Source organism: Callithrix jacchus, chromosome X (assembly GCF_049354715.1).
Source record: "Callithrix jacchus isolate 240 chromosome X, calJac240_pri, whole genome shotgun sequence".
NCBI classification, from domain to species: Eukaryota; Metazoa; Chordata; class Mammalia; order Primates; family Cebidae; genus Callithrix; species Callithrix jacchus.
In genome coordinates this window covers 82,707,334-82,995,691 of record NC_133524.1, presented here as the reverse complement: position 1 = coordinate 82,995,691, position 288,358 = coordinate 82,707,334, and the positions used below count along the sequence as shown (strand labels likewise).

Genomic DNA, 288,358 nt, shown 5'->3' with positions numbered 1-288,358 from the left:
ATTATAATACCTCCCTAATTGGTTTCCTTGTTTCTGCCTTCATCCCCTCTATAGTGTGTTGTGAAAACAGCATCACAGCAATCACTTTAAAATATAAATCTGATCATGTCATTCACTTTCTCACAACTCCAGTGACTTCCCATATCTTTCAAAGCAAAAAGTGAAGTCTTTCAAATGGTCACATTCCCTACATGGTTTGCCTTCACACTGTTCCTGTCTTTTCTATTACCCTTTGCATCTACTTGGTCCCTCTATTCCAGCTGTGCCTATCTCCACTTCTGGAATTAAAGGTTCTCAGAGAGAGAAGTTGTTATTCATTCTCTGTGGCTCTCCTGTAATAAGGTGTAGTGGTCTGAATAAGTGAGGGCACTTGCCAAGTGCAGTGGCTCATACTTCAGGGCAAGGCATTTACACTTTGATAAGAAAGCTCTATGTGCTATGGATTGACAAGAAGTGAATCTGACTTTCCAGGTAGCAAAGCAGTGGCAAAATTAACTAACAATTTCATCAGTTTGTTTTATCTAGTATTTCCCAGGCACTTTTGACTTTTATGTTTTATGTTGACTTTCAATGTTTTATGACTTGAGGGTTACCCCTACTATTAAAATCAGGGAGATTTGGCAGACAAAATGATGGCATAGGTCTTAATTTTATGCTCGGATATTGCACATTGCTCAAACTAACGTGTATAATATAGTTAGGAGCAAGTTACAGCATGCACTTAATTATGTGTCATGCAAACACATTAACAGAGCAGTTTCTGTAGGCACAGCTCCAGTAATAGTGTGGGTTTATGCTAAATCACATTTACTACCACACAATAAAGTGTGAGAAACAAACTCAACAAAGAATTTTTCTATTAACATTTTTGCTGCCACCATGTGCATAATAAAATAGAGGTTTTTAATTATTCTTCAATTTCAAAACCCTTAACTCAGAGAACTATTAAGTAATCAAATATCAAATGAGATATACTTACCCAATAACGTATTCCACACAACACCTTTTAAAAACTAATCAACAAAATATAATTCAATAAGAAAAAATGAGAAATTGAGAGGGAGTGGTTGGAAAATCCGAGAATGCATGTAAGAATGCAACTACAAAGAACCTGTTATTACAGGAGATGTGATTTGAATCATCAAAGCTCAGGTATAGTTAAGGGAAAAAAGTGGTGGTAGGAGATGTTGAGAAAAGCTTTGGCTACAGAATGAGCTAGGTTGCATGGTATAATTGCATTCATGCGACTCTTTGTCAGAAATGAATTTATTGTGTATAGTTGCCCTAAAAGGGATATTTTACCAACTTTCTTTAGAGCTAATTAGAATGAATACAAATGCTAGAGTGAAAGAGAAGGAAAGGAACAAAAAGGGGAGGAAATAAATAAAAGGAGGAAGGAATAGAAAGAGGGAGGCAGAGGGAAGAAAATAGTATTTTTTTTTATTGCATTTTAGGTTTGGGGGTACATGTGCAGAACATGCAGGACAGTTGCATAAGTACACACATGGCAGTGTGTTTTGCTTGCTTTCTCCCCTTCACGCACATTTGGCATTTCTCCCCAGGCTATCCCTCCACTCCTCCCCCTCCCACTGGCCCTCCCCTTTTCCCCCTAATAGACCCCAGTGTTTAGTACTCCCCTCTCTGTGTCCATGTGTTCTCATTTTTCATCACCCGCCTATGAGTGAGAATATGCGGTGTTTCATTTTCTGTTCTTGTGTCAGTTTGCTGAGAATGATGTTCTCCAGATTCATCCATGTCCCTACAAAAGACACAAACTCATCATTTCTGATTGCTGCATAATATTCCATGATGTATATGTGCCACATTTTCCCAATCCAGTCTATCATCATTGGGCATTTGGGTTGACTCCAGGTCTTTGCTATTGTAAACAGTGCTGCAATGAACATTCGTATGCATGTGTCCTTACAGTAGAACGATTTATAGTCCTTTGGATATATACCCAGAAATGGGATTGCTGAGTCAAATGGAATTTCTATTTCTAAGGCCTTGAGAAATCGCCACACTGTCTTCCACAATGGTTGGACTAATTTACACTCCCACCAACAGTGTAAAAGTGTTCCTTTTTCTCCACATCCTCTCCAGCATCTGTTGTCTCCAGATTTTTTAATGATCGCCATTCTAACTGGCGTGAGATGGTATCTCAATGTGGTTTTGATTTGCATCTCTCTGATGACCAGTGACGATGAGCATTTTTTCATATGATTGTTGGCCTCATATATGTCTTCTTTCGTAAAGTGTCTGTTCATATCCTTTGCCCAATTTTGAATGGGCTTGTTTGTTTTTTTCCTGTAAATCCATTTCAGTTCTTTGTAAATTCTGGATATCAGCCCTTTGTCAGATGGGTAAACTGCAAAAATTTTTTCCCATTCTGTTGGTTGCCGATTCACTCTAGAGACTGTTTCTTTTGCCGTGCAGAAGCTGTGGAGTTTCATTAGGTCCCATTTGTCTATTTTGGCTTTTGTTGCCAATGCTTTTGGTGTTTTGTTCATGAAGTCCTTGCCTACTCCTATGTCCTGGATGGTTTTGCCTAGATTTCCTTCTAGGGTTTTTATTGTGCCAGGTCTTATGTTTAAGTCTTTAATCCATCTGGAGTTAATTTTAGTGTAAGGTGTCAGGAAGGGGTCCACTTTCTGCTTTCTGCACATGGCTAGCCAGTTTTCCCAACACCATTTGTTAAACAGGGAATCCTTTCCCCATTGCTTGTTTTTGTCAGGTTTATCAAAGATTGTATAGTTGTAGATATGTTGTGTTGCCTCCGATGCCTCTGTTTTGTTCCATTGGTCTATATCTCTGTTTTGGTACCAGTACCATGCTGTTTTGATTACTGTAGCTTTGTAGTATAGTTTGAAATCCGGTAGTGTGATGCCCCCCGCTGTGTTCTTTTTGCTTAGAATTGACTTGGCTATGTGGGCTCTCTTTTGGTTCCATATGAAGTTCATGGTGGTTTTTTCCAGTTCTGTGAAGAAAGTCAATGGTAGCTTTATGGGGATAGCGTTGATTCTGTAAATTACTTTGGGCAGTATAGCCATTTTTATGATATTAATTCTTTCTAACCATGAACACGGAATGTTTCGCCATCTGTTTGTGTCCTCCCTGATTTCATTGAGCAGTGGTTTGTAGTTTTCCTTGAAGAGGTCTCTTACATTCCTTGTGAGTTGTATTCCAAGGTATTTTATTCTTTTATAGCAATTGTGAATGGCAGTTCGTTCTTGATTTGGCTCTCTTTAAGTCTGTTATTGGTGTAGACGAATGCTTGTGATTTTTGCACATTGATTTTATATCCTGAGACTTTTCTGAAGTTGCTTATCACTTTCAGGAGTTTTCGGGCTGAGGCGATGGGGTCTTCTAGGTATACTATCATGTCGTCTGCAAATGGAGACAATTTGGCTTCCATCTTTCCTATTTGAATAAACTTTATTTCTTTTTCTTGCCTGATTGCTCTGGCTAGAACTTCCAGTACTACATTGAATAAGAGTGATGAAAGAGGGCATCCTTGTCTAGTGCCGGATTTCAAAGGAAATGCTTCCAGTTTTTGCCCATTCAGTATGATATTGGCTGTTGGTTTGTCATAAATAGCTTTTATTACTTTGAGATACGTTCCATCGATACCGAGTTGATTGAGGGTTTTTAGCATAAAGGGCTGTTGAATTTTGTCAAATGCCTTCTCTGTGTCAATTGAGATAATCATGTGGTTTTTGTTTTTGGTTCTGTTTATGTGGTGAATTACGTTGATAGACTTGCGTATGTTGAACCAGCCTTGCATCCCCAGGATGAATCCTACTTGATCATGATGCATAAGTTTTTTGATTTGCTTTTGTAGTCGGCTTGCCAATATTTTATTGAAGATTTTTGCAACTATGTTCATCATGGATATTGGCCTGAAGTTTTCTTTTCTTGTTGGGTCTCTGCCAGGTTTTGGTATCAGGATGATATTGGTCTCATAAAATAATTTGGGAAGGGTTCCCTCTGTTTGGATTATTTGGAATCGTTTCAGAAGGAATGGTACCAGCTCCTCTTTGTGTGTCTGGTAGAATTTGGCTGTGAACCCATCTGGACCTGGGCTTTTTTAGTGTGGTAGGCTCTTAATTGCTGCCTCGACTTCTGACCTTGTTATTGGTCTATTTATAGTTTCAGCTTCCTCCTGGTTTAGGCTTGGGAGGACACAAGTGTCCAGGAATTTATCCATTTCTTCCAGGTTTACTAGTTTATGTGCATAGAGTTGTCTGTAATATTCTCTGATGATGGTTTGAATTTCTGTGGGATCTGTGGTGATTTCCCCTTTATCATTTTTTATTGCATCTATTTGGTTGTTCTCTCTTTTCTTTTTAATTAATCTGGCTAGTGGTCTGTCTATTTTGTTGATCTTTTCAAAAAACCAGCTCTTGGATTTATTGATTTTTTGAAGGGTTTTTTGTGTCTCAATCTCCTTCAGTTCAGCTCTGATCTTAGTTATTTCTTGTCTTCTGCTGGGTTTTGAGGTTTTTTTTTGATCTTGCTCCTCTAGCTCTTTCAATTTTGATGATAGGGTGTCAATTTTGGATCTCTCCATTCTCCACATATGGGCACTTATTGCTATATACTTTCCTCTAGAGACTGCTTTAAATGTGTCCCAGCGATTCTGGCATGTGTCTTTGTTCTCATTGGTTTCGAAGAACTTATTTATTTCTGCCTTCATTTCATCTTTTATCCTGTCAACATTCAAGAGCCAGTTGTTCAGTTTCCATGAAGCTGTGTGGTTCTGGGTTGGTTTCTGAATTCTGAGTTCTAACTTTATTGCACTGTGGTCTGAGAAACTGTTTGTTATGATAGTTGTTTTGCATTTGCTGAGGAGTGCTTTACTTCCAATTATGTGGTCAATTTTAGAGTAGGTGTGATGTGGTGCTGAGAAGAATGTATATTCTGTGGATTTGGGGTGGAGAGTTCTGTAAATGTCTCTCAGGTTTGCTTGCTCCAGGTCTGAGTTCAAGCCCTGGATATTCTTGTTGATTTTCTGTCTGGTTGATCTGTCTGATATTGACAGTGGAGTGTTAAAGTCTCCCACTATTATTGTGTGGGAGTCTAAGTCTTTTTGTAGGTCATTAAGAACTTGCCTTATGTATCTGGGTGCTTCCGTATTGGGTCCATATATGTTTAGGATCATTAGCTCTTCTTGTTGCATCGATCATTTTACCATTATGTAATGGCCTTTTTTGTCTCTTTTGATCTTTGTTGCTTTAAACTCTATTTTATCAGAGATGAGATTTGCATCTCCTGCTTTTTTTTTGCTCTCCATTTGCTTGGTAAATCTTCTTCCATCCCTTTATTTTGAGCTTTCGTGTATCCTTGCATGTGAGATGGGTTTCCTGGATACAGCACACCGATGGGTTTTGGATTTTTATCCAACTTACTAGTCTCTGTCTTTAGATAGGTGCATTTAATCCATTTACATTTAGGGTTAATATTGTTATGTGTGAATTTGATACTGCCGTTTTGATGCTAGCTGGCTGTTTTGCCCGTTAGTTGTTGTAGATTCTTCATTGTGTTGATGCTTTTTAGCATTTAGTGTGATTTTGTAATGGCTGGTACTGGTTGATCCTTTCTATGTGTAGTACCTCTTTCAGGAGCTCTTGTAAGGCACACCTGGTGGTTACAAAATCTCTGAGTACTTGCTTGTTCACAAAGGATTTTATTTTTCCTTCACTTCTGAAGCTCAGTTTGGCTGGATATGAAATTGTGGGTTGAAAGTTCTTTTCTTTATGGATGTTGAATATTGGCCCCCACTCTCTTCTGGCTTGAAGTGTTTCTGCCGAGAGATCTGCTGTGAGTCTGATGGGCTTCCCTTTGTGGGTGACCCGACCTTTCTCTCTGGCTGCCCTTAGTTATTTTCTCCTTTATTTCAACCTTGTTGTATCTGATAATTATGTGCCTTGGGGTTGCTCTTCTTGCGGAATATCTTTGTGGTGTTCTCTGTATTTTCTGCATTGGAGTGTTGGCCTGTCTTGCTAGGTGGGGGAAATTTTCCTGGATAATGTCCTGAAGAGTATTTTCCAGCTTGGATTCATTCTCTTCATCCCCTTCTGGTACCCATATCAAACATAGGTTCGGTGTCTTCACATAGTCCCACATTTCTTGGAGACTTTTTTCATTCCTTTTTGGGCTTTTTTCTCTGATCTTCGTTTCTCGTTTTATTTCATTGAGTTGATCTTCAACTTCTGATATTCTTTCTTCTGCTTGGTCAATTCGGCTATTGAAACTTGTGCATGCTTCACGAAGTTCTCTTCATATTCCTCTCTAAGTTATCCATTCTTGTTATCATTTTCTGGAATCTTTTTTCAAATCTTTTTTCAAGGTTCTTAGTTTCTTTGCATTGATTTAAAACATATTCTTTTAGCTCACAAAAGTTTCTCATTATCCACCTTCTGAAGTCTAATTCCGTCATTTTGTCACAGTCATTCTCCGTCCAGCTTTATTCCCTTGCTGGTGAGGAGTTTTGGCCCTTTCTAGGAGGCGAGGTGTTCTGGTTTCGGGTGTTTTTCTCCTTTTTGCGCTGGTTTCTTCCCATCTTTGTGGATTTATCCACCTGTCGTCTGTGTAGTTGCTGTCTTTTTGATTGGGTCTCTGAATGGACACCCAGATTGTTGATGATGAAGTATTTCTGTTACTTGGTTTTCCTTCTACCAGCCTAGCCCCTTCGCTGTACTGCTGCTGAGGTCCACTCCAGGCCCAGCTTGTCTGGGGTGCACCTATAGCAGCTGCGGAACAGTGAGGGATGCTACCAGTTTCTTTTTCTGCTATCTTTGTTCCAGAATGATGCCTGCCAAATGTCAGTATTTTGGATATAGAGGGGTCAGGGAGCTGCTTAAGGAGACAGTCTGTACTCTATAGGAGCTCAATTGCTGAGCTGTGAGCTCTGTTCATTCAGGGCTGTTAGGCTGCTATGTTTAATTCTGCTGCAACATAACTCATAAAAAACCCTTTTTTTCCTCAGATGCTCTGTCTTGGGGGGGTTGGGGCTTTATTTTTGAGTGTCCATTGTGCTCTCCTGCCCAGCTAGGAGGCAGTGTAGTCACTATTTGCCTGCCGAGGCTCCGCCCTGCTGGTGTGTGGTTCGTCCTGTTGTTGCAGGCTCTGCCCTTCTGCTGCAGTCTCCGCCCTGCTGCCACAGGCTATGCCCCGCGGCGGAGTATCTCTGTTGTACTGGGTTGCCTCTGCAAAAACAGGCTGCGTCAGCAATGGGTGTATACTTCAGTACGGGCTGATTGCCTGGGTAATGGCAGATGCCCCTCCCCCATGGAGCTGCATTCAGGGAACCTCTCCACCGGGAGCATCTGGAATCGCCGTTTTGTTTGTCGCACTGTGCTACCCCAAACGCTGTGTCCCTGGAATCTCCTGGGCTGGCTCACTGTCCAAGTCCCATTCAGTCTCAAGTTCAGACCTCTCAAGTCTCAGGTTGCCTGTTCAAAGGCACCCGGACCAGTGCGCTTTGTGCAGAGCGCTGTGGAGCACTGCTGCGCTACGGTGTGGGCCGCCGCCGCACTGGCTGCCGGCTACACCAGCCAAAACCTCTGCCTGGCGTCCCACGTCTCTTTTATACCTGGGGATTTTTCCGTTCTGTGGGCAATAAAGATCCGTCTGGAAATGAGGCTCTGAATCACCCTCTCCATGCATCCAGTGAGAGCTTCAATCCTGTGTTGTTCTCACAGCGCTATCCTGAGTCCTCCTTCAGAAAATAGTATTTTCTTAAGTGATTTCCATACACATTCTTAGTACTCTCCACAACCCAACAAGGTAGATATTATTTCTTTGATTTCAGAGAGGGAAACTGAGGCTGTGAAAAGTTATTTGCCCAAAGTCATGCAGCAACTAAGTGGCTGAGTTAGAATGCAAGCCTAGGTTTGCCTGACCATGCCCATGTGACCATTTCAGTATGCCATACTTCTGTGATAACTCTGACACAGAACTTTGGCTCACACGTCATGGTCCACATGGGTCCAGGTGGTCCACAGGCTGTCTTATATCATTAATGAAAATAATGCAACAATGTCTATTCTTTTGTACCTATCATGGATTCAAAATTTATGGTTTTAATACAAATCCAGACATAACCTCATTGGCATCTCTTCAAAAGTAGGGCTTTCTCAAAATCTAGGAAGACTTGTTTGGATTTTTTGCAGAAAGGCAGAAGTAGATGATGTAGGTGGTCCATGAAATGTTTGCTCCATCAAAGGAGCCCATGGGCTGAAAATATTTTAGAGCAACTTACCCAAATGTATTTTAAAGATAGGGGCAAATGTAATACAAAACAACATGATTTGATACACCTGGACATGTCCTAAAGTATGATTTTTGGTTGTGGCATTGTTTTGGAAAGGAAGTAGTAATTATTAGTTAACTTTGAGGTTTGCTGCCATATCCTCTTTCATTATAATTTTTGTCGATCAATATTTAAAAGACTAAAAACAAATAAAACATGTACATTAACTTCTAACTCTAAGTGATTATGAAGCTTCTTTTGTGGTGGTGGAAATGTTTTAGAGTTGGATTATAGTGAAAACAGAACAAAATAAATTTACTAAAACTCATGAAATTATGTACTTTAAATGGTCAAATTACGGTATACAAATTATACCCACACCAATCTGTATAAAAAAACGGATTGAATGTAAAAACTAAAATCCCAATTATACAGAATACAGAGTAAAAAACTAAAGGTACAATTTCAAATTACTGAATAAATATTCTAAATGAGAGCCTTAAAGAGACTAAAAAAGAAATTTTTCTATATAATGCTATGCTACACAGAAATTGGTCATTTAAAAATTTCTTTTCATTGTAGTGGTAATCTAAATAGTAGTAGCTAAGTGTTATTGATCATAGTAGCATATAACTTGTACTGTTCTAAGTGCTTTACAGGTATTATCCTAATTTATATTTGCCAATATCTTATGAGGTAAACAGTATTAATATCATATTTGTTTTACAGACGAGATAACTAAAGCAAAGATACTGAGTACCTTCCCAATTCACATGACCAGAAAGTTTTGAAGCCAGAATTAATAGTCTAGGTAGTTTGATTTCAGGAGCCTTGCTCTTAACATTTCTAGTAAGCTAATTAAATTCTACCTAATTTCGAGACCTAACTCATGTACTGCTTCCTCTGTGAGGTCATCTTCCAGGTATTCCTTTTCTAACTCTTTCACATTAATACTCCATACTCAGTTCTGTTTTTCCCTTGTTTCATGTATTTGTTTGTCATCTTCCCAGCTGGACTCAGTGAAGACAAAGAAATGTATATATAAAAAAAAGAATGTAAATACGTCATCCTTTTGTATCCTCCACAATGTTTAGCTCATGACTCAACACGGAGCACATGCTTAATAAACATGTTTATTAATTGATTCTCTAGGAAATGTTATTATCATGAACACATATGCTACACATATATGAACATTAGACACTTGAGGCAGTTTTATAAATTCCTCATACCAAAAGCTAAGCAAATGAGGGATTAAAAATTTTAATTAGAGTGCCAACATTAGTAATGACATTGATTAAGCTCATTAGATAACTACTCTTCTATACTCTGCCTGAGTAGACCTACTGAGAAGAATGTACTTTAGCATCAATATAAAATATGTATTGTGTCCACTTCATGCAGAATAATGTATGCTGAAAAATTTAATATTTCACTGTTCTGCATCCAAATGACATATTTTAATAACTGAAAGAGCGTTCTAGGGCTGTCATGTTGATACTTTTTACCTGAGAAACTAAGATAAACATGACTGGTGCAAAAATCATCAGTAAAACGAAATAAAAAGTGTTACAATTAGGTTGCACTGTACAAAGTTCTGTGTAAAAAATTAAAAAATGTAAACATTGTCCCTGCTGTTTGGGAGTTTTTTTTATTTTTCATATTATTTAATAACAAATGTTTCCTAAAATGGATGGAAAAGATACACATTAAATTGTTACCAACAGCTACTTCTGAGGCATGGATTGCCTATGGATGGGCATGTCTAATGGACCTGTCATTTTTGCCTATACTTATGTATTGTTTAAATTTTATAATAAGAATGTGTTCATAAATTATTTGTGTAAGTTTTTAAAAATTAAACAAATTAGTTATAAAGAAACTTTCTAGCTTTGCTTTTTTTTTTTTTTGAGATGGAGACTTGCTCTGTCACCCAGGCTGGAGTGCAACGACGGGATCTTGGCTCACTGCAATCTCTGCCTCCTGGGTTCAAGGGATTCTCCTGCCTCAGCCTCCAGAGTAGCTGGGACTACAGGCATGCACCACCACATACGGCTAATTTTTGTATTTTTAGTAGAGTCAGGGTTTCACCATATTGGTCAGGCTGGTCTTGAACTCCTGACATCATCATCCTCCCACCTCTGCCTTCCAAAGTTCTGAGATTACAGGTGTGAACCACCATGCCTGGCCACTTTGTGGGTATTTATTTTTAGTTGGCAGATTTCATGGATAAGAAGTAGGTAGAAATTATTGTTAGAAATAAGTGAAGGTAAACTCAGCTTCCCCACCAAACTCATTCTCTTTCTCTCTCGTCTCTTTCCCTCTCTCTCTCACTCTCTCTTTCTCTGTCTCTCTCTCTCTCTCTCTCACACACACAAACACACACACACTTTCTTCATTAAACAAACTTCCCTCTTCTAAGTCATTTCCCTCAGGTTATCCACACTTTAGAAAACAACAAGTAAAAAAAAAATATTTTTGAGCTTGACAAATGGCATTTAAATAATTTAGAATTTGATGGCAAGCAGCAGTCAGAAAGGAAATCAGAAATGTTTTCAAATAAAAATTTAAGAAACACACTTTTTTGTTATATTACTTGACTCTAAGAAAAGGTAAAGGAATATGTACTGTCAGAGTATACAAGATGTCAAGTTCCTATTGTTTTTATTTTTGACATATTTGTTTATATTGATTGGTCTTTTTTGCTTGAATTATTTTTAGACAGGTAGGATCTGCCATTTTTTAGTCGGGGCACGAAGCCAACTTGTGGCTGCAAGTTGATTATTTTTAGTTGATCTTTCCAAGAAATATGATGTGGCTAGAAATAACAAAAAGAAAAAAAAGATCATTCTTATTACAGCAAAACTACAGGATTCTAACTTCTCTTTTTAAAAATAAGATAATGAGCAACTCTATCTAATTTGCTTTCAGAAAATGAAGGTGTTAAAACACATACATTTCTCTCCCTTCTCCTCCTCACTTTATTTATATCCTGTTCATGAAAGATATCATGACATATTGTAGGCTTTTCTTGTCAAGCTCTTGGATATGATTTTTAATCATGTTTAATAAAATCATCAGGGCCCCTAGCTTAGAAAATGTACTCTATATATTTAGTTTGCATAAACGTAAACTAATATTGTGCCAGGAATTCCAGTCACAGAATAGTGGTGTAAAATAATAGAACAGACTATAAATATAGATCATCATAGCCTACATCAATCATTCAGTAGACTTTGAAACCAATCAACATAATGACATCGTTTATTATGAAAGTCAGGAATGCAACTAAGATTCCCTAGACCTTGCCAGAGGGAGAAAAAGAGCAGGCACACTCATCTCTGCATACAAGAATGACTACCATGGTACATCTCACATAGCACATCTTTGCTTGCAGTATACTATGATCTTGCAGCTATTGTCTGACCTGAAAAAAGAATAAAATCCAAAACAAAACAAAAACAGGAAAAATAACAATGAATAAGCCTATGTCTTCAACCAGAGCTGTCCTTTTCTCCAGAATACCCATTCCTCATCCCAGTGCCGCTCATAAATTTAGAATAAAAAGCACATACATATGTCTCTCCTAAAGGCATTGGTAATAATTCAAATAAAGCACACACTCTAAACAATTATCTGCTAGATTACATACCTTTCAAGGACTCTACTGCTTTGTCTCTCAGGCCTCATAAAACTAGAATAATTGGATGAATGGATGGATGGATGGTTGGATGGATGGATAGATTGAACTTTTTCTAACCTTTTTCTTTGTTTGTTTCTTTTTACTTTTTTCCTTTCTCTTTCATCTAGCAAGTAATTATTGAGTACTCACTATGTGTCAAATGCTGGCTGAGTATGAGATGTGAAACACAATTTATGGAAGTTTCCAGACTAACGTATCTATAATTATGGTAGAGTGTGATAAGTACCAGGGTATGTGAAGTATGGAATAAACACAAAAATTGTACTTATCTGATCCACCTCCCCCCTGAAAAAAAACAATAAAATAAGGCTTAAATTTTGAAAATGAATATGAGCTGGTCTATAAATTATTGTATGATAAAAATGCTTTTTTGCTGAATGCTTGTATTTAGCTACAGAGTGGAGAATGAATTTGGGGAGGGCAAAACTGTAATAAAGATGACCTATGAATAGATTATTGTACTAGTCCAAATAAGAAATAATGGCAATTTGATCTAAGGTGGTGGCAATGGGTGTGAAAAGAAATCAATAAAAACTTATTAAGAAGATAGAATCAGTTTGATTCAGCAGCTGATTAAATATAGATAAGAAGGAAGACTCAGCGATGACCAGATTTTGAATTGGGCAGTTGGAGAGATGGTGGTGATGCCATTTGTTGAGACATGAAACACAGAACAGACTTGAAGATGAGGATAGCGATGAGTTCAGCTACGGATGTGTTATACTAGAAATGGCTGAGGAATATCCAGCTACAAATATTCAGTAAGCAGCTAGATATTTCATCTGGAACCTAGGAGAAATATCTGGGATAGTCATAGAAATCTGAGAATCATTAGCAGAGATAGTTATTAGAATCATGAGAGTATGTGAGATAATCTAGGGTGCATTACAAAAAGACCCAGGACAGCAACATGGACCCAACTAAACTAGCCCATTTACAGGGAGTGGTACATCCACAAAACTTATTTTCTCCTCTGAATATTGATTAGGTTATTTATTTATTCATTCAATGAGTGTTTATTAGACACCTACTAATGAGTGTTTATCAGGCCATGCACAGACAACTATAAAGAATATACATGCTGTCACAATGATATAAGAAGAAAATAAAACCAAGAATTATAGTGAAGGTGCCCATTTGACTTCAACAAAAGCCCCAAATAACCCTTTTATAGTAAAATCAAATGTTGCAAACCAAGTTTTTTAATCAAAATCAGCAAAGAAAAGGAAAACCAAAATGCTTTAAATCATATTTCTTTCAATGAAGTATAGAGATTCCATGATGCAATTATTTGTAAGACAAAATTTGACCCAGGCCTTTTAACAGAATAAGTAGAGAAAGAGAAAATGAAACCTAGCCCTTCTGTGACCTTGTCTCATTGCATCCATCAGGTAGGCATTAGAAGGTGTTTGAAGAACTTGCCCACACTAATAGAGCACTATTTCTCAAAAACTTCCCTGAAACTATCCTACACAATGATGATAATAGTAACAATTCATCCCTAAATGGATGACCAGAATCACTAGATTAATCAGGTCAAAAAACTCCTTCATAATAAACTAAACTTTGGGAGAATTTGTCTGCCTTTATTAATAAGGATGTGCACTGCCAGAGCTAAAAGACAAGAGAACTACCAGAAAGTATTGTCAGCAATATTAATTACATGGTTTACTACTGTATATCTGTTGTGATGAGTAACCATTTATTAACATAAATATTACCTTGTAGATTAATTATAAGGCATTCTGCTATAATATGTAAAAAATAAAAAGATTACAAAGTTAGTCATGTGTGCAAATATAACACTTGACAATTTCCTTATAAATATTAGTGATTCAAAGGAAATCAAGGAGAGATTAGTACAAGTCAATAATTAAAATTGGCAATAGAAATATAAGCAGAATATTCTTAATAACCCTTTTAAAAGTAATAGCAAAAACTGGGATTACTTTTGCACCAACCTAACAAAAGAAGTGTAAATAAGTCCTTAGCTTAATGAAAATTACACATTGTTGATTTGGAAATTTTAGTGCAAGAATTTGAGATTTCTTTTTGCTTTGTTCCTTAACTTTTTCATGGACAGATTTGTGTCCTTAATGGGTGGGAACATACAGAATAGGCAGAGTTCCACAACGAGGTATCTATAAAAATATAATATAGGAACTTGTAAGAGGAGGATAAAAGCTCCTGAAGGAGGTTGCAAGTTTCTTATGTAGTGCTCTGGAGCTGGATCATGACTGTCGGGCATACCCAGCATCTGAGTGTGTAGTTTAGGTTAGGTTTTGCATAACTTGGTGTAGCTAGTATGCTTTATGGGATGACCTCTTCATGGTCCACTTATAGCAGTACCATATCCAGGCCCTAAAATTTAGTTGAGTTATTCTGTCTTATGAAATCTACTCTTTCAGTATATTGTTTCAAGTTTCCCATGGATCTTTCTTTGAGTTTGAGTTCTGTCACTTAAAACTGTGTAATCTTGTAAAATTAATTTAACCTGGTTTATTCTCAGTTTCCTTATCTGTAAAATGTGAATAATTACATTACCTACCTCACATAATTGTTTTGAGGATTGAATGAGACACTGTGTTTCAAGGTCATAGCACAGAGCCTGAAGTATAGTAAGCAATCAATTCTTGTCGGCTTTTATATCATCCTAATCTCTGTGACCTCTGTCATTTTTGTTTTTAGGGACCAAAGATTCATAAGAGTCAGCACAGCTTCAACCAGTAACTTTTCTCTACAAAATAGAGACTCCATCTGAAACAAAGTAAGCGCCTATAAAGTGTAAGTACTAAAATCAAGCAACTTAGCACAGAAAATGAAGCAGTGGGTAAACTGGCTGATGCTTTCTGATGGCTATACCTGGGCTTACATTAAAATGTTATAGTTAGACACATTCCCAGCATTCCCAGTTGTTGCCACCATTCAGTATTTTCAGATATTCACATCAAATATCTTTGACAGTTAGGCCAGGTTTATATTTCAATCCCATGGTCAGTGTGGGAGAATCTAATGAAGACTCCAAATCTTTGACAAAAAATATGTTAGGGCCTTTTGTAATCAGTTTTTGATATTTTGGGAAGAAATGAGGAGAAATAATCCTGGGAAAAAGATAATAGCTCATAGCTCAGGTATTCTAAATGTCACAATATAAATTTTAATGGGATGACAGGAGTGTCACCTGGCATTCTCATGATCACATAAAATAACAGTAATTAATTGTTTCACAATGCTTGATGTAGACACACCCTTAATGTTCTTGTTTTCTCCACTGCATCTTATTTCCTAATGAGGTCTAGGCAGGAAGCTCTGGATTTGGAGGTCTATTGCTTTGTGGTTGGGAATATTTGAAATCTATCTGCAGAAAATTATGACATAGGTAACTTTTGTGTTACAATTTGTAGCCTTCTCATTCCCTTTGGTAAAACTTCTTTCCTCCGGTAGCTCATATCTTTTTGCAGCCTTTTCACTGTTTTGTTTTTCCTTCTGAATTATGTTCTCTTCCCAAGGTATCGCTCAGCTCTGAACCTCTTTCCTTCTTTCCATCAAAGAAATCCTCATCCTTTTCTTTCTCTTATTCCTCTAGACCTTAGTAAATGAGAAAAATGAAATAAATCACCACTTATTATTAATGGCTACTAATGAAATGATTCTCTAATACTAATCTGCAGCATCAAATCACCTGAATGGTGCAGCAAATATGTAGATTCCAGGGCCTCAGAGCAGACACACTGAATCAGAAGCTCTTAGAGTAAAGTCTGCAAGTCCATACTACAAACAGATTTCCCAGATGTTTGAAATGTGTAGCCCTGTTTGAGAAACACTGTGAATATATTGAGGAAATAATGACTTGTCACAAGAGACTTCCAGAAAAAGTAATGCTGTAAACCAAAGGAGCAGTTCTTAGGTGGTGGCAAGCTACTAGAGAGGCGATATTCTCAGTGAGAATGTCTCTGAAATAAAATTCCTTGAGTCATTCATACTTTCTATTATAGATGATGTCTGAGTATTCATCAGCCTTTTTGAGCTAATAGAACATTTACTCTCGCCATTCCTGAACCTTCCTGGTACCACTTAAGAGATACTTAAACATCTGCTTTCTCCCTACCATTTTCCTAAGGATGTAGATACTGACACATTTCATATTTGTCTTCCGCAACCCTTTAGTTCTGCCAGAGATCTCACCACATAAAACTAAAGAATCCTTTATATTCATAGTATAGATCTCACACATGGCTATTATAAAATTAGAATTATTTTGCTTGCCCACGTCCCTATTCTCATGCTACAATTATTATGCAATAAAATATATTTATATATAAAATAAATATATATTTATATAATATATATTATATCATATATTTATTATAAATATAAATAAATTATATATTTATTATGTATTATATATATTTATATAATATATATTGTGTTATATATATTATATATATTATGTATTATATATATTATATATAATATATATTTGTTTCTCTGTAATTCTGACAGAGAAATAGGTTGAAATAAGTTGAAATAAGGTAGACTACTCAACCAGTGGGTCAGTGATGGAACGCAGAAAATATTGGAATCCCTTCTATCCAGTATTCAACCCATACTACATAGCTTTTCACATCAATCAAATTTCTCAGCTTCAATCAAGAGGGTATTAGGTGTTATATTTCAATACTTATAAGGATAAATTGACAATTTAAGCCTGTATTAGTTGTGTTGGATTAACTGATATTACTTTTCATTTGGGTGGCCTTTGAAAGTATTGAATTCAATACAGTTTTATAATCTACTGAATATTTATCTCAATTTGCAGATTTTTCAAGTTACTATGATTTCCATTAGTTTGTGAGTATTAATATTATTTTTTTCCTAATTATTTTACTTCTTCACCTACTATAACTTCACATAGTATCACTTTCCATTTGGGTAACCCCAGTGAATTAATTAATATTAATTAATCCAACAAGACTTAAATTATGAGTTTATCCTTATAAGTTTTGAAAGATAACACAACACCCTCTTGATTGAAGCTGAGAAATTTGATTGAATCTTAAAAATTACGTAGTATGGGTTGAATACCAGGCAGATCAAACACTGGGAGGTAAAAATGTTTGAATCTTGTAACATTTAAAATTGCCCTAATTCTATGCCTTTCATAATTGCAAAAAATTTGATTACAGATGAGGGTAAACAATGTAATAATTTTTCTTTTCCTCAGGGCAATGCAAATTTCAATTATCAGCCTTAATGAACATTTTAAATATCTTGAGGAAAGTACTTAATTCCATGCAGTTTCATAATAATCTACTGAATATTTATCTCAATTTGCAGATTTTTCAAGCTACTGTGGTTTCCATTAGTTTGTGAGTGTTATTCACTTTTTCAATTCTTTTACTTCTTTACATATTATAACTTCTAGACTGTGTAATAAAACTTATATGAAGAAAGAAGGCCACTTCTCATTACAGAATTTGTTTTAAATAACATTGCTATTGACTCCGAATCTGTCCATATATTGAGTTCTTTCAAAGCCACATTATTTTTTTTTCATTTTTAAAAATTTTTCTTTAGGTTCTGGGGTACAGGTGCAGGTCATGCAGGGTTGTTGGATAGGTGCATACATAACCAGGCAGTTTGCTGCCTCTATTCCCCCTTTGACTATATCCAGCATTTCTCCCCGTGTTATCCCTCCTCACCCCGCACTGTTCCTCTCCTATCCTCCCCCAACTGCCCCCAGTGTGCAATGCTCCCCTCCCTGAGTCCATGTATTCTCATTGTTCAACACCCACCTATGAGTGAGAACATGCAGTGTTTGGTTTTCTGTTCTTGTGTCAGTTTGCTGATAATGATGGTTTCCAAATTCATCATTATTTTTATAACTATAACAGAAAATTGATCTCAATGAGAGAAATAAGACTCAGAACATAAAGTATTAGCCTTAATATGCAAATTGTTCAATGAGTGTAACATATATACCCAGACTGTCTTTTGTACTTTGGGATTCCTATTGTGCTATTAATCATGTAAATAGAGCTGTAAAATGTTGTAATTATAATAAAGTTGTCAAGTGTTGAGTCATTGTATGTGTAATTTTTTAATGACTTATGCTGCTTTTGAAGCGAATGTTTTCAGTATTCAATAGTAATAAGCTTCTGAAGGCTTGAAACAACTTTTTTAAAGAATAGAGACTTGGGACAAATTACATTATATGATTTGTTTCATTATGGTAAACTTTAGATTATCTATATGTATCCAATAACATCATGTTATATACCTTAAATATACATGGTAAATTTATTTTTTAAAAACAGTATCAAATAATGTCAAATGTAGGCTAAGCTAGTAAGTTGCCATAGTAGTAAACATAAGTATCACTAATTATAAAGTGAGACTAGGAAAAAGTCTCCATTCACAGTGAACTAGAGGTTCATCAAGGAATTGGAAGATCCAACTATTTCTCAGCACCCTGTCTCCACTCAAAGTACAAAAATAATAGATGAAAATCAGCTTATTTTTCTGTATAAAAACTAATTTCCCAAAATCTCATATTTTGCCTCAGATCAAGTGAATATATTCTTCCGTATTTCTCTGGTCTCCCAATAACGCCATTATGATGTCGTGACTAATAAAACTCCAGTAAGTTAAAAGGACATTTTCCTCCTCACTTTGCCCACAGATTTTCTCTTCTGTTTTTTAGCTTATTTCTTGCAAAACAGTCATAACTTTTATATCATCATGGTTTATCAGCTGTCTGGTCAACCATTACAGCTCATTCTATTGGAAAAAGAAGAAAAAGCAAACATGCAAGCAAAGTCTCAGTTTTTTGAAAAATTATATTTTTCAATACCTCTCAATAAAACATTCAATACCCATCATGTATGATCAAAAGAAACTATCCTCAGACTATGTCTATTGTATTTTGTTTACTAAGTCTATTACACACACACACACACACACACACACACACACCATAGCACTCCCCACAACGATTTTCATGCTATTACATAGCCCAGTGGAAATGAAAAGGGAAGAATCTTTTTAGTCTATATTCTGAAACTGATAAAAATCAAAGGTCAATATAACTGGTTTAATTTACATTAGAAGTTCACTTATTCATGTTACAAGTTTAACTCCAGAACTTAATACATTTGGGAGCTATCAAAGAGTTAGTCATAAGTGTATAAACCGCTGCTTTTCCCGCAATTCAAAAACTAAACAAACCAAAGCCTGTTGCTGACAATGCAGAGTATGAATGCAGCCTGTCTCCACTTTATTTTCCCTTTTTTATTTTTCTCATAGTCTCTCTTCTACCTTCCTGTTCTGCAATCTGGAGTGGGCCTAAGTGCTCTCAATGGATAGTTCCTTTGAGGAGCCATTGTTAATGCTCTGTTTTGTATCTTTAAGCAGGAAAGAAAAGCATAATGTTAAATATCAGAAACCCCAAATTTGTAGCCCAGTGTTTGAGTTTTAAAAATTTACTCTTCATTTGTCTGTAGACCTCAATCTTTCTCTGCTATAACTGGATGTTTTTAGATAATCACGATGGTTTCCTGAGACTCTAACATTCCATGATTTGCAAGAAGGTTTCAGTTTGCTGGGTTTTGTGGGGGGGAGGGGACTTGTCTAGCCCATAGCCTGTCTCCGTGCTTTGAGCACCTCCGCTCTGCCGAGGACTGGTAGCTCCGTCCCACATGCTCTTCCGGCCAGCCAATGTATCCGCCTAGATCTGTCCAGCCAGGGCCGCTTTTCAACCCTGCATCGGGCATTTTTCAGTCCGGTGAAGATCTCCTGGTGTGTGGGTTGCAGAGGCTTTGGGAGTAGTGCTGCATCTGAACCGGTGTGCTGGAGGGGGGATTCCCCTGATCCTCCAGTCAGATGCACTTCCCAGGTGGAGTAGCGCCCTGCCCCACCTCGGTTTTCCCTCTTTGGGCTATGCCCACTGTCTGACCAGTCACTTTGCAATGAACCTGGTACCTCGTTTGGAGATGCGGAGATCACTCACTTTCTGCATCTCTCTCACTTGGAGCTGTGCAACGGAGCTGTTTCTATTCGGCCATCTTGGTGAAAGTTCAGAAAAACTATTTCCAAAATCAATATGTATGAGACAGGGATATGTGAATACTAACTAGATATTTGACAAAAATAAGGAATTACTGTTTTTGTGATAAAGGTAGTTTGGCTATTTTTTAAAGAGTTTTTTTTTTTTTTACCTTTAAATGCATACTAATATATTTACAGATGAAATGATATGCTATCTGAAATTTACTTCAAAACAATTCAGGAGGTTAAGTGTGAACTGAGCTCACACAACTGTACTCCAGCCTGGGTGACAAAGACTCCACCTCAAAAAAAATTATAATGGAACTTATGCAACATATATCTGTAGAACAAATTTAGGAATGTTTACAAATGTAGAGGTTTGAACAAGTGACTATACATTAATATAAATTAACATACTGCCAAAATAGCCAAGGAGGGTAAGAAAACAAAGATTTAGTTGAAGACAAGGTAAGGCTAGTACAGCATTTTTTGAAGAAGCTGGGAAAAAAGAGACTTGTTTCTTTTTCCTTTTGCTAAACATCTTATAACTAGGGTTATACAGTGTAGATTTAACTTAAATATTCACAATGTCATGATATTAAGGTCACAACAAGAAAGTGAGTTTGGTATTTTCGTTTTGTTTTGTTTTACTTGTTGGCTTAACTGCTCATGCTTTAATTTAAGTGTTGTTCTACAGTTGTGTTTAAGTGTGGTTTCAGCTGAAACTTAACTAACTGGTTTCTTAGGGGAAGAAAATTTACTCCAGTAACTTGGACTCCATTCTTCCTCACTGATGTCATGGTGCAGACAATTATAAACTTACCCAAAGATATCCCTAGCACAAATTACAAAAACAAAAAGTTCACCAGAAAGTACTCTTATGTGCTGAAATGAAAATATCTTGTGATTTAGCTACAGATATCAGAGAGTAACAGATGCATTTTAAGAAATTAAGGTTGGGAAGGATGTCACAGAATCTCTGCACCTGGGGCTTTTTTTCCCCCCCTTAGAAAGATGGTGGTAAGTGGTTGGTATTAAGGTTAAAAGCTTGAGAAATTCTGGAATAACACAAGATACCAGTGATTTATTTCTTTGACCATTATTAGCTCAGTGGCCATGGCTTAGTCTTTAATTGCTATCTTAATAAGACTCAAAAGTCTTATGCAAAACATGAGAGAAAAAATGTTATTGAAAATGGAAAACTTTTGCAGATGAGTGCAAAGATGTGCAATTAACTCCAGGGTTCTTTGGGTTTTTGTTTGTTTGTTTTGCTTGGGAAATGAAGGCAGATAGAAGAACACTAATAATGCAGATATACTCCTTAGGGCAAAGATCTTTGAAAGGTTAAGTCATTCTACTGGAAGGATTAAAGAAATCTTGTAAAAGAATTATTTTATATAAGTTTGAAGACATTTTCTATAGTTTTAACCATTTGAGGAAAGGTGATATTTAAATAAAGTACAAACTCATAGGCATTTTTTTGTTATTATTTTCCAATATTTTGAAATACTTTTATCTGATTACCCATCTGTGTTTCCTTTACCTGTTGGTATTATTGAATGGCAAGTCAACTGTCCAATCCATGGACCTGAATTATTTTTTAGTTTTATTTATTTATTTACTTATTTATTTTAATTGCATTTTAGGTTTTGGGGTACATGTGAAGAACATGCAAGATTGTTGCATGGGTACACACATGGCAGTGTGTTTTGCTGCCTTCCTCCCCTTCACCTAAGTCTGGCATTTCTCCCCATACTATCTCTCCCCAACTCCCCACCCGCCGCTGTCCCTCCCCTATTTCCCCTCGACAGACCCCAGTGTGTGATGCTCCCCTCCCTGTGTCCTGAATTTTACTTGTTTTCAAAGATCTGTTTAGGGTGATCTTTGAGAAACCAGAATCGCAGACTTTACAAAGGTTGTCAGGGCAGGAAAGGGAGGAAAAGAAAGACTTGCACAGTTAAGTTTCCACTGTTTACTTCATTTTCTGCCATTCTCTAAGCAGTGTACTTGGCTCAGTGTTCTTACTGAATCCTCAGTCTGACAGTTGCTGCTGCTTATAGCAGAAACCACACCTTATTTGTCTTTGTATCTCCAGCACTTTTAGCAGAGCTTTGCCTTCACTAAGTATTCTAGCACTTGTCTTGAGTCCTACTTTTTGTCAGAAATTTTTCTAGGTGCTATGAGATGAGACAAAAGAAAAGGCCGATAAAGGCATTATATGAGAAGCTTAAATTCCAGGTGGAATGTGGAGCAGGCAAAATAAACAAAATAAACAAACACAAAATATCTCTGTTAGTGAAAGAATTATAAGAAAAGCAATGCAGGAAGTTGATGTAGAGAAGGGCAGAGGCTTACATTTTTAAGGATAGTTAAGGAAAGGAGAAATTTTAGCATAGACATGAATGAAATTTTAACATTAACTTGAATGAAGTTAGAAGATCTGCATAGTTGGTGGTGGGGTTACCTTTCAGGCAGAGACAACAAGTCCAAAGTCCAAAGGCCCTAAAGCCTAAGGCATGCTTGGTGTGCTCTTAGAATACCAGGGAGCCCAGTGTAGCTGAAGCACAATGAAGACAGGAAAAGAGTTGGGTAATATGGCTCAAAAAGTTGAGGTCAAATTACATGAGGGCTTTAGGAAACCAATAAAGAGGGAAGTTTTTTAAGCAAAGGAGGGAAGTAACATGAGCTGATCTAATATACATGCTGGCCAATGTGTGAGAAGCTGCCTGGGATAGGAGGGAGTGGGCATGATTAGAATCTGAGAGGTCAATTAGGAGGCTAGTGTAAAAGCTAATAGTGGCTTAAACTAAGTGACTGTAGAAAAATTGATGATAAATGGTCTGATTTGAGATACATAAAGGTAGAGCTGACAATTGTCTGGTGTCTACTTAGGTTTCCAGATACTGTATTTTCGAACTTTCTTCATTATCTCTACCTCTGCTGATCAAACTGTGAACTCATTTTTTGCCCTAGAATGCTTGACTCCTGATATTTTAAACTTTATAATCCCACTCTCTGACTATAATAACCTCTAGTCCTTTCAGGGTTTTTTTGCCTTCCTTCTGCTTCACTAATATTCTACTTTATTGATATCTCTGGTCTTTTGACCCCCACTTGCTTTTCTATCAGGTTACCAGAACCTTTTGTCTTTCCTTCATTCATCAGTCAGCCTAGATTGCATCATCCACCATCATCATATACTATCCCTCCACCAGACCAATTCTTCTCTTTTTCTTTCTCTACAAGTTACCTAGAAACTCCCATGCCTTCAGTATCAGTGAACTATCTCACGAATTCCTAACCATATAAGTGCATATTTATAAACTTATCCATAACCATTGCTATGGTGTGAGTGTCCCCACAAAAACTCATGTTAGATTCTTAATTCCTAGTGCATCAGTGTTGCGAGGTGGAATGTTTAGGAGGTGAGGGCAGATGTTTGGGTCATGGGAGCTCTACCCTTGTGAATGTCTTGGTGCCATTTTTGAGGTAGTGTTTTACTCTGAAGAAACTGGATTAGTTCTCAGGGGAAATGGATTAGTGCCTACAAAGATGGATTGTTATAAAGCAAGGATGTCCCTTGTATTTTGCCCTTTTGCATTTGCCTCTTTCCCCTTTGACCTTCCGCCATATTATGATGCATCATGAAAGCTCTCACCTGAAGCCAACCAAATGCAAGTGTCATGCTGTTGGATTTTTCAGTCACCACAATTACGAGCCAAGTAAGTCAGCTTTTCTTTTTAAAGTAATTACCCAGCCTCAGATATTCTGTCAGATCAAAACAAAAGAGACTATGGTATTCATACACATTTTCCATATTCTTGCTCCCTTTTCCTGTTATTTTTCTAAATAATCTCTTTGCATATGCTCTGTACATTATATTCTCCCATCTCTTCAGAGTCCAACCTCCATCATGTGTTGCCTACCTCAAATTTTCCAAAAATGTTTCCCTATTAATCCTTTATCCTCTTTATCTGCCATATAATGTCTCACTTTTCCTACAGCCATTTTGAGGAAAGTGTAGTTTAAATTCACCATTGCCTCTTATTAACCAGTTACGTTTTAACCCCCTTTGATTTGACTTCTGTTTTAATACTTCGCTGAAACTTACTTTGCTAAGGTGAGAGTGGATTTTCCAGTTGCCAAACTGAATGGTCAAATCTTAGTATTTAACTACTAAATAAATACCATACTTTATTTGTCCATTATACAAGGCCCTTGATAATGTTGTCCTCATATTTCTAGGTTCACCTCCTACTTATTTACTTCTATATGCCCTGCACTCTAGACGTGTTCAACTACTCGCAGTTCAAGAATGTGCAATTTTTTTTTCACCTCAGCACCTTGGTTTATGATATTTCTCCTTATTGGAAATCGCTTGTGTACCTGATGAATTTATGTTTCTAGACTAAACTCAAGTGTGACAACTAGATGAAACTTTCTCAGATACCTCTAGTCAAAGATGAACACTTACTCTTATTTACAACCCTAACATCTCATAGATATAGCACAAATTGCATCACTTGCAACTTGTAATGTGAGATCCTGAGGTGGGGGAAACAATGTTATAATTATCTTTATATATTTAATTCCTATTCACATGTAATGTTTAATATATATTTCATGAATAAATTAATACGTATTATCAATAAACATTTACTAAGGATCTACTCTTCTCAGGCACTGTGCTAGGTGCTGGGCAATTCAAAGTAAATGACATGGTTCTAGCCCTCAAGGTTTCCAATCTAATTAAGGTGACAGAAAGCATAAAAAGCAGATATACAAATAACACAGGGTAGTTTACAATAAATGCCAAATGGGTTATAAGAACAAGTGCAATGGGACTGTGAATGAAAAAGAACTATGAAGATGAAAGTAGCAGTCTGTGCTGGAATGGTCATAGAAAGACTGACCTTGATTCTAAAAGACTACCAAAGTTTTGTTATAGTGAAGGGGTGGCCATTTTGGTTTGAAGATATGGAATGAGCAAAGATGCTAATACAGGAATGCATGTGTTACGTTCAGGGGATTGGGAATAGAAACATCTAATAAGAGTGAAATGTTCTGTCACTTTCTCACTGTGCAATCTTCAGTTCCCTTATCAGTAGTAAAATGGGACAATAATGGTAACTATCTCATAACACATAGGAGTTGAAGGAACTTCATGTATTGTTGAAGGAAATATATATGTACCTGTGTATATATAAGCAATAAATGCCCCTTTTTGTTATTGTTATTATTGTTAGAGAAGACAGGGAAATGAGGACATATAGGTTGGAGCTAGATTTTAGATTACTATAAATGCTAAAATGGGAAATTTTTACTTTATCGCTTGGTTCAAGGGAATTCCTTGAATGCTTTTGGAACAAGGTAATGTCTCGTGTAAAATGTTGCTTCACGAAGATTGGTTTGGGAGTGTTGTATTGTATAGATTTATAAGCACAAAGATTTAGGAAGTAATTGGAGTACTCTACAAGTAAAGTGCTAGGGCTCTCAATATGATGGTTACTATGAATTTGAAAAGGGTGATGAAACACTGCAAAGAGTCTAAGTGGCTCAGTGATTTGATATTGGTGGTAAGTGAAAGAGAAAATTTCGTGGACCTCCAAAATTTTAAGACTGAGTGACTAAGATAATGTAGTGATACTGACTATATTGCCGGTTACAAGAGTGTGGAATGGTAAGGCACTGGATTTGGGAGAAAGAAGATGAATTTAGCTGTTTAAAGTACAATTAACATTCATTGTGTGCATATTTGGACTACATATTGGTTCAAGGATATGACTGATACAGAGACAATAGTGCTACCCTAAAAAATTTTTCAATCTAGTTAGGCAAATAACACTTAATACATGAAACAATAAATGACACTAAAAGATGAATACCCAAGCTTTGAGTCCAGAAAACCTAGGAAGAAAGAATATAACATATTGGTGCATTCAAAAGGTATTTCTTATTAGCAGAACTCGCTGTTTTTCTCTTTTCTCTTTTTCATTTTCGTGGGTACATGGTAGCTGTATATATTTATGGGGTACATGAGATATTTTGATACAAGGATATAATGCATGATAATCATATCGGGGCAAATGGAATATCTATCACCCTTAATGTTTATAATTTCTTAATGTTACAAACAATCCAGTTATACTGTTGTAGTAACTTTAAAATGCACAATAAATTATTGTTGACTGTAGCCACTCTGATGTGCTACCAAATAACAGATTGTAGTCATCCTATCTAACTATATTTTTGTGCCCATTAGCCATCTTCCCTTCCCATTCACACCTCCTCCATTACCTTTCTCAGTCTCTGGTAACCATCATTCTACTCTCTATCTCCATGATTTCAACTGCTTTAATTTTTAGCTCCTACAAATGAATGAGGATGTGAGAAGTACCTGGCTTATATCACTTCACATAATGTCCCCAAGTTTCATCTATTTTGTTGTAAATGACAAAATCCCATTCCTTTTAATGGCTGAATAGCATGGCATACTGTATATGAACCACACTTTATCCATTAATCTGTTGATGGACATGTAGGTTGCTTCCAAATCTTGACTACTGTGAATAATGCTGCAATAAACATGGGAGTGCAGATAATTCTTTGATATACTGGGTTCCTTTCTTTTGGTTATATACCTAGCAGTGAGATTGCTGGATTACATGGTAGCTCTATTTTAGTTATTTAGGGAACCTCCATACTCTTCTCCATGGTGCATATTTTAATTTACATTCCTACCAACTGTGTATGAGGGCTCTCTTTTCTCCACATCCTTATCAGTATTAGTTATTACCTGTCTTTTGGATAAAAGTCATTTTAGCTGGGGTTGGGTAATATCTCATTGTAGTTTTGATTTGCCTTTCTCTGATAATCAGTGATGTTGAGCACATTTTCATATACCTGTTTGCCACTTTTATGTCTTCCTTTGAGAAATGTCTATTCAGATTTACTCACTTTTAATTGGATTATTAGGTTTTGTACTTTTCATGCAAGGGCACATGTATCATTCTCAAGAATAGATAAAATTAGAAATCCATAACAAGGAAAATTTTGAAAACTATACAAGGAAATTAAGCAATATGCTCCTGAATGACCAGTAGGCCAAAGAAGAAATTGAGAGGGAAATTGAAAAATTTATTGAAACAAATGATAACAGAAACACAATGTACCAAAATCTACAGGATACAACAGAAAGAGCAGTAAGAGGAAATTATATAGCTATAAGTGCCTACATTTTTTTAAAAAGTGGAAAAAATTCAAACAAAAATTCAAACTTAATAATGCATCTTAAGAATGAGGAAAGCAAGAGCAAAATCCCCCACAATATTAGAAGAAAAGAAATAATAAAGATGAGAGCAGAAACAAATGAAACTTTAAAAAAGAAACAAATGAAATTGTAATTAACAAAACAATACAAAAGATCAATGAAACGAAAGGTTGATTTTTTGAAAAGATAAAATCTACAAACCTTTAACCAGAAAAAGCTACCAAACAAAAGAGAAAAGACCAAAATAAATAAAATCAGGGATAAAGGTGAGTTGTTACAACAGATACCACAGAAATCCAAAGGATTATTAGAGGCAACTATGAGCAATTATATGCAAATACATATGAAAACCTAGAACAAAGTGATAAATTCCTAGACACAAATAACCTACCAAGATTGAACCATGAAGAAATCCAAAACCTGACCAGAGTAACAGCAAGTAACATGATCAAAGCCATAATGAAAAATCTCCAAGCAGAGAAAAGCACAGGACTTGGTGATTTAACTACAAAAATTTACCAAACTTTGAAGAAGAATTAATGCCAATCCTATTCAAACTATCATAAAAAATAGAGGACTAGGAAATACTTTGAAACTCAGTCTATGAGGCCAGTATTACCCTGATACAAAAACCATACAAAGGCACATCAAAAGAAGACAACTACAGGCAAATAAACCTAATGAACATTAATGTAGGAATCCTCAACAAAATACTGCCAAACCAATTGAACAACAAATTAAAAAGATCATTCATCATTACCAAGTGGGATTTATCCCAGGGATGCAAGGATGGTACAACATACACAAATCAAGTGATGTGATACATTATATCAACAGAAGGAAGAACAAAAACCATAATAATCATTTCATTTGATGCAAATAAATGCATTTGATTAAATTCAACATCCTTTCATGACAAAAGCTCTCAAAAACGTGGGTAGAGAAGGAATATGTCTAAACACAATAAAAGCTGAATACAACAGATTCACAATATCATAACTGAATGGGGAAAAACTGAAAACATTTCATCTAAGATGTGAAACAAGACAAGGATGCCCTCGTTTACCACTGTTATTCAACCTAGTACTGAAAGTCCTAGCCAGAGCCATCAGACAAGAGAAAGATATCAAGGGCATCCAAATTGAGAAGGAGGAACTAAAATTTTTCTTGTTTGTAGATACTATAATCTTATATTTGGAAAAATCTAAAGACTCTGCCAAAAACCATTCAAACTGACAAATTCAGTCAAGTGGCAGGATACAAAGTTAACATACAAAAGTCAGTGGTATTTCCATATGTCAAAAGTAAACCATCTTAAAGGGGGATCAGAAGAACAATTCAATTCACAGTAGCTGCAAATAAAATAAAATATATGGGAATTAACCAAAGAAGTGCAAGTTTTCTATAATGAAAACTATAAAACATTGATTCAAAAAATTGAAGAGGACACAAGGAATAGAAAGATATTTTATGTTCATGGATTGAAGATTCAATATTGTAAAAAGCTTCTTACTACTCAAAGCAATCTACAGATTAAATGCAATCCCTATCAAAACACCAATGACATTCTTCACAGAAATAGAAAACACAATCCTAAAATTTATATAGAACAACAAAGGATTCAGAATAGCCAAAGCTATCCTAAGCAAAAAGAACAAAACTGGAGGAATCACGTTACCTGATTTCAAATTATACTATGAAGCTACAGTAAACAAAATAGCATGGTTCTCCCATAAAAACAGACATATAGATCAATGTAACATAATAGAGAACCTAGAAATAAATCTATATATATGCAGTGAACTAATGAATAAGAAAAGTGCTGTATTAGTCCGTATTTATGCTGTAGATAAAGACGTACCTGAGACTGGACAATTTACAAAAGAAAGAAGTATAATTGACTTACAGTTCCACATGGCTGGGGAGGCCTCACAATCATGGCAGAAGGCAAGGAGTAGCAAGTCATGTCTTACATGGATGGCAGCTGGCCAAAAGAGAGAGAGTTTGTGCAGGGAAACTACTATTTTTAAAACCAACAGATCTCGTGAGACTTACTAACTATCATGAGAACAGGATGGTAAAGACCTGTTCTCATGATTCAATTACCTCCCACTGAGTCCCTCTGACAACATGTGGGAGTTCAAGATGAGATTTGGGTGGGTACAGAACCAAACCATATCAGGTGCCAAGAAAATACACTGGGGAAAGGACAGTCTCTTCAGTAAATAGTACCAGGAAAACTGGATATCCACATGCAGAAGAATGAAACTAGACCCCTAACTCTCAACTTATACAAAAATCAAATTAAAACGGATTAAAGACTTCAGTCTAATTTCACAAACTATGAAACTTCAAAAGAGAACATTAGGGAAACTCTTCAGGATGTTGGTCTGGGAAAAAAAAATTTTAGCAATATCCCAAGCACAGGCAAACAAAGCAAAAATGGACAAATGTGATCACATCAACTTGGGAAGCTTCTGCACAGCAAGGGAAGCAATCAACAAAGTGAAGAATCAACTCACAGAATGGGAGAAAGTATTTGCAAAGTATGCATCTCACAAGAGATTAATAAGCAGAATATATAAGGAGCTCAAAGATCTCTATGGGAAAAATATAATAATCCAATAAAATGAGCCAAACACCAGAGTAGATTTTTCTCAGAAGAAGGCATACAAATGGCAAACAAGCATATGTAAAGGTACTCAATGCAAATCATAACTACAGTGAGCTATCATCTCACCTGAGTTAAAATGACTTAAAATTTTTGTATTTTTGGTGGCGCATGCCTGTAATCCCAGCTACTCAGGAGGCTGAGGCAGGAGAATTGCCTGAGTCCAGGAGGCGGAGGTTGCGGTGAGCCGAGATTGCGCCATTGCACTCCAGCCTGGGTAACAAGAGCGAAACTCCGTCTTAAAAAAAAAAAAAAAAAAAAAAATTTTTTGTATTTTAATTTTTGCGGGCACATAGTAGGTGTGTACGTTTATAGTATATATGAGATGTTTTGATACAAACATGTAATCCTTAATAATCATATCATGTAAAAGAGTTTCCATCTCCCAAGCATTTACCAATTGTGTTACAAATTATCCAGTTATCCCCTTTCAGTTATTTTTAAATGTACAATTAAATTATTATTGACTGTAGTCATTCTGTTGTACTATCAAGTTCTAGGCTTTATTAATTCATTCTAACTATTTTTGGTCCCTGTTAATCATCCATATCTCACCCCACTGTCCCATTAACCTTCCCAGCCTCTGGTAATTACATCTATTTCCATGAGTTAAATTGCTTTGAATGTTAGATTCCACAAATAAGTGAGAACATGCTATGTTTGTCTTTCTTTGCTAGGCTTATTTAGCTTAGCATAATGACCTCCAGTTCCATCTATGTCATTGCAAATAACGGGATCTCATTCTTTTTTGTGGCTGAATAGCACTCTGTTGTGTATAAATACCATATTTTCTTTATGCTTTCACCTGCTGATGGGCACTTAGGTGGCTTCCAATTCTGGCTATTGTGAACATTACTGCAACAAACATGTGAATGCAGATATATCCTCAATATACTATCATTTCTTTGGGGTATATAGCCAGCAGTGGGATTGCTGGGTCATGTGGTAGCTCTATTTTTAGTTTATTGAGGAACCTGAAATTGTTCATCATAGTGGTTGTACTGATTTACATCGCCACCTAGAGTGTATAAGGGTTTCCTTTTTGTTGTATATTCACCAGCATTTGTTATTGCCCGTCTTTTGTATATAAGCTGTTTTAACGGGGATGAGAAGCTATCTCATTGTAGTTTTGATTTGCATTTCTCTGATAGCCAGTGATGTTGAGCACATAAGCCTGTTACATATACCTGTTCGCAATTTTTTAATGCCTTCTTTTGGGAAATGTCTCCTCAGATGTTTGACCCATTTTTTGATTGGATTTTTAGATTTTTTTCCTATAGAGTTTGAGCTTCTTATAGATTCCTGTTATCAATTCCTTCTCAGATGGGTAGTTTGCTAAATTATTTTCCCATTCCATGGGTTATTTCTCCACTTTAATTGCATCCTTTGCTGTTCAGATGCTTTTTTATTATTTTTTTGATTAATTTTTATTATACTCTATGTTCTGAGGTACATGTGCAGAATGTACAGGTTTGTTACGTAGGTATAAATGTACCATCATGATATACTGCACCCATTAACCAGTCATCTACATTAGGTATTTTGCCTAATGTTATCTCTCCCCTAGACCCCACCACCTCACAGGTCCTGGTGTGTGATGTTCCCTTCCCTGTGTACATGCGTTTTCATTGTTCAACTCTCACTTACCAGCTTTTTAACTTGATGTGATCCCATTTGTCCATTTTTGCTTTGGTTGCCTGTGCTTGTAAAGTATTACTCATAAAATCTTTGCCCAATCTAATGTCCTGGAGGGGTTGCCCAAAGTTCTCTTTTAGTAGTTTTATAGATTGAGGTCTGACATTTAATTAAGTCATTATTTCTTTTTGTTTTGATTTTTGTATGGGGACAGGGATGAGGTTTAGTCTCTTCTGCACATGGATATCCAGTTTTACCAGCACTATTTATTGAAGAGACTGTCTTTTCCCCAGTACATGTTCTTGGCACCTTAATCAAGATTGAATTCACTGTAGGTGTGTGGATTTGTTACTGGGTTCTCTATTCTGTTCCATTGGTCTATGTTTCTGTTTTTATGCCAATACTATGCTGTTTTGGTTATTGTAGCTCTGTAGTATAATTCAAAGTCAGGTAATGTAATTCCTCCAGTTTTGCCATTTTTCAATTTTTTGGTGTCCTCTTAAAATTTTTTCATCAGTATTTCACAGTTTTCATTATTGAGATCTTACATTTCTTTGGTTAATTCTTAGGTATTTAATTTTATCTGTAATTATTATAAATGATATTACTTTTTAAAATTTTTCAGGATGTTCAGTGTTGGCATATAGAAACGCTACTGATATGTGTATTTTTTTTTAATCTGGAACTATCCTAAATTTGTTTATCAGCTCTAATAGTTTTTTGTTGTCATTGCTGTTTGTGGAGTCTTTAGGTTTTTCCAAATAGAAGATCATAATATCTTCAAACAGGGATAATTTGACTTTTTCTTTTCTAATTTAGATGCCCTTCATTTCTTTGTTTTGTTTGATTGCTCTGGATAAGATTTCCAGCTCTATGTTGAATAACAGTGGTGAAGGTGAGCATCTCTGTTGTTTTCCAGATCTTAAAGAAAAGATTTCAATTTCTCCCTATTCATTACGATGGTAGCTGTGTCTCTGTCATATATGGCTTTTTATTATGTTGACATGCGTTCTTTTTATACCCAGTGTTTTGAACATTTTTTCTCATGAAGGATGTTATATTTTATAAAATGGTATTTTTGCATCATTGAAATAATCATATCGTTTTCATCAATCATTTTGTCCATGTGATATATCCCATTGATTGATTTCTTTATGTTGAACAATCCCTGCATCCCAGGGATAATTACCACTTGGTAATTATGAATGATCTTTTTCATGTGTTGTTGAATTTGGTTTGCCAGTATTTTGTTAAGTATTTTATATTTGCATCAATTTTCATTAGAGATATTGGCCTATAGTTTTCTTTTTTAATGTTTCTTTTCTGGTTTTTGTATCTAGGTAATACTGGCTTTGTAGGAAGAATTTGAAAGTATTTTCTCCTCCATTTTTTGGAATAATTAGAGTAGAATTGGTGCTAGTTATTTAAATGTTTGGTAGAATTCAGCACTAAAGCCATTAAGTCCCTGGCTTTTTCTTACTAGGAGACTTTTTAATATTATTTCAATCTAATTACTTGTTATTTGTCTCTTCAGGGATTGGATTTCTTTATGGTTCAATCTTCATAAGTTTTATGTGTCTAGGATTTTTTCCAATTCTCCTAGATTTTCCAATTTATTGGCATATATTTGCTCATATTATCCACTAATGATCCTTTAAATTTTTGTGATATTAGTTATAATGTCTCCTTTTTAACCTCTAATTTTTTTAATGGTCTCTCTTTTTTCTTAGTCTGTGTAAAGGTTTGTCAATTTTGACTTTTCAAGAAAAAAGCAAACTCATTGTTTCACTGAGTTTTGCTTATTATTTTTAAAATTTTTTTCCATAATTTATTGGGGTACATGTGGTATTTGGTTACATGCATAAGTTCTTTAGTGCAGATTTGTGAGAACCTGGTGCACCCATAACCTGAAGAGTATGCACTTTGCCATATTTGTTGTCTTTTATCCCTTGCCCCACTCCCACTCTTCCCTTTAAGTCCCCAAAATCCATTGTATCATTTGTATGCCTTTGTGTCCTCATAGCTTAGCTCCCACATGTTTAGTTTATCATTTCTGAGTTACTTCACTTAGAAGAATTGTCTCTAATCTCATCCTGGTAGATGCTGTTAATTTATTCCTTTCTTATGACTGAGTAGTATTCCATCATATATATATATATATATATATATATATATACAAGAGTTTCTTTATCCACTGGTAGATTGATGGGCATTTGGGTTGGTTCCATGATTTTGCTATTGTGAATTGTGCTGCTATAAGCATGCATATGTAAGTATCTTTTTTGAATAATGACTTTTCTTTCCTCTGGGTAGATACCCACCAGTGGTATTGCTGAATTAAGTGGTAGTTTTACTTTTAGTTCTTTAAGGAATCTCCACACTGGTTTCTGTAGTGGCTGTACTAGTTTACATTCCCACCAGCAGTGTAGAAGTGTTCCCTGGTTGCCTCATCCATGCCAACATTTACTGTTTTTTGATTCTTTGATTATGACCATTCTTACAGGAGTAAAGTGATATCACATTGTGGTTTTCATTTGCATTTCCCTGATCATTGGTGATGTTGTGCATTTTTTCATATGTTTCTTGGCCACTTGTATACCTTCTTTTGAAAATTGTCTAGTCATGTCCTTAGCCCACTTTTTAATTGATTGTTATTTTCTTACTGATTTGTTTGAGTTTGTTGTAGATTCTGGGTTTTAGTCATTTGTCAGATGTATAGATCATGAAGATTGTCTCCCACTCTGTGAGTTGTTTGTTACTCTGCTGACTGTTCCTTTTGCCTTGCAAAAGCTCTTTAGTTTAATTTGATCCTAGCTATTTATCCTCGTTTTTATTGTATTTGCTTTTGGGTTTTTTGTCATGAAATCCTTGCTCAAGCCAATGTCTCAAAGGGGTTTTCCTATGTTATCTTTTAGAATTTTATAGTTTCAAGACTTAGGTTTACATCCGTAATCTATCTTGAGTTGATTTTTTTATAAGGCGAGAAATGAGAATCCAGTTTCATTCTCCTACATGTGGCTAGCCAATTATCTCAGTACCATTTGTTGAAAAAGGTGTCCTTTCCCCACTTTATGTTTTTGTTTGCTTAGTCGAAGGTCAGTTAGCTGTAAGTATTTTGGTTTCTTTCAGAGTTCTCTATTCTGTCCCATTGATTTATGTGCCTATTTCTATACAAGTACCATGCTGTTGTGGTGACTTTGGCCTTATAGTATAGTTTGAAATCAGGTAATGTGATGCCTCCAGATTTGTGCTTTTTTTTTTTTCTTATTCTTGCTTTGGCTATTCAGGCTTTTTTTTTTTTTTATTCCATATGAATTTTAGAATTTTTTTTCTAACTCTTTGAATAATGATGATGGTATTTTGATGGAGATTGCTCTGAATTTGTAGATTGCTTTTGGCAGCATGGTCATTTTCACAATATTGATTCAACCCATCCATGAGTATGGGATGTGTTTTCATTTGTTTGTGTCATCTATAATTTCTTTTAGCAGTGTTTTGTAGTTTTTCTTGTAGAGGTTTTCCTATTCCACTGTTAGGTATATTCCTAAGTATTTTATTTTATGTTTTGCAGCTATTGTGAAAGGGGTTGAGATCCTGATTTGATTCAAAATTTGGTCACTATTGGTGTATAGAAGAGCTACTGATTTGTGTACATTAATCTTGTTTCTAGAAACTTTGCTGAATTCTTTTATCAGTTATCAGGCTTTCTAGAGGAGTTCTTGGGGTTTTCAAGGTAAATGATCATACCATCAGCATACAGGGACAGTTCGACTTCCTCTTTAGTGATTTTGATGTCCTTTCTCTCTCTTGTCTGATTGCTCTGGCTAAGAGTTACAGTACTGTGTTGAAGAGGAGTGGTGAGAGTGGTCATCCTTGTTGTTTCCATTCTCAGGGGGAATGCTTTCAACTTTTTCCCATTCAGTATTATGTTGGCTGTGGGTTTGTCATAAATGGTTTTTATTACATTAAGGCATGTCTCTTGTATAATTTCAATTCCTTTATTTCTGTTCCTTTATTTTCTTTATTTTAATTCCTTTGCTTCTGTCTTTATTTCTGAACTCCTACTGATTTTGCATTTGGTTTACTTTGCTTTTCTAAGTTGTCTAAGTATTTCAAACTACTAAGGCAAAAGTACTATGTACAAAGTACTATGATTGCCTCTTAGTACTGCTTTTGCTATATTCCACAGGTTTTAATATGTTGTGTTTCCATTATCATTTGCTTAAAAGAATTTTTCAATTTCCTTCTTAATTTATTCATTGACCCAGGGGTCATTCAGGAGCATATTGTTTAATTTTCATGTATTCATATAGTTTCCAAAATTCCCCTTGTTATTGATTTTTCATTTAATTCCATTATGGTCAGAGAAGATATATGACATTATTTTAATTTTTTCAGTGTTTTAAAACTTGTTTTGTGGCCTAATATATGGTCTATCCTCGAGAATGATTTATGTGTTGGGAAGAAGAATGAGTATTCTACAGCCATTGTATAAAATGTTCCATAAATATCTATTAGGTCTATTTGATCTATAGCACACTTTTAGTCTGTTTCTTTGTTGAATTTCTTTAGTCTGCTCAGTGTTGAAAGTGGGGCGTCGCAGTCTCCAGGTATTATTGTATTGGGCTTATCTCTCTCTTTAGCTCTAATATTTGCTTTATATATCTGAGTGCTCCAGTGTTGGGTGCATATATATTAAAAATTATTATGTCCGTTTGCTGCATTGACCCCCTTATCATTATATAGTCATATTCTTTGTCTCTTCTTACAGTTTTTGTCTTGCAATCTATCTTGTCTGATATAAGTATATCTGCTCCTGCTTTTTTTTCCCCATTTGTGTGAGATAACTTTTCCCTCCTTTTATTTTCAGTCAATTTGTGTCTTTATATGTGAATTGTGTTTCTTGTAGGGAACAGATCATGGGGTCTTATTTTTTTTATCCATTCAGCCACTCTATGTCCTTTGACTGGAGTGTTCAGTTCATTTACAGTCAATGCTATTATTGATAAGTAAGGACTTATTCCCACCACTTTGTTATGTTTTCAGTTGTTTTGTGTTTTCTCTTCTTTTTTTTTTCTTCTGTTTTCCTTTTAGTGAAGGTGATTTTCTCTACTGATATTAATTTTTTGCTTTTAATCTTTTTTTGTATCTGTCGTATGGTAAGTCAAGTTACAATAAAGCTTGCAAATACTATCTTATAACCCATTTTCTTAATCTGATAACAATACCATTTGCATAAACAAACAAAAAATCTGATAAATACTTAATTTCTCAAATTTTCAGTTTTTGTTGTTTCTACTTATATCTTATTGTACTGTCTATGTCTTAAAAAGATTTTGTAGTTTTTTATGGTTTCATTGTTTAGTCTTTCTAGCTAAGGTAAGTGTAGTTTACACACCACAATTACAGTATTATAATATTCTGTTTTTCTGCATACTTGCTATTACCAATGCATTTTGTGCTTTCACATAATTTTTTATTGCTCATAAATACTTTTTGCTTTCTGATTGAAGTACTCCCTTTACCATTTCTTTTAGGACAAGTATGGTGTTGATAAAATTTCCCAGCTATTGTTTTCCTGGGAAAGTCTTAATTTCTCCTTCCTGTTTGAAAAATATTTTTACCAGATATACTATTCTAAGGTAATTTTTTTCTTGCAGCATGTTAAATACACCATGCCACCCTCTCCTTGTCTGCAAGGTTTTTGCTGAAAAGTGTGCTGCCAGTTGTATTGGAGCTCCATTGTGTATTATTTGTTTCTTTTCTCTTGCTGCTTCTAGGACTCTTTTTAAAATCTTTGACCTTTGAGAGTTTGACTAATAAATGCCTTGAGGCAGTCTTCTTTGGGTTAAATGTACTTTGTATACTATAACCTTCTTTTATTTGGATATTGATATCTTCCTCAAGGTTTGGGAAATTCTCTGTTGTGATTCTTTTTTTTTTTTTTTTTTGATTTTTGTTTTTTTTTGTTTTTTTTTTTTTACATCCTAAGAATGATTTTTTTTTTTTAAATTTTTTATTGGATTATAGGTTTTGGGGTACATGAGCAGAGCATGCAAGACAGTTGTGTAGGTACACACATGGCAGTGTGCTTTGCTTTTCTTCTCCCCTTCACCCACATTTGGCATTTCTCCCCAGGCTATCCCTCCCCACCTACCCCTCCCACTGGCCCTCCCCTTTTCCCCCAAATAGACCCCAGTGTTTAGTACTCCCCTTTCTGTGTCCATGTGTTCTCATTTTTCATCACCCACCTATGAGTGAGAATATGCGGTGTTTCATTTTCTGTTCTTGTGTCAGTTTGCTGAGGATGATGTTCTCCAGATTCATCCATGTCCCTACAAACGACACGAACTCATCATTTCTGATTGCTGCATAATATTCCATGGTGTATATGTGCCACATTTTTCCAATCCAGTCTATTATCAATGGGCATTTGGGTTGATTCCAGGTCTTTGCTATTGTAAAGAGTGCTGCAATGAACATTCGTGTACATGTGTCCTTATAGTAGAACGATTTATAGTCTTTTGGATATATACCCAGTAATGGGATTGCTGGGTCAAATGGAATTTCTATTTCTAAGGCCTTGAGGAATCGCCACACTGTCTTCCACAATGGTTGGACTAATTTACACTCCCACCAACAGTGTAAAAGTGTTCCTTTTTCTCCACATCCTCTCCAGCATCTGTTGTCTCCAGATTTTTTAATGATCGCCATTCTAACTGGCATGAGATGGTATCTCAATGTGGTTTTGATTTGCATCTCTCTGATGACCAGTGACGATGAGCATTTTTTCATATGATTGTTGGCCTCATATATGTCTTCTTTCGTAAAGTATCTGTTCATATCCTTTGCCCACTTTTGAATGGGCTTGTTTGTTTTTTGCCTGTAAATCTGTTTGAGTTCTTTGTAAATTCTGGATATCAGCCCTTTGTTAGATGGGTAGACTGCGAAAATTATTTCCCATTCTGTTGGTTGCCGATCCACTCTAGTGACTGTTTCTTTTGCCGTGCAGAAGCTGTGGAGTTTCATTAGGTCCCATTTGTCTATTTTGGCTTTTGTTGCCAATGCTTTTGGTGTTTTGTTCATGAAGTCCTTGCCTACTCCTATGTCCTGGATAGTTTTGCCTAGATTTCCTTCTAAGGTTTTTATGGTGCCAGGTCTTATGTTTAAGTCTTTAATCCATCTAGAGTTAATTTTAGTGTAAGGTGTCAGGAAGGGGTCCAGTTTCTGCTTTCTGCACATGGCTAGCCAGTTTTCCCAACACCATTTGTTAAACATGGAATCCTTGCCCCATTCCTTGTTTTTGTCAGGTTTATCAAAGATTGTATAGTTGTATGTATGTTGTGTTGCCTCCGGTGCCTCTGTTTTGTTCCATTGGTCTATATCTCTGTTTTGGTACCAGTACCATGCTGTTTTGATTACTGTAGCCTTGTAGTATAGTTTGAAATCCGGTAGTGTGATGCCCCCCGCTGTGTTCTTTTTGCTTAGAATTGACTTGGCTATGTGGGCTCTCTTTTGGTTCCATATGAAGTTCATGGTGGTTTTTTCCAGTTCTGTGAAGAAAGTCAATGGTATCTTGATGGGGATAGCGTTGATTCTGTTTTCACGATATTAATTCTTCCTAACCATGAACATGGAATGTTCCTCCATCTGTTTGTGTCCTCTCTGATTTCGTTGAGCAGTGGTTTGTAGTTCTCCTTGAAGAGGTCCCTTACGTTCCTTGTGAGTTGTATTCCAAGGTATTTTATTCTTTTTGTAGCAATTGCGAATGGCAGTTCACTCTTGATTTGGCTTTCTTTAAGTCTGTTATTGGTGTAGACGAATGCTTGTGATTTTTGCACATTGATTTTATATCCTGAGACTTTGCTGAAGTTGTTTATCAGTTTCAGAAGTTTTTGGGCTGAGGCAATGGGGTCTTCTAGGTATACTATCATGTCGTCTGCAAATAGAGACAATTTGGCTTCCACCTTTCCTATTTGAATACCCTTTATTTCTTTTTCTTGCCTGATTGCTCTGGCTAGAACTTCCAGTACTATATTGAATAGGAGTGGTGAGAGAGGGCATCCTTGTCTAGTGCCAGATTTCAAAGGGAATGCTTCCAGTTTTTGCCCATTCAGTATGATATTGGCTGTTGGTTTGTCATAAATAGCTTTTATTACTTTGAGATACGTTCCATCGATACCGAGTTGATTGAGGGTTTTTAGCATAAAGGGCTGTTGAATTTTGTCAAATGCCTTCTCTGCATCAATTGAGATAATCATGTGGTTTTTGTTTTTGGTTCTGTTTATGTGGTGATTTACGTTGATAGACTTGCATATGTTGAACCAGCCTTGCATCCCCGGGATGAATCCTACTTGATCATGATGAATAAGTTTTTTGATTTGCTGTTGCAATCGGCTTGCCAATATTTTATTGAAGATTTTTGCATCTATGTTCATCATGGATATTGGCCTGAAGTTTTCTTTTCTCGTTGGGTCTCTGCCGGGTTTTGGTATCAGGATGATGTTGGTCTCATAAAATGATTTGGGAAGGATTCCCTCTTTTTGGATTGTTTGAAATAGTTTTAGAAGGAATGGTACCAGCTCCTCCTTGTGTGTCTGGTAGAATTCGGCTGTGAACCCGTCTGGACCTGGGCTTTTTTTGTGTGGTAGGCTCTTAATTGCTGCCTCAACTTCAGACCTTGTTATTGGTCTATTCATAGTTTCAGCTTCCTCCTGGTTTAGGCTTGGGAGGACACAGGAGTCCAGGAATTTATCCATTTCTTCCAGGTTTACTAGTTTATGTGCATAGAGTTGTCTGTAATATTCTCTGATGATGGTTTGAATTTCTGTGGGATCTGTGGTGATTTCTCCTTTATCATTTTTTATTGCATCTATTTGGTTGTTCTCTCTTTTATTTTTAATCAATCTGGCTAGTGGTCTGTCTATTTTGTTGATCTTTTCAAAAAACCAGCTCTTGGATTTATTGATTTTTTGAAGGGTTTTTCGTGTCTCAATCTCCTTCAGCTCAGCTCTGATCTTAGTAATTTCTTGTCTTCTGCTGGGTTTTGAGTTTTTTTGATCTTGCTCCTCTAGCTCTTTCAATTTTGACGATAGGGTGTCAATTTTGGATCTCTCCATTCTCCTCATATGGGCACTTACTGCTATATACTTTCCTCTAGAGACTGCTTTAAATGTGTCCCAGAGGTTCTGGCACGTTGTGTCTTCGTTCTCATTGGTTTCGAAGAACTTCTTTATTTCTGCTTTCATTTCGTTGTTTACCCAGTCAACATTCAAGAGCCAGTTGTTCAGTTTCCATGAAGCTGTGTGTTTCTGGGTCGGTTTCTGAATTCTGAGTTCTAACTTGATTGCACTATGGTCTGAGAGGCTGTTTGTTATGATTTCTGTTGTTTTGCATTTGTTGAGCAGTGCTTTACTTCCAATTATGTGGTCAATTTTAGAGTAGGTGTGATGTGGTGCTGAGAAGAATGTGTATTCTGTGGATTTGGGGTGGAGAGTTCTGTAAATGTCCACCAGGTTTGCTTGCTCCAGGTCTGAGTTCAAGCCCTGGGTATCCTTGTTGATTTTCTGTCTGGTTGATCTGTCTAGTATTGACAGTGGAGTGTTAAAGTCTCCCACTATTATTGTGTGGGAGTCTAAGTCCTTTTGTAAGTCATTAAGAACTTGCCTTATGTATCTGTGTGCTCCTGTGTTGGGTCCATATATGTTTAGGATCGTTAGCTCTTCTTGTTGTATCGATCCTTTTACCATTATGTAATGGCCTTCTTTGTCTCTTTTGATCTTTGTTACTTTAAAGTCTATTTTATCAGAGATGAGAATTGCAACTCCTGCTTTTTTTTGCTTTCCATTAGCTTGGTAAATCTTCCTCCATCCCTTTATTTTGAGCCTTTGTGTATCCTTGCATGTGAGATGGGTTTCCTGTATACAGCACACTGATGGGTTTTGGATTTTTATCCAATTTGCCAGTCTGTGTCTTTTGATTGGTGCATTTAGTCCATTTACATTTAGGGTTAATATTGTTATGTGTGAATTTGATACTGCCATTTTGATGCTAAGTGGCTGTTTTGCCTGTTAGTTGTTGTAGATTCTTCATTATGTTGAAGTTCTTTAGCATTCAGTGTGATTTTGTAATGGCTGGTACTGGTTGATCCTTTCTATGTGTAGTGCCTCTTTTAGGAGCTCTTGTAAAGCAGGCCTGGTGGTGACAAAATCTCTGAGTACTTGCTTGTTCGCAAAGGATTTTATTCTTCCTTCACTTCTGAAGCTCAGTTTGGCTGGATATGAAATTCTGGGTTGAAAGTTCTTTTCTTTAAGAATGTTGAATATTGGCCCCCACTCTCTTCTGGCTTGTAGTGTTTCTGCTGAGAGATCTGCTGTGAGTCTGATGAGCTTCCCTTTGTGGGTGACCTGACCTTTCTCTCTGGCTGCCCTTAGTATTCTCTCCTTTATTTCAACTCTGTTGAATCTGACGATTATGTGCCTTGTGGTTGCTCTTCTTGCGGAATATCTTTGTGGTGTTCTCTGTATTTCCTGCAATTGAGTGTTGGCTTGTCTTGCTAGGTGGGGGAAATTTTCCTGGATGATGTCCTGAAGAGTATTTTCCAGCTTGGATTCATTCTCTTCGTCCCCTTCTGGTACACCTATCAAACGTAGGTTAGGTCTTTTCACATAGTCCCACATTTCTTGGAGACTTTGTTCATTCCTTTTTGCGCTTTTTTTTCTGATCTTGGTTTCTCGTTTTATTTCATTGAGTTGGTCTTCGACTTCAGATATTCTTTCTTCTGCTTGGTCAATTCGGCTATTGAAACTTGTGTTTGCTTCGCGAAGTTCTCGTATTGTGTTTTTCAGCTCCTTTAATTCATTCATATTCCTCTCTAAGGTATCCATTCTTGTTATCATTTCCTCGAATCTTTTTTCAAATCTTTTTTCAAGGTTCTTAGTTTCTTTGCATTGATTTAATACATGATCTTTTAGCTCACAAAAGTTTCTCATTATCCATCTTCTGATGTCTAATTCCGTCATTTCGTCACAGTCATTCTCCTTCCAGCTTTGCTCCCTTGCTGGTGAGGAGTTTTGGTCCTTTCTAGGAGGCGAGGTGTTCTGGTTTCGGGTGTTTTCCTCCTTTTTGCGCTGGTTTCTTCCCATCTTTGTGGGTTTGTCCGCTGGTCGTCTGCGTAGTTGCTGACTTTTCGTTTGGGTCTCTGAGTGGACACCCAGAATGTTGATGATGAAGTATTTCTGTTGCTTTGTTTTCCTTCTACCAGTCTAGCCCCTTCGCTGTACGACTGCTGAGGTCCGCTCCAGACCCTGCTTGTCTGGGGTGCACCTCTAGAAGCTGTGGCACAGCGAGGGATGCTACCAGTTTTTTTTTCTGCTCTCTTTGTCCCAGGATGATGCCTGCCTAATGTCAGTCTTTTGGATATAGAGGGGTCAGGGAGCTGCTTGAGGAGACAGTTTGTACTTTATAGGGGTTTAATTGCTGAGCTGTGCACTCTGTTGTTCATTCAGGGCTGTTAGGCTGCTATGTTTGATTCTGCTGCAACAGAGCTCATTAAAAAACCCTTTTTTTTTTTTTTTTTTCTCAAATGCTCTGTATTGAGGGGTTTGGGCTTTATTTTTGGATGTCCGATCAGGTGTCCTGCCCAGCTAGAAGGCAGACTAGCCACTGTTTGGCTGCCGAGGCTCCGCCCTGCTGTTGTGTGATTCGCCCTGTTCCTGCTGGCTCTGCTGTGGTCTCCGCCACGCCCTGCGGCGGAGTCTCTTTGTTGCAGCGTGTTGCCTCAGCAACGGCAGGCTGCGTTAGCAGTGGGCGTGTATCTCAGTAGGGACGGGTTGCCTCGGCAACGCCTGGCTGCGTCAGCAGTGGGCGTGTATCTCAGTTGGGGCGGGTTGCCTCGGTAGTGGTGGACACCCCTCCCCCACAGAGCGTCTCGGACCGTCTGCTCGGGATAGTTTGAAATCGCGGTTTTGTTCGTCCCACTGGGTATCCCAATTCCTGCAATCCCCTGGGCTGGGCTACTGTTCAAGTCTCATTCAGTCTCAAGTCCAGCCCTCTCAAGTCTCAGGTTGCTGGTTCAACAGGGCACCCGGACAAGCGCGCCCTGTGGGGATTGCTGGGTAGGGCCGGCCGCCACCGCCCCGGCTGCCGGCTTTGCCAGGGAGACCTACTGCCTGGTGTCCCGTGTCTTTTGTATACTTGGGAGTTTCCCCATTCTGTGGGCAACAAAGATCAGTCTGGAATTACCGCTCTGACTCACCGTTTGCAGATTCAACGAGAAGAGCTCCAATCCTGGGTTGTTCTCACAGCGCCATCTTGAGTCCTCCCCCCCAAGAATCTTTTTTTTTTTGAGATGGAGTTTTGCTCTTGTTACCCAGGCTGGAGTGCAATGGTGCGATCTCGGCTCACCACAACCTCTGCCTCCTGGGTTCAGGCAATTCTCCTGCCTCAGCCTCCTGAGTAGCTTGGATTACAGGCACGCACCACCATGCCCAGCTAATTTTTTGTATTTTTAATAGAGAATTTCCCAAGTTTATCCTTTTGAATAAACTTTCTACCCCTATATTTCTACTTTCACTTTAAGGCCCAAAACTCTTAGATTCACCCTTTCAGGCTATTTTCTAGATCCTGTTGGCATTCTTCACTTTTTTTTATATTTTTTTCTTTTGTCTCCCCTGACTGTGTATTTTCAAATAGATTTTCCTCAAGCTCAATAAATATTTCTTTTGCTTGACAATTCTGCAGTGAGGAGACTCTGATGCATTCTTCATTATGACAGTTGTATTTTTCAACTCCTGAATTTCTGCTTGATTTTTTAAAAAAATTATTTTAATCTCTTTATTAAATTTGTCTGATAGAACTGTGAATTACTTCTCTGTGTTATATTGAATTTCTTTGAGTTTTTTCAAAACAACTAGTTTGACTTCTTTGTCTGAAAGGTCACATTTCTCTGTTTCTCCAGGTTATGTTCTGGGTGACTTATTGAGTTCATTTGATGAGACTGTTTTTCTGGATGGTCTTGATACCTGTAAAACTTCATCTATGTATGGGCATTGAAGAGTTAGAAATTTATTATAGTCTTCTTGTATTAGTCTGTTCTCATGCTGCTATGAAGAAATACCTGAGACTAAGTAATTTATGTAGAAAAGAGGTTTAATTGACTTACAATTCTGCATGGCAGGGAAGGCCTCAGGAAATGTACAATTGTGGTGGAAGGGGAATCAAACACATCATTCTTCACAGGGCATCAAAAGAAAGAAGTGCTGAGCAAAGGGGAAAAGCCCCTAACAAAACCATTAGATCTCATGAGAACTCACTCACTTTATGAGAACAGAATTACGGTAGCCATCGGGGAGGTAATGATTCAATTACCTCCCACCGTGTTGCTCCCAGGACACATGGGGATTGTGGTAACTACAATTCAAGCTGAGATTTGGGTGGGGACGCATCCAAACCACATCACTTCTCAAGTCTGTGCTTGTTTCTACCTGTCCTTCCTGGGAAAGTTTTCTGAATATTTGATAAACCTTGGGTGTTGTCATCTAAACTGTATCTCCTTTATGAGTCACCCCAAGTCCAGTAATGTTGTGATTCTTTTTTTTTTTGAGATGGAGTTTCGCTCTTGTTACCCAGGCTGGAGTGCAATGGCGTGATCTCGGCTCACCACAACCTCTGCCTCCTGGGTTCAGGCAATTCTCCTGCCTCAGCCTCCTGAGTAGCTTGGATTACAGGCACGTACCACCATGCCCAGCTAATTTTTTGTATTTTTAATAGAGACGGGTTTTCACCATGTTGACCAGGATGGTCTTGATCTCTTGACCTCGTGATCCAGCTGCCTTGGCCTCCCAAAGTGCTGGGATTACAGGCTTGAGCCACTGCGCCCGGCTTGTTGTGATTCTTGTAGACTCATGGAGGTATCACCTTGATGGTCTTGAACAAGATATAGAGGAATACTCTGGATTACCAGGCATAGACTTTTATTCATTTCCCTCACTTTCTCCCAAGCATCATGGAATCTCTGTCTCTCTCTTCCTCTCTCCTTCTCTCTCTCTCTCTTCCTCCCTCCCTCTCTCTCTCTGTTCTCAGCCATCTGCAGCTGGTGGTGGAGTGACACAACCATCTCTGTAGCTATCACCACTATGACTGCACTGGGTCAGACATGAAGCCAGCAAAGATGGCTAACCAGAGGCCTGCTATAACTATTTACTGGCTATGGCCTATATATGCTCATGGCCTGGGTACTCCACATTTAGCAGATTGTGAAGCCAGCCAGGCTTGTGTCCTTCCCCTTAAGGGTGGCAGGTTTCTCTAGGTCCCATACAGGTCCAGAAGTATGGTCTGAGGGCCAGGGACTAGAGCCAAAACTTTAGAAGTTTACTTGATGTTTTATTGTACTGCAGCTGCACTGGCACTCAAATGACAAGATGCAACCCTCTGATTCTATCCTCCTCTCTGCAAAGGCCACCTCTTTGCAAAGAGGAGCCTTACCCCATGGCCACTGCCAACAAAGGCCCATGGGGAGTACTGCCAGACTACTGCTGATGTTCCCTTGAGGCCCAAGGGCACTTCAGTGAGATAGGGCAGTGGTCTCCCCTCTTGCCCAGGGCAGGTTCAGAAATGTCATCCAAGAGCCGCATCCTGGAATAACAGACCTTAAGGGTCCACCTGGTGTTCTGCACACCTGTGGGCAAATTTGTACCTAAAGTGCAAGACAAACTCCCCTTTATTTTTGTCTCTACTTTTCTCAGACTGAAGGAGTCTTGCCCTGTAGCCACCATAGCTAGGAATGTGCTAAGTCTCACCTGAAGCCAAGTCTCAGAGTCTCATCCAATGTACTTGATGTAGTACACGTGTATTGCTGCTAGTTATTCAGGACCCAAGGGTTCTTTAGGTAGCAAGTTATAAATCCTGCCAGGTCTGGGTCCTTCTCTTCAAGACAGCAGTTTCCCTTCTGTCCCAGGTGTGTCTATAAGTATTATCTGGGAACTAAGACCTGGAAAGTGGGGTCTCACAACCATGAGCAGTGCCCTATCCTACAGTGCCTAAGCTGGTATCCAAGATACAATACAAAATCCTCCCTACTCTTACGTCTTCCCTCCTTAAGCAGAGGAAGGGCTGTCTGTTGGAGCCATTAGCTGTGTAGCTTGGAGTTAGAGGAGGAGTGATATCAGCCCTCTCTTAGTCACCTCAGCTGATGTCTCAGTAGGTCATGTGCCCTCCCAGTCCATTGGCTCTGGATCCAGTTCAGCATGAGGACTCACCTAGGAGCTGCAGTCCTGTGGCCTAGACTGCCTTTCAGGTTTATTTAGGATCCCAGAGCCCTTTAGTCTATGGTAGTGAGGCTTGCTGGAAATCAAGTTTGGACTTCTGGAATTCCCGATTCCCCTCTGACTAGGGCTGGTTTAAATTCTCCCTTCATGGGCTGGCATCTGCTGCATTTGGTCCAGTTTTATTTTCTGCTATAATAGGTCATCGCTGAGTTCAGTGCTCAGCCAGCTCAGTGAATTCAATTGCTGCACTCTCCCTCTCCCATCACACAGAAATGCTCTCTGCAGTATAATACCTCTGCTAGGAGATGGGGATGGGTGGTGTCAATGATTCAATACCATTGTTTCTATCTCTTCAGTGCCTCTGTAAGCAATACAAAGCTAAAACCAGGTACTGTGAATGCTGATTTTTGTTACTTATGAAGGTGCTATTTTAATGTAGATAGTTCTTAAATTGTCTCTATGAGGGGGATAATGAGTGGAGCCTTCTATTCTACCATCACACTCCACCTCCAATCTCTAAAATGGCTTATACCCAGAAGACAGGTAATGGTAAATGCTTGTGAGGATATAGAGTAAAGGAAATACTCACGTTGGTCACAATGTAAATTTGTACAACCACTATGAAGGACAGTATGAAGGTTCCTTAGGTACCTAAATATAGAACTACCCCACTGGTAGGTGTCAGTATATCAAAGAGTTATCTGCATTCTTTTATTTATTGCAGCACTATTCACAATAACCAAGATTTGGAAGCAACCTAAGCATCTATCAACAGATGAATGGATAAAGAAAATATTGTTTATATAGACAATGGAGTAATAGTCATCCATAAAAAGGAATGAGATCCTGTCTTTTGAAATAACATTTTTGGAACTGGAGGCCATGGTGTTAAGTGAAATAATCCAGACACAGAAAAACAAACTTCATATGTTTTCACTCATATGTTGGAGCTAAAAAGTGAAACAATTTTAGTCATGGATGTAGATAGCAGAGTGATGGTTACCAGAGGCTGGGAAGAGTACTGGGGCAGGAGGGCAAGAGGGAGAGGGGGAATAGTTAATGGGTACAAAAATATAGTTACAATGAACATAATATAGTATTTGAGAGTACAACAGGGTTACTACAGTAAACAATAATTTATTGTACATTTAAAAATAACTAAAACAGTATTATTGGAATATTTGTAACACAAAGTCATGATAATTGCTCGAAGTGATACTGTCATTTACCTTGATAAGATTATTATGCATTATATATCTGTATCAAAATATCTCATGTACCTCATAAATATGCATACCTATTGTGTACTTGCAAAAATTAAAAATTAAAAAAAAGTTAGGGGGCTGCAGGAAATGTAAAGAAGTAAACTAAAATCACTTACAGTTTCACCCCTCAGAAAAGTCAGTTAGCATGTTGGTATATTGACCTTCAGCTTGCTCTTCAGAAAATGTATACACCAGCAGTGTATTAGAATGTCCATTTGCCAACACAATCACCAATACAAAGTATTATTATTTTTGCCATTTTTATTAAGTTCATAAGTGATCAACAATATCCCATTTTTTATTCAGTTTTTACCTCTGAGTTCTAGTGCATGTGAATTTTTTTCAGACACAATGTGTATTTTTTGTGAATTATTTTTTCAAGTATTTCACCCATTATTAAGTGAGTATTCCAATTTTTTAAATGTTTTGAATCAAGACCCATTTGAAAAAAAAATTCATCCATCAACATTTAAAAACTCATTGGCTAATCTTACAGTTTCTATGGATAGAGAGTACATGCTTCTGCTCATGTTCTATGCAACGTTATGCTTCTGCTCATGTTCTATGCAAACTTTTAATCATTGATCTTTTTCATCCCTATTGGCCATGAAGTTCTAAGTAGCTGTGACTATCTTTCTTTCTGTTTGTTTACCATTCACTCCAGGAAGCAAAATTATGTTAGTCCTTCCATGCACCCGCCAAAGATGGTTTCATTATATTGTCCTAATATTTTCCCTAAAACAGAATGATGGTATCATTTAGACCTTCATAAAAATGACAGAATAAGGGACAATATTAAGCCATCTAATTTGATTTTATATTAGGAAGTTCTGCTTTGTTGACTTGTTTAAGTTCTTCTAAGTTGATAACCCTGACTATAAATTCTTTCTATTTTCTGTACTCATTAATCATACCCACTCCCTACCCCTGACTACCCTTTCAATAACTAAACTAGTTTAATTGTATTGTTTGTAACATAAAGTATAAATGCTTGAAAAAATGGATACTTCATTCTCCATGATGTGATTATTTCACATTGCATCCCTGTATCAAAACATCTCACGTACCCAATAAATATATACACCTATTATGTACCACAAACATTAAAAAATAATTTAAAAACTAAATTGGTAACCTATTCACACTGCTACCTCTTTTAGAAATGGTGGCATTATAGATATTTCTGAATGGATACGAATGTGTAACCAGTTTGGAAAATTTATTAGGACAAACTTGCAAATTGTCATTCAATTAGGACAAGTGACAACTTTTTGTTCCCAAGGAAGATAGTTAAAATGTTGGTGTATGTTCTTTTTTAAAGGGTAAGTTAGAAATTTAAAAAATAATACATTTGACAAAATTAAGATAAGTATAAAACATTAAAATAAATATGGAAGATTGTGACCAGTTTATACCTTCTCTTCCCACTCTACCATCAGATCATATTTTATACAGGACATACATAATGAGTAAAACGATGACAATTGTCATTCCATACTGGCTTGGAAATCTTGGGCAAGTGCATTTTCTAATTTAAATGTTTTGCTGTTCTAGTACAGCAAGATGCTTTTGTGATGTAATTATGAAACAGACATGCTTTTCTTGACTAGCAGATGCTAATGAGATTCAGCATGGCAGATTATATTGTTTATCCACTTATGGTCAGGTTAAAGTAGTTAGTGGACTTGGCAGCAAATGTTGCTGACAGCTAGGGAGATCACCTCTTCTGGAACACAGGGTGTGAATACTGTTTATATGATTACTAACCAGCTCCCCTTTTACAGGGAATGAATTTCTTTGTTCTAACATTATTTTGAAAAAGGATTTCACCCAGCAGGCTAGACACAGCTATTCTGGTACATTTGTTACACTGAAATCTCCTCACAGTGTTTCTAAAAATGTTTACATTTAAAAGAAAATGCCACTTTAACACGAAGCATCACACAGTGGCAGCAAAGCCTGAATTGGAAATTGTGGACAGCCCCTCTGACATTGTAGCTCAGTTGAGAAAAAAGATAGTCATGCTACTCAAATGGTAAAGACTCCTATTTGATGTGATTCATGAGGGCAGAGCATGGAATAGCATAGCAGGTGTTTATTTTGCAGTAAGCAAGGTAGGAGTTATTAGGAGTAGGGAGCAGAAGTTCTAAGAAAAATAGTCTCTACATGGCACATAGCAATCCTCTTTTTTTTTTTTTTTAAGATACAGATACTCCTTGACTTCTAATAAGGTTACATCTCAGTAAACCATTGTAAGTTGAAAATACTGAAAGCCAATGCATTTAATACACCTAACCTATCAAACCTAGCCTATATGAAACATGTTAAGAAAGCTTACGATAGAGTGGCTGATTGGGAGCTGTGGCTGGCTGCCACTGCACAGTATTACAGGAGTATCCTACTTCATGGTGCTAGCCTGAAAAGGCCAAAATTCAAAATTGTATGTGCCGTTTCTACTGAATGCATATTACTTTTGCACCATTGTAAAACTGAAAAATCCCATGTCAGGAGACTGTTTATACTCGTTTCTTCAAAATCATGCAGTCACTGACTTGGAAAGAACCTTAGATGTTAACTAGAGTTTATCAGTGTTGACCCATAGCAGGTTCTTCTTAATAAATTGTTTCATGACAATCTTAAGAAATGGATACATGCAGAGATACATCCCATGCAAGAATATCCTTTATGTAGTTTCCAGCCAGGTGATCATTCAGCCTCTATCCAAACACCTCAAGTGACAGGAAACTCACTACTTCCTGGACAGTCCATTTCAACTTTGAATAACTCTGATTATGGAAATTTGTTCTCATAGATCTAAAATGAGTCTATTTGTGCATTTTGCTTATTTCTCCTATTGGTAAGGCTTGGAGTCATGAAGGGTACATCTAATTCTTCTTTACAAGCCTTTAATATTTTGGAAGACTGCCATTATCTCATCTTCTCCATCCAAGTTTTCACTTGTCCTCAATATGCCCCGCATGGACATACTCTTCCAGATTTCTAGACGTGATTTTGCACAAGTAGGGTTATCATATACCTGTTCAGTAATAATAACAAATGCATTGAATGCTTACACTTAAACCACTCCTAAGTGTTTTACATACATTTTCTCATTTAATCCTTGCAAAAAATCCTATGAAGAAGATATATATATATATATATATATATATATATATATATATATATATATATATATTATTACCCTGATCTTATAGAACTGGAAACTAGGCTTTTACTGTTGCCACCTAAGATTCCATTAGCTTTTTTCTTTTGTCTCATTTTGTGGTATTAGTTGATACAAAGGCTGCTTGTCATCAGTAAAATTTCTAGATCTTTTCCCTATGAAGTACTATCAAGTTTTCCTTTCAGCTCTCTGATTTTCAAAACTAAATACAGAACTTGACATGTGAACCTATTAAGTTTCTTCTTATTCATTTCACATCATTTTTATTTTTCTTCGTTTTTCTGCCTGTATTTTTTAAACTCTACTCTTAGAAAAGTTCTCACCATTTTTCTAGTATTTTCATAAAATTCTATTTTGCTCTTAATAAATAGTCAACAATTTTTACAATTTTGAGTTAATCATTCAGAATGTTAACTGCCCCTCCCAACTTTTCCTTTTACATACATGATAAACTTGCCTTCTGCATCTTCATCTAAAAAATAATGAAAGTGCTAAAGAGAACGGGGTCATGAAAAGAGCTCTGTAGTGCAACATTCAATAATTCCAGAGTAACATAAATTAACACTGTTGTTTGGGTCCTGTTATTTAATCCACCTAATTATAGTATTCAGCTATCATTTATCATCCTATTGACTAGGACATTATGAGACAATTTGTCAAATGACTTGTCGAGATGTAATATCTGGAGCATTCCTCTTTCTACCTATCTAGTTACCCCATCAAGAAAGGAAGTGAGACTCCTTTGGTATGAGTCGTTTACAACAGCCCTTTGCTGCCTCCTGGATCTCTACTAAGTATGCACAAACCATTTACAATATTACATTCTTGATTTTTTTGAAGCATTGGGGTTAAATCTAACTCCCCTATAACTTCTGAAATCCTCCTCTCCAGTTTTTTGACATCTTTACAGACTTTCATAATTTGCTTAAAATTACCAATAGTGGTTCAACAACCCAATCAGCAGATTCCTTCAAGTCCCTTTGTTTTTATTTGTCTGAGTCAGAGAGCTGTACCTGCAGAAAGAGACTTAATGATATCTTGCTATCATTTCCTCTAGCTTGGGCTTTGCTTCTTTCCACTTCAATAACATGGTTTGATTTTTGATATTGATCCTCAGTTTCTTTTCTGTCCCATCTTGTTTGCCACTGTGAAAAACAAATAAATATGTCATTGACAATTATCTGAAAAAAAATTATTGTAAACAAATATTTTCAATATAATAGCTCTTTTTGGTATTGAGACTTGTCATCTTTTCTACTTTTATTTACAATCAAGAGAGCATAAGACTAATGCCACTTAATCACATAAAAACATTAAACAAATTAGATTCTGTAAACAACTGTAAATCAAAATGTGCTATGTCTATAGGAGATAGAAGTTTTGGAGAGAAGTCACCAGAGTAAAAAATGAGCAACCAAAGTTGTATGAAGTAAGTCCAATAAAATAACACAAGAAGTCTCAAAAGCAAGCAAGAAAAAAGAGGTAAGACACAATAAAGTTAAATATCTTACAATTAGTGATGAATGGAGAATAGAAGGAGCCCAAACTTAAAAACATTTAATGAATTAAAAGTAAAAAAAGAATTAATTAGACATTTTGGAATCAAAATGATGAATTTCGGGACAATGGAGGTAAAATTTTAGAAGAATTGAGAAAAAAAACAGAAGTCAATTATTGGGCATTCAGTTTCCTTGGTAGTAACATTGGTATCTCTTTTCTCCATTATCTTCCTCTCCAAATTCCAACGTGGCAAATAATGTCCTGTATTTGAAGATTTTTTTTGTACTTAATTCAAAGGTAAAAGAGTTCCAATCTCGAGACCAACCTGGTCAACATGGTGAAACCCCGTCTCTACTAAAATACAAAAAATTAGCTGGGCATGGTGGCACGTGCCTGTAATCCCGGCTACTCGGGAGGCTGAGGCAGGAGAATTGTCTGAACCCAGGAGGCGGAGGTTGCCGTGAGCCGAGATCGCGCCATTGCACTCCGCCTGGGTAACAAGAGCGAAACTCCGTCTCAAAAAAAAAAAAAAAAAAAAGAGTTCCAATCAATTAAGAAGTTAATTTGATTAATAAATGCACCATAAGAATTAATACTGAGAACATGAAGAAGTATATAATGAGAAAGTGGTCCCAAAGCAGGATAGCAGATGGTTCTATTCCATTTGGCCTAAAACTATGTCGAAACTCAAACCATGGCATCTTAATCCTTCTAATACACTACTACTACTACTACTACTACTACTACTACTACTACTATGACTACTTGCTTTCTGACTTCCAGGAACCCCATCACCTTTTGGTTTCAGATGCAGGGTCCCACATCCAATTGGCTAAGGTTTACTCTTCTCACCAGTTTCTTAAAATTGTCCTATCCCAAGTTATTTATCCTAATGGAGAAAAGCTCTGATTATCTTCTACTTTTTGTAATTTACATCATTTTTCCAATAATATGAATATTTGAGAGCTGACTGTACCACTTTAGTACAAAATCAGCACTGTCTCCTCCCATCTAAGGTTCTACTTTCACAAGATTTCTTTGCTAAGACCTGAGATCTGATAATCATTAAAAAGAGAAACTTGGCATGACCTTTTATAAAACACATAATTATGGTTATATCTATATGAGATAATCATTTCACGTGTGTCTGTTTGCAGGAACCTAGAAAAAACTGTCTGAGAACATGTCTCGGTGTGGCAAATCATCATCTAATTACTAAAGTTTTGTCTGGAAATTTTCCTTAATGTGGTAGAACAAAATGGTTGAAAACAAATTTCTAATGAAGTATTTGGTAGGGCAAAGCCAGTTCATATATTTAGAAATTCATCCTGAAAACTAGTGTCTCAGCTAGCTGCTAACTAAAAGATTTATTTGCTATTTTGTATGTAAGGTATGTGTTAGAGAATCTTATGAGTAATTAAAGAATATGCCAGTTTCTCAAAATTTGGTGAGCCACGCTCCAGGAACTATTTTAAACTTTGAAGACACATTGTGTCTTCGTTTAGAATTTAGGGAAGTAAGAAAATGCCTAGACATATAGAAAAAATTAAATGACCTTTGGTGTTAACTTTAATAGTATCTGAATCAAAGATAATGTCTCAGTGTTCAACTTTTCAATATCCTTGTGGGCAACCATTGTACTCCATCTATGCTACTGTTACAGACAACACATTTCAAAATATCCTCTAGTCAGTTTCCTTTTTCCAACCAAACAGAAACACTAATTAAAAAATAAAACACTTTTCACCCATCTGTGAGGTTGAATTTCATTTTTTAGAATAGATTTCTTTCAAGTCCTAAGTACAACATTTGATTACATTGGTGCCTTTAATCTGTGTTTGAGTGCTGAAATGAATCAAATAGGCTTTGACCTTCTTGAGAATAATTGTCTTTGCAATGATTTTTAGAAGCTAATAAAATCATGCTAAAGATAGGGCACTAGGAATAAGGAGAAGGCTAGATAAATACTATATTTAGAATTGAATTCTTTCAGAGGTACCTAAATACAGCAACTGCCATGATGAAGAAAAATTAATAGGTAGTCATTTGTTTCCTTTTCCACTAAGTAAGATACATAAAGTGTTTAATTCAATGCAATGTTCTTCATAGCTGCTTAAATAGAGATAATAATAATAATGACTAATACTTAGGAAACTTTTCCTCCATTAATCTTCAAGCTCAATTTTCATCTTAGGCCATTTCTCCTAATGAACTTATGTAATTAGCAGTAATATACAGATTACTATATATGTTTTTCTCTACACATTTGTGTATGTTAGTATGTTGTTAATCAGTTTTCTCCTTTAAGATTATTTTTGAAAACTAAGAGGAAGTGATACACTTTGTATAAAACACATTTAACAAATAGTAGCTATTATGAATAGTACTACACCTGACAGAGTAATGTCCACTTCAAATACTCTATACATTCTCCTCAAAAAACATCTATGTTCCTTTTTATTGGTGAAAGTGTAGTGAGGCACCAGGAACACTCATACACTGATGGTAGATGTTGAATTTTGTACACTTGCAAAATACAAATAAAAATATTTCCGAAATAATAGTACCTACGATTGGATCTACTTCAATTAGTTTTTTCTGAAAGCATAATTATGAAATACAGAAAGGCTTCTTTACAGAAATACTTATCAAAGATGTGTTTATAAAATATTTAACAATAAAGCATGTTGATTAAAGTGTGATACAGGTGTATTAAATGGCTATTATAATCTTGAAGTGAAATACATATTGGCATTTGAATATGAAATATTGCTAGTCAACAAAGCAAATAATAAGACAGTATATAGAAGTGATACTATTTGTTCATAAGTCTCTACACATAAGCATAAAAGAGAGACTAAAATGACATTTTTCTTCAAGTAGTGGGATTATGGGTGATTTATATTACCTCTTTCTTATGTTCTCCTGTTTTCCAGAAATGAGCATTCATTATTTTAGGAATTAAGGGGAAAAAGATAACAATTGACACTTTTTAAAAAAAAATTTTTTATTGGATTTTAGGTTTTGGGGTACATGAGCAGAACATGCAAGACAGTTGCATAGGTACACACATGGCAGTGTGTTTTGCTTTCTTTCTCCCCTTCACCCACATTTGGCATTTATCCCAGGCTATCCCTCCCCACCTCCCCCTCCCACTGGCCCTCCCCTTTTCCCAATTGATACTTTTTATCAGTAAAAACATGAGCATGGAAGATGCCTTAAAGAGGTTTTACTCCAGCTTTATCATTCTCCAACTCTCTTTCATTTCCTTTAGAATAAGCACCAAAAGACATTAGGTGGAAAGGGGAGAGAGAATGGGCTAAAGCTACTTGCTTTCCCATATGTCTGCTGGACGATTGCTTTCCTATCTCTGGTTTCTTCCTTTTAGCTCTTAATAAATGCATCACTGGCTAGGGCTCTGCCAAAGGCACTATCTATTCCTGGACAGATTCTGGTCCCATCCCTCACTGTTTTCCTGTCCTGATTAGCTGTGCTGGTCAATAAAATTCCTTCTACTGCCCTTCCTAAAATCTTTAGAGCTTAAAGGCAGCTCTGACTATAGAGCCTCACTTTCTTTCCTCTTTGATCCTATCTCCCCACTCTGGAGATTTAAAGGCACTTAAAAGAAAAGCACACCCCAGGCCACCCGATTAACCTCTTCCTGCATTGCCACTGAAATAACCAAGAAAGTAGAAGAGGAAGAAGCTTTTGTAAGATGTTATTGCTCTTACCATAAACAGAGGGGGAGAGAGGGGCATACACCCCACATACCTGCTAAATTTCCTAAAGTAAATGCTTTGTCACTGTTGAAAATGTAATGAATTTATCAAAAGTACCTTATTTAATATAAATCACAAAAATAACGAAAATAAATTAAATAATGAAAACAGTTAGTTGTTGCTCTGTTTTGTTTTGTTTTTTCCAGATCCCACTTCGGGAAAGCAAATCAGTAATAACCATTGCAAAAGGGAAAAGAGTCCAGTGTGAACTGAACTCAACTGCCATTTGTAGGAGGTGGCTGAGTATTTTAAAGGGAGAATGAGGGGATAGTGAGGAAGTGTAAAAGGGGGCTCAGTAGAGTCAACAAAATGAAGAGTTATGATGAGTTAATCAGTATAAATTTAATAGGGCAGCTATGTCTGCTAGCTGGCTATGATGGAAGTCAGGATTCTATTCTCTCACAGAGACTGGGAAACAGAGGTCTTACCCTGTTGTTGGTTAGGACAAATAGTAAATTTTGGGGCCATCTTGAGTTTGCTCAGACAGGCAGTTTGTGAGTGGGGAGACATCCTGCGACTGTGGCCTTGAGCAGACAACAATGTTAGCATTTTGTTCTAATCTTTGTAGACTAAAGTTAAGGCCTTGTAAAGAAAAGACTCAGAAGACTCTGGCTAGAGTTTGTTCAAGGAGAGAATCTTTGTCAGTCATCAATAAGTCTCATCATTTTCGCCACACTATGCATATTTCTCACCGTAAAATTTTTACTCACATATCATGTATTGTGGTAATCTGGGGAAGGCATTTGATGTGAAGATCAGGTAATATCTGTTATTATTTCTGAGCCTGAAAATAGTATTTTTGCACCTCTTTTTATCTTTTCATTACTCTGATGGTTCTTTAAGACTGCCTGCTTTTTAAATCTCTGATATACGTGCCAAGATTTCTGAGGAGAATGAAACAAACACAGGAAAAATGGGGCTAACAAATAATTTATTCAATGTATTAAATCTCTGGCAAAAGTATCCTAAAGCTACATGTTTCAAGTTTCTAGTTCTAAAAGAATAGGTTCACTTAAACTTTAAACTCATAAATATAATAAAGATTTTTTTTATGTCTTCACACTTTGTATTTTCCTAGGCTGGAAAACTTTTCTATGGAAGCATCTATTTTTTAGATTAATTTATTTTATTTTTCCCAAAACTTTTTCTGGACATTTCTATTTTCCTTGACGTAGAGTGATGGAGTTTAGACACTCATAATCAAGAAAGGCATTAGAAAAAAACTGCAAAACATTAACATTTTCTAGTACAAAACTATAATGTACATATTTAGAACAAAATGTCTAATACCTTTCTTGATTATGTCATCTCTATAATGAGTTCTTAGTTGTTTACCAGTATTATATCTAACATTGTAGACTTTGGTTAATTTTTCTTAAAATTCATTTCTTTGAACTTATTTATGATGAAACTCATTCATATTTTTCCATGTTCTCAGCCTTGGGAGAGTCTTCTGAAGATTTCACAATTGGCCTGGCAGCACCCCACCTAGATAGAGGTTAAGTAACTCTCACAAATATGGAGGAACAGAGGCAATGTATTGTGTAAGAAAACCTTAATTAAGGGTCAAGATGTTACAGTTTTTAGCAATGTCTCTGCTTCTAACTAGCTGTCTGTCACTGAAGAAATCACCTGGGACCTCTTTCCTCTGCTGTTGAGTAATTTCACCATGGACTCTCTCTTCCATACTTTCATTAAATTATTAAACATAGTATTAAACATTGTCTCCATTTCTTGGATAGTCCCAAGTTCTCAGTCTCCTAATGGGTAAAAAGTAAGGCCCCTTCAGAGTGGGGTGCATGTCTTTGGGTAAAAAATAAAATAAGAGTAAACAAAGAATTCAAAAAATGAATAACAGCCAATCATGAGACAGGATGCATAGTCTCATGATTTTTTTGTAAAAAGAACATAAGCACAGGATGGAAATGCTTAAACCAATCCAAACATACACTAGAATGTACCTATTCGCTTCAAATATGTCATAGAACAACCTAAGTCTATTTTTATCCTGATGGACTAGAATCAACTAAAGAAGGAAAATTCTTGTCTAAAAATTTGTTCTTTGTATTTGAAAATGTTGCTTCTGATTTCTTGGACAGACACACAGTCATCAGCAGTATTTATATCAGATTTATTTTTACTGTTTACTCCTATATTTCCCATATTGAAAAATCTCAACCTAGAAAAATATTGTTCTAAAGCATCACTTATTGCTCAGTTTATAGAATTATCAGTGCATCCTCATAAAAATAATGGCATATTGACTTGACTTCCAGGTTAGCACACAGAAGCCCATTTAATTCATGATGTTGCTGAACTATATTATCAATATATTCTTTAAAAATTGTAACAGAAGACATTCTTAAAGAATGGTCCTGAAAAGATCAGTCCAAATTAGAAAGAATATTAGTCAAAGCCAGGATTTGGAGAGACCAGTAGTCTGGAGTAACATGTATGGTTGGGAATTACCTAATAGGCACCAGAAGAACATAGATCATCAGGCAAAGACAAATTACAATTGAACCAATAGGCAACAGGAAAATAAAGGCAATCAATCAGCTAAAAACAAATTCAAGCTGGCCTCAGTATATTCAAGAAAAGAGGGAAAGGGAAAGAAAGAAAAAAGAAGGAAAATGGGTCTTACTGATTGGTGGGCTATTAACTTTGCCAGAATGAATTGCAATAGGATAACCTAAATCACTATTACTTCAGGTGGCAACAGCATTGGTGTAAGCTTGTGTGACTTTGTAACAAAATAGTCTAATTCACAAAAAATCTAGTGTTGAAAGCATCTTCTTTCCTAATTAAAACACCTATGAAGTGTTTTACATGTACTCACAAATCACAAGTAATCATTTCTACAGCTGGTACCCATTATTATGTCTACCCCCACACCTTGGCTTCTTGGCCATTTGATGCTTCTACGATACCCCCATTAAATCACCTCTTCTGATTATTGATACAGTTACACTGTTCTTGATGGCTCACTTAGATGGATAGTCAAGATATTATTTCAACAGTCATAACACTGAAGTGAGGAAGAAAACGTCCTCCTCATAGCTGCTTCATAGAAATGAAGCAGAAGCACCTCATGCTTGCTGTTTCTAGTATACCTTAAGAAACTGGATGTTTCTCTTTCATTTTATTTACCTCTTGATGAGTTACAGGACACTTCGCTATAGGAATTAACCATATTTTTCCAGGACATGATCAGAAGTTATCACCATCACATGGCTCTAATTGGCACCCACATTATTGCACTTAGAGTCATTTTTATTTTTATTATTTTTATTGCATTTTACGTTTTGGGGTACATGTGCAGAACATGCAAGATAGTTGCATAGGTACACACGTGGCAGTGTGTTTTGCTGCCTTCCTCCCCTTCACCCACATTTGTCATTTCTCCCCATGCTATCTCTCCCCAGCTCCCTCCCCACTGTCCCTCCCCTATTCCCCTCAATAGACCCCAGTGTGTAGTGCTCCCTTCCCTTTGTCCAAGTGTTCTCATTGTTCCTCACCCGCCTATGAGTGAGAATATGCGGTATTTCATTTTCTGTTCTTGTGTCAGTTTGCTGAGAATGATGTTCTCCAGATTCATCCATGTCCCTACAAAGGACACGAACTCATCATTTTTGATTGCTGCATAATATTCCATGGTGTATATGTGCCACATTTTCCCAGTCCAGTCTATCATCGATGGGCATTTGGCAAATGTAACAAAATAGTCTAATTCACAAAAATTTGGCAAATGCCCATCGATGATAGACTGGACTGGGAAATAGGTCTTTGCTATTGAAAACAGTGCTGCAGTGAACATTCGTGTGCATGTGTCCTTATAGTAGAACGATTTATTACTTTGGATATATGCCCAGTAATGGGATTGCTGGGTCAAATGGAATTTCTCTTTCTAGGTCCTTGAGGAATCGCCACACTGTCTTTCACAATGGTTGAACTAATTTACACTCCCACCAGCAGTGTAAAATGTTCCTGTTTCTCCACATCCTCTCCAGCATCTGTTGTCTCCAGATTTTTTAATGATCGCCATTCTAACTGGCGTGAGATGGTATCTCATGTGGTTTTGATTTGCATCATCTCTAATGACCAGTGATGATGAGCATTTTTTCATGTTTGTTGGTCTCATGTATGTCTTCTTTTGTAAAGTGTCTGTTCGTATCCTTCATCCACTTTTGAATGGGCTTGTTTGTTTTTTTCTTGTAATTCTGTTTGAGTTCTTTGTACATTCTGGATATCAGCCCTTTGTCAGATGGGTAAACTGCAAACATTTTTCCCCACCCCCACTGAGCTGCACTGTCCTGAGTTCAGCTGTGCTTGCCGTGAAACTCTTCACGTAAAACCCTTCAAAAAAATCAATAAATCCAAGAGCTGGCTTTCTGAACAGATCAAGAAAATAGACCACTAGCCAGACTGATAAAAAAGAAAAGAGAGAATAACCAAATAGATGCAATAAAAAACGGTAAAGGGGAAATCACCACAGATTCCACAGAAATTCACACCATCATCAGAGAATATCACAAACAACTCTATGCACATAAACTAGTAAACCTGGAAGAAATGGATAAATTCCTGGACACTTGTGTCCTCCCAAGCCAAAACCAGGAGGGAGCTGAAACTATGAATAGACCAATAACAAGGTCTGAAGTTGAGGAGCAATTAAGGGCCTACCACACAAAAAAAGCCCAGGTCCAGATGGGTTCACAGCAGAATTCTACCAGACACACAAAGCAGAGCTGGTACCGTTCCTAAGGGCAGCCAGAGAGAAAGGTCGGGTCACCCACAAAGGGAAGCCCATTAGACTCACAGCATATCTCTCGGCAGAAACCCTACAAACCAGAAGAGAGTGGGGGCCAATATTCAACATCCTTAAAGAAAAGAACTTTCAACACAAAATTCCGTATCCAGCCAAACTGAGCTTCCTAAGTGAAGGAAAAATAAAATCCTTTGTAAACAAGCAAGTACTCAGAGATTTTGTCACCACCAGGCCTGCTTTACAAGAGCTCCTGAGAGAGGAACTACACATAGAAAGGAACAACCAGTTCCAGCCATTCCAAATACATACCAAATGCTAAAGAGCATCAACAAAATGAAAAATCTGCATCAAGTAATGGGCAAAACAGCCAGCTAGCATCAAAATGGCAGGATCAAATTCACACATAACAATATTAACCCTAAATGTAAATGGGCTAAATGCACTGATCAAAAGACACAGACTGGCAAATTGGATAAAAAGTCAAAACCCCTCAGTGTGCTGTATCCAGGAAACCCATCACACATGCAAGGATACACAAAGGCTCAAAATAAAGGGATGGAGGAAGATTTACCAAGCAAATGGAGAGCAAAAAAAGCAGGAGGTGCAATTCTCGTTTCTGATAAAATAGACTTTAAAGCAACAAAGATAAAAAGAGACAAAGAAGGTCATTACATAATGGTAAAAGGATCAATACAACAAGAAGAGATAACGATCCTAAATATATATGCACCCAATACAGGAACACCCAGATATATAAGACAAGTTCTTAACGACTTACAAAGAGACTTAGACTCCCACACGATAATAGTGGCAGACTTTAACACTCCACTGTCAATATTAGACAGATCAACCAGACAGAAAATTAACAAGGATATCCAGGGCTTGAACTCAGACCTGGAACCTGAGAGACATTTACAGAACTCTCCATCCCAAATCCACAGAATATACATTCTTCTCAGCACCACATCACACCTACTCTAAAATTGACCACATAATTGGAAGTAAAGCACTCCTCAGCAAATGCAAAACAACTGAAATCATAACAAACAGTCTCTCAGACCATAGTGCAAACAAGTTAGAACTCAGAATTTAGAAACTAACTCAGAACTGCACAGCTTCATGGAAACTGAACAACTGGCTCTTGAATGTTGATTGGATAAACAATGAAATGAAGGCAGAAATAAAGAAGTTCTTTGAAACCAACGAAAATGAAGACACAACATACCAGAATCTCTGAAACACATTTAAAGCTGTCTCTAGAGGAAAATATATAGCAATAAGTGCCCACATGTGAAGAGTGGAGAGATCCAAAATCGACACCCTATCATCAAAATTGAAAGAGCTGGAGGAGCAAGATCAAAAAAAACTCAAAACCTAGCAGAAGACAAGAAATAAGATCAGAGAAGAACTGAAGGAGATAGAGACACGACAAACCCTTCAGAAAATCGATAAATCCAAGAGCTGGTTTTTTGAACAGATCAAGAAAATAGACAGACCACTAGCCAGACTGATAGAAAAGAAAAGAGAGAATAACCAAATAGATGCAATAAAAAACGATAAAGGGGAAATCACCACAGATTCCACAGAAATTCAAACCATCATCAGAGAATATTACAAACAACTCTATGCACATAAACTAGTAAAAGAAATGGATAAATTCCTGGACACTTGTGTCCTCCCAAGACTAAACCAGGAGGAAGCTGAAACTATGAATAGACCAATAACAAGGTCTGAAGTTGAGGAGCAATTAAGAGCCTACCACACAAAAAAAAGCCCAGGTCCAGATGGGTTCACAGCAGAATTCAGCCAGACACACAAAGCAGAGCTGGTACCATTCCTTCTGAAACTATTCCAAATAATCCAAAAAGAAGGAATCCTTCCCAAATCATTTTATGAAACCAACATCATCCTGATACCAAAACCCGGCAGAGATCCGACGAGAAAAGAAAACTTCAGGCCAATATCCATGATGAACATAAATGCAAAAATCTTCAATAAAATACTAGCAAGCCGATTGCAATAGCACATCAAAAAGCTTATCCATCATGATCAAGCTGGATTCATCCCGGGGATGCAAGGCTGGTTCAACATATGCAAGTCTGTAAACGTAATTCACCACATAAACAGAACCAAAAACAAAAACCACAGGGTTATCTCAATTTTCACAGAGAAGGCCGTTGACAAAATTCAACAGCCCTTTATGCTAAAAACCCTCAGTAAACTCAGTATTGATGGAACGTATCTCAAAATAATAGAATCTATTTATAACAAACCAGCAGCCAATATCATACTGAATGGGCAAAAACTGGAAGCATTCCCTTTGAAATCCGGCACTAGACAAGGATGCCCTGTCTCACCACTCCTATTCAATATAGTACTGGAAGTTCTAGCCAGGGCAATCAGGCAAGAAAAAGAAATAAAAGGTATTCAAATAGAAAAGGAGGAAGCCAAATTGTCTCTATTTGCAGACGACATGATAGTATATCTAGAAGACCCCATCGCCTTAGCCCAAAAACTCCTGAAACTGATAAGCTACTTCAGCAAAGTCTCAGGATATAAAATCAATGTGCAAAAAATCACAAGCATTCCTATTCACCAACAACAGACTTAAAGAGAGCCAAATCAAGAACGAACTGCCATTCACAATTGCTACAAAGAGAATAAAATACCTAGGAATACAACTTACAAGGAACGTAAGGGACCTCTTCAAGGAAAACTACAAACCACTGCTCAATGAAATAAGAGAGGACACAAACAGATGGAGAAACATTCCATGTTCATGGTTAGGAAGAATCAATATCGTTAAAATGGCCATACTGCCCAAAACAATTTACAGACTCAATGCTATCCCCATCAAGCTACCATTGACTTTCTTCACAGAGCTGGAAAAAAAGCACCATGAACTTCATATGGAACCAAAAGAGAGCCCGCATAGCCAAGTCAATTCTAAGCAAAAAGAACACAGCGGGAGGCATCACACTACCGGACTTCAAACTATAATACAAGGCTACAGTAATCAAAACAGCATGGTACTGGTACCAAAACAGAGATATAGACCAATGAAACAGAACAGAGGCATCGGAGGCAACACAACATATCTACAACCATACAATCTTTGATAAACCTGACAAAACGAGCCATGGGGAAAGGACTCCCTGTTTAATAAATGGTGTTGGGAAAACTGGCTAGCTATGTGCAGAAAGCAGAAACTGGACCCCTTCCTGACACCTTACACTAAAATTAACTCCAGATGGATTAAAGACTTAAACATAAGACCTGGCACCATAAAAATCCTAGAAGAAAATCTAGGCAAAACCATTCAGGACATAGGAGTAGGCAAGAACTTCATGACCAAAACACCAAAAGCATTGGCAACAAAAGCGAAAATAGACAAATGGGACCTAATCAAACTCTACAGCTTCTGCACGGCAAAAGAAACCGTCACTAGAGTGAATTGGAAACCAACAGAATGGGAAAAAATGTTTGCAGTTTACCCATCTGACAAAGGGCTGATATCCAGAATGTACAAAGAACTCAAACAGAATTACAAGAAAAAAACAAACAAGCCCATTCAAAAGTGGATGAAGGATACGAACAGACACTTTACAAAAGAAGACATACATGAGGCCAACAAACATGAAAAAATGCTCATCATCACTGGTCATTAGAGATGATGCAAATCAAAACCACATGAGATACCATCTCACGCCAGTTAGAATGGCGATCATTAAAAAATCTGGAGACAACAGATGCTGGAGAGGATGTGGAGAAACAGGAACATTTTACACTGCTGGTGGGAGTGTAAATTAGTTCAACCATTGTGAAAGACAGTGTGGCGATTCCTCAAGGACCTAGAAAGAGAAATTCCATTTGACCCAGCAATCCCATTACTGGGTATATATCCAAAGTAATAAATCGTTCTACCATAAGGACACATGCACACGAATGTTCACTGCAGCACTGTTTACAATAGCAAAGACCTGGAACCAACCCAAATGCCCATCAATGATAGACTGAACTGGAAAATGTGGCACATATACACCATGGAATATTATGCAGCAATCAAAAATGATGAGTTCGTGTCCTTTGTAGGGACATGGATGAATCTGGAGAGAACATCATTCTCAGCAAACTGACACAAGAACAGGAAATGAAATACCACATATTCTCACTCATAGGTGGGTGAGGAACAATGAGAACACTTGGACAAAGGGAAGGGAGCACTACACACTGGGGTCTATTGGTGGGAATAGGGGACGGACAGTGGGGGGAGGGAGCTGGGGAGGGATAGCATGGGGAGAAATGCCAAATGTGGTGAAGAGGAGGAAGGCAGCAAAGCACACTGCCACGTGTGTACCTATGCAACTATCTTGCATGTTCTGCACATGTACCCCAAAACCTAATATGCAATAAAATAAATAAATATAAGTTCCAAATTTAAGTCATTTTTTGTTTCCACATCTTAGAGTAGGCTGTTAGAAGCAATCACATCTTGAACACTTTGCTGCATGGACATTTCTTCCGCCAGATACTCAAGATCTTCACTCTCAACTTCAAATTTTCACATATCCCTAGGGCATCAACACAATTCAGTCAATCTCGTTGCTAAGGCACAGTACACACGACATTTGCACCAATTTCCAGTAAGTTCCTTATTTCCAACTGAGACTTCGTCTTCACTGTTCATATCACTATCAACATTTTGGTCTCAACCATTTAACTATCTCTGAGAAGTTCTAAACTTTCTCGCATCTTATCTTCTTCTGAGCCTTCCAAACTCTTCCATACACTTCTCATTACCCAGTTCCAAAGATGCTTCCACATTTTCAGGCATTTTTACAGCAATGCTCCATCTCTCAGTACCAATTTTCTGTATTAGGTTGTTCTTGCATTGCTATAAAGAAATACCTGAGACTGGGTAATTTATAAGAAAAGAGTTAATTGGCTCATGGTTCTGCAGGCAGTCCAGGAAGCATGATGGTATCTCCTTCTAGGGAGGCGTCAGGGAGCTTTCATACATAGTGGAAAAGAAAATTGGAACAGGAACTTCACATGGGAAAGGAGCAAAAGAGAGCTGAGAGAGATGCCATACACATTTAAATGACCATATCTTATGAAAACCCACTCATTTTCACAAGGACAAGGGGATGGTACTAAACGATTCATTGAGAATCTGCTCCCATGACCCAATCACCTCCCACCAGTCTCCACCTTCAACACTGGAGATTACAATTCAATATGAGATTTAGGCAGGAAAAATATCCAAACTATACCAACGTATGTGAAAATAAGAGCTCTGTTTTAAATGTTTTCCATTTGAGGTGCCTAATAGAAATCTAGGCATGTCAAACTGACAATTAAATATGTGAGGCTGGAAATCAGAAGGGAGATTGGAGCTATAGATATAAATTTAGGAGTCACTAATATGCAAATCATAGATAAAAATGAGATTCAGTTTGGTGGATACAGAGTGTGAAAGTGGATGATTCTAAAGAAGCATCCATCACCATGTCAAGCAGTTGTTAAAAATGAAAATCAAGGAATTCCATCTGAGTTGATATAGTCATAGAAAAATCCATGCCCAGTTGAGGGAAGGGTCAATTTGATTCCCAGTGCAATAGAAAACTGTTTGAGTGTTTAAACAAGGGAGTAATACATGATTTACTTTAAAAAAATATTAGGGTACAAATGTGCTGGATGGATCATTAAAAATCAAAAGAAAAGCAGTATATGCTAGACAGAGTTCTAAGGTGGTCCCCTACGATTGCTGAGACCACCAGACCCCTGATGTAGATGTTCCTCCTCTCAATTATTCAATCAAACACCAATCTAGTTAATTTTGTGAAGAGGTTTTGCAGATGTACTAAAGTCCCATATCAGCTGACTTTAAATAAAGAGATTATATTGGTGATGATGATCTAATCAGGTGAGTTCTTTAACAGCAGTTTTCTGTTACTGGTAGCAAAAGAGAAAGAGATTTAAAGCATCAGGCACATGGGTTAGGCACCATTGCTAGCCTGAAGATAGAGAAGGCACAGAGCAAGAAAAGCAGGTGGCCTCTAGGATCTGAGAGCATTCCTAAAGGACAGCTGGCAAGGTAATTGGAACCTCAGTCTTACAACTTAGAGGAACTGAATTCTGCTCACAAAAAGAGTCAGCTTGAAAAATAATTTTCTGAGGTTTGGAGGTTCCTTGACTCAGTCCAGCTGACACTCAAATTTCTCACTTTGTGATACACTTAGCAGAGTGATATCCTGAACATAGAACCCAGTCTCACCATGCCAGACTTCTGACTTACAGACCTGTGAGCTAATAAATGGGTGCTGAATTATGATGCTAATTTTGTGGTAATTTGTTAAACAGCAACATAAAACACAGTGTATTAGTTTGCTAGGCTTGCTACAACAGTGCCACAGAATGAGCATTTTAAACAACATAAATTTATTTTCTCACAATTCTGGAGGTTAGAAGCTGACATTAAGATTTTGGCAAAAAATGGTTTCTTCTGAAAACTTTCTCCTTGGTTTGTAGATGGCTACCTTTTCATGTGTGTCTGTGTCCTCATCTCCTCTTCTTATAAGGATGCTAGTCATTAATCTACCCTAATGACTTCATTTTAATTTAATTACCTCTTTAAAGACTCTATCTCAAATTCAGTCACATTTTGAGATACTAGGCATTAGAGTTTCAACATATGAATTTCAGGGGAACACAGTTTAGATCATAACATACTGAGAGGCTAAGAGATTTTCGTGGTAGTTCAGATGAAAAATAATAGTGCTTAAAAAAAGACAATACTGTTGGAAATAGAGAAAATTAAATAAATTCAAGATATCTTTTAAACAAATTGCTGACAGGACTTGCTGATGGGTTTTATGTGGGCTGTGAAGGAAAGAGTAAAATTATAAATGACTGAACAATATGTCCTGAGCAATCGTAATGAAGGCAGTAATATTTCCTGAGTTATAGGATACTAGGGCAGGTATAAATTTTTTTACGGGAAACTCAAAATCTTGTTTCGGTTGTGTTCAGTTTGAGATACTTATTAGATCCAAGTGAAGTATCTTCTACTGCTAAGTAGGCAGTAGAAATTGTATGTCTTGAACTCAGGAGAATGGATAGGCTGGAGATATAAAGTTGGGGGATGTCAGAATTTTGGTGTTATTAAGGCTATGAAACCAAAAGAAGTGAGTTGTTTTCTCTTTTATAAAAAATAAAGCTTCAATGTTTTTGTATACATAATAAAAAAACACTATATTCTTGTTTGATTAGCAAGTAATCTCTTTAAAAGAGTTAGAGTTAATTATTATTCTTTGTTAGAAATAAGTAATGAGATGTTTTTTAAATTTTTATTGCATTTTAGGTTTTGGGGTACATGTGCAGAACATGCAAGACAGTTGCATAGGTACACACATGGCAGTGTGTTTTGCTTCTTTTCTCCCCTTCACCCACATTTGGCATTTCTCCCCAGGCTATCCCTCCCCACCTCCCCCCCACTGGCCCTCCCCTTCTCCCCCCAATAGACCCCAGTGTTTAGTACTCCCCTCCATGTGTCCATGTGTTCTCATTTTTTATCACCCACCTATGAGTGAGAATATGCGGCATTTCATTTTCTGTTTTTGTGTCAGTTTGCTGAGAATGATGTTCTTCAGATTCACCCATGTCCCTACAAACGACACGAACTCATCATTTCTGATTGCTGCATAATATTCCATGGTGTGTATGTGCCACATTTTCCCAATCCAGTCTACCATCGATGGGCATTTGGGTTGATTCCAGGTCTTTGCTATTGTAAACAGTGCTGCAATGAACATTCATGTGCATGTGTCCTTATAGTAGAACGATTTATAGTCCTTTGGATATATACCCAGTAATGGTAGTGAGATTTTAAAGTAACATTCAAGGCATCCACAGGGTGAAAGCTTCAATGTGTATGTGTGCATGTGGAGGAAGTGTTGTTGAGATAAAGTGAGCATGTGAGGGTAAAGATGGAGAGAGATTTCAAAGTATAAAGTACTTGAAAGTAAGGCCTAGAAGTTCAGACTTAATTATGCAAAAGATTGGTGAGACACTAAAGTGTTTGGAGTAGAGGCCTAGCCAAAGAAACTCAATGTTTCAGAAGATTAATCTGGTTTTGGTACAATGGATGGTTGGGAAGAATGAGAGTAAGTGGGTAAGAGTGAAGAAGAAATAAATTTAAAACTTAGAAGTAGAGAGATCAATTTAAGCTTATTATGAGAAATAATTCAGGATCATGAGAAAACAGGATTTGTGCAGATTTTAAAAAGTGGTAATATATTTTTCCTGGCTAAAAAAGGGCTAGTTATACACAGAGTAAGTCCGTCAAAGAATGTTTATTACCTTCCCATTCAATTGGACCATATCTCCAATTATTGGGCTCAGGATATACAAATTAAATACTTCCCTTAAGAGTGGAATAAGATAAGAAATTTGAACCTCCACCAGTCTCTCATGTGTTCCATGGTTTGCTTGATATGAGAAGGCAATGTGAACAGTTTTGAATTATGTCTTAGTAAGGTATCCCTGAGACAAATTTTTTTATGGACGCTGTGCTTCCTGAAGTAAATGTCACTTCATAATGTCATTTCCTTATGTAGTCATCAGACTTTTCCATAAATTAACTCAAGCTATGGTCCTTAGATATAAAGCTCACTAAGACAACTTGTTTTAAATACAGAAGTTTGAATTTAAGCACCAATGCTATGTTTGAGATCAAACTTTGTGCTTGGCTTCTAGCTATATAACTTAAGAGGTTAGTAAGCAATTTTACTCTGGCAGCTAAGCCTCTTATTGCCTGGCCACTCTCATTAAAAGTCACTAATAGTTAAGACTTCTCCCAGTGACCCTGTAAATGTAAGGGCTCAATTCTTACCTCTTTACGTCAAATTGAGGCAATGATAATGAATCTAGTGTAGCTGCTATATATCCCTATCGGAGGTTCTATTTCTCTCCCAGCTGGATATAAAAGGGCTCAATCACCTTGGAAACTGTCAGGCTATCAAAATAAAATCCCTCCACCATTATTTTTCATATAAGATGTCCAGTATCCAATCTGGAGTCGTAAGGACTATAAACCTTAACCGAACTATGGAGTCTTCCCTTTCTTCCTTTATTGGGTCTAGAGAGGATAGAAGGCAACCATTTAAAATTGCTTATAATTCACCCATATTTTGTGTGTCAATCCATTCTTCGTAAAGCTCCATTCGTTGGTAGAGAAAAGGACCTACTTCTAGCCATACCTCTGGAAAGTGGAAATGTAATTAGACACAGCTGCTACTTTCAAGGAGTTTCTAGTCTATTTATATCATCAAGGTAACCTTCCATTATAGTGGTGTTGGTTGTTTTTAAAAAGGACATTTTAAGAGAGTTGGTCTCTACAACATAATCATACCTAGCATTACATTTTCTTTTGGACAATGCTGAGTACATTGCCATTTGATGAATATTAACTGTTGCTACAAAAGTACAAAAACATGGTCAATCTATTTTCTTTTGATATATTGGTAAATTTTCTCAGTATTCTTATCTCTTCCTTTATCATGTATACTGTTATAATTATTTATCCTAGCTTTTATCAGTCAATTGCAGTCTGTTTATTGCTTCCATGCAATTTGAATACTCCACACAATAGTTGCAATTTTCATAGTTCAGTTTGTCCTTTAGTAACTGGGTCATTTTCTGTTCAGTAATACCTGTTTTGAATGGCCCTAACTTATTTAGTCTTACTTTTATTCTTTCATATTTGCATTTTAAACAAAACCTTATTTATCAATCTTAATAGTACCCAATGAATATTTTTAGGCTTTATGCTTTTTTTATAAGCATCACTCAGAAACATTTTCTTCACTGTTGTCAAGGGCTTGTATGCATATAATTTTATTTTTTTAATTGTTTAGTATAATAACAGACATTAAAAATGTAGCCATAACTAGCAAGTATGTTGCAACATTCCTTTAAATAGGGGAAAAGGTTATAAAAGTTTATCAATGTGAAGACTGATTTATAATGCTTCAATATATTGAAATATATATTCTTTTATAAAAGAGAAATTTCAACATGCTGATTTAAAATTTGTTCATGGTGAATTGTTTGGTGTTGAAAATGCATTATGTAATATTTGTATATGTGTGTTTATGTAAAAAATGACAGATAGGCAAAGATAGATAGAAAAATATACAAAAACATGTAGGAGAGTACTCAGAAAACTGCTAACATTATTTATCTACTGGGAGGGAGTTTGGAGGAAGATTTCAGTTTTTGCATTAAACACTAATGCTTGAGTTTTTATGTAAGTATGTATTACTGTTGCAGTTTAATAAGTGAATATTGAAATAGAAAAGAAGGAAGAAAAGAGGGAGAGAAGAAGGGAGGGAATGAGAAACACAGTTACAGCCAAATCATGTGGGCATATTTGAAAATCTAATCACTAGCTTCTCAATTTAGGAGATAGTAAATAGCTTAAATAATCAACCAACAACTCGTTCAATGACATTTGCAAAGCATCAAACTTTTGAAAACCTCATGAACATGGTAGCATAAAATGAAGTAATGTCTAGGTCCCTTTCTAACACTTAGAGTTAACTATCCTACCTGCCAGTACTCTGCTAAGGAGTGTCAAGAGGGATACAAAAGTAGAATATGATAAAGATCTCATCCTCAAGAAACTATCAAACATTAATCAAGTACCATTTTGAAAAAAAATTTTGCAAAAGAAGATCATGGAAGTCTGAGCTGGAAGAACGTCACCAAGATAGCAGAGTAGTAGATACCAGCCTTTATTTCCCTAACAAGAAAACAAATATAGACAGCTCTCCACAAACCAAAATAACCCTGAAATGACTAAAAAGCCAATTAAACAATCTTTAATGACAGTGGAGCAAAAGAATGGTGAATATGCACACAGAAATGGTTGCTGGTAAGATTGGCATACCTGAGATGCAAGGAATTGGTTACGAACAAAGAAGAAAGAGGCTATCAGTATCATACATGCAGCAGGAACCACTGTGATCCCCAGCAACCTGCTTTGCAGAGGACACTGGCATCCTTTTCCACTGAAATAACCAGCAGCCATTTTCCTTGGAGAGATCCCGAAAGGAAGACACAGCTATACACCTGTCCCACACTTACAAGAAGAAGCTGCTGTTGAGCTGTTTCAAGGAAGGAAGTGCTACCTCTCCCAGCCCTGAACATCTTCCCCAATCCCCAAACCGCAGCTCTCCCAAGTGCTGTCACTCAGTCCTGTGCTCTGTAGCTTCACTGAACCTACCCATACCCCAAACACTGCAGCCATCACCATAGCAAGCTAGTTCACACTGCAAGTCCTGCAGGAAGGTCTCTATGAGTGTGTTTATGCTTCAGGTACCAGTTCAACTACCATAGAGAGCTGGGATTCACCCCAACCCTGGAGCCAATATATATAACTGCACATAATCACTAACATTGCAGTGAGGGTGTCTGCACCACTGGCACTGGTGCCATTACCATTCAAGATCATAGAGCTGTAGTCCCTTCATGCATAACCAAACACCATAAAAACTCTAGAAGAAAACCTAGGCAATACCATTCAGGACATAGGCATGGGCAAGGACCTTATGACTAAAACACCAAAAGCAATGGCAACAAAAACCAAAATAGCCAAATGTGATCTAATTAAACGTAAGAGCTTCTGCATAGCAAAAGAAACTGTCAATAGAGTAAACCAACAACCAACAGAAAGGGAGAAAATGTATACAATCTACCCATCTGACAAAGGGCTAATATCCAGAATCTATGGAGTACTTAAACAAATTTACAAGAAAGAAAAAGAACCCTATCAAAAAGTGGACAAATGATATGAACAGACACTTCAAAAGAAGACATTTATGCAGCCAAAAAACATGAAAAAAAGCTAATCATCACTGGTCATTAGAGAAATACAAATCAAAACCACATTGAGATACCACCTCATGCTAGCTAGAACAGCGATCACTGAAAAATCAGAAGACAGCAGATGCTGGAGAGGATGTGGAGAAACAGGAATGCTTTTACATTGTTGGTGGGAGTATAAATTAATTCATCCATTTTGGAAGACAGTGTGGTGATTCCTCAAGGACCTAGAAATAGAAATACCATTTGGTCGAGCATTCCGATTACTGGGTATATACCCAAAGGATTATAAATCATTCTATTATATATACACATCTACACTTATGTTCATAGCGGCACTGATCACAATAGCAAAGACATGGAACCAACCCAAATGCCCATCAATGATAGGCTGTATAAAGAAAACGTGGCACATATACACCATGAAATACTGTGCAGCCATAAAAATGATGAGTTCGTGTCCTATGTAGGGACACGGATGAATCTGGAAACCATCATTCTCAGCAAACAGACACAGGAACAGAAAAATCAAACACCACATGTTTTCACTCATAGGCAGGTGTTGAACAATGAGAACACATGGACACAGCGAGGGGAGCACTACACACTGGGGTCTATTGGGGGAGGTAAAGGGAGGGACAGTGGGGGGGATAACATGGGGAGAAATGCCAGATGTAGGTGATCGGGGGATGGAGGCAGCAAACCACATTGCCATGTGTGTACCTATGCAACAATCCTGCATGATCTGCACATGTACCCAAGAACCTAAAGTACAATAAAAAAAATTACTTGATGGCACAAAATTTACTCGGAATAGAAACTACAAAGAAAATTACAGAACATTGTAGTGGCGTGCAAACTATTCATATCTTTAGTAGAAAGACTAAAAGATGAACTGACAAATAACTACAACTTTTCAAGACATAGACAATATAATAAGATATAAATAGAAACACTAATTTGTTTAAAATGGGGAGAAAAAGTTATATTCTAGTTTTATTTTAGCTTGTTTTTATTTTATTTATACAGTGTTAAGTTGTTACATGTTTAAAATAACAGTTTATAAGATATTATTTGAAAGCCTCATAGTAATCCAGAATCAAAGTCAGACAACAGATACACAAAAAAAATTAATCAAAGAAAGAAATCAAAACATTTAATGAGAGAACATCACCTTCACTGAAAGGAAGATGGAAAAGAAGAAAGAGACCACAGAATTGGAAGTAAATCACTCCTCAGCAATTGCATAGCATTTCACAGGTTTAAATGAAGTATTGGTTGGCTGCTTGTTTGTTATTTTTCTCCCTTATTCCTTCCTGTCTCCATTATTAAGCACATTTATTGGCATAAAAGAGGTTTTTAATACCCATTTTTAGACTGCATTCTAGCCTGAGCAATAGAGCAAGATTCCCGTTCTCTCTCCCTCTTTCTCTTCCTCTTTCTTTCTCTCTTTCATTCTTTTTTTTTCTCTCTTTTTTCCTTTCTTTTTCTTCTTTTCTTTCTTTTTTCTCTTTCAAAATAATAAAATAAAATGTATGACAAAATAATGACCATCAATATGACAAGGAATTAAAACAGGTATACAGTTGTAAGAGTTATAACAAAAACAAAGTTGGTTAAAATCTCTAATCTAAAGATAAAATATCTATCATTCTATTCTGTATCTCCATAAGCACATATTAGTAAGAACATGTAACATTTGTCTTTATAGATACCAGAAGCTGGGAAGAGTGTAGGTGAGCAGAATGGGTGAAAAGAGATTGGTTACTGGGTACAAACAAAAAAAAAAAAAAAAAAAAAAAAAGAAAAGAAGAAAGAGAAAATGACAAAAAATATGAAACATCTTATCTCATCACAATAAAATAAGTCTAGAATTCAATAATAAGAGGAATACTGGAAACTATACAAACACACAGATATAAAACAGTATGCTCCCAAAATGACCAGTGAGGCAATGAAAAAACTAAGAAAGAAATTTTAAAATTTCTTGAAACCATTGAAAATGGAAATACAACATACCAAAACCTACGGGATATAGGAAATAATTACTAAGAGGTACATTTACAGCAACAAGTGCCTACACAAAAAAAAGTGGAAAAACTTGAAATAAACACCTAATGATACCTCTTAAGGAACTAGAAAAGCAAGAGCAAACCAAACCCGAAATTAGTAGAAGAAAACAAATAATAACTGTCACTGCAAAAGTAAATGAAATTGAAAGCAAAAAAATATATAAAAGACCAACAAAATGAAAAGTTGGTTTTTTGAAATGATAAACGAAAGCTACAAATAATTAGCCAGACTAACTAAAAAAAAAAGAAGACCTAAATAAATATAATCAGCAATGAAAAAGGTGACTTTACAACTGATACTAAACAAATTCAAAGGCTCATTCGAGGCCACTATAAGCAATTATGCCAATAAACTAGAAAGCCTAGAAGAAGTAGATAAATCTTTAAAAAATATTTTACCAAGATTGAACCACGAATAAATAAAAAACCTGACCAGAGCAATAGCAAATAATGAAATGAAAATCATTAAAAAAATGTATCTCACCAATGAAAAGCCCAGGACCTGATGGATTCACTACTGATTTTACCAGACATTTAAAGAAGAACTAATATCAATCCTACTCAAACTACTCCAAAAAAAAAAAAAAAATAGAGGAAGGCATGTTTCCAAATTAAGTCTATGAGGCCAATATTACTCCGATACCAAAACCAAACCAAGACACATTAAAAAACAAAATTATATGTCAAAAATCCCTGTTGAACATTGATGCATAATTTCCCAACAAAATACTGGCAAACCAGATTCAACAACCTATTAGAAAGATGATTTATCATGACCAAGTGAGATTTATGCCACGGACATAAGGATGGTCAAACATATGCAAATGAATCAATGCAATATATTATTTCAACAGAATGACAGACAAAAGCCATGTAATTATTTTAATTGATTCTGAGAAAGCATTAAATAAAATTCAATGTCACTTTATAATAAAAGTCCTCAAAGAAACTGGGTACAGAAGAAACACACCTCAATACACTTAAATCAATGTATAACAGCCCCACAGCTAGTATTATACCGAATGCAGGAAAACAGATTATCCTCTGAGATCTAGAACATTACATGTATACCCCATTTTATCACCGTCATTGAAAATCACACTGAAAGTCCAAGCTACAGCAATCAGACAAGAGAAAGAAATAAAATATATCCAAATCAGAAAGCAAGAAATCAAATTATCCTTGTTTGCAGATGCTCTTATATTTGAAAAACAACAACAACAACAACAAAAAAACCCCTAAAGGCTCCACTAAAAACGATTAGAACTGACAAATAAATTCAGTAATGTGTCAGGATACAAAATCAACATACAGAAGTCAGTGGTATTTCTATATGCCAACAGTAAACAATCTGAAAAGGAAATCAAGAAAGTAATCCCATTCACAATAGCTGCAAAGAAAATAAAATACCAAGGTATTAACTTAACCAAAAAACTGAAAGATCTCTACAGTGAAAACTATAGAACATTGATGTAAGAAATAGATGAGGACACAAAGAAATGGGAAGATATTCCGTTTTCATGGATTGAAGAATCAATACTGTTAAAATGTCCATACTACCCTAAGCAATGTACAGAATCAATGTAATCTCTGTCAAAATAATACCAATGACAGTCTTCACAGAAATAGAAAAAAAATCATAAAGTTTATAGGGAACCACAGAAGACATAGAATCACCAAAGCTATCCTGAGCAAACAGAACAAAATTAGAGGTACCGCATTACCTGACTTCAAATTATATTATGGAGCCATAGTAACCAAAACAGCATGGTCTTGGTTGGCATATAGACATATGGAATATAGACTATATTCCAAAGCAGACATATAGACTAATGGAATAGAATAGAGAACCCAGATATAAATCCATACATTTACAGTAAACTCATTATTGAGAAAAGTGCCAGGAACATGTATTGTGGAAAGTCTATTTAATAAATGGTGCTAGGAAACTGAATATCCATATGCAGAAGAATAAAACTTGACCCCATATCTAGCCATATAAAAATCAAATACAAATGGGCTAAATACTTAAATCTAATACTTCAAACTATGATATTCCTAAAATAAAATATTTGGGGAACTCTCTGGAAAATATTTCTTGAATAATACCCCAGAAGCACAGGGAATCAAAGCAAAATGGACAAATAAAATTATACAAGTTAAAAAGCTTCTGCACACCAAAGGAAATAATCTACAAAGTGAAGATGTGACTCACAGGATGGGATAAAATATTTGCAAACTATCCATATGACAAGCGATTATTAGCCAGAAAATATAAGAAGCTCAAACAACTTAATAGGAATAAATCCAATAATCTAATTTTAAAATGGGCAATAGTTCTTAGCAGATATTTCTAAAAAGAAGAAATACAAATGGCAAAACAGGTATGAGAAAAGGTGATCAACATTATTAACCATCAGAGAAATACAAATCAAAACTACAATAAGATATTATCCCACCCTAGTTCGAATGCCTTATATCCAAAAGACAGGTAGCAACAAATGCTGGCAAGGATAAGGGAGCCCTCATACATTCTTGGTGGGAATGTAAATTAGTCCAACTCCTTGGAAAATATTTAGGGTTTTTTTTTAACAAAACTAGATATAGAACTACCACATGAATGAGTATCTCATTAATACATTTATACCCGTAAGAATGGGTATCAGTATATAGAAGTGATAACTACACTTTCGTGTTTATATAGCACTGATCAAAATAGCCAAGATTTGGAAGCAACCTACGTGTCCACCACAGATGAATGTATAAAGAAAATGTGGTACATATACACAATGAAGTACTATTCAGTCATAGAAAGAATTAGATCCCTTTATTTGCAATAACATAGATGGAAATTGAGGACATGCTGTTAAATAATTCAGGCAAAGTAAGACAAATCTTACATGGTTTCACTTATTTGTGGAAGCTGAAAATTAAAACTACCAATCTTATGGAGATTGTGAGTAGAAGGATGTTCTACTGAAAATGGTCTTGGGGGTTAAGGAAATAGGGATTGTTAGTGGTGGAAATATATTGTTAGAATACATAAGATCTAGTACAAAAGGGTGGCTACAATCAACAATAATTTATGGTCCATTGTAAAAAAAATTAAAAGAGTATACTTAGATTGTTTGTAACAAAGAAAGGATAAAATCCTGAAGTGATGGATACCCCATGTACCTTGAAATATGGTTATTACATATTGTATGGCTGTATCAAAATATCTCACATGCCCTATAAACTTGTACACCTATTATGTACCCACAATTTTTTTAAAGATGCCATAAAATGTTGAGGTGCTGTGAAAAAATATATCTACCACAGGATCAATCATTCTCATTATTGGGTGTATATTTTTTTAAAAGAAATCAGTGTGTTGATATCTGTACTATCATTTAATTGCAGCATTGTTCACACCACTCAAGATTCAGGATCAATCTCATGTCCATCAGTGGATCAATAGATAAAGAAAATATGGTATAGATACAGAATGAAATATTATTCAGGCAAACAAATGGTATTCTGTCATTTTGACAACATATATAAATCTAGAGGACATTATATTAAGTGAAATAAGCCAGACAGAGAAATATAAACACTGTCTGACCTCTGATCTCATTCATATGTGAAATCTAAACAAGTTTATCTTGTAGAAGTAGAAAGTATAGCAGCAATATTTACCAGAGAATAGGGAAGGTAATAGGGAGGAGACAATGGAGAGTATTGGTTGTGGGGTCTAAGTTACACTTAGAGGAATACATTCTGACATTCTATCACACAACAGGGTGACCATAAAATGACTATACATAGTGATGTATTATATATTTAAAAATAGCTAGAAGAGAGAATTTTAAATGTTCTCATCACAAATAAATGATAAATGTTTGAGGTGATGGATATAGTAATTACCTTGATTTGATCATTGCACAATGTATACATGTATTGAAACATCACATTGTGCTCTATAAACAGGTTTAATTATTATATTTCAATTTTTTAAAGGGTGTGGCTGTTTTACTATAATTTAGTAAAAATAAATAATGGGTTGGGTTTGGCCAATTAGTTGCAGTTTGTCAAATCCTACTTGAGTCTATCAATGTATGAATTATATTGCTTGCTTTTTAAAATGTTAAATCAATCTTGCATTCCTGGGATTAACCAAACTTGGTCATAAAGCATTATGTTGTCATAACTGTTTAATTTAGACCAGGCATGGTGCTTCACACCTGTAATCCTATCACTTTGGGAGACTGAGGCAGGTGGATTGCTTGAGCTCAGGTGTTTGAAATCAGCCTGGGCAACATGGCAAAACCCTGTCTCTACCAAACATACAAAAAATTAGCCAGATGTGTTGGTGTGCATCTATAGTCCCAGCTACATGGGGGGGTTGAAGTGGAAGGATCACTGGAGCCCAGGAGGTCGAGGCTGTAGTAAACCAAGATTGCACCACTGCACTCCAGCCTGGGTGACAAATTGAGACTGTCACACACACAAAAAAAATTTTAACTTAGATTTCTAATTTTTGACTTAGGATTTTTTTTATCTAGGTGGAAGTATGAACTTGGCCTATAAACTATTTGTCATACTACCTTTTTCACATTTTAAAATTATATTATGTTACTCCCTCAAAATGAATGGCTGAGAAGATATACTCTTCCTAATTTCTAAAAAAAAAACAACTTTCGATATTATTTAAATTATTTCTTTTTAGATGTCTGGTAGAACTTGCTATTTAGATGTCTGGTAGAAGAAGCTATTGTGACCTGAAATGTTTTTTAGATAGAATGTTTTATAAAAGATTCAGAATCAAATACTTAAGTGATCAAATTTTTCATTTTTTCTTGAGTCAGTAGAAGTTGTTGAAGTGGGTGGATCAAGATGACAGACTAGAAGGCTCTACCAATGATCCCTCCTGAAAGGGCATCAAGTTAGCAACTATCTACACAGAAAAAACACCTTCATAAGTACCAAAAATCAGGCAAGCACTCATAGTACCTGGTTGTAACTTCATGTCGCTGAAAGAGGCACTGGAGAAAAAGAAAAAACAGTCTTGAATCCCTGACATCACCCCTGTCCAGCCCCTGGCAATGGTGGCATGGTGCAGAGAATATTTCTGGGCACTGAGGAAGTGAAAACACAGCAATTGTGAGGCATTGAACTCAGTCCTGTTCTGTTAGAGCAAAACTGCAATCTGGATCAAACTCAGCTGACACCTGTCCATGAAGGGAGCATTTAAAGCAGTCCTAGCCAGAGGGGAATCACTGACCCCAGGGGTCCAAACTTGAGTTTCCTCAAACTCAAACCAATGGTCAATGTGATTTTGGTCTCTAAGTAAACTTGAAAGGCAGTCTAGGCCATAAGGACTCCAACTCTTAGGTGAGTCCTAGTGCTGAACTGGGCCCAGACACAGTGGAGTGGGTGGGGAGAGGGCATGTGACATATTGAGACACCGGCTGGGGCAGACAAGGGGCTGCTGGCACTACCCCTACCCTAACTCTAGGCTACATAGCTAGCAGTTCCAAAATAGACCCCTTCCTTCTGCTTGAGGGCAGGAGAAGGAAGAGTGGGGAAGACTTTGTCTTGCATCTTGGATATCAGCTCAGTCACAGCAGGCTAGGACAGAGGGCAGAGTAGTGAAGCCCCTGTTCTAGGCACTAGTTCCCAGATGACATTTTTAGACACACACTGGGCCAGAAAGGAACCCACTGCCTTGAAGGAAAAACATATATTCTGGCAGTATTCACCTGCTAACTGAATAGCTCTTGGACCCTGAATAACCAGCAAGAAAATTCAGGTACTATGTTAAGAGCCTGGGGTGAGATGCTAAGACTTGCTGGTCTCATGTGAGACTCAACACATTCCTAACTATGGTGTCTATGGGGAAGACTCCTTCTGCTTGAAAAAAAGTGGAGGGAAAAGTAAGGGGGACTTTGTCCTGCACCTTATGTACCAGTTCAATCAAAGCAGGGTAGAGCATCAAGCAGGTTATTGGGGTCTTCAATTTGAGGACTTGGCTCTTGGATATCATTTCTGACCTGCCCTGAGCCAGAGAGGAGACTACTGCCATGAAAGTTGACTCCCAGTCCAGGCCGCATTTACCATAAGTTGACTTAGGAGTTTTTGGACCTTAAGGGAACATTTGCAGTAGTTTGGCTGTACGCCTTGTGGCCTAGGGTGGTGGTGGCCATGGGGTAAGGCTCTTCTGCATTCAGAAAGGGTAAGAAAGAAGAGGAAGGACTGCATCTTGTGGTTTGAGTACCATCTCATCTATGGTACAATAGAACACCAGGTAGACTTCTAAGGTTTTTAACTCTAGTCCTGAATCCTGGATGACAACTTTGGACTCACCTGGGGCCTAGAAACCACACCACCCTGAAGGGAAGGACATAGACCTGGCTAACTGTTCCACCTGCTGATGATTGTAGAGCTCCATGGTCTTGGGTGAATGTAGGCAGTAGCCAAAGAGTGGTTAGGGCAGGCCTTGTAGTGCTGAGCTGGCTTCAGGTCTCATCCAGTACAGTCAAACTGGTGGTATCCACAAGGGTGCTTGTGTCACTCCTCCCCCAGCTTTAGGTGGGTCAGAACAGAGAGAGATTCTCCATTTAGAAGAAACTAATGGAAGAGAACAAGAGTCTCTGCCTGTTAATCCAGATAATTCTCTCAGATCTTGTCCAAGACCATTAAGGAAGTACCTGTATGAGACTGCAAGAACCACAGCATTACTAGGCTTGGGATGCTCCCTGAAGCAGATACAGCTTAGATCACAACACCTATATCTGTTAAATATCTAGAAAGTGTTCCCAAGGACTGCTACAAATAAGGCCAGACAGTGAAGGCTACTATAAATATATCACTCTTCAATGCCAAGACACAGATGAACATTTACTAGCATTAACATCATCCAGGAAAACTTGACCTCGCCAAATGAACTAACCAAGGCACCAGGGACCAGTCCTGGAGAAACTATGATATGTGAACTTTAAGACAGAAAATTCAAATTAGCTGTGTTGAGGAAACTCAAAGACATTCAAGATAACACAGAGAAGGAATTCAGAATTCGATCAAATAAACTTAACAAAGAAATTGAAACAATTATATAGAATCAAGCAGAAATTCTGGTGATTAGGAATGTAATTGACATACTGAAGAATGCATCAGAGTCCTTTAAAAGTAGAATTGATTTAGGAGAAGACAGAATTAATGAGCTTGAAGAAAGGCTATTTGAAACTACACAATCAGAGGAGACAAAAAATAAAAATAAAAAGCTTTATTTTCATTGGTTTTAAAGAACTTATTTATTTCTGCCTTGATTTTGTTATTTACCCAGTAGTCATTCAGGAGGAGGTTGTTCAGTTTCCATGTAGCTGTGCAGTTTTGAGTGAGTTTCTTAATCCTGAGTTCTAATTTGATTGCACTGTGTTCTGAGAGACTTAGCATTTCCATTATTTTGCATTTGCTCAGAAGTGTTTTACTTCCAATTATGTGGTCAATTTTAGGATAAGTGGGATGTGGTGCTGAGAAGAATGTATATTCTGTTGATTTCGGGTGGAGAGTTCTGTAGATGTCTATTAGATCCTCTTGCTACAGAGCTGAGTTCAAGTCATGAATATTCCTATTAATTTTCTGTCTCACTGATATGTCTAATCTTGACAGTGGGGTGTGAAAGTCTCCCATTATTATTGTATGGGAGTCTAGGTCTCTTTGTAGATCTCTAAGAACTTGCTTTAAAATCTGGGTGTGCCTGTATTGGGTGCATATATATTTAAGAGTTAGCTCTTCTTGTTGCATTGATCCCTTTCTTATTACGTAATGCCCTTATTTGTCTTTTTTGATCTTTGTTAGTTTAAAGTCTGTTTTATCAGAGACTAGAATTGCAACCCCTGCTTTTCTGTTTGGCTTTGCATTTGCTTGGTAAATCTTCTGCCATCCCTTTATTTTGAGCCTCTGTGTATCTTTGAACATGAGATGGTTCTCCTGAATACAGCACACCAATGGGTCTTGACTCTTTATCAATTTTCCAGTCTGTATCTGTTAATTGGGGCATTTAGTCCACTTACATTTAAGTTTGATATAATTGTGCATGAATTGAATCCTGTCATTATGATGCTAGCTGGTTGTTTTGCCCATGAGTTGATGCAGTTTCTTCATAGCGTCTTCAAGTCTTTACAACTTGCTATGTTTTTGCAGTGGCTGATACTGGTTTTTCCTTTCCATGTTTAGTGCTTCCTTCAGGAACTCTTGTAAGGCAGGTTTGGTGGTGACAAAATGTCTCAGTATTTGCTTGTTTGTAAAGAATGTCTTTTCTCTTTTGCCTATGAAGCTTCATTTTAGCTGGATGTAAAATTCAGGGTTGAAAACTCTTTTCTTTAAGAATATTGAATATTGGCCCCCCACTCTCTTCTGGATTGTATGGTTTCTGCCAAGAGATCTGCTGTTAGTCTGATGCACTTCCCTTTGTGGGTAACCTGAACTTTCTCTCTGGCTGCCCTTAACATTGTTTTTCTTCATTTCAAACTTGGTAAATCTCATGATTATGTGTCTTGGGGTTGCTCTTCTCGAGGACAATCTTTGTGGTGTTCTTTTTATTTCCTGAATTTGAATGTTGGCCTGTCTTGCTAGGTTGGGGAAGTTCTTCTGGATAATATCCTGAAGAGTGTTTTCCAAGTTGGTTCAATTCTCTCCATCACTTTCAGGTACACCATTCAAATGTAGGTTTGGTGATTTCACATAATTCCATATTTCTTGGAGGCTTTGTTTGTTTCTTTTTATTCTCTTTTCTCTAATCTCATCTTCACACCTTATATAATTTGTTGATAATGACACAATGTACCAGAATCTCTGAGATACAGCTAAAACAGTGTTTAGAGGGAAATTTATAGCACTATTGCTCACAAGAGAAAGCAGGAAAGAGCTAAAATCAACACCCTAATATTACAGTTAATCAAAAACTAGAGAAGCAAGAGTAAATAAATTCAAAAGCTGGCAGAAGACAAGAAATAACTAAGATAAGTACAGAACTAAAGGAGATAGAGACATAAAAAACCCTTCAAAAAATCAAAGAATCCAGGATCTCAGTTTTTGCAAAGATCAACAAAAGAAATAGACTACTAGCCAGACTAAAAAAGAAGAAAAGAGAGAAGAATAAAATAGGCACAATAAACAATGATAAAGGGAATATCACCATGGATTCCACAGAAATACAAACTACCATCAGAGAATACTATAAACACCTCTATGCAAATAAACCAGAAAATCTAGAAGAAATTGATAAATTCCTTGACACATACACCCTCCCAAGACTAAACCAGGAAGAAGTCAAACCTCTGAATAGACCAATAACAAGTTCTGAAATTGAGGCAGTAATTAATAGCTTACCACCAAAAAGAGCCCAGGACAAGTTGGATTCACAGCCGAATTCTACCACAGGTACAAAGAGGAGCTGGTACCGTTCCTTCTGAAACTATTTCAAACAATAGGGAAAGGACTCCTCTGTAACTCATTTTATGAGGCTAGCATCATTCTGATACCAAAACCTGGCACAGAGACACAACAACAACAAAAAAAGAAAATTTCAGGCTAGTCTCCCCGATAAACATTGATGTGAAAATCCTCAATAAAGTATTGCAAACCATATCCAGTAATACATCAAAAAGCTTATCCACCATGGTCAAGTCAGCTTCATCCCTGGGATTGAAGCCTGGTTCAACATATGCAAATCAATAAGCGTAATCTTTCACATAAACAGAATCAATAACAAAAGACACATGATTATCTCAATAGATGCAAAACGACCTTCCATAAAATTCAACACCACTTCATTCTAAAATCTCTGAATACACTAAGTATTGATGGAATGTATCTCAAAATAATAAGAGTTATTTATAACAAACTCACACCCAAGACAAGAATGCCCTTTCTCATTACTCTTATTCAACATAGTATTGGAAGTTCTGGCCAGTGCAATTAGGCAAGAGAAAGAAATAAAGCCTATTCAAACAGGAAGAGAGGAAGTCAAATTGTCTCTGTAGATGACATGACTGTACATTTAGAAAACACCAGCGTCTCAGCCCAAAATCTCCTTAAGCTGATAAGCAACTTTAGCAAACTCTCAGGATACAAAATCAATGTGCAAAAATCATAAGCATCCCTATACACCAATAATAGACAAACACAGAGCCAAATAATGAGTGAACTCCCACTTACAATTGCTACAAAGAGAATAAAATACCTAGGAATACAACTTACAAGAGATGCAAAGGACTTCAAGTATAACTATACACCACTGCTTAAGGAAATAAGAGAGGGCACAAACAAATGGAAAACTACCCTGTGCTCATCTATAAAAAGAATGAATATCATAAAAATGGACATACTACCCGAAGTAATTTATAGATTCAATGCTATCCCCATCAAGCTACCACTGACTTTCTTCACAGAATTAGAAAAAAAACCACCTTAAACTTCATATGGAACCCAAAAAGAGCCCAGGTAGTCAAGACAATCCTAAGCAAAAGAACCAAGCTGGAGGCATCATGCTACCTGACTTCAAACTATACTACAAGGCTACAGTACCCAAAACTGCATGGTACTCATAGGAAAACAGATATGTAGACCAACGTAACAGAACAAAGGCCTCAGAAAGAACGCCACACATCAACAACTAGCTGATTTTTGACAAACCTGACAAAAACAAGCAATGGGGAAAGGATTTCCTATTTAATAAATGGTGTTGAGAAAACTGGCTAACCCTGTGCAGAAAACTGACTTGAAAAATAATCCCTCTGAGTAATACTTTAAGTGCAAACCAATAAGTTATACTATGAAGAGGCTACTTTTGTTATTGCTTGGTTCAAATTTTTTATTTCCTAATAAGATTGATTTAATTAAAAGGTTATTTATAAGTGTTTTTCTTGACTTCCATGTATATGTGGACATTTATTCATCTTTTTTGCACTGATTTCTAATCATATTTTAGTCACAGGACAGAATCTAAATTATTTCAATTTTTAAAAATAATTGCTATTTTCTTTAGAACCCAATATCCAGTAAATTTTTAAAATTACATATCTCCTTTAAAAGAATGTATCTACTGCCTTTTGGGTGTGTGGTATTCTGAATATGTGCATTCACCATGTGCTAGGGATTGAATATGATTTGTTTGTCCCTACCAAAGCTCATGTTAAAATTTGATTACCATTGTGACAATGTTAGAATATGGGGGCTACTGGAAAGTGTTTGGGTTATGGGGCAGATTCCTTATGAGTGGCTTGGTGCTGTTCTAGAATTAGTAAATTCTTTTTCTCACAAAACTGGAAGCTGGATTAGCTCTTGTGGAAATGACTTAGTTCTCAGGGGAGTGTGTTGTCACAAAACCAGGATGTTCATCAGTCGTCCCTCTCTTTGCAGGTGCCCACTTCTTTTTTGACCTTCTCCACCATGTTTTGATACAGCACAACAGCCCCCACCAGAAGCTCAGCAGATGCTGGTACCATGCTTCCTTTACAGCCAGAAGAACTGTGAGCTAAATCTCTTTTCTTTGTTAACTACCTGGCCACATGCAGTATTTTATAGAGACACAAAATAGATTAAGACATCATGTTTATTAATTATGTTGTACAAATAATCTGTGTCTGCTGATTTCTTTCTCTATATCTGTTATTGAGGGAGATGTTTTAAATATCTTGCACTATGAGTTTGTATTTGACCACGCCATTTTATCTTAATCAATTTTTGCTTTATATAGTTTTAAACAGTAATAAATTCATATAAATTTAAAATTGTCTATCTACGTTGTGAACTGAAGTTTTATCATCATGTAGTGATCACCTGGTCTCTAGCAATGCTTTTTATCTTAAAAATCAATTTTGTCTTACATTAATACAATTACTTCAGCTTTCTTTTGAATTGTATTTGTAATCTTTCTCTGTCCTCATGTTTAATGTAATTCTTTTGTAAACAGCATATTCTTGGATTAAAAAATTTTTTTTTGGACAAACTGTCTTTCTAACTGCATTTTAAATACATTTGCATTTAATATGATTACCACCATATTTTGTGTTTAAATCTATCATCTTATTTTATAATTTTTACAAGTTCCAACTATTCTATATTTCTTCTCATTTTATTTCCTTCTTTGTATTGAGATTGTTTTTAAGATTTCATTTTTTTCTCTGCTAGCTTATTTCACTCTACTACTGTGTTTCTATTCATTTTGTGGTTATTCTTGAAATTGCAGCATGCACAGGTAACTTGTCAAAATTTAAAATTAATAAGTTTACCCTTATCCTAGACAGTAAGATATTTGAGAACTCATTTTTGCCTTCTGAAATATCTATTACTATTGCCATGTATTTAATTATATTTATATATTACTCATTAACTCTGGTAGACAATATCATTGATTTATATAATGTTCATTTACATTAACTTAAAATACCTACTTGATTTGCTCTTCTTTCCTTGCATCCAGCATCACCTTTCTATTTTGGTTTATTATTAGTTGGCGATGATCTGTTTTTGTGTGAAAATGTGGCTGGGTGTTAGGGCAGATTGTATTTTTCAAAGATGGATGCAACAATATGTCTCATTCCACATTCTATTGTTAAAGTGTGATTTTGACACTCTTCCCATAGATTAAGGTCTACTTTTCTTCCCCCTTAACATAGGATGGCTTCTATGTGACCTATTAAAATAAAAACTTTGGACAAATTATGTTTAATAGTTTAATGGAGCAAAGAACAATTTATGACTCAGGCAGCCTGCAGAACTGCAATAGGTTCAGAGTGACTCTGGGGCTGCCACATGGTCAGACAATATTTATGAACAGAAAAAGGAAAGCGATGTACAGAAATATAAATAAGGTACAGAAACAGCTGGACTGGTTACAGTTTGGCATTTACCTTGTTTGAACAGGATTTGAATAGTTGGCTGCATGTGATTGGCTACAAGAGCAGGTTATAGTCTGTTTACATATCCAGTTAAATTACAGTTCATTCTATGGAGAAATCTTTAGGCTAACTTAACATATGTTAAGGAGGCAGTTTTAACTAAATTTACAGACCTAAGGAGTATGGTAGAAGTGATATTATGTGATTTCTGAGGCTAAGTGATAAAAGATGATTAAGCTTTATTTTGTTTCCTGTATTCTCAGTCTTGAAGCCCTCAGCTGTTAGGGAAGCAGTCTGACTGCTCTGAAACTTCTTTGCTATAAATAAGCACAAACTGGCCTATGTGGAAAAAAAAAAAAACAAAAAACCTATGTAGAGGTCCTGTCGTTTCATGAAGAGAGACGCAGAGCAGGCTCTGACGTGCTCCTTCCTGCCTCTCATTGTTCCAGTTCCAGCCACTTGGCAACTGCATGAGAGACTGCAACACAGAAATACTCCAACAAGTTCATCTTACAGAAACTGTGAGAGATAAAATGATTGTTATTTTACATCCTTAAATTTTGAGGCAATTTGTTACACATCAGTATGCAATTCAACTATCTTTCATTCATGAAAGGCATGTTCACTGGGAATAAAATTTCAGGTTGACAGTTGTTTTCTCTGAGCACATTAAAAATGTATCTAACGTTTTCCTTTTATTATGTGGCTGTACAGAAGTAAGCTTTCATTCTAACTGTTGCTCTTTCGTGTGGTTCTGTCTTTTCTCTGAGTGATTTTAATTGTTCTCTTAGTTTTTATTCACTTTCACCCAGTATTTATTTTTCTGTATGAAATTCACTAGGTGTCTTTATGCAGTAGATTCATGCCTTAAATCAGCTTTAGAAAATGCTAAGTCATCTTTTTATTTTTACACCTACTCCATTCTCTCTTCTCCTTCTGGGACTCAGAGTGGAAGTTGATTAAAACTTCTCACATTGTCCACCACATTACTTCACCTTTAGTTTATGTTTTTCATATTTGTGTCTCTTTCTGATGTGTTCTGAGCAATATTTTCTTGTATATACCCTAGATTATTAGTTCTCTCTTGAGCTGTGTCCAACAAATTTCATTTGTTGATTTTTTGGGTTGCTTTTAGAGCTCTATTTTGTTCTTCTACAGGTTTGCTATATTGCTTTTCTCTTTCCCTGAAGGAGTAATACTTTGACACAAGTATACAATGTATAATTATCAAATCTGGGTAAATGGGATAGGCATCATCTCAAACATTTATCATTTCTTTGTGTTGGGAACTTTCCAAATCTCTTCTGGCTATTTGGAAATATACAATAAATTATTGATAACTATAGTCACCCTATTGTTCTATCATACACTAGAACTTATTTCTTCTATCTAACTATATGTATGTATCCATTAACCAGCCCCTCATTATTTTCCCACCTTCTAACATTTCCAGTCTCTGGTAACCAACATTCTATTCACTATATCCATGAGATCAATTTTATTAGCTTCCATAGGTGAATGAGTACATGCGATACTTGTTTTTCAGTGACTGGCTTATTTCACTTAACATAAGGTCCCCCAGTTCCATCCATATTGTTCTGAATAACATAATTTCATTCTTTTCTGTGTCTGAATGGTGTACTCGATTATGAATATTCAGCATATTTTCTTTCATCATTCATCTGCTGTTTTAAAATTTTTTAAAAATAATTTTGTGTATCTATCTTGCTTTTTTAAAACTTTCATTTTAAGTTCAAATAAGTTTAAAATTTTAAGTACATGTGCAGGTTTGTTATATAGATAAACTAGTGTCATGGAAGTTTTTTGTACAAATTATTTCATAACCCAGGTATAAAACCTAGCACCCATTAGTTATTTTTCCTGACCCTCTACTTCCTCCCACCCTCTACCCGCTGATAGATCCCTGTGTCTGTTTTTCCGGCCTATGTGTTCTCTTCATTTAGCTGCCACTTGTAAGTGAAAACGTGGTATTTTGTACTCTGTTCCTGAGTTAGTTTGCTAAGTACAATGGCTTCCAGCTTAATTCATATTCCTGCAAAGAACATGATCTCATTCTTTTTTTGGCTGCATAATATTTCATGGTGTATATGTATCACATTTTCTTTATTCAAACTGCCATTGATCGGCATTTAGGTTGATTCCATATTTTTGATACTGGGACTAGTGCTGCGATAAACTTACATGTACATGGTCTATAATAGAATGATTTATATTCCACTGTCTATATACTTAGTAATAAAATTGCTGGGTCTAATGGTAATTCTGCTTCTAGGTCTTTGAGGAATTGCCATACTGTCTTCCACAATGGCTGAACTAATTTACACTCTCACCAACAGTCTATAAGTGTTCCTTTTTCTCCACAACCTCACCAACATCTGTTATTTTTTTACTTTGTAACCAATTTATGCCCGAGGTTGCAATTTTTTGAATTTTTGCTGTCAGACCATGGCAATGACTTGAGCAGTTGGATATAAGTAACTCCCACATGCTTAGTGTTACAACAATGGAACACTAAGCATAAATGTGTCAGCCATTCTGACTGGTGTGACATGTTATCTCCCTATGATTTTGATTTGCATTTCTCTGATGATCAGTAATATGAGCATTTTTCATATGCTTTTTATCTGCATGTATGCCTTCTTTTGAAAAGGGTCTGTTTCATGTTCTTTGCTCACTTTTAAATGGCTTTGTTTTTTTTTGAACTTTGTTTAATTGTCTTATAGGTGCTGCATATTAGATTTTTGTTGAATGCATAGTTTGAAAAAATGTTCTCCCATTCCATAGGTTGCCTGTTCACTCTGTTGATAGTTTCCTTTGCTGTGCAGAAGCTCTTTAGCTTAATTAGATCCTATTTGCCAATTTTGGCTTTTGTTGCAATTGCATTTGGCATCTTCCTCATGAAATATTTGCCCATTCCTGTGTTCAGAATTGTATGGCCTAGATTGTCTCCCAAGGTTTTTATAGTTTTGTGTTTTACATTTAAGTCTTTAATCCATCTTGAGTTCATTTTTGCATATAGTATAAGGAGCGCTCCAGTTTCGATCTTATGCATATGGCTAATCGGTTATCCCAGCACCATTTATTGAATAGGAAGTCCTTTCCCCATTGACTGCTTTTGAAAACTTTGTCAAAGATCAGATAGTTATAGGTGTGCAGTCTTATCTCTGGGCTCTCTTTCTGTTTCATCGGTCTTTGTGTCTGTTTTTGTACCAGTGCCATGTTGTTTTGGTTAGTGTAGCCCTTTAGTATAGGCTAAAATCTAGTAGTGTGATGCCTCTAAGCTTTGTTCTTTTTGCTTAGGAATGCCTTGGCTATTCAGGCTCATTTTTTGTCTTATATGAATGTTAAAATTTTTTTTTTTTAGTTCTGTTAAGAAAGCCAGTGATAGTTTAATGAAAATAGCATTGAATCTACAAATTGCTTTAGGCAGTATAGGCCATTTTAACAATATTGATTCTTCCTATCCAAGAGTATGGAATGTTTTTCCATTTCTTCATATCATCTCTGATTTCTGTGAACAGTGTTTTGTAGTTCCACTTGTAGAGATTTTTCACCTCCCTGGTTAGCTGTATCCCTAGGGTTTGTTTGTTATTTGCGTGTGTGTGTGTGTGTGTGTGTGTGTGTGTGTGTATGGCAATTATGAATAGGACTGCATTCCTGATTTCGCTCTTGATTTGACTATTGTTGGTACATAGAAATGTCAGTGATTTTTGCACATTGATTTTGTATCCTGAGACTTTGCTGAAGTTGTTTATCAGCTTAAAAAACTTTTGGGCTGAGACTATGGGGTTTTCTAGATATAGAGTTATGCCACCCCAAACAAAGATAGTTTGACTTCCCCTGTGGTATTTGAATACTCTTTATTTCTTTCTCTTGCCTGATTGCCCTGTACAGAACTTCCAAAACTATGTTGAATAGGAGTGATGAGAGAGGACATCCTTGTCTTGTGCCTGTTTTCAAGGAAAATGCTTTCAGGTTTTGCCTATTCTGCATAATGCTGGCTCTGGGTTTGTCATAGACAGTGCTTAATATTTTAAAGTATGGTCCTTCAATGCCTAATTTATTGAGAATTTTTAACATGAAAAGGTATTGAGTTTTATCAAAAGTCTTTTCTGCATCTCTTGAGATAATCGTGGTTTTTGTCTTCAGTTCTGTTTATCAGATTAATTACATTTATTTATTTGCTTATGTTGAACCAAACTTGCATTCCATGGATAAAGCCTATTTGGTTATGATGAATAAAATTTCTGATGTTTTGCTGTTTTCAGTTTGCCAGTATTTTGTTGAAGGTTTTTGCATCGTTGTTCACTCAGGATACTGACCTGAAGTTTTCATTCCTTTTTGTGTCTCTGCCAGGTTTTGGTATGAGGATGATGTTGGCCTCATAGAATGAGTTAGAAATATTTTTTGAAATAGTTTCAGCAGGAATATTACCAGCTCTTCTTTGTGCATGTGGTAGAAATCGGCTGTGAATCCATCTGGTCATGGACTTTTTTTGGCTGTAGTCTAATTGTTACTAACTTAATTTCAAAGCTGTTTATTGGCCTGTTCAGGGATTTAATTTCCTACTGCTTTAGTCTTGGGAAGGTAAATGTGTCCAGGAAATAATCAATTTCTTCTAGATTTTTTAGTTTATGTGCATAGTGGTTGGTGTTCATAATATTCTCTGATTGTTACTGTTATTTCTCTGCCATCTGTGGCAATATCCCTGTCATTTCTGATTGTGTTTATTTGAATCTTCTCTCTTTTCTTCTGTTTTAGTCTGGGTAGTGATCTATTTTATTAGTTTTAAAAAAAACCAACAAGGTCCTGGATTCATTGATCTTTTGAATGCTTTTTTTGTGTCTCAATCTCCTTCAGTTCAATCTGATTTTAGTTATTTCTTGTTTTCTGCTAATATTGGGATTTGTTTGGCCTTGGTTCTCTAGTTCTTTTAGTTGTGGTGTTAGGGTATTAACTTGAGATCTTTCTAAATTTTGATGTGTGCATTTAGTTGTATAGATTTTCCACTTAACACTGCCTTGGCTGTATCCTGGAGATTCTGCCATGTTGTATGGCTCTTCTTATTAGTTTCAAAGAACTCCTCGATTTCTGCCTTAATTTCATTATTTACCCAAAAGTAATTTAGAAGAAGGTATTCAATTTCCATGTAATTGTAAGGTTTTGAGTGAATTTCTTAGTCTTGATTTCTTATTTGATTGTGCTGTGGTACAAGAGATTGCTTGTTATGACTTCAGTTCATTTGCATTTACTGAGGAGAGTTTTACTTCAGATTATGTGATCAGTTTTAGAGTATGTCCTATGTGGTAATGAGAATAATGTATATTGGATTGTTTTTGAATGGAGAGGTCTGTAGTGAACAACTCAGAAACAGAAAGTCAAATACTGCAGGTTTTCACTTATAAATGGAACTAAATAATGTATATACATGGACATAGATAGTAGAATAATAGACACTGGAGACTTGGAAGGGTGGGAGAGTGGGAGGGAGGTAAGGGATGAGAAAATGCTTAATGGGTACAACATATATTATTTGGATGATGGTTACACTAAAAGCCCAGACTTTACCATTATGCAATATAGCCATGTAACAAAACTGCACATGTACCTCTTAAATTTATAGAAATTTTTAAAAAAGTATTGTTTTTCCTTAAATACTTGGTGGAATTCAGCATTTTTCTTCTCAGAAAGTTTATAACTATGAATTAAATCTCTTCTATTTATACAGGGTTATTAAGTTTATCTATTTCTTCTTGGGTGAGCTGTGGTAGTTTGTCTATTTCTCACTATGAATTGGTTCATTTCCTTGTGAAAATGGAATTGGTCCTTTTCATCTAAGTTGTAGAATGTATGTGCATAAAATTGTTTATAAGATATTCCTTTATCATTTTAATGTCTGTGGAGTCCTTCTTTCATTCATAATTTGGTTATATGGATTTTCTCTCTTCTTTGTCTATCTTGCCAGAGGATTAACAATTTTAATACTTTTTTTTCGAGGAACCATCTTTTGGTTTTATTTGTTTTCTCTATCACTTCTTTGTTCTCAATCTCATTGATTTCAGTTCTTATTTTTATTACTTCCTTTCTTCTGGCGTACTTAAAGTGCTTTTGTACATGTATTTTAAATTAACGAATTACATTTAAATTATTCTTTACAATTTTTCTCATTACAAAACAGACACCTAGAATAGATATCACAGGACTTTACCTTCAACGAAAGTCTTCCATCACCTTGTAAACTCTGCCATATTTTTTTTTCCAAAGCAAGACAGATATTTTTTCATATATTATATTCCAAAACATTTCTCATTCTAAAGTTTCTGAACAGCACTTAAATAAGCTCAACTTCATCAGAAGGCTGGAATGGAGTTCTGCAGAATCAAATGAGTGGGACTCATTTAGCAAAACAAATTATTTCATGCAGTCATCTCATCTATTTTGGGGCTTCAGTTCCCTCTGAATAGACCAATGGTTATTGATCCTTTCCAGTGTGTGCATACTTCTCCTTGATCATAGAGAAGGCAGAAGTAAAAAGGCATGAGTAACTTTGCTTTAGCTCTCTATCCTTTGCCATTATATCATTAGTCCCAGGGGGTGAGCCTGTGCTACAGATAGACTTGAGCATCATCCCCATAAAATAGAAGGTGGAGTGCAGGATTAGTTATATACATGAAAACTATGGATGCTGATGAAATACATTTGATGATAAGTTTATAATTACCTTTATTATTTAATATTTTAAGATAGTTATATGTATCATTTTTGATAAATTAATTACTGATTTGTTTTGCCTTTATAGTTTCAGGTAGCTAAGCTTTTTATAAACCAGGCCTGTAGCCTACTCTGACATTCATATATTCTTTTCAAATAAGAAAAGTGGATTACTAATCCACTTTCCCTACTATTTCACAAAATTTAGAACACATTATCTGTGAATAATATATTTTAAAATAGTATGCCTGGGTAGTATATTACAATCAGCAAGCACTTTCACATTTGATTCTAATAACAATTTTATGAAGTAGGTATGACATTGTGAAATAGACATTTGGTCTTCTTCCCTGTTTCCTGGCATACAACTCTTAAAATATTTGAACTTTCCAAAGTGATAAGTATATTTTTGTATGCAAATGATTTGAACTCTCCAAAGTGATAAATATATTTTTTGTATGCAAATGAATTGACTGAGGATTGGCATCCCCTAGGTAGCTTCAGGAGGGGAGCTGCTCACTGGAAAGACCAAGGCAGGATTAGAGGTTTGGAACTTTAAGCCCCGCCTTTCTTTAGGAGAGAGAAGTTGAAGTTGATAGCCTGTGACGCATGATTTAATCAATCATGCCTATGTAATAAAGCTTCCATAAACCCCAAAAGGACTAGGTTCAAAGAGAGCTTCCCAATCGCTGAACATGTGGAGGATTTTAGAGAGGACGTGGAGGCTCTGTGCCTTGCCCTATGCATCTGTTCCATCTGGTGTTCATCTGAATCCTTTGTAATATCCTTTATAATAAACCAGTAAATGTAAGTATGTGTCTCCCTGAGTTCTGTGTGCAGCTCTAACAAATTAATTAAACCCAAGGAGGAGGTAATATGAACTTCAATTGATAGCTGGTTGATCAGAGGCACAGGTACAACAACCAGGGGCTTGTGACTAGTGTCTGAAGTCAGGACAGTCTTGTGGGACTGAGAGTCCTCAACCTGTGAGGTATAATGCTATCTCCAAGTAGATAGTGTCAGAATTGAATTAGAGGACACACCGCTGGTGTCCACTGATCACTTACCCGGTGGGTAGGGAAAGAACCCTCACACATCTGGGGCACAGAAGTGTTCTGTATTGTGAGAGTATAGAAGCAACCGAGTTAGTATTTCCAATAGCCTCAGTAGGTCAAATCAGGACTTTTTCAGATGGCCTTCAAGACAACTCAGTCAAAATGTAAATGGTTGTTTTTTTTAAAAAAATACCATTAAAGTGTGCAGCAAGAATTTCTGATCCTTGCTCTATCCCTTATTCCTACTATCGGTATGATGAGTTTAATTTTCTACTTTGTTCATGTATTTACTCATTTGAATTTTTTTAAATGAGTTATTTTTTTAATCAAAAGCAATAAAGATTTTCTTAAGTCTGTTAGAACTGAATTAACTTGTAAAGGGTTACCAATTCTGTCTCCCAAATCCATCATTGTAAATGAGGTTTTTTCAGTAGTAGGCATAAAGTATCTCTATTACTGTATGAAACAAAAGAACTGTTGGAAATATAATTAAAGATTCTCTGAACAAATCTGGAGTTAAGAATAAGAAATCAACTGTTAATACCCCATCCACTAATGTTACAAGGGTGGCATGATCATGAAGGATGCAGAATACAGATGTCAATCCCTTGGATTTTCAAGTGTAAAATAGGGCAAGTGCTATTACTACCTAGAAAGACACATTTATATTTATTTCTTAATCAAAAATAGGTTAGTATGAGCATCATCCTCATAAAGGAGGAAAACAAATTAGAGATACTGATCATGTGATGCACAAGTGAGTTGTCAGAGAAGTAGAAATCTTGGTGACAATCATTAATAAGCCTTTCTGAAAGGAACAACTGTGCTCAACACCTGCTTTATAGTTAGATGTGGTTTGTCTGCCAGACAGTGCTTAATCTCATTTCTAATATACTATGCCTAAGTTTCAAGCTCTCTGTCCCTCATACCCAGAGAGGAGAAATAGTGATGAATGAGGCTCAGATATTGGGTGAAGTTATCAGTTTTACACACAAATTGTAGCTAAACTGTATCATGGAAGCTGGCTCAAAACACTATATTATCCAAGAAATGTGAAGAACAGTTATGGTCACAATTTTACGGATAAAGGAATTTTTTTCTTCATCTCAGTCTCTTACTTTATTTAATAGGTCACTTCTTGGTTGTAGCAGATATTTGCAGCATTCTGTGTGTGCTCACATGAATGTGTGTGTGTGTGTGTGTGTAATTTATATTTTAACATGAATCAAAGCTGACTGGATGATCTCACTTAACACCTATTCTCTGTTCACACATAAAGTTTATTCAAAGAGATACTGTTAATGATATTAGTGAGTTATTGATCTGATATTTTACCAGGCTATTTAACATGTCATATATTTCTAATTAAATTTTAATTGATTCTTGAGGAACATCATTAAAATGAGCAAGGATCAGATTTGAAGGTCTGCACCTAGCACACAAGTATTCATGTAAATATAAAGTAATGAATTGTAAAGCTTTTAAGGGTGATTTTCAGCTTTTTGCACACCCCTCCACCATAAAAAATCTAAAGATTCCTTTAAACTCACTCACGGCTAGCATTCTGAAGTGTTTTTTGATATTTACACCTAGAAGATTTATAGATGACAAGATACAGAACAATTTGAGAATTCATCTGGCAGTATAATTCATCTGGCAGAAGATAAGAGCTTAGACTCTAATATGAATCTCCATATATTAAAATCCCAGACCCATAATTTACAGGTTATTTAACTTTGGAAAGTTTTTCAAACTCTCAATGTCTATGCCTCAGTTTCTCACCTATAAATCTTCATAAAGTCACTTCGAGGTTGAAATAATGATAATCCACATAAAATTCCTTGAACTGGGCAAAAAAAAAAAAGATGCTGCTAGCCCCCTGGATGACATTCTCTTCCTCTCTGGGAAGAGAATACATATACATGTTAGGAAGATACTTTTTACTAAAGTCACTTTCAATTAATATTTTGGATTTAAGTGGTGCTGAAGTATATTGCATAGCAAAATCTGATGGTAAGTAGGGATTATAATCAAAATTTCAAGTAGCAATAAATGTTCTAAACACATTTAAATTTCATTATGTCAGTTAAGGCACCTCTCAGGACTTGCGGTTCCTTTAATAACTAGATGTTAAAAAGGCAATCAAATGCAGTGTTTCCTGAGACGCATATAAGGGCAGGAGAAATTCCTTTGCAAAAATGAAAAACAGTAGATGTTAATGCCACAATGCAAAGCATTTGTGGAATCTTTAGGTTTTTCTTGACCATCCACCTTTCTATACAGCAATTCAATCATTTAGAAAATTCTCCTTCAATGTATAATAAAAAAGAATACGAGGTCTTGAGTAAGATAAAGTTCATAAATTAGACAAAGTTGCTAGAAAGAGGCCCCTTAGCAATGTTCCTAAACTGCAATTATTAGCTGGGTTTTGCAAAGAATGCAAATTTATCTGTGAAAATTGGTGTTATCATTAGACTAATACTCATTATTTTGGTCTGGGAATCCGGAATGATAGTACTTATGCTGGTAACTACCTTTGATCACTTAAGAACCATAAAAAAGACACTTTCATATAACATTTGTGACTTTTTTTCTCTAGCAAGTTATTGCATGCACATGTCTTGGTGAATTTTTAAGCCCATGCGCTTGGAAGATCTGGCTTCATCCCTGACATTCTGCATTTCTGCTCTTCACAGACTCCTTTACCTACTGGGCAGCCTTGTAGCTATCTCCGTGGCAAGGCAGGGCCTTTCCTGGCATGTAAACCTGCTAGGTGAATCCGCCCCTCAAGGGCGTGTCAGTACCATTTCCTGGAGCAATGTCGCAGGGTGGCTCCATTTTCCATTTGAGTTCAAGTATTTTGCTGCTTCCTCTGCAGCTGCCAGACCTGCTCTTGCTGCTGCTCAGGTAGCTTTCTTCTCTTCCTGGCACCACTATGGGCAGAGGTTTTGGTTAAGTGGTTTTTACACGTGTGTTGTTTGTCTGCCTGCCCGCCTGCTTGCCTGCCTTTTTTTTTTCCCCATTATATTTCTCTCTTTGTTTCTTAGGGAGAGCGACTGGTTGGTCCCTTGCTCACGACTGGAAGAAGATGAGCTCAAGCTATCGGAGTGAGACCAGCAGCAGCAGCTGTGGAACCCAGCAGCTCCCAGAGGTGCTGCAGTGGCAGCCCCAGCATTACCACTGCTACCATCAGTCTAGCCAAGCCCAGCAGCCTCCAGAAAAAAACGTAGTGTATGAGCGAGTGAGGACCTACAGTGGGCCCATGAACAAGGTGGTGCAGGCCTTGGACCCCTTCAACTCAAGGGAAGTGCTCTCCCCTCTCAAAACTGCCTCCTCCTACCAAAATTTGGTTTGGAGCAACCACTCTCAGGTACAGCAAAGACAGCTATGCTGGGCTAGTGGAGAAGGGCAAACTTCAACCTGAGTTCTCTTCCTTTCTGCTTCTTTGCGTCTATCCTACAGGATATTTTTTGGTGGACTGCAGTTATATTTACCTTGGACAGTCACCCAAATTCATCTCTTGGCTGTTATTTCATTTACTAGTGTCTATGGTTGTTTGTCTTTGGGTTTCAATGATTTCATAATCTAACAACAGCGTAGGAAGGTTCATTTTCTGTTTGGTTTGACTGAAAGATCTGATCCAAAGAATCCTTTAGCCTGTACTGCAAAGCAATTCTCAAGTTGAGTACAGTTTGTTTTTAAAACAAGTTCTTACTGATTCACTTCATATCAGAAGCAAACAGGTTTTTTTGTATCAAATATGGTGATGCAGGTATAGTGGTATGTCTGAATGATAAGCAATTATTTGTGCTTAGCAAAGAGTATGCTGCCCCAGGATAAATGAGAGGTGCAAATATCTGAATTGTCATATGTGTTTTATCATCCAAGAATGACACACTGATTGTGGTACAGCCTAGGTGAATAATTTATGGAATACTTATAGAAAGATTACTGAAAGAATGAATATAGGACTGAGGAGGCCAAGACGTAAGCAACTGTTACATGAAAGCTACAAAAGACGGAACTCTAAGACATCCTATAAAATGAAATAAATTTGTTTCTTCAGAGTTACTCTTAGCATCAATATCTGTGTTAATAACTTTGTCAATAAATACAGGGTAACACTGTAAGACAGATTTATGTGTATTTTCATCTTCTGACAACTTTTACATTAAATTTGCATGTTTTAAGCTTTATGGAAAATTCTGTCCAAACTGAAATTATGCTTTTAAGATATGAAAGTCTCAAAAAGCAGTAATTGGGATATGATGCTATGCTACATTATTATTACCAATCAGGAATAACAAATATTACTTTTTGAAAACTCACAAATTTAAGTAGAATATAAAGTAACATTTCTCAACTGCATTATAGAACAATTTTTAAAATAATTATTCAAAGATATAGATAACCCACAAACTCCAAATGCCACAACTTTACTCTTCTATTTCAATCTTACCTTCATTTCAGAGAAAAATATTTTTAAAAAATTTAGGATTTACCATCAGTAATTTCCTGGTTGAGCAAAATTCCACTAGTACTGAGGTCAAGGAGAAGAAAAAATATAAAGGTCAAAAATACTAGTTTGTGTGAGTGATAAAAATAATGCAAATGTTCATCCCAATATTCATATTGAGATGCTAATGCAGAACAAAATGAATGTCACCTTCATTTTATTGTAGCTCAAAAACAATAATGTGAAGGTTAAAAACAATTACTATTATCATAGGAATGCTAAAATCATCCTATTTGCCATAGTTACTTAAACATATTTAGAAACTTTTTTGTCAACTTGCTAGTAAAAGAAAGTAATAGACATTTAAAAGCTGAAATTTCACAAATTATAAATATTGGCTACAGAACAATTTTTAGGAATATGTTTTGTTGTTTGCTACTTGTTTCAAATTCCCCTTCCACTAACTCAGGACCAAGTTGGTTGCACTTTTTACAAGATTTTCCTTATTTTACCTGGCATTTGCCAAAGTAATCCTTACAAATGGACTATCTCTATCCTAAAATGCAGTTTGCCATGGAGGAGTTTATAAAGAATCTTAGAGGTAGAAGGTGCGGCCGCAGAAACTGGGATAAAAGATTAGAATGGAGGACTCTGTGAAGTCTGAAGTTATTTATGACTGAAAAGAAAGAAAAGTAAGTGCTGAAAGCAAATGAGAAAGGTGAAAATTAAGCTATGAGCTAAAAGGAAAAAAAAGAAGTATTAAGTCCTCAGTGAAACAAGAAGAGAGAATATTTGACTACAAATTTTCAAACTGCATTGGATATCAAAGGGCATTCACAAATCCACAAAAGACAATTTGGCAAGATAGCTACCACAAAGAATATGACTAGAAAATTACTCTATTTTCTTTTCCTTTCTCCCTGTTTATTGATGGAAGGCCATTGTGGCATCATGTAAAGTAAGACCTAGATTTGATCTGAAATTACCTTTATGCTGACGAAATGAGTATAATGTGATGGCAGCTTTATTATGTACCATGACAAGCCTGAGCAACAGTACATATTATTCAAAAACCTTTCATTCACTTCATGTTTTAATAAAGTCTCTCCTTAATGAGCCATGTTTCAGATGAGCTGATGTGTAACAATTAGTCTAATAACAAAGTTTGTGACCATGGCAGCTAGAAAAATGGATATTACAATCAATTGTTGATCATCATGAATTCAGTTAAACTTTTACTTTTTTTTTTTTTTTTGTCTTTTGGTGCTTGGATGACATTCAGGGAATTCATGAGATTTTAAAATAAATATTACCATTAGTAAAATATGTTGTCCTTGAGAAACCAAAATTCATGCTACTCTGCTTTGCTTCCTGAATCATAACTTTAGGTCATGTAGTAAACATTTTTGATTTAATCAAATGTTTTTTGTAGCACTTTAGTATTTTCCATTTCCAGCTTTTGAGTACATGCTTTTCTTCTCTTAACCTCTTGTGCACTAAAATGGTGTTTATGGATATAATCATATTTTAAATTTCTCCAGATATATAATGTTACTTTGTTTCTTTAAAAATATATTCTGTTTTTTGGGTATGATTTTGTTTGATTGATAGGGTTTTTCTCAGAGAAAATTAAATGTAGAAATCAGTTGCTGGTGAAATTTTCTAAATTAATAGTAGAATTAAAATTACTGGGTTTATCTACATGAGCAGGTATAGTCAAACAGTTATAATCAAGATCTCAGGTGCGTTTTAGAACTAAACGTGGTCTTGCAAATAAACGGAGTTTTAGAAGCTTAAAATAAAACAAAAATTCATAGTTCAATCTTTTAAAAAGCTTAGCTATTTACCTACCATCATTAACTCAAAAGGAAATGCCTTAAATGGGCAACATTGATATTAATTATTTACTGGGCTTAGATTTTTTCCTTCCACCAATTTAGGCTTTTATGAAGTTCAAGATATCTTTCATGTATACAGAGGAGCTCTGTTGTGAGAGAGAAAAATGGATTAAAATAAAATATTTTAAATACCAGTCATTCACTGAATACATGTTTATTAAGTGCCTATTTTTTAGCAAATACTGTGATCCTCTGGATAAATACCATGAACCTGTCCAGGGAGCGTTCATTTTTAGGACAGACATATGGAGCCTGGTCTGTAGGTGTCCCATGTATCTATTTATATTTCTTTTTAAAGGATTATTTTGTGTCGTGGCATCAGTATTTTATCAAGTTAAACATGTTTTTGTGAGAGAAGGACTATTTTAGTGTATTTGTTATAAGGGTTGCCATTCTTTTGAATTTGAAACTTGCAAACAAATCTAACTCTAGAGAGCAGACTGGGGGAAAATGTGTGTTTATGAATGGCCTCTGTTCTCAACAATTATTCAGCTGGGGGTAACCCTTGTTTATATGATTTTTTGTGCTTTTTCTTTGATTGCAAAGATTGTGGATAACTCCTGTACTGTTCTAGGATTTCTATACATTATCAGAAAAGTTTCCTGTTCTGTAGGGAGTGGTGTGCTGCTTTGATAAATTGTTGTTCAAGGGCGTAGTCACTGAAGTGAATGATTGTTCAGGGAAGTAGGTTGCCTGAAAAAAGAATGAGGTCATGGGATAAAGGGGTTGCATTTTCAGCTTTGGTCATCCCTTTTGTGCTTACATTTAAATGAAGCTATAGAAATTGGAGTGAAAATGCCCATGGCAATTGTATCTTGTTTAAGGGAGGTCTGATAAATTGCTGTGCCTGGTTTCAGTCAAAGGCACTCATAAGCTGTCACTGCACGTGTATGGCAAGATACCGGGGTGGCAAGTGGAAGAGAGAGAAACTGTCCTTTCAAGTTTCTCTTCCTGGCAATTCCTTACAAAACAATTGGGGGATGTGCCACGCTCTTAATCCCTATTTAAAAGTTAAAACTTTTATAATTAAATATATTTCAGTCAACTTTTTCTTCACACCAGGAGCTATCCCAGTAGAGGTCCTTTTCTGAATTTCAATAAAGTGTATACACTCATAATTTTTAAAGATAGAAAGTATGCACTGCAAAAGCACTGTATATTTTATTTTCTCTCTGTCTCTTAGTTTTCTTCAGAGAAAAAACCCAGGAATGGATATCTTAAATGAGGGATTTGGGACGGTGAGAAGGAGGAACAGGAAGTAGTTCTACTATACATTTGGTTGCTTTCTTTATATGGCAACAGAAGCACAGATTTTATCCTAAATAAAGTGTTTATTTCATCTAAAGAGAGAGATTATTATAAATTACATGTTTCTTGCTGTATGAAGTTCAGTATAACATCACAACAATAACCTCAGGCAGGTGTTTAACTATGTTACATGGATTTGAAAGATTTTAACAAAAACATCTCCCATACTACTCAGGGAATTTATTCAAATTGAGGTTTGCCTTGGCAAATTCTGTCAACATAAATGTCAGGTGGTTTTTAAAGATATTGTTTCTTTTGAAACTGTTCAGCCTAGAGTGTTTGTAACTCACTATTATTACCTTCAGTGATTCTCACAGTCATTGGGACTAACAGTAGCATACGCAAGCCTTCCATGATTTTCCTTCCTGGAATATTATACTGTATATTACTCTTTATGTAAAGTTTTAAAATTCAAATTAGACAACATAAAAGAGTTACACATTCATTGTAACAAGTTTCCAAATATTTAGAGACAAAGCCTGCACTACGTATGTAATATTCTCTATGATCTAATTCTCATTGCGTCAGTCTCTCTTGTATGTCTTACACCAGGCTTTTGAATGCTTTGACCAGAGCTATCAACAGGAAAATAAAGCCAACAGGCCTTTACTGAAGAGATACAGATTTTGCAGTCTAAAGAGCAACTGCAGAGAAAAATCTTATGAAGAAAATGCCCAAACAAGTCTATGTGGAATGTCTTAGGAAGAGTTGTAAATAAATACGCAATGATGAGATGAAATTTGGCAGAATAGAACTGTGAAGCAGTCTAGTTGGAGTCCCTAGGAATGTAGGCTTAGGTTTCAAATGTTTGGGGTTTGGTTAATTCCTGCTTTAAGAGTTTGCTAGCTGTTTGCCTCAGTTACTTTATCTGTAAAATGGGGCATTATAATACCTAACACATAAGATTGTTGCTAGAGTCAATGCGATATTATATGGTGGAAAACACATAGCACAGTGCCTGACACATAGCAAGTGTTAAATAATGTATTTCCTTGAATAAATCACTTGGCCTCTCAGGACCGCATTTACCTCATTTGCAAAGTGGGGATAAAATATCTTCCTTCAAAACTGTTATGAGTACTGATTGAGATAACATGTGAAGGTGTCCAGCACAATGTCTGACATGGAGTTAGCACTCAATTTTCTTTCCTTTACTTTATTATTGCTATCTAAAAATGCAGCCAAAAAAACCCCTTGCTACACAGGCAAGATAATAAGCTAAATGAATAGACCCTAAAGTAAAAGTTTCTTTGACACTGGAAAGATTAAGTAAACACATATACTTGAAAGGCTTATTAAGCCTCTACTAGCTAAGAAAGGCTAATGAGGAAAAGCATGAAAGCAATTTTCTAAATCATGTGGTATGTATTTATGATGTTTACTGGAATAAACATCCTTTAGAAGAGTAATTTGGACGTTCTCATGCTCTTATAGCCTTTGAACTTGAACTTCAATATTTGAAATGGAGTTTTAATAGTGTGTTTTCTTTTACCTTTTTTCAATGTAAAGTGGCACCAAGCATTAAAGCTTGCTTGCAGTCTACATCTTACTTAATTTTTTCTCTAGAGATGCACTTCCAGTATGGTAGCCACTAGCCACATATGGCTATTTGCAGTTACATTTAAATTAAAATCAAGTCAAATTAAATATTTGGTTCCTCAATCATACTAGCATCATTTTAAGTGCTCAAAAAACATGTGGCTAGTGGCTGCTGTATTGAGCAGCATAAAATAGAGCATTTCCACCATTGCAGAGAGTACTATTGGCCAAGTCTATACTTGTAACCACTATGCTATACTGAATGTTTCTGCCCTACACAACTGACTTTTATTTATATTATAGTCTCCAATATCTGGTTAATTATTGCATTTCATGATTCATGTCCTTGTGTACAGTCTCCTAAACCACCTAAAATCCTTTGGTACATAAGCTAGGCCATAAATAAATAGTGTAAATGAACATTTCAATTTTTTAAAAATATTTTAATTACCAAGAAGTCAGATTATATTTTCTTCTTCATAATTCTTTTTATAAAATATTTTTTCTCATAAATGTTATTGATTATTTTGTGTCAAAATATAATGTTCCAGCATTGGGCAACAAGTTGATTAATTTTTAGTTATTTAAAAAGTCATAATGCTTCAACAGATTTGATAGAAATATGATGAAGAAACAAAATCACTTTGTACCTTATTATGCATTGTATGATCTCAGTAATAAAACGGCATTTGATTTGTAATTAAAAATCTTTTCAAAAACATTTATAATTAGGTTCTGATGTTAGGTTCAAACCCCTTATCTTGATGATGTTAAAGGGCCTCCTTAGGACAGTCCAATTCTACTTTTACAATCTATCTCCCATTACCCACCTCCTTCCACCTTGTGTTCCAGACACTACACCACTCTCTATTTCTTAAACAAACTGAACATTTTACCATTCATGCCATCATCCAGTCTGGCAATATCCACACTTCCCTCATATCTTTGTTGGAAACACCTTTCTTTCAAAATTCATGTGGAAAGTTGTCTTCAAAGTTTTCTCAACCCTGAATCTTCTCACCCTCTCCTCACTGTAGTGCTCCAATCTCACCTCCATCCTAGAGGTGGTCTCCTTTTAAAGCTAGTATCACTTTGCATTATTTAACTATAAAGTGGCACGGGTACTTATAATACTGAGTTGTGTGTCAGTGATCCTTCTTCCCCACCACCATGGACTGAATACTTCTTGAGGGTTGAGGTTTTTTCAAATTAAAACAAATGTTTTAAGTAATATAATGAAATTGGAAATTACATGTAAATTTTTTTTCTCTCTCTCACCCTCTTTCTCTCCTCCCTTTCTGTGATTATAGCTTCCAAAAATGCTTAAATATGGCAACCAGCAGTGATTTCAGGAAAGATACATGACTTAACTGGATTGTTTGTGGGTTTCACTCTTCTGTGCCCTCTCTTTGAACTGGAGATGGAAAGAAAGACACAAATAGCCTCTGTGAAAAAAGTGAACATATAAAATAAACAAAAGGACGTTGTTTAATAAGTTGACTGGTTTACTGTTCTAATTCTTGGGTCCCATTAAGCATCTTGATTTGACTTATTTTTATTTGGTTTATACTTTTTTCCCCTATAAACAAGTATTAATCATTAATTATTGTGGCAAATGTTGTTAAAGGGGTAGCTATTCTGATCTGTTATTATAACATTTCCCCACAATCTTGTAGTGATACTTCATTAATCAAATTATCTTGAAACTGCTAATTAGTCTGCTTATAGAGATACACCCTTCACCTCCCATGCTGCTGAATTTCTGTGAAGTACTTTTATTTATTGTATCTTACTCAGTTACCTTGTAATTCATTTAGCCTATCATGCATGTGCTCAGAGATGCCTTCATAAAAACTACTACAGGTTGAGTATTTCTTATCTAAAATGCTTGGAACCGTAAGTGTTTCAAATTTGGGATATTTTTTAGAGTTTGAAATCTTTGCATATACATAATGAACCATCTTAGGGATGGGACCCAAGTCTAAGTACAAAATTTAGTTGTTTCATATATACCTTATACACATAGATCAAAGATAATTTTAAGCAACATTTTTAGTAATTTTTTGCACAAAAATGTTTGACTGCATTTTGACTGAAACCTGTCAAATAAAGTCAGGTGTGGAATTTTCCATTTGTGGTGTCATGTCAGTGCTCAAAAGGTTTGAATTTTAGAGCACTTCAGATTTTGGATACTTGGACTAGTGATGCTCAACCTGTACTATTGTTCAGTACTCACCCATATACCAAAACACATTTAGAATTTACCAAGAAAAGGGCCAGACACCGTGATTTATACCTGTAATTCCAGCACTTTGAGAGGTCGAGGCAGGCCCATCACTTGAGGTCAGAAGTACGAGACCAGACGGGTTGACATGGTGAACCCTGCCCCCATCCCTACTAAAAATACAAAAATTTGCCTAGCATGGTGTAGCATGCCTGTAATCCCAGCTACTCAGCAGGATAAGGCAGGAGAATCACTTGAATCTGGGAGGCAGAGTTTGCAGTGAGCTGAGATCATACCACTGCACTTACTTCAGTCTGGGTGACAGAGTAGGATTCCATTAAAAAAAAGAAAGAAAGAAAGAGAAAAGAAAAGAAAAAAAAAGAACTTACCAAGGAAAGATTTTGGGTTCCTGCACGAATTTACTTTAAAATTTTGGCAAATTTAGTTACACCTAAGAATATGTTCTCTATAAAAGTTGCGTAAATTCCCTATACACATCCCATATCTCTCCTCTGCTGCCAAAACCTTCAATGACACTAAATATCTATAAATTGCTTAGTCTGACTTTTAAGACCCTCCATGATCGGGCTCCTGTGGAACTAACTTTCTGAAGCTCTCCTTCTGGTGTCCTATGTTTTAGTTAATTGTAAATAATTGTTCTCTAAATAAAGTCCCCAATTTTCCACAGCTATGTCTTTCACTCCATTGCTTTTACATCTGGAATGCTCCTGTTCCTCACCTTTAGCAATCTAGACATACTGAAATCACACAAATTTTTCAAGCCTTTCCTCAAGTGTAACCTTGTGATCAAATCTCTGACTGTCCCAGGTTGAAGTTAGCTCTTAGCCCTCAAAACTCACCTAGTGAACTTCTTATAGGTCTTATGATAGTCTATTTAATTCCTACTTGCACTCACAGTGTTTATCCGTTACATGATTATAAGCATGGAAGGGTAGAGATTATATTCTACTCATCCTTTATATCTCTTTCAATGCCACTACACAATAAGTAGTGAAGAAACTGCAAGTTAATAACTTAGTGGCATATATAATCAATCCAGTGAAAACAGTATTTCATATTAGTACATGGGCTTTTTATTTTATTTTTTACAACTCTTCCATGTGTAAGAGTATCTAGTAAAAAGCTTACTAGGACCTCAAAAATTAGGTAGAACAAGCATTATTATGTTTATTGTACAAATTGTACAGTGTATGAATAAAGACAATATTCCTTGTGCATTATTTGTCTGTTAAACAAATAAGAAAATTGAGGCTCAAATAGCTCAAAATAAGTTGTCTATTTAGTACAGCTGGTTAGTAAATGCCCTGAGTTTAGAAACCAGCTCCTAATATTTTCCTTACATCAGCTATCTCCTTTAATTAACTTTAGATAGATACTCATGATTTCTAAATTAGTTCACATTTTCTATTTCAAATAATGTTGGATGATTACCTTTACTGTATATTTTCCTTTTCTAATGTTCCATTATCAGAATGGAAAATATCAAAATTATATTAGACAACAAAAATATTTTCCTTCTGATTTTCAAGGACTTGCTCTGAAATAATCCTAGAATTCAGTGTATATGTTAAGTTTTTAAGGTTTTTCCCTTTATCAAAGGAGAATAACATTTTTCAGCTTCTGCTTTCACTTCTTTCTCCACTGCACTGAGCTACTCAAAAGCATTCTCACTAAAGTAAATAATGGAGACATTTAGGCTGTTGGCACATCATCTGATTTAACTCTGAAAACAGCCTTTTAAACAAATAGTTGGAAATAAGATATACTTTTGTGAATAATGATTCTCTAGGAAAACCAGAGTTTCCTAGTTCCAATTTAGGGTGTACAAAGGTATAGACAATTATCTCAAGTGATGTAGTGAAAGTATCCCCAAAACAGACTGATTTTAATCTACTCTGGTCTAAAAATTGGTAATGCCATATATACTTCATAAAAAGTAAAAATGCAATAGGAGGAAGAGAGCTGTTATGACTTTCCCAAAGTTGAAAATCATTATTTGAAGCAGTGTTGGATATATTAGACATGAGCCCACATAATTATAAGCCAAATGCGTTTTCACCAAACTCTGCTTAAAGAAAGTTGCCTATAAAGTATAATGCTTGTGTACATAGCAAGTTTGACCCACAGGAATAAATGACTCAACGAAATGCTGAATATTTTATCAGAAAAAGTAAGGTCTTCCTGCAAAATTGAAAAGATTAGATGATGAGTATTAAATAAAAATTCAATGGTTTATTGAGTTTTAGAGGCCTGTGAGTACACTCTGTAAATGTATCACACATTTTACAAACAACTTCTATTGAGTTTATGGAAGCTTAAATTACCTAGTCAAGGCCGTTCTCTCACACAGTCACTTTTGGGTGGGTCTCTTATTTTCAGGTCTCCAAAGTTGCTTTTCACAGGGAATAATTTTAAAAGTCCCAGTATTTGACTTTCTGTTATAAGGACTAGTCAAACCTAACCATATAATTAGGTTACACAACTTGAAAAACAAAATATAATGAGGTAAACCATAAAAGTGGCAAAGTATAGTGATTAAGAGCATGAGTTCTGGAGTCATGCTAACTGAGTTGGAATTCCAGCACCTTAACATTAGCTGTGTAATCTCCATCTGGTTACCTATTCTATCTCTGTCTAACTTTACTTGTGTATGCAATGGAGTCGTAATAGTATCTCCTTTATAGGGTTGTTTTGAGTGCTAAAGAGAATGATCTATGCAACATGTTTGGCATATAAAGCTATTAATAGGTGTTAGTTAACATTATCATAACCAGCATCATCAAAGAAAAACAAGACTGATAAGTTTAAATAATATCCCATTTCCTACATGAGGAAACTAATCTCAGAGAGAGAGCATGTGTAGACCAATATTACACAAGTGGCTAGTAATATAACTGAGAATAAAATCCAGGGCTCGTGACTCCAAGTCTAGCACTTTTTCCACTATGTTATGACAGCCACCACCACCCCATTATTGTCTTCAATTATTTGGTCATCAGGAATGTGGAGCTGTGACACAAAAGGAATAAAAACTAAAAAGGTAACTGTTTATTGAATTCAATAGTTTGACTATGAAGAATTTAGGTAAGCTATATACAGATGTGTAACAGTGAAAATTAAACACTGACTGATACAGGTTATTAAGAGGGAGGTTCGGATTGTTGTTCCTGGGGTACTTTTAAAACTAAGATCTTTCATTCATTCATTCAGAAACATTTTGGAACTCTTTCTATGGAATGTTCAATGGTTATTAATGGGATGACTTGCAGCAATCTTGCCTAGAGCTTGATGACATTGAAAATACCTTTCAACATCAAGATTTTGTTCATTTTGGACATTTACTTATACCATCTTAGGTAGTTCTGTAAACTTCCAGGGAAAAAGGGTTTTCTTTAGCAAATCTTTCTGTAATTAATAAACCTTATGTTCAGATAGGTATTCCCCCTTATGATCAGCCTAAATCCATATTGATGCAATTTAAATTCATGCTGGTCAACAACATATGTCTAAATATTTTTGACTCATGTTAAGCTACATCTTAATGTTGTAGTTTTTGAAGCTATTACATTTGTTCCCTACTATTTCCATGAGGTTCATATGGGAAAGCCACATTTGTCTAGATGATCAATTCTAATAATGAAGGCTGAAGTAGGGCTAAAAATAATTGAATATATTATACTCTAGGGAATATTCCAGCTTTCCACATTTAAGAAGATTAAAGAATTCTTTCATTTTAGGGTGAGACTAGTCTTTGCTCAAATGCAACAGTTTGCCCTTCAAATATCTATTATATTAGCATTTAAATAAATAATTCTGCCTATACTCACATAAACAAATGTTTTTGTCTGTGATGTGTGTGTATTCCTACTTGTTTTAATTTCTGCAGATTTATAAAACTCTTAATACACTTTTGTATATTAAAAGCTAGTCCAGTAAGTGAGTAAGGTTTGCTAAGTTTCATTTTCTAATGCCATCATATTTGAATTGGTTACAAGAAGGAAGAGAGAGCTATTATTTTACAACACCTACCAGATACTAGCCATCTGCATAACTGTCTTCTAAGAATGATACTAGTGTAATATTATTAGTCCCAGCCTAAATAGACCAAACATCGTCTAGTCATGGATACCTTCACACAGTGCTTATGGATGTATAATTATCATAGTCAAATTTGGGAAATTAATAGGGCAGTATCTCTTCAAATGAATAACACACGTACTCGATGGCCCAGCAATCCCACTTCTGTGTGGGATTCTAAAGAAACATGTTGCAAAAGGATGCTCATTGCAGTACAGTGAAAACGTGGAAACAATCTGAATGTTAATCATAGGAAAATATATAAACAAGCTATAAAACAAGCATTTTGGAATACTACTAATTTAAAATAATGAGTTAAAACATGTATCTAGTACATAATACAAGAGATACAGTTTGGTTTAAGTTGTAGAACAATAAAAGCAGTAATATTACTACTTATACATAGATATTTATGTAAAGACACCTTAACTGACAATGGTCACTTCTGGGTAAGTGAGTGGAGGGAAGATGGTCAAAAGAAGGTCTTTAACTTTATCTATAACAATTTTTATATTAAGAATGTGTTCATGTATTATTGCATAAATAAAGAGCACCCTTTTTTTTATTGTCTCCTTGAATCTTCTCCTGTTGGGTCTGTGGGCCAAACCTGCCTATACAAGGTTGTGTTTATAACCATTTTCCTAAACTGGAGAATGTATACCTGTTTTGTCTATAGTCTTTAACTTTCTGCATTTGTCTGAGCAAGTCTTCTCAATTATCAGCCGAAAATCTGGGAACATATGCAAAAGATTCCTGGAAACACTGAGCATGTAGTATTGCTGTTGATATAAGAGGTGGGGGTGGTTGAAAATGCTACGAGTTCAACAAGAAAGAATGCAAAACTTTTGGCAGTTTGAGTAAATGCATAGTCCTATTTTAAGAGCACATGTAACATCTACATTATAGCTATAGTTCTGTAAGAGTCTGTCAGTGTTTACCTTGTAAATTAATGATTCTGATTTTTAATAGTACCCTTGTTCTAAAGAAAAAAAATATTTATACCTTTGTATAAAAAAATCTTGCAGTTGTGCCAATTGATTCAAATTATGGTAAGGTATAGGGAGATTGAGTAATGCCATCAACTCTGCACAATAATGAAGTTATTGCAGTTTTCCTGATTTTGAGGAAATATGTAAATAATGCCAACATGATGAATAGAGTGATCATTTATTTTATCATTTTTAAAAATTATATTCTTTCACTTTTATAGATTATTTTTAACAGCAGAGCCTACTCTTTGAAATTAGACTAGAAGCAGAGTAGACAAATCATAATTAAGAGTCAGCTTGAATTGATTTAAAATTAATTACTCTGAGTTGAGTTTTCAAAGGTAGCTTGAAATTTACTTTTAAAATTACTCTTAGTTGAGTTTTCAAAGGTAGTTTCTTATATTAGTTTGAGAATTATTTTTTCTAAGTTATTTTATTTTTTAAATTTTGGACACAAATTAAGTGTATATATCTGTGGGATGCATACGACATTTTGATAGAGGCATGCAATATGAAATAAGCACATCATATAGAACAGGGACTCTATCTCCTGGTTTGAGAATTATTAAATTTTATGTCATTTGATGAGAAATTACTTAATAAGTATAATGTACACTATTTAGGTGATGGTTACTTTAAAAGCCCAGACTTCACCACTATGCAAAATATCCATGTAACAAAACTGTACTTGTATCTCTTAAATTTATATGAATTTTAAAAAAGAAATAAATTACTGAAAGAAAAGTTTTGTTTGATAAAATATATCTTGTTAATTGCAAATATATAATAACATTGGGATGTATATGAACACAGAGTCCTTGAAGGAGAAACAAAAAGAATGCAACCTAACAGTAGAAGGAGAATGTATTCCTGTGAAGGCACTTTAGAAAGTCTTTTATCATTGGGTTTTGTGAGAAGACAACAAAGTAATTCAGTTCTTCGGAAAGATGGACACCATCTAAGAAAGCACTAAATAATGCTCTTATTTCTGACTAACTGTATTATTATAAAAATAAAGAAAAAATACTTCAAGAACTTAAGATTTTCAAATAATTTCTGAACCTCCTTTTGTTTCTCTTAACAGGAACTCCATTCTCCAACTTTAAAAATATCTACATGCGCCCCAAGCACTCTACATATAAGCCAAAGTACTGAACAGGTAAAGGAAGTTGTGAATTACATTAGATTTGTTCCTCTTTTTTATATGGAAATATTCTTCATGCATGTAAGCAATCTTTAGACCCTCATAAGACTTTACACATTCACACCATGTGAGGATCATAAAATATAAAAGAGGATTCTCGCATATGAGAATCAGCTCAGCCCATTAAAGTAATGTGAAACAAGTGCTATGAATCAGATTTTTCTGTTTCATTGCCTATTCAATATAACTGCTTTTAGTTTGAGTGCAGTTTAATTTAGCCAAGGATCTCTTAGTGAGTATGGATAAAATAACTAAATCTCAAATTGATTGAAGACTTGGCTTTATGAGTGATGGTATTATGAGTTTATATTCAGAGAGAATACCTTATAGGGTCATAACTAACTCGTCTTATAGGTGTATGATTTGAAAGACACACAAGGGTGTATTTCCTTAGCCTTTATGGCCTAATAATCCCACTTTTAGGATTATTATTGAATCTAGACATTGTGTATTTAAAAGGTAGCTATAATAATAAAGAGAATATTAAAATATGTGTTTTATTAAGTAATTGCCATATATCAAAAAGCAAATTCTAGAAAGCAAAACATAAAGCGCACTAACTTTGTTGTTATATGAAAGAGGAATAAAGGGGGCATGGGATTTTGAGGCTAGGAAGGTGGGAGACGCTGTTTTAAGAAAACAATCTGACCCAGATGAGGGGTCAGGATGTGAACTTGGACAGTAAGGAGACAAATGAACAAAACCTGGTTTTTAGTCCTTGAGTACAGCAAGGAAAATGTGATATTATACAGAAAAAAAAGAAGATTATCAAAGAAAAGTTTCCCTACCACTTCTCAGTTTGGTCTAGATTAGAATTAAGTCAATTAGAGTAATGCACTTACTGTGATTTTGCTGAATACCAAGTACACACCGCATATTATTGCACTAAGATGAATTATGCACAATTACTATTTTCAAGGAGCTCACAGACTAGCATGAGCCACATATATAACAAACCATTGGACAGTGGGATAAAGGTTATAAGTGACTTAGAAACGCAGCTCTATAGGACCACCAAAGTGAGATTGCCTCAAAAAGTAAGTTCACTTAAATCACAGGGTGTTCACTACACTCAAATTCAGCCAAAAAGATAATTATTAACTATCTTTTTTTTTCATAATTAAGGGCTTTAAAATTGGGTTTACTGTACATATTATTTCTGATAATGAAATTATGTTTGTTGTAGAAAATTATAGAACTATAAAAGAATATAAAGAAGCACAAACAAAAATTATTCATGATTACTTCCCCCACCTAGAGATACTGTTCTTTATAATTTTCTGTGTTTTCTTCCATTCAAATACAAAATTGAGTTTATACCATACATACAGTTTTATATTCTCATTTTCTTACTTACATAATATCATGAGCTTTAAATATAAATTTGTATTATTCAAGACCATTATTTAATGGTTGCATATTCCTGCCTATGGATGATTATTCAATATTTTTTGACTCAATAAGAGAATGTCTGCCTTGTTGAACCTTCATCAGCATTGTTATTTTTAAAAATTTCCTGTAAAAATATGGCATTCTTCTGCTATGTTTGATTCTTAGTTTGGCTGAACACTTTTTGTTAAGTTTATTAACCATTCGCTCTTAATTGTTTATAAATTCTTCATGTCATTTGCTCATTTTCCATAGTGTGATTTTATTCTCATTGGTATCTAAGAACTCTGTTTATATTGGTGATATTAACTCTTTTCCCTGCCCTGGACCCCGCCTCCTGTTCACTATCAGGCAGGGAACCACTGGCTTAGGCCTACAGCACAGAACCCCCATCCCAGGTTGATAGCACTAAGTGATTGCTGACCTGTATCTCTCTGGGTAGAGACCCAGGAGACAAGTAAAAGACCTTTGGCCACAACCACTACTAATGTCCTCTCTGCTGCCTCCAAGTTGGGAAGAAAGCAAACACTGATATCTCCCTAGATATTTAATGGATATCTCTGGAGTGCCAAGCCACAATCTACAGCCAGCACTCGTGGGAGAGGAGACCACACTTTCAGAGCGTTGAGAGTGAGCCTAGCTGCAACTGTGAGAAAATAAGAGGAGCAACCGGACTGAGCAAGAGCCTACCAACTGACCACTATGCCTACACGCCACCTACTGGATCACATCCCAAAGCTTCAACAACAATACCTCGCTAACATAACCCCCTGTGAAACCAAAGACAAGAAGTCAACTATTTAGAACTTACACAAAACCTCAGCTCTGTGAAGACATCCAAAAAAGAAGTCTATTGACTGTCCTCAATCTGCGTTGCAATTAAAGGAACAACCACACACAAAGATAAGAAAGAACCAATGCAAGAACTCTGGCAACTCAAGTGGCCAAAATGGCTTATGTTCTCCAAATGATCATGCTAGTTCTCCAACAAGGGTTTTTAACCAGGCTGAACTGGCTGAAATAACAGAAAAAATAATTTAGAATATGGATAGAAAAAAAAGATCATTGAGATTTAGGAGAATGGAAAAACCCATTCTGAGGAAATTAATAATCACAATAAAATGATACAGGAGCTGATACATAAAATGTTCATTGCAGCACTGTTTACAATATCAAAGACCTGGAATCAACCCAAATGCCCATTGATGATAGACTGGATTGGGAAAATGTGGCACATATACACCATGGAATATTATGCAGCAATCAGAAATGATAAGTTTGTGTCGTTTGTAAGGACATGGATGAATCTGGAGAACATCATTCTCAGCAAACTGACACAAGAACAGAAAATGAAACACCGCATATTCTCACTCATAGGCGGGTGATGAAAAATGAGAACACACGGACACAGAGAGGGGAGTACTAAACACTGGGGTCTATTGGGGGGAAAAGGGGAGGGCCAGTGGGAGGGGGAGGTGGGGAGGGATAGCCTGGGGAGAAATGCCAAATGTGGGTGAAGGGGAGAAAGCAAACAAAACACACTGCCATGTGTGTACCTATGCAACTGTATTGCATGCTCTGCACATGTACCCCAAAACCTAAAATGCAATAAAAAATAAAAATAAATAAATAAATAAGAACCTAACTGATCTGCTAGAGTTGCAAAACACAGTAGAATTTCACAAGGCAATCGCAAGCATTAAAAGAAAAATACACCAAGTCAAGGAAAGAATCTCAGAACCTGAAGACTGGCTATCTGAAGTAAGACAGACAAAAATAAAGGAAAAGGAATGAAAATGAATGAACAAAACCTATGAGAAATATATGAGATTATGTAAACAATCTAAATCTATGAATTATTGGCATCTCTGAAAGGGACAGGGAGAAAACAAACAACTTGGAAAACACATTTTAGGATATAGTCTATGAAAACTTCCCTAGCCTTGTTAGAGAGGCCAACAGTCAAATTTAGAAAATACAGATAACCATGCAAGATTCTTCACAAGAAGATCATCCTCAAGACACATAATCAGCAGATTTTCCAAGGTCAAAATGAAAGGAAAAATGTTAATGGCAGCTAGGCAGAAGGGACAGGTCACTTAAAAAGGGAGCCCCATAAGGCTAACAGTGGACCTCTGAGCAGAAACCCTATAAGCTAGGAGAGACTAGAGGCCTATATTCAATATTATTAAAGAAAAAAATCATCAAACAGTGATTTCATATCCAGTCAAACTAAGCTTCTTAAGCAAAGGAGAAATAAGGTTCTTTTCAGATAAGCAAATGCAAGGGAGTTTGTTACCACCAGACCTGACTTACAAGAGATCTTGAAAGGAGCACTAAATATGGATAGTAAAGATCATTGCCAGTCAATAGAATAACACACTTAAGTGCACAGACCAGTTACATTGTAAAGCAGCCACACAAAAAAGCCAGCATAATAACCAGTTAACAAAATGATAACAGAATGAAATGCACACATTTCAATACCAACCTTGAATGTAAATGGGCTAAATGCCCCAGTTAAAAGACACAGAATGGCAAGCTGAAGAACCAAGACTCCCACCAAAAACAATGTCTTCAAGAGACCCATCTCACAGACAGTGACATCCATAGGTTAAAAATAAAGGGATGGAGAAAAATCTACCAAGAAAACGGAAAAAAGATAAAAGCATGGGTTGCAATCCTAATTTCAGACAAAACAGACTTTAAACCAAGAAAAATTAAAAAAAGACAAAGAAGGGCATTACATAATGGTAACCTAACATTGCAACACAAAAAATAAGGAAACAAAGAGCAAACCAACCCCAAAGCTACCAGAAGACAAGAAATAACCAAATCATTGCTGACGTAAGGTTTTTTGAGACACGAAGAAAACATTCAGAAAATCAACAAATCCAGGAGTTCGTTTTCTGAAAAAATTAATAAGGAAGATAGGTTGCTGGCTAGACTAATGAAGAAAAGAGAGAAGATCCAAACAAACACACTTAGAAATGACAAAAGAGATGTTGCCACTGACCTCAAAGGAATAAAAATAACCATTAGTAACTACTACAAACACCTCTATGCATACAAACTGAAGAACCCAGTAGACATGGATGAATTCCTGGATGCATTTTTCCTTCCAAGATTGAAGCAGGAAAAAAATGAAACTCTGAGCAGACCAATAATGAGCTCCAAAATTGAATCAGTAATAAATAGCCTAACAACCAAAAAAAAAAAAAAAAAAAAAAAGCCCAGGAACAGATGGATTCACAGCCAAATTCCACCAGATGTACAAAGAAGAGTTGGTACCAGCCGTATTGAAAGTACTATAAAACAACTGAAGAGATGGGACTCCTTTCCAAATCATTCTATGAGGCCAGCATCATCCTGGTACCAAAACCTTGCAGAAAGCTTCAGGCCAAAATTCTTGATGAGCATTGATGGAAAAATCCTCTACAAAACACTTGCAAACTTAATCCAGCAGCACATTAAGAAGCTAATTCACCACCTTCAGGTAGGTTTCACTTCTGGGATACTACACTGGTTCAACATTCACAAATCAATAAATGCAATGCATCGTATAAACAGAACTAAAGACAAAACCACATGATTATCTCAATAAATGCAGAAAGGCTTTTTAAAAAATTTAACATTGCTTCATGTTAAAAAATCTCAATAAACTAGGTATTGAAAGAACATACCTTAAAATAATGAGAGCCATATATGACAAAACTACAGCAACATGATAGCGAATGGGAAAAAGCTGGAAGTATTTTCCTTGAAAACTGGCACAGGACAAGGATGTCCTCTCTCCCCACTCCTATTCAACATAGTATTGGAAGTCCTGGTTAGAGCAAACAGGTAAGAGAAAGATATAAAGAACATTAAAATGGAAAGAGAGGAAGTCAAACTATCCCTGTTTGCAGTCGACATAATTCTATGTCTAGAAACCCCCATAGTCTTGGCCAAAAAGTATCTTAAGCTGATCAACAACTTCAGCCAAGTTTCAGGATACAAAATCGATGTGCTAAAATCACTAACATTCGTATACATGGACAGCAATCATGCTGAGAGCAAAATCAGGAATGCAACCCCTTTCACAATTGACATACACACGAAATATCTAGGAATACAGCTAATTAGTGAGGTGAAATATCTCTACAATGAGAATTACAAAACACTACTCAAAGAAGTCAAAGATGACACAAACATATGGAAAAACATTTCATGCTCATGGATAGGAAGAATCAATATTGTTAAAATGGCCATACTGTCCAAAGCAATTTATAGAATCAATGGTATTCTTATTAAAATACCAAGGACATTCTTCACAGAACTGTAAACAAAACTATTTTGCAATTCATATGGAAACAAAAAAAGAGCCCAAATAGCCAAGGCAATCCTAAGCAAAAAGAACAAAGCTGGAGACATCTGGAGGCAAAGCTACCCAACTTGAAACTACTACAGGGCTACAGTAACCAAAACAGCATGGTACTGGTATAAGAACAGACACATAGACCAATGGAACAGAATAGAGAGTGCAGATATAAGGCTGAACACCTGCAACTATCAGATCTTCGACCAAGCTGTCAAAAACCAGCAATGGGGAAAGGAATCCCTATTCAATAAATGGTGCTGGGATAACTACTAGCCATATGCAGAAGATTTAAACTTCCTTATACCATATACAGAAATCAACTCAAGATTGATTACAGTCTTCAAAGTAAAACCCCAAACTCTAAAAAGCCTGGAAGACAACCTAGGCAATACAATTCTGGATATAGAAACAAGATGCCAAAAACAATCCCGACAAAAGCAAAATTGACAAGTAGGATCTAATTTAACTAAACAGCTTCTGCACATCAAAGGAAACTATCAACAGAGTGAACCAACAACCTACAGAATGGAATAAAATATTTGCCAACTACACATGTGACAAAAGTCTAATATCCAGCATCTATAAGGAACTTGAACAAATGTACAAGAGAAAAGCAACCCCATTAAAAATTGGGCAAAGGACATGAACAGACACTTCTCAAAAGAAGCCATACATGTAACCAACAAGCATATGCAAAGAAGCTCAATATCACTGATCATTAGAGAAATGCAAGTGAAAACCACAATGAGATTCTATCTCATAACAGTCAGAATGACTATTATTAAAAAGTCAGAAAATAATAAAACCAAACATGCTGGTGAGGCTGTGGAGAAAAGGATACAGTGTTGGTTGGAGTGTAAATAGTTTAACCATTGTGGAAAGCAATGTGGCAATTCCTCAATGGGCCCAAAATAGAACAACCCTTTTACCCAGCAATGCCATTCCTGAGTATATACCCTACTGAATATAAATCATTTTACCATAAAGACACATGTATATGAGTGTTCATGGCAGCACTGTTCACAAAGGCAAAGATAGGAACTCATTATGCCAAGGAATGAGAGATTGAATAAAGAAAATGTGGGACATATATACCATGGAATACTATGCAGCCATAAAATAGAACAAGATCATGTATTTTGTGGGCACATGGATGGAGCTGAATGTCATTATACTTAGCAAACTTACATAGGAACAGAAACCCAAATACGACATGTTCTCACTTGCAAGTGAGAGCTAAATGATGAGAAATCACAGACATAAAAGGGGAAACAATACACACTGGCTCACACTTGAGGATGGATGGTGGGAGGAGTAAAAATAACTACTGGGTACTAGGCTTAGTACCTGGGTGATGAAATAATCTGTACAACAAACCCCTGTGACATGAATTTGCCTCATTAACAAACCTGCATATGTTCTCCTATAATAAAAGTTAAATTAACCTACAAAAAAAGTTAAAAATAATAAATAAGTCTACATGAAATTCCCCAAAAAGCTCTTTTCCCATCAAAAGTTTACAATGATATCTATGGCCCTCTCTTTCCAACACACTGAAGATCTAAAGGTTTAAGTACACACACATATACGTTTTTCTCTTTGTGTCTCTTTTCATTTTTTTAAACATAAGACATCTTTTCAAAATCAGAGATTTAATTCATCACTATTGAGCTATTATTTTCTTGTAATCATTTAGAATGAAACAAGCATTTAAAAATGCTTGTCAAATATAGTTTAAAATGTGAATTAAATACCATGAAATGAGTATAATACAAGCACCCATCAAAATGTTGGATAGAACACATGCTTTTTTCAATGTTTCTGAAACTTAAATTAACGAAATCATCAAATCATACATCATCATTCATGCAAATAACAAAATTTCACCCTGTAAATTGTTCCCTATTAGTATTGATAGCTCCAAGGTCAATAAATAACTATGATTGTATCCAGCCTTTGTCCTTTCTTCACAGGAACTTCATTCTCCAATGGTGAAAGTTACTACATATCCACAGACCACTATTAGGAAATATGTAATACAAAATCCTGAACAGGTAAGGCACAAACTTTTCCCAACATATAATTCTTTAGAAGTTAATTGCTTAAACAAAAAGGCTTAACCAGTTACCAGATCCTCAAGATCAGATTTTTGGACTTTCTTACAGTTACAAACTAAATTTCTGATTATTAGTATCAACAAATGCCGCCTTTAATGCCAGACAACCATGAGTCTCTATATTCTGACTCAGAGATGCAATACTTCCAAGCAGCTTGGAAATGTTGGGTTGTAAAGGTTTTCCTCTTGGATAGCCCCACACTTATGCTACAAAAGACTTTTATGGACTTTGAACAAACAAAAAAGGGACAAAGTTCTTTTACAGCCTTCACATAAAAGCTCTGCCAACTGCTATACCAGGGGTTAGAGTCTTTAGGCTATTCACATTTGCCATGGAGATATGGACTAGGAAGATGAAAATGAAAGTCAAAAGTTAAAAAGTGTCCCTATGCCTTTATTGCCTCTGGTGTGTGAACTTTTTTTCCCAGCAGTGAATTGTTTAGAATAAAATATCTTTTTACTGAGATATATATCCTTACATTTCACAAACTAAGATTCTGCTGTAATAATCCTTCCTCAACACATGCATTCACATTCACGCACACATACTTCTTTAGCTCCAACAGGAGGCTCTATGAAATTGTAAGAACATCGGTTTCATTAACTGGCAACAGTATGATCCAGATAGGACTAGAACAGTTCTTTGCTTTGCTCTGTATTTTTCTTCCATAATGGGAAACCATCCTGCCCTTCCCTTATAAGATAAAACCAACTGCTTCAGCTGTGGAAAGGAAAGGGTTAGATTAGAGTTCTGCTTGCTACTATTCTAGGTGAGTGGGGAAGATGTACTAGGCTTCTATGAGTATCTATTCCCTTTCTTCTTTATTTATTTATTTATTTATTAAAAATCATCATCTTGTGGCTCTTTAGCTAGGGAGGCTGCTAGTTGTGCATGTGTGTCAGTATGAACCTATGAGGTTCTGAGTTGAGGAGTGATTGTTTTGGACATTTGCTTGAGTTTTCATATATCCATGTAAATATTGAAAGGGCATGTTATTATAGCTAAATCAGTTGCCTATTCCTCCTTTTGCAGAATCAAATATTTAAACAACAAATCTGAACAGGGTGGAGGTAGGGAGGGGAAGGAAGGAAGGGTGAAGATTTGAAGGGCCTGGGAGACGAGAGTGTATCTCTTTCTGTTACTTGGCCAGTCACTTTACACACATTCCTCTTGTTACTTTCCCTCTCTCTTCTTCTTTCATTTTACACATAATCTGAGGGATATGCATACTTGGATGCATATTGCACTTGATAATCCTTGCTTTCAGAGTTGGTTCTAGATAACCCATTTTTTTCATAATGTGAGAATTGCTGTACTTGCCTAGGATATATCCAGAGAGACTTTAAATGTCCAGTCACTTGGGTTCCAATCCACTTTGCCAGCAATACTTAACGTGACTTTGGATGAATCCATAATCTTTAGCTAACAGAGAAAATGAAGAATTAATGACTTTTGGGTACATACTCCATGCTAGGCAATTTCAATATTACATCCTGTTTAATCCTAAAAAGGGGAAAAAACAGAAGCACAGAGAAATTCAGTCATTTACTCAATAAATATTTATTGATGGGCTACTACGTGCCAGAAATTGCACTAAGAACTGGAGGATAAAGCAGTAAACAAAACAAGGTCCCAACCTTCTTCAACTTAAGTTCTTAGCTAGTGTAAAACCATTCAATTACAAAGCAGCAAAATTAGAACTGAAATTGAACAATGCAGAGCCGGGAGTGAAACATTTGTAAATGAAGGACATTGATGATGGATGTCAGTTAGGATGTAATACTCACCTGTGCACCCCCTTACCCACATGTAGGTACAAGAACAGAGAAATAAGAAATATATATGCAAGCACCTAACATATTGGAAAAACTGAGCCTACTCCTGTAAAAGCTCATCAATATGGCTGTGTTCAACTACAAACTTGTTCAACTTGTAGTTGAACACAGCCATATTAAGTTTTCTCTCAGGACAAATTCCCAGCAGAGGGTTGAAGAAAATGCTCATCTAAAATCATTTAGCTACTTGCATTATTGAGGAATGAAACAGATTTCAAATTTCATGATGGTTTATAATCAAAACATAATCGAACTTGTTTTACAAAGCACCTTGAAATTCCTGTTTAGCTATACCTATCATTTTATTTATCTAAGCAGATTCTTTTTTTGTTTGCTCTTTAAAATCCCCTCAGGAGAAGATTCTAGTTTAATTACAATATTTATAATAAGTTGAGCCTTCTAAATAGCAATTTCATCCTCTTTCACCTCCCAGCTTGTCTAATCTTTATTTCTTTTTCCTGTAAAACTGACTTCAATCCACTTCTTTCATTATGATTTTTTTCTATCTCTGTTAAGCCTTTAAATTTTTTGTTGTTCCTGATCTTTCTTATTCTTCATTTGTGATCATTTAATCTAAGAATTTATGCATTCTGTTTAAAATTAGATCCAGAAATGAAGGAAATACATTTGTTCCATTAGTGATATAATCCAATTGATACTAATCAATTTCATTAATTTTCCAGTTGTGTATCTCCTGCTATGGGGAAGACACTATGCAATCTCTCAACAGAAACAGAGAAATGAGACATGTTTCCTAAACTAAAGGAGCATATAATTCTTCTCAGGGAAAGAAATAAGACAGGTCCACAAATAGCTATGTAGAACACATGGTGAGATGTAGGATAGATGCCATGAAAGGACTACAGATAAATTCTTATTGGAGTTCAGATGTTGGAGTTAACACATTTGTTTGAGGGAAATCAGGGAAGGATTTATTGTGCTATTTAAGGTATTAATATAATTAACCTTATATTAGCATTGTTTTACTACTAAGGAAATGAAAGTGTGAGTAAGTGTAATAGCTTGCTCAGGTCTTCTGATGAAAATTCATCACTCTCTATCTTTTCTGACAGCTATTTTAGTGGGTAGCTTTAACGAGATTCGATGACTTACTGGAGGTGGAGAAAAATCAAATATGACCCTAAGCTTTTTAGCTTGAGACACTGAGAGTAAGGTGACCCACTTAAAATGATTGAAAAGTGAGTGGGAGGAGAAGTAGACTTAAAAAGGTTGAACTTTTGAGGTTTATTTGAACCAGTAGCATTTTAGTTGCATGGAAACAGAAAGATACCTAACAGGCAGTTAAAAAACGACTCAGAGGAAAGTCACATTTGACATAGAGATGTGGGAATCATTCCTCTTAAAGGTATCATTGAAGCTACAGGAATCAGTGAGATAACGAAGAGGTAATTGAGAATGTTGAGGTCAGAACCTTGAGAAATGGCTACTTGAAGTGGACAGAAGGAAGGGGCTACTTGAAGTGGACAGAAGGAAGGAGCCACTTTCACACGAAGAGGGGTTACCAGAGAGAGATGTGAACACACCGCAACTGATGCAAATGCAAAAACAGGGTGATGAACCATCTTAAATGACCAAAAGACCTAAGAAGATGAGGTTTGAGAATAGAGTTTGTCCATTAAGGAACTGATAGTGACACTGATAGAGCAGTTTTGGTATACTTGTGGAGGCAAAATTCAGATGCAGTAAGTTAACAGGTGAGCAAATCCAGAGGAATTGAAAATATGAGTGAAGATTACTCTTCTGGAAGTGTATTGGTCAAAGGAATGGGATGGTCGCTAAAGGAATACCAAGAATCTTGTGCACCTGGGAAACTTGTAGTTAGAAAAAAGCAGTAATAAGGGAGGCTAAAGATGCAACAGAGAAAGGAGACAAATTGGATAATATTCTGGAAGCGCTAAGAAGGAATGGGATTCCAGGTACAGACCAAGAAATTACTTCAGGAAAAAACAGAGAGAGAGAGAGAATGCATTTTTTTTTCTTAAGCAGATGGAGAGAGCAGAAAAGGGAGATTTTTGACATGTGAAGGAAAATAGAGAGATATCTCATTGGATAGATTATTTTGGTTTTCTCTGTAAATAGGGGGAGAGTGAGGGAGTATAAGCACAGGAGTTGAAGAAAATGAAAATATTTGTAAGCAACATTATAAAGAATTTGATGACTACAAATATAACCACAAAGGTCGAAGGGCCTACTTGAAGTTGAATGTCTTCAAACTATAATGAGCCAAATCAACAAGTCTTCTTTTAAAACAAAAGTTTCTCCACCAAGATTTTGGGGCCTGGGAACAGTAAGGTATGTTGGGTATTATATACTTTGTGAGATGTGAGAATTACTGCCAGAGGTTCTAACTGGTACAATTAAAATTATAAGATCCACCACTTTGAAAACACCTATTAATTTTTAGGGTGGATCTGGCACCATTTCAAATGAACAGGTTGAGAAAAAGAAGGTGCCAAAATAGTAGAACTGTCTAGCAGCTCATTTGTTGAGAAATCTAAAAGTTCCCATTAAATTTATTTTGTTGACTTATTTTCATAGAATTATTTATATTCATTCTTTATTCACTCTCTTACAGATTTGGGGAAAATACTAGTCCCCTAAATTTGGAGGGTTTTTTCTTTTTTCAGTAAGTCATCTCACATCATGTAACCAAAATATATTCAAGAGAGAATCAGCACTGTTAGTGCCTAGACATTTTATTTTTTAAAAATGACTATTCATCATTTATAGTGAACCTTATTTCACAGAAAAAAATTCATGCTTTTGCTGAATTTGTTTTCCCTCTCTTAGAGAATGGTTACATTCCTAAGATAAAGATTCTTATCATACCTTCTCCCTCAATCTTCTGTTCATTCACTATGTGGTACTCAAGATAGTCAAAGTCCCTGCCCTCAGTAAGCCTACTTGTGTGTATTTTTATACTTGATATTCTAGAGAAGTTATGAGGAAATTATCAAAATTATTTAAAATACAGTATGGATTTTAAATATTATATTACTATATTATTAAAAGTGAATATCATTTGTGAATTAAAATTATAGATTAAGGGTACTTTAAAACACATGATTTTACTTAATATTATGCATTATTCTCCCTATGCTAAGAAAACTGAGCCTCCAATAAGGTTAATGGCCTACATAATTTTCCACAGCTCATAGGAGAAAGAAGAATAACTGAAATACAGGTTTTATGATTCCATAATTTTTTCCCATTATACTTTCTTTCACTGATTTTAGTGGTCAAACCCAATGGATTTGTAGTCATCCAAATTCAATCCACTTTATAATTCTCATCAGTTTACCACTCTGAAACATTTATACCTTTGACTTCCTACGGCTTCTTGAAAATTGCTCTTTTCTTAATTTACAATATTTTCCCTTCTGAGACCTCTTGAGACAAGTCTAGTTCTGTCTTTGATCTTCATTTGCTTATTCAGCAATTGCCTGGTTTTATCTAGCACTAGTGAGCAGGTGGTATTGATATGTATATAATAGATCCACAGCCTTGCACTCCCCACTTAGTTCCAGACCTGTGTTTTCACCTGTGTGTTGATCATCTATATCTGAGTGTCTACCCAGATGGTTTTTAGTAAAAGCATCTTTTTGGGAGTTATTTGCAATCATTTGACACATGTTAAAGGAATTACTATGCACTATGTACTTTGCTAAACATTCTGGGGAATAAAAACATAATCAGACCTAGATTCTTATTAGGAGCACTTAAAATGTGTCTCAGCATTTTCTTTTTTGGTAGCACGTAGTAGACTCCTCAGGTTCAAGATCTCAGAGTCAGTCTTGAACAGTACTGTCTTGTATTATTGGGATAATCATACCAGTATCCTCATCTGTACTCTTCCTTTAATTAATCTTCTTGAAGTAAACTTCACCTCATACCCCTGTTTAAAAGCATGTAAAGACTTCTCATTGCTTGGAGAACCAAGTACTATCTACTAAGTATGTCCCACACATATAACTTACACTTTTCCAAACTTGATGACTTTAATGGTATTGTTTCCTCCGCTTGGAATACCATTTTTTTCCATTTTCTCATATCCAAAGACCGCCTTAATCTTCTTTCAAATGCCACCTAATCCAGGTACCTTACCAGAACACTGCCAGATAGAACTCAGTTTTGTCCCTCTGAACTCCATCCCTTATGTTCTTTCTCTGTACACGTAAGGGCACTTGTCACTCTTGTCACTTTCTACCTTGTGTATATGTTTGTGTTCATATATTATCTAAATCAGGGATTGGCATAATTTTTCTGTAAAGAAACAACTAACAAATATTTTTGGTTTTGCTGGCCACATAAGGAGTTGGCCTTTGTTGTTCATTTATAGTCCATTAAAATCTAACTTCTATTTTTAGCTTGAGGACACAATAAAAACAGACTATCTGCCATAGATTGATGAATCTTGATCAATATTAAATGCTCCTGGTAATAATATAAGTCTGACTCATATTTTTATGCCTCATAGCATGTAGCAAAGTACACTGCATAGCAAGCACTTAAGCATGTGTTCCATGATTGCACATAACTAAAAAAGAGGCTCTTTTACAAAAACAAACAACAACAAAATAGCTTCTGGGGAAATCTTTCTAAATATATAAAGCTTTAGATTTAATACTTCATCACCTAGTCAGATTTTGTCACTTAAATATTTGTTTTACTAAAACACCCAAGGAACATTTGGTTAAAACACCTTTTGCTCAAACTTGAATTCAATATGTATATAACTTTTGATTCAAGAGCATCTTGCCTTTTCAACAATCAGTGTTTTAGTCCAGTTGCTCTATGACTATTTACAATAGCAGACTACAAAAATCCTAGTATATTTTGTTGATTTTGAAATGTTCTTAAATACATTAACTAGTAACAGTCTTGCCTATATGGTCTTCTATAGTATCCCCCCATATCAAAAAATAAATTAATGCAAGTTTTGTTTTGTAGAAAAACAAGAAACAAAACGACCCCAGCACTCCCTACACAAGTAGACTTCAAATGAAAACCAAAGGAAGGGAAAAGAACATGGTGCACATGATGACATTTATTTTAGACTCCTGGTCTGATTCTTATGAGCTCTTCCCCAGTTTCAGATTTTGGACATGTCACCAGTTTATATTATATTTCTTTCTTTCTTTTTTTTTTTTTGAGATGGAGTTTTGCTCTTGTTGCCCAGGCTGGAGTGCAATGGCACGATCTCGGCTCACCGCAACCTCCACCTCCTGGGTTCAGGCAATTCTCCCGCCTCAGCCTCCTGAGTAGCTGGGATTACAGGCACGTGCCACTGTGCCCAGCTAATTTTTTGTATTTTTAGTAGAGACGGGGTTTCACCATATTGACCAGGATGGTCTTGATCTCTTGACCTCGTGATTCACCCACCTCGGCCTCCCAAAGTGCTGGGATTACAGGCTTGAGCCACCGCGCCCGGCCCACCAGTCTATATTTCACTGGCTGACATCTTCTAGGCACTCAGCTAATCTTAGTTGAATACATGGAGATAAAGTGGCTCTTAAAGCCTCTACTCTCTTCTGAATATTCAAAACATATGTTGTTCTGAGAGTCTTAGCCTTGATTATAATCACAATTAAGAATTATACATTTCAAGGGCACCCAAATTGAGTTGCAGGAAAAAACTCTTTAATATAGTTCTACCTACTTTATGGCTTAGTCGTGCTGAAATATGTTTATTTTGCATTTCTCCAACAATATTTTTGCATTAAAAGAAATCTTCCAGTGAACTCAATTTAAATGAGATTGACCTCAGGCTTGCTTACCTCAAAGGAAACTCATATCTTGCCTCAGGAACAGAAAGAAAATTATCTTTCCCACTCCCCAACAATCTCCACAAAAGACTTTATTAGGCCTAGTAAAACGTAATAGGAGAAATCCAGATTGTTCTTTTTCATAGAGGAAACTACCTTTATTATTATTTCCGTGCATCTATCAACATTATTGGGATGTCATTCCACTCTCTTCCTAAGGTTGGCTGCTACCTTGGAGCCTATTAGACACTGGATATTTGCCTAATTTAAGGTTACTCTGAAAAGATACCTTTCAAAACAAAACATATAATTTACTGTCATTTTAGGAACCACTGTCTCAATTCTTAAGAGGAGGCCATTTTTTCTCAGGAAACAACATTATTTATGAAAAAACAATAAGAAAAGTGGAGAAGCTGAATACTGATCAGGTAAGTAATATTTGTTTTAAAACTGTATTATGGTGTATAATTTTGAATTGTGAATATTTTAATAGAGATCAAGGGACATTCAACTGTGAAATGCTGGGCAAGACCACAATGACTTATAATATGCTATGATATCTACAGCCCTTTATGCTATCCTTAATAGTTTCATAATATGTGATATGTGAAGTCACATAGAAAATTAATAACAGATATGTGAAGTCACATAGAAAATTAATGGCAGAATCTGAACTTAATATAGATATCTCAGTGCCCTGTATGTTTTCTTTTTAACTGGTCCAACAAAATCATAATTTAAAACCTTAAAATTTGTTCTAATTCTTTTAAATGAACAATACCTACAAACAGATATGTGAAATACAACATACTGTAAAATATCTAGAAAACTAAAGCTTCAAGTACATTTTAAAAATTCGGTTAAGCTCAAATCAACAGACCAATCATAAAACTGCAGCAAGGTCACGGTAATTCCATGGCATCTACAGCACTAAGTCCTTCATGTGGAGTTGTTACTATGACCGACAAAGGTTTCATATTGCTCTTCTCAGTGTGTACAAGCATGTGTAGCCCAACGTCCAGGACGTGTCTGTTGGATATTCTTGAACTAGAGCAGTATATTAGTTAGTTAGGGCTGCTGCAACAAAGTACCACAAGCTATATGGTTTCAAACAACAGAAATTTATTGTCTCAGAGTTTTGGAGGCCAAAAGTCTGAAATCACTGTGTTGGCAGGGCCATCTTCTCTCTGAAGCTGCTAGAGAAGGAACTCTTCCATTCCTGTCGCCTTGCTTTTGGTAGCCTCACACATTCCTTGGCTTGTAGATGTATCACTCAAATACTTCGACTTCATATGGAAACTTTCCTGTGTGTCTTCACATCATCTTCCCTCTTTCCAGGTTTGTTTCTGTGTCCAAATTTGCATTTTTATAAAGACACCAGTCATACTGTATTAGGGCTATCCTAATAACTTAATTATCTCTATAAAGACTCTGTCTCTAAATAAGATCACATTCTGAGTTACTGGGCTAGGACTTGGGTGTGGGAGGATACAATTCAACCTATCATAGGCAGTGAAACACTATCAAATCAGTTGCGATAACAAAATCTTTTTTCTCATATGCAAATCAAACTGACAAAAAAATTCTAGCTTTTCCTTTTTATTTTATTTTTATGAGCACCTGTGGATGTTTGTTACCACATTCATAGGAACTAACACATTATTACTTATTTGTGTCCAGTTAAAATAAAACAAACTTTCAAAGTCATAAACATGCAAATCTTTAATATTTTGGTTTGCTTGGAAAGTTGGATATAGTCTGAAGGGTTTGCTATGGTATGTATTGAATGCATATCTTACAAAGGAGCAGCATAATGTTTCTGGACATTATGATACCAAGTAGAAAAAAATTCATGAAATGTGCCTATTCTTCAAGGGGCATTTTCCTTTATAACAAATCAAATTATAACATCTGTCTTTTATCCAACAGGGCTACAAAAAATAAGTTTGACACATTTTAAATAGTAAGGAATTTTAGAGGCAAATCATTTCATGCTGCTTCTAGCTTCCTGTTTTAAGGAGAACAGTGTTTCTAATTCGTGGACTGTAGAGTAAAAGACTGAATATCTTGTACACTGTTGCTATGCAGCTGAAACAACTAAAGAATAGCTCCTTTAAGAGAATACTGCTGCTATTTACTGTTAATTTGAATATTTACTTGTTTATACCCACTTTTCTTCTCAATTACTTAAACAGTTTGGGAGTTTGGGAACCTCCGTGAAGTCTGCCCAATGTAAAAGGAACCATGCAGATAGAGCAAACTACAGTTGCTTTGTTCTAGTAGTTTCCTCAGTGATGGAGATAAACTAGGACAATTTGGGTAAAGCCAGAGTCTGGATGAACCTATTTACTGTCACATGTGATCAAATCAAATAGGACAAGCTATTAGGAGTTGAGAACTGTTCAAGAAAAAAGAGATCTTCGTAGTGGAAGGGTGGTAAAGTGGGGCCAGGTGCAAGATAGCTAAAAAATTAATATAATTTATACTCATCATAATTCTTTTTACTCTATCAAAAAGGAAAAATAATCTATGACAAATCAGAAATGTTTGATCTTTTGTACTTTAAAATTCAGCTTATTATATTTTTAAAAAATATGATGAATATGTGAACATTTTGCTTTAGAAAAAGAACTTTAGTAGTCAGGTGTAAGAATTGAAAACTGAAAACCTGCTAAGACCTCAGTGATATCAATAAATGGTTCATAGGCCAAACGGGCTCAGGTAGACTGCAAGGCACCCCAGATGATGGGAATGTAAGTGTTCTATTCAAGAGACAATTGATACATCAACAAAGGAAGATTATTAAGAAATAGGTTTTGTTTTCTTTATTGACCTCTAGTGATGTGTGCTTTCCAAGTGTTCCCTAATTTGCTTTTCGAGGAACACTCTATTTTGTTTTGTTTTATTCCTTCAGGAGAGATTATATTTCAATAGCCTACAAGTTCCCCAATGAGTGGTAGTCATTTCAGACTATTAATGCAATGTTACCTCATTCCAGTATATGAAGGTATTTTGTAACATAAAAGACAATAATAATGTAACATATATTCACCCCCCCAAAATTCCTAAACCGTAGAAATTTTAGTAATAGTATATGTACAAAGTGTGTCATATTTGATAAGAGTCTAGAGAAAATGATACCCTGGACTTATTCTGCAACCTTCATTATGCCTATATCTACCAAGGCATCTTCTATTTGTAAAATGTGCTTGTTTATATATATTTCATTCTTTCAAAATATTTTTGTATACATGAAATGGTAATTTTTATATATGAAAAATATTAAGTATAAAAAACATTGAAAGGCATAAAAAGAGTATAAAAAGGTATACAGTGACAAATAAACCTCCTTATCCAGACACTTTTGTCCCCAGGTTCTCTTCCCAGAAGCAGTTACTCTTAAAACATTTTGGTCTATGCATAGCAAAGCAGTTATATGTGTTTGTAAATGTATATGTCACTTTAAAAAATGTTACAGCAGAAAAGGTATACCATTTCAGTCTTTTGCATTTTGTTTTTTTTATATTTAATACAGCTTGAAAATTGTTTCATATAAAAAAATTTAAAATCTGAAGTGTTTTACTGTATTAATATAGGTCAAGTTTCCATAGTCAATAGGATATTGAAAGTATAATGCATTGCATTTATACTTTCAAAATTAATGTTATGTGCATACATGTAGCATTATGATTCAAAATAGAGTATGTTTCTTTTTAAAACAGGCTTCCAGATGTCTCTTATCAAAGTAGAATAATCACAAGATAATAAAGCAAATTCAAGTATGCCTGAAATCCCCCAAAATAAAATAACCAGGTAGCTTTTCCTAGTCTGTGCTCTATACTTAACAGAAAAAAAAGTCATGACAAATAAGCAGATAACAAAGATTTAGTTTAAAAACAACAAATTCTAGAAAATCTTGACATCAGTGCAAATTCAGCCTAATATTCTAACAGAAGTTTAAGCTGGAAGTCATGAGTTCCAGTCCCAAGTTTGTCATTAATTAGCTGTGTCACTATAAGCAAATTATCTTACTTTTCTAGACTTCAGATTTTTTTTTTCCATCTGCAAAATTAGTAGGGTAGATGATGATAAAGTTGGTGATGACTATGATAATGCTTATGATGCAATCATAATAATAATGTTTGTTACTCACCTACTTTGTAGTAAGCAGCCTATAGACATTAGTTGATTTACTCCTCATAGCACCCCAAAGGAGTATGTACCATATTCACTTTTACAGATGGGGAAATGGAGGCTCATAGTGGTTGCATATTCAGTTTCTCAAGATCAGGATTAGTGATAAAATCAGACTTAGCATCCATGTTTTCTTGATCTGAAGTTTCAGTCACTGCTTTTATTTATTTAACATTTTAAGAAATTTATACTTAAGTTTCATAAGGATAAGAACTTTGCTCCCCATCCACTGTGACTCTATTATGCTTCCTGACATTGAAAATCACTATATTCTATTATTTTTTAATTTTAAATTTATCTATATCTTCAGTATTATAGTATTTTATGTAATTAGGTTCTGAAGTACCTACTGAATCATCAAAGTAATATCAATTAATATTCATTATGGTTTTAGTGTTAAGTATAGCTGGAATGTTAATTTAATCAGAACATGCAATGCCTTGGGCAATCTATATAAGTATTTGAATGGTCACAGCAACCTGATCAAATACAAGTAGAATTTAATACAAAATTTCCCCAGTAAAAAAAATGGAAAGAATATCACTAGCTAAAACTATAAATCCTAGGGTTTTAATTATAGTGAAAGAAAAAACTAAATTTAACAAAATGGTTTCAGTTGTTTATCTTAATCAGTAATGTTTATCCTCAGTGGCTGTTTTTGGCATGTTTATGTGTCTTAGGAATGCCCTCCTCAGGTTCAGTGCCATCATCACATTGTCCAACAGCCCCAAGTCATCCACTCTTCACACTGGCAACAACCTGATTCTAGCCAGCAAACTCAAACCATCACAGGAAACGATTCAATTTCTACACATGTTGGAAATAAACTGTGCCATAGTGGATCAAGCCAGATTCATGAGCAGGTAAGATCAATCAGCTGATTCCTTATCAAACTGAAATAACGTGCTTGAACTCTTCTCATACCACTGTGCAGGTTCTCCCATTAAATTTTCATTAAAATACTGACAAGTTATACTATTGGTATTTGTGCTCTGTCAGAGCATTTTTAGAATAAATCTTTCCATTTTCTCTCAGAAGACAAAACAATTTAGGTCCATTAAGACATTAAATCTATAAGGTTAGTAATGAACTGGTTAATGAATACCTAATTTGTAGCTGATCTTCAGTTCTAAAATGTACCCAACAGTTGTGCAGTGTTACATATTTTCATGAGGTGTGGTATTTAAATGAATAACAAATTGGAAGTGATATTGTCTAAGATGATTGTAATGATCACATTTCACCAGCTGGTATTTACTTCCTGTATGTCTTCTTTGAGAATATATTATTTGAATTGAGAATCAAGTCAAAATATGTAGATTTTATTATGTATGGCATTGACAAAATGGAACTAGAACTTAGTTACTAAGGGGAAATCTCTTGTAATACAATCCTTGGTAATTAATTTATGTTATGAAGACTTTGGAATCTTGTAAACATCTACTATACAAGTGTTAAAGGAAAAAAGATTTTCTTTTATATTTTATAATAACTGGAACAATGGAGAATCAACTATCATTTGTATTTTTATAGATCTCCAATTGACTGCTTTCATAGGCAACTCTTACTAAATGACGAGAGAAAATAAGAAAACATAAAGAAGGAGCCAGCCCAAATAAGAATTTGATTATTTTATATTAAATATGCATGAGATTGTTTCTAAGAACTGAAATGTCAAAATATACATTTTGGCCACATTAGTCAAAAAGAACTATGAAAGATTTAAAATCCATGTCTCTTCAATGGAAGAAAAGCCTATAGCCAGGTTTGGTGGTTCACATCTGTATTCCCAGAGCTTTGGTAGGCCAAGGCTGGAGGATCACTTGAAACCAGTAGTTCAAGACCAGCCTGGGAAACATAGTGAGATCTTCATCTTTAAAATTTTTTAATTTGCTAATTTTCTAAAAAAGCCTAAAATTGCCTTTCTTCTGTATAGCTGCATAGAAACATTAGCCTCTAGAATACTCATAGAATACAATCCAGAAGGTGTTGAATATTTACCTTAAGTGAATTAGTAATAACCATAAAAGAGCCATTTTATTAGATTGTATCACTTGAAATTGTCATTTTTGTAGGTTGAAACTGGTATAATATCAACAATTTTATACAGTTCAACCTAATTCTTAACGTTGTATTGCCTTAGTTTCCTCTAATAGGGGAAAATGGCAAGCACATATAAAAGCATAATACAGAGCAAAGTGCTTTCTGTCATAAAAGAGTAAAATACAACATGCCTTGGGTACAGAAGAGAGAAGAAATTAATTTTGGCTGAGAGATCAAGAAAAGCTGTATTGAGCAGGAAGTAATTAACCTGGGCTTTGAAAAATGGGCAGAATTTCCACATAAGGTATTGTGATATTGCATGGAAATAATATCCTAGGAAGAAGGAATCACATAAACAAAGTTATATGGAGTTTATTTGGGAAAGTACATTTGGGTTTCAGGAAAATTTAGGAGTTTGATTTGTGTGGCATGAAAGACGTGATAAGAGGTGTTAGAGTATAGTGTTAATATGATACATTAAGGCCAGGTCATGAGATTCTTAAGTGTTAAGTTTAAAACTCTGGGCTTTCTTTAGTAGGCAATGGAGAATGAGTGAAGGTTACTGAGTAGGAAAAGACTAACAGGTATGGCTAGCATATTGATTAATTTTCTTCTTACAACAATCAGATTAGGAAGGTGGTATTGTTGTCCTTACTGCTCAGATAAGGAAACCAAGTTTCAAAGAGTTTAAATTATTTGCAAAGGCTTACACAGCTAGCATGTGGTAGAGCCAGGATTGATACATATGTAGGCTGACTCCGGAGCCCATTGATAATTCCTCCTTGAATTTGGGTCACTTATGTGGAGAGTCCTTGAGCAATAGCATAAACATAAACAAAGCACTTGGTTAAGAAGAGTATGCCACAGGGAAGGTGTTGGTGATAGAAAGTAGACTTGTTTCAGGATATGGAGACCTGAGATCTTGTCCTAACTCTGTTCCCCTCAAGCTATGTGTTTTCAGTAATACAAAATCTCTCAGCAACATTCTCATCCATAAAATACTAAATAAAAATATGTGCTGGAAATTTTTTGTAAACTACAAATTCTACAACTTGAAATAATCCACGGAGAAAAATTTGCAAAGGGAAGATTATTAGAGGCTATTTCAGTAGTCTAGGTGTAAAACAAAGTAAAATAATTACAATGTAAACGGTAGGAGGGATAATTATCAGAGATAGGAACAGTATCACAAGATTAAGACTTTCGTCTAGTGGCAACAGTAATGTTATATATTCTTTTCCCAGCTTAGTACATCTAATAATACATTTGACTATACTATATATTGTTTACCCAGTAAAGGGACAGAGTTAGGTAACTAATATATCACTTTATTTTGTATTATTCGTACTGTAGTTTGAAATTTCTTTGTAGTTTTTTTAAAGTGTAGAGGATGCTTTTTTCTTTGTTTTAATTTTATTAAATTCTGCTTTTTCCCATTTTAGATAATCTCTTTTCTATTATTATACTTTAAGCTCTGGGGTACATGTGCAGAACGTGCAGGTTTGTTACATAGATATACACGTACCATGGTGGTTTGCTGCACCCATCAACCCATTATCTACATAGGTATTTCTCCTAATGCTCTTCTTCCTTTAGCTCCCCACCCCCCTGCTTTTTCAATATTTTATAAGGATAATGTTGAAGTGCTGCTGAAAATAGAATAGTGCCCTTGGAAGCACTAGTCTATTGGAAGCTTAGATTTAGTAATTTCACTTGTATAGATTACATTGGATTGGGTCCATTCCTATTCAGAATGATGACAGGGTAACCTAGTTGTGCAGATCCAATGCACAAAGGAGGGCAGAGGGAGAGTTCTCCCACCTAGGGTCTTTGGTGTTTACATGCCCCCTGTAGTGATATGTGGGTAGAAGAGTATCTTTAAAGAGTGATAAGCAGACATAGGTTAGGCTCTTTAAAATACAGTAGAACCCATTTTCACAGTTTGTGTTTAGAGTTAAATTGTGATTTGGAAGGAACATGGTAAAAAAGAAAGAACACAGGCATTCAATTTAAGTATCTGAATTTATAAAACCTGATTCTGCTGAGCTGTATGACCTTCAGCAATAGACTTAGCTGGACTGAGCCTCAGTTTCTCCAAAAGGGGAAGAATCATACTTTAATGTACAGTATATCTTACAAGAGGACTAAATGAGATAAAATATGTAAAGCACCTAGCTTAGTGCCAAGTACATAGTAGATGCTGAAATAAATGTTTGATGATTGATCTTCTTCCCCCAACTCTGGGTGGCAAATGTTTCAAATCACCAACATAAGAATTTAGCTTCATTGTAAAGACTATTTTTAGATGAAACTAGATCGCCTTTAACATACTTTCCCCAAAGTGAAAGGCGTTAGAAACATTTTTCTAAATCAGATATTTAAAAACCTTTCTTTACAATATTTTTATAAAATAATTTGTGTAAATTTTCCGTGGTCCTCCCAAGTAATATCACACTTTTGATTTCAAATTCAAAATATTATCAGTCACATATCCTTCTCTGAAGAAATTAAGGATAACATGCTGTGATCATTTTCCTGTCATTAGCAAGGAACAGATAATTTTACCCCTGTTGGTGACAGGGAAAAGCTCAGCTAAACTCATTTTACAAGTCATCATATAGGCGGTGTTTATAAGAAATATTCAAATAAATGTATATGGTGTGTATGCAACTCTCTTCCACGTGGCTTTAGAATTCGGGGAAGTCTTTGGATGTCATGGGAAGATGTAAAGGAAACAGTCCTGATCATCTGGATAGTGCTATTGCCCATGAAAAATCCTCCAATTTGTGATGTGATGCCTTTAATGAATTGACTAAAAAATTCAGATCTTAGTGTCAGGTGGTTTTTCTGGCAGGTCTCTGGGAAGCTCTCTATAATGTTTATTTAACATGTCATTCACCAATGATAGAATTTCAGGACTATTCAGTTCAATAAACTGAGAAGTTCTGTCTATCCCCTCACTCTTTAACAGGTGGCTCAAGTTTCTCTCCATGTGTATTGCCTTCTTCAACCCCATTATTGAAAATAAGTGCCTTTTATGTAAACTTCTATCCCCTGCTATAGCTTCCACAAAGTTAATTAGTATCCAATCGGGGCTAATCTTTTCCCAACAATACCTTATCTGTCTTCTGCAACCTCTGCAACTTCTTACTATGGAACCTTTCAGAGCTATTGTTTTATGGCAAACTCAACTTTATTTTCAACAAATTGTTACTTATTTGCTGTTTTACAGATTATCTTTCTTTAATTAAAGTAATAAATGTACATACTTTAAAAGGCCAAATAGTACTAAAAAGTTCCCTGTCCCAATCCTCTTCACTGCCCAGAGCTGATCCCCAGAGAACACCATTTTCAATTGTTAGCTTTGTCTTTTGATATTTACTTCCATTTAGCAAAATAGTTATATATAAAGCTAAATGATATGCATATATTTTTGGTATGCATAAACTTATATCATGCATATACTTATGCTGATATGTCTTGATTTATCAGTGTTATCTACTATCTGTTGATAATTCTGACACACAAAGGTTTAACTCTATTAATCTCTCATCCAATTGTTTCCATCCCTTCCATCATCCCAATATAGTCAAATCTACATTTATTTTCGCTAAATCAGTATTCAGGACTAGGAAGCAAGCACATGATGCGCCCAGATGTTCTACTTAACTTCAAAGTTTCTGGCAAGTGCTCAGAAAGGTTGGAGGACCATGTACTAGGAAGAATTCTGCAAATACTGTAGTGTGGTATCCTTGCAAAAAGACACCTGAACACAAGCATGGGCCTATTTTTTTTAGTAAACTTTACTGGAAAGGTTAAAAAAAATCATAAAAATGTTTTTGGAGGTGAGGGGACAAGATGGCGCTGTAGGACCAACTCAGGATAGCAGCTCCCAGTGAAAGGGTGAGTGGACACCACATTTCCAGACGAATCTTTATTGCCCACAGACCTGGAGATTCCCAGGTGTAGGAGCCCCATGGGCTGCCAGCGTGGCTGTTTGGACCGGTGCGGCTGTTTGGCCCAGCGCAGCTGTTTGGGCTGGGGCTGCAGTGCAGCGGCACTACGTACAAAATACACTGGTTGGGTTGCCCTGTTCAACCAGCAATTGGAGATTTCAGAAGGCAGATTAGCACATTCATCTGATTAAATGGGACTTAAACAGAAAGCCAGGCCAGGAGATCCCTGGACAGCAATGTTGTTGCATGGGAAATCACACAGATCCTGGCACCCTTTCAGCAGGCAACTGGAACACCTGGGAGGGAGTCAACCGTTCAACTCAAAAAAAAAAAAAGGCTCTGAGGCAGGGAGCCAGGTGATCAGGCTCCGTGGGTCCCACCCCCACAAAAACAAACAAAATGCCAATTGGAAATGCTCGGAGTTGAGAGTTTCATGGCAAGCACAGCTGAACCCAGGATGGTGTAGCTTGGTGGGGGAGGGGCGTCCGCCATTACCGAGGCACTCGACCCCTACAGAGGTACTCTGCCACTGCTGATGCAGCCTGCCATTGCTGAGGTAACCTGCCATAACAGAGAGAGTTCGCCACTACAGAGACAGGCCACCATCACCACGGCAGCTCTAACAATACCCATATAAACAGGACTACAGGTAATTACACACAGCAGCAGGGTGGAGCCCACGGCAACAGGGCAAAGACCACGGCAAGAGGGCAGAGCCCACAGCAGCTCAGCATAGCCACTACAGGCAGGCAGTAATTAGACTGCCTCTTTGTTGGGCAGGACAGTGCAACGGATACTCATAAATAAAGCTCTAACTCCCCAGGACAGAGCACCTGAGGAAAAAACGGGACTTTATGAGTTCTGCTGCAGCAGACTGAAACGTACCTGCCTAGCAGCCCTGAATGAACAATTCAGCACTTGAGCTCCTATAAAGTACAGACTGTCTCCTCAAGCATAAAGTATAGACGGTCTCCTCAAGCAGCTCCCTGACCCCTGTATATCCAAAGAGTCACCTCACAAAAAACTGATCAGACTGATATTTGGCGGGCATCATTCAGGGAAAAAGATAGCAGAAGAAGAAACTGGTAGCAACCCTCACAGTTCTGCAGCTGCTACAGGTGTACCCCAGAAAAGCAGGGCCTGGAGTGGACCTCAGCAGTCCTACAGCAAAGGGGCCAAACTGTTAGAAGGAAAACTAAGAAACAGAAATACTTCATCATCAACAATCTGGACGTCCACTCAGACACCCAATCAGAAAATCAGCAACTACTCAGACGACAGGTGGATAAATCCACAACAATGGGAAGAAATCAGAGCAAAAAGGAGGAAAACACCCGAAACCAGAACACCTCGCCTCCTCCAAGGGACCACAACTCCTCACCAGTAAGGAAACAAAGCTGGACGGAGAATGAATGTGATGAAATGACAGAATCAGACTTCAGAAGGTGGGTAATGAGAAACTTCCATGAGCTAAAAGAACATGTTCTAACTCAATGCAAGAAACTAAAAACCTTGAAAAAAGATTTCAGGAAATGATAACAAGAATGGACAACTTAGAGAGAAATATCAGTGAATTGAGGAAGCTGAAAAACACAACAAGAGAACTTCGCGAAGCATGCACAAGTTTCAACAGCCGAATTGACCAAGCAAAAGAAAGGATATCAGAAGCCGAAGATCAACTCAATGAAACAAAATGAGAAGCCAAGATTAGAGGAAAAAGCGCAAAAGGAATAAACAAAGTCTCCAAGAAATGTGGGACTATGTGAGGAGGCCTAATCTACGTTTGATTGGTGTACCTGAATGTGACGAAGACAATGAATCCAAGCTGGAAAATACTCTTCTGGATATTATCAGGAAAATTCCCCAACCAAGCATGGCAGGCCAATATTCAAGTCCAGGAAATACAGAGAACACCACAAAGATATTCCGCAAGAAGAGCAACCCCAAGGCACATAACCATCAGATTCACCAGGGTTGAAATGAAGGAGAAAATACTAAGGGCAGCCAGAGAGAAAGGTCGGGTCACCCACAAAGGGAAGCCCATCAGACTCACAGCAGATCTCTTGGCAGAAACCCTACAAGCCAGAAGAGACTGGAGGCCAATATTTAACATCCTTAAAGAAAAGAACTTTCAACCCAGAATTACATATCCAGCCAAACTGACCTTCATAAGTTAAGGAAAAATAAAATCCTTTGCAAACAAGCAAGTACTCAGAGATTTTGTCATCACCAGGCCTGTGTTACAAGAGCTCCTGAAAGAGGCACTACACATAGAAAGGAACAACCAGTACCAGCCATTCAAAATACATACCAAATGCTAAAGTGCATCAACAAAATGAAGAATCTGCATCAAGTAAGGGGCAAAACAGCCAGCTAGCATCAAAATGGCAGGATCAAATTCACACATAACAATATTACCTCTAAAGGTAAATGGACTAAATGCACCAATCCAAAGACACAGACTGGTAATTTGGATAAAAAGCCAAAACCCATCAGTGTGCTGTATCCAGGAAACCCATCACACATGCAAGGATACACAAAGGCTCAAAATAAAGGGATGGAGAAAGATTACCAAGCAAATGAAGAGCAAAAAAAAAAGCAGGAGGTGCAATTCTCATCTCCAATAAAATAGACTTTAAAGCAACAAAGATCAAAAGAGACAAAGAAGGCCATTACATAATGGTAAAAGGATTGATACAACAAGAAGAGCTAATGATTCTAAATATATATGGACCTAATATAGGAGCACCCAGATATATAAGCCAAGTTCTTGATGACTTACAAAGAGACTTAGACTCCCACACAATAATAGTGTGAGACTTTAACACTCCACTGTCAATATTAGACAGATCAACCAGACAGAAAATCAACAAGGATATCCAGGGCTTGAACTCAGACCTGGAGCAAGCAAACCTGAGAGACATTTACAGAACTCACCACCCCAAATCCACAGAATATGCATTCTTCTCAGCACCACATCACACCTACTGTAAAATTGACCACATAATTGGAAGTAAAGCACTCCTCAGCAAATGCAAAACAACTGCAATCATAACAGTCTCTCAGACCATAGTGCAGTCAAGCTAGAACTCAGAATTCAGAAACGAACTCAGTACCGCACAGCTTCATGAAAACTGAACAACTGGCTCTTGAATGTTGACTGGATAAAGAATGAAATGAAGGCAGAAATAAAGAAGTTCTTTGAAACCAACGAGAACGAAGACACAACATACCAGAATCTCTGGGACACATTAAAAGCAGTCTCTAGAGGAAAATATATAGCAATAAGTGCCCACATGAGAAGAGTGGAGAGATCCAAAATTGACACCCTAACATCAAAATTGACAGAGCTGGAGGAACAAGATAAAAAAACTCAAAACCTAGCAGAAGACAAGAAATAACTAGGATCAGAGCAGAAGCAACGGAGATAGAGACACGAAAAACCCTACAAAAAATCAATAAATCCAAGAGCTGGTTTTTTGAAAAGATCTGCAAGATAGACAGATGACTAGCCAGACTGATAAAAAAGAAAAGAGAGAATAACCAAATAGATGCAATAAAAAATGATAAAGGGGAAATCACTACAAATTCCACAGAAATTCAAACCGTCTTCAGAGAATATTACAAACAACTCTAGGCACATAAGCTAGTAAACCTGGAAGAAATTGATAAATTCCTTGACACTTGTGTCCTCCCAAGCCTAAATCAGGAGGAAGTCGAAACTATGAATAGACCAATAGGAAAGTCTGAAGTTGAGGCAGCAATTAAGAGCCTACCACACAAAAAAAGCCCAGGTCTAAATGAGTTCACAGCTGAATTCTACCAGACACACAAAGAGAAACTGTTACCATTCCTTCAGAAACTATTCCAAATAATCCAAAAAGAGGGAATCCTTCCCAAATCATTTTATGAGACCAACATCATCCTGATACCAAAACCCGCCAGAGATCCAACAAGAAAAGAAAACTTCACGCCAATATCCATGATGAACATAGACGCAAATATCATCAATAATACACTGGCAAGCCGATTGCAATAGCATATCATAAAGCTTATCCACCATGATCAAGTAGGATTCTTCCTGGGGATGCAAGGCTGGTTCAACATATGCAAGTCTATGAATGTAATTCACCACATAAACAGAACCAAAAACAAAAACCACATGATTATCTCAATCGATGCAGACAAGGCCTTTGACAAATATCAATAGCCCTTCATGCTAAAAACCCTCAATAAACTCGGTATTGATGAAACGTATCTCAAAATAATAAAAGCTATTTATGACAAACCAACAGCCAATATCATACTGAATGGGCAAAAACTGGATGCATTCCCTTTGAAATCTGGCACTAGATAAGGATGCCCTCTCTCACCACTCCTATTCAATATAGTACTGGATGTTCTAACCAGAGCAATCAGGCAAGAAATAGAAACAAAGGGTATTCAAATAGGAAAGGAGGAAGCCAAACTGTCTCTATTTGCAGACGAAATGATAGTATATCTAGAAGACCCCATTGTCTCAGCCCAAAAACTCCTGAAAATGATAAGCAACTTCAGCAAAGTCTCAGGATATAAAATCAATGTGCAAAAATCACAAGCATTCCTCTACACCAACAACAGACTTAAAGAAGGCCAAATCAAGAACCAACTGCCATTCACAACTGCTACAAAGAGAATAAAATACCTAGGAATACAACTTACAAGGAACATAAGGGACCTCTTCAAGGAGAACTACAAACCACTGCTCAACGAAATCAGAGAGGACACAAAAGATGGAGAAAATTCCATATTCATGGTTAGGAAGAATCAATATCATGAAAATGGCCATACTGCCCAAAGTAATTTACAGACCCAATGCTATCCCCAAGAAGCTACCATTGACTTTCTTCCCAGAACTGGAAAAAATCACCTTGAACTTCATATAAAACCAAAAGAGAGCCCACATAGCCAAGTCAATTCTAATCAAAAAGAAAACAGCGGGAGGCATCACACTACCGGACTTCAAAATATACTACAAGGCTACAGTAATCAAAACAGCATGGTACTGGTACCAAAACAAAGATATCGACCAATGGAACAGAACAGAGGCACCAGAGGCAATACAACATATCTACAACCATACAATCTTTGATAAACCTGACAAAAGCAATGGAGAAAGGATTCCCTGTTTAATAAATGGTGTTGGGAAAATTGGCTAGCCATGTGCAGGAAGCAGAAACTGGACCCCTTCCTGACACCTTACACTAAAATTAACTCCAGATGGATTAAAGACTTAAACATAAGACCCAACACCATAAAACCCTTGAAGAAAATCTAGGCAAAACCATTCAGGACATAGGAGTAGGCAAGGACTTCATGACCAAAACACCAAAAGCATTGGCAACAAAAGCCAAAATAGAGAAATGGGACCTAATAAAACTCCACAGCTTCTGCATGGCAAAAGAAACAGTCACTAGAGTGAATCGGCAACCAACAGAATGGGAAAAAATTTTTGCAGTTTACCCATCTGACAAAGGGCTGATATCTAGGATCTACAAAGAACTCAAACAGATTTACAAGAAAAAAACAAACAAGCCCATTCAAAAATGGGCAAAGGATATGAACAGACACTTTACAAAAGAAGACATACATGAGGCCAACAAACATATGAAAAAATGCTCATCATCACTGGTCATCAGAGAAATGCAAATCAAAACTACCTTGAGATACCATCTTATGCCAGTTAGAATGGCGATTATTAAAAAATCTGGAGACAACAGATGCTGGAGAGGATGTGGAGAAACAGGAACACTTTTACACTGCTGGCGGGAGTGTAAATTAGTTCAACCATTGTGGAAGACAGTGTGGCAATTCCTCAAGGACCTAGAAAGAGAAATTCCATTTGACCCAGCAATCCCATTATTGGGTATATATCCAAAGGACTATAAATCGTTCTAATATAAGGACACATGCACATGAATGTTCACTGCAGCACTGTTTACAATAGCAAAGACCTGGAACCAACCCAAATGCCCATTGATGATAGACTGGACTGGGAAAATGTGGCACATATACACCATGGAATATTATGCAGCAATCAAAAACGATGAGCTCGTGTCCTTTGTAGGGACATGGATGGATCTGGAGAACACAAGAACAGAAAATGAAATATCACATGTTCTCACTCATAGGCGGGTGGTGAACAATGAGAACACATGGACACAGGGAGGGGAGCACTACACACTGGGGTCTGTTGGGGGAATAGGGGAGGGACAGCAGGGGGTGGGGAGTTGGGGAGAGATAGCATGGGGAGAAATGACAGATATAAGTGAAGGGGAGGAAGGCCGCAAATCACACTGCCACGTGTGTACCTTTGCAACTATCTTGCATGTTCTTCACATGTACCCCAAAACCTAAAATGCAATAAAAAAATAAAAAATTTAAAAATTAAAAAAAGTATGATATTTAAATGTACTATGTGGTAATACTGACTTTACAGGTTTACCCATCTACTCATGCCTTTATATATGAGACTCTATTTTGTTTTGGAGATAATCATTATTTACTCAGGAAAGCAACTCCAAAGAGTACATGGACAAGACAACTAACATTATGATTGTATATTCATCTATACTTAACAAAAATATGATACTACATTGTATCTTGTATTTCACTTTTTTTCACTGGCCAGTATTTTATAAACTGTTTTTTGTCACAGATGTAGTTATGAAAATTTATCTTTGCTTACTGTGCATTTATTCCATTCGCCTTAGAATGTATAGTTTTTTTAAGGTCTGAATTCAGGGGACAGGTTGAAAAGGAAGTGTCAGTAGTCAAATTCAAAGTCAATTTACCATCTATATGCTTAATAATAAACGTGTTTTTAGGGAACTTGATTTCACATGCAATATCAATAGTAGTATGGAGTGTAACCTAAGTTATTATCCTCCAGGCAGTGTGTTGGGAGCCGTAGTGCCCAATATATTGAAAGGACTGATACCCAAGAATAGGAAGCCAAAAGAATGTGTCTTATTTAGGACACTGTTCACAGTAATTTGAGTCTAGGATTTCAAATGTCTCTGAAGTCTATGTGTTCTCTACAGTTGACCCTAAGCTACTCTTTATGTGAGATTGATTAAATATTCACTTTGAATAATAAATGGGAGACGTCAAACAAGAAATACATCAAAACACATTGAATCTAGTAGGTTTATTTAATCTACCTTTAAGATATACTAACAAATCTGGCTGACTTTCACTGAGAATATGCAAGTCCAAGTGGAAGTAATTCATCTATAGTCAGTATAATTAAAAAATAACTATGATTTTGATATATGCAGATATGTCTGCACTCCCATGTGATTGCAGCACTATTCACAGTAACCAAGATATGGAATCAATCTAAGTGTCCATCAATGGATAAGTGGATAAAGAAAATATGGTTATGTATAGATACAATATATATAATTGAGTATATTCATCCATAAAAAAAGAATAAAATCCTGTCCATTGAGGCAACACAGATAAGCCTGGAGGACATTATGTAAAGTGAAATAAGCCCAGCACAGAAAGATAAATATCACATGTTCTCACTTTATGGGGGAGCTAAATATATTAATGTCATATAATGTCATGAAAGTGGAAAGTAGAATAGTGATAACAAGAGGCTGAGACGGGAGGGGGAAGAAGATATAGGGAGAGACTGGTTAACGATTCAACACTACCACTATATAGGAGAAATAAGTTCCTGTGTTCCATAACATTGTAGGGAGACTATAGCTAATAGATATTTACTCTATATTTTCAAATATCTAGAAGAGAGGATTTGAAATGTTCCCATCATGAAGAAATGATTATTGTTTGAGGTGATAGATATGCTAATTATCCTGATTTGATTATTACAGATTATATGTAGGTAGTGAAACACCACACTAAAACCCATAAATACATAATTTTTTATGTGTAAATTAATTTTTAAATTTTAAATATTAAGAAATATAATTCACATTTTCCTTTTTTATCCACAGGATATATATGAATAAGCCATGTGGTTTAATTTACTTATTTTGCTGTTTTATTTAAGTGCCTATATTCAAGATATTCACGTTATTCAAGTTTTGCATTCATTCAAACACTTAGACTTGAGTTAAATGAAGTTGAAAATGCCATTGCAATGTTGATTTTTCTTTAAATGTTTCCTATATTAAAAAATGTATCTCTGTAAAAGAATTGGCTTGATTTATGTGATGACTTTAATAGGTTATCTTACTTTGTTTTGCTGCACATAAAAGTATCTGTGAATTTAGAAAAACAATATTGTTTACAACTGTGATTGATGTTTGCTTCAGGTGATAATTCAGGATGATGGCCCTGAAAAATTGGACCCCAGATATTTTGGAGAGTTGCTGGCTGATCTGAGCCGTAAGAATACGGATCTATATTACTGCTTATTAGAACATTTGCAGAGAATTGGAGGAAGGTACTGTAAACATATTATTTCCCTTGATGTTGTAGCTATCAAACATTTTACAACATTCTAGTATTTTAAAAATAGACTTTATTTTTACCAGCAGTTTTAGGTTCACAGCAAAACTCTAATACTTTCAATAGGTAAAAGGGCAGATATGAGAAAATGTCTCATTTTAAGAGTTAATGTAGATTATGATAATAATCAGAAAAAAAAACACACAAACCCTTTTTGGATTAGTAAAGAATTCCATGTACCTTCTTTTGTAGTGTACTTTCCCGGCAAAAGCAAACTCTTGGGCAAGGAGTTCAAAAATGCATGACATACTATAACTTGTTTTAAGATATTACACTGATGATATTAGATACGGTCCTACTGCCAGAACACTACTGTTTGTCTTCCACTTATGTGTGTTCAACATATGGAGGCCAAGATTTAACATATACTTGATATGTCATATATTATATATATAAAATTTATATATTTTATCTATTACATTATATTTAATATATATCAATAGATATAAACATAATTTTATATAACACAATATACAATTATATAGATTTAAATAGATACACATTAAAAATCTGTCAACTGTTCATGTGTAGATGAGAGCATATTTTGTCATGAAATGAATTCTATATGCTGAACCCCAAAAGCTGCCTTCTACTATATGGTTACAGCATATATGTGGTCATCTGTCAGGCAAAATCTAGAAAAGCTCCACAAATTCAAAATATTCTGAAAGATAAAGGAAAGTCAATAGAATTTTTTCTAATTCAAAATTTTCACTAACTAGATTCTTTTACTTCTTAGATTTTAAATAATATATAATTTTATATAATATATAGGTTAATATAAATGGGATGACAACCTATATACTATTTTGTATGTTTTCTCACTCCAATATGTATAGTATATATTTTTCCATGTCAGTATTTTGATGTCTGTAATGTATTCTCTCTTAATCTCTTGTGCATCTTGTATTTTCTCCCATTTATTAGCTACCTCCCACCTGACTTTTATTGCTTTCAAATTAATGACTATAACCATTGTCTTACTATCACTTTCAACTGCTTTGCCTCTTTATCGAACTGCCCTTCCCACTTAGCGAAACCCCAATTCTGGATTACTCTAGGTCTCTGCCTTATTCTCTCTCTTTCTCTTTATTTTAACCACCACCACCACCTCCTTCATCCAACATTCACTACCTTTAGAATGCAGAGGGCTCCATGAGGGCTGTTTTATTTACCCCAGTGTCCTTGGTGCATAGTGTGGTGGCTGGTTTACTGTGGTGCTCAATGGATATGTATTGAATGAACAAATGCCTTCTTTACTGCTATGCATATGCAGCTTGTCACTGCTAGAGAAAAGCAGAGCCATCTATTTGAACTGGTGCCATTACAAATGCATTTCTATCTTCAACTTGGTCTTCATCATAGTTTTATCCTAATCAACACCATCTCCTATTACCCATTACACAAACAAGTCTCCCTCTCTCACATTACCCAAACAACTGCTTCATCTCTTTGCACATGTTCATTACGTTAAAATATTTCCCTTAATGTAACAGTCAGTTATATGTTGAGCATTCACCATGTACCAGGCGTTATCTATATTATCTACTTTGCATGGTAACCTTACAGAGATTCAGATGAAGACCCAAAAAGAGTAAGTTATTAAGATTGCACAGCTACTAAGTGCTTGAGATGGATTCAAACATTTTGAGTACTCCTTTACCTGTAATCTATGAATGTTTCTGCAAAGCCTTCCCTAAATCTTCAGTTTAGTCTAGATGCTCCACTTCTGTGCATTAACCATGCCCTGTGAATATTTCTATCGAAGTGTCACATTGTAAAATTCAGAGGTATATAGGACATAATCTTAAGATCTGGAGTTCATATCCTGGTTTCATGTCCCAGTTTTATTTTGTTTGCATATTAAATGTATAGTATCAGGCGAGTAAAAATACTTACTTCATTCATTTTTTTAAAGCAATAAATGAGTTAAGACATGTAGCTACAAGTGGCATCCACATCATGTGAACATTTAAAAATAGACCTAAAAAATCAGAAACTCTTTTGGAGAGGGCTCAGCAACAAGCCTTTCAGAGAATTCATGGTCAAATTTGAGAACCAGTAAACTAAGGTTACAAAAGTGGCAAAATCTGGGACTAGAGCCCACACTCTGAGAACCAATTTTCCTTAGGCAAATCACTTAACCTTGCAACACTAGATGTGTAATGAACAGGCAAATTGTTTAAAATTTTGTATACAGGGAGTGTCACTCTGTTACTTTTTCTGCCCAATGTAATTCTAGCCACTATCTTCCAGTGTCAGATGGAGATTTGCTCCACACTGACCTTTCCACCTCCCTGATCTACTCTATTTGCTTCCATGTTCTCCATCTCTCCTTCCCTTTCTGTATCGACTTTTCATATTTTTCCAAAATGTAGTTCAGCAATTAGTGGGCTTTAGGATAAAAATTAAGGATACACGTGAAACCATTTTGATTACTTTTTTTTATATTTTTATTTTTTTATTGCATTTTAGGTTTTGGGGTACATGTGCAGAGCATGCAATACAGTTGCATAGGTACACACATGACAGTGTGTTTTGTTTCCTTTCTCCCCTTCACCCACATTGGCATTTCTCCCCAGGCTATCTCTCCCCACCTCCCCCTCCCACTGGCCCTCCCCTTTTTCCCCCAATAGACCCCACTGTTTAGTACTCCCCTCTCTGTGTCCATGTGTTCTCATCTTTCATCACCCGCCTATGAGTGAGAATATGCGGTGTTTCATTTTCTGTTCTTTTGTCAGTTTGCTGAGAATGATGTTCTCCAGATTCATCCATGTCCCTACAAACGACACGAACTCATCATTTCTGATTGCTGCATAATATTCCATGGTGTATACGTGCCACATTTTCCCAATCCAGTCTATCATCAATGGGCATTTGGGTTGATTCCAGGTCTTTGATATTGTAAACAGTGCTGCAATGAACATTTGTGTGCATGTGTCCTTATAGTAGAACGATTTATAGTCCTTTGGGTATATACCCAGTAATGGGATTGCTGGGTCAAATGGAATTTCTATTTCTAAGGCCTTGAGGAATCGCCACACTGTCTTCCACAATGGTTGGACTAATTTACACTCCCACCAACAGTGTAAAAGTGTTCCTTTTTCTCCACATCCTCTCCAGCATCTGTTGTCTCCAGATTTTTTAATGATCGCCATTCTAACTGGCGTGAGATGGTATCTCAATGTGGTTTTGATGTGCATCTCTCTGATGACCAGTGACGATGAGTATTTTTTCACATGATTGTTGGCCTCATATATGTCTTCTTTCGTAAAGTGTCTGTTCATATCCTTTGCCCATTTTTGAATGGGCTTGTTTGTTTTTTTCCTGTAAATCTGTTTGAGTTCTTTGTAAATTCTGGATATCAGCCCTTTGTCAAATGGGTAGACTGCGAAAATTTTTTCCCATTCTATTGGTTGCCGATCCACTCTAGTGACTGTTTCTTTTGCCGTGCAGAAGCTGTGGAGTTTCATTAGGTCCCATTTGTCTATTTTGGTTTTTGTTGCCAATGCTTTTTGTGTTTTGTTCATGAAGTCCTTGCCTACTCCTATGTCCTGGATAGTTTTGCCTAGATTTCCTTCTAGGGTTTTTATGGTGCCAGGTCTTATGTTTAAGTCTTTAATCCATCTGGAGTTAATTTTAGTGTAAGGTGTCAGGAAGGGGTCCAGTTTCTGCTTTCTGCACATGGCTAGCCAGTTTTCCCAACACCATTTGTTAAATAGGGAATCCTTTCCCCATTGCTTATTTTTGTCAGGTTTATCAAAGATTGTATAGTTGTAGATATGTTGTATTGCCTCCAGTGCCTCTGTTTTGTTCCATTGGTCTATATCTCTGTTTTGGTACCAGTACCATGCTGTTTTGATTACTGTAGCCTTGTAGTATAGTTTGAAATCCGGTAGTGTGATGCCCCCCGCTGTGTTCTTTTTGCTTAGAATTGATTTGGCTATGCGGGCTCTCTTTTGGTTCCATATGAAGTTCATGGTGGTTTTTTCCAGTTCTGTGAAGAAAGTCAATGGTAGCTTACTTTTTAAATTCCAATATGCAATGCTATTGATTGTTTCTTGTTTTGTTCCTTTATTTTGTTTTCTTATTTATAAAAAGAACAGTGATTAGGGACATGTGTTGGCATGTGAATTGGGAGAAATAAGGATTAGTATCTTGTAAATGCAACAGGTCTATTAATACTATCATAATTCCAGTTAAAATTAATGCAAAGCTACTAAAACTGCATTGTGATTCACATTTTTAACTTGCTTTAGCTTTGCATGTATACATGTAGTTACTTCAGTAAAGCATTAAAAAACAAGAAGATATTTCTACTTTTACTAGGAAGTTCCCATAAATTCTATTTTGGGCAACACAGGAAATACCACATAGGTACATGCAGACAATTGCACATATGTAGTCATGCCTGAGGCAAGGGACCTTTCAGTTCTCTTTCTACGCACTTGTTCATATAGTTTTATAAGTGTGTGCAAGAGGTTTTTCACAGTAAGTGACCCACTTATCTCTGTAGGTAATATATTACTCATAAGAAATTACAAAGAAGGTAATGGTAGGAGTTAACACACTGAAACTATTTTACCTTAAAATAAATATTCTGGGGGCTGAAGAGGGAAACAACTGGGAACCTGAATGGGGCTATCACACACTGGATCTCCTTTCTAGGCCCCAACAACTCTTACGGGAGGAGTGAGTTGAGCAGGCAAGCAGCAACCTGCGCTTGCCACGGGCCTCTGGAAACCTGCCAGCAGGAGACTTCACAACTCCCATGAACGTGTGAGTTGGCAGGGAGCGATGCTTAAAGAAGTGGTAGGGGCAGAATTCCAGTAAGTTCAGAGCCCAGAGGGTTGATGTGGGAGCCCCTGTAGTAGAGCACGGCCAGGGATGCCCATCTTTCAAGGCTCATCTTGCTCCCATAGCACACTTTAGCTCTAGGAAAATTGTTGGACCTAAACATCACAGGGCAGTCTTGCCCACCAGAAGAGGCCAGAACACTCCTCAGTCTACTGCCCTCTCCTGCGGCCCCAGACTGCCTGTGCCTGCTTGTAGTGCAGTCTCAGATGCCCAGATGGGGTGCCTCCTGGGGGCCCTCATCATACCTCCTGCACTGGCTGACAGTACTTGAGCTGTGAAGACCTCTAGTGGGCAAAGGAGTAGCCTCTGTGGGCATGTACCAGCCTGCCCATGTCCTCCCCCAACCACAGCCTCCCTCGTGCCACTTTGCTTGCACCCACTCACCTATGACCACTCCCCATCCTCCAAATCATTTGACAGTGCATGTGTGCAGATGGGTCTTGCCTCCCCTTTGCCAGTAGCATGAATGTGTGCATGCATCTTGCTGTGCCACAGCTGACAGCATGGGTGCATCCTGCTCCCTAACCCCCTGCTGTGCCAAGATTGTCATCAGAGCATTCGTGGGCTCGGCAACGCTGGCCCAGCATCCACCAGCACCCTGTACCTGCACTGAAACTGCTGCCTGTGTGAAAATATTCGAGACCAGTGGACCCATCCCTACCCCCAGCAGTAGTGGCCACCTGTGTCAATGTGTACACAAAGGGCTTGCACAGTCCAATGCTACCAGTGTCCCACCCCTGTGCTAACACCACTGATGGGTAAATGCACACAGGGACACTGGCGGAACCTGATGCCTCCCCTACCACCACCATGTTGTCACCGCAGCCACTGTGAACACCAGCACAGCGGCCAGCACACCTGTACTTGCAAGCTCCATGTTGCAGCCAATGCATGAATACCCCATCATACTGCCACTGCTGCTGGCATGTGCAAATGAGGATGGATCACACTGCCACCACTCTCCTGGGTATGGTGGCTGGCACCACCCATAGAAGAGTCATGACCAGTGGTCTGGGAAGAACCCAGCCTCTCCAATGTGGCAGGTTCCTAACCTTCAGGGGCCACATATAAAAGCCTGGCCCAATATCACCGCCCAGATTTAGAGCATGCAGTTCAGGAGTCTTTAGCTGAGCCTTAGACTCCTAAAATCCTCCATAAACAAAACCAGTCGACTGTACTCACCTTATACAACAATCAAACTTCCAAGGACACCAAATAGGATAAAAGAAAAAAAATAACCAACCAAAGGTCAGCAACTTCAAAGATTGAAGGAACATCAGACTACAAAAATGAGAAAGAACCACTGCAAGAACTCTGGCAACTCAAATAGCCAGAGTGTCTTCCTACCTCAAAAGGATTGTTCTAGTTCCCCAGCAATGATTCCTAACCAGACTGAGATGGCTGAAATTACAGCAATACAATTCAGAATATGGATAGGAACAAAGACCATCAAACTGCAGGAGAAAGTTGAAACCCAATCCAAGGAATTTAAGGATTACAATAAAGCAGTACAGGAGCTGATAGACAAAATGGCTATTTTAAGAAAGAACCAGAGTGATCTGATAAAGCTGAAAAACACTCTACAGAATTTCATAATGTAATTGCAAATATGATCAGCAGAATTGACAAAGGTGGGGAAAGAATCTCAGAACTTGAAGACTGGCTCACCAAAATAACTCAGAGAAAAAGAACAAACAATAAAGAAGAATAAAGAAAACATCTGAAAAATATGGGATTATGTAAAGAGACCCAATCTATGACTCTCTGGTATGCCTGAGAGACAGAAAAATGAAGCAACTTGGAAAACATATTTAAGAATATCATCCATGAAAATTGTTCCAACCTCACTAGAGACACCAATATTCAAATTCAGGAAATGCAGAGAACCCTGCAAAATACTACATAAGAAGACCACCCCAAGACACATAGTCATCAGATTCTAGAAATGAAAGAAAAAATGTAAAAGGCACCTAGAAAGAATGGTCAGGTCACCGATAAAGGGAACCACATTGGGCCAGCAGCAGACCTGTCAGTAGAAACCTTACAAGCCAAGAGAGATTGGGGGCCTATATTCAGCATTCTTAAAGAAAAAAATTTTCAACCAAGAATATCATGTCTGGCCAAACTAAGCTTTATAAGCAAAGGAGAAATAAGATCCTTTCCAGACAAGCAAATGCTAAGGAAATTTGGTACCACCAAACATGACTTACAAGAACTCCTAAAGGGATTGCTAAATATGGAGAGGAAAACCATTATCAGACAATATAAAATCACACTTAAGTACATAGACCAGTGATACTATAAAGCAACCACACCAAGTCTACATGATAACCAGCTAACACCATGATGACAGGATCAATACTAATCTTGAATGTAAATGGGCTAAATGCCCCAATTAAAAGGCACAGAGTGGCAAGTAGTATAAAGAAACAAAACTGAAAGTTATTTTATCTTCGAGACTCAATGACATCCACAGGCTCAAAGTAAACGGATGGAGAAAAGTCTACCAATCAAATGGAAAACAGAAAAAAGCAGGAGTTGCAACCCTAATTTCAGTCAAAACAGACTTTAACAAAAATCAAATAAGATGAAGGACATTACATAATGGTAAAGGGCCCAATACAAAAAGAACTGATTATCCTACATATATATGCACCCAACACAGGTGCACCAAGATATATAAAGAAAGTTCACAGAGAACTATGAAGAGATTTAGATAACAATACAATAACAGTGGGAGACTGTTAAACTCGACTAACAATATTAGACGTATCAGTGAGGTGGAAAACTAACAAAGATATTCAGAATCTTAACTCAACACTTCACAAAATGAACCTAATAGATAGCTACAGAACTCTCCACCTCAAAACAACAAGACTATGCATTCTTCTCATTTGCACATGGCACATATTTCAAAATTAACCCAAAAATTGGGCATAAAACAATCCTCAGCAAGTACACACAACATGAAATCACACCAACTACACTCTTGAACCACAGTGAAATAATAATAGAAATTGATGCTAAGAAAATCACTCAAAACCACATAATTAAATGGAAATGAAACAACCTGCTCCTTAATGACTTCTGGGTAAATAATGAAATTAAGACAGAAATCAAGAAAATTTTTGAAACTAATGACAACAAAGATATCAAGAAATTTTTTTGAAACTAATGACAACAAAGATACAACATATCAGAATCTCTGGGATATAGACAAAGCAGTGTTAAGAGGGAAGTTTATAGTACTAACCTCCCGTATCAAAAAGTTGGAAAGATCTCAAATTAATAACCCTAAACCACATTCAGAGGAGCTACAGAAACAAGAGCAAACTAACCCCAAAGACGACAGAAGACAAGAAATAAGCAAATTCAAGCTGAACTGGAGGAAACTGAGACATAAAAAGCCATACAAAAAGATCAATGAATCCAGAAGCTTGTTCCTTGAAAGAATTAATGGGAATGATAGACCTTTAGCTAGACTAATAAAGAGAAAAACTAAGAAGACACAAATAAATGCAATCAAAAAATGAAAAAGGGACAGAAATACAAAAATCCCTCATACACTATTACAAGCATCCTTATGCACACAAGCTGGAAAACCTATAAGAAATACATTCCTGGAAATATACAGTTTCTAAAGATTGAAACAGGAAGAGACTGAATCCTTGAACAGCCCAATAATGAGGTCTGAAACTGAGTCAGTAATAAATAACCTAGCAAATAGAAAAAGCCCAAAACTAAATGGATTCACAGCCAAATTCTACCAAATGTATAAGGAAAAGTTGGTATCATTTCTACTGAAATAATTCTGAAAAAAAAAAAATAGAAAGAGGGACTCCTTTCTAACTCATTATGTGAGGCCAGCATCATCCTGATACCAAAACCTGGCAAGGACATAACAAAAAATAAAACTATAGGCCAATATCCTTGATGAACATTGATGAAAAACATCCCCAATAAAATACTAGCAAACCAAATTAAGCAGCATATCAAAAAGCTAATCCACACCACAATTAAGTAGGCTTTATTCCTGGGAGGCAAGGTTGATTTAACATATGCAAATCAATAAATTCTATTTACCATATGTACAGAACTTAAAACAAAAACCACATGATCACTCAATAGATACAGAAAAGGTTTTTTGATGAAAATTAAGATCCTTTCATGTTAAAACCTTTCAAGAAACTAGGAATTAAAGAAACATACTTCAAAATGATAAGAGCCATCTCTAACAAGCCCATAGGGAACATCATACGAATTTGGAAAAAGAAACATTCTTCTCCACACCAGAACAAGATAAGAATATTCTCTCTCACCACTTCTATGCAACATCACACTGGAAATCCCAGCCAGAGCAATCAGGTAAGAGAAAAAAATAAAGCGCATTTGAGCAGGAAGAAAGGAAGGCAAACTATCCCCTTTTGCAGAAAATATAATTCTATACCTAGAAAATCCCATAGTTTCCATCCAAAATCTCCTTGATTTGATACACCACTTAAACAAAGTTTTAGGATATAAAACTAATGTACAACAATCAATTACATTTCGATACATCAACGATATCCAAGCTGAGATCCAAATCAAGAATGCAATCTTATTCGTAGTTGCCACAAAAAGAATAAAATACATGGGAATACAGCCAACCCAAGAAGTAAAAGACCTCTACAATGAGAATTACAAAACACTGCTCAAAGAAATCAGAGATGACATCAACAAATGGAAAAACATTCCATGCTAATGGAGAGGAATAATCAGTATTGTCAAAATGGCAATACTGCCCAAAGCCATTTACAGATTCAATGCTATTCCAATCAAGCTAGCAATGTCATTCTTTACAGAATTAAAGAAAACTATTTTAAAATTTATATGAAACCATAAAAGACTGGAATAGCAAGACACTCCTAAGCAAAAAGAACAAAGCCGAAGGCATCAAATTACCCAATTTAAAATACTACTACAAGGCGCCGGGCACGGTGGCTCACGCCTGAAATCCTAGCACTTTGGGAGGACAAGGCGGGTGGATCACGAGGTCAAGAGATTAAGACCATCCTGGTCAACATGTTGAAACCCCATCTCTACTAAAAATACAAAAATTAGCTGGGTATGGTGGCGCATGCCTGTAATCCCAGCTACTCAGGAGGCTGAGGCAGGAGAATTGCGGGAACCCAGGAGGCAGAGGTTGTGGTGAGCTGAGATCGCAGCATTGCACTCCAGCCTGGGTAACAAGAGCGAAACTGCAAGGCAACAGTAACCAAAACAGTATGGCGTTGCTACAAAAACAGACACATAGACCCATGGAACAGAATAGAGATCCCAGAAATAATGCCACACATCTACAACTATCTGACCTTTGACAAAAATCTACAAAAATATGCAATGGGGAAAGGACTTCCTATTCAGTAAATGGTGCTGGGATAAGTGCCTACCCACATGCAGAATATTGAAAGTGGAACCCTCCTTACACCATATACAAAAATTAACTCAAGATGTATTAAAGATTTAAACCTGAAACAAAAATCAATATAAACTCTGGAAGATAACCTAGGAAATATTATTCTAGACATAAGACCTGACAAAGACTTCATAACAGATATGCCAAAAGCAATTACAACAAAAACAAAAACAGACAAATGCAACATAATTGAACTAAAAGCTTCTGCACAGCAAAATAAATTATCAACAGACTTAAAAGACAATCTATGGAATAAGAGAAGAAAATATTTGCAAACAATACATCCAGCACAGGTGTAATATACAGAATCTATAAGAAACTTAAACATTTTTTAAAGTTCAGGGGTACAAGTACAGGTTTGTTACATAGGTAAACTTGTGTCATGGGGGTTTGTTGTACAGATTATTTCATCACCTAGTTATTAAACCTAGTACCCATTAGTTATTTTTCCTGATCCTCTCCCTCCTCCCACCCTCCACCCTCTAATAGTCCCCAGTATGTTTTGTTCTACTCTATGTGTCCATGTATTCTCATCGTTTAGCTACCACTTGTAAGTGAGAACATGCAGTATTTGGTTTTCTGTTCCTGTGTTAGTTTGCTAAGAATAATGGTCTCCAGCTCCATCCATTTCCCTTCAAAGGACATGCTTTTGTTCTTTTTTATGGGTGCATAGTATTCCATGGTGTATATGTACCACATTTTCTTTATCCAGTCTATCACTGATGGGCATTTAGGTTGATTCCACATCTTTGCTCTTGTGAATAGTGCTGCAATGAACATATGAATGCATGTGCCTTTACAACAGAATTATTGATATTCCTTTGGGTATATACCAAGGAATGGGATTGCTTGGTCAAATGGTATCTCTGTCTTTGGTCTTTGAGAAATTGCCACACTTCTTTTTTATAATTTACAAGCAAAAAACAACCTCATTAAAAAGTGGGCAAATGACATGAACAGACACTTTTCAAAAGAAGACATACATGTGACTGACAAGCATGTGAAAAAGCCTCAACATCACTGAACATTAGAGAAATGCAAATCAAAACCATAATGAAATACCTTCTCCCAGCCGTCAGAATAGCTCTTATTAAAAAGTCGAAAAATAACAGATACTGGCAGCTTTGTGGAGAAAAGGGAATGCTTGTGCACTGCTGGTGGGTGTCTAAACTAGGTTAGCCATTGTGGAAAGCAGTTTGGCAATTTGTCCGAGAACTTAAAACAGAACCAGCATTTGACCCAGCAATTCCACTGAATCAAATGCTGCTTCTGTTTTAAGTTCTTGGACTAATTGTCAAACTGTTTCAACCAATACCCAAAGGGATATAAATTGTTCTAGCATAAAGACACTTGCACACCTATGTTCATCGCAGCAATATTCACATAGCAATGAAGTGGAATTAACCTAAATGCCCATTGATGGTAGACTAGATAAAAGAAATGTGGTACATCTACACCATCTAATAGTACATAGCCACATAAAAGAATGAGATCATATCGTTTGCAGAGTCATGGAAGGAGCTGGAGGCCATTATTCTTAGCAAACTAATTCAGGAACAGAAAGCAAAATACTGTTTGTTCTCATTTATAAATGGGAGGTAAACACTGAGTACATATAGACACAAAGAAGGGAACATCAGACACTGGAGCCTACTTGAGGGTGGCGGGTGGGAGGAGGATGAGGATAAAGAAACTACCTTTTGGGTACTGTGCTTATTACCTCAGTGATGAAATAATTTGTACACCAAACCACCACAAAATGCAATTTACCTATATAACAGACCTGTACATGAACCCCTCAACCTATGCAAAAGTTTCAAAATTGAATAGATCAATCAATCTTGGAATGTTTTCTTGTTTTTGTTTTTGTTTATTTTTGAGACGGAGTTTTGCTGTTGTTACCCAGACTGGAGTGCAATGGCACGATCTCGGCTCACCACAACCTCTGCCTTCTGGGTTCAAGCAATTCTCCTGCCTCAGCCTCCCAAGTAGCTGGGACTACAGGCGTGCACCACCATGCCCAGCTAATTTTTGTATTTTTAGTAGAGACGGGGTTTCACCTCGTTGACCAGGATGGTTTTGATCTCTTGACCTCGTGATCTACCCGCCTCAGCCTCCCAAAGTGCCTGGCCCTTGGAATGTTTTCATGATAAAATTCTACTAGGCAATAAAGAAAAGTTAATGACTTCAAAATAAAATAAATATTCTGTCTTCTGTCAAACCCCTTGTACTGTTTTTTGTTTATTTGTTTGTTTGAGAAGTATGTTTACCATATATATTTTGGGCCTAATTCTTCCATCAAGTGGAGCAGGAACAAGTTGGCAAAAATGAAGGCCAGTGACTTGCCTCAGACAACACTGTAAGTGTATCCTTTCCAGTTTTCAACATTCCCAAAGGAGTAAGTGCCAGTGTGGTATAACCAGTAACAATTTTCCTGCAGCATTTTCCTACCTAACACAGCTCCACAAAGGGTCTTTTAACCCCCGTCACCAAATTCTCATTATGATGCTGCAAATTCTATTGCCCTAATAGAATTTTGATCATTTTGCTTAATGCTTTGTCCCTATGTAAATATTCAAATATCCTTCAAGCCTCATCATTGCCAAATATATTCTAGTATATATTAAATGAGTTATTCAGGCTTGTCTTGCAAGTTTTGATTTTGTTAAAGAGGGTATGAAGAACTTGAAAACACTGTGGAGAGAAGATGGAATCAGCGCTGAAAGATACAAGAAGGAGAAAAGGAAGGTGGAAATAGAGAGATAAATGCTATTTTCGTTACTTATTCACCCAAGTAGCCTTTATTGCCAAGCACTGAGAACTTCTAATGTAGCTACAATTAAACTGGTGTTAATGGATGGCACTAACCATTTCTGCATATTTTATTGTTTTGTTATTCAGATGTCCATTTTTAATTGATCTGGGAATTCCAGAAAAATTATTTTAGTCAAACTAAATAAAAGTACAATTTTAGTTTTAACATTTTCACTTGTGCTTGTAAACTGAATAAGTGCTATGATATTTCAAAAAGTAAGATAAAAATAGAAAACTAGCATTTATATATGATCAGCGAATGCACTTTTCTAAAGTTGTCTATCTCTTTTTTTGTTCTTGCAGCAAACAGGACTTTGAGTTGACAGATGAGGTAAGTGCAAAACTACCTGAAAATCAAATATAGTATAATAACAAAGTAGATTCTGATATTTGCAATAATAATATTCTTTTAGTTAAGTACCTTTGCTAGACTGAAAATGCAGGTAAGTAAAAGAAATGATGGCCACTTTGCCTTTAAAATTATATGAACACTTACATACTTATAATGGCTACAAAACTAGTAATCATTCATAAAAATTGTATCAGCTGTCAGTTTATGATTTAATTTGTCTATCCTTATTGCAATTTTTGTTTGAAATATTCTATTTTTAATTTTTGTGTGTACATAGTAGGTGTATTTATTTATGGGGTACAAGAGATATTTCACTGACCACATATTCTCTGCTTTAGAAAACTGAAATCCATATGATTGATTAAATAGCAAATTTAGTTTTGATATGCTTCAAAGCCTTGTATGTGCCATGCTAGTCAGTAACTTAAAGTAAAAATATTTTCAAGTATCAATCTGGTACATATGCATATTTTCTTAATAATTACTTTTAATAGAATAATCAAATAGAGAAAAACTTATTTCAATGCAATAAAAAGCACAATGTCCTCTTTTGTGCTTTTAATCGTTTATTTTCCAGTTACTGGTATACCGCATTCATTACAATTATTCAGTAATTCCTAAATTACCTTAAAAAAGTACTTCAGTTCCCCACTTATAATTAGTTGAAGCTTTTCAGTGTTGTAGCAACATCATAATCTTTCAAAAGTCACTACAGCTCTATATAAATTCTCAGTAAAACCTGTAACACCCTTAATTTTTTTTTATTTCCCAAAATTTTCATTATTTCAAAAATCAGCTTTAACAATGTCATACCTACCACCCAACAAAACTTCCAGTTTTTAAAAATATACAATGAATAAAGTGTGCAAAGGAATTTAGTAGGCCATTTTGCTTTTGTTTTAATTTTATCTTTTTATAAATAGAAATGGAACTTCTCATTGTTAGCACAAAACTTTTTCTCAAAATGCATGGAATTCAGGATTATTTTTATACTGTTTGTAATATAATTGATTTTTTAAAGTAAGAACTGATAAGGCTAAAGGAAGCTCATAGAAACTGTTTCTCAAAAAGTGAATTAATCATTTAATATTCCTAAAATATGTCCCATTACACAGGAGTCTGTGGATGGCTGATCTTATGATTGATGTGTATCTGTTCCATGGACAAGCCTTTTTTTTTTCTTACAGTCAGAAGACATTGAATCATTGATTCCTAAAGGATTGTCAGAGTTTACAAAACAGCAAATTCGCTATATTCTGCAGGTGAGATCAGGTCAAGAATGGATGTGTGAAATCAACACTAACAAACAGCTCCCTAGATTGCTTCCCTTAATTAAGAACAGAAAGTTTCAAATTAAAATTATGTTTCCTAAGAGTTGATGATTCTTTGATTAGACAAGGGTTATATTAAAGTTTAGTCAGATCACCAAAAATTATGTTGAATGACTAGCATTCAGGAAGACGTTCTGGAAATATTACTTCCTTCTGTTGAATGCCCTTGTTCATTCCTCAGTGCTTTAGTACAATCTGACTCTATCTCATAATTTTTACCTTCCTCTTCTCCATTCCACCCTTTCCCCTATCACACCTACCTATGTCATCATTGGCAAGGAGAGATGGAAAGGCCAGTTCCTAATTTTTCTTGAGTTGTGGAAACTAGAGATCACTGGAACAGTAAATTCCCCATGAGGAAAGGAGAGACCACAGATCAAGATAGGTGCTAAGGAATGGGCGTGGTGCCTCATACCTGTAATCTCAGCAGTGTGGGAAGCTGAGGTGGGCAAATCACTTAATGACAGGAGTTTGAGACCATCCTGGTCAGCATGGTAAAAACCAGTGTCTACTAAAAATACAAAAATAAGCTGGGCATGGTGGCACGTTCCTGTAATCCCAGCTACTCAGGAGTCTGAAGCAAGAGAATTGCTTGACACAGGAGATGGATGTTGCGGTGAGCTGATATAGTGCCACTGCACTCTATCCTGGGCGGCAAAGCAAGACTTCATCTCAAAAACAAACAACAACAACAACAACAGAAGTTAACAACAAAATCAGATATATGCTAGGGAAACATGACTGAAAAGAAGAGTACATGTTTTTCCAACAAATGAACCTAAAGATAATCTAGTTTTGTCTGGTGACGCCAATTTTTAAGTTTGATATTTGGTCTCAGGTCTTTGTTGATCATCAAAGTACTGAAGCTGGTATCATGTTTATGAAAATTAAAATATTTTTAGTGGCAAACACTTTGTATTATAGATGGTGGTTTGGGGAACACATATGCTCCTCAAAACTTGAATCTTGGAGACATCCTTGATATTATCTCCAGTGGTGGGATGTCCATCCAAAGTGCATTGGAGGTCTATTTTTTTTTAAACTCTTTCTGGGCCAGGCGCAGTGGCTCATGCCTGTAATCCCAACACTTTGGGAGGCCGAGGTGGGTAGATGGCGAGGTCAAGAGTTCGAGACCACCTGGTCAACATGGTGAAACCCCGTCTCTACTAAAAATACAAAAAATTAGCTGGGCATGGTGGAGTGTGCCTGTAATCCCAGCTACTCAGGAGGCTGAGGCAGGAGAATTGCCCAAACCCAGGAGGCAGAGGTTGTGGTGAGCCGAGATCGCACACTCCAGCCTGGGTGACAAGAGCAAAACTCCGTCTCAAAAAAAAAAAAAAAAAAAAAGAAAAGAAAAGAAAAACTCTTCCTGAGGATCTTTGCATCTAAGTTCATGAGAGACATTGGTTTGTAGGTTTGTAATTTTCTTTCTTTTTTTTTTTTTTTGGTACTGTTTGGTTTTGGTATGAGGGTAATACAAGCTTCATAAAATGAGTTAGGAAGTGTTTCTTTCATTTCTATTTTCTAGAAGAGTCTGAATATTTGCTGTTAATTCTTTTTTAATATTTGATAGAATTCTCCAGTGAAAATATCTAGGCCTGGAGATTTGGTTTAGGGGAATTTTAGAAAAAAACTAAATTCAATTCCTTAATAGTTAAAGGGCTCTTCAAATGATTTATTTTATATTGAGTGAGTTATGGTATCTTGTGTTTTTAAAAGAAGTAGTCCATTCCTTCTAAGTTGTCAAATCTATGTACGTATAGTTGTTCATGTTGTTCAGAGTATTTTATCCTTTTGATGGCTGCAGGGTCTGCATTGCTATTCCCTATTTAATTCCTGATATTAATAATTAGTGTCTTCTCTTTTTCTTCTTTGTCAGTCTTCTTAGAGGTTTATCGATTTTAATTGACTTTTTCAAATAAGCAGATTTTAGTGTCATTGGTCTTTGCTATCGTTTTCCTGTTTTCAGTTTCATTGATTTCTGTTTTAAGCTTGCTAAAAGAATGAATTTTTAATGGTCTCACCACAAGAATGATAAGTTTCCATTTTTATCTTTATCCCTCCCCTTCTTTGCTTGCTTTTGGTATATTTTGCTCTTATTTGTCTAGTTGCTTGACACAGGAACTTAGGCTATTGATTTGAAACCTCTTATTTTCTAATGTAAACATTTAGTGCCACAATTTCCCTTTTAGCATGGTGTTAGTTTTCTTTCTAGAATGCCAGTAAGATAGAACCCTTCACTCCCCTGGAAAGGGGGCTGAAGCCAGAGAGCCAAGTGGTCTAGCTCAGTGGATCCCACCACCATGTAGCCCAGCAGGCTAAGATCCACTGGCTTGAAATTCTTGCTGCCAGCCCAGCAGTCTGAAGTCAACCTGGGACGCTTGAATTTGGTGGCGAGAAGGGCCTCCGCCATTACTGAGGCTTGAGTAGGCGGTTTTCCCCTCAAAGTGTAAACAAAGCCAACAGGAAGTTCAAACTGGGAGGAGCCCACCACAGCTCAGCAAAGCCGCTGTAGCCAGACTGACTCTCTAGATTCCTCCTGTTTGGGCAGAGCATCTCTGAAAGAAAGGCAGCAGTCCCATCAGGGGCTTATAGATAAAACTCCCATCTCCCTGGGACAGAGCACCTGGGAGAAGGTGTGGCTGTGGGCGCAGCTTCAGCAGACTTAAACGTTCCTGCCTGCCAGCTCTGAAGAGAGCAGGAGATCTCCCAGCATATCACTTGAGGTCTGCTAAGGGACAAACTGCCTCAAGTGGGTCCCTTATTCCCATGCCTCCTGAATGGGAGACACCTCCCAGCAGGGTTCAACAAACACCTCATACAGGAGAGCTCTGGCTGAGACCTGGTGGGTGCCCCTCTGGGGTGAAGCTTCCAGAGGAAGAAATGAGCAGCAATCTTTGCTGTTCTGCAGCCTCCACTGGTGATATCCAGGCAAACAGGTTTGGGAGTGGACCTCCAGCAAACGCCAGCAGATGTGGAGCAGAGGGGCCTGACTGTTAGAAGGAAAACTAGCAAACAGGAATAGAATCAACATCAACAAAAAGGATGTTCACATGAAAACCCCATCTGAAGGTCTCCAACGTCAAAGACCAAAGGTAGATAAATCCACAAAGATGAGGAAAAAGTAGCACAAAAAGGCTGAAAATTCCAAGAAACAGAATGCCTCTTCTCCAAAGGATCACAACTTCTCGCCAGCAAGGAATCAAAACTGGATGGAGAATGAGTTTGACAAATTGACAGAACAAGGCTTCACAAGGTGGGTAATAACAAGGTCCTCCTAGCTAAAGGAGCATGTTCTAATCCAGTGCTATGAAGCTAAGAACCTTAAAAAAAGGTTAGAGGAATTGGTAACTAGAATAACCAGTTTATAGAAGAACATAAAAGACCTGATGGAGCTGAAAAACACAGCACAAGAACTTCGTGAAGCATACACAAGTATGAATAGCCAAATCAATCAAGTGGAAGAAAGGATATCAGAGATTGAAAATCAACTTAATGAAATAAAGCATGAAGACAAGATTAGAGAGAAAAGAATGAAAGGGAATGAAGAAAGCCTCCAAGAAATATGGGACTATGTGAAAAGACCAAACCTGTGTTTGATTGGTGTACCTGAAAGTGACAGAGAGAATGGAACCAAGTTGGAAAACACTCTTCAGTATATTATTCAGGAGAACTGCCCCAACCTAGCAAGACAGGCCAACATTCAAATTCAGGAAATACAGAGAACATCACAAAGATACTCTTCGAGAAGAGCAACCCCAAAACACATAATTGTCAGATTCACCAGGGTTGAAATGATGGGAAAATTGTTAAAGGCAGCCAGAGAGGAAGGTTGAGTTAGCCACAAAGGGAAGCCATTCAGACTAAGAGCGGATTTGCATGGTAATGGATATCTTTGGCCTTATCCTGTTTGGGATAGGCATAGCTTCTTGAATATGTATGTTACCAGTTTTTTTCTAATTTGGGAAAGTTCTCAGCCATAATTTTTTTGAATATTTTTTCAGCTCTATTCTCTTTCTCCTTTCTTCCAGTACTCTGAACATGAAAGCATGTGTTATACACTCACAGGCCTCTAGGCTCTGTTTAATTTTCTTCTAATTTATTTGTTTCTAATATTCAGATTATATACTTTACCTTGTTCTATCTTTAAGTTCACTAATTCTTTCTTCTGTTCTCGGCATTCTGCTTTTTAGCCTACCATTGAGAGTTTTGTTGTTTTGGTTTGGTTTTTGTTTGCTTGTCCAGATTTTTTTTTTTTTTTTGAGATGGAGTTTCACTTTTGTTGCCCAGGCTAGAATGCAATGGCGCAATCTTGGCTCTCTGCAACCTTGGCCTCCCAGGTTCAAGTGATTCTCCTGCCTCAGCCTCTTGAATAGCTGGGATTACAGGCATGTGCCACTAGGCTGGGCTAATTTTTGTATTTTTAGTAGAAACGGGGTTTCTTCATGTTGGTCAAGCTGGTCTCGAACTCCCAACCTCAGGTGATTTGCCCAACTCGGCCTCCCAAAGTGTTGGGATTACAGGTGTGAGCCTCTGTGCCCAGCCACTTGTCTGGTTAGTGACCTTTTCAGTTCTAATGTTTCTATTTAGGTATTTTTTTATATCTTCTATTTATTTGCTGAGACTTTCTATTTTGTTGTTGAGACAATGTATTTTTACAGTCTCTTTGCAACTTCTTGTTGAAGTATTTTATGATGGTTGTTTTGCATGCTTTATCAGGTAATTCTAACATTTCTATTATCTTGATGTTGTCATCAATTAAGTGCTTTTTCTTACTGAGTTGGTATTTTTGTTGTTCCTGGAATTATCAGTGAGTTTCAATTGACCCTGAACATGCCTGATCTCCTTTGATCTTAGAAGCTAAACAGGATTGAGCCTGGCTGGTACTTGGATGTGAGACCTAGCTATTTTTATGTTGTCACTCTCTGGGTCTCATTTAGATACTCAAATATCAGAGAAAGTGTGTGCACTACCTATTACAGCCAGCTGGTGGTGGAAGTAGAGGTTCCCCGACTCAGCTTCTCTTGATGTCCTAGGGTGAAAGCCCAAGCTCCCTTCCCAGTCTCAATTGATATCACAGTGTTTGCATTTCATTTTTGACCAGTGGAAAGGAAAGCCCCATCTCTTCACTCTGCCTTTTCTGACACTGTCCTAGTGAATGTGTTGGGTACCTCCATAGAGCCTGACAAGGGGGAAGTCTAAGATCTCTTCTTGGTTGGGCACGGTGTCTCAAGCCTGTAATCCCAGCACTTTGGGAGGCCATGGTGGGAGGATCATGAGGTCAAGAGATCGAGACCATCCTGGCCAACATGGTGAAATCCCGTTTCTACTAAAAATACAAAAATTAGCTGGGCATGGTGGCATGCACCTGTAGTCCCAGCTACTCTGGAGGCTGAGGCAGGAGAATTGCTTGAACCCAGGAGGTGGAGGTTGCAGTGAGCCGAGACAGAGTTAGACTCTGTCTCAAAAAAAAAAAAAAAAAAACTCTTCTTGGCCTTTGATTGTTTGTGTAGAAATAGAGTCGCAGTTTCTTCTGTGGTGTTGGTTAAGGTACATTGGTTACTATCTAAAAGTTTTCTGCCCTGCTAGGCTGACCCTTTCATGGTCCTTTGGCTAGAGCGAAAAGGCTTTTCTCAGGACTTTCGTTGGTCGTTGATGTAACTAGATTACCAGTTTCCCCAACGTTGATCTAATATATGGAGCAAAAAGAAAACCCAGGAACTCACTGCTGTGTCATTTCTCAGGTCCCAAGATTCCTAATCAATTATCTCTCTTTTCACCAATCTACTCTTTCTATATTTGTTTTATATATAATGTCCAGGACTTCTAGTTGTACTTAGCAGGAAGGCTAGGGAAAAGTATTTTTTTCTTCCTTTTTTTTTTTTGGTGAAGCAACAAAAGCAGAGATTTATTGAAAATGAAAGCACACTCCACAGGGTGGGAGTGGGCTGAGCAATTGGCTCAATAGCACAGTTACACAATTTTCTGGGGTTTAAATGCCTTCTAGAGGTTACCCATTGGTAACTTAGTATACATTCTATGTAAATAAAGTAGTGGCCCGTTAACTGTCGGATTGGTTTCAGAAAGTGACCAATCAGAGGCTGAAGTTACAAAGTTACACCTTAAACAAACGTCTGCTTGAGCATGGAAAGTATTTCTACTCCATCTTTGCAGGAGTTGAAGTTGTCTGTTTTTTAAATCATTTTTCTTTAAAGAAATGAGACTAATCTAGTAAAAGAGTTGCCTCTCTCTTTAAAATTTGAGATGAGCCAGGTGCAGCGGCTCATAACTGTAATCCCAGCACTTTAGGAGGCCAAGGCTGGCAGATCACTTGAGGTCAGGAGTTCGAGACCAGCCTGGCCAACAGAGTGAAACCCATTCTCTACTCGAAAAATAAAAATTCACTGGGTATGTTGGTGTTTGCCTGTAGTCCCAGCTACTCAGTAGGCTGAGGTGGGAGAATTGCTTGAACCCAGGAGGCAGAGATTGCAGTGAAATGAGATCATGCCACTACACTCCAACGTAGGTGACAGAGTGAATTCCAGTTTTAAAAAAAATTGAGATAGCTCTATACGTTAAAGTTAAACTTAATTAGTATTATATTCTTCTCACCTCAGGCAAAATTCAGGAAGTTGGCAATACACTTAGGGAGACTCATTTTATTATTTGATGATTAACTGTCTCATCTCTTCTAATCTTTTAAGTAAAGAATAATGTAAAACTAAAATTTTGCTGACAGAATGCTACCTTGTGACAAAGATGATACTTTGCCATGGCAAAAATAATAAATACTTGTTATAAATACATAGCTATGCTATCTTCAGGACTATTATTTGGATTACTTAACCACATTATTGACAAAATGCCTTGTATCACGATTCTAATTTGCCATACAGAGTAAGATTATTAATAAGTTTGCTAGTAGGAACAAAAAAATAAGATAACTTTCACTTATAGTGCCTATTTTCAAATGTTAGTAAAAATAAACCATTAATCCTTTCTTCCTCCAGATGAGGGGTATGTCTGATAAGTCACTCCGTTTAGTGCTGTCCACATTTAGCAACATACGGGAGGAGCTTGGACATCTTCAAAATGACTTGACAGTAAGATTTATTTTTATATTTTCCAAAGCCTTTCTAATTCCTAGCTTCCTGATACAGAAATAAAGATGTCCAATATACCTTTTAAAATTTTTACAGCACAATATTATGCTTACTCAGACAAAGCTCAATTATTTTCTTCAAACAGTTAATTGGCATTGAGAGAGGAGAAAAGAGGTATCTAAAGTATAAATTAAAGAATGTTGGATATGCACATATTATTTAGTTTACTACTAAAGCAATTTAATGATTAAAGCGAGAGAGTAGTTTGCAAAATTAAAATAATCTGACTCATTGAAGGTAAATTCCCCCTTTTTCATATTTCTAAAGCATACTCTGAATTACCATTCAAATACAATAGCTCAAAAACATTTTTCTCTAAAAAATTATTTTTTTTCTGTTTTCTATTTTAATTGGTGTTCTTGGTGCCATCAGCTAGATACATTCAGAATGCTTTCCGCACTTTGAATAATGCCTTGAGGACTTTGGAGTAGTTTTGTTGTTTCTGGGTTATGATGAACATATTTAGACTCTAATTAAAAAATTTACCACCTGCTGGGATTAACAAGGATTCTTTATAGATTGGAAAAAAACATTAAAAGATTTCAGAAGGTTCTGTTTCATTTCATGTATGGTTAGTCAGTCCATCAAAATGTCTCTTTCAATGAAGGTTTTAGAAGTTTCAATCATTTCGTATCCCATATTGTCTTAACTTTTAAGAATTTTGCCTTATTAGGCAAGTACAAATGAAACAAGTGTTTATTTAAATCTTCCAAGGTAAACAAGTCTTTGTATTATGTGACTGTTGACAAGTTTCTGTAATTCTGAACCATAATAAATAATTTATGCTTCTAGTCTCTGGAAAATGACAAGATGAGACTTGAGAAAGACTTATCATTCAAAGATACTCAAATAAAAGAGTACAAAGAACTCTTGGCATCGGTGAGAGCAAATAATCAGCAGCAGCAGGTAAATTGATGCTTTTATTGATGTTAAACTAGATTAAAACTTTTCATATACACAATTACTGGCACATTGGGGTTATGAGATATAATCAAGATAGAATTAAAATATGATGGAAAAATTTGTTCATATGAGAATTGAGAGGATTTGAGCATTTCCAATGGCTGAAAGCCCTCTCAGAAAAACAGATAATCTTATGTATTTTAGATATAAAGTATATAGGGCATACAATTGTTTATGTTGTTGGGTGATAAAAAATCTAGGTTCATGCATTTGTTTAATCTACTAACATGTCAATGAAAAAAGCTGTTGTGGACCTTAGCCCATGTTTGTGCAATAAATAAACAAATGAAAAAACTGTAGATGAGTTCTCTGGATGTCTGAGCAGAGAGAATTCCTAGGAAATTGTAAGTAGTCTCTAAGGCTTACCTGTTCCTGATCTTTACTCCTATGACTGTCCCAAATTCTTCCTCAGTTACTAGTTGTCACATAAAGAATCAGTCATATGGTCATTTTTTGTGCCTATTAGAAAGCAGGGTACAGTATTGTCACAGAGCAGCAAGCATCTGATTGTTAAAATGAGACATTATAAATTCATCTAGTCATGATTCCCTCTCACTCAAAATAGGAATGTGAGACTAGAGGTGACACTATAATATCTTACATGGCTGACTTAATGTACCATGTAAGACCAAGAGTATAAGAAAACTGGACATGGGAAAATAATTACTTGATTCAATTAAATGAATCAGTAAAAAGACCACGCCCTCACCAAAAACCAAATGCATTTGTCTTACTTACCTGTGTCTTCTTTACAGCAGGGACTTCAAGACTCAAGTTCAAAATGCCAGGCACTGGAAGAAAACAATCTCTCTCTTCGACATACACTTTCAGACATGGAATACAGACTAAAAGAATTGGAATACTGCAAACGTAATTTAGAGCAAGAGAATCAAAACCTTAGAATGCAGGTATTAAAACTTCATTTTAAATACACAGTACTGCCTTAGTTACATCATTGTAATCCTAGCATTGGTAATATAAATAGTAAATATATATATATTCTATTCATCTTGAGAAAATATATGGACTGCTTTCCCTTACACACTATTAGATCTTAATCACTGACATTTGAGCTTTATAATGCAGTTCCTGAAAATTGCTTTCATTATTTCAACGTCTTAATCATGTAATTTTCATCTAATAATCCTTGTAACATAATATGTATTTTCTTCAAAACAATCCAATTACAGATAGTTATTTTGCCTTCTATAGGTTTCTGAGACTTGCACAGGGCCAATGCTGCAGGCTAAAATGGATGAGATTGGCAACCATTACACAGAGATGGTAAAAAACTTGAGAATGGAGAAAGATAGAGAGATCTGCAGACTGAGGGTATGTTGATCTTAATACATTGCATAAATACACAGGTCAATACAAACTTTCTAGCAACATAATGATGGCTTCAAGTTTAAAGCTACAAGAAAAAATTAGCTGTAGGTAGAGTTTTAGAAATACGTCATGGATCCTTTTGTTTTAAATACACATTACTCTATCTAAAATATGATTGTTAAATTATTTCCTAGTTCAGCTTAATCTCTTCTAGGAAAATAAAAGAAGACATTCATTTCAGTGTTTTGGTTTCTATTAATTTATTTTTTTGGATAGGTGGAGGACTCTTTATGATTTTGCCTAAAGCATGCTTATGCAGGCAAAAGCAATATTTGAGATTGCCCAGCAGAGCCACAGCTAGATTTGTAAAAATTCTCACTTAATTTTGAGGGATGATAAATAGCAAGAACTTTGTCACGCATGAGGATAAAAACAATGTTAAGTTTTATGTACCTATAATTGACATCAAAATCAAGATGATATTTGTAAGTATATGTTGCCTTATCTTGTAATTCTAGGTTGAATTTACTTAACCTAATCCTTAATTTCCTGATTCCTAAATGTAGTAAAATATACTTAAATATTTTAATAAACAAAATAATCACATATTTGTCTTTCCAAATATCACTACATAATTTTTACCAAAAATCAAAATGAAACAAAATATAATTTGTTTTAAAAACCTACCAATACTTCTAGCAGATTTCTTTTCCATCCTAACATTACTGATAGCACTTCAACCTAACCTAGACACATATGAGTTAAAGAGGGAAATGGACAAGATTTGTAGTAGAAGATCTGTCTTGGAGTTGCAGCTATGTTACTGTGTGGAGGTGTCATTTAACCTCTCTGGAGCCCATTATCTATTTTGTAAACGAATATTATAATAATGCTTATGTCTGGGTGTGGTGGTTCACGCCCGTAATCCCAGCACTTTGGGAGGCCTAGGCAGATGAATCAAGAGGTCAGGAGTTCAAGATCAGCCTGGCCAATATGGTGAAACACTGTACTACACACACACACACACACACACACACACACACACACAAATTAGTCAGGCATGGGGGCACACACCTGTAGTCCCAGCTACTTGGGAGGCTGAGCCAGAAGAATCACCTGAATCCAGGAGGCAGAGGTTGCGGTGAGCCAAGATCATGCCACTGCTACACTCCAGCCTGGGAGACAGAGCAGGACTCCGTGTCAAAATAATAATAATGATAATAATAATGCTTATTTCACAGCGCTACTGTGAGAACTGAGATAATTCATGCAGGAGGAATATTTTGTAAACTGAAAATCAGAATGTAATAGTAGTTATTGGTATTGTAATTTCCTTAATTAGTAATTTAAGGAATCTAAAGTGCCTGTTTTCTTAGCTTTACTTTAAATCTTGTGGCCTAAGACTGTTATGTAGATAATGTTTAGTACTACATAGCAAAGGCACCTTAAAAAAAGGAGAAATTTTTAATTGCCATTTCAATTCATATTACATACTCATGGAATTCTGTAAAAGTTTATGACTATTGGTATTTTACTTTCATTTCATAACTAGCAGTGTGAGTTTGTGTCACTTAACCTCCCTGGAACTCAGTTACATGTTTTGTAAATGAAGATTGTAATAATACTTATTCTTTTTAAATCCTTAGTCTCAATTAAACCAGTACCAAAAAGATGTTTCAAAGAGAGACGGAAGTTGTAGTGACTTCCAATTTAAGCTCCATGAACTGACAAGCTTGCTGGAAGAGAAGGATTCTCTTATAAAGCGTCAGTCAGAGGTATAAAAGGAAGGGGTGGGGGTGGATTAAACTAATACAACTTAGAACTGTGGGATAAATACTTCCCATGGACTAGAAAAGGACACATATGCAAGACTCACTTTATTTCATGAAATAAAATATGTGCAAGTGAGGAAGTAGAATATACATATTTCAGGATAAATGATTCAAATGAAAGTTAGAATTGAAGCAAAAAGTAAGTGCTGTTGTACATTTAATATTTTTAAGACATTGATTTTATATTTAATTAGCAGTGAAATTCCCAGTAGACTATGACCTCCTTACTACGTTATGAGATGCTTTATTAAAGCATGTGTTATATTCCTCCTTGTATCTGTAGCCCATGATATGGCATTCAATAGGTACTGAAGGAATTATCAAAAATTATGGGTAATATTGTATTGCTACTATGGAGCAAATGGTGCCTGTAGTAGCATTCATTGATAAATTCTCCGTTAGGAAACTATATCTGCTTATATATTGAAGTTTCAATACTTTTCTTCTATGGACATAGTTTTAAGGCTTTCAGAGCAAAAACTTTCACATCGTCATCTTTACAACCATGCCCATTCAATCTCAAGTTATCCTCCAAATTTAGATATCCTGTATCAGTTGCAGGTTCCTGCACAGGCATATAATATAACTTATTAGGTATTGCAAAGCAACACTAGATGATATTCAACAAGTGGGATTAGAACATTATTACCTCAAGGCCAAAAAGGAGTAAAAAGGAGGAGGTGTAGTTATTGTTAGTAACCTTGCTAAATGATTAAATATACTTCTTATCTCATTCTACTTTCCTTCAAATGATTATATTATCTTTTATTTGTAAGGAACTCTCAAAGTTGCGGCAAGAAATATACTCATCTCATAACCAACCCTCCACTGGTGGAAGGACTACTATTACCACTAAAAAGTAATGTATTTTTAAATGAAATTTGAATATGAAAATGATGATCATATAATCCAAGTTGTTGCATGTTTAACTGATATATACATACTAGACAGGGTTTGGCCTTTTCTACTGGTCAATTATTCTATGGAAGAATGAATATTGACAAAAAGACATTACTATTGTGGTCAAAAATATTCTGAAGCACATTTTTCCTGAATTTACAATATCTTAATTACCTTGGAACTGAAAAACAAATAATTGTTTTTATAGAACCACATTAGTTAGGACTCTTTCTATTGCATGTGACAAGAGACCCAACGTAAACTGAAACTTTTTAAATTCACTTAAGTGGGATTACTTGGAATCCAGATGGATTTTTGTATTCAAAATATGCCTTTATAAATCTGTCTTTCTTTATATCTTGGCTCTGCTCTTTCCTGTGTAGACACCATAATCAGGTAAGTTCTACCCTCATGGTAGCAATATGACCACAGATTACCTTCCAGCCATTTAGCAAAACCAAATAGAAAGTAATTATGAATATGTTCAGAGGAAGTCTATTTTGGATATTTCATATAAATGAAATAATAAAATATGTAGTCCTTGGTGTCTGGATTTTTTGCATAATGTTTGCAGGATGCAACAATGATTTAGCATGTGTCAAGACTTTGTTCCTTTTTTTGCTGAATAATATTCAATTGTATGGTTATACATTTTATTTATCGATTGATCAATTGGACATTTGGGTTGTTTTCCATTTTTGGCTATTGTGAATAATGCTGCTGTGATCATCTGTGTACAAGTGTGTAAGGTACATGTATTCATTTCTTTTGAATACATGCGTAAGAGTGGGACTGATAGGTAACATGAATAACTCTACGTTTAAGGGATTGCCATACTGTTTTCCAAAGCAAAAGCACCATCATACATTCCCACCAGTAGTGTATGAGGGTTCCACTTTCTCCCAATCCATTTGTTATTATTCATCTCTTAGATTATGAATGTCCTAGGTGGTGGGAAGTGATATCCATTTGGAGTATTGATTTGTATTTCCCTAATAACTAATGTTTAGCAAGTTTTCATGTGCTTATTGGCCATTTATAAATCTTATTTGAAGAAATGTCCATTCAAATACTTTTTCTATTTTTTAAGTGGGTTGTCTTTTTATAGTTGAATTGCAAGAAATTTTTACATGTTCTCATACAAGTCCCTTATCAGAGACAAGATTTGCAAGTATTTTCATTAATTACATAAGTTGTCTTTTCACTGTCTTGAGAGTATAATATGCAGCATAAGTATTTAATATAGAAAAAAATCTAATTCATCTTTTTTCCTGCTTGTGCTTTTGGTATTATATGCAAAAAAACTATTGACTAAGCCAAGGTCATAAATATTTACACTCATGTGTATTTTGTCTTGTATTAATATAAACTTTCTTCTGGTTACTAATTGTATGATGTAAAATTTTTTGTCCTTTCATTTTTGTTTATATGAATCTAAATTTTGACTCTAATAAACCACAAATAGTTCTATTTTTTTTACATTCTGCCAATCTCTGCTTTTAGTTGGAATATTTAATGCACTTACATTAATGTAATTTATAGGTTAGGATTTACATTAGCTATTTTGATATTTGTTTCTATGTATTATATGCTTTTTGTTCTTCTGTTCCTCCATTCCTGCCTTCTTCTGTGTAAAATATTTTCTACAGTAGCATTGTAATTCCATTTTCATTACTTATTACTATATTTTTTGAATTTTTCCCCTTAGGTTTACCCCAGAAATTTAATTAATATTTCCCTGTATAATTATCTTTACTGGTGATCTTTATTTCTTCATATGGATTTGGGATGCTGTCTAGAGTCCTTTAATTTCAGCCTGAAGGACTCACTTTAGTATTTCTTGTAGGACTCCCTTTAGTATTTCTTGTAAAACAGGTTTGTAGTGACAAATTCTCTGAGTTTCTGTTTGCGTGGGAATATATTACTTTTCCTTCATGTTTAAAGAATGGTTTTGCTGGATCAAATAATTCTCAGGTGACAATGATTTTTTTTGTTACTTTGAATATATTATCCCATTGCCTTCTGGCCTCTATAATTTCTGATGAGAAATCAATTGATAATCTTTAATTAAGGATCCCCCTTACATGTTTCTTTCTTACTGCTTTCAAGATTCTTTTTTTCTATGGCCTTTGACAGTTTGATTATTAGGTGTCAAGGTTTGGAGCTCTCATTTTTTTTTTCCTCTATTTGGCATTTGTTGAGCTTCTTTGATGTGCAGATTGATATTTTTAATCAAATTTGTAGAGTTTTCAGACATTTCTTCAGCTATTATTCCTTCCACCTTCTTCCCTCTCCTTGTGGAGTTCCCATAAACAGAACAGAATGTATATTCGTATGTTCCCATACAAACAGAATGTTCTGTTTATGGTATCTCACAGTTATCTGAGGCTCTGTTTATTTTTCTTCATTCTTTTTTCTTTCTGTTCCTCAGACTAGATAAACTCAATGGACCGTCTTCACTATTTGTTGATTCTCTCTTCCATCTGCTCACATCGGCTGTTAAGATATTTTACAATCTAGTTATCTTTTTGACCTCAGAATTACTGTAGTTTCTCTTAAAAGTAATTTATCTTTCTTTAATAATGTTCTTTATTCAATAAGGCACAACTCTCATCCTTTCCTTTAGTTCTTTAGGCATGGTTTCTTTAGTTCTTTGAACATATTTAAAATAGCTAATTAAAACACTATGTAAATATAACATCTGGCTTCTTAATGGACAGTGCCAAGTGATTTTTCCCATTATAGGCAATATTTTCTTATTTCTTTGCATGTCTTATGATTTTTATTGAACACTTGACATTGAAAATAATATAATGTGGTAACTCTGGAAATTAGATACTCCCTCCTGCCAAGGTGTTCATTGTTGCTATTGTTTGCTGTTGATGTTATTGTCTTTTGCTTAGTAACTGTTCTGATCTAATTCTGTAAAGTCTGTATTCTTTTCATATGTGGTCAATGAAGTCTCTGCTCATTTATCTTAGCGGTCAGTTAACATTTAAAACGGAGGTTTCATTACAAACATGAAACTAGTAAGTATCCTGGTTTTAACTGAAAGGCTCTTTGTGTTTGGACACATCTTCAATGTTCTGGTAGGCAATTTATAGCTCGTCCTTAGCCCCCAGTTCCTGTTTACACAAAGCTTTAAGGTTAGCCCGTAGTGAAGGCTCAGGGTTTTCTTAGGTTTTTCCTTCACGTGTGTACAGCCCTGAGCTTGTACATGGCCCTACACATACTTGTGGCTTTCTAGATTCCCAGGAACAACTTTCAAAGCCCACTATGGACAATTTATAACTCAGTTTTTCCATTTACCATTTTTCGTCAATTTCTTGTCTGACTGAACCATTGTAGCCACTTCAGGTAGTTGTGATATTAAACAATTTCTACACATGATTTTTGACAAATGTTCCCATGAAAAAGGATTTTCAAATTGGTTAAGTGACAATTCTTTAAAACTTTAATTAAATTTAAGTTTAATTTGTCAACAAATTGGAGAGACACAGATGTGAATAGGACTATTTGAAATGCCACAAAGCTTGTTGATTTAACCAAGATTTAACTGTTTTTCCTAAATAAATGCTCTCTGATTGCTATAAAACTTTATTAATTTTGAGCATTCTGATAAAGTTAATTTTGAATTTTTCTGCCAGGTTTTCTTCTTCTTTTATGGCATAAAGCATTTCTGGAGGTTGTTACACATTTTCACTGAGATCATCTTCCATTACTTCCTTAAGCATGTTTTTTTAAGTTCATTGTTTTCTCACCATGTTGCCCAGCCTGGTCTCAAATTCCCAGTCTCAAGCAATCATCCCCTGATGGCCTCTCAAAGTGTTAGGGTTATAGGCATGAGCCACTGTGCCCAGCCCTATGAATATATTATAGCTTCTTTGAAGTCTTTGTCTTCTAAATACACCATCTGGTCCTCTTTGAAAGTAGTTTCTGGAGTGAGGGACAAGATGGCCAAGTAGAAACATCCAGGAAGCACTTCTCCCACCACAAGAGACCAAAATATCCAGTAAATGAACCAGTGAATTATCCACTATCTCTTGGTACTTCAAACAGATCTTTGGAGAGAAATTACTGAGATTTGATAGGTTACACAGATGCTTAGGCTGAATAGAGAGAAAGCTGGGAAAACTGCATGGGTGTGCCAAGCACCAGGATTAGTTCCTGGACCGGAACACCTCCTAAGGAATGGGTGAGTGAAGTGACAGCAGGGCACTCCACTCTCACCGTGAACCTCTGGCATCCTAGCTACAAGAGATCCCACAACTCCTGCTGTCATTTCAGTTGTCAAGGGGATCTGCCCAAAGAATAGACAAAGACAGAGCTCTAGCCAACATGGACCCCAGAGGGTTTTACATGTGGAGCAGCTGCAACAAAATGCAGCCATAGGCACCCATCACCCAAGGCTCTCTGGACACATCTGTTCTGCATGTCCTCCTGTCCACAATCCCTCCAAGGCTCTTGCCTGGCTGATTCTGCAACTGTGTTCACACAGCACAGTCTCCACTGCTAGGCCTGACTGTTTTGCCAGTGGCCCTGCTGGAGTGCTTTCCCCACAGCCTAGGAACTTCAGCTCCCTCAGCACAAGTACCTGACCCCAAAGGACAAAGTCACTGATATGGTTCCAATGCCCCAAGGTTGCAGCACACAGCTCAGGAGTTCTGAGTTGAGATTTTTGCCAGAACTCAATCTGGGCAGGAGCCCCCAATCTCAATACACTGAGTGTGAGGTGTGAGTTCATAGGCCAGTGCAGAAGCAGGGCATACCTCCCTCTGCAGGGCCTGTCCAGGAAGGGTGAGGGCGTCTGCTAGACACAGTCTCTGCCTGAGAGAGCCCCATGACCCAGAACATCTAACAAATGAAACATGGATGGAGTACCAGTGATCAATGGAGGCTACCCTAAGGTCCAGAATGGACTTGGCCCCTGGGCTTGAATAAGCCACTTAGTGGTAAAAAGTTGTGTTTATGACACCTTACCCAGTTATAATTTTACACTCTAGGATATATGTGTGGCTTGGGAGCTACCATCGCAGTTCAGGATATTTGTATTTTTTTGTCCCACATTCAGCCAGAGACTAGTGTATTGGAGGCTCCCTCCCTAATTGCACATGAAAGATTGCAGCCTTGGGCATGCACATGGTTGCCCAGACTGCCATGTATGAACCTGATTTTATTTTTAGCTTGGTTTCCCAGGAATTGTCCCTGGGCCAGAGCAGCTTTTTGTTCAACAGTTTGTTATAGGATACATTTAAGTCCCTTATGCCAGTGAGTCATGTCACCTGTGTTGATGGTTTGTCCAGGTTGTGGAATGCTTTCATTTCTCCCCGACTTTCTGCTCCGCATGTGCCTGAGTGGTTGTGGTCTAGGACATGTGCATAGCCTTCTTGATTCCCATAAATGACTGTGATCTCAGTAGGGCTCTTTTTAGCCATCTCTTTCCCTATTTCTCTTCAAGCTGCTCTGCCATTTTGCTCGTATTCTAGAGCTTCCAGCCTCCTCTTAATTGCTCTCCACCAAGTCCACCATTATTTTCAGCAATGCTCTTAGACATGGATTGTTATATTATCTGTTTCAAATGAAGTCAGTCCCATCACACAGAGCTGCAGAGCATTTGTATTTACAGACTATCTGTATTACTTCGTTTTCATGCTGCTGATAAACATATTCTCGAAACTGAGAACAAGAAAAGGTTTAATTGAACTTACAGTTCCACATGGTTGGGGAGATCTCAGAATAATGGTGGGAGGTGAAAGGCACTTCTTAGGTGGTGGTGGCAAGAGAAAATGAGAAAGATGCGAAAGTGGAAACCCTTGATAAATAAGTCATGAGACTTATTCATTTATCAAGAGAATACCAGGAGAATGACCAGCCTCCATGATTCAATTACCTTCCCCTGGGTCCCTCCCACAACATGTGGGAATTCTGGGAGATACAACTCAAGTTGAGATTTTGTTGAGGACACAGCCAAATAATATCGCTGCCTTTCAACCTGGGAAGAATCCCTGTGCCATTGCACTGAACTGGGGCAGGCACCCACTTTTTCCAGTAACAATCTCTGTTCTGTCAGTGGGCATTGAGGGGAGGTGGCAGACCATGGTAATCTTAGCTTGCTCCTCTCATTGTAGAATCTCTGACCAAGGAATATGTTGGGTGGGGTTGATCTGGAGCCCAATATTTTCAGCATGCCATGTCTGGTATAGTTTCTATTCTGTAAGTAGGGGACAGGGTAGAGGAAGAAATTACAACTTCTCAACCACTCTTTCCAGAAACATGAACTGAAGGGTGGGAGGTAGTTGGATGAAGCAGGTCATGGCTCAAATATCATAGACTTTCAATGTTATTAACAAGGTTTAGTAGATTTTCTTGAACATTTCTCTATTTGTTATCCTCCCTTAAATTAGTTCCAGAGACTTTAAATGATTAATTTTAAAAATATATACTATTTTCGCTAGTGAAATAATTGAAACATTTTTTTTTCTAGATAGGGTCTGTCAAATTCCTTATTCCTTCATTCTTGAAATCCCACACCTGAACATAAATTTTTATTGTTTGATCTGTTAAAATGATGAAATACTGAATTTTGAATATTAAGCCAACCTTTTGTTACTGGGATAAATCCTGCTGGATTAATGTAGTATCCTTTTCATAAATTGCTCCATCCAATTTGCTAAAATTTTGTTAAGGATCTGACACCTGTATTCACCACGTAGTCTGTACACTATGTAGTCTGTACAAATGTAGTCTGTACATTTCTTTTTTCATAATGCCTCTGCTTTGTCATCAGAGTAATGCTGACCTCCTAAAATGAGTCGAGAAGAATGCACTACCATATTATATTTTGAAGGAGTTTATGTAAGATTGATATTATTTATTTGTTAACTTTTTTGCTAGAGTTAACTAGTAAAGCCATCCTTGACTGGAGTTGGCTCTGTGTGAAAGGATCTAATTGTAAATTCAATTTTAAAACTTGGCCTATACTTACTCAGATTATCTGTTTCTTCTTGAGTGAGCTTTTGAACTTTGTGTCTCTCAAGGAATTTGTGCATTTCATCTAAATCTGCAGGTTTTTGGCACAAATTTACCATAATTTTTTTTATTATTCTTTCAAAGACTGTGGGACCTATAGTGATATCCCTTTCTTGATACTGGTTAACTGTATGTTCTTTTTCTTTGCTATCAGTCTGACTAGAGTTATGTCAATTTTAGTGATATTCTTGAAGAATCAGATTCATTTAATTGATACTCCTGTACTATTTCTTTGTTTCCTATTTCAGTAATTTCTTCTCCTATATTTGTTTTTTCTTATGTTATTTTCCACTTACTTTTCTGTTTCTGTTTCTTTTCCAGTTTCAAAACCTGGAAACACAGGGCACTAATTTTAGATGATTCTTGTTTCATAATATAAAATTTGATGCTATAAGTTTCTACTTCAGCACTATTTTAGCTGCATCACACAAGTTTGATCAGTTATATTTTCTTTTTCATTTAGTTCAAAATATTTTCTAATTTCCCTTTTAATTTCTACTTGGATCTATGGGTGTTTTACATTTGTATTTTTTTGGTTTCCACATATTTGGGGATTTCATCTATGTATTTACTTATTTTCTTTCTACTTACATCAATTGTCTTGAAAGGCATGCCAACATCTCCAACCCTAATTGTGGATTTGTTTATTTCTCCTTTCAGTTCTACCAGAATTTGCTTCATGTAATTTGAATTTCTGCTGGGAGGGACATAAACATTTAAAATTGTTATGTTCTATTGATGAATGAACATTTAGGAGTGCTACATCTTGTTAATGAATTGACACCTTTATCATTATAAAATCACACTTTATATGCATTATGCTTCTTGTTCTGAAGGCTACTTCATCTAATATTAATATAACCACTCCAACTTTCTTTTGATTAGAAATTGCAGGGTACGTATGTTTCCATCCTCTTACACTAATCTATTAGTTTGTTTATATTTAGAGTGTTAAGGTCTGTATATTTAAATAGCATATGTAGTTGGGTCTTGAGTTTTTAATCTCATTTCACAATCATTGCTTTTTAATTGGAGTGTTTAGGTCATACATATCTATATGGATAGACTTAAATTTACCATCTTTCTATTTGTTTTGTATTTATCTCACATTTTCTTTCTTTACCTTTTCCTCTCTTCTTTTGCATTAATTATTTCTTCATGTTGCATTTAACCTATTTTATTAGCTGATTAGGTGTACTTCTTTCTTTTGATTGCTGTAGGGTATATAGCCTTCTTCTTTAAGCGACACTGCCTACTTTCCAAAAATATTATATCCCATCACATGTAGCATAACAACTTTGTAATAGTAAACTTCCATTTCCCCTTCATATGACTAATATAACTTTTGCTATTTTTATTATATATATTTTCTTTTACATGTCATTAGCCCCCAAATACATTATTTTTGTTTTCAAGTCAATTACATTTTAAATAAATATGAATAATAAGAAAAACAATGTTTTAAATTTACCTACATATTTATCTTTCTAGTATGATGTACTTTGATTAAATTCAAATTTCTATCTTATATCATTTTCCCTTTGATTTAAAAACTTCTTTTAACATTTCTTATGCTTCTTTTCTGGTAAAGACTTCTTTTGGCCTTTTAAGTCTGACAACAGTCTTTGTCAATTCTTCATTATTCAAAAATATTTTTGTTGTGTATAGATGAGTAAGCCAGTCATTTAAAAAAAAAAGTACTTTAACAATGTTGCTCTTCTGTCTTCTGATTTTCATTGTGACTGAGAAGTTTTTTGTTAATCTTATGATTTTTACTCTTTGAATAATGTCCTTTCTTCTCTGAGGCTATTTTTAAGATTCTCTTTCACTGGTTTTCAGCAATAAGGGCAATCACTAGGAGTGACTAAAAAGGAATGAAAGTTATTTTCTCATGCAGCCTGTAAACCAACTCTGTTCTTGTTTACAGGTACAGGACACAATATCCAATCCTAGGCCTCCTGTATGATGACTATGAATATATACCACCAGGTAGTGAAACAAAGACTATTGTGATTGAGAAAACAGAAGACAAATACACTTGTGTAAGTTCACTTGGGTGTTTTTAGCCCTATTTTGACTATATATGTACAGCCTTTTAAAATTGAGGCAAAATACCAAATGAACTAAAAACTTTGAGTATTTTTTTCTCTTGAGATTTTCTGTTTCCATTATTGAGATATAGTGGGAATTAAGAAACTTTGGAAAGATTCATACATGGGACAATATAATTGATTATTTAAGGTACAATAAATTAAATATAACTTTGGCCCCATAAAAGGAAGAAGATTAACATTAGCAACATGCTAATTTTATTTCTTTTTTCCCTATCTCGGTAGTTATTGAATGGGTTCCATTCAAATTTTCCAAAAAAGTTTCCCTTTTTTTAAAGCAGGTAGCAAATGTCATAGACAATTATGAAGGGAAGTGAAAAATGGAGAAAAGGCATGTTTCAGTAGACTTTGTCTTGCAATCTTGTATATAGTACTTATTCCTGTGGATTTTATATATATATATATATATATATTAGGATTTTGAAAGAAGACATGTTTCTAGCTTCTTCCCTAGAGTGTAAAAACCTCCAGTTTTAAATCCCACCATTATAGTAAGGCTGCTGTAAAGTACTTTAAACATCATATACTCCAATATTTGCTCTACCTTCTACAACATTCTCCAAGATGGCCAAGTGACATGGACCTTAGCATCTTTCTAAGTGGTCCAATGCATTGCTAAGAGAACTGATTATTGAAACCTTCTTATAAAGGACTGAGAACTACTTCTCTAAAACTTTTACACATTGCTCTATTAACTTTTAAAGTAATGATCATCAAACAGGGGATATATAGTTGTCCCCCAGTATCCATGAGAGACTGGTTCTGGGATTCCCTGCAGATATCAAAATCTGTAGATGCTCAAGTCCCTTATACAGAATGGCATATTTGCATATAACCTATGCACATCTTACTGTAACTTTAAGTCATTTCTAGATTCCTTACAATATCTAATTCAATGCAAATTCTAAGTAAGTGTTATAGTGTATTGTTTAGGAGGTATTAACAGTAAAGTCTGCACATGTTCAGTACAGAAACAATTTTTTTCCTGAATATTTTCAACTCATCATTGTTGGGGAACCCATGGATACCAAAGTCCAACTATATATTCCCTAGCACAATTGCTCTCTCTAGCAGCATTTTGTACCTTAGGGGACATTTAGCAATGTCTAGAGACATTTTTGGTTTTCAAAACCAGAGGGGTGGGTATTATTGGCATCTAGTGAGTAGAGAACGAGGATGCTGCTGAACATACTACAATGTGCAGGACAGTCTCCCCCACAAAGAACTATCCAGCCCCTAATAGTGTTGAGGTTAAAAAACTATGCTAACAGAACAGAATGCTCTTGGGTTTTTTCCTAATTATACATTCCTACACTGGTGCAAGAGCTTCTAATAGTAAGACACTGTTAGGGATCATAAGAATGGGTGATATCCTTCTGGTGAAATAGAAACATAAAAGATTGAGGATCCTAGTTATCAAACCTGTATACAGATCTGACTTAAAACATTGTGAAAATGACAGCCTTTGATTTCTTTTAATAAAATTATCTACTTGTCAAACTACTGAGGTACTAAAAGTAGGCAAAACTAAATCTATGGCTATTAAATAAAGAAATGGTTATCCTTGTGGGGTGGATACTGTTGGAAAGGAAGCATAAGGAGGGATTCAAGGGTCCTAATAATGTTCTGTTTCTTTATCTGGGAGATGGTTGTATATGTATGGTCAGTTATATAAATATCAATCAAGTATTCTGCAGAACCTTTTGAAAAATATTTAAAATTTACACTTCACATGTATAATTAATAAAATTGAACATGTTAAATAACTTTTAAACAAGCTCAAATATTTGTGTCAACAAAAAAATTCAAAAAGTTTCTTTAGATCTGAAGCCCTTCTTTAACTACAATCCAGCCATCAATCTTTTAAATATGGTTGTTATCATCAATGAAAGCAACCAATGTTTAGTAAACCCAAAGTAAAAATAACTGCATTTAAACTCTGAAATGTTGTTTTTGTTAGGTTATTACTTAACTAAAAATTACTTATTACTAATTATCAACCCATAGAATTTTAAATTTGCCACTCAAAGATAATTTGATGCCAAAAGTTAAGACTGAGAAGCAATTGCTGCTACTAACCCTAACCACATGTACTTCAGAGGTGGCAATATGAAGTTCTGCCAAATAAAGGGTCTACAGAATAGTAGCACTACTACTCTCTCCATTAAAAATGTGCAGCAGTAAAAATCAAAATTGATATTTGAAGATTCTATAGTTACTGGTAGCAAGGTCAAAATATATTCAAGTGCATTCACAGATGAAAATCTATATTAACAGAGATGATTGGACCTATTTAAACTCTAAATATTACTAAGGAGGATATCTACTTAATTCTCTTTCTCTCTTGCTTAAAGTCATTTGAAACATACCATGACTAAAGTTAGAAAGACAAATCGTTGTTTCATTGAATATATATATATATATATATATATATATATATATATATATATATATGTAAAATAGAGTGCCACAAAAGTGCAATACATATCCTTTGGTTTTGTACATATCAATTTAAATAATTTTCCATAATTTTACATACAGTAACAATTACTTTAATTATAAACCAGTTGTAAAATAACCCTTTTTTTTTCTTTTCTAGCCATGAATGGATCCACTTTTAAGTATTACTACTCAAAGGCATGTTTTGTGTGTGTGTGTATCTGCATTAGTCCTTTCTTATTTTCCCATCACTAAAGGCCAATCAGAATTTGGAACCATGCTGCTATCCAAGAAATCTAATGGAATGAATTAGTTCTGTATATGAGAGTTTCTTCAACCATTTAGGAGAGCTAAATTTTCTCCATAACACTTATGTATTCAGTTTAACAACAAACTAACTGAAAGAGGAATCTGATTATTTAAAGTTTGATTGCAGACACTGTAGAATATAACTCACTATTTTTCAGATAGGGTGCCTCCTAGGTATGGAAATAATTTGTTGGAAAATATATTTTACAAGTTATGCCATTAGATATTCTCTGATATTATATGTGCAGTTCAGTTACAAGATGAAATTACGTTTTTTTTTTAACAAAAAAGATAAAATACATTGAAGTAAAAAACAATAGCTAGTGTATAATATATACAGTCTAAATTTGCTTTTCACACTAGGCCTTGTGACTAAAAGATATGCTTCATTACATGCTATTTTCACCTCTTGGAGATATAGCTCAGTCAAAGGTGACGATTAATTTTATTTAGCAGGGAAGTGGAATATTATATTTTGAAATAACTAAGTCTAGTAAATTACACAGTATGCTATTCTGGTTCTAAGTACATATTAATGCCTTAGTAAATCTGTTCTTTCAAAGCATACCTTTCACAAATGAGCCCACCTATTTCTTATAAAACATATAACACAATATGGTAGTAGGAGGTGGAAGGAAGGTAAGCATTTTCATGGTGGTATGTAAACATATCATTGAAATATTACATAGACATAAAAGCTTAGGGAATAAAAATAGCAACAACAAATACTTGATAGATTTATCCTACTTGGGAGAAATATTTTGTAGCAGAGTATTTAGTATACTTAGAAGTTGGTTGAACAATTGGGCTTTAATGACCTTACAAAGTGAACATAACTGATATAAGTATTTTTTCAGTGCAAAATGAGGACGAAAATTTTAAATTTCAACCCATCTGACTAAAGTTAAGACTTAGTAAAATTTAAAATGTTGCCTTTGTCCAAGTATAGATTAAGGCAACAAACATATTTGAATTACATAATTTGAAGTTTCGCAATGAAATATCTTTGTATGTATCCACATAATTCTGTAATGCCTTATAATTATATTTTAATATGCATTATACTAAGAAACCATTAAGAACAGATGAGGTGCTACAGTAAATCAAACCATAAATGAGAAAAATACTTTTAATGTCTTTTTCTAGAAATATTCAAATGTTCTTGATATGAAACTAGAGGCCTTATTTATATTATCTTAATATTTTGGCTAAAATGTTAAGCTCCATAACATGAATTAATACAATTCAAATTTTATCAATATTTTGTGGTAGAAAAATGTTAATATTCTTCATGGGCTATATAGTCCTTACATTTTTTCCCTTGGTGTAGGAACAACAGAGGAGTTTTTCCTCTGCTAACTATTCATATATGTAACTGTAACAAAAGTGTACTATATTATGCACACATTACAGATAATATAAGGGGAAGCTTTATTAGCTTAATAAGGAACTGCTATTATTAAGGTTTAAAAATGAGAACAGGTGTGATTTTTCCAAAATATTTAAAAATCTAAAATTCAGAAGTTGTGGATGGAACTAGAGGCCACTATGTTGACATAAGCCAGGAACAGAAAGACACCTAAAATACAATTAAAAAAAAGAAAGACAAACATTGCATGTTCTCAATTATTTGTGGGATCTAAAAATCAAAACAATTGAACTCATGAATATAGAGAGTAGAAGAATGGTTACCAGAGGCTGGGAAAAAGGATGTGTGAGGGGAACTGGAGATGCATAATGGGTACAAAAACCATATCGATAGAAAGTATGAATAAGACCCAGTATCTGATAGCACAACAGGGTGACTGTAGTAAATAATAGCTTAATTTTACATTTTAAAATAACTAGAAGAGTATAACAGGATTGCTTGTAACACAAATAATACTTGAGTGGATGGATACCCAATTCTCTATGATGTGATTATTTCACATTGCATGCCTGTATTGAAATATCTCATGTATCCCATAAATATGTATACCTACTATATATCCACAAAAAAAAATTTAAAAAGTAAGAAGTCAGCACTTTATTGGCTCACTTGATCCATGGATAGTGAATTGAGATCATAACAATGTCCCTTATCGTACTTAACAATTTTTTAAATTGTAATACAAAATGTAATGATATAAAGAGCTATTCTATTTAAATGACTATTTAAATATATATACATTTCTTTTCCAATTTATGATTAAGATCAATAGAATTAGTAGTGATATATTTCCCTCTCATAAGTTTCACACTGCTTATCTCTGAAAACTTCAAAGTTGTCAGGTGAAGAGTGCCTATTTATCTAATTTCTATTCTAGCATATTTTCACTTTAGATGTGTCAAATAAAATGGAGACTGTGCAAAGGCATGCAAAGTAATCTGTTTATGTGTCTAAATAAAATATGTGAAGTGTTTACATGGTTTGTGTGAATGTCCAAGTAGGAAATATGCAGAAGGATTTTTAGCTTAGCTGTGTATTTTTGTCAGGAAACTATCATCATGTGAATGTTTATGTTGAAGCTAACAAGCATCGCTCTCATTAAAAACAAAACAAAAGCAGAAAACTTCTGTATGTGGACTATTTTAACCTCCAGTTGAAGCAGGTTTCTTCTTTAAATTAGTATTTCTTTGCTTTCAAACTTAGTTTTCAAAGTTTCATAACTCACTTGTTCCATAAAGCATTCTTCCCAACCTTGTAATGGTGCTTTTGCTGTCTTCTTTGTAACATAGACAGTACGAAAAGAACAAAATAGTCTTAAAAAATTTCCATCTCACTACCCGATTTAGATCACCTTAACAAAAGGCCATCATCATACCTTTCCCATTATTGCAATCTAAAAAGATGACGTTTCTTTTGAAAATAATTACTTTGAAAGTAAATAATATGCTGTGAAAAGGTTTCCTTATGATGAACATCTTCCCCACCACATGTCAAAACTCAGTTTACTGGATTTCCATAGTACTTTACATCCAGTTAAAAAATATAAAGTATTTCATGGACAACTTAGGATATATGAAATAGTACATAGAAAACATTTAAATGAAGGAAATAATAAACAAGTGCATCTTCCTTAACAAAACATTTAACAATATTTAGTCCTGAAGAAGACATGCTTCTTTTTAGTTTACAAAAGAACACTGAAATTAATTTATGACAAAATTAGCCAGGCAGTCTTGGTAATCTTAGATTGGCCTGTCACAGACAACGAGATATTGTTAAGTTCATAGGCTTTGTTTGGTTTCCCATCCTACCACATTAAAATAATTCTTTTTTCAAATTGAAGTATATGTTCGAGAGATCCTTTGTTAGGGAACAGTGTTTCCAGCGTAATGCTTTGATTCTGTTTGTTAGACAACAGTGTTGAATACATATAATTCATATGTATCAAGATCCAATAAGGCAGACAAATTTCTTAAAATGAGAGAAAATATAGGCTTTTTGATCTAGTTCCCTAAAAGGATCTGAGGAGACAGCCATGTCATGATGGGTGAGTGGTGTTGGAATCTAGAATAAGAGGGTTTTAGAATCAGATGGGAGGTGACTAGAACTTACATTATAGGTTAAATGAGGTAGTGTCAATATTGTCAATTGGTCCAGATTTTAAAATGGGGCAGAGTTCCCTTTGGAGTAGTTACTTGGGTAATGCTCAAAGAGAAAGGCATAATTGAAACTGGCAGGTGACATATTTTTAGTTTGGGGCATCTAGTGCTATACCCTTGAAGTTACAAATTAGTCCATTTCTTCTGCAGGATCTTTAGAAATCTAAAGACCCCCTGATAACAATATCCACTTCTTATCCAGGATCCAAGCCTCTTAAGAGATCTTTCTCAATCAGTTCCATATTTACAGGTTTTAATTCTTTTGGAAGGAAAGGGTGAAGCTGAACAAAGCTGGGAGATTAAGAATTGTCTCAATCCAATTATATTCTAAGGTTTGAACCTAATCCTGCAGCTTCTCTAAATGAAGCCTTATTAGTTAAAAAATAACCTTACTGTATAGAATTCCAAGCCTAGCCACCTTTTTCTTGGTTCTCACAAGGGAAAGTAGAAGGAGTTAGATGATTCTTTTGTTTCTCTGACTTCATAGAAGATGAGTCATTTCCCCATTGGAAGTACCAATGTTAAGAGTTGTGCTATGTCCTTCAAAAATTGTTGCAAAAATGTCTGGGATTTGTTACAAATTAAACAAGTGGGGGAAGGAGGCATCAAAATAAGCTAGCCAGGGGTAAGTGGATGAAGGGTTAAGTGAGGAAGAATACAAATGAAACAAGATTGGCCATAAAGTGATAATTGTTGAAGCTGGGTGATGGCTATGTAGAGGTTCATTATATTTTTCTACTTTTGCATATGGTTTTCTGCAATTAAAGGGATATATATCTTTAAGGAAAGGAAGTTCAAGGTTCAAATTAAACTTGTGGTTGTCCTGTAAGAGACATGAGGAGTTGAATTTAAGGGCGCCATCAGGGTAAGAGTTCCCAAATACTTTCTTCTCCATCATGGTATAAGCAATTTAAAAGTAACAATTGGATAAATACATCTACACATGGTCACCCTGTTATGGAAATAATGATTTTGCAGTAATTCCCAATTTTTTCTTTGTCTTGTGAAAGTACTTGAACGAATAGATCTACATTTATAGGTGGAATCTGTTCTGGTATGTAGGAAAGCCCTTATGCCAGGAAGATCTGTATTTTTTAAGACATTTTGTTTTTAACATGGGCTAAATTAATATCTGTTCTGCCTGGGCTGCCATTTTCTAAGCCCAACATACAAGTAGAAGAAAATCAATACACTTTTCTCCAGCTCCACTGTAACCATGACAACTGGAATAATCTCTTACATGGGTGCATCCCTCAGCTCCTTTACATTTCTTAGAGCCTCCAGAGTTATCTTCAAAACTTATAGCAGTACTCTTTGCCTTAAATTCTCCCAATGACTTCCCATTTCAAACTTTTCATAGGTCTCTTCTTTCTTATCTTTTTAATTAAGATGGAGTTTCACTCTTGTCGCCCAGACTGGAGTGCACGATCTCGGCTTACTGGAGCCATCTATCAGTTCCCCTTGCTAACTATTGTCCAGCCAAAGCTTGTTACATCTCAAATTGTTTGCATCTGCAAGTTTCTCTGCCTTGCTCTGCCACAAGATCTTCATATGACTGGCTCCTTCTTGCTACTCATGTTTCAGCTCAAATGCCATGTCCTCAGTAAAAATTCCTTCTGTGCACGCACCCACAAGTATCTGTTTAAGCAAAGTAATTAACATGTGCAAGAATTACAGCAGGTGCTTTTGTCTACCACCTTATTACTCATACAGTGTTAACACACGGGAACTTAATAGAAATGCATAATTGTAGGCCATACCCCAAATCTATCGAATCAGAATATGCATTTTCAGCAAGTTCTCTAGGTGATTTCTACAGACTTTAAATTTGAGAAGCACTAGTCTAACATGTGAGGCTGATATTTTCTTTTTCTGCTAATGATTATTAAACAATAATTAATAATCTAATTGACAAAGAGTCTTAACAGTGCAATATATATAGAATTCTATGAAATGCTCACTGGTTTCAACATAGAAAGTTATTTTTATGATCATTTGCAGAAATCTCCCAAATACAGACATCAATACTTTTCCTTTTGTATGTATATTAGGAACATAATTAGATGTATTCACTTCTCAGGATTGTGTCATTTAAGTAAGTTAAAAACTTTTAGTTTTCTTTATAATATGAAATCTAAGCTCTTAAAATGAACACTTTTATTTATAGTATTTCATTATGATTTTGGCAAATAACATACATACTTGAGGAATATGCATTACATAGTCATCATAACTGTTTAAATTCCTAGCTCATGTTGTTAATGAACAAAATTCAATAAGACATTTAATAAAGGACCAATCTGCCTAAGATAAATCTGAAGTGAAAAGTCTTTTAATAAAAAATATTGGAACTTTAAATAAAATCATAAAACCATTAAGTGCAATAAATGCTTTTTATTGTATGCTCATTTCAATGAGTAACATTTAGAAATAATAATCCCACATAACAGTAGCGATCTTATTTTACAGCGTGTACATCATTTACAGCCACATAACACACAATTTTAGTAGATATTCCAAATTTAATATTCTGAAGTTAAGAAAGATAAAAAATTTACTCTCAAGGAACTGATTCTTATCTGGTGCAAAAACAGAAATGTGAACATTATTTGAAACACAAAGCCACAATGTAGAATGAAGTAAAATTACATTTTAATTATGTTGAACAGCTGAATGTAAACATGAAGCAACTAAAACTTAAAAGTACATATCATATGCATTACATTTATGAACAGGATTTTCATTTAATTTCCCTAAACCAGCTTTTAATATTAAGTGCCATTTTGATTTGCAGCATGCTAACACAAAGCGTTGTTAAAGGGATGCATATTTTAAGTTTATACACTGTAAACTAAATATCCACCTCCAAACTCTATTGGCAGCATATTGCTCTGTTAAATACTGCATAAACACTGCCTCATATTGAAAATGCATGTTAATAATATGGTATATAGATTTAAAAAATCAATTTCAATAATGGCATAAAATTGCACCTTTAAACATTAGAGCAAGTAGGACTAGAACAATCGTACTTGCTAAGACTGTCCTAAAAAAACTCTAGAGATTATAATATTTAAGAAAACTGTGTTCTCTAAATTTAATCTTTAGTTCATTAAGAAATATAGTGCTGATTTTGTTTGCAACACTAATGTTGCATCCATTTTAGAAAGCCACATTTGACTCAAATATACTTTTATCATATATGCCATACTGAACAACAGTCAACTTGAACATCAGAAAAAAGGGAACTTTAATCTTTATAGACTTCACCTTGGACCTCAGCACAGAATGCTATATTTTAAGTATCCTATCCTGTGATAAAATATTAACAGCTCTGAATTCTTTTTTTAATAGTACTGAATTAATCTAACCTGTTTTCCAGTTAGTTTTCTTTTAATGAATACACAAAACTTTTGCCATTTCTGGAATTCAATTTCCAGGTACAATATAAAAGGCTCAATGGCTAAGTGACTGATGAATGACCACATTTTGTTTCCGCACCCCATTTCTAAAATTGCATAAAAGGGGGTTTGCTTGCTATAGCAAAACACTGCTAAACTCAATTATGTATTCTCTTTTCAGAAATATTTGTCTGTAACATAATCAGCCAAATAAAGTATTTGTCTTTGCTTTTCCCCTCTGTAGTTTTAAGTATGCACATAATACTATTACATAGATAATTAAGAAGTTTTTCTGTGACCATTCTATAGTGCTTCTTAAATTCCTTAAGTAATTTTCAAAGGGCTATGGGATCCCCCATGAATTCAAATATTTTGAGATCTTTAATACAAAGAATGTAAAGTCATGGTTAATATCAAACTTTGAAATCTGGTGAGACAGTTAGTGAGAGTTTTCTCTCAAGTAGCATATCATATCTTCTAAATAGCTTCTTTCTTTATATTGATCTTATTACATAAGAGCCTCTTTGTGGTGCCTCATAATATGCTGATTTTTTTCTGATGGTCTTCGGAATCCCTTCTTGCAGAATTCACACCTGTGTGGATAGTCTTTTGTATGTATTGATATCACATGTCGTTTAAAGCCAGATGCATCTGTAGTGCTGTATTCACAATACTCACATTGGTAAATCTTCCTTCCAGTATGGGTCTTCATATGTTTTTTGAGCTCATTTTGTTGTCTGAATCCTCTCTTGCACCTTTTACATTTCAATGGCTGATCTTTAGTATGAACTGAAAGGATGTGGCCACTAAGAATAAATGGATCTGATGTTTTAAAGTCACAGTGCCTACACTGATGAATCTTCCTACCCTTATGGATATCACTATGCTTTTTGAGCTCAGAAGGACGATGAAAACCTTTATCACAAACCTCACATTTGTGAGGAAAATCCTTAGTATGAACAGATATGATGTGTCGCTTAAGGTCACTTGAATTGGTGCTCTTATGGTCACAATGAGGACACTGGTGTGTCTTATGTCCTTGAAACAAATCCAGATGGCGTTGAAGCTCCCTCTCATCACCAAATGCTTGGGGACAATGCTCACATTTATATGGCAAATTGTTACCATGTTTAGACTTAATGTGAGTTTTCAGATTTGATTGATCTGCACACCTGAAAATACAATACTGACACTGATATGGCTTCTCACCAGTATGGGTTCTCATATGTTTTTTGAGTTCAGAAGGATGTCGAAAACCCTTCCCACACTCAACACAAACATGAGGAAAATTCTTGCTGTGAACAGCCAACAAATGTCTGTTTAACAGTCCTTGTTCTGCAGTTTCATAGTCACAGTATTTGCACTTGTGCATCTTCGGCTCCTTGTCTCTTAAGATAAGTTTATTGGAACTCAATGGACTAGCCTCTCTGTATCTTCGTGTGTATTCTGTAAATTCATGAGTTTTGTCAACTTTGTTTATAAGCTTATGGCTTTCTAAGTGGTTATGGAAACTCACTTTCTTGTTAGTTGTAAAGTCACAATCTGTACACTGATATTTTTTTCTCATTAAATGATCAGGATGATTCTTCATGTGTCTTTTTAAGAATCCCCTGGATTTAAACTTTTTTGTGCAAATATGGCAAGGGTACACTGTGAGGGGCTGTCCATCAGGACCTATTATAACAGCTAGATAAAGAAAAGAGAAAGTTGTGACATTTGGTCAGACTGTTTTAAAGGATTTTATAACAAAGGTGCCAAATCTAGTTGCCATTCACTATGTGAAAACTATACTAGTTGAATAAAATCCTGTAACATAAAACATACATAATAAAAGCAATTTATGGCAAAGTAGCTTACTAAAAAGTAATGAGCTACTATGAACTACTCATATGCCAAAATGCAGTATCATATACACTTTGATATGATAAAAAGGTACCCTTTATTGTTAAACCAACTTGAAAACTCTCTGTAAAAATATCTTTGGAATAAAGAGCAAACAAGCATAGTTTTATTAAGTACCAGTCACACAATGTGGAAAAAACCAATTATATATATCATACACAAACAGGTACACAGAGAGTACAACTACTGTGTAAACTGCAAGTATTTTTCTTTGATTCCAAAAAAAAATACTTCCACATCTCAAATCATTATAATATTCATAAAGCAAAGTATTTACCTGTTTGCCACTGCCTGGTTTCTCCCCTTCTCCTCTTCTTGGCTTTTTGTTTCAGTACTTTATTTGTATTAATGCTATCACAAATTTGAAGATACTGTGCTGCTGTACTACTTCTGCTTTCTAATGGTGAGTCCAAATTATTTCCTGGAAAAAAAATTAACACATCATTAAATTACATACATTTATACTTTTTTGGTTCTGTTGGATGAGTTACTACAGATGGCATAACACCAAGTTACCATTGTGGTAGTAAATTTCACAAAGTATACCCATCTTCTCATTCTCTTTCCCTCTCTCACTCACAAATAAAGACATGTATGTGCAAACACTCTGAATGGGATATCATGTGAAATTAAAATATCTCAATTTGATCATCAATTAAATTTAAAATATCTCAATTTGATCGGGAATAAACTCATGAGATGAATGTAATATAAGAAACTGGATTTTCGCTGGGCATGATGGCCCACATCTATAATCCCAGTTCTTTGGGAGGCTGAGGCAGGAGGATCACTTGAGGTATGGAGTTTAAGTTGACCCTTGGCAACATAATAAGACCCTGTCTCTAAAAAAGAACAAATTGACCAGGCATGGTGGCATGCATCTGTAGTCCCAGCTACTCAGGAGCCTGAGGTGGGAGGATTGCTTGAGCCCAGGAGCTTGAGGTTGCAGTGAGCTATGATTGTGCTACCGCATACCAGCCTGGGTGACAAAGCAAGACCCCATCTCTTGAAAAAGAAAAGGAAACAAAACAAAACAAAAGGGAATTCTATGACCCTAAACCAAACCTTGGCATTGGACCAATATTTTTTTAACCAATGAAGGCTGATGAAATTAATTTAAAAAGAAATGTAGATATATATCAATGAACCATTAGAGATGTGCTAACTATGTGTAATGCATAAAAAACAAAACAGATATCTTATAGATAGGCTTCAAAATAGTGTACTTGATATAAAGAGTATTATATATTAAGATTGATTTTAGGAGTTAACATATGGTAGGCAATTTATTACAATTTCAGTGTGATCAGTGCATACATAAGAAAGTACTTAATAAAATCCCAGTTCTCAAAAATCTGTTGTGGTTTTATGCAATTTGGCTAAGAAAATATATAGACCTACACAACTGTCAGGTTAACTTATGTGCTGTGATCTATCCTTCTCATCAATTTCTCAAAATCAACACTTATGTTTGGAGAGTCAAATACTTCCCAAGGGTAGAAACAGAACAATGAGACACGTTATCATAAGAAAATATCTCCTTGCTTAAGAAAATTTAAAAAAAAGATCAACTAGAGAATAACACTATATAGAGTGTATTAAAACTAAAAAAAAAATAAGCTGACACATGGATTTTATATAACAGCTATATATAAATGCACTGGTTGCCATAGAAATTAAGAAAACAGTTCTGCCCCAAAAAGAACATTAACAAGGGGTTGATATCATGAATAAGTTTTGCTTTTCTGTCCAAATAATTCCTATTTTATTTTTTCCATAGCAATCTGTTATGGTCCATGTGGTAAACTGCTTGATACTTAAATTTTGAGGGAAATCTAAATTGAACTGCATTTGCAGATGAACACACATTATGTCCACATAGAAATTAATTCCTCAAAGAAGCAAGCTCCTATTTAACTAGCTAGATTAGGTATGACTAGGCAAGTAAGAGTCCAACAAATGTGTCTGTAGACACAAACTTGTTACTTACCAAGCAGTATATAAAGTCAGACCTTTAACTCACATCTCATATACAATGCTCTCTCACCTGATCCTTGACAGTCTTCATACCTTCGGGAAACTCTTCTTTCATCTCCTAAAAAAAAAGACTAATTAAAAACTGATATGCTAATTATAATGACTACGAGTGGATCACATCTTAATCTACAAAATCTTACTTTGTCCACCATTCCATGGGTTAAAAAAATTGTTGCATTCTTCCACTCCCATAGGTTAGATAATGTCACATACTGAAAATAAGGGCTGCTGTCAGCATCCTTGGAATTGTTAACATCTAGAAAAAATTTACTTTTTAAATGAAAACCGGGTAGATATTTCTGCAGTATACCCCCAACTTTGAAGATGTTCAATAAATGAGTGTTGAATGAATGAACCTTTGGGAGAACCAAGTTTAGATAAATTAATCTATTTGAACACCAAAATTTTTCGAAGTAAAGAATATATATACCTGGACCATCTTGTACATTTATAGGAACAAGATAAAATGACTGAAAGGGAGAAAGTAAGTTGATAAATTTACCTTTCATTATATACTTTCTAAAAGAGCATACCTGGGTTTCTGTTTCTTTTTAAACCCCCAAATCTTATCATCTGTAGTGTTAATAAATGAAATGAGTTTTTCCAAAAGAGGAAGGATCGATTTTCAAAGGATATTCCTATTTTAGAAAAATAAAATTTTTTTATGGCGCTCACTTATATAGGTAGGATTTAAAATAGATCATACTGAAAAACATAATGCATTAAGCAAGGTTCATTTTAAATAGTACAAGATAAGTGGTAGAAAAATAATCTAAAGTTACCAGAGATGAATAAGTCCACAGTAAAACATTTTATTATATTAGCCAATTCATGGTGGCATTCACACAGCTTATTTAATGGCCTAAAGGCTGAGTAAATACATGTTATGTACTTATCAGGTGAAAAAATGCCAGTATCCTACCATATGCCGCAGCCCAGACAACAGGGACAACTGTTTTATTAACATCAGAGTCCTCAAGCTGAATCTCAGGGAGAGAAGTTCCTTCCTCTTCCCCTACAATGACTTCCATGTAAACTTCATCTGCTATTTCAGCGCAACCTAAATTTTAGAAATAATTGCTTGTTTATAACCCCAAATATTTAATGAATGGGTAAAAATTCCAAACAATGTAAATCTGTCAACTTTCAAATTTCAGTTTGGTTAATTCAAAAATTTGTAAATTTAATTTCAATTTATATTAGGCACTTTCGGAAGCCAGTGCCATTAGGAGACAATCATTTACCAAAATTCTTATTTTCCTCTTAGAACCAAGTCTTATGGAAATGGCTTATAAAAATTTAATAAAAACATGTGTGCTTGACATATACTGAATGATCTTACATTCTATCAGGCATTACACATTTATTTGCCTGATAGTTCTTTGGGACTCAAAGTATTTGTCATAGAAATAATACTAGAAAGGGGTTCATACTATCCCATATACTATATTGTAAATGGAATGCAGTATTATACATGTAATAAAACTTCGTCAAAAATACTAGTAACTGAAAAAAATTTTTAAATACAAATAATTGAAATTACGTATGTATATAATGCTAATGATCAAGAATACACTCTTCAGTAGGCCAGATTTTAAGAGATTCTACTGAGGAGAGAAAGCATTAAATGAGCTTCATTTAACAAAAAGCTATTGTGGTAAGAAAAAATATTTAAACCAAGAGAGCCACAGTATACTTTATGAAAAATAGTCTGCTTACATTTAACCTGTTAAGTAGAAAATTGGCTTGAAATTTTGCTTTTCCTTTGATTCACATACTGGTATCTTAGATGACTACAGAAGAATCATGAGGGAAAATGTGGGAAAACTATCCCTCTTCTCTCATTTGTCTTCTCTCTGTTACCCAAAAGGAGACTCTCTTTTAAGTTTCCCACATTCCCATGGAATTCTGGCATGAGTTAACTTAAGCCTCAATCTCCCACCTCCTACTGTACTGCTTTCCTTACCACTGAATAAAAAAATAAAGAATTTAGAGACCAAATAGAAGTTATTTCATTAAACTTTTTTTCTCTCCAACAGAATTTTCTCCACTCATTTGTTTTGATATTCTCAGCTATAATATATTTTTTTCATGTTTGGGGGTGGAATTCAGCACCCTATGACTTCTAGGGAAATAAACTTGGAGTAGGTATCAGAGCGCAGCACAGAAAAGTCCAATATTATCAAGTTAATGCAGTGAAATGGAGGCTCTTATCCTTCTGGGGCAAGGCAACATTGTGTTTTTCTCAGCATAGTAAGAAGACTGAAATAGGCCTAGGAAAGGGATGCATTCCTATACTGAGGTGAGGAGAAAATAGGCAGAGAATAAAATGTCTTCATTAAGAAACATGCAGTATGGCAGAAAAGGAAACCTGAGGAGGTTTGATCGTCCTGTGGTACTTAACCCTACAAAACCTTAAGCAGCAACTACTTGGAGACCATCAACAGCCTAAGAAATCAAACTCCTGGCAGCTCGGGTTGGAAGAATACTTACATAAGATTACCCATTAGTGACAGCAGACCAGACAGTCAGCCCTTCCACTGCTAAATCCAGAGAGAAGCCAACAGTGCCCACTGCCATGTGAAAAGAACACTGGCAGTAGAGTTAGATAACCATTAAAATCCTGCCCTTCCCACATAATGTTGGAATGATCTTGGATAAATTATTATCCCTGTATCTTTTTTTCCCTTCCATAAGCCAGGAAAAATACCACCTACCTCAGAGATGAGTTGTAAGAATTAAATGAGATAATATCTTGCAACATATTCAGTAACTCACAGAAAGTAAGTACTCAATAATTACATATTTGTGAGCTTCACTGATGTCAGGAACCGCATGTTGCTCATCTCTGTATTTCTGGTATAGTATACTAAGATACGTTACTTATTGTTTGCTGATTTGAACAATACATGTACAAATAAGTGCTCAAAAGGACCCTTCCCTTTTAAATTATTTACAGCAAAGGGTCAAAGGGTCAGGCTTATTTTATTGAACTTTGTTCCTATACAGTACTTGTATTTCTGAGATTTTTTAAAGGAATGCATGATGGCTACAGATAAGTCATTACAGTGCCCTTTTTTTTCTTACTGATATCATCTTCTTCTTGAGAAGAATCTTTAACTGCCATGTAAACCATCTTCTCCCGCTGCATTCGGCTCTGGTCAAGCACGCCAGCTACTGAATGTCCACTGGGGTACTCACTCTCTGTGACAATTTCTGTTCCACCTTAAAAATTAAAACACATATTAAAATAGAGAAGTATCATGGAATAACCACGTAAATTAATAAAGAGAATAAAAGAAATATTTCTCTTTAGAAAATAAAATAATTCCAAAACAAATTTCAAAGTGCCAAGAACATTTTCATATAAATTATAAATTTTCAGCTATCACTGAGAAATGACAATTGTTAAACTTTACATCAAACTTACATGCCAAGCACTATGTAAGTCTTTTATATATATTTCCCATTTAAGCCTCACAACAGCCTTACTAGGTAGCTATTATTATTATTATGGCCATTTTACGGATGAGAAACAGACAGAAGGGGGGTTAAGTAACATCAAATGTCACTCAGCTAAGTGGCAGGACTCATTTAAAACTCAAGCAGCCTGCTTTTAGAGTCCATGTTTGTAAACACTCAATATAATTTCTTAATCTAAACCAAATCCTCTCCAATCATTTGTTTTGATATTTTCTTCCATAATATTCTACTCATGTTTGAAGAATCTAAGAATGACATATTCTGCATTCCTGCTTTATATTCATACACAATTTTAAAAAATAGACTACTCCCAAAGAAACATATAAAAAAAAACCCATGCTTTGAGGACATATTTAGACTAGTCCCCAGGAAACATAATAAATTATAATTCCTATTAGAGCAATAAATTAAAATTAGTGTTTGTACCTATTTCAACATCATCTTCCGCCTCCGCTTTAAATATATACACTTTTATTACTTCTGAACCAAAGCCATCTTCTTTAACATCTTCTTGTGAACCATCACTGCCAATTTTTAAAGGTGTATTCCCCATATGCTCTAATTTCTCTCCAACATCATCCACTATAAAATAGAAACAGGAAACTACTTCAGTCAGAAAGTACCACTGACTAAAAACAAAACAAGAAAAATTACCACTGACATTTAGTGGGTGTTAATCATAGGTATAACATGAAATAATGTTAACCATGTACCCACTGTATTCACTTAATAACCTACTATGAAGCCATCAAAAGCGTTATGGTTCATGAATAATAGACACGAGAGATTTCAAAAAGTGGAAGAGGGGAGGTTATGAGGGTCGAAAAATTATCTACTGGGTACAATGTTCACTATTCAGGTAATAGGTACACTAGAAGCCCAAACCACACCACTACACAATATTACATCCATGTAATAAACCTATACATGTGAACATGAATCTATAAAAATAAAATTATTCTTAAAATTTAAAAAAGTGTCAAGGTTCATGGAAAAATAGTATACAAGGTCAGTTACATTACATAATCACAATTATATAAAAATCTACTTACAGATTTCAATTAATTGATACAGAATACTTAACCATATAGCTTTAATTAAAATGACTTCAAATTCCATCACTTTCAACATTTTAAGTTAAATCTTAACACCAAATTTAATACCAGAAAAATTAAGAACATAAAACATATATTACTCGTAAAATGAGTTCACATAAACAACAGTTCCCAAATTAAATAGAAGTTGTTTCTAAAACCAATTAGCATACAAGATCTGGGATTTAATAAAAAGAAACTTAGAAAACACCTAAATGATTTTATAAAAAAGGACTTTTCATAAATCATGAAAATAAATCTTAGTAAATACTCTAATTTCTGTTGGGTCAATGGAAGACAACTTCAAGCCATAAATTTTGCATACATCTAGATTTTACAATGTATGCTTTATTTCAAGATTATATGTAAGGGAAATAAATGGATATTTCCACCTCTTTTTCTTTATTAAAAGCAAATCATATATAAAGATAAGGCAACAATATTTGAGCCTGTTACTTACATCTTAAGAATACCTAAAAAATTTGACTCTCCACTATAAATGTCTTTTAGGATGACATTTAAATTCACATGAATACTATGCATGAAGTATGCAATGCCTAGATTAATATACTCTGTCCTCCGATCATAAATATTACTCAAATAATACATTCCTCCTAAATACTATATGCTTATCATTTTTTCTTTTAATGCTGTTCCTATAAAAACACAAATAAATTCTAAATTGAAAATCTGCTCCTCCATATTATATATATCACAGTACTAAATATGAAACATCAAATTGTGAAGCCCCTACATACATTTAACAATTCTAGAACCATTAAAAACAAAATAAAGTGGCATTAAAAAGTTATTAATCCAGTACTCCTAAAAACAATTTTAGCAAGCTCTAAATGGGTCAAAATCTAGATTTTCCTTACTTCAGTTTCAAACTTGATAGATACAACTTCAAAAATACTCTTTTGGCCTCTCAAAATAGTAGAAAACAACACCTATCAAAACTTATTTGTACACTGCAGAGCTACTTTAACTTTGTGATTAAATAAAAATGATTCTACACTATTTACGTATTTGAATAGTTTATTGTCTATGAAAGAAAGCATCCCAATGATCAAAATAAAGACTACATATTTTCATTCCACCACATCTCCTAATTTATTACTAAACTTTTGGCAACTTTTTTGACAATGGGACAAATTAAAATGAAGGAAAACAATGATTAAGTATTTGATATTACTGGCTTAATAGCTTCTCTTATAAAATAACGTTGAATAAAATGACATCATAGAAAAAATTATGAGTAAGTTTTCAGGAAAAAAATACTCTCATTCTTTAAGTAAAACATAGAATATAAAAAAAAACCTCCAAAACGTGTCCAAAACACAAATTTCTTAGGCTGAAATAAGTTACGGTAAATTAATAAAATAATAAAAATATTCTCATTTTATAAATTCTGCTTTATTATACATGAATAGTTTAAAGTGATGACAGTTTCTTCTGGGATAAGCTGAGTTAAAACGATAATTCATAAAAATAAAGTTGATGAAATGAAAGTCACATTTTTTTCACCACTTCTCAATAGTTTTGTACCATAATTTTAGCATTAAGTATGAAATTACTAATACTCTTCCCTCTGATTCCATTTCTACCTTTTCTTAAGGTTCACACTTTTAAGTTTAATGCATCCATTTTTACTTAGAATTGCTCAGAATGAGCAATTTTGAAGTGTACTAACTGAACTTATTCTGTATTTTAAGTTCACAGAAGATAATAAAATTATTAAAGATGTTGGCATGCAGTTTTAAGAGGTAAAACATCAACTTGACCAAGATTTATTCTACATCCTTTGTTATAGAAAATACGAGATAACAAAGACTTAATAGGCAATCAACTGACTTTAGAAATAAATCCTCAAAGGCTCTTGTTCATGCAGATAATACTCAAACTACCTTAAATTCAAACTTAACTTTTTTGCTTGCTGTAAGGTATGCAATATTCAAGTCCCATAGTATGGTTTTCAATCTAGCAATAAGTGGGTAATAAAATACCCACCACAGAATTCTTCTGGCACTAAGTATAAGAGAGTGAGGTGCATGTTTGCCAACATTACAAAGCTTGGTAACATTCAGTATTATTTTATGGCCAACTGGCACAATTTAATTAAAATTTCATTTTAGTAAAATGTACAATATAACATTCCTTTTTAAAAGTTAGGTAGGCTTTTTATTTTACCTGTTGTATGTTAGTTACATCTAACAAAATTATATGGTGGGCATGATATAAAAACTAAACAGTATACTAATATGCCATAGTGATGGGTTTAGGCAATATACAAAGGATCTGTATTTTACAATAGAGTGAAAAAATAAACAAGAAGATAGTCACCTTCAGATTTCAAATATATGCCACTCCCAGGTATATATCGAAGAAAACTAAAAATATACACCCACACAAAAACTTGTAAGCAAATGTTCATAGAGCATTATTCATAATAGCCAAAAAATGGAAACAACCTAAATGTCCATTAACTGAATGGATGAATGAATAACAAAACATGGTAGACCCATATAATAGAATGTTCTTAGCAATACTGAATGAAGTACGGTCGACCCTTGAATAACAGAGACTTGAATTGTGCAGGTCCACTTATGCATGAATTTTCTCCTGCTCTGCTACCTCTGAGACAGCATGACCAACCCTTCTTTCTCCCCCTCCTCAGCCTACTCAATGTGTAGACAATAAGGATGAAGACCTTTATGATGACCCACTTTCACTTAATGAATAGTAAACATATTTTCCTTTCCTCATGATTTTAACATTTTCTTTCCTCCAGCTTACTTTATTGTAAGAATACAGTATATAATATATATACAAAGCATGTTAATTGACATACCAATTGTTATTGGCAAGGCTGGTCAACAGTAGACAGTAGTTATGTTTTTGGTAAGCTGAACATTACATATGGCTTTTCAACTGTGTGTATATCAGCGGGGGTGGGCAGGATTCAGCACCCCTAACCCCCTCCATTGTTCAAGGGTCAAATGTACTGATATATATGCTATGACATGAATTACCCTTGAAAACATTATGTGAAGTAAAAAAAAGCCAGACATAAAATGCCACATATTGTATAACTCTATTTATATGAAATGTCCAGGATAGGCAAATCTATAGAGGTGTGGTTGCCTCAGAGGGGATGGAGAAGGGGGTAACTACTAAAGGGTATAGAATTTCTTTTTGTGGTGATGAAAAATTCTAAAATTGATTGTGGTGACGGTTGTACAATAGTGTGAATATTGGAAAAACTAATTTGCATATTTTAAATGGTCAAAAAAATGATGTGTAAATTACATCTTTAAAAAGCCATTATATTTTTTAAATTATAAAGGTGTTAACTTTTTTTTACCCCTGAAATTAGGGACGTTTGAATGAGATCTCCCATCGTGATCTTACCAAGATACTTTGCTTTAAATAAAATTATGTTCCTTAAACAAAAATCCTCAAGAAAATACTAGTAAACTAAATTCAACAGCACATCCAAAAGTTAAAACACCATCATTGATTTGCAAACGTTGAACCAACCTTGCATCTTTAGAATGATGCAAGGTTGGTTCAACACTTGCAAATCAGTAAATGTGATACACCACATAAACAGAATTAAAAGCAAAAACTATGTGATCATTGCAATAGACATGAAGAAAGCTTTTGATAAAATCCAAATGTATTAGCCCTTTATGATAAAAACCCTCAAAAAACTAGGCATCCAAAGAACATAAATCAAAAATAATAACAGCCATTTATGACAAACCCACAGCCAATATCAAACTGAATGAGCAAAAGCTGGAAGCATTCTTCTTGAGAACTGTAATAAGACAAGGATGCCTACTCTCACCACTCCTATCCAGGATAGTACTGGAAATCCTAATCAGAGCAGTCAGGCAAGAGAAAGAAATAAAAGACATTCAAACAGGAAAATAAGTCAAACTCTCTCTCTGTTGATAATAAGATTCTATACTTAGAAAACCCTAAGGACTCTGCCAAAAGGCTATTAGAACTGATAAACAATTTCATCAAGATTTTGGGACACAAAATCAATATACAAGAATCAGTAGCATTTCTACACACCAACAACATCCAAGCTGAGAGCTAAATCAAGAATACAATTACATGTACAATAGCCTGAAAAAAAAAATACCCAGGAATATGTTTAACCAAGGAAGTGAAAAACCTCTACAAGGAGTACTACAACACACTAATAAATGAAATCATAGATGACACAAACAAATGGAAAACTATTCCATGCTCAAGGATTGTAAGAATCAATATAATTAAAATGGGCATACTACCCAAAGCAATCTACAGATTCAATGCTATTCCTATCAAACTACTAATGTCATTTTTCACAGAATTGGAAAAAATCTACACTAAAATTCATATGGAACCAAGAAAAAAATAGCCAGAATAACCCTAAGCAAAAAGAACAAAGCCACAGGCATCAATTACCCAACTTGAAATTAAACTAAAAGGCTTCAGTAACATAAACAGCATGTTACTAGTACAAAAATAAACACATAGACCAAAGGAACAGAAAAGAGAACCTAGAAACAAAGCCACACAACTACAACCATCTAATCTTTGGCAAAATCGATAAAAGTAAACAATGGGAAAGGACTCCCTATTCAATAAATGGTGCTGGGATAGCTGGGAAGCCATATCCAGAAGAATGAAACTGGACCCCAACATTTCACCATATACAAACTTTATCCAAGATGGATTAAAGATTTAAAGATAAAAACCTGTACCCATCAGAATCCTAGAAGAAAACCTAGTAAACACTATTCTTGACATTGGCCTTGGGAAACAATTTATGACTTAGTCCCTAAAACCATTTGCCACAGAAACAAAAATTGACAATTGGGAACTAATTAAACTAAAGAGCTTCTGCACAGCAAAAGAAACTATCAACAGAGTAAACAGACAACCTACAGAATGGGAGAGAAATATTCACAAACTATGCATCTATCTGACAAAGGTCTAATGTCCAGAATCTACAAGGAATTTAAACAAATCAGCAAACATCACTAATCATCAGAGAAATGCAAATCAAAACCACAATGAGACATCACCTCACACCAGTGAGTAATTATTATTATTATTATTATTTGCTTGTTGATACTGACAAATCAATTTTTTAAAATGTTTTTATTTCAACAGCTTTTTGAAAAACAGATGGTGTTTGGTTATATAAATAAGTTCTTTATTGTTGATTTATGAGATTTTTGTGCACCCATAGTCCGAGCAGTATACACTATACCCAATGCTTACTCTTCTATCCTTTGCCACCCCTAACCCTTTCTCCCAAGTCCCCAAAGTCCGTATGTATTATTCCTATGCTGTGCATCCTCATAGCTTAGCTCCCATATGTGAGAGCACATATATTTGGTTTTCCGTTCCTGAGTTACTTCACTTAGAATAACAGTCTCCAATTCCATCTAAGTTGCTGCGAATGCCATTATTTCATTCTTTTTTATGGCTGAGTGGAATTCCATGGTGCATATATAATACCACATTCTCTTTATCCACACATTGATTGACGGGCATTTTGGGCTGGTTCCATATTTTTGCAATTGCTAATTGTGCGGTATAAACATGCGTGTAAAAATATCTTTTTTGCATAATGCCTGCTTTTCCTCTGCGTAGATACCTAGTAGTTGGATTGCTGGATCAAATGGTAGATCTACTTTCCTTAAGGAATCTCCACACTGTTTTTCATAGTGATTGTACTAGTTTACATTCCCACCAACAGTGTAAAAGTGTTCCCTTTTCACTGCATCCATGCCAACATCTGCTATTTTTTTTTATTAGGCCAGAATGGCCATTACTAAAATGTCAAAAACAACAGATATTGGTGAGGCTGTGGAGAAAAGGGGACACTTAAACACTGTTGGTGAGAATATAAATTAGTTCAGCCACTGTGGAAAGCAGTTTGGAAATTTATCATAGAACTTAAAACAGAACTACCATTCAACTCAGCAACCCCACTCTGGGTATATATCCAAAGGAAAACAAATCATTCTACCATGAAGACACATGCACTTGCACGTTCATCACAGTACTATATACAATAGCAAACATAGGGAATCAACCTAGGTGCCCATCAACAGTGGACTAGATTAAGAAAATGTGATATATATATACCACAGAATACTACACAACCATAGTAAAGTAAGAAATCATGTCCTTTGTGGCAATATGGATGCTGCTATGGCCATTATTCTAAGCAAATTAAAGCAAGAACAGAAAACCAAATACTGCATGTTCTCACTTATAAGTGGGGTCCAAACATGGGGTACTCATGGACATAAAGATGGCAACAACAGACATTGGGGACTACTAGAGCGGGGAGGGAGGGAGTGGGGCAAGGGCTGAAAAACTGTTGGGTACTATGCTCAATACCTAGGAAATGGGATCATTCATATCCATACAAATCTAAAATAAAAGTTGAAACCAACCAAACAAACAAACATAATAATTATATTCCTAAAAGAAGTACTTGCATTTGACATATAAGGTAGTTATCAAAACAATTTTTCTAACTTAGAATATTCCAGAAATGTTTTTAAAACACTTGCAGAATTAAATCATAGAAGATAACACAAGGTATGACTATTCACAATACATGACATCTAAATTTTGTACTACTTTATTAATATCAAACAGTTTACTGAATATCCTTTTGAAGACATGCTGAATTTATTTTAGTATAGAAAGACTACCAACTTCTGCCGCATCATTTTAGATGATAACCATAACTATAGATCTTTTTTAAAATGCCATGTTAAGATACAAATATGGAGTTGCTTTAGTAATCTATATCTGTTTAAAAATAGGTAATAATACTTGCAGTGTTTTCATGGCTTAAATCATTCTGTTAAAAACAATGTAAAAATTCACCTTCAAAAGTGCTTATAGAAGAAAAAAGTTAAGATGCTAAACTTCAGAATTAAATTTACAAATTAAATCTACTTTATTTTCAGTTTTAAATTCACTGACACACATATACAATCACTTTATACACACATACACACACAGTCTACCTGGTGATTCACTTCCCAGTCAACCATTTTTGTATTTTAAAAAGAACAGAATAAAAATCTTCCCTGGAAAAGTAAAAAAAAAAAAAAATCTTTGTCTAATGTTTACTACTTGCAGCATGATCCCTTCAAATTTAGTAACTAATATACTTACTTCTTTAAGCTTCATTAATAACTTATCAATAGATATTTTTATTTTTGTTGCTCCTCTTATAAACCCATCATTTAACATGAGAGCAAAATATTTCTACCTTTCCCCTTCAGACAGAATGTTTTAAGGATCTTGCAAAGCAGTCTGAAACAAACATGTTCAATAGCTTTGCAGAGAACATATGCACACATATTTAGGCAAATACAATATAAACACAGGGTGAACTGTAGAACATTATCTGAGTTTATCATTTACTTTTCAAGTATTTAATTTAAAAATCAATACATTTCTTAACATATTATGCTTAAGTTCCTAAGAAAAACTGATTTGACGAATTTCAGTGCCTGTCATATTAAAAAAAAGCAGTTGCTATATAAGAAAGTTTCTATGTTGAAATATATATATTTATCATTAAAATTTTGTATCAGTTAACATTCTTTTTGTTGCCAAATCTATATTTCTATTTTAACATACTAATAAACTTTATTTAGATACTAATTTACTTCATTTCGGGTATGAAGTTTCATTGAGTAAATTAAAAACATGAGTAAACTCAAAAAAGCATCTCAAGGACATCACTTCAAAAAATTATTTTTCAAAAAGATTCCCCCATAACTTCTATTGAATATATCCCTCAACTCAGAAAACTTTTCCAGATTATATAAATCAATATCTCCTGAGTAATTATGGGCTTTATGTTTCACTTACAAGATATCATTAAGTAGTCTTCAGAAGAGCTCTTGACATCATCATCATCATCATCATCTTCGGTTTTTATAGTAACTGTAGAACCAGGAACACCGCCAGCTGCTTGAATCACAGCTTCTGTATCTGAATTAGTTACAAGAACCTCCTCTGATACCATTGTAGGAGAGTCGACTCCTGAAACACAATCTTGGACCACATGTTCTAAGTGTCCATTAGGACCAGTAACAAGGTCAGCCACAAAAACCTGCTCTGGTACCCTAACGGTTTCTGTAATTAGTTCAGAAGTCAAGATGTGATCACCATCATCTTCCTCTAAATCCTCTTCAATGGCAACATCAGCTTCAAGTACCGCTTCAGGAACAATCACACCTTCTGTTACTACATCAGTCTCTGTGATGATATCAGGTCCATGGACAACTTCAGCTGCAAGGCCATGATCAAGAGTTATCCCATCATCTGTGACAACATCAGAAACTAATACAGCTTCAGGAACTGAAACAACAATATGGTCTCCATCGATATGTGCAGTACCAGCCATTCCAGCCACTATAATACAAACAATTATCCAAAAAAGGTAAAGTTATTTTATTAATTTAAAGTACTGTATTTAATAAATCAAATGCTATAAATATTTCTTAAATATTAAGTAATCTTGGCCAAATAAATCATTTTTTAAAATCACTGACAATTTAAATGCAATTAAAACCACCAACAACCAGGAATTTGGTTAGAGTTGGGTGAAAACAATGTTAGTAAAATCTAAATGAAGACCTTAAAATAATACACTTTATTTTCAAATAAAACATAAAAGCCATTATGAGATATCACTACACTCCAATGAAAACAGTTAACACAAAAAACAGTGATAGCACCACAGGCTAGTAAGGATGTGGAGAAACTAGATTTCTCAAATGTTACTGGTGTAAACATAAAATAGTAGCAGCCACTCTAGAAAACAGTTTGGCAATTTCTCACAAAACTAAATATGCACTAACTATACAATCCAACCATTGCAATCTAGGACAATTTTCCCCAGAGATATTAAAATATATGTTTATACCAAAAACTGTACATAAATATTTCTAACAGGTCATAGTAGCTATTACTCATGGTAGCAAAAAATTAGAAACCACCCAAGTGTCCTTCAGCAGGTGTGTGGTTGGTTCCACCAACTCTGGCACATCCCTACCATGGAATACTACTCAGCAATAAAAATGAGCACACTGTTGATACATTCAACAACCTGAACTTCCTCCAGTAAATTTTGATGAGGGAAAAAAAGACAGTCACCAAAGTTTATGATACTGCATAATGTATAAAATGGAATAATTTATGTAATGTCAAAATAATAAAACTATAGAGATGGAGACAGATTGTTGGTTGCCAAGGATGTGTGTGTGTGTGTGTGTGTGTGTGTGTGTATGCGTGAACACACAGGGATAGCATATATATATATATATAGTGATAGAACAGCTCGGCATCTTCATTATGGTGGTATATACACAAATCTGTATGTGGGATAAAACTGCATAGACTATATACACTCACACACACACTCACACACACACAAATGGTGAAAACTGAATTAGGTCTGTAGTCTAGTTAACAGTAATGCACAAATGTTAATTTCCTGGTTTTTGTATTATACTACAGTTATGTAAGATGCCACCATTACAGGAATATAAGTAAAGGGTACATGATACTCCTTTGTTCTACTGCCTGTGAGTCTATAATTGTTTCAAAGACTTAAAATAAAAAGGTACATATATATAAAAGGATACTAATATATTAAGTGAGTTAATAAAATACACTATTGTAAAATATGTATTCTAAACATCAAAGTGTCTGAACTCCCTTAACTTATAAGAATTACTATATCCAAAATTGGAAGGCATATTTCGATACCTGATTTGGGGGAAAAACTCTCTACTCAGCTTAGACTAAGATTTGGTTTGATAACAGTAAATCTGTAGGAATAAAGCTTTAATGTTTTTCTTGAGCAGCATGGTAAACACCAACTCCTACCTGCCCTGTAAATACTGTATGAAAGTAAAATCCCTTCATCAGGAATTCTGCTCCCTGAGGTGGTACAGTAAACAAATTAAGAAGGTTTGTGGACCTGGTTATAATAAATTATTTACAAGAAATCATCCAGTACAAAACCTTTTGATCACTTTCTATAAATTAGTACCTGAAAGAGTGTCATTTGCCATACAGCGTTCGTTATTTTTAATCAATGCATTATGGAAGTTAGTTAACAAGTTAGGATGGAGACCAATGGACACCATCAATATCCTAACACATCAAAGAACAAGGCGAAAAGGGAAAGCTGAACTTTCAACAGAGCTTTTGGGATACTTTCCTTTCAACCCTTTTAAATCCTTCTTGCCATTCTCAAACTCTCACCTAAACCACTAAATTACTCTAAAAGCACACAGCCACCAACCTGGAAGTCTGGTACACAAAAGGAGTATGTATAAAACCAGTATTTTTAATTTAGTTGTCACTCCACTGGCCATTTAAAGATGCAGAGAAGGTGAGGGTTCAAATTTAGCATTTAATCAGATTGGGAATATGGTTTTTAGCAAGGAAAAATTAAATATTAATCCTGTAAAATTCACTGTACTGGAATTCTACATATATAAACAATAAAATTACCAATTCCCAAAAATCTTTTCACAAACTGAAGATATAAAATACGGGAAATTCCACTGATTTTAGAACACAGTCAAAGATTAGTCTGGTTCCTGAAAGTAGACCATAGGGAAGGAAAGAAGGGTAGAATAATGCTAGAGCTGACCTGGGTTCATATCAATCTGGTTAGGTGGATTCTAAGATGGACTGAAGGAACAGTGCTAGTTCATATAGCCTCTAGCAGGAACTTACAGGTAAAAATAGATCAGAAGTAAAACTAATAAATAAATAAATCCAAATATGTCTGTTTACCCTGAACCAAATGCTCTTAAGGATTCTAGACCAAGAACTGATAAGCCCCTCACAGGGTACTGGCAAATTACTTAGCCCAAGATCCAAGATGTCTCTTATTAAATTTTGCTTGCTCCTCTTATCAGTTCATCTGTTAGATTCCACTAAATTTCTGAACAAAGTCACTTACTTAGCTATACATTAGCTGTATTTATCGAGCACTGACTATCCAACAAGCAACCTGCTAATACTCGTATCATCTCATTTAATCCTCAGAACAACTGTATAAGGTGAGTACTATTATCCTCATTTTAAATAAGGAGTAACTATGGTTTACAGATGTTATATAAGGTTGCCACAAGGTTCTAGCTGGAAACTGAACTCATTGTTTGACTCCAGGCTGGCTTCTTTTCCACTTGCCTGGGAGGAGGTTAGAGTGTATTTACCCTAGATACTGTTTTTTAATGAGATGTGTAAGATTAACGAAGTGAGGTACAGCTACAGGAATAGCTTAAGATAGAGTAAAATGGCCTATCATGTGGTCACTCATTTAAATTTCAAATCGTTTAGAAAACAGCATTAAATTGCATTAATAATTTATCTTACTAGTTTAGAAAATTATAAATAAGAAAAAATCATTTAAAAAGTATGAATTAAATAATCAAATGACAGTAAGAAACATGTCCTGATTTCAAGTATTTCCCATTTTATTAAAGTTATTTCATTTAAATGTGAATACTTAGAACTTCACCAGAATGAGAGCATAAAATTTGTTACGTCAGGTCTGTCTTGGACCACTATCTAAGGATGTTTGGCTATTTATATATCAAAACAACACAGACTTTTTGCAGCATTAAATCTTAAACAGGTATTAAATTTAATCTCACACTTCAAGGACAGCTATTATACTGAGATACCAGCAAGGTTACTGAACAAAGTTGTAAATTTGTAAGTCTCAAATATTCTTCAAAGGAAATTGTTCCAATGAATTCTGCATTAAATTAATGTTTCAGATTTTCTATACTGCAGTCATGTCATATTCCCAACCAAGAACCTTAAAGAATTTGGAGATCTTGTGCCACATAGTGTTCTTATTTGGTTAGCTCTCTGTATGTTAAACTTTAAGTTTCACAAATGTCAATAATTTATGGGTTTGCAAATATGTACGTTTTGATGCTAACAGAATTTAAGGAGACTGTATCTAATTTCTAATAAAATTTCAGAATTTATAAATTTTAACAGGGAGGTTAAATAAGCATGGGGGGCTGCTTTCAGAAGAAATCTAAGTTATCAGGGCTAACATTTCCAAAAGTTCCCCCAATAAAGGTATTCTTAGGTTTAGGTCTGTTTGACAACTTTTGCATTTCACAAAATATCATACAAAAAATGAAAGTGTCTATAAATGAAATTGTGCTTGGAACTGCATATCAAAAATAGAGTGAGAGTTACCGCCTTTTAAAATTCAGAATTTACCAAGGACAAATGGAAACTTGACATATTTTAGGTCAACATTATCTATCCCTCAGCACAAATGAGTAAGCATTACCTCTATTAGTTATTCCTGATCTAATAGCAAATTCAGAAAAATAGTGTCACCAAAATGCAAAAGTAATTCAGTTGCCATTGACTTATATACCTTAATTTAAGAGAGCATAAAAATGAAATTAAAAAAGAATGCATCATTTGAAAAAAACCACTAATCCAAAATACTAGCAGGCAGTTGAATCATAAACAGATATATAACAACAACAACAACACCAGCAACAAAATGTGCCTTTAAACTTTTTTCTGATATATATCAGTTTATTTGCTCTATTAAATTCATTTTAGAGAGGTCTTTAAATGATAATATGAAAATACCAATTAAAAATTAAAAGTAGTTTTGCAAACTTTTCAATTTTATTGTTTCTAAAAAGGGAGGGGATAGTGAATAAAAATCTTACTTTCTACATATTTATGCAGTTTAATTGTATATAGGCATATGTGTGTATACATATTTTCCTCAATTCAAATGAAAAAAAGAAAAACTCCAAGAGGATATGCTATTTATTCTGTGGTTTCAGATATGCCTTAGCACAATGCCACAGGCCTCCAAAGGCACTTACACTCCAATCTAAGATGCAAAGCTTATTTTGTTAAACACAAAATATTTGTAGTGGATAAAAATAATTTGACAACCCAAATGTCTATTAAATGATAAACGAATAAACCAAATGTGGTGTACCCATACAATGGAGTATCATTGGCAATGAAAATGAATGAAGTGTATACTGATACATGTTATAACATGGATGACACTTACCATGCTAAGTGAAAGAAGCCAGACACAAAGACCATATATTCTATGATTCCACTTATATAAAATGTTCAGAATAATTAAATCCATAGAGAGAAAGATTAGTGGCTGCCTAGGGCTGGTGGGGAGAGACAGAATGAGGAATAACTGCTAATGGGTATGAGGTGTCTTTTTTAGAATAAGAAAATGTTCTAAAATTATATACTAGTGATGGTTATATAATTTTGTGAATATATAAAATATATTCACAATATATAATGTGTGAATATATAAGATATAATCACAATACAGAATATGTGAATATATAAAAACCATGGGATTGTATACTTTATAAAATGGGTGAATGGAATAGTATGTGAATTATATATGAATAATAAACAAAGAAGAAAAAACATATATATGAAATATTTCAATATGCATATTCTATTTCCTTAACAACTAAAAGAAAAAAAAGTATTAGATGTAATAAAGGAGTAATTAATCCTAAAGAAATCACGGGGAAACAATGGAAAGAAAGGTTAAGAGGAACACTATGTAAATATTCACCAGCACCAATCAGATTTTTTTTTCATTTTTTGAAAGGAATCACACTTTATTAGCTAATAGGCAACCTCTTCAGGAGTGAAGTGAGTTTTTTTGGCACTTTATCAAAAGCTACAGGATAGGAAATATCTTACATTAAATGAAGAAACTACTGTATTGCTTCCATTTAAAAAATATTTTAAAAGGTAAAAAAAAAAGTTGACATTTCAACCAAAATTTATTTACCATACTGAAATTCCAGTGTCCCAGTATTCTAAAAGCTATCAACTCTACTAAAGAATTCATGAGAACATCTTTAATCTCTTACTTTTTGGTCCTATTGTCCTTCCTCTAGAATTTATTGATGCATTTTTTTCACCCAAAGTTATTTCTAAATCATCCGTAGTCAACAAAACTCACTTAACATTCAGAAGAATAAATCCACTATTTCTTTATATTTCATCAATTAACTCACATTCAATCTTGGACTACTCCATTCATCAGAAAGAAATTTCAAAGAATTATATAACTGGAGAGGACCTTAAATGTTATCTAGTGCAATCATTATAAAAGGGAATTCAGTAATTTATCCAAGTTTACACTGTTAGTTAACAGCACTGCCATGACAAGAATACAGCTTTACTGAATTCCATCACTGCAGGATTTACTACAGGGGAGTAAATAGTATATTCAATCATATTATCAAAGAACAGTAGTAGTATTTTCTTAACTTCTAAGTATCACAGTTCTAGTCTCCCATCATTAATTTCAGCTTCAGCAATTCCATATTCCTCGTTTCCTGTTCTTTTATCCCAATTCACAATTTGTCTTTTCTGCTTTCACTCCAATCTTATCTTCAACTCTTTTGATCTCATCCCTGCCTTTTATACTTCAAATAGCTCTATCTCCTCTGTAATTCATACCATCCCAGCCCAAATTCAGTTTGTTTGTTGTATGTCAATGGAGTCTTGGCATCTTCATCAAAATGAGTATTAGTAAGAGGCTACTTACAAACCTAGCCACAAGAGTAAGGAGTCTTTTTCTTTTTTCTTTTTTTTAAAAAAGGAAAGATGTATTCTAATGGTAACAACTTCCTGAGGAAATAGCATCACAATATAATTAATCACGTAATGCATGATTTTGTGTATTACTATATAAGCATCTAATTCCTTTAGTTGATGTAAGAACTTCCTTTTCCAATTTTATTAACAATGCAACTTATAATCTATTTCAGAAAGCCAATTTAACATTTCCTACACATGAGAGCTAATATATACTATCAGAACAGAATGTGATATAAATAATTATGTAGTTATTTATGTAAATTGAGTTTTTTATTTCCAGTAACATATTGCCACTACATTACAAGTTTTCCTAACACAACCTTCCCATAAATTTTAAGAATAATTTTAAGTAGACCACTGACACTCAGTTTTATGAGAATAAGCTCTATACATGTATTTTCCTCATAAAAGAACAAGTTTTCATTGTAAATCTCCCATATCTCAACTTATTTTTAATTTTTATTATGCCCTTACTTTTAAAAAAGAAAAAAGTACAACAAAGAAAATGCTTTACCAAAATCTTGCATAATCATGGTATGGGCCATTCTAGAGTCTGGTGTGTGCAATCCAAGACTTCCACCGCCTGAATCCATACTTAGCAAAGTTCATTCACCAGTATCTGCAAAAGAAATGGCTTTTAAAATAGCTTAAATTAATTTAGCCCAAAGTTAGTTGTTTTGAGAACAAGATGCAATTGACAATGTGCCTTTCGACTAAGTGTGGAAATCTCATTACAAAAGAAAGAAAACGAAGAAAAACCATGTTTAGATGCTTTATGTGACAACCATAAATAAAAGAAGTGCCAAGTGGAAGTAAACCAAAAATAATGGAGTAGAAAGCACAGTCAAGCTGATGAGCCATAGGGAAGTGATAGAAGAAAGCAAAACAACAAAACTGCAGTGTTAAAGTTCCAGTTAAAACACAGGTTATAAAAGAAGAACAAGATGACAACAAACAATAGTTAGGATATTTATACATTACTAGAGGACTCAGAAGTCTAGTATTAGTTAATTTCATCCACTGGCTCTGATCCATTTCTTCCAAACCCAGATCAGCCCTGCAGTGTAGCTCTGCAGATAAACTTGTATTCACCTCTGGCTCTCAGAATTCTACTTATAATGTAAAATGTTCTATCCCAGTTTCCCCGGAGTTCTTTGAACCAGTAAGGACTTCTGGCCTCACTCTACTACATTCTCTTGTCTCAGTTTTGAGGACCCATGAAACATGACTGCTTCCTAAATGTGGTAGAAATAAGATCGATCACATGTAAACATTTGGCAAATTATTTACCTCAGCATATCATTTAGTTGTAATTATACAACTGACATTTTATTAGTGATTAATAAAATTATACTAGCTTCATGGTGGTTTTGAAAACAAGGGCTCAATCTATTTCATTTCAAATGACTTATCCTATATTTAAGATGATTTGATAGTTTGGAACATAGATGCTGTCACTTAATATATTTCTTAGAAATACATATGTGCTCAAATATAAACATGTCAATTTTATAAGGCATTCATCTCCTTTTCACGCAGGAGTGCTTAATAAATTGTACTACATTGCACAACAGATAAAGTTGCATCCTTAGTGAAAGTTTTAGAATGGTGCCACGTAAAACAACTTCATATATTCTTAAATAAAGGGGGATGGCTAAGTTGGTATTCAGGAGGCAGGAGAGTCTCACAGAGTAATCCCTATTAACATTTCAGGCATATATATGTATATGCTACAGAAGTAAGTGACATTTCTGTATATCAAACGATTCAGACAGAATCACTTTATGTGTGAGCAAAACTACACATTTTTAGAAATTCTTAGTTGAGTTTTATCTTTTTTCAAATGCCACACTGTTTTCTGCTTTGCTGTTATACAAAATGAGGTCCAGAGGCCGAGAGTTCACAATTAACTACCTGAGTGTTCACAAAATAAATCTGAAAGGAACTTGTTCTTCACGCTTAAGACAGTGTACTATTTGGATTCTAATTAATTACATTCTTTACCACATAACTAATAGAACAACTACAAGTGTCTTAAAATATTTTTTAAAACTTAATTTTATTTAACTGTTAAGTAAAATAAAACAATAAGCAATTTTTAAACCACCTTTATATGAGTGTCTTGAAGAAATTGTAGATTTTCTTACAAATTGTAAAGTAAAATCTGCAGTAATTTCTTTTTATTTTTCCTTCTGTACTATGTTATTTTTTTTGAGAAAATGCTCTCTTTACCTATTATAAAAATACATTCAAAATCAGATATTTTTCACTATATCTCTTACACAACTTAATATGTTTCTTTACACCTGAACTTGCATAGGGAGGCTGGGAAGGGCTCATATGCTTAAATCTGTAGTAATCTAAAAATCAGCCAAAGGGATTCCAACAAAAACAGCTACTGACTACTTTAGCAACGTTATTATACTTAGAATGCTACCGCTAGATTAAACTAAAACCTTCTCTAAAACACGTATTAAAAATCACAAGCAACACCTTATTTTAGAAAGTGAAAGAGAACCAAGGACAAGCGTTATCCTTGCCAAATCCATACTGAAAAGTCTGCACTAGCAGTCAATGAAGTGTAAAAATCACAACACATAGTGCAACTATTATAAAAGTATTACACTGTGTGGACACCAAATAAACTGGAGTATCTTGGCACAAATAGGAAGTTTCGATAAAAATCAATAATAAATGAAGTATGAAAACAGCAGTCGTAAGTATTTAATAACCAATAGAGACAGCTAGGCTTCTTGGTCTTCTCTAGAGTGTATCTCACATCCGTACTGAATGGAGATAACCCACCAAGTACGTTTCAAATAAACACCTTTCCATCAATGCATGGGGAGCAGAAATCACAAAAAGAAAATTTCACTCTCATCTGTCTCTTCTAACATAGCTCATTCAGGACCTAGGAGTTTCAGTGATGTCAACAGGGTGACGGATAGGTGAGAAATGGTAAGGTGGCAGAACAAGAGAATGCGAAAGTAGTATTTGCAGAAATGGGAGACAAAGGAGTCCTGGCAAGCAGCAGTATTGCAGCTTTGGACGCAGCCCTCTTCCCGCAGAAGTCTCATTTTCCCACGACCACGCCAAGTTTCAATCATTTCGAGCAGAATGCACACACGTGCCTTCTGAGGTATTATCCATCTGACTAGATCTTAAACCTAACAAGAGAACCCTCGCAGTAGAAAGGAAGAGACCGATGAGATAGGAATACCCTTTCCCCTCCTCCCTCCTCTCACTTGCTGCAGCGGTCGCCACCGCTGCTACCCACGCCGTGCTGCCCAGCCCCTCAGCCTCCTCCAGCTTCGTCTGCCCCGCTACGTGGGAGACGGTTGGGAACCAAAATGGTGGTGTTTTAGTGGAGGCGACAGTTGTCGCACACGCCCCCCCCCCCAACTCCCAGTCTCTGACGGCTCTGAATCCCCTAAAATGCCGACTGGTGCCACTTCCTCGCACACGCCGCCATCCCTCGCGTATTCGAAAGGTTACCATTAGCGCGGTCAGGGGGTAGGAGCGAGACAACGGGGGCGCCAGTGAAAGGAATATGGGGTGGGGGATAGCTGAGAGAAAATGCCAGGGGGACGCTGCATTCTTCACTTCACCGTTTTGTTTTCCGCCATTTTCCCGTCACCCTAAACCACCGACGGTCTCAACGACGGCTCTAGCTCCCTGGGGCTCTGGCCTAGGGAAAGGGGAGGCTGGCTAAGGGGGAAAACCCTTACTTCCCTCAATTCCTCCAGCCCCCGGCTGCGGCTGAATAGGAAAACTCCGCCCGAGGCGGCAGGAAAGCTCAGGCACTGGACGCCACTTCCATTGTTCCCTTTGCCCTACACTACACGCTGGGTGTGAGCCTCTCCTCCCCACAGACAAGAAACACTGAACGCGGTGGATCCACGTCCCTCTAGTTTCTCCTCAGGAGTCTCCTTACCTACTGCTGCAGCTGTAGCTGCCGCCGCCGCCGCCGCCGCCGCCGCCGCTGTGCCGCCAGTCGGACTGTGACCGCGCTCCGGTTGGCTGCGGGGGGCGGCAGCTGTGGATCCCTTAAGGTCCTCACATTCGGGTTTCGGAGGTTCCGCAGCCCGAGCCAATCACAATCTACTCTGCGTCTGGGAGGCGCGCCTCCTCGTTCTCCTTTATATTGCTGCTGACATGCTGAGGTTGCATTACGTCACGCTACCCTTGCTGCAGGGTAGGGGGCCAAAGGGGGGTCTCGCGCACGCGCGCGGGGGAGATCCAGGCGCCCGCGCTAGGTTAGTGCGAGACCCCGCCGGCTGGCGGCGGGGGCTGAGCGCCGGCCAAGTCCAAGTGCGCAAGCCCAGATCTTGGCGCGCCCCTGAGGAGTTTCTGTGGGAATATTTTCTGTTTTCCAGGTTTCCCAAGGGAAACGAAGAAAGGGAGGGGGAGAATCATTGACTGAACCTCTAATAGATGTTGGACGACGTTAAAAAAATTTTTTTATTGGCCCTATCCTCCAGGAATTTGACAAATTAGGCTGGCCAGAGTGATAAGAGGTATGCCTCTCCCCAGTAATACCCGTGTGTGTGTTGCAGTTTCCCTTCCTTCCTCCCTTCATTTCTTTTCTGTTTTGTAATGGTAGACAATTCGATGGAGAAAGTAAAGGAGAGCGAAGAAAGGCATATAAAGGAAAAGGTGAACAAGGAACCTCAATGAAGCGAACACTAAATAGCTCATCAATGTGTCACTTTCAGCTTCTGTCTGCAAAAAGTGGGAGGACAGTGAGAAATTCACTGGGTAAGGGGTGAGGAAAAGAGTGATGAGATGTGATGAAAGATAGGTGGGGACTAGACTGCGTAAGCAAAGGGTCTTATGTTCTGTGATTTTAGCTTTAGTTCTATAAGCATTTGGAATCAATAGCAGTGTTTAAGCAGGGAAAGGATACGATCATAAAGAAAGTAACTCTTCATCTTTGCAAATCATTTGAATATTTACAAATAAAACATGTTATGATTCTAGATTCTAGATACATTCTTCAGATCTCTATAACCTAGTATACCACTATAGGTTTTGAGAAAATTATAGAAGATGTGAAAGTCCTAGCACAGTACGTGCCTCATAGTAGACCAGGCGTTGGCAAACTTTCCCTATAAAGGGCCAGATAGTATTTTTGTAAATAAATAGTAGCAAGCAAAATTTTTTTTGAGGATCTAGCATCTCTGTCACAACTACTCTACTCTGCCATTGTGGCCCCAAAGTGGCCATAGACATGTTCAGCAGAATAGATAATTTCCAAGCTTGAAAAGAGTGAAATTCAGTTGTTACTAAAACGTGAAGTGTGATAGATAAGAGATTGGTAAATTACCTTCCAGTGTGAGGTTCAAAGTTTCTCTGCAAGAAATGCAATTTCTGCAGAGCCCATACACAGTGGGCAGAGAGAAGGAGCACATGCGTGTGCATGTGTGTGTGGGGTGTGTGTGTATACGCATGTGTAATGATGGTAAAATATTTGTTGTCCTTACGTTTGCGTTCCAGGGAGAGATAAATGAGCATGGCTGTGTTCCAGTAGAACTTTATGAACACTGACATTTGAATTTTATTTCATCTTAATGCATAGTGAAAAGTTATTCTTCTTTGAATTTTTTCAACTATTAAAAATGTAAAAACCACTCTTAGTCACAGGCCATGGAATAACAGGCAGCAGTCCAGATTTTACTTATGAGCCATAGTTTGCCCACCTCTGTAGGTTTCATTTACTTAAGCTTTTATTTTCCATTCTAGAAGAAGAAGGACGTTTTTCCGACTGTATTCTATATTGGTTAGCCTGGCAAATACTACTTATAGTCTTCTCCCAGTGACAATTCCAACAGGACACTCAAAGAAGAAAGCTGAGAAAGATATGGGGTTTTTACATCAACCACCTTTGTGAATGGTACACTGTGCTAGATACTTTTACAAGCCTGAGGCCATCTTTGCTCTTCCCTCTTTCTCCAAACAACTGGTCAATGAAAATGTCTGAGAATTCTTCCTCCTTAATAAATATCCATGGAATTAATCTCCCTTTTACCTAATATCATTACCTTGTTCAGGTTCGCATGCCTTCTTAACTGGATTATTGCAACACCTTGCTATAGTTCCTCTGTGTCCATTTACTCACCAAAGTCCCAAATCAAATATCACAAAATCAGGAAAATATATCAAATCGATCCTCCCCATTACTTTTTTACTTCATTTGAGGCCCTCACCAATGGGACAGTTGTAATAGTCTTCTGGCTCATTTCTCTGCTCCACTTGATACCTTTTACAGTGTAGAGTCTACAACATCACTGAGTTCACTTGCATAACAAAACAAACAAAACTGATTATTTACTCCCTTGCTTAAACATTGCTATCAGTTCCCAATAGAAGTCAAGGATAGCACCCAGACAAGTACAGAAAGAGAGTTGTGGAAATCCCAGCTGAGCAACAGCAATGGTAAGACCATCCAACACATGTCCTTTGGATATTTGGCCAACACTTATTTAAAGGAAGAAACTACAATATGGAAGAAAAGCCATTAGAGCTGGCTGTTTATGCTATTTAAAAAATAGTACTTTTGTATGCATGTGTTAGCATTTTTGAAGTTTCATATTTAGCCACAAGACCAATAATAGTAATTAGGTGCTATAAACTCTGTAATTTGTAACTTCTTTGTTGTGTAGCTGACTCACTTCATTCCCTCTACAAGCCTTGGTTATCTTGGCCAACTAATAGTGTTTCAATATGGTACATTTAAAAATCAAACATAGCTGTCCCTTCTGCGTCTGGAGTCACAGTTTGTCGTCAACTCTATTACCTTCAATCTCAGCCTCATCTAGGAAAACTCATATCCTGCTTTCACTGTAACCTGGGCAACTCCCAAGGAGACAATCTACAGTAAATTAACATGAGCATATTTTGGGTTATCTAGAAAACCTCCTTATAACTAAATACTCTCATAGATTATCAGCACTCACATTTGTATTTGTATTTACAGTACATTGACACCAGATAGTAATCTTTTAATGGTTTTGATCTGATTTGAAGTGGAGGCGTCATACTTTGTTTTTAAATTATGTGGTTCTATCAGGTTTGCTATATATAATACAAGTTCTTGGGAGTTAGAATAGAGTAGTGGGGGAAGTGAGTCAGCCCATAGTATACAATAAGGCAAACCATATTCAGTATGCCAATGCAGAGTCATATTCATGTTGTGAACTGCAATTTAATTTTAGAAAAATTAAATTGCATAACATGAAATTAATGCTGTTAAATTATTGGTTTTGTTATTTATCGTGTGGTTTTATAATTATATAAGCATCATAAGCCCAAAGCATTCGTTTTTTTCTATTTTGTTTTACAATTTCAACTTTTATTTTACATTCAGGGGATATATGTGGAGGCTTGTTACATGGGTATATTGCATGATGCTGAAGTTTGGGGTATGAATGATTTTATCACTCAGGTAGTGAACATAGTACTTAATAGGTAATTTTTCAGCCCTTCCCCTGCTTCTCTTTCCTCTCCAGTAGCCCTCAGTGTCTGTTCCCATGTTTATGTCCATGTGTACCCTATAAAAGCATTCATTTATATATTGCTCTACTATTGTTCATATTTAAGTAACATTATAATAAAACTACAATAATTTAAATGAACATTGGGAGGACAATTTTTCCTTTAAAATAATCTAATAAAAAATACAAAATGACATACAAAAAGTCTGCAAATACTATCCCACGTTAGAGGTACCAAAACTCGTTGGGAGAAATAGCTAATTCAAAGTTTGAGAAAAAAAATGAATAAGATAAGATTGTGTCACATTGTGTCAGAGAGCAAGGGTACTATCAAAGACTAATGTCAAAAGTACACAGGAGCATCAAACAATAATAACTTTGAATGATGAAAACACATTGACTCTGTAAAAACTCATGAATTGATTAATGACACCAATAGAGAGGGATCCCCCTACTCCCAAAGAATAAAATCTCATTGCATATCATTTAAGGTAAATAGAACATCGACTCCTTATTCTCACAAACAGCAGTCAAAAGAAAAAAAACTCGGCATTTATTCACTTTTGCTGTACAAACTTTCAGGACAACCAGAAAGCTCTAGTTTGATAAGAGAAAGTTCTTTTTGCAAGAAATACAGTTAGTAAATGTAGAAAAAATCCAGAAATATAGAAAATCACTATTTTACAACCTCTAATAAAGTAACAGATCTAGTGAAGGACCATCAGTGGGTGAAACATGAAATGAAAAAGTTTATGAAGGAGTTCAGGCCGTCATCACCTGAACCCTGTAATAATTTTATCATTGACAGCATTTAGAGTTGTCATTATTCCTTATTTCAGCTGATCAGATAGTTGTATAGTGATATCTCATTGTCTGGAAGCTAATAATTTGTCTAATAGCTAATAATTAACACCAGTTTGTGCACTTATTTGCCATAACTTCTTTGATGAAGCATCTGTTTAAGTTCTTTGCTCATCTTTAATGTGGTCGTTTCCTTACTATTGAGTTTTCAGAGTTTAACAAAATGCATTTTCTGGATACTAATCCTTTATCAGGTACTTGACTTGAAAATATTTTCTGTACATCATTACGGAATGCAAATATCTCTCCAATATACTGGTATTTATTTTCAATCACTTTAAACTGTCTTGGTCAGAAAAAAAGTTTTCAAATCCAATGAAGTCGAATTTGTAATTTTTTTCCTTGCATGCATTGTGTTTTGGTGCCAATTTTAAGGTTATTTTTTTCTTCCTAGAAGTTTGGCGTTTTCGTTTTACATTTACGTTTACATCTTTTATTTATTTTGAATTGGTCTTTGTATAAGGTGTAAAATTTAGGTTGAGGTTCATTTTCAAAGGTTCCAGCAATATTTGTTCAAAAGACAACCTTTCTCTACTGAATTGCCTGTGTATCTTTGTAAAAATATCAAATGGTGATATTTATGTAGATACATATCTGTCCAATTTTTTTAGGTTCCATTGATTTGTGTATCTATCATTTTATGAACACTGCTCTAACTTAATTATTTTAACTTTATAGTAACTTTTAAAATTAGGTAGTGTGATTCCTCTAACTTCGTTTTTCTTTGTCAAAATGTAAAGAGTTATTCTAGTTCTTGTGTCTTTCCATGTAAATTTGAGTATTAGCTTGTCTATATCTATACAAATCTCTGCTGGGATTTTGGTTGATATTGTGTTAATCTATAGATCTCTTTGAGGGAGAATTGACATCATTACTATTATGATTCTTCTACTCATGAACACAGTATGTCCATTTGTTTAGGTCTTCCGGATTCATTTCATCAGTGCTTTTTCATTTTCAGCATATATATTCTATACATCTTTTGTTAGACTTATACCAAACATTTTCAGTTTTAGGAGCTATTGTAAATGGCATTTAAAAAATTCCAGTTTCAAATTGTTTTCTGCATTTAGTTATAAACAGTTTGAAAATAATATGCCTGGCATTGGACTTTTCTGTGTTTATCCTGTTTAGGGTTCATTCAGCTTTTTTTATCTTACTAATTCTGGTAAGAACACTTAACATAAGATCAACCCTTTCAACAAATATTTAGTTGTACAATGCAGTATTGTTAACTAAAGACACAATATTGTACAGCATATTTGTAGATATTAATCATCTTGAGTACTGAAACTTTGTATACAGTGAAAAACAGCTGTACATTCCCCAGTCCCACAGCCCCTGGGAATCACCACTTTACTCTTTCATTCTATGAGTTTTACAGTTTTATTGTTTTTTTGTATTTAATATTTATGGGTACAGAGTAGGTTATATATGTGTGGGGTACAGGAGATATTTTAATACAGGGATAAAATGTGTAATAAACACATCTCAGGGAAAATAGGGTTTCTGTCATCTCAAGCATTTATCATATCTTTGTGTGATAATCCGATTATATTCTTTTTGTTATTTCCAAATGTGCAATAAATTAGTGTTGACTGTAGTCACACTGCTGTGATACCAGACACTACATCTTTTTCATTCTATTGAACTATATTTTTGTACCCATTCAGTACCCACACATCCCCAACCTCTCATTACCTGTCCCAGCCTCTGGTAACCATCATTCTGGTCTCTATTTCAATGAGTTCAATTGTTTTAATTTTTATCTCCTAAAATAATTGAGAGCATGCGAAGTTTGTGTTTCCATGCCTGGATTATTTCACTTAACATAATGACCTCTAGTTCCATCCATGTTGTTGCAAATGACAGAAAGCGATTCTTTTCTATTGCTGAATAGTACTCCATTGTATATATGTACCACATTTTCTTTAGCCATTCATTTGTTGATGGACACTTAGGTTGCTTCCAGATCTTGGCTATTGTGAGGAGTACTGCAGCAAACATGGCAATGCAAATACCTCTCCAATATACTGAATTCCTTTCTTTTGGGTATATATGTAGCAGTGGTATTGCTAGATTATATGGTAGCTCTAGGTTAAGTTTTTTGAGGAACCTCCAAACTATTCTTTATAGTGGTTGTATCAATTTACATTCCCACAAACTGTGTACAGGATTTCTGTTTTCTCCACATACTCGCCAGCATTTGTTACTGCCTTTCTCTTGGATAAAATCCATTTTATCTGAGGTGAGATAATATCTCACTGTAGTTTTGAATTGCATTTCTCTGAGGATCAGTGATACTGAGCATGTTTATGTACAACTGTTTGAAATTTGTATGCCTTCTATTAAGAAATATCTACTCAGATATTTGGCCCATTTTAAATTAAATTACTAGATTTTTTTCCTGTTGTTTGAGCTCCACATATATTCTGGTTATTAATCACTTGTCAGATGGGTAGTTTGCAAATAAATTCTCCCATTTTGTCTGTACACTTTGTCGATTATTTCCTTTGCTGTGCATAAGCTCTTTGACTTGATATGATCCTATTTGTCCAATTTTGCTTTGGCCCTGTGTTTCTAGGGTATAACTTAAGAAATCTTTGCCCAGATGAATGTTCTGGAGAGTTTTCCCCAATGTTTTCTATAGTAGTTTATTAGCTTGAAGTCTTATATTTAAGTACTTAATCCATTCAGATTTGCTTTTTGCGTATAGTGAGGAATAGGGATCTAGTTTCATTCTCTGCATATGCATATCCAGTTTCCCCAGCACCATTTATTGAAGAGACTGTCTTTACCCCAGTGTATGTTCTTCGGACCTTTGTTGAAAAGAAATTCAGTGTAGATGTGTGTATTTGTTTCTGGATATTGATTCAGAATTGGTTCTCTATCCTGTTCCATTAATTTATGTGTCTGTTTTAATACCAAGACCATGCTGCTTTGTTTACTATAGCTCTGTAGTGTAACTTGAAGTCAGGTAATGTGATTCCTACAGTTGTGTTCTTTTTGCTTAAGAAAGCTTTAGCTATTCTGCGTTTATTTTGGTTCTGTATAAATTTTAGGATTGCTAATTCTAGCAATCCTAACAAACATGGATTATCTTCTTTTTATTCTATTCAATCTATTTCATCAGTGTTTTATATTTTTAATTATATAGCCCTTTAATTTATTTCATTAATTCCTAGGTATTTAATTTTATGTATGGCTATTTTAAATGGGATTTTTAAATTTTTCTTTTTCAGATTATTCACTGTGGCGTATAGAAATGCTACTGATTTTCATATGTTGATTTTGTATCCTGTAACTTTCCTGAATTTGTTTATCAGTTCTAATAGTTTTTTGTGAAGTCTTTAGATTTTTTTCCAAATATAAGATTATAGCATCCACAAACAAGAATCATTTGACCTCTTTCTTTTTAATACAGATGCCCTTTATTTCTTGCTCTTATCTGATTGCTCTAAGTGGGACTTCCAGTACTATGTTGAATGATACTCATGAAAGTGGGCATCCTTGTCAAGTTCCATATCTTAAAGGAACGGCTTTCAGTATTTCCCCATTCATTATGATACTAGCTGTGGCTCTGTCATATATGACTTTTACTGTGCTGTGGTACATTTCTTCTATTACCAGTTTTTTGAGGGTTTTTATCATGAAGGATTGTTGAACTTTATCAAATGCCTTTTCAGCATCAATTGAAATGATCATATGTTTTTTGTCCTACATTCTGTTATTATGATGTATCACATGGATTGATTTTTATATGTTGAACAATAATTGTATTCATGGGATAACCTCACTTGGGTCATGAAAAATCATATTTTTAATGTGTTGTTGAATTCAGTTTACTAGTATTTTGTTGAAGATTTTTGCATCAATTTTTATTAGGAATATTAACCAGTAGCTTTACTCTTTTGGTTTTGCATCATGGTAATACTAGTCTCATAGATGAGTTCAGAAATATTCCTTCCTCTTCCTCTGTTTTTCAGAATAGTTTGAATAGGATTGGTATTCGTTCTTTAAATGTTTGCTAAAATTCAGCAGTGAAGCCATCGGGTCCCAGGTTTTTGTTACTGGAGACTTTATTACAGCTTCAGTCTCCTTGCTTGTTATTGGTCTGTTCAGCTTTTGAATTTCTTCATGGCTCTATCTTGGTAGGTTGTACATATGTAGGAATTTATCAATTTCTTCTGGGTTTTCCAATTTATTGGTATATAGTTGCCCATAATAGTCTTTAATAATCCTTTTAATTTCTGTAGAATTAGTGTTAATGTCTCTTTTTCATCTCTAATTTTATTTAGTTGTGTCTTCTCTGTTTATATCTTCATTATTCTGGCTAAAGGTTACTTGATTTTTAAAATCTGTTTTAAAGACCAACATTTTATTTAATTGATCTTTTCATTATATTTTTGTTTAAATTTCATTTATTTCTGTTCTGATCTTTATTATTATTTTTTCTACTATTTTCTGGTTTGTTTTGTTTTTGCTTTAGTAGTCTTTTAAGATGCATCATTAGGTTGTTTAATTAAATGTTTTCTACTTTTTTGACATAGGTGCTTAAAGCTATACAATTTCCTTTTAGTACTGCTTTGGCTAAATCCCACAGATTTCGGTATGTTGTGTGTCCATTATCATTTGTTTCAATAATTCATTTCTTCATTGTGCCACTGGGCATTCAGAAGCATGCTGTTTCACTTCTGTGTGTTTGAAGAGTTTCCAAAATTCCTCTTGTAATTAAATTCTAGTTTTATTCTATTGTGGTCAGAAAAGATATTTGATGTAATTTTAACTTTTTTGAATTTCTTAAGACTTATATTGGCCTATCTTGGAGAATAATTCATGTGCTAAGGAGAAGAATGTGTATTCTGCAGCTTTGGGATGAAGTGTTCTGTAAATATCTATTAGATTCATTTGATTTACAGTGCAGATTAAGTATAATGTTTCTTTGTTGATTTTCTGTATGGATGATCTGTGTCATGCTAAATTGGGAGGCCTCCATCTATTATTTTATTGCAGTATGTCTCTCTTTTAGCAGTAATAATATTTGCTTATGTATCTGTGTGCTCTAGTGTTGGGTGCACATATGATTGTTATAACCTTTTTCTGAATTGACGCTTTTATCATTGACACTTTTATCATTAGGAAACCTTCTTTGTTTTTTTTTTATAGTTTTTGTCTTAAAACCTATTTTGTCTCAAATAAATATACTTAGTCTTGCTCTTTTTCAGTTTTTATTTGCATGGAACACATTTTTCCAGCCCTTTATTTTCAGTCTATATTCGTCTTTATGGGTGAAGTTTATAAGCAACAGATTATTGGATCTTTTTTTAAAAAAAATCAATTCAACCATTGTATGTCTTTTGATTGGAGAGTTAAGTCCATTTACATTCAGTGTCATTATTGATAAGCAATGATTTACTCCTGCCATTTTGTTTTTTGTTTTCCGGTTGTTTTGTGGTATTCTTGTCCTTCTTCTCTTCCTGTATTCCTTTTAGTAGAAGTTATTTCCTCTGGTAGCATGTTTTATTAAATCTGTAGTATGTTTTCTTTATTTGAGGTTAACATGAGACTTGCAAAGAATATCTTATAACCCATTACTTTAAACTGAAGAGAGCCTAATACTAATTGCATAAACAAATTAATAAACAAGAAAAAAGAAAACTAATGAAAACTCTACACTTTAACTTTGTGTCTCCCTTTTAACTTCTTGTCATTTGTTTGTGTCCTGATGTACTACGTGTTGAAAAGTTATTATTTTTTAACGATATATCTTCTAGTCTTTCTATTTGTGAGTAGTTTACATATTCATAATCACAGTGCCATAATATTCTGTGCTTTTCTCTGTATTTACCATTGCCAGTGAATTTCTACCTTCAGGTGATTTCTCGTTACTCATTCACACCCTTTTCTTTCAGATTAATTAGCTCCTTTTACCATTTCTTTTAAGACAGACCTGGCATTGATGAAATCCCTCAGCTCTTGTTTGTCTGGAAAGTCTTTATTTTTCTTTCATGTTCAAAGTATAGTATCACTGGGTATGCTATTTCAGGGTAAAAGGTTTTTTTTTTTTTTTTTTACTTTCAGCACTTTAATATGTCATACCACTCTATCCTGGCCTGTAAAGTTTCCACTGAAGAGTCTTCTGACAGATGTATTGGAGTGTTTTTCATGTTCATTTCTTTTATCTTGCTGGATTTAGTATCCTTTCTTTATCCCTGACCTTTGGAAATTTGATTATTAGATATCTTAAGGTAGTTTCATTTAGGTTAAATTTGCTTGTTGTTTCATAACCTCCTTGTACTTGAATATTGACATCTTTATCTAGGTTTGGGACATTCTATGTTATTATCTCTTTGAACAAGCTGTCTATCCTGATCTCTGTCTCTCTACCTCCTCTTTAAGGCCGGTAACTCTTAGATTTTCCCTTATTGAGGCTATTTTCTAGATCTTGTATGCGTGTTTTATTCATTTTTATTCTTTTTGTTTTTGTCTCTTCTCACTGTGTATTTTCAAATAACCTATTTCAAAACTCAACAATTATTTTCTCGGCTTGATCAATTATGTAGTTAAGAGACTGATGCATTCTTCTGTACGTCCATCACATTTTTGGATTCCAGAGCTTCTGCTTGGTTCTTTTTAATTATTTCAATCTCTTTGTTAAATATATCTGATAGGATTCTGAATTTTGTCTTTGTGTTATCTTGAATTTTTTTGAGTTTCCTCAACACAGCTCTTTTGAATTATCTCGTCACATAGCTATCTCTTTCACTCTGGGATTGGTCATTGGTGCCTTATTTAGTTTGTTTGATAAGGTCATGTTTGAATGTTCATTGGTGTGTGGACACTGAAGAGTTAAGTACTTCTTGTAATCTTCACAGTCTGGGCCTGTTTGTACGCTTTCTTCTTGGGAAGGCTTTCCAGGTATTTGAAGGGACTTCAGTGTTCTAAGTTTGTGTTCACTGCAGCCATATCTTCATTAGGAGACACCCCAAGACTAGTAACGCTGTGGTTCTACTGACTTGGTGGTCTTGGTTAAGATCTGGAAGAATTTTCCGGATTACCAGGCAGAGACTCTTTCTCTCTTCCCTTACTTTCTCCCAAATAAATGGAATCTGTCTCTCTGTGCTGAGGGAAGTGTGACACAAGCAACCCTATGGTGACCACCAATGACACTGTGCTGGATCAGACCTGAAGCGAATAGGTTAGGGGGGTCTCACTTAAGGCCTGCAGTAACCACTATCTGACTACTGCCTATATTCACTCAAGGCCCTATGACTCTACAATCTGGATGTTACAAAGCCAGCCAGGTTTGTGTTTTTTCCTTCAGGGTGGCAGGTTTCCCCTGTTCACAGGCAGGTCCGGAGATATCATCTAGGACCTAAGGCCTAGAGTCAGAAACCTTAGAAATGTACCTGGTGCTCTATTCTAGTGTGGCTGAACTGGGACCCAAGGCACAAGTGAAAGTCCTTTACACTCTTCTCTTTTCTTTTCACAAGCTAGAGTAGTTGCTTCCTGTGGCCTCAAACTTCCCACAGCAGTAGCAAGTACTGGCTAGATACCACCAATGTTCACTCAAGGCCCAAGGGCTATTCAGTCTGTTGTGGTGAATGCTGCCAGGTCTGGGACTCTCCCTACAGGATAGTGAGAGACTTGTAGGACATCCAGGAGCCAAGGCCTGGAATCAGGGATCCTAAGAGCTTACTTGGTGCTCTTCTTCACTGTGGCTGAACTGGTAGCCATGCTGCAAGGCAAAGTCCCCTTACACATTCCTCTTCTTTTCTCAAACAAAAGAAATCTCTCTTCATACTCACACTTGCTGAGCATATGCTGGATTAAGCCAGCACTCCTCACCTCAAGCCAGCACATCTCTGAGTATCACCCGAAACCCACACTGAGTATTGCCTGGGTACCATTCAGGGCCCAAGGGCTTTTTATTCAGAAGATAATGAAACTTCCAGGACTGGGTCCTTCCCTTCAAGATTGTGGGTTCTGTTTGGCCCAGGTTGTGTCTAGATTTGTTGTCTAGGAGCTAGGGCTTGTAATGGGGGCCTCACAACTTGGCTCAGTTTTCTCTCCTACTGTGGGTGAGGTGGTATCCAAGTTGCAGGACAAAGTCTTCTTTACTCTTCTTTCTCCTCTCTTCAAGCAGAAGAAAGGAGTTTCTTTCAGAGCTGTGAGCTTGTGCCTGGAGTTGTGGGAGGGGTGGTGCAATCACTTCCTTGGATGCCCCAACTTGTGTCTCATTAGGTTGCATGTCCCCCAAGTCCACTAGCTCTGAACCCAGCACAGCAAGAGTACTTGCATAGGAATTGCAGTCCTTATGACCCAGACTGCCTTTCAAGTTTATTTATATCCCCAGAGCACTTTAGTGCTCAGTGGCAAGGCTTTCTGGAACCCAGTTTCCAACCACTGGGATGGCCCTCTGGCTAGAGCTAGTCTAAATATTCCTTCTGTGGGCACCAGCTGAGTTCTACCTGATGTTGCTTTTCATGGTGACAGGGAAGCACTCAGTTCTAATGCAAAGTTCCACAGTCTCTGCACTCTGCCTCCCACAAGCACACAGGTTCTCTCTTTGCACCACTCTGCCACTGCCTGGGCATGGGAGAGTAGTGGCATTGGCATTTGAAGACTGCTTTTCCTACCTTCTTTGGTGCCTCTTTCAGTGACATGAAGTTAAATCTAGCACTGTGATTGCTTACCTGGTTTTTGGTTATTATGAAGGTGCTTTTATGTGTGGATAGTTGTTCAATTTGGTGTTCCCACAGGGAGGATGATTACTGGAGTCTTCTATTTGGCCATCTTACTCCACTTCCCACTGAGTTTGATATTTTAGATACTGATTTTAAGTGGAATCATGCAAAATTTATACTTCTGTGACTAGTTTATTCCATTTAGAATAATGTCCTCCAGCTTCATGCATATTAATCCAAGTGGCAAGGTGTCCTTTATATTCAAGGTTTAATAGTATTCCTTTGTATGTATATACCACATTTTCTTTATCCATTCATTTGTGGGTAGAAATTTAGCTTGTTTCCACCTCTTCGCTACTATGAATAATGTTTCAGTGAACATGGGAGTGCAGCTACCTCTTTGAGATCTTTATTTCAATACTTTTGGATATATATACCCAGAAGTGGGGTTGCCGCATCAGATGGTAGCCCTATGTTTAATTTTTAAAGGAACTTCCATACTTTTTCCATAATGGCCATACCAATATACATTCCCACCAGCAGTGTACAAGACTTGCCAACATTTGTTGTGTTTTTATTTTTATTTTTTAATAATTGCCATTCTAATAGATGTGACATTATTTCTTACTGTGGTTTTGATTTGCATTTTCTGATGACTAAGGATGTTGAGCATCATTTCATATATTTATTAGCTATTTGTGAGTCCTCCTGTGAAGAAATGTCTATTCAGGTCCTTTGCCTATTTTTTAATTGGGTTATTTGGTTCTTTTTGCTTTGTTTTGTTTGCTGTTTATTTGTAAGAGTTTATTATATATTTTGGATATTAAATCCTTATCAGATTTGGAAATATTTTCTCATTCTATAATTTGTCATTTCACTCTGTTGACTGTTTCCTTTGTTGTGTAAAAGCCTTTTAGTTTGATATAGTCCCACTTGTCTATCTTGGCTTTTGTCTTTGCTTCTGCTTTTGGTCTCATATCCAAGAAATCATTGTCAAGACAAATATAAAGCTTTTCTCTTATGTTTTCTCATAGGTGTTTTACAGTTTTTGGCCTTATGTTTAAATCTTTAAGTCATTTATAGTGGATTTTTGTGTATGATACATAATAAAGAAATGACTGATTTCATTATTTTGCATGTGTATATCTGGTTTTCCCAACATCTTTTTTTGAAGAGATTATCATTTTCCCATTCTGCATTCTTAGCATCCTTATTGAAGATCAACTGGTTGTATATGCATGAATTTATTTCTGGGATGTCTGTTCTGTTCCATTGGTCTATATGTCTGATTTTATGCCTGTGCATATTGTTTTCATTACTATAGCTTTGTGATATATGTTGAAATCAGGAAATGTGATGCCTCCAGCTTTATTGTTTCTCAAAATTTCTTTGACTTTTTGGGTTCTTTTTGTGATTCCATATGAGTTTTAGGATTGTATTTTTTATTTGTGTAAAAATGTCATTGGGATTTTGATAGGGATTCTATTGAATCCATATATCTCTTTGGGTAGTATGAACATCTTAACAATATTAAGTTTTCCAAGTTATGAACATTGGATGCCTTTGTATGTATTTGTGTCTTTAATTTTTTCATCAATGTTTTGAAGTTTTCAGTTTGAAAGTCTTTCACCTCTTTTGTTAAGTTTATATTAAAGAATTTTATTCTTTTAGATGTATTGTAATTGGAATTATTTCCTTTTCTGATAGTTCATTGTTACTATATATAAGCACAACTGTTTTTATATGTTAAATCTATATCCTACAACTTTACCGAATTAGTTTATTAGTTCGAACCAGTTGTTTTATAGAATCTTTATAGTTTTCTACATATGAGATTACGTCTTCTGCAAACAGAGATAATTTTACTTCTTTCTTTTTGATTTGGATGGCATTTGTTTCCTTTTTTGGCCCAATGGCTTTGGTTAGGACTTGTAGTACTATGCTGAACAGAAGTGGCAAGCATGAGCATCTTTGCTTTGCTCTTAATCTTAGAGGAAACGATTTTGGCTTTTTCCTATTGAGTGTGATGTTATCTGTGGGCTTGACATATATGGCTTTTATTATGTCAAGGCAAATTCCTTCTATAACAGATCTGTTGAGAGTTTTTGTTTTTTTTTTTTAATCCTGAATGGATGTTGAATTCTGTCAAATGCTTTTTCTGCTTCTATTGAGATTATAGTGTTGTTTTTGTACTTACATTAATATGTTATATTACATTAAGTGATTTATTGAACCATCCTTGTATATGAGGAATGAATCCCATTTAGGTGTGGTGTATGATACTTTTCATGTGGTGTTAAATTTGGTTTGCTAGTATTTTGTTGAGAATTTTGTTGAGAACAACAACGTAGGAGGAAATCTAGGAGAGTATGATGTTTTGGAATCCTAATGAAGACAGTGTTTTGAGAAGGAAGTGATCACCTGCATGGAATGCTACTTATAGTTCAAATGGGATGGGGACTGAGAATTGATCACTGGATTTTGCAACATTAAGATCATTGGTGACCTTTATAACAGAAATTTCAGTGGACTGGTAGGCATAAAAGCCTAGATGTAATTAGTTCTAGAAGTAATAGGATGAATGGAATTGGAAAGTAGACATCAAGAAAACTCCTTTGAGGGGGAGGACTCAAGATGGCGCTGTGAGAACAACCCAGGATTGGAGCTCTCGTTGAATCCGCAAAGAGGTGAGTCGGAGTTGCATTTCCAGACCGATCTTTGTTGCCCACAGAACGGGGAAACTCCCAAGTGTAAGGGAGACACGGGACGCCAGGCAGTACGTCTGCCTGGCAAAGCCGGCAGCCGGGGCGGCGGCGGCCGGCCCTACCCAGCAATCCCCACAGGGCGCGCTTGTCCAGGTGCCCTGTTGAACCGGCAACCTGAGACTTGAGAGGGCTGGACTTGAGACTGAATGAGACTTGGACAGTAGGCCAGCCCAGGGGATTGCAGTGACAGAGCGTTCGGGGTACCCAGTGGGACAAACAAAATTGCGATTTAAAACTATCCCGAGCAGATGGTCCGGGATGCTCTGTGGGGGAGGGGTGTCCACCACTACCGAGCCAACCCGCCCCAACTGAGATACACACCCACTGCTGACGCAGCCTCCCGTTGCCGAAGCAACCCGTCCCTACTGAGATACACTCCCACTGCTGACGCAGCCTGCCGTTGCCGAGGCAACACTCTACAACGAAAAGACTCCACCGCAGGGCGAGGCGGAGACCACAGCAGAGCCTGCAGGAACAGGGTGAATCACACAACAGCAGGGTGGAGACTCGGCAGGCAAACAGTGGCTAGTCTGCCTCCTAGCTGGGCAGGACACCTCAACGGACATCGAAAAATAAAGCCCGAACCCCCCAACACAGAGCATTTGAGAAAAAAAGGGTTTTTGTAATGAGCTCTGTTGCAGCAGAATTAAACATAGCAGCCTAACAGCCCTGAACGAACATCAGAGCTCACAGCTCAGCAATTGAGCTCCTAAATAGAACAGACTGTCTCCTCAAGCAGCTCCCTGACCCCTCTATATCCAAAAGACTGACATTTGGCAGGCATCATCCTGGGACAAAGATAGCAGAAAAAGAAACGGGTAGCATCCCTCACTGTGCCACAGCTGCTAGAGGTGCACCCCAGACAAGCAGGGCCTAGAGTGGACCTCAGCAGTCATACAGCGAAGGGCCTAGGCTGGTAGAAGGAAAACCAAGTAACAGAAATACTTCATCATCAACAATCTGGGTGTCCACTCAGAGACCCAATCGAAAAGTCAGCAACTATGCAGACGACAAGCGGATAAACCCACAAAGATGGGAAGAAACCAGCGAAAAAAGGAGGAAAACACCCGAAACCAGAACACCTCGCCTCCTAGAAAGGATCAAAACTCCTCACCAGCAAGGGAACAAAGCTGGACGGAGAATGACTGTGACGAAATGACGGAATTAGACTTCAGAAGGTGGATAATGAGAAACTTTTGTGAGCTAAAAGAACATGTATTAAATCAATGCAAAGAAACTAAGGAACTTAAAAAAAGATATGAGGAAATGATAACAAGAATGGATAACTTAGAGAGGAATATGAATGAATTAAAGGAGCTGAAAAACACAATACGAGAACTTTGCGAACCATGCACAAGTTTCAATAGCCGAATTGACCAAGCAGAAGAAAGAATATCTGCAGTCGAAGACCAACTGAATGAAATTAAACGAGAAACCAAGATTAGAGAAAAAAGCACAAAAAGGAATGAACAAAGTCTCCAAGAAAGGTGGGACTATGTGAAAAGACCTAACCTACCTTTGATAGGTGTACCAAAAGGGGACGAAGAGAATGAATCCAAGCTGGAAAATACTCTTCAGGACATCATCCAGGAAAACGTCCCCCACCTAGCAAGACAGGCCAACACTCAAATGCAGGAAATACAGAGAACACCACAAAGATATTCCGCAAGAAGAGCAACCCCAAGGCACATAATCGTCAGATTCAACAAGGTTGAAATAAAGGAGAAAATACTAAGGGCAGCCAGAGAGAAAGGTCGAGTTACCCACAAAAGGAAGCCCATCAGACTCACAGCAGATCTCTCGGCAGAAACACTACAAGCCAGAAGAGAGTGGGGGCCAATATTCAACATTCTTAAAGAAAAGAACTTTCAACCCAGAATTTCATATCCAGCCAAACTGAGCTTCAGAAGTGAAGGAAAAATAAAATCCTTTGCGAACAAGCAAGTACTCAGAGATTTTGTCACCACCAGGCCTGCTTTACAAGAGCTCCTAAAAGAGGCACTACACATAGAAAGGAACAACCAGTACCAGCCATTCCAAAATCACACTAAATGCTAAAGAGCATCAACATAATGAAGAATCTACAACAAGTAACAGGCAAATCAGCCACTTAGCATCAAAATAGCAGTATCAAATTCACACATAACAATATTAACCCTAAATGTAAATGGACTAAATGCACCAATCAAAAGACACAGACTGGCAAATTGGATAAAAATCCAAAACCCATCAGTGTGCTGTATCCAGGAAACCCATCTCACATGCAAGGATACACAAAGGCTCAAAATAAAGGGATGGAGGAAGATTTACCAACCAAATGGAGAGCAAAAAAAAAGCAGGAGTTGCAATTCTCATCTCTGATAAAATAGACTTTAAAGCAACAAAGATCAAAAGAGACAAAGAAGGCCATTACATAATGGTAAAAGGATCGATAAAACAAGAAGAGCTAACGATCCTAAACATATATGGACCCAATGCAGGAGCACCCAGATACATAAGGCAAGTTCTTAATGACTTACAAAGAGACTTAGACTCCCACACAATAATAGTGGGAGACTTTAACACTCCACTGTCAATATTAGACAGATCAACCAGAGAGAAAATCAACAAGGATATCCAGGGCTTGAACTCAGAACTGGAGCAAGCAAACCTGATAGACATTTACAGAACTCTCCACCCCAAATCCACAGAATATACATTCTTCTCAGCACCACATCACACCTACTCAAAAATTGACCACATAATTGGAAGTAAAGCACTCCTCACCAAATGCAAACAACTGAAATCATAACAAACAGCCTCTCAGACCATAGTGCAATCAAGTTAGAACTCAGAATACAGAAACCAACCCAGAACCGCACAGCTTCATGGAAACTGAACAACTGGTTCTTGAATGTTGACTGGGTAAACAATGAAATGAAGGCAGAAATAAAGAAGTTCTTCGAAACCAATGAGAACAAAGACACAACATGCCAGAACCTCTGGGACACATTTAAAGCAGTCTCTAGAGGAAAGTATATAGCAATAAGTGCCCATATGAGGAGAATGGAGAGATCCAAAATTGACACCCTATCATCAAAATTGAAAGAGCTAGAGGAGCACGATCAAAAAAACTCAAAACCCAGCAGAAGACAAGAAACAACTAAGATCAGAGCTGAACTGAAGGAGATTGAGACACGAAAAACCCTTCAAAAAATCAATAGATCCAAGAGCTTGTTTTTTGTAAAGATCAACAAAATAGACAGACCACTAGCCAGATTGATTAAAAAGAAAAGAGAGAACAACCAAATAGATGCAATAAAAAATGATAAAGGGGAAATCACCACAGATTCCACAGAAATTCAAACCATCATCAGAGAATATTACAAACAATTCTATGCACATAAACTAGTAAACATGGAAGAAATGGATAAATTCCTGGACTCCTGCATCCTCCCAAGCCTAAACCAGGAGGAAGCTGAAACTATGAATAGACCAATAACAAGGTCAGAAGTCGAGGCAGCAATTAAGAGCCTACCACACAAAAAAAGCCCAGGTCCAGACGGGTTCACAGCCGAATTCTACCAGACACACAAAGAGGAGCTGGTACCATTCCTTCTAAAACTATTTCAAACAATCCAAAAAGAGGGAATACTTCCCAAATCATTTTATGAGACCAACATCATTCTGATACCAAAACCCGGCAGAGACCCAACGAGAAAAGAAAACTTCAGGCCAATATTCATGATGAACATAGATGCACAAATCTTCAATAAAATATTGGCAAACCGTATGCAACAGCAAATCAAAAAACTTATTCACCATGATCAAGTAGGATTCATCCCGGGGATGCAAGGCTGGTTCAACATACGCAAGTCTATAAACGTAATTCAGCACATAAACAGACCCAAAAACAAAAACCACATGATTATCTCACTTGACGCAGAGAAGGCATTTGACAAAATTCAACAGCCCTTTATGCTAAAAACCCTCAATAAACTCGGTATCGATGGAACGTATCTCAAAGTAATAAAAGCTATTTATGACAAACCAACAGCCAATATCATACTGAATGGGCAAAAACTGGAAGCATTCCCTTTGAAATCTGGCACTAGACAAGGATGCCCTCTTTCACCACTCCTATTCAATATAGTTCTGGAAGTTCTAGCCAGAGCAATCAGGCAAGAAAAAGAAAGAAAGGGTATTCAAATAGGAAAGGAGGAAGCCAAATTGTCTCTATTTGCAGACGACATGATAGTATACCTAGAAGACCCCATCACCTCAGCCCAAAAACTCCTGAAACTGATAAGCAACTTCAGCAAAGTCTCAGGATATAAAATCAATGTGCAAAAATCACAAGCATTCGTCTACACCAATAACAGACTTAAAGAAAGCCAAATCAAGAACGAACTGCCATTCACAATTGCTACAAAAAGAATAAAATACCTTGGAATACAATTCACAAGGAACGTAAGGGACCTCTTCAAGGAGAACTACAAACCACTGCTCAATGAAATCAGAGAGGACACAAACAGATGGAGAAACATTTCACGTTCATGGTTAGGAAGAATTAACATCGTGAATATGGCTATACTGCCCAAAGTAATTTACAGAATCAACGCTATCCCCATCAAGCTACCATTGACTTTCTTCACAGAACTGGAAAAAACCACCATGAACTTCATATGAAACCAAAAGAGAGCCTGCATAGCCAAGTCAATTCTAAGCAAAAAGAACACAGCGGGGGGCATCACACTACCGGATTTCAAACTATACTACAAGATTACAGTAATCAAAACAGCATGGTACTGGTACCAAAACAGAGATATAGACCAATGGAACAAAACAGAGGCACCGGAGGCAACACAACATATCTACAACTATACAATCTTTGATAAACCTGACAAAAACAAGCAATGGGGAAAGGATTTCCTGTTTAACAAATGGTGTTGGGAAAACTGGCTAGCCATGTGCAGAAAGCAGAAACTGGACCCCTTCCTGACACCTTACACTAAAATTAACTCCAGATGGATTAAAGACTTAAACATAAGACCTGGCATGATAAAAACCCTAGAAGGAAATCTAGGCAAAACTATCCAGGACATAGGAGTGGGCAAGGACTTCATGAACAAAACACCAAAAGCATTGGTAACAAAAGCCAAAATAGACAAATGGGACCTAATGAAACTCCACAGCTTCTGCATGGCAAAAGAAACAGTCACTAGAGTGGATCGGCAACCAACAGAATGGGAAAAATTTTTGCAGTTTACCCATCTGACAAAGGGCTGATATCCAGAATTTACAAAGAACTGAAATGGATTTACAGGAAAAAAACAAACAAGCCCATTCAAAAGTGGGCAAAGGATATGAACAGATGCTTTACGAAAGAAGACATATATGAGGCCAACAATCATATGAAAAAATGCTCATCGTCACTGGTCATCAGAGAGATGCAAATCAAAACCACATTGAGATACCATCTCACACCAGTTAGAATGGCGATCATTAAAAAATCTGGAGACAACAGATGCTGGAGAGGATGTGGAGAAAAAGGAACACTTTTACACTGTTGTTGGGAGTGTAAATTAGTTCAACCATTGTGGAAGACAGTGTGGCGATTCCTCAAGGCCTTAGAAATAGAAATTCCATTTGACCCAGCAATCCCATTACTGGGTATATATACAAAAGACTATAAATCGTTCTACTATAAGGACACATGTACACGAATGTTCATTGCAGCACTGTTTACAATAGCAAATACCTGGAATCAACCGAAATGCCCATTGATAATAGACTGGATTGGAAAAATATGGCACATATACACCATGGAATATTATGCAGCAATCAGAAATGATGAGTTTGTGTCGTTTGTAGGGACATGGATGAATCTGGAGAATGTCATCCTCAGCAAGCTGACACAAGAACAGAAAATGAAACACCGCATATTCTCACTCATAGGCGGGTGATGAAAAATGAGAACACATGGACACAGAAAGGGGAGTACTAAACACTGGGGTCTATTGGGGGGAAAAGGGGAGGGCCAGTGGGAGGGGGAGGTGGGGAGGAATAGCCTGGGGAGAAATGCCAAATGTGGGTGAAGGGGAGAAGGAAAGAAAAGCACACTGCCATGTGTGTTCCTATGCAACTGTCTGGCATGCTCTGCTCATGTACCCCAAAACCTAAAATCCAATAAAAAATTAAAAAAAAAAAAAACAACAACTCCTTTGAGGGATTTTCATCTAAAGGAGGCAGAGAACTTGGGCAATAGCTAGAGGGGCATACAGGGAAATCAAAAGATATTTTTAATGTGAGAAATCATAGCATATTTTTATGCTGATTGGAACTGATCCAGTAGGGAAGGAGAAATTAATAATGCAAGTAAGGAAATGAATTACTGTAATTACGTCTTTGAATAGGGTGAAGGTATGTGTTCTAGTGCACAAATGAAGGAGTCTGTCTTACTTAGGACCATGGATAATGACAAGAGCAGAGGCTGGATATGTGTGCATTCTTGCAGGTAGTAGATCAGTTGGAAGTTTTCTTTCTGATGCTTTTGGAAAATCTCTCCTTTAAGAAATTCTTCAATATGGAAGTTCCAAAAGTTTATGAAAGTAGAGAGAATAGATTAATTAACCTTTATGCTCTAATCATGGAACATTAACAACTAACTCTTCATATTCTATATTGTTTTCTTCTGTAGCCCCATCTACACTCTTTCCCTTCCCCATATTATTTTTAAGTAAATCCTATATATCGTATTATTACAACACTAAATATTTTGTTATATGCCTCTAAAAGATGTTGCTTTAAAAAAATAACCACATTACCATACTTTAAATATTAGTAATAATTCCTTAATATTATTACCTATCCAGTTTGTGTTCCAATATCCCCAGTTGTCTTTTTATACTGTTTGTTTGAATTGTGGTCCACATAACATCCATGTATTGTGATTGATTGATGTGTCTCTTGTGTCAATTTTAATCTAATAGATGCTCTTTTCATCTACATTATCCAATGTATTTCATGATAAAACTGAACTATTTGTCCTGTAGAGTCTCCCACAGTCTGTATTTTGCTGACTGCATCATGGTGACTTTTAACATGTTCTTCTCTTCTCTGTAATTCTTCATTCAGAGGCTTGATGAGATATGGGTATAATGTTTGCAAGAATATTTTCTAAATGGTGTTGTATACTTCTATCAGGAGGCACTTAATGTCCAGTTGTTTACCTTGTTAAAATGTTAGCAGTCATTGATAATTTTCACTTAGATCTATTAATTGATTGGGTGTTTCTGGAATTAGCAGGAATACTTGTAAAAAGGTAAACATTTCCTATTTTCTTTTTTTTTTAAATTTTATTGCATTTTAGGTTTTGGGGTACATGTGCAGAACATGCAAAATAGTTGCATAGGTACACGCAGGCAGGTAATGGTTGTGATACTATGTGTGTGGGGCTTGGGGGAGAGGGAGATGGGTGGGTCCTGCAAGGAATACAGAAAGCTATGAGGCCAGTTCTTCATTAGTGTAATAAAAAGATTAAGACCAGGGAGCAGGGGATGGCTTCCTCCTAACTCCTGGAGCACAAGGAGCTCTGGACAACCACTAGTCTGTCCTCTTCGTCTAAAATTTAGTCATTTCAAAGTATTATAAAAATAGAGTTACAGTATGGAAACTTTGGGGGTTGTCTTTTTTTTCACTTAGCATAATCCTTGGGGATCCATTCAGGTTGTTGCATGTATGTATAGCTCATTCCTTTTATTGCTGAGCAGTATTACATTGTATGGGTGTATCATGGTTTGTTTATTCATTCACTAGTTGAAGGAAACGTGACTTCTTTCCAGTCTTTCTCTGTTAAAAAGAAATCTTCCATTTGTATACAGTACATGTTTTTGTGTGAATGTTAAGTTTTCCTCTTTTATTGGATATATACTCAGGAGTGGAATTGCTGAATATAGTGGAAGGACCGTGGACTTAAAGTCCATCTCCTCGTATCAGGAAGGCAAAAACTTTCCTGAAACCCTCTCACTATTATACTTCGTCTTCAATCTCATTAAGCAGAACTAGTGGCAATGGAGACTGTAAAAAAGGAACAAGCTTAGTTATTTCAAACAAAATTTGGATTCTGTTAGCAAAGATTAAAGGAATGTTTGTCATGAAATTAACAATGCCTGCTAAAATGTCAGTGTCTGAGAATGAAAGAAACTGAATAGAAAAAAATTTCATCTTATGGATTATAGTAGGCTGAATAGTGGTCCTCAGAAAGATATGTTCATGCTCTGATTCCTGGGATCTGTGAACATTATTTATGTGACACAATATGTGATTTAGTTTAATAAAGATCTTGCTTATCTGTTAAGATACAGGCAGAAGAAGAGACATAGGCATGCATAGAGCAGAAGGTGACGTGAAAAAGGAGGCAGAGATCAGAGTGATGTGGCTACAAGCTAAGGAATACCAAAGCTGTGAGAAGCTGGAAGAGGTAAGGAGTGGATTTTCCCCTAGAGCCTCTGGAGAAAACGTGACCCTGGTGATACTTTGATTTAAAACTTCTGACCTTCAGAACAATGAGAGAATAAATAGGTGCTATTTTGTGTCACCCAATTTGTGGTAATTTGTTATGGCAGCCACAGGAAACCAATAGGTTAAGAGCACTGACATTAGAGTCAGATATGAATTCATGGTCTTCCTTTGCCACTTTCCGGAACTGGGAATGTTCGTTTTGATCTCCTCCTCAACTCCTAACAAAGAAAATTGCTCTGATGGTCATTATCTAGAAGTATTTCTTTCCCTGCTCTCCTAGTCTATTACTTCAAACAGTCACTCCTACCTTTGTTTCATTAGAGTCAAGCATTGCACACATGTTGAAAACTATTCTAAGTTACTATGGGCAGGAAACATGTAGAAAGCTCCTGCCTATAAAGGAGTCTGGTACAGTACGAGGCTTCTCTCGCTTCTGATCCCTATGCCTGTCACACAGATACCATAATTACACAGCAACACTTTTGTGGCCTTGACTTTAGTCTAGGATTTTTGTTCCCAGTCAGCCCACCTGGGTTTCTGGTCTCTGCTAATTGTCCTTCTAGATCTGACCCACTTTGTGGACCTAGTCTTCTTAATCTTGGCTCATCATCCAGGATTTGGATGATGCAGTACCATTTCTGGAAGGCAACTGAGAGGTCATCTAATCTAACCCCTTCACTTTAGAGACAGAAACTGAAAACTTGACCTCACCTTTCTTCTTGGCCCTATCATATCTTCCTGTTTCTCTTGGCCTTAAGTGACCTCTTTTTTGAAGTCATATGAGAAAAAAAATTCTGCTATATTCATACCCCTTTTCCAGTCTTATGAAATGCCCAGTAAGGCACTCATCCAATCCAGAATATATATATTCTCTCTCTGTATGTGTGTGTGTGTCTATATATATATGGGCCAAAGTTTGGAAAAGTCAGGTAAGGCAGGTATGTTCAAACATATACTATAACTTCAAACATGGGATTTGTTCCTTGGAGTGCAGAGAGCACCTACATAAGAAACCTTTGTCCACTTTAGCTTTATTCCTGTACTAGGCTATAGCAGATAATAGTTATGATTTACTGACTAATCACTATTTGCTGGGCACTATTTCAGGTGTTTCACATGTCTTATTTCATCCTCATAACAACCCTATGGAGTGCTGTTATTCCCACTTTAAAGATGAAACGGAGATAAAGGATAAGTCACTTGCCCAATGCTCACAGCTAGGAAGTGAGGAATCCATAATTTCAGTGCAGCAAGCTCACTACTGAGTTGTTTAAGCTGTTAACCATTATGCTAGATTATCTCCTATATATAACTATGCATTTGACCATCTTCAGTCTTCTCCTACCCTGACTATAGCACTTACAATAGAAGCCTCTGACAACTTATGAAGTTTTTAGTGCATACATACAAAATCTCTAACCACCCAGACCCTGTTCTTAGGCCAGCCTCAGCATCAAGAGGCTAAAACTCTGAACACTCAATGTCTATTCCTGCTTAGAGAGATAGAATCCAGTTAGAGCCTGGTCTTGTGCTGTATTAAACACCTACAGAAGTCATACCACCCAGGGTCTGGCCCTACATTATTCTTAGTATGAATAAATGAATGTTCCAACAACCTGTAGCTTGTTTCTATTCTGGACTATGTGGCATTCATAGAAAACTTTCAACCAACCAACAACTCTTGCAGGGGCAGCCTAACTTAGAGGCTTTTTCTCTGGGATGGCCATATCTTCCATAGAAGTGCCTGAATTCCAAGGACTTATTTATGACCAGCTTATCCAGAGGGAAAAACATGTAAGAAGGCACTAAAAGAGAAACTGAAAGTCAAGTATGACTAGAACACATAGCAAGATGGAGAGTGAAGACATTAGACAAAAATATATTGCCCTAGTTACAGACTTTTTAATCAAACTGATTATGTTTGAACCCTGGGCTCTGACACTAATTATGTGGCTTTGCACAAGTTACTAAACTACCTAAAGCTTCAATTTCCTTATTTATACATGGGGAAAATAAGAGTACCTACCTCATAGTTATGGGAGGATGGCATAAGAATGCATGTAAAGCATTTTTTCTTACATCATAGTAAGTATTCTTATAAATATTACACAGTGACACAAACACGTACATGATATAGATATAGATGTAAATATAAATAGAAAGAAACTGAAAGACAGAGTGACAGAGACCTGATATCTTGGGGTCTTAGAGGGCCTTGTGCTCCATGGTGAGAACTTGAAATTTTATTCTAAGGTAATTGGAAGTTATTGAAGAGGTTTAAGGAGAAATATAACAAGACTAGGTATGCATATTAAAATAATACCCTAGATGACTGTGGCAATAGGATTGGACTGAAGCAAGTGTAAGATGTGAGGAAACCAATTAGGTGTCGGTTACAACGGTCCAGGGAAAAGATAGTGGTGTTTCGGACGATGATAGTGTCAGAATAAAAGAGATAATGGTAGGAAAAGGGACATATTTGAGATCTCTTTAGGAAGCAGAAGGGACAGTGACTGGTGAACACTTAACAATTTTGTTTTCTCTTTTTTCTTTTCCCAGTTTCCCTTTTCCCACCCCAGGGAATTAAGGAGAGATGGCTAAAGAACACAATCAATAGTTGACAGATTAGTATAGGATACTTTGTGACACATCTTAGATCCAGGAGAGTTTAACACAGTAGGGACAGTATATTTTGGTGAAGAAATGTGTTCAATTTTAGATATTGTAAAGAATAACTAGCTCCAATTTAACCAGACTAGAAGTCCTCTATATTTTCTACCCCTCTCCTCCATCCATAGATTCTCAGCAAATTCTACATTCAACACTCCAGGCCTGGGAATTTGCAAAACCCCAGGAGTCTTAAGACTTGATCATTACTCTAGGGCTCTTTGTAAGAAAGACTGTACTCAGAGGGTTGGCCAGGAACGGAAGGGATACACAGGAAAAGAGATGCTGGAAGACTAGATATAGTGAGAAAGTGTGGAGATTGAGAGGCAGGGAGAAATAGAGAGATTGAGTGATTAAGGTATGAGAGAGGTCCATTTAGTTCATTCTCCAAAGGTTTAGGGAGTAAATACATGCTCTGACCTCTTCCACAAAGGACTTGGGTGTTCTGAACTAAACTTATCTGCTTCAGAGAGCACCCCAACCAAGCTCAGTAACATTGTGGTTCTTGCACACTCCTAGATACTGCCTTATTGGTCTTGGGGAAGATCTGGATTACCAGGCAGAGAATCTTGTACCCTTCCCTTATTTTCTCCCAAATGTACAGTGTGTCTCTATCTCTGTTCTGAGCCACCCAAAGGTGGGAGTGGAATGATGCAAGCATCCCTGTGGCCACCACCACTCTATGACCGCTCTGGGTCAGACTTGAAGCCAGCACAGCACTGTGTCTCCCCAAAGGCCTGCAATAATCACTCCTTGGCTACTGCCTATGTTTTTTCAAGGGGCTCTACAATCAGCAGGGGCAAAGCCAGCCAGTCCTCTGTCCTTCCTTTCAGGGCAGCAAGAACCTGCAGACTCCAGGTAGGTCCAAAAGTGCCATCAGGAGTCAGGTTCTAGGGTCAAAAACTTAGAAGTCTGCTTGGTGTTCTATTGTACTACAGCTGAGCTGGCAGTCATACCACAAGATGCAGTTCCTCTAACTCTCCCATTCCTTTTCCAAAGGCAGAGGGGCCTCACTCTATAGCCACCACCACCACAGACCATGGGGAGTACTGCCAGAGTACTGCAAGTGAAACCCTGGGCCCTAAGGCCCCAGAGCTCCAGTGAGCATATGATAGATGCTGCCTGGCCTGGGACTCACCCTTCAGGGTAGTGGGCTCCCTTCTGGCCCAGGGCAGGTACAGAGATGATGTCCAAGAGTCAGTTCTAGAATCAGGGACCCAGTTGTTGCTCTATCCCACCATGGCCATGCTGGTGCAAGATAAAGTCTCCTTTATTTTCCCCCTGGTTTTCTTAAGCAGAAAGAGTTTCACCCTGTATACACCATAGCTGGTAATGAGGTAGTCTCACCTGAAGCCAGCAATCCTCAGCGTCTCACCCAAGGCCCTCAATGTAGTACCTGGCTATTGCTACTGGTTGTTCAGGGCCAAAAGGCTCTTCAGTTAGCAGGTGATGAATGCTGTTAAGACTGTGTCCTTTCCTTCAAGGCAGCAGGTTTCTTTCTGGTCCAGGGTGTGTTTAGAAATGCTGCCTGGGAGCTAGGGCCTGGAATGGGGTCCTCATGACTCTGACCAGTGCCCTATCCTGCTGTGGCTGAGCTGGTATCCAAAATGCAAGACAAATTCCTCCACATTCTTCCCTCTCTTCACCTCAAATGGAAAAAAGAGAACTCTTGGAGCTACAAGCTGTACAACTGAGAGTTTAGGGGAGGGGTGATGCCAGCACTCCCTTAGCTGCACTCACTGATGTCTCAGTAGGTCACATGCCCCCTGAGGCCACTGCTCCTGAGCCCAGTTCAGCACTAGGAATGCTTAAGTGTTGTAGTCCCCGTGTCCTAGACTGCCTATCAAGTTGGCTTAGAAATCCAAAGCACTTTGGCCCTGGGTGGCAAGGTTTGCGCAGGCAAACTCAGTTCCACCCACTGGGATGCAGGATTCCCCTCTGGCTAGGACTGGTTTAAATGCTCCCTCTGTGGGTGGGTGTCAGCTGAGTTTTGTTCTGTTTTCCTTTCTGCTGTAACAGGCAGCACTGAGTTTAATGCCTCACAATTGTTGTGCTGTCCCTTCCCCAATGCACAGAGATGATCCATTCCACTCTGCCACTGGATGGGGTTGGGGAGACGTGGTGTCAGTGATTCAAGGTGTTTTTTTTTTTTCTGTCTCTTCAGTATTTCTTTCCGTAACATGCAGTTAAAACCAGGTACTACGAGGGTTTACCTGAATTTTGGTTCTTATATAATTGGTTCATTCTGTATAGATAGTTGTTAAATTTGTGACCTTGCTGGGGTGATATGCAGCAATTGATGGTGCCTTCTATTCCACCATCTTGCTCCACTCCAGATACCTTTTAAATAAAGGAGGGATAAAGTAAGAGAAGAAGTAATGAAGGAGGAAAGGAAAGAAAGGAGTAAGGGGCCCAGATCATGGGATCATTCTACAGCACCACTCAATTTCAAAAATCACTTAGCAATTCTCAGTTCATTTTATAGAATTTATTCATGATGAAATTTCACATTTCAAATAAAATTCCTTATTTAGATATGATGTTGTTGTGTAGCTCCTTAGCTTTAGCCAGTAATTAATAAAGTACTCAACATTCTATATGACCAATTTGCAATCAGTTTTTTATGCATTTCACTGAGCACTTTATAAAGATGCATGTCATAAATCAGTTTGCAAGTGTTACGCTGCATTTTGGTGATATCTGCCATCCCTGCTGAGTTAATGAAGTTGGATATTAGAAATGAAAGTTTTGTTTAGTAGTCACAGAGTGAGGTGGGGGGAAAGAAAAAGTTCAAGATATAAAGAGATAAGAAGTGATGACATAAATGCAGAAAGAGAAGTTAAGTACTTAGAGCATAGATAATTCATACTCATGGTGTTTTTTTAATGTATTCTGAGTATGCTTTTAAAATGATCAGATGGCCATATATATGCACACATGTATGGTTTTTTTTCCACAGAAAACCTAATAGTTGGAATTCAATTGCACATGTTCTATCTTATGAGGAATTTCCGACTCTTCCTAACTTGTGTACCGAATGTATTGTTTCTCTCTTTGAATGTAGCTTGACGTTGGAACTTCTGGTGTAGAAAACTCTGCAAATAAGTGAAAAATATCAAATGTAATTAAATGACATTTAACACAATTTTTATTCTCATTCAGATATGCTTATGTTTAGTTATTTTGAAATCTATTTAATCATTCTTAGAAATTTGTAGTGATTTAAATCAACACATGAAAATATCTTCTTTTGGTAAAATAATTCCTGGCTGCTTTTAAATAACGATTAAATAATTGTAATATAGTTCCTTCATATTGGTTTAGATATTAAGCAATTTAGTTCCCATACTGAAGTAAGAAGCAAACATTATGGGAGAAAATTTATATAAGAAAAGCAAATATTTCGTTTTTTCCTCATATTGTAGTACAAAGGTCCACACTCTAGTATTGCACAATGATGAATATTATTACTGTATTAACATAAAAATGAATTTTTTGCTTTTATGAAATATCCCATTTGCCGTTTTTGTATGATCATCTGCATACATTTTAAAATACATCACTAATTGTTTTCACAACATATGTTATCATAACAACATTATTTATGTCACATAACCAGAGTTTTGTCTCTGCATAGAATTGTTTTATGATAGCGGTTCATGCTAAAACTTAATTTCCCCAACATACTTTTTTTTTGAAACTCGAGTCTCACTCTGTTGCCCAGGCTAGAGTGTAGTGGCGTGATCTTGGCTCACTGCAACCTCTGCTTCCCGGGTTCAAATGATTCTTCTGCCTCAGCTTCCTGAGTAGCTGGGATTACATGTTCGTGCCACCACGCCCAGCTAATTTTTGTATTTTTACTAGAGATGGGGTTTCACCATGTTGGTCAGGCTGGTCTTGAACTCCTGACGTCATGATCCTCCTGCCTTGGCCTCCTGAAGTGCTGGGATTACAGGTGCGAGACACTATGCCTGGCCAACATGTTACTTTTGACAATTAAAAATCTCCATTCATAAATTTACTTTTCTATTCCAAGAACCATAAGGAAACATGTCTATGAACATTTAAAAATGTCATTTTAAAACAGATCTGAGAAAATATGAATACTGTAGGCCTTTATTTTAAGAATTATTTTTTCACTGAGTGGAAGATTTTATTTTTTAAGTTTTATTTTTAAGTTCAGTGTTATTTATGAATATTTGTTATATAGGTAAACTTTGTGTTACAGGGGTTTGGGGTACAGATTATTCTTTCACCCAGGTAATAAGGATAGTATACAATTGGTGTTTTTTTTTAATCTTCTCCCTTCTTCCACTCTCCACTCTAAAGTAATCCCCAGTGTCTCTTGTTCCCCTCTTTGTGTCCATGTCTTCTCATTGTTTAGCTCCCATTTATAAGTGAGAACATGTGGTATTTGTTTTTACATTCCTGCATTAATTTGCTTAGAATAATGGTGGGAATTTTTTATGTTTACTGAAAAACATTACAGTGGCCATCTTCTACATTCATACAAGAATGATTCAAAAATTTAAAAAATATATATTTGTTACCCACCACTTTGTGGCAGGCACTATTCTTGGTGCTGAGGAAACAAGAATAATAAAATAGAGCAAGATAATAATAAAAAGAATAGAGTCTTATCTGGATGAGTTTCAAGTCAAGTCGGAAATACAGAACAATAGATGTAGACAAATAATTATAACATGAATACCGTAGGACAAGAATGAAGGCAATAACACACTGCTGCTGGGAGGGCAGAGGAGAGAACACTGCCTCTGATTAGACATTTTGGAAAGGCTTTATGAGAAATGTGATATTCAAAGTAGGTATTTTGTGGATGATTTCGAGTATTTCAGGCATGAAACCATAAATACTTGGAAAACATATACTTGGGAAGCAGTAAGTTTGGTATGGCTAGAGCTTAGGGTGCAATTCCAAGAGCAGCAAAAGATAAAGCTGGAGACCTAGAGAGATAAGAGGAACTAGAATATGAAGAGTCTTTTATGCTTTCTTGAGGATTTTTGACTTTGACCTATAGGCAATAAGGTCAATTGTCTTTTAAGCTGTATCAAAATCAGGTTGATTACTCTGGCAACAGGGTAACAGTTAATCCTGAAATGGAAAGGATGGTAAAGGAATTAGCAATACTTTGGAAGGGACATAATTAAAACTTAAACTAAGTCCATAGCAGAGGGAATAGATTTTCACAGGACTCAAGGGGTTTCCAGGATGTAGGACTTTTGGCTTTAAAACAAGGACCTTCCCAAGGAACTGAGATGAGTTGGTCACTTGTTATTTATGACAAAGGATCCCTATGACTTTGTACATGATTTGATTTAGGGAGAGCAGTAAAGGAGATAAAAGTTTCTTCTAGAGTTCACAGTGTTCAGGCTTAGATGACTGGGTAGATGATGCCATTCACAGTGGTACAGAATACAGGACAGGAGCAGGGTGGGTTGGAGAGGTAACAATTTCTGTCTTTAAAAGGTTGTTAGAAATACAAATGTACAACTATACCATAGACTATTAGAATCACTGGTCTAGAGAGATGTTTATGAACTGAAATTAGATTTGAAATTAACCAACAGGACAGAACCCTGGAAAATAACAACATTTAAGCTGTGTACAGAGTTGAAGGTGTTTCAGTAGGAGTTTGAGGAATTATAGTGAGAGAGATAGGCAGACCACCAGGAGTATTAGCCTGGAAGTGTTCAGGAAGCATTAAATGTCAAATGTCTATAGTGAGATCAGATAAGGTGAAGTCTTAAAATAGGCTTTTGGATTTGAAAACTAATATATTACTGGGACACTCAGTGAGAGCAGCTTTAACAATGTGCTTTAATAGAATGCTGAGCTTGGTTACCATGTATCCTTGAAATAAAAGTACAATGAGAGCTTTCTTGGGGAAAAGTTCCATTTGTCAGCCCAGATTGAGATGAACCTTTTCCACAGCTATTCCTAAGGAACTTTTGGCATGTTCTTTCTTGTCTTGGGCACTGTCTTTCCCTTATCAATATCCATGTCACTTCAACTTTTTGTCGTACTTTGCCTCTTCCACCTCCAAACCTGCCCCTACTTCTTGGAAATTTCTACCACTGCTTTTTGACTGAGGTGGCTACAAAAAGCAGCTCTGACCCACTTCTCTTTTGAGACTCTTATCCACCTCTTGTACCATTATCGCTTTTCTTTTAGTGGCTATAATTAAGGGTAATATTGATACACACATTGCACCACAGGCGATTGCATCACCCTTGTCATTCTCTCTCAGTACCAATTGGGCTTTTATTTTGTAGTACTTATCACAGTTTTTAATTGTATACATATTCACATGTTTAATATATATTTCCCTCCAGTATAGTATAGTTCCATGGGTCAGAGACAATAATTTTTTTCATCATTGTTTAAATACCACAGCTCTTGGCACACACTAGACACCAGTTGGTTTAACCAATTGGTTGAATGAATGAAAATATCACATTCCTCGATTAGGTTCATTCACTTTTAAAAGATTATCTGGGCCAGGTATGGTGGCTCACGTTTGTAATTCCAGCACTTTGGAAGACCGAGGTGGGTGGATCACCTGAGACCAGGAGTTCAAGACCAGTCTGGCCAGCATGGTGAATCCCCGTCTCTACTGAAAATGCAAAAATTAGCCGGGAGTGGTGGTGGATGCCCGTAATCCCAGCTATTCGAGAGGCTGAGGCAGGAGAATCACTTGAACCCAGGAAGCAGAGGTTGCAGTGAGCTGAGATTGGGCCACTGCACTCTAGCCTGGGCGACAAGAGTGAGACTCGGTCTCAAAAAAAAAAAAGATTATTTGTCCCAGGCTTTCTATAACTTTAAGGGTCATCATTTTTTTCTTGTTCACCTTGGGAAAAGCTGAGTTATTCAATTTTAGTCCTCTTTAAAGGATAAATTGTTGTTTATCTGCACACACATTGAATGACACCCTTACTGAGCTACATCAATTGCATAAACCCCTCCCCTTGAGCATAGGAAGAACCTGTGACTTGCTTCTGGCCAATATGGAAAGAATGAGAGCGAATATCAATACAATAGTTACTCTCTTGAATCCATTGTTATTTAAGACTCCATCCTAGAAGAATGAAGCTAGACATTCTTCTGCTGGCCTTGAAGAGGTAAACTGCAATGTAGTGAGAGGGTCTAACAGAGGGCCATGTAGCAACTGCAAGTGGCCTCTAGGAACTGACAGTGGCCTTTAGATAACAGCTAGCAAGGAACGGAGTAGGAGAAAGAATGAAGTTCTACAGTTGCAAGGAAGTGGATTCTCCCAACAAACGAATGAACTTGGAAAAGGACCCAAACTCCACATGAGAATGCAGTCTGCCTGACACGTTGATCATAGCATTGAAAGACCCTGAGTGGAGGACCCAGATAAGCAATATTCAGACTCCTGACTCATGGTGCTATAGTTTGGATATTTGACCCCTCCAAATCTCATGTTGAAATTTGATCTCCAGTGTTGGAGGTGGGGCCTAGTGGGCTGTGTTTGAGTCATGGGGGCAGATTACGCATGAATGATTTGGTGCTTTCTCTCAGTAGTGAGTACTCAGTCCATTTATTCCCATGAGAGATGGCTGTTAAAAAGAGTCTGTCACCTTCCTGCTCTTGCTTCCTCTCTCACCATGTGATCTCTGTATATGCCAGCTTCCCTTCACTTTCTGCCATGAGTGGAAACAGACTGAGGTTCTCATCAGACTCCCAGTTATCTGCAGAATTGTGAGCCAAATAAATGTCTTTTCTGTATATTGCCCAGCTTTGGGTGTTCGTTTATAGCAAAACAAAAACAGACCAAGACAGAAAATTGGTACCAAGGATGGGGCATTGCTATAAAGATACCTGAAAATGTGAAAGCAGCTTGGGAACTGGGTAATGGCCCGAAGTTAGAAAAGTTTGGAGCATTCGAAAGAAGACTTGGAGATAGGTGAAAGTTTGGAACTTCTTAGAGATTGGTTGTGGTTGTGAGCAAAATGCTGATAGAAATATAGAAAGAAAAGGCCATGCTAGTGAGGTCTCAAATGGAAATGAGCAACTTAATGGTAACTGGAGAAAGGTCCATGTGACACTGTAGCAAAGAACCCCTAGGGCTTTGTGGAAGGCTGAACTTAAGAGTGATGACCTAGGGTATCTGGTGAAAGAAATTTTTAAGTAGCAAGGCATTCATGAATGGCATGACTGCTTTTAACAACTTACAATATAATCTTGGAGTAAACGAATGACCTAAAGTTGAAATTTATGATTACAAAGGAAGCAAAGTTTAAAAATCTGGAAAATTTGCAGCCTGGCCATGTGATAGAGAAGAAAAGAGTGTTTTCAGGAGAGGAATCCAAGGACATTGTGGGACTACCATTTGCTAAAAAGATTACCATGACTAAATGGAAGCCAGATGCTGATAGTCAAGACGATGGGTGATAGGCCCTATCAGATGCTCAGAGGCCTAAGAAGACGGAATTGTTTTGGGAGCCAGGCCCAGGATACTGCTGTCCTATGCTGTCTCAGGATGTTCTTTCCCACATTCCCACTGCTCCAGCTCCAGCTGTGGCTCAAAGAGCCCCAGGTACTGCTCAGGCTGCTGCTCCAGAGGGCGTAAGCTATAAGCCTTGGTGGCATGCATATGGTATTATAGCCACAGGTGCTCAGAATGCAATAAGGGTTGGAGCCCCCACAAATGGTGCCTACTAGGGCAGTACCACCACCTTCCAGACTACAGAATTATAGAGCCCCTGGAAGCATGCAACTGCAGCCAAATAAAACTGCAAACATTGGACTACAGCCCATGAGAGCAGCCACATGGGTGCACCTAGCAAAGTTATGGGAGTGGGGCTTCTTGAGGTCTTTGGAGCCCACCCTGCCTACCAGTGTGCCCATGATGCAGGACATGGAGTCAAAGTAGATTATTTTGGAGGTTTAAGATTTAATGTCTGCTCTGCTGGGTTTTGGAATTGTGTAGGGCTTATTCCCCCTTTCTTTTGGCCAATTTCTCTATTTTGGAATGGGAATATTTACTGAATACCTGTACCACCATTGTACCTTGGAGGTAAATAACTTGTTTTTTTGATATACAGACTCATAGTTGTAAGGAAATTGCCTTGAGTCTTAGATAGGACTTTGAACTTTGGATTTCTGAGTCGATGCTGGAACAAGCTAAAGTTTTTGGGAACTATTGGGATAAAATGATTGTATTTTGCATGTGAGAAGGATATGATATTTGGGGGGGTTCAGGGGTCGAATGCTACACTTTGGATATTTGACCCTTCCAAAACTCATGTTGAAATGAGATTCCCAGTTTTGGAGATGAGGCCTAGTAGATCACGGTGGTGGATTCCTTATGAATGGCTTAGAGCCATTCAGTAGTAAGTGACTTCTTGCTCTACTAGTTCTCATGAGAGCTGATTATTAAAAAGAGCCTGGAAACCCCTTTGTATCCTTTCTTGCTATGTGATCTCTCTACATGCCAGCTCCTTTTTGCCTTCTACCATGTGTGGAAGCAGCCTGAACTCCTCACCAGTAATAGATGCTGGTGCCATGCTTCTTGTACAGGAACCGTGAGACAAATAAATGGTTTGTTTTTATAAATTAGTCAACCATAGTTTTTTTTTGTTTGTTTTTTTGTTTTGTTTTTTTTCTGAGATCTAGTCTTGCTCTGTCGCCAGGCTGGAGTGCAGTGGCGCAATCTCGGCTGACTGCAACCTCTGCTTCCTGGGTTCAAGCGATTCTTCTGCCTCAGCCTCCCGAGTAGCTGGGACCACAGGGGCATGCCACCATGCCCGGCTAATTTTTGTATTTTCAGTAGAGATGGGGTTTCACTGTGTTGGTCAGGATGGTCTTGATCTCTTGACCTTGTGATCCGCCCACCTCAGCCTCCCAAAGGGTCGTTTTTTTTTTTTAATAGTAACACAAAATGAACTAAGACACACAGAAACTGTGAGATAATAAATGTGTGTGTTTTTTAAAGTTGCCGAAGCTGATAATTAGTTCCCTATTTGCAGCAATAGGGAACTAATATACAGATCAAAACTGATTCTGAAGCCACTTACATTTAAACCCACCCAGTTTCCCCTCTATATTCTCAATATTACCCTTTCCTCTTTATTGACTGACGTTTTATCTTTTTGAGTTTCCACATATATTGACCCAAAATGAGTTCACTGCCATTCTCTCTTATTTAATTCTCTTAATGATTTTACATGTCCCATGAAAGTTCTTTTTTCCCAGTTCTATTTTTCATCACTTGTCACATAGATGGTACATCTATCCTAAAATATGCCAAGTATATTAGAAAAATCTGTTTTTATTTAATCTCTCAGCTGGCATTTTGTCTTACTGCATAAGTAAAATCCTTACAACTACAAATCTGTGTTTTCTTTATTTATCACTTTGAGGTCATTCATTAATTCACAGTGCAGTTTTTTGGGGGAATGTTATTTTGCTATGTGGTCAACCAAAAATGTCCCCCTCTGAAAATAACCACAACTTCTTATGTTAACAAATACCAGTTATCCACTTTTCGTGAACTAGCTCCATAATTCAATGCACTTATCAAAAAAAATCGTAAAGATAACTTTCAGCTGACAATCTGTTTCACTATTTCTCTGATTTATGTTTGTAAACACTTCTACAAGGAAATAGTTTGCATTCTACGTTACCTGTTAACATGTCTTATAGCTAGTGAAGTAATTAGCTAGTGTTCAAAATTAGCTTGAGCAATGTACTATGTAATGCATTATTTAAGTGGACTAAAACACAAAACAGCAGTTGCCTTGCTAAATTATGGTAATTTAATGACTTCAAAAATGTAAGATCTGACTCATTTCTGGGTTAACCAGTGTAATGGCACTTAATCAGTTTTCATTTGATCTGAAATCTCCTTCTAAAGATTTAAATTTAAATATAAATATATATTATGCATACTTATATATAAATATATTAATCCATATCATTATATATTCTATACATTTGATTCCTATTTCCTAATCCCATTTTGAAAAATAAAATAGTAGTGACAGTGGGTCATATAAACTAAACTTCCCAAGCATTTGTCTTGAAATTTGTCTAATTCTGTCTGGCAGAATTTGTCTAATTGCATTATATCATTTTGCTATAGTGAAGTCTTAGTATTTATTATATTACCTTTACTTGAATTATTATGTTGATAACCATATATAGAGATTGAGATGCATAATACATACAAAGAGTGGCTTCATGTGCGAGGTTGACAAATGCTTGTTCCCATAATTGTTTCAGGTTTTGCTGTTCCTTAGGAGCCACATCAGTTATAAGATGGATAGATGGAAAGACTGTCCTCTTTGGACTCATGAATCATAAAGCTATTTCAAATGAAAAAATAAAAAATATATATTATAGGATACTTTAAAAAGTTAAACAATCAGAAAGTATTAAGAGTTATGATGAAATTGAATGTTATGACTATATTCTGTAGAAAAAAATAAATGAAGTCATTCAGAAGATACATTAGATTGATATAGCAGACATAACAAAATAATGGCATTCTCATAAAACTGAAAGAATGAAACAGTTCTCCTTTTATTCTATTTCTCACTCAAACTAGGGTGTTTTTTAGGGAATTTTTCTGTGTTTCTTCTCAGGATATATGAGAAATTACTATGATACTTAGATAAATGAAGTACAGTTTTTAAAATCTTACAGATTACTTTTAGTCAGCGCTGACTTTTTTTAAATCAGGAAATGTGTAAAAGAGCATCCTCTTTTCTAATATAAACCCAACATTGTTATCTCTATGTTCCTTTCCCTGAAACCCTACCTTCTACCAAAGGATAAGTAGATAAAACTGTCTACTAAAATTCTTCCCAAATAAGATTCTGCTTTCTTAGTATTTACATGCTTGAACATCTCTTTTAAGATAACTTACTCGTGATTTACTCCAGAGAATCGAGATAGTGGAGATACAGGGCTTTCAGGAAGTACTCTCTGAAGGGATGCGCTCCAGAGAGTCTGCACACGGATTTTTTTTTTGAGTAGAGAGAAGAAACGGTTAGCCATGATTTTAAGGACATTTGAAATACAATATATAGTAGCTCACATTAATTCTACATTCTAATATCTAAATATCAAGATAGCTCCAGGACTAATCTTTGGAAATGAGAAAGGTAATTGCTAAAGGGAAAATGTTTATATATTATATTGACAATTTAGCAAGTCTCTTTCTATATCTATCTTCATCTTCACCATCATCTTCATCACCATCATCATCTCTCTATATAATGGCCCACTGAATTGGAAGTGCAAATGGAAGATACATTTCAGCCACCACTCTAAGCACTAAGTGACCTTTCCATCTAAAGGGGTTAAATTTAAATCCCCCTTCCCATTGTCATAGTTTGAAAAACACGTATCTCCAGAGAAAACACAGTAGATACAAATAACTCAGGCAGCAAGTACTTAGGTGGAATACAAAGACCTGCAACATCAAACAGCCAAAACATATCATAGAGGGATTGGAGGGAAACTAATCCATACAAATCAACTGATAAAGACTTGGTACTTAAAGACCACACTCTGAGTAAGTACATGAGTAAAGACTAAATTGCAGTAATGTGAGCACTGAAGCAAGAATTTGGCATTTAAAACAGACATGAGGCATATAATATTGGATCCAAATGAGATCTACACAGAACCTATTCTTATAGCCACACCAGTTAAAAGTATGTACATATACAATATGTATTGTATGTATGTATTTGCATACACATATTATGACATGATCATTTGATCGAGTGGTTTTGAAATCAAATGTATTTTTACATAGCCATTTTGATACAGTTATTTTTACACAAGGAAATTTGAGTCAGTCTGTAAAATAATTCATTGCGCTTTGATTTAAAAAGATCAAATAGTATGTGAAATATATACTGTGACCTACTCCTAAGTTTCAGCTATGCCCACAACTACCCTTGAGGGCTAAAAATTCTTGGACTGGTAATAATATCAAGGGTAAGATAGAGGTTATGTATCATAAGAAAAGATAAGCTGATAGAAACAGGAAAAATAAGACTGACCCAATCTTTGTACTCTGTTCTTTAGATACCCTTGTTTTGTCTCCTGGCCTTCGTTTTCTTTCTCTTTTCCACAATCTTCTTTAAAATAAAATATAAAATCACAATACAACAAAGAAAGAAAACCATGACTTTTGAAATGTGATTTCAATCAAGATTGGCAAGAAAGCTTCACTTGTGCCTGTTGCGAGTCCCTCTGAGCTCTGCTTCCTGATGTCATAGTGGGCACAATCAAGGGTTCCTGACCACTCCATGTCTCAGTTCTTAAAGGGGCAGCCTTTTCTTTCATGGTGGACCTAATTTCATTGGTCCAGGCTTCTTTCTCTTGTTGGGCAAGAAAGAATAGTATATCTGATGGGATGAAAAGAGGCCTGTATAAAATCTGGATTTGGGAGCCCTAAACACAGACTCTCTAGCTTCAGCAGTGTGGACGTATTAGGGAGGATTCCTTTGAAAGCAGTAGGGGGTCTCAGAATGTAGAGGGATGGCTGTGTGTCTCTTGTTTTACCAGTTTGGACTGCATTTAAACTTATTAATCCAAATCCAGCCCTTTATCCAACTAGGTAGATATAGAAAATTGTTTTAAGCAAAACTCAAAGAGTAGAAAATTATAGAGTAGAAGGCAGGGTCAGAGAGTAATGGCAATGATGAGATTGCTTTTGAGATCAGGTCCCAGAAATAGTAGAGATGGTAGTGGTTATAAGAGCATTGCACTCCACTCATATGTGCACATGAGGGTTCAGAAAAAAAACAGCAGCTAGTTAGTGAAGGTAGTTTTCTCTGGAAATAGTGACTGTATCAAAGTGTGGATGTAGGGCGACCATACAATTTTTTGTCCAAACCAGAACACTTATGAGAGTGACGGTGGCAGCTGTTAAGGTTTACATTAAAATAACAGGCAGATACTGGGACTGTCCTGGTCACACTGACTTGAAGTCACAATTGGTAGACCCAAAGCTGGGCCTCCCCATATTCTCCAGAAATATGGTCAATGTGGCTTCCACTTTCTCCATCAAAAGAAATTTATCTTCCATGTCTTATTTTTAAAAAAAACCCTTGACACACACGTTTGGGTATTATATAGACAAAATCACGGATTCCATTTTTCCACAGCCACAGTGAGGGGAATGCTGTGAGAATGTGGGACAGATGTGTCAAATGCAGCATTAAGCCATGGTTTAGCTTGACAATTTCAAAGTATAAATATGAAGTCATTTATAGGGGGCTCATTAGGATATAAGTGTAGGAAAGTGAGCATATTCCCATTTAAATTTATGATCAAATTGCAAAATATCATCTGCAAGCTGAGAAAAGTTAACTAAATGAAGAGACGTTTGTGGGACTCACTGATGACATTTCAAATATCAAAAAAAAATGTGTGCAGGAAGATATGAAGTTACATTTAATCTATGTGGAACACCCTGAGTAGGAGCCTTGTGTATTTGAAGTAACAGGCAAAGGAGTTGCACTGTTTATTCTCCTTCCTAATGCCAATGAAGTTTTACAAATTGTTACAAAATAAAGACTCTATCTAGGGAAGCATTGCTCAGAACGAGGAGTATACTGAACTATGGAAAGCTAGATCTGGGTTTCTCAGATGAATTGAAGTTTCTAAAATTTATAATAAAGAATTTTGAGGGTTCAACAGCACTGCTACAATTTCCTAATTAATAATTTTTCTATTCTCTGAGACAAATATTTCACTATCTTCTCTCTCTGCAAACCTCCAGCTTCTCTATGTCGTTTATTCCCAGATAACCTCGCTTCTAATTTCGCCAATAAAATATAAACAATCAGAAGAGAACTATTTCATCTTCTCACCATCAAATTTACCAACCTATCTGCATCTGTATTAATACACTCTGCTGTGAATAAAGTTTCTCTGCTTGTATAAAAGACATATCCTTCCAAATGTTCTCAGGATTCTGCCACCTCTTGCCTCCACAGGAACTTTACTCATGCAATTATTTCCATTGTGTCCTATATTAACACTTTTTTCTTTTCTATTGGATCATTTCTATTAACATATACATGTGAATTCCATAAAATGCTTACTTAATTCCACATTTTCTCTTAGCCACTGCCTCGTTTTTCTGCTTCCTATCATTATAAAACATCTCAAAAAAAAGTTGTCTACCCTCATTTTCATCACTCCTTCACCACTCTTTCACTTTTCCATTTATTTCAGGGTTCTGTTCCCACCTCTTTCCTGAAAGCGCTGTTGTCAAGGTTATCAACCACCTCCATATTGCCAAATCTAATAGTAATTGCTCTGTCCTCATCTGATTTGATCTCTCAGTAGCACTTAATACAGTAGACCTTTCTGTATTTCTTGAAATATTTTCTTCCTTCTCTCGCTGGTATCCCACCACATGCTCTGGGTTTTTCTTCAATTGCTCTTTTTTATTTACCCTAATTCCTTTTAACAACCCAGCTACTCCTTCACTACCTGACCTCTAAATGTTGAAGCATCTAAGGGCTTGTTACTGAGGTCTTTTTTCCTCTGTATCTATACTTTGGCCGTAAGCCCACTGACATGACTTTAAATAGCACCCTCATCCTGATAACAAATTTATATTTTCAGCCCATACTTGTCTCCTGAGATCTGTATTCACATATCCAACTGTCTATTCAATATTTCCACTTTGATGTCTAACAGGCATCTCCAATTAAACATGATAAAACCAAATTTTTTGATCCTTTCTCACCACCAGCCCCAAACCTGCTCTACCTCCTGTGTTCCTTACCCATCCAGTTGCTCAAACCAAAGTATTTATGCTCATGCTTGATTCCTCTCTTTCCTTCATGCTCCATGTTCAATGAGCCAGCAAGTTTTGTTTGTTCTATTTATAAAATAGACCTCGAAGCCCATTTCTCTCTATCTTCATTGTCACACTCTAGTTAAAGACATCATCTCTTTCTTAGACTTCTGTCAGATTATGAACTCTTCTTCCTGCTTATAGTCATGGCCCCCTCCAAACCATTCTCTGTACAGTATTTAGAATTATTACCATAGAGGCAGTTCTCCAGTGTGACTTTCCACTGAACTGACAACAAAACCAAATATGCTACTGTATCCTACAAAGCCCAGCATGAGACATCTGTCATATCAACATTTCAGCCATGTTGAATTTCTTTCTTTGAACACATCAAGCCCATTTTTTTACTAAGGATTTTTGTACTAGTTCTTTACTCTGCTTAGAAAGTTATTTCTCTTTTTATATGCAAGGGTTTTTCTCAGCCTTTAGTCTCAATTCAAATATCATTTCTTGGAAGCCTTCCCTAATTTTTCCATTTAATGTTACCCACTCCGAACTCAACGTTACATCACCCTGTTTTATTTTAATTATAGGATTTATAATCCAAATTATTTTATTTACTTGCTTATTTGTTTATTTTCTGCCTTCTCTCCCTTCTTGAATGTAAATTCTATGAGGACAAGACTCAATGCCAGATACCACTGTTTCACCAGTGTATAGAATGGTTTTAGACATATAGTAGACGTTCAATAAATTTTGTTGAATGAATCAATGAATGATATCTACTGAACACTGATGATTGCATTTTTATGCTAAACACCAAAAGGAATAACATTAGTTCCTTCTCCTATAGAGTCTGCAATCTCAATGCTGTGACCCTATACTTTAATGATCTCCTGAAATATCCAAGATAATGCCAAGCACAGATGAGGAGTGTTCTGAGCAATAAATAAGGCAAAGTGAGTTCTCAATCAGAACCAGTCTACTATCCAGGATCCTTTAATTTTCTTCAATTGCTCTTTTTTATTTACCCTAATTCCTTTTAACAACCCAGCTACTCTGTCTTTCTGGCTAACTGCCTTTTGTTCTCTTTGTGCCCTCATAAGAAGAATAAGAACAAGAAGTAAAATTTGTTACTCAAACTAGTCAATTTGGCTTCTATTATCAGCTTTTGTCCAAGATTAGTAGACAAAAATGTTCTAAAAGGAAATTTGATTAAATTTTTTGTTTGAAGATTTAACACATACATGTTTTCTTTAACCTCACTTCTTGATCAGAACTAAGTATAGTTAAGCATTGGGTATTTAAGATCTGGTGAATGAATTGTAGTTACATAACCCCTGTGTTTATTCATAGGGGTTAAGTGAGTCAAGGTAATGAAAGAAAGTCAAAGAGGTAATTAGTCTTCAACTCCCTACTCTAGGATTACTCCAGTAATTAAAAAGAAACTGTTTTTTTTCCTGTCTCTGCTCCAAATAATAACCTTATGCAAAAAATTAGTGATTCACATAACCTTTTGAGCTCTTCTGGATCAGCTGTGAAGTGAATTTTAACTTTCTTAATGTTCTTTAATGCATGCCAGATAGACTTGTGAAACGAAAAGAAAAGTTTCACAGCCAGGATAAATCCATTAAAAAATCCATAAATGTATAGTAAATATATATAAATGGGAGGAGTGGTCAAGATGGCTGACTAGAAGTAGCTAGTATGTTTGGCTTTCATGGAGAGGAACAGAAACAGTGATAAATATAACACCTTCAACTGAAACATCCAGGTACTCACATTGGGATTAATCAAGAAAACAACTTAACACACAGAGAATGAAGAAAAGCAAGTCAGGACAACAACCCACCTGGGAGCAACAGGGAGCCGGTGGATCCTCCCCAACCCAGGGAAGTGCTAAGTGAATGAATGATCCTGGGAAACTACACTTCTTCTGCATATCTTTGCAATCCTTGAGTCAGGATATCTCCTTGTGAACCCACTCAATCAGAGCCTCAGTCTTCAGTCTGACAGGTAAACCTATGTGGAGTCCTGGCAGAGCAGCCACTCAGGCATGCATGGAGGCCTTGGAGCCTTAGATACTCAGGCTTTCCAGCAAAAATAGATGCAGCTTTGGCTAAGTGAAAAGTTACACTCCTGTACATACTTACATGGCACTTCACAAGACTCATTGGCTTGGAATTCCAGCTGGCTACTAGTGGTGGCATTGCACTTCACTAAGAAGGAGCTCCCAGGGAAAGAGGCGGGCCAGCATCTTTGCTGTTCAGGTGCCTTAGCCATTCCAGCCTTCAGGCTTTGAAGCATCTGAGCTGACCCAGGGTGGAAGGAATCCTCCAGCATAGCACAACTGCTCTACCAAAATGTGGCCAGGCTGCTGCTTTAAGCAGGTACCTGGTCCTGATCCTCTCACTGGGTAGGAGCTCACAACTGGGGTCTCCAGCATCCCCCCACTAGAGCTCTCCAGATGACAGACATCCGAATTCTCCCTGGGATGGTACTCCAAGAGAGAGGTGGGCTGCCATCTTTGCTGTTTGCGTGACTTGACCATTCCAGCCTTTGGCCTTCAAAGTGTGTGAGGTGACAGGGAGTAAGGTGGACCCCTAGCACAGCACAGCTGCTCAACCAAAACGTGGCCAGACTGCTTTTTTAAGTGGGTCCCAATCCCCTTCCTCCTCACAAGGTGAGGCCTCTCAACTGGGGTCTCCAGCCACTTCCTGCAGGTGCCTTTGATCCAGCAATGGGTTCATACCTCTCTGGGACAAAGCTCCCACAGGGAAGGACAGGCTGCTATCTTTGCTGTTTGGCAGGCTTCACTGGTGACACACCTCCAGGTTCTGGAAAATCCAAGGTGACTAGGGACGGAAACAGGCCCCAAGCATATTGCAGCAGCCCTATGGAAAAGTGGCCAGACTGTTACATAGGTGCCTGTTCCCATATCTCCTTGCTGGGCAGGTCCTCCAGGCCTGGACCTCCAGCCACCCCCCCAGCAAAGCTACTGAGCTAGTACCAAATCAGTAACTCTCTGGACAGAGGCCCAGCAGCAACTGACAGCCACTTGGTCACTGTCTTTACAGTGGAACGGCCCATGCCACCCGTGGACTAATGAAGAAGCAAAGACCCTAAGTGCCTTATTTACCCCTCCAACAAGCTGCAGTTGACCCAAGGAGAGGAGGCCAGTCCATCTCCCATGGGCCCCACACACCCTCCCTGGCTTATCACCAGAAAGGGAATGCCTGGCTTGGGCCTACAGCACAAACCTTTCATCTTAGGCTGACTGCACTGAGTGATTGCTGACCTCCATCACTATGGAGTGAAGCCTCCAGGAGTCAAGTGAAGGATCCTTGGCCACAACCCCTATTAGGATCTCTTTCTCTACTGCTTCTAAGCTGGAGATGGAACAAACACTGAGGTTGCCCCAGAGCTGCAGTGCACAGCCTCAGAGTGCCAAGTCATGTACAGCCAGCACTGAAGAGGGAGAGGAACTCACAGCTTCAGAACACTGAGAGGAAACAGAGCTGCAACTGTGAGAAAACATGGCGGAACCACATAACCAAGCAAAAGTCTACCAAGTGGCCAATAAACCTAAGTATCACTTGCTGGATCACACACAAAGGCTTCATTGCCAAAAATACCACACTAACATACCCCACTTCTGCAGACAATATGTCAGTTTCAAATAAAGGCCCTATACAAAGCCTCAACCTGGTGAAAGCATTCAACATCTGGAAAAGAAGTCTATGGACTATACTCAATCTACACTACATTTAAAGGAATATTCACATGCATAGATGAGAAAGAACCAATGCAAGAACTCCAGTAACTCAAATGGTCAGAATGTCATATGCCCTCAAATGACCACATCAATTCTCCAACAAGAGTTCTGAACCAGACCAAAGTGGCTGGAATGACAGAAATAGCATTCAGATATGGATAGGAACAAAGATCACTGAGATTCAGGGGTATGGCAAAACCCAATCCAAGGAATATAAGACTCACAATAAAGTGATAAGGAGGTGAAGGACCAAAAAGCCACTGTAAAAAAGAACCCAGCAAGTCTGATAGAGCTGAATAACACAATACAAGGATTTCACAATGCAATCACAAATATTAACAACAGAATAAACCAAAGGGAAGAAATAATCTCAGAATTTGAAGACTGGTTCTCTGAAATAAGACAGACAAAAATAAAAAAGAATAAAAGGGAATGAACAAAAGCTCTGAGATGTATGGGATTATGTAAAAAGGCCAAATGTATGAATCACTGGCATCCCTGAAAGGGAAGGAGAGAAAGCAAACAACTTGGAAAACATATTTCAGGATATCATCTATGAAAACTTCCCCAACCTTGCTAAAAAGTCCAACAGTCAAATTCAGAAAATACAGAGAACTCCTGAAAGAGGCTGCACAAAAAGTTCATCCCCAAGGCACATAATTGCCAGTTTTTCCAAGGCCAAAATGAAAGAAAGAATGGTAAAGGTAGCTAGAGAGAAATGGTAGGTCCCCTACGAAAGGATCTCCATCAGTATCACAGTGGACCTCTCAGCTGAAACCCTACGAGCCAGAAGAGACTGGTGGTTTATATTCAACATTCTTAAAGAAAAAAAAAATCTTTAACCAAGAATTTCATACCCCACCAAACTAAGCTTCTTAGATGAAGGAGAAATAATATCCTTTTCAGATAAGCAAATGTTGAAGAACTTCATTACCACCAGACCTGCCTTATAAGAGATCTTGAATGGATCACGAAATATAGAAAGGAAAGACCACTACCAGCTAATACAAAAAGACAACACACTGACCAGTGTGACTGTTAAGTAACTACACAAACAAGCCAACATAATAACCAGCTAACATCACAATGATAGGATCAAATCCACACATATCAATACTAACCTTGAATGTAAACAGACTAACTGCCCCACTTAAAGGGACAAATGGCAAGCTGAAACAAACAAAAGCAAAACCCAATGGTATGCTGTCTACAAGAAACCCATCTCACACATAATAACACTCATAGACTCAACATAAAAGGAGGGAGAAAAATCTACCAAGCAAAAGGAAAACAGAAAAATGCAGGGGTTGCAATCCTAATTTCAGACAAAACAGATTTTAAACCAACAGAGATCAAAAAAGACAAGGAAGGGCATCACCAAATGGTAAAGCGTTCAATTCAACAAGAAGACCTAACTATCCTAACTAAATATATAATGACCCAACACAAGAGCGCCAAGATTCATAAAACAAGTTTTTAGAGACCTACAAGGAGATACAGACTTCAACACAATAATAATGGGAGATTTCAACAATTCACTGACAGTATAAGTCAGATCACCAAGGCAGAAAACTAACAAAGATATTGAGGACCTAAGTTAAACATTGGACCAAATGGATATGATAAACCTCTACAGAAATCTACACCCCAATACAATGGAAGATACGTTCTTCTCATGACTACATAACACATACTCTAAAATCAACCACATAAATGGTCATAAAATAATCCTCAACTAATATAAAACAACAAAAATTATCGTGAAAATGGCCATACTTCCCAAAGTAATTTACAGATTCAATGCTATCCCCATCACGCTACCAATGACCTTCTTCACAGAATTGGAAAAAAAAACACCTTAAACTTCATATGGAACCAAAAGAGAGCCCGCATACCCAAGTCAATTCTAAGCAAAATGAACAAGTGGGAGGCATCACACTACTGGACTTCAAACTATACTACAAGTCTACAGTAATCAAAACAGCATGGTATTGGTACCATAACAGAGATATAGACCAATGGAACAGAACAGAGGCATCAGAGGCAACACAACACATCTACAACCATCCAGTCTTTGACAAACCTGACAAAAACAAGCAATGGGGAAAGGATTCCCTGTTTAATAAATGGTGTTGGGATAACTGGCTAGCCATGTGCAGAAAGCAGAAACTGGACGCCTTCCTGACACCTTACACAAAAATTAACTCCAGATGGATTAAAGACTTAAACATAAGACCTAACACCATAAAACCCCTAGAAGACAATCTAGGCAAAACCATTCAGGACATAGGTGTAGGCAAGGACTTCATGACTAAAACACCAAAAGCATTGGCAACAAAAGCCAAAATAGACAAATGGGACCTAATCAAACTCCACAGATTCTGCACAGCTAAAGAAACAGTCACTAGAGTGAATCGGCAACCAACAGAATGGGAAAAAATTTTTGCAGTTTACCTATCTGACAAAGGGCTGATACCCAGAATTTACAAAGAACTAACACAGATTTACAAGGAAAAAACAAACAAGCCCATTCAAAAGTGGGCAAAGGATATGAACAGACACTTTACAGAAGAAGACATACATGAGGCCAACAAACATATGAAAAAATGCTCATCATCACTGGTCATTAGAGAAATGCAAATCAAAACTACATTGAGATACCATCACACACCAGTCAGAATGACAATCATTAAAAATATGGAGACAACAGTTGCTGGAGAGGATGTGGAGAAATAGGAACACTTTTACACTGTTGGTGGGAGTGTAAATTAGTTCAACCATTGTGGAAGACTGTGTAGCGATTCTTCAAGGACCTTGAAATAGAAATTCCATTTGACACAGGAATCCCATTGCTGGGTTTATATCCAAAGGATTACAAATCGTTCTACTATAAGGACACATGCACACAAATGTTCACTGCAGCACAGTTTACAATAGCAAAGACCTAGAAGCAACCCAAATGCCCATCGATGATAGACTGGACAGGGAAAATGTGGCACATGTACACCATGGAATATTATGCAGCCATCAAAAACAATAACTTCATGTCCTTTGTAGGGACATGGATGAACCTGTAAACCATTATTCTCAGCAAACTGACACAAGAACAGAAGAAAATCAAACACCACGTGTTCTCACTCATAGGCGGGTGATGAACAATGAGAACACATGGACATAGGGAGGGGAGCACCACACACTGGTGTCTGTTGGGGGGAAATAGGGGAGTTACAGTGGGGGGTGGGGAGTTGGGGAGAGATAGCATGGGGAGAAATGCCAGATATAGGTGAAGGGGAGGAAGGCAGCAAATCACACTGCCGCGTGAGTACCTGTGCAACAATCTTGCAAGTTCTTCACATGTACCCCAAAACCTAAAATGCAATAAAAAAGAGGAAAATTTGTAGTGCTAAATTGCCACATTGGAAAGTTAAAAAGATCTCAATTTAACAACTTAACTTCACCTCTGAAAGAATTAGAGAAACAAAAACAAATCAACCCCAAAGCTAGCAGAAGATGAGAAATAACAAAATCAGATCTCAACTGGAATTAATCGAGACACCAAAAAATTCAAAAGATCAATGAATCCAGGAGTTATTGGGTTTTTTTTGAAAAAATTAATAAAATGTAGGCCATTCGCTTGACTAATTTAGAAGAAAAGAGGGAAGAGCCAAATAAACACAAGTAGAAATTATGAAGGGAGCATGACCACTTGCCCCACAGGAGTAAAAACAACCATCAGAAACCAAAACAAACATCTTATGCATACAAACTAGAAAAACTAAAAGAAATGGACAAATTCCTGGACACATGGAACCCTCCCAAGACTCAGTAAGGAAGAAATTGATTCTCTGAACAGAGCAGTAATGAGCAGGAAAATTGAATCAGTAATATATAACAAGCTCCAAAATCGAATCAGTAATATATAACCTACCAAACAAAAGAAGCCCAGGACCTGATGGATTCACAGCCAAATTCTACCAGTTACAAAAGAGGAGCTAGTACCATTCCTACAGAAACTATTCCCAAAAATTGTGGAGGAAGGACTTCTCCTCAACTCATTCTATGAGGCCAGAATCATCTTGATACCAAAACCTGGCAGAGACACAGCAACAACAAAAATTTTAGGCCAATATTCTTGATGAACATTTATGCAAAAATTCTTAAAAAGTACTTGCAAACCGAATTTAGCAGCCCATGATAAAGCTAATCCACCATGATTAAGTAAGCTTCATTACTAGAATGCAAATTTGGTTCAACATATAAAAATCAATAAATGTGGTTCATCACATAAAGAGAACTAAACATACACACAAAAACGATTATCTCAATAGATGTAGAAATTGCTTTTGATAAAATTAAACATCTCTTCGTGTTAAAAAATCTCAATAAACTAGGTGTTGTAGGAACATACCTCAAAATAATAAGAGTTATCTATTATAAACCTACAGTCAGTATTATACTGAATGGACAAAACCTGGAAACATTCTCCTTGAACACTGTCACAAGACAAGGATGCCCTGTTTTCTGACTCTTATTCAGCATAGTATTGGAAGTCCTAGTCAGAGCAATCAGTCAAGAGAACGAAATAATCCAAATAGAAGAGAGGAAGTCAAATTATCTCTGTTTACAGATGGCATGATTCTATATATAGAAAATCCCACAGTCTCAGCCCAAGAGCTCTTTCTGCTGTTAAACAACTTTAGTAAAGTTGCACAATACAAAATTAATGTACTAACATTACTGGCATTCTTATACACCAAGAGCAACCAAACTGAAAGCCAAATCACAAAGGCAATCCCACCCACAATTGCCACAAAAAATAAATAAAATACCTAGAAATACAGCTAACCATGGAGGTGAACAATCTGCAAGGAGAACTATAAACTGCTTCTCAAAAAAATCAGAGAAGACACAAACAAATGGAAAAACATCCCATGCTCATTGACAGGAAGAATCAATATCATTACAATGGCTATACTGCCCAAAGTCATTTTGAGATTCAATGCTATTCCTATTAAACTATCAATATCATTCTTCACAGAACTAGAGAAATATTATTTTAAAATTTAATTGGAAGCAGAAAAGAGCCCAAATAGCCAAGGCAATCCTAAACAAAAAGAACAAAACTGGAGGAATCACATTACCTGACTTCAAACTATACCAAAAGGCTACAGTGACCAAAACAACATGGTACTGGTACAAAAAAAAAATCTGTGTAGACCAATGGAACAGAATAGAAAGCCCAGAAAGAAGGACACACATCTACCACCATCTGAATTTTTACAAAGCTAACAAAAACAAGGAATGGGGAAAAAGCCTCCCTGTTCAGTAAGTTGTTCCGGGATAACTGGTTAACGATGTGCAGAAGATTGAAGCTGGACCCCTTCCTTACATCATACACAAAATTCAACCCAAGATGGATTAAAGAGTTAAATGTAAAACTGAAACCTGTAAAATCCCTGCAAGACAAGCTAGGCAATACCATTCTTGTCATAGCAATGGGCAGAGATTTCATGATGAAGACGTCAAAAGCAATGGTAACAAAAGCAAAAATTGAAAAAATGAGATCTAATTAAACAGCTTCTGAACAGCAAAATAAACTATCAACAGAATAAACAGCTTACAGAATGGGAGAAATTTTTTGAAAATTATGCATCTGACAAAGGTCTAATATCCAGCATCTATAAGGGACTTAAACAAATTTACAAGAAAGAAACAAACAACGCATAACAAAGTGGGCAAAGAACATAAGCAGAGACTTGTCAAAAAAAGACATACATGTGACCAACAAGCATTTGGAAAAAAGTTTGACATCACTGATCATTAGAGAAATGCAAATTAAAACCAAAATGAGATACCATCTCACACCAGTCAGAGTAGCTATTATTAATAAGTAAAAAAAAACCAGATATTGACAAGGTTGTGGGTTAGAAGGAATGCTAATGCACTGTGGGTGCGAGTATAAATTAGTTCACCCATTGTGGAATGCAGTATAGTGATTTCTCAAAGATGTAAAGAAAGAAATACCATTCAAAGACAAAGAGCAATTGCAACAAAAGCAAAAATTTGCAGTGGGATATAGTTAAACTTAGAAGCTTCTGCACAGTAAAATAAACTATCAACATAGTATATGGGCTACAGAATAGGAGAAAATATTTGCCAACTATCTATCTGACAAAGGTCTAATGTCCAGCATCTATAGGGAACTTAAAACAAATTAAAGAGAAAGGATCTCACACCAGTCTGAATAGCTATTATTAAAAAGTCAAAAAATAACAGATGCTGGTGAGGTTCTGGAGAAAAGGGAACACTTATACACTCTGGTGAGAGTGTAAATTAGTTCAACCATTGTGGAAAGTGGTGTGGTGATTCCTCAATGAGCTAAAAGCAGAAGTACCATTTAACCCATCAATGACATTACTGGGTATATAGCCAGAGGAATATAAAGCATTCTACCATAAAGACACATGTACAAAAATGTTCACTGCAGCACTGTTCACAATAGCAAAGACATTGAATCAACCTAAGTGCCCATCAATGACAGAATGGATAAAGAAAATGTGGTACATATACACCATGGAATACTTTATGGCCACAACAAAGAACGAGGTCATAACTTTTGTGGAACATGGATGGAGCTGGAGGCTATCATTCTTGCAAACTTAACACAGAACAGAAAACCAAATACCGCATGTTCTCACTTATAAGTGGGAGTTCAATCATAAGAATTTATGAATACAAAGGAGAAAACAGCAGACACTGGGATCTACTTGAGAAGGGAGGGTGGAAGAAGGGAGAGGAACAGAAAAGATAACTGTTGGGTACTGAGTTTAATACCTGGGATGTAGTAATATGTACAACAACCCCCTGTGACACGTTTATCTATGTAACAAACCTTCACATGTACCCTTAAACCTAAAATTGAAATTCAGAAAAGAAATTATATATAAATGGAGTTAAAATAACTCACTGGAAGCACAACTTACAATAGATCAGGTATACAGTAGCACACAATGCAATCTTAAAAATGAGCCTTAAAAGCCAGCAAAATAGAGCTAGAATCTCGATTAATTAAAATTATTGTTAACTAACAATTCCCTAATTATGTTTAAATTCTTTATTGCCAGAAACACAGAAATGTAGTGAAATTAAGTACTTTAAATCTCTAAGTAAAACATTTCCCTACTTCTGATCTAAGTCACCCCCACACACAGGCATGAGTACACACACACATGCACAAAGGCACACATGGATATACATTTATGTGAATGTGATGGAGGTTGCATTAAAATGCAGTCACCTTCCTTGAATTCTATTTAACACCATTAAATAGTACCCTGAGGTATTGTAGACGACAGTGAATGCATCTGCTAAAGGTGCACATTTTACAACTATAGAGTAATTTAAATCCTGAGAGAATCTGACTCATGTTCCTAACAGAGATTTTCATTGGCACTGCACCTAATGGAGACTACATGTCTTAAGTTTTTATAGGGATGGCACTGATTTTATGTAACATTTTTTCAATACATGTTAATTATATAATAGTATATATGATAATTTGCTAAAGATATTAACTAAATACTTTGTGTCGGTGTAAAACTCTTTATCTAAATAAACGAATCTTTTTAGAAAAAAATTTTTTATATCACGTGTCCTAAATTTTATATCAGAAAATACAATACTATACTTGTATCACCTCTTATTTTAAAGAAATTCCTTTGTGAATTAGTGGTAAGTAAGTGAACACAAAATTTAGTGGGATAAGACTGGGGATCGTGGTCAGGTTTCTAGCATCAGTCCCTTTATTTTAAACCCATGTGCTCTCCTTGGGTGATCATGTATACTGACAGGGTTTCAGTACCAGCTCTACATTTTTTTTAACCTATTGGAGACTTAGGTTCCTTAGCTTTTAAATGGAACTAAGAATAACAATGTCTGCCTCATAGTTTTCTGTTACAAGTGTTAAATGAGATAACATGTATGAAGTGCTCAGTCCAGTGACTGGAAAGGTATATCTGTTCATTGTGTGTGTCTTAAAAATATCTTCAAAAGAGGGAGGACTTAAGTTGGCACTGTGAGAACAACCCAGGATTGAAGCTCTCGCTGGATGCACAGAGAGGGTGAGTCGGGGACGCATTTCCAGACGAATCTTAGTTGCCCACAGAACGGGGAAATTCCCACGTATAAAAGAGAGGCGGGACACAAGGCAAAGGTCTTGGCTGGTGTAGCCAGGAGCTGGTGCGGCTGCGATGCACCGGAGCACAGAGGCACTCCACAGCGCTCCATACAAAAGCGCACTGTTACGGGTGCCCTGTTGAACTGGCAAACTGAGACCTGAGAGGGCTGAACTTGAGACTGAACAGGACTTGGACAGTGAGCCAGCCCAGGAAATCCCAGGGACACAGTGTGTGGGGTAGTGCAGTGCAACAAACAAAATGGCGATTCCAAAGGCTCCCGGTGAGGAGGTTTTCTTAAAGCGCAGCTCCGTGGGGGAGGGGCATCCACCATTACCGAGGCAATCAGTCCCTTCTGAGGTACACGCCCATTGCTGACACAGCCTGCCATTGCTGAGGCAACCCGGTACAACAGAGAGACTCCGCCGCAGGGCATAGCCCGTGGCAACAGGGCAGAGACGACAGCAGAAGGGCAGAGCCTGCAGCAACAGGGCGAACCTCACACCAGAAGGGCAGAGCCTCGGCAGGCAAATAGTGACTAGACTGCCTCCTAGCTGGGCAGGACAGCGAGGCGGACACTCACAAGGAAAGCCCCAACCCCCCCCCCCAAGACAGAGCACCTGAGAAAAAAAGGGTTTTTTTATGAGTTATGCTGCAGCACAATTAAACATAGCAGCCTAACAGCCTGAATGAACAACAGAGCTCACAGCTCAGCACTTGAGCTCCTACAAAGTACAGAGTGTCTCCTCAAGCAGCTCCCTGACCCCTCTATATCCAAAATACTGACATTTGGCAGGCATCATTCTGGGACAAAGATAGCAGAAAAAGAAACTGGTAGCATCCCTCGCTGTTCCGCAGCTGCTATAGGTGCACCCCAGACAAGCAGGGCCTGGAGTGGACCTCAGCAGTCGTACAGTGAAGGGGCTAGACTGGTAGAAGGAAAACCAAGTAACAGAAATACTTCACCATCAACAATCTGGGTGTCCACTCAGAGACCCAATCGAAAAGTCAGCAACTACTCAGACGACAGGTGGATAAATCCACAAAGATGGGAAGAAACCAGCGCAAAAAGGATGAAAACACCCGAAACCAGAAGACCTCGCCACCTAGTAAGGACCAAAACTCCTCACCAGCAAGGGAACAAAGCTGGATGGAGAATGACTGTGACGAAATGACGGAATTAGACTTCAGAAAGTGGATAATGAGAAACTTTTGTGAGCTAAAAGCACATGTTTTAAATCAATGCAAAGAAACTAAGAACCTTGAAAAAAGATTTGAGGAAATGATAACAAGAATGGATACCTTAGAGAGGAATATGAATGAAATAAAGGAGCTGAAAAACACAATATGAGAACTTCGCAAAGCATGCACAAGTTTCAATAGCCGAACTGAACAAGCAGAAGAAAGAATATCAGAAGTCGAAGATGAACTCAATGAAATAAAACGAGAAACCAAGATCAGAGAAAAAAGCGCAAAAAGGAATGAACAAAGTATCCAAGAAATGTGGGACTATGTGAAAAGACCTAACCTACATTTGATAGGCGTACCCGAATGTGATGAAGAGAATGAATCCAAGCTGGAAAATACTCTTCAGGACATTATCCAGGAAAATTTCCCCCACCTAGCAAGACAGGCCAACACTCAATTGCAGGAAATACAGAGAACACCACAAAGATATTCCGCAAGAAGAGCAACCCCAAGGCACATAATCGTCAGATTCAATAGGGTTGAAATAAAGGAGAAAATACTAAGGGCAGCCAGGAAGAAAGGTCGGGTCACCCACAAAGGGAAGCCCATCAGACTCACAACAAATCTCTCGGCAGAAATTCTACAAGCAAGAAGAAAGTGGGGGCCAATATTCAACATTCTTAAAGAAAAGAACTTTCAACCCAGAATTTCATATCCAGCCAAACTGAGCTTCATAAGTGAAGGAAAAATAAAATCCTTTGCGAACAAGCAAGTACTCAGAGATTTTGTCACCACCAGGCCTGCTTTACAAGAGCTCCTGAAAGAGGCACTACACATAGAAAGGAACAACCAGTACCAGCCATTCCAAAATGACACTAAATGCTAAAGAGCATCAACATAATGAAGAATCTACAACAACTAACAGGCAAAAGAGCCAGCTAGCATCAAAATAGCAGTATCAAATTCACACACAACAATATTAACCCTAAATGTAAATGGACTAAATGCACCAATCAAAAGACACAGACTGGTAAATTGGATAAAAAGCCAAAACCCATCATTGTGCTGTATCCAGGAAACCCATCTCACATGCAAGGATACACAAAGGCTCAAAATAAAGGGATGGAGGAAGATTTACCAAGCATATGGAGAGCAAAAAAAAGCAGGAGTTGCAATTCTCATCTCTGATAAAATAGACTTTAAAGCAACAAAGATCAAAAGAGACAAATAAGGCCATTACATAATGGTAAAAGGATCGATACAACAAGAAGAGCTAAAGATCTTAAACATATATGCACCCAATACAGGAGCACCCAGATACATAAGGCAAGTTCTTAACGACTTACAAAGAGACTTAGACTCCCACACAATAATAGTGGGAGACTTTAACACTCCACTGTCAATACTAGACAGATCAACCAGACAGAAAATCAACAAGGATATGCAGGGCTAGAACTCAGAACTGGAGCAAGCAAACCTGATAGACATTTACAGAACTCTCCACCCCAAATCCACAGAATATACATTCTTCTCAGCACCACATCACACCTACTCTAAAATTGACCACATAATTGGAAGTAAAGCACTGCTCAACAAATGCAAAACAACTGAAATCATAACAAACAGCCTCTCAGACCATAGTGCAATCAAGTTAGAACTCAGAATTCAGAAACCAGCCCAGAACCGCACAGCTTCATGGAAACTGAACAACTGGCTCTTGAATGTTGACTGGATAAACAACAAAATGAAGGCAGAAATAAAGAAGTTCTTCGAAACCAATGAGAATGAAGACACAACATGCCAGAAACTCTGGGACACATTTAAAGCAGTCTCTAGAGGAAAGTATATAGCAATAAGTGCCCATGTGAGAAGAATGGAGAGATCCAAAATTGACACCCTATCGTCAAAATTGAAAGAGCTAGAGGAGCAAGATAAAAAAAACTCAAAACCCAGCAGAAGACAAGAAATAACTAAGATCAGAGCTGAACTGAAGGAGATTGAGACACGAAAAACCCTCCAAAAATCAATAAATCCAAGAGATTGTTTTTTGTAAAGATCAACAAAATAGACAGACCACTAGCCAGATTGATTAAAAAGAAAAGAGAGAACAACCAAATAGGTGCAATAAAAAATGATAAAGGGGTAATCACCACAGATTCCACAGAAATTCAAACCATCATCAGAGAATATTACAAACAACTCTATGCACATAAACTAGTAAACCTGGAAGAAATGGATAAATTCCTGGACTCCTGTGTCCTCCCAAGCCTAAACCAAGAGGAAGCCGAAACTATGAATAGACCAGTAACAAGGGCAGAAATTGAGGTAGCAATTAAGAGCCTACCACACAAAAAAAGCCAGGTCCAGACGGGTTCACAGCCGAATTCTACCAGACACACAAAGAGGAGCTGGTACCATTCCTTCTGAAACTATTCCAAATAATCCAAAAAGAAGGAATCCTTCCCAAATCATTCTATGAGACCAATATCATCCTGATACCAAAACCCGGCAGAGACCCAACAAGAAAAGAAAACTTCAGGCCAATATCCATGATGAACATAGATGCAAAAATCTTCAATAAAATATTGGCAATCCGATTGCCACAGGAAATCAAAAAACTTATTCATCATGATCAAGTAGGATTCATCCCGGGGATGCAAGGCTGGTTCAACATACACAAGTCTATAAATGTAAATCACAACATAAACAGAACCAAAAACAGAAACCACATGATTATCTCAATTGATGCAGAGAAGGCATTTGACAAAATTCAACAGCCCTTTATGCTAAAAAACTCTCAATAAACTTGGTATCGATGGAAGGTATCTCAAAGTAATAAAAACTATTTATGACAAACCAACAGCCAATATCATACTTAATGGGCAAAAACTGGAAGCATTCCCTTTGAAATCCGGCACTAGACAAGGATGCCCTCTGTCACCACTCCTATTCAATATAGTACTGGAAGTTCTGGCCACAGCAATGAGGCAAGAAAAAGAAATAAAGGGTATTCGAATAGGAAAGGTGGAAGCCAAATTGTCTCTATTTGCAGACGACATGATAGTATACCTAGAAGACCCCATCGCCTCAGCCCAAAAACTCCTGAAACTGATAAGCAACTTCAGCAAAGTCTCAGGATATAAAATCAATGTGCAAAAATCACAAGCCTTCCTCTACACCGATAACAGACTTAAAGAGAGCCAAATGAAGTACGAACTGCCATTCACAATTTCTACAAAAAGAATAAAACACCTTGGAATACAACTCACAAGGAACGTAAGGGACCTATTTAGGGAAAACTACAAACGACTGCTCAATGAAATCAGAGAGGACACAAACAGATGGAGAAACATTCCATGTTCATGGTTAGGAAGAATTAATATCATGAAAATGGCTATACTGCCCAAAGTAATTTACAGAATCAATGCTATCCCCATCAAGCTACCATTGACTTTCTTCACAGAACTGGGAAAAACCACCATGAACTTCATATGGAACCAAAAGAGAGCCCGCATAGCCAAGTCAATTCTAAGCAAAAAGAGCACAGCGGGGGGCATCACACTACCAGATTTTAAACTATACTACAAGGCTACAGTAATCAAAACAGCATGGTACTGGTACCAAAATAGAGACATAGACCAATGGAACAGAACAGAGGCATCAGACGCAACACAACATAGCTACAACCGTACAATCTTTGAAAAACCTGACAAAAACAAGCAATGGGGAAAGGATTCCCTGTTCAACAAATGGTGCTGGGAAAACTGGCTAGCCATGTGCAGAAAGCAGAAACTGGACCCCTTCCTGACACCTTACACTAAAATTAACTCCAGATGGATTAAAGACTTAAACATAAGACCTGGCACCATAAAATCCCTAGAAGGAAATCTAGGCAAAACCATCCAGGACATAGGAGTAGGCAAGGACTTCATGAACAAAACACCAAAAGCATTGGCAACAAAAGCCAAAAGAGACATATGGGACCTAATCAAACTCCACACCTTCTGCACAGCAAAAGAAACAGTCTCTAGTGTGAATCGGCAACCAACAGAATGGGAAAAAATTTTTGCAGTTTACCCATCTGACAAAGGGCTGATATCCAGAACTTACAAAGAACTCAAACAGATTTACAGGAAAAAAACAAACAAGCCCATTCAAAATTGGGCAAAGGATATGAACAGACACTTTACGAAAGAAGACATATATGAGGCCAACAATCATATGAAAAAATGCTCATCGTCACTGGTCATCAGAGAGATGCAAATCAAAACCACATTGAGATACCATCTCATGCCAGTTAGAATGCCGATCATTAAAAAATCTGGAGACAACAGATGCTGGAGAGGATGTGGAGAAAAAGGAACACTTTTACACTGTTGGTGGGAGTGTAAATTAGTCCAACCATTGTGGAAGACAGTGTGGCGATTCCTCAAGGTCTTAGAAATAGAAATTTCATTTGACCCAGCAATCCCATTCCTGGGTATATATCCAAAGGACTATAAATCGTTCTACTATAAGGACACATGCACACAAATGTTCATCGCAGCACTGTTTACAATAGCAAAGACCTGGAATCAACCCAAATGCCCACTGACGATAGACTGGATTGGGAAAATGTGGCACATATACACCATGGAATATTATGCAGCAATCAGAAATCATGAGTTCGTGTCATTTGTAGGGACAGGGATTAATCTGGAAAACATCATTCTCAGCAAACTGACACAATAACAGAAAATGAAACACCGCATATTCTCACTCATAGGCGGGTGATGAAAAATGAGAACACATGGACACATGGAGGGCAGTACTAAACACTGGGGTCTATTTGGGGGAAAAGGGGAGGGCCAGTGGGAGGGGGAGGTGGGGAGGGATAGCCTGGGGAGAAAAGCCAAATGTGGGTGAAGGGGAGAAAGCAAACAAAACACACTGCCATGTGTGTACCTATGCAACTGTCTTGCATGTTCTGCACATGTACCCCAAAACCTAAAATGCAATAAAAAATAAAAATAAAAATAAAATCTTCAAAAAAGGGATGTAATTTCTTCAGTTATTTCTGTCATATTTTTTTATTGAGCAATTTCTATGTGTTAAGAATGTGTACACAGAGATACAATGTATAGATGTTGTCATTTGTTGGGAAGGGAAGACAGACAAGTAAGTAGTCTTTTTCTCTAAAGAATGACAAGCGGAACAAGTGAGAGAACACATGTGAATTACTTAAAAAATGAGGTGTCAAAAACAAAAGTGAGGGATTTATGGTCATTTATACTTATTTATTTTTAATATTTTATTTCTGTAGTTACACAATAGGTGTATATATTTATGGGGTAAATGATATATTTTGATACAGGTATACAATGTGTAATAATCACATCAGGGTAAATAGGGTATCCATCACCTCAAGCATTTATCTTTTCTTTGTGTTACAAACATTCAAGTTATAATTTTATAATTATTTTCAAATGCACAATAAATTATTGTTGACTTTAGTCACCCTGTTGTGCTGTCTAATATTAGATCTTATTCATTATGTATAACTAAATTGTACACCCATTAATCATGTCCAATCCCCCAACCACTACTTTTCCCAGCCTCGGGTAACCTTATTCTACACTCTGTCTCCTTGAGTTCAAGTGTTTTAATTTTTAGCTCTCACAATTGAATGAGAACATGTGAAGTTGGTTTTTCTGTGCCTGGTTTATTTCACTTAACATAATGATATTCAGTTCTACCCATGTTGTTGCAAATGACAGGATCTCATTCTTTTTATGGCTGAATCATACTCCATTGTGTATAGGTACCACACTCATTTTCTTTATTCATCTGTTAATGGAAACTTATGCTCCTTCCAAATCTTGGCTATCGAAAACACTGATGCAATAACATGGGAATGCAGATATCCCTTCCATATACTGCTTTTCTTTCTTTTGGGTATATACCCAGCAGTGGGATATTTGGATCATATGGTAGCTCTACTTTTAGTTTTTTGAGGAGCTTCCAAACTGTTCTCCATAGTGGATGTACTAATTTACATTCCCACCAACAGTGTATGAGGGTTCCCTTTTTTCTACATCCTTGCTAGCAAACTTAGTATGTTCTCACTAATTTGTGGGATCTGAAAATCAAAACAATTGAACTCATGGAGACAGAAAGCAGGACATGTTTACCAAAGGCTGGTAAGGGTAGGTGGGGAGGGAGGGATGGTTAATGGGTACAAAAATATAGAAAGAAGGAATAAGATCTAGTATTTGATAGGACAACAGGGTGATTATAGTCAATGATAATTTAGTTGTATATTTTTAAATAGCAGTATAATTGAATTGTTTGTAACACAAAAGATACATTCTAGGGGGGAAGGATACCTCATTCTTACATGATGTGATTGTTACACATTGCATATCTGTATTAAAATATTTGATGCCCCATAAATATATATATATATACCTACTATGTATGCAAAAAAATTAAAATAAAAAAAATTTTTAAAGATATTCAACATCACTGACCATCAGAGAAATGCATATCAAAACTGCAATGTGACAGCATCTCACCTGAGTTAAAATGGCTTTTTTTCAAAAACAGGCAATAGCAAATGCTGACGAGGATATGGAGAAAAGGGAACACTCTACACTGTTAGTGGGAATGTAAATTAGTTCACCCACTATGGAAAACAGTTTGGAGGTTCCTCAAAAAACTAAAAATAGAAGTACTAGAGGATCCGGCCATCCTGCTACTAGCTATATACCAAAAGTAAGGAAATCAAGATATTCAAGTTATCTGCATTCCAAGTCTATTGCAGCAATATCCATAGTAGCCAAGATTTGAAAGCAACCTAAATCTCCATAAACAGAATAAAGAAAATGTAGTACATATGCACAATGGAATACTACTTAGCCATTAAAAAAAAATGAGATTCACAAAATGACTTTCAGAGTCAGAGGGAACTGAAGGACATTATGTTAAATGAAATAAGCCAGGCACATAAAAACAGATTTTACATGTTCTCATTTATTTGTGGGAGCTAAAAATTAAAACACTTGAACTCATGGTAATATAAAATAGAATGATGGCTGCTAGAGGCTGAGAAGAGTAGTAGTGGCAAGGATAAGGATTGGGGATTTTTAATGGGTTCAAAAATATAATTAGATAGAAGGCCGGTCACAGTGGTTCACACCTGTAATCCCAGCACTTTGGGACGCTGAGGCGGGTGGATCACAAGGTTAGGAGCTTGAGATCAGCTGGCCAACATGGTGAAACCCTGTCTCTACTTAAAATACAAAAATTAGCTGGGCGTGGTGGCATGCACCTGTAATCCCAGCTACTCTGCAGGCTGAGGCAGGGAATTGCTTGAACCCAGGAGGTAGAGTTTGCAGCAAGCCAAGATTGTGCCACTGCACTCCAGCCTGGGCTACAGAGCGAGATTCTGTCTCTCTCTCTCTCTCTCTCTCTCTCTCTCTCTATGTATATATATATATATATATATATATATATATATATATATATATATATATATATATAATGAATAAGACCTAGTATTTGGTAGCATAACAGAATGACTACAGCCAACAATAATTTATTGTACTTTTAAGAATAACTAAGAGGGTACTAATAACTAAAGGAATTTTTTGTAACTCAAAGAAATGATAAATACTTGAAGTGATGTATACTCCATTTACATTGATGTGATTATTATGCATTTCATGCCTGTATCAAAATAGCTCATGTGCTCAATACATATATATACCTACTATGTACCCAGAAAAATTAAAAATTAAACTTAAAAATAAATCAAAATGATAGAAATGTCTATTCACATACTTTACCAAATATTTAATTGAGTTATTTGTCTTTTTACTTTTGAGTTGTAGGAGCTCTTCAATATATTTTCGATACAAGTTCTTTAGCAGACATAGGACTTGCCAACATTTTCTCTCACTCTCTTACTCTCTTTTTACTTGCTTGATGATGTTCTTTGAACACAAAAGTTTTACATTTTGATCGTTTCCAGTCTTTTTTTTTTGCCAATTATGCCTTTGGTATCACATCTAAGAAACTATTGCTTATCCCAAGGTCACAAAAGTTTGCATTTGCTTTCTTCTAAGAGTTGTATAGTTTTAGCTCCTTTCATTTAGGTTGTTGATCTATTTTTAGTTAATTTTTTTATATTGTGTGAAGTAGATGTCCAGTTTTATTATTTTGTATATGGATAGCCAGTTGTCCCAGGATGATTTTTTTGAGAAGACAAATCTTTCTCCCATTGGATTTTATTGGCACCAGTGTAAAAAATCACCTGACAATAAATGTGAGGGTTTATTTTTGAACTCTCAGTTCTATCCATTGATCAATATGTCTATTCTTTTAACAGCATCTCACTGTCTTTTTTAAAATCAGCCTACCTCATGCTTTGAAGTACTTCATTGTCTTGATTGCACCCTTTGTAGTGATGTATGCATCCTCCATTTTTGTTCCTCTTTTTCAACATTCTTTTGGCTATTCGAGCACTCTGGCATTTGCATGTGAATTTTAGAGTCACAGTGTACTGTAAAAACAGCAGTTGGGATTTTCACAGGGCTTGCATTGTATCTGTATTTCAATTTGGGCAGTATTGTTATCTTAACAATATTAAGTCTTTTAATCTGTAAACACAGGATGTCTTTTCATTTATTAATGTCTTCTTTACTTTATTTCAACAATTTTATTTTACTTTATTTCTTCTTTAATTTATTTCAATGTTTTGTAGTTTGTAGCTTTGTGCTTTTTTGTTAAATTTATTTCTAAGTAGTTAATTCATTTTGATACCATTGTAAATGAATCTATTTTTAAATTCATTTTAGGATTGTTCATTGTTAGTTTATAGAAATAAATTTTACTTTTATATATTGATCTTGTATCTTGCTCAATTTCAACCACAGGCTCAGTAAAACCTGAGGTTGCATTCAACTCCATAGCTGGTATGGGTTTCTAGGAATGTGTTTCGGTGTGCTCTGTATCTTCCTTTAAGAGTTGAAACCTTGGGATTTACCCCCAGCCTTGAGGAATGCACATACTTATGAATTATTTCAACCTCCAATTCAATTGTCACATGTTGTCATAGTGATCTTTTGTCAAATGCAGTTCTAAATATGCTCTCAACATTTTGAGCACCCATAGACAAAATTATTTTTATCTAGATTCATTTTTCATTGTTTTCAATTCTAATCCAAAATAAGTCCTCTTTTTGAGTCCCACCTCTTCTCATCAACTCTTTGATCATAAATTTTCTCCATGAATAACACTATTTTGGGGACTCTTACCACTCAATCTTCTAAAAATGTTGACTACACTACTTTCAGTTTTTTACCACCCACTCTCTTCTCAATCTACTAGTGTCTGCTTTCTGTCCTCCACCAGTCCCCTGAAAATATGTGCTTATTCTTAGTCTAGAGCCCAGAAAAAAAAATCTTGGCAAAAAGCAGAGATTTGAGAATTAATTACTCCCATAGTTTTAACTATCATTTCTATGATGATATCTTTTAAATCAGTATTTATAGCTAAGGCCTTATTCCTAAGCTGCAGACCTATTGTGTGTCTCTAGCTACATACTGTATGTATCCATCCTTATCACACCCAGGTCCTTCAAAGCAGGTCAAAACCGTTGTCTTTTGAACTGTCTGTTTCTTATGCCTAGACACAGTGAATGGTATTACCAAACACCCAGTAAGCCAAATCAAAGAACTAACACTGTATTCTGGACACCCTTATGCGCATTCTATCATACCCGTCAATTCTGTATGCTAAATATCTTTTTTTCACCTCTATTACTACTAAGTCATTACTACTAAGGCCATGATCACATGTTTCCTTGACTATAACTAGTGTCTGTGTCTCCAATCTTGTCAACTGTTTCCTCCACTCCCATATATTTTGTACAAGGTAACCAGTAATATTTCTAAAATGCAGATCTGATCACAGCACTCTTCTTTTTAAAATCCTTCAATTGTCCTTTCCAACTGCCTACCACCTGCCACTGTCTCAGAATAAAATTTCTTACCATGACTTAGAAAATTCTTTGAAATAACAGATGCTGGCAAGGTTATAGGGAAAAGGGAACACTTATATACTGTTGGTGGAAGTGTAAATTATTTCAACCATTGTGGAAATTCCTCAAAGAGCTAAAAGCAGAACTACCATTTGACCTACTAGTCCCATTACTGGGTATATACCCAGAGGAATATGAATCATTCTACCATAAAGATACATGCACACATATGTTCATTGCAGCACCATTGACCATAGCAAAGATAGAACCAACCTAAATGCCTACCAATGACAGATTGTATAAAGAAAATGTGGCATATATACACCATGGAATACTATGCAGTCATAAAAAGATTGAAATTTGACTTTTGCAGGAACAAAGATGGAGCTGAAAACCATTCATATTCTTAGCAAACTACTGCAGGAACAGAAAAATAAATATAACATGTTCTCACTTATAATAAATGATGATAACTTATGGACACAAAGAAGGGAACAACAGATACTGAAGTCTAGTTAAGGGTGGAGGCTGGAAGGATGGAGAGGAGCAGAAAAGATAACTATTGAGTGCTGGATTTAGTACCTGGGTGATGAAATAGTCTGTACAACAAGCCATCATGACACAGGTTCACCTATGTAATGAACCTTCACATGTACCTCTGAAATAAAACTAAAAAAAGAAAAATAAAATCTAAAAAAACGTCTTTGGACTGTGCCCTCTATGTTCTACATATGCTGAAACATGTATATACTGTGAGAAGCTTGTTAAATAAGGCACACTTGCACTCACTTTAATGGCTTTTCACAGACTCTTGCCATTGCCTGGGTTATCGATCTTCCTTCTTTGCCTGGGTATCTCCTAAGTATAACTTTTGCCTCCTAAGTTAACTTTTCATTTAACTAAATGAAAGTTGTGGAGACTCAAGATGGCGCTGTGAGAACAACCCACGATTGGAGCTCTCGTTGTGTCCACGGAGAGGTGAGTCTGAGCTGCATTTCCAGACTGATCTTTGTTGCCCACGGAACGGGGAAATTCCCAAGTGAAGAGGAGATGCGGAACACCAGGCAGAACCTCCACCTGGCGAAGCCGGCAGCCGGGGTGGCGGTGGCTGGCCCTAACCAGTGCTCCCCACAGGGCGCGCTTCTCCGGGTGCCCCGTTGAACCGGCAACAAGAGACGTGAGAGGGCTGGACTTGAGACTGAGCTAGACTTGGACAGTGGGCCAGCCAAGGGGATTTCAGGAACAGAGCGTTAGGGTTGGCCCAGTGGGACGAACAAAACCACGATTTCAAACAAGCCCTGTGCAGACGGCCCAAGACGCTCTGAGGGGGAGGGGCATCCACCATTACCGAGGCAACCCGCCCCAACTGAGATACACGCCCATTGCTAACACAGCCAGCTGTTGCCGAGGCAACC

The 288,358-nt window shown here is 36.3% G+C and overlaps 2 protein-coding genes and 1 long non-coding RNA gene across 5 annotated transcripts; 1 reads left to right on the top strand and 2 right to left on the bottom strand.

Annotated features, from left to right (window-relative positions):
- Positions 1–98,850: 98,850 nt before the first annotated feature.
- Positions 98,851–188,377, top strand: POF1B (POF1B actin binding protein). Of its 2 annotated transcripts, XM_002763050.6 has the most exons (17): positions 98,851–98,877; positions 99,018–99,340; positions 113,567–113,641; positions 121,409–121,489; positions 129,500–129,601; positions 134,048–134,230; positions 147,694–147,824; positions 161,319–161,346; positions 162,555–162,629; positions 169,709–169,801; positions 170,654–170,767; positions 171,580–171,732; positions 172,037–172,156; positions 173,800–173,928; positions 174,762–174,844; positions 183,842–183,956; positions 186,625–188,377. In XM_002763050.6, exons 2-17 carry the CDS (start codon positions 99,059–99,061, stop codon positions 186,628–186,630), a joined length of 1,770 nt encoding a protein of 589 aa, XP_002763096.3. In that variant the 5' UTR covers positions 98,851–98,877; positions 99,018–99,058; the 3' UTR covers positions 186,631–188,377. The 2 variants fall into 2 exon arrangements, with proteins under 2 accessions (XP_002763096.3, XP_078219115.1); XM_078362989.1 differs by lacking the exon at positions 186,625–188,377 and having other exon boundaries at positions 183,842–184,129.
- A 4,363-nt stretch (positions 188,378–192,740) lies between these two features.
- ZNF711 (zinc finger protein 711) lies at positions 192,741–221,110 on the bottom strand. 2 transcript variants are annotated; one of them, XM_035288308.3, is made up of 9 exons: positions 220,931–221,110; positions 217,511–217,615; positions 210,190–210,735; positions 201,611–201,766; positions 200,789–200,926; positions 198,624–198,761; positions 197,712–197,759; positions 195,942–196,085; positions 192,741–195,448 (listed from the first exon to the last, which is right to left on the bottom strand). In XM_035288308.3, the coding sequence occupies exons 2-9, from the start codon at positions 217,587–217,589 to the stop codon at positions 194,271–194,273; spliced, it is 2,427 nt and encodes an 808-aa protein (XP_035144199.1). In that variant the 5' UTR covers positions 217,590–217,615; positions 220,931–221,110; the 3' UTR covers positions 192,741–194,270. The 2 variants fall into 2 exon arrangements, with proteins under 2 accessions (XP_035144199.1, XP_035144200.1); XM_035288309.3 differs by lacking the exon at positions 198,624–198,761.
- A 29,564-nt stretch (positions 221,111–250,674) lies between these two features.
- LOC103790726 (uncharacterized) lies at positions 250,675–261,230 on the bottom strand. The gene is made up of 4 exons (XR_001909569.4): positions 261,030–261,230; positions 259,883–259,965; positions 259,182–259,319; positions 250,675–251,066 (listed from the first exon to the last, which is right to left on the bottom strand). It is a non-coding gene; the product is annotated as an uncharacterized LOC103790726 (long non-coding RNA).
- Positions 261,231–288,358: the final 27,128 nt, after the last annotated feature.

Coding starts and splice junctions, on each gene's coding strand:
- ZNF711 (XM_035288308.3), bottom strand. CDS start 217,589: ATGGATTCAGGCGGTGGAAGTCTTGGATTGCACACACCAGACTCTAGA. Junction 197,760..198,623: donor TGTCTGGGCTGCGGCATATG/GTAGGATACTGG, acceptor CTTTTTTTTTAG/GAGATGAAAGAAGAGTTTCC. Junction 195,449..195,941: donor AACCAGGCAGTGGCAAACAG/GTAAATACTTTG, acceptor TTCTTTATCTAG/CTGTTATAATAGGTCCTGAT.
- POF1B (XM_078362989.1), top strand. CDS start 99,059: ATGAGCTCAAGCTATCGGAGTGAGACCAGCAGCAGCAGCTGTGGAACC. Junction 129,602..134,047: donor AGAAGCTGAATACTGATCAG/GTAAGTAATATT, acceptor TATGTGTCTTAG/GAATGCCCTCCTCAGGTTCA. Junction 170,768..171,579: donor CAAATAATCAGCAGCAGCAG/GTAAATTGATGC, acceptor TCTTCTTTACAG/CAGGGACTTCAAGACTCAAG.